Raw genomic sequence first — 288,358 nt, forward strand, 5'->3', positions numbered from 1 at the left:
ACAGTTTTAACAGAAAAGACTGAAAGCACAGTATGATTTCCACAAGTTTCAAATACCAGTGGTATGCACGGTCCACCTGCACAATGGTACTCATAATTTGTTGTGCCATCCCTCCTTCCAAACTGCAGTTGGAAGAACTCCTTTGGCAGCAGCAGCTCATCTCCAGCCGCTTTCGCGCCTGGAGACGATGGGTCTATCCCTCCACCCAGTGATGCAACTCACATCTTGTGACTGTTGTGCCTTGCTGCAGCACTGCTGGGCTTGCCCAAAACATCAACCAAATTAGTTACCATAACACTGTGACTGATAGATCTCTTACAGAAGAACAGGCCAACAAAGTTAAGAAGACGGTACAAGCTCTGCAGTCCTGACAAAAAGAGAGCAAGGGAGATACAATTATTTAATACTTGCTATTAATACTTGCTTGTAAGAGAGCGGTAGTATGTGGACATCTGTACCAGACTGCAGGTACAATGCATAACTGACAATATTACAATCATTAATAGCACACAACAATAACTATTGTGGGAAAGGATTCATGAAACCTGAAACAAGATGGAAGATGGGAATGAGCTACTAGAAGCAGACATTTTCTCTGATTTGCAGCCTGCTACATCTCGTATCTATGAAAGGAGGAGACCAAGAATGGACAGCCCTAGTTTTTCTATCTATACAAGCCCATTACTGAGGATCTTTGCTATGTGCGTGGATGTACAAAAAGGAAGTAAATGCTTGTATCAGGTTGACCGAGAAGTGTTGAATATATCATATGTGCAGTGTATTGCTGATTCCTCATGTGCAGTATACTTGATCTGTATCTTCAGGGCATAAGGTTTACTGTCTGTTTGGCCCACAAATTCATCCATGAGAGATTTTGTGGCTTGCAATGGAAGAAAGCTTGAGGACTGCTGCCACTGACATCCTTGATTAAGGAATTCTCCACAAAGATGCAAATTCAAGTCTCCTCAGTCATTAATATCAGAAATTTCCAGGTATGTCCAACAGTGGAGTGTCTAATTAACTTTAACATTAGGAAGTCAGACAAATGTGCAACAATAGCTGTTCTCTGAAGACCTTTTGATAATCTAACAGCAGACCTGAAACTTGATCTGTGCATGACATCCAACAGCTCATATGATATATTTTAATATCTTAAAATATTAAGTTTTACCTCTGTGGACTTTAAGACAACTTTGCTCCATCAAGGCAGATTCCAAAGACATTCCTGATCTCTTCTCATCTGAGTACCCTTTGATATGAGTAGTGAGCACAGCACAGGTCAGAAAACTATTCTGGTAATGGTTGCTTGTCCTCAGCTTCTATCTTTCTCCCTTGTGACAGAATAGACCTATCCAATGATGCTGCTAAACATATGTCTAACTCCTGAGAAAAATGTGAAGAAACAAAAATTTGAGCATTGTGACATCAACTCCAAGGTATATGACCTGTGGAAGGGAGACCAGAAGTCACTGTGAGTTGCAGCAGGGCTCTTCGGTGTTTCACAGGGAGAAAGCACATAACCATGCTCCCAGAAGAAAGCTCGCGGCCAACCAAAAGGCAATACTAAGGACAGGGCTGGATTCTATGAGAATAATCAACAGGAGGTCCCATTTGCTGGAGACCCACTCGAGAAGGTATGCCATTGTGTCTGTCTTTCCAAGAGCAATGCAGGATTATTAGGATTGAAAACATTGCTAGACATGGTGAGCTATTACACATTTTGGCTACGAGTGATCAGAGAATTCACTCAAGATGTTGAAGACCATAAAATCTTCCTGACTAAATTCAGATATATACCTTTTGCCTCATATGGAAATGTCCTAAGGAATCAGAGACGGAAGGTGTGACATTGAGCAGAAAAAAATTTCAGATTCATAAGGTCATAAGGAGAGGATAGTAGTATGATTTTACAGCCTGAAGAGTAGGGCAATGACCTGCTTCTCATTGTCAAAGGACTGCTCTGTATATTATTCAATATTTGATATAATATATTCATAGATTGCCAATAATTTTGATTTAAAGTGTATGCTTTTATTCAATAAAACTGTCAAAGATTATAGTTTAGTCATTTTGGTTGTATGAATTCAATTTTTAGTATAGATTAAAATTTATACCTGTGATCAATCTTAATTTTTTTTCTTGATGTGTTACCTCATCTCAACCAAAGATAATGTCAACCAGTTTCAAAAAGTGATTACATTATGGACACATATAACCTCAAGGTTTACCCTCTCTTTAGGGATTGGAAATTCCATCTGAATGAGAATCAAGTCAAAAGCAACAAAAACAGATAAATAAATTAATTTTAGGAGACAGTAGTACTGTCGTAAAAGCTAAAAAAAAAGTGACTCTGTGTCTCGTGCAAGAAAACTTTATACACTTACTGAGTAAACCTTTTCCGGTCTTGACTGTGGCAGGAGTATGTTACATGCCAGCTGGAATAAAACACAAGTACTTTGGACATCTTCCAAAGAATTACATGCCAGGATATTGAAAGTTCCAAGTATCCCATCTTGCCACACAACAGAGCCAACGCTTTTTCCCCTCAAGTCACCGTTTTGTATATACGAGAAACATAAGTGTAAGAATGGAACTGGGACTGGTCTTAGCCAAAAATAAATGAGTGATGTCTATTTGTTTAGGTCCTCATATGGTTCCTATCACTTAGTATTAAGAGTGTAAACCAAATATTTAAGAATATTGATTGGATTGACAGACTTTCTTCTCACTTTAGAGACTATTCCTCTCAACTTTCGAACCTATCAGAGCGTGGCAATAGTATCTGAAATGTTTGACAAATGGCAAAAATACAAACTGTCTGTTTCATTTCATACAGCTCCATTTCTCATTATAGAGTTTTAAGAATAAAATAATTTTTAAAAGATGCTTCCTCCTTGCATGAATTTAAAAATAGCCCAGTCTTTAAAAGACAAATTCACCAAGCGTGGGATTGTTCACCCACTAATAGGGAATGTGAGTTGGGTTAGACCACCATGAGACAGGTTAGTTTTACCCTACTGATGACGTGTTGTTGCAAAACAAATTTTGAGCTTGTGCATAGCTTGCAAATTTTAAATCCAACATTTCAGAAATTTCAACCACTGAAGCTAAGGAGAAGATATTAACAAGAATGTAAATATTCACTTCCACTCATTTCCACACTGAGACCTTTTGTCAGGTGCCACCCAAACGTGAGTCTGTTGACTCTCAAAGATCTGTACTTGCAAAAACTAGGAATCTAAGTATCTGTTCTTAAGGATGCTCAGAAGCCTCAGTCCGAAAGGTGGAATTGGTGTTACTAGCTGCCTACTTCCTGCTCAAGCCCTGCCTTCAAGTACGGCACACCTCCTGTGGCCAGCATACATGTAGCAATAGAGGACTATGTCCCTTCTTTTCTCTGGTGGCCTAAGACAGCCTTAGGCCTCACTGAGTGCTAGAGTTGTTCCTCTTTGTCTGTCTCGGAGGATTCAGTACACGGCTTCTGTGTGACAGGGCCTGTTCGCAAGTCCAGAGGGCAGTTTTCAATAGATTGGGGGACCAAGAAGTTTTTGAGCTGTCTTAAAACTTTAGAAATATCAGTTTCCAGTTTGTAAACATCAGTTAAATAGGCATTCAGAGCGTGTGTGAGTTTGATCCTATAAATCTGAATTTCTTGCTAGGAGTGCAAAATCTGGGCTCTAATCCCTCCTCTGGTGTCTTATTGCCACAGAAACAGGGAGTAGTCCAATCGTTAAGACACAGTTATGATAGTAAATATTTTAACAAGTACTAAGTAAAATCAACAGTAAATATAAGATCTTAAAACTCTGAATCTCATGGCTTATCATGTGTATCTTTTGTAAGATAAAATGTAAACAGAAACTGAGTTCTAATGCCTGATTTGGCAATGCTGCAGAAAAACAAAGCTGAGTCATCTTACTCCAAAGGATACATAAGAGCGCCATGGCAGTTCATCCTGCACAGACCCTTTTTGTACCATGATTTGAGATTCTTGCCTTTGTACCTGTACGTGTATCAAGTCTTGTCAAAAGGCAACGCCAAATCAAAGAGATGATTTTTTATATTTACCTCTGATTATTGTACATCTTATACTCATCTTTTACTCCTTAGCTTGGTGAGTGCAAAGTCTTAGAATCTGTGACATGCAAAAAACATTTCAGCTATAATAAACTGCTGCACTGCAACAACAGACCTTAAGTAATCAGAAAGTCTACCAACTTCAAAAGGCATCACATAAAAGCTGAGGTTTGATAAAAATTTCAACACTTTAGAATAAATGATCATTGGAGAGGATCCTGGAAATGGGGATGCATTTTTCCCCGCTTCTTCAATAAACATCCACAATAATTACATCCTCCCTGCTGCAGAAAAGAAATGTGAATGTCAAAAATCTTAAAGAAGGAAAAAGTTACAAGTTTCTGTTTCTCACTCTGCTGATTGAAATTACATAGATGAACTAACTCCCTTATGTAACAGTAAAAGGACTTCTGTCTTGACTTGGGGGTGCTCTGAGAACAGAGTAGTACCTAAGTATGCCCCTTCCATAAATCTGGAGAAAGGATGCTTCATCTGATGGTCCTTGAGACCTCAGCTCACCCTTGGGCTCCTGTACAAACAGGACTGAGCATATAAACCCAATCTTTTTAAAGGAATCTCTCCTCTGTACTTATATTACTTGCTTTTTGCAGTAGCAAATGATTAAGAAACCACTAAATGTTTGGATCCCAAAATCACAAGTAATCAGTCCAGCAATTTCTGTAAACTCGGATTTACATGTGAATCTAAACGAAGGCATAATCACATGGAAATTTAGGAATGGAATTATAGATTCCAGTGTCTGTCAAAGCAAGAAAACAACTCCCTTCAACTTCACAGAGAAAGAAGAGATGCTCTCAGTAGTAGGCTAAGGCAGGCCAAACTAGCTGTAAACTGGCTAAACTGTTGGCTTGATCATCCATTTTATCAGATTACACAAGTTCAGGGTTGTATTTGCTTTCAGTGCCTCTAGTTTAACCAACTTTCAAAGTAGAAGGTCAGTGCTGTAAAAATTTATGGAAACTTTAATCAACACTTCACTCCAAACAATTTGCAAAATTGAGCAGAGTTTTAAGAAGTCTCTAGAATCCTTTGTACCTCTTCCTTCGTTGTTTGTTTGTTTGTTTGATTGCTTTTTAATTCAAATACTGACAAGGTTGTTGAAGTCACAAATTTACAAAGGTAAAATACACTAAATGGGGCTTTTTGGGTTTGTCAGGCACACTACTGATGCATTATTTTTCATGTGCAGCGAAAAGAATGGAAATTATCAGAGAGACACAAATGAACATGTTTGTATTAAGCCTTCTGATCTTTACCATTTTATCTCTAGATGAAATCTGAGTCGGTGTAAGAAACTTCAAAATGGTGCTAATGACATAAATAAGGTATCTTCAAATGTTAAGTGCCTAAGCAATAGCAAGAGCCAAAGAAAATTCAAATTGTTCTTCCTTTACTAATCTCTGGATATCAGAGCAGCCTAGGCTTGCTGTGCCTATACAAAATCATGCATATTTTAAAGCAACGGACAAAAAAATAGGATTTTCCCCACCTTTCAGACTGTAAATGATATGTGGGAATTTCTTTTCATTCACTGTGCTAATGCTTTTTAAAGTTCTTTTCAGAGTAGAGTTATTCTATGTAAAATCTTCTAAAGCAAGAACATTCAATACTAATTAAGTTTAGCATTTTTCAATGCTAAAAAAAAAATCAATATAGGAGATTTATATGGCAATTTACTAAATATGGTACTTGACACCTGTACCAAAAAGTAACTTAGGTATAGTTATTGGCTAGATAGAAGCATTCAGCAATATAATTTTAGAGTGACTGTATGGGTTGAGACCTCAGGAACAGAAGCATGTGTGTATTGGGTAAGACATAAAGTCCTTTTAGCCCAGTAACCTGTGTCTGGTATTGAATTACTGCAGAACCAAATGACAGTAACATAAAAACAGAGCACATCCCAGGGAAACTAAGATACAGAGTCTTCTTGTGATCTGACTTTCTTAGACAGAAGTTATATCTTTCTGCTAAAAGATAAGATTGGATATACTGAGGAGGTGTCACAAAACAATTTTACAGATGTTTAGACAAAACTCTCACTCTTTAAAGGAGGCTTGTAGACTTCAGGCCTTCAAGTAATGTAAGTCAAACATGTTAGTTATAAGTTTAATTGTGGGGACTTTTATGAAAGTAGAACTGGCCTATTTTTCTCTCTACGTGTTACCTATTAATCAAGTGTTTAATGGCTTGGCTTGTCAAACAACCACCCTGTATTTGAATGGAAAAATTCAGTTTGATCTGGATTCTCTTCCTAAACTTTTGTAACATTACATCCTGTTTAAAAAAAAAAAAACAACATAAAAAAGAGTAAGGTAGAACTGCCTTTTGCTGTCACCCAAGTGCTACTAATTTTTCCTGATGCTTTCTAAAAAGATCAGAAATTATTCCACTGTTTTGAAAGAAAACAGATATTCAAGGTCATGAAAAAGTTAAAGCTCTGTCACTGTATTGGTTTTGTACCCTCCAGCTGGGATTACAATCCAGAGTGCATAGGCTCTAGAGCTCCTTTTTCAGAACCAGTAGCTAAAAATGGACCGGTGGTAATTACCAAGGAAGCAAACAACACGCACTTGATCCTGAAGATTTCTGTTAGTAATAGTTCTTACCTAGGGAGAAGGGGAGTTGTGAATTTTCCCAGCACAGCTGCAGAGAGTTGCAAATTCTCCGTAACAAATTCAAAGCTGAGGTAAGCAAGAACAGCCACTTTGTTTGAATGACTGGTGGATGAGACATTCGGATATCCACTAAAAATATTACTTCCTTGAAAATACCTGGCATCACTTCTCGAAGAAGCATTAGATAAAATGTACATACTGGTATGCGTCACTGTGCAACTGACATTTTAAAGACAGGTCATAGGTCCTGAGAGACTGCTAGAAATGATGTGACTGACTCCAGGTAAATTGATTGTGGGAATTTGCAAGGAGATTGTTTCATAGAAAATAATATTGTTTAAAATAAAAAAAAGCATAGTGGAAAAGCATTAATGTCCAAATTAATAACAGATGACATAACATTATATAAGAATTAGTGAACACTGAAAAATGGAAAGTTCACGTATTTTCAGCTATAATTATCTGAATTTAGGAGTGGAATATGGGAATATTTTTCTATAGTTTGGAAGATTCTGACTGGTGCCCCGGGGTGCTTGGGTCTGTAATGTTATGGGCCCGGTTCAGCAAGGTATGGACAGAACCAGGGTGTTCTCATGCCATCACTTGAAGAACAGTCAGTACCTCAAGGGACTACTTGGCACTCACACAATCCAGTCGTATGTTCATCAGTGAGTAATGGATCCTTCCCATTTATGTTTCTGGCTTCTTTCTCTTAGTTTGTACCATGGCTTTTAACATAATTTGAATCTGGGGAGTAGGGGAGGAAGTGGCAGAGATTCATTGTCTGTCAGTAGATAATTCATCAATCTAAAACAAAAGCCTTGAATATGTGAATGTTCACCTTTGCTTTATGACACAGAAAAAGGTAGTTTTTTAATTGCAGTATCTGGAGTGGGCTTTGAGATAGAGGCTGTATAAATACACTGTAGGCCTGCAAGTTAAAGAATTGCATTTTTTACCTTCGTATTCTTGCTACTGTACTCTAGTCCTTTTCCATGTTTGGGTTACTCATTTAATCTGGCATTTCTCTTGCTCAGACTATTCTGATTGAGGTGCTTTAGGAAAGAATCCAGACAGTGTTTTTCTTGTGTGCTCCAGATGTTTGCAATAACATACTACTGAAGTGAACGCCAGTGGTAAAGGGATATTCCTCCACAGGAAATACTTTGCGTCTGACACCAACCAATAGGTCCTTAGGGAAAAAAAGGCACCAATTTGTTAGCTGACATTTAACCAGTAAACAAAAAAGTAATCTTGGCAAAATGAGATTAAGTGTATAACTTCCAGTAACTGAGTTTGAAAAACAAGCATAAGAAATGACTAATATAAACTATTGCTTTAGGATTACTGCAAAAACATATTCAGCCACCATTCTCCTTTCAGTCTTACCACCTGTTTGCTTTTCAATTTTGAAGAGAAAAAAAGAAACTTCTACTCTTTTCAAGCAATTATGCAGAATGTATTCAAGAGAGAAAAAAAAATATTTTATCTCCCATTATTCCTATACTTTAAAAGCATTTTGATGGATATTTGCAAGACAGATGCAATAAGCATGGTATAATAGTGTTTTTCCTTCCCTGACCCATTTCCTATTTATTTTTCGTCATATATAATATTCTATTGATTTGCATTAAGACAGCCATTTTTGTTAATTCTTTCCACCAAAAGAGTGGGCATTGAACTGAGTGTTTACTGTGAGAGCAAATACATTTCTGCATCTTTCAAGGATGCATATGCATATATTTCAGTTTTCTTATTCTCCCATATTAAATTAATAGATTTTTTTTTTTTGCTTGCCTATCCAGTGGGTCACTGTCGAGTCAAAGCATTGCACAGAGAATTATTTACGCAATGTTAGAAGCCATTGTATTATATGAATGGACAAAGTTCACATAACCTGGACAAAGTTAATAATATCACATCACCTCTATGCACTTGTATTCTGACTGAATTTGGTTTTATTATCCTGTCTTACTAAATCCATAGGCTGTACTCTGTTGAATTTTACACTGAAAACTGAATCTTTGTTGAATTAAAACAGGTCACAGATATAACTGATACTCATGCTTTCTAGTAAGATGCTCCATTTCTTCATCTAGTACTGAGGGACTAGTTTGCAGAAAATAAATAATTCAAATTCTTTCTCTTGTGTACTTTTCAGAGCTTTTGACATTTTTGGAGAAATATCACTAGTTAAAATTTGACAGAAAAAAAGCCCACTGCAATTTAGTGTCTGGGGAATATCCCAGACAGAGGATGGTTCATTTGCTATGGCTGTTTTACAGCTCACCAAGGAAGCCTGATAGAACAAAAGTGGTTCAAAGAGGACTTCATTTCAGCAAGTTTGTCTTCCAGCTAGGCAGTATTTCTTATTTCCCTGTGAGTAAGTTGGCATTCCAATACACAGACATTATAAAAATTTTTCTTTGAACTGCATTAAATAGTGTGACACTCCATCCCAAGCAGATTGATGGAATTGAACATGAGTTATGCATGGGAGACATTTTATTCATATTTAATAGAGAAATTCTTGCATATATTTTTTAAGGTAGGCCAAAATAACTAATTTATTTCCACATCACTCAATAAAGCATTTGCCAGATAAGAAAAGTAACTTTTATTGCCACCCTGATTATACACATTATAAACAACATTCAATGAAAATAGATTCGGATTCCATAAAACTCTGCGCTACTTTTACCTCTAAAGGAGAATAACATACTCTAAGCTGTCTGTTAGTTTCTTAAAAGCTTAGCTCCATGCTTAGAGTTCTGCTCTACAGATAATCAGCCCTGTACCATCCCTACCAATATGTAAATCCTTATGAGAAATATACGTGGATAGTGCACTTTACTGAAAGCATGATATGACTAGTTTCATACTATACATATGGTATGCCTGATTTTAAATCAATATCAAGAAGAAAAAGGTTGGAGAAGTAAGACAGGAACTTGGTGCAAAGGCTGACTTTGCCTTAATCCTGACTTCCATTATGTTTACTAGTTACTGTTTGCAAACAAGCCAACTTAATTCAGAAGTATGTATTTTATTTTGTGAGATCCTGAGTTTCTTTTTAAGGGAATAACTTGGTGTTTTTAAAGAAATGAAATAACATAATGGCATTTAATTACACCACACTACAGAGAGTGCTTTTAATTTTTTCATTTAGCTGAAGAGTCTTTCAGCCTCTATCCAAACGAACTACAACTCTATAGTTTGGAGCGTAAGCAGCCAGTGTGACTTCCTCACCATAACTGTTAAAGAATTGTTTAAGAATTAAGAAAAGAACACCATATTCAGTTAAATATGGGACCATTTTGGAAAGAGATTAGCCCACTATTCTTCTAGGATAGAAAAGGTAAAAGATGAAAACCTGTGTTTAACCAGTACCTGGAATGTAAGTTAATGGGATTGTACTATAGCTTAACCATTGTTTTAATTTAACTTATGATTAATTTTGAAGATTTCAATGAATATCTTAATTAGCACGTGTCCAATATGCAAGCCTGTAGCAACTGAATTAAGCTTTCTTCCACAATTTCATTTGGGATGAAAACAACAGGTTTCCTGTTTCAGTGCTTCCCTATATTGTATGTGGAATATTTCCTTTAGGACAAATTCAAAAGAGGGATAGAAAATAAATTAAAGTTTTATTTTATTATTCCCAAAATTAGTGTGTTCAGCTAGGTATCTTTTGCTTTGTAAATTCTTTAATTTTGTTGGGAAGTTTGAAAATGTTTAAAATAAATCAGAACATTCAGGTTAAAAATGTTTTGTTTGACCTAGAAGACTTTGTTCAACTTTCACCTTTGATAAATAGCACAAATCCCAAACAAAATACTTTCAAGAGGCAACAGCAAATTAATTTTTAATTAATCTACCTGAAATACTAATGACTTGGGGCAAGTCGGATGTAGTTCTACATATATAATTTGAAAAGTGCTCATTTGGTTTCTATTCTCATCAAGAATAAGTATGAAAGTTTCATGGTACTGTATCAGCCCTTCCCAAGTAGGTAAGCATTTAGGGCTTTTTTTTTTGTATTTTTTTTTTTTAATAAGAGATAAGTGACTAAATGTAAAAGTAATTAAATGGCTGTATTTCTGATATGACTGGTCTGGCTGGTTCTCATGAAAAATTATTTCTGTGATTCATGTACATTTTATGATTACTCATGATTTCCTGCATAGTTTCCAACTCTCTCTGTGACTCCACACAAAAAATAAATAGCATAAATAAAACAGAATCATAAAATCACTGCTTTGTGTGTTGTTCAGTCCATTCTGTTTGTAACACTGGGCTGAGAGATAGGATATTTTTTTCCAAAAGGAGAAGTGCCATCTACTGAATCACCAAAACAAAGTTCTGCAGCATCTTGAAGAGCTTTTCCTGAGAGATGTCCGTTCCAGTCACTGATCAGGCCAAGCCTTACTCAACTTGTGAGATTTAATGAGATCACAGCTGGCCATGGTATGGTTGAGTGCCACATTACTTCCCTAAGTATTCATTTAATGTGTGTTGGTTTTGTTTGGGTGCTTTTTTCTGGATTAAAAAGTGTTAGTGGAAGATCAGTGAACTGCACTTTGAAGGTCTTAAGCTTTTACTTCCAAGTTAACTTTCTCCCCTAAGGTTTCTGGGGAGACTTCTTGTGCATCCTCTGCATCTCCTTAATGGCCTACAGAGGCCAGACTTCCAGTAAGGAGTTACTCCTCTTTTCCCTGATTAGCCCCTTCAGGTTTGGTGAAGATAGAGACAGAAAGACTTCAGAAAGAACAAACTGATAACACACTGATAAATAACATTTACTTGCAGACACAGAAGCAAAAGAAATGGAACAACTAGTAGATAACTTTGCTATGGGGCACTACCTATTAGTTAACTGAGACATGGTTTAGCAAGGTATAGTACATTTTTTAAAGGCATAAAATTGCTTTCAAGACCAATAGGACAATGAACTTTACTCAGGACTTACAAAAGCTGTCAGTTTTTTTCAGGGATAAGCAGTAGATACTTGGGTGAATACAAAATTTCAGCCACTATGTAATCCTGCACAGCTCTTCAAAGAATGTCACTACAAAAGTGGAGGGATTGGTGAAGTGGACACGATTTATATCTTCAAGTTTGGTAAGTCTCCAAACGTGGTCACAGATTAAGGAAATTTGATAACTACAGGATTATGGGTAAAGTAATGACTTAAAACTAACTGCTGAGATAGAACAGGAATCCATTATCCCTTCTTAAAGTAAAAATATTTAGCAGTGAGAGGTGCCAAGGCTTTATACTGAGACAATAAAAAGGTAAGTCATTGTGTAGGAAAAATATGTCTAATCATGAATGCTTAATTAGGCTAGACAAAATTTAGAGGGTCAGCAGCAAATCTGGTAGTAATTTTGTGACACTGTTGATGAGTTCTACAGAAATGTAGTAGAAACTGCCCCTTACCTACTTAAGCCATGTTATGTATAGGTATGTACTGTATACTGTAATACAGCGTCCTTAACTTCTGCCAGAAAATAGACATTTTTCTCTAATTATAAACTGGATATATGCTGGCTTCTGCATGGATAACTTCACTGATAGCTTTTCATAAATGTTTTCTTTTTTTCTGCTCGTACAATGCCTTTGAGGAATGGTATTCAAACTTAGAACCATAGAATTATACAATGGTTTGAGTTGGAAGGGACCTTGAAGATCATCTAGTTCCAACCCCCTTGCCATGGGCAGGAACACTTTCCACTAGGCTGGGTTGCTCAAAGCCCTATCCAACTTGGCCTTGAAACACTTCCAGGGATGGGGCACCCACAACTTCTCTGGGCAACCTGTTCCAGTGCCTCACCACCCTCATAGTGAAGAATTTCTTCCTTATAGCTAATCTAAACCTACCCTCTTCCAGTTTAAAGCCGTTACCCCTTGTACTATCACTACATGCCCTTGTAAAAAGTCCCTCTCCAGCTTTCTTGTAGGCCCTCTTCAGGTACTGGAAGGCTGCTATAATGTCTCCCCAGAGCCTCCTCTTCTCCAGGCTGAATAACCCCAACTCTCTCAGCCTGTCTTCATAGGAAAGGTGCTCCAGCTCTCTGATCATCTTTGTGGGCTTTCTCTGGACCTGCTCCAACAAGTCCATGTCTTTCTTATGTTGGGGACCCCTGAGCAGGATGCAGTACTCCAGGTGGGGTCTCACCAGAGCGGAGCAGAGAGGGAAAATCACCTCCCTCAAGCTGCTGACCACGCTTCTTTTGATGCAGCCCAGGCTATGGTTGGCTTTCTGGGCTCCAAGCACACATTCCCAGGTCATGTTGAGCTTCTCATCAACCAACACCCCCAATATTAATTAAAACTTACTCAACAACTTGTGGGCTGCTTTCTTCCTAATTCAGTGGTGACTGCAGTTTGGAAATCCAGACTGTATTACTTAGCTAGCTTCAAAAATCATATGATGTTATTGCTCATACAGAAACAGTTAAGCAAAAATAACCAGTAGGAATGCTTTTAAAAGTCAGTGTTGGAAGAGCTTTTGCTTTGGTGAGATGAAAAAAATCTACCATGAGACTTGAGGAAAGTCGAGAGGAAAGACATAGGCTCTTCTTGAACATGAGCTCCCTGAAATTGTTTAAAAGGTCTATGAGACACTTGGGGAACAAAAAAATTCCAATATATGCCCACTAACAAATGATTTCAGCCAAACACCACAGGTTTTATAGTGGTAAAAAGTGGAAAGATAATTGCACCTAACCCAAGACAGTAAGAGGTGTTGTCAGCTCCTGTCAATTCATATCCCAGTCCCACACCCTTCCCAGAGACAAACTGTTCATCACCAAGTGAGATTTTTACCATGTGCAGACACACCGCTCTGGGCAAGGTTTCTGCTTTTCCCCTCCTGCTTTAGCTAGGTTAAAACATCTCAGGCTGCCAAAAGTTTCAGAAGCATTTACAGCATCAAAGTCAGTTGCAACCATGCAGGGCGATCCTCGAAGTGGGGCTTGGCTGCATGCCCTCTTCTTGCTGTTCATAGCTAGTGGGAGGTAGAAATACCTAAAACAGTTCCTTTTACCTGAACATGCCACCTTTTTGCAGTAAGATGAAAAATGACCAGAGGTGAGTGATATCTAACAGTCTCTTCCTTTTGTCCCACAGATCGATCTCTGAATAACGCTAGGGAAAGTGTGTGTTCAAAAGCAGCACTGGCCTCTACTTCAGAGAAAGAGCCAGGTAGCGTATTTGTAAAAGCTATTCTGGCTCATGCGTATTTTTATTTCTATCTGATGAGATGCACAACCTTTACTTCCCGACTGGAATAGGGTATACTGATGTGTGCTTGCAAGGCAGTATATAGAGAAGGGCAGAGACATGTAAGTGCCTTTTACCAATTCGGTGGCGTTTACAAAACACCGTCCTTCCTATAGCCTCCTTACAGCAGCACAGTCCAAAACGAGCACGCTGCACCCCAGAGGAGCCAGAACGGTTTCTTTCCAGTGCAGAGGTGTGCGAACGTCACCTCCCAATTGTGACTTTTTTCACCAGAAACCGGCACCGTTGTTGTCTCCTTCGACGGGGATTTTGCAGTGAGCCAGCCACTAAAAGTGTTTCCTTTTTCGGGGGGCTGTTTTGGTGGGTAAACATTTCCCTCCGGCAGAGCCGGCGCAACGAGCCCCCGCGCCCGGGGACCACCGGGGGGCTCCGGGGTGGTACAGCGCCGAGCACCCGCCCCCGCGGGCTGTCGGGCAGGGACGAGGGGGGGTGAGCGCCTCTTCCGGAGGAGTCGCCCTGCCTCCCCCGCCCCCGGGGAGCGCGGGCGGGGGCGATGCTGCGGGCGGCGGGCGCTCCTCCCCCGGCCCCTCTCCCCGGCCGGAGCCGAAGCCGGGGCTGGAGCTGGAGCCGGAGCGGGCGGCGGCGCGGGCGGGGCGAGGCGCAGGCGCGGCGCACGGCGGGCTGCAGCCGGGCCCCCGCGCCGCTCCCGGGAGCCGATGGCAGCTGCACAGCGCGGCCGCCCGGCGGAGCGCGGCGCGGCTCGGCGCCCCCGGCGCGGGATGCGCGGGCGGGCGGGCGGCGGCGGCGGCAGCGGCTGCGGCAGCTCCGGGAGCCGGAGGGACGGGGCCGGGCGGCCGGCGGCCGCCGCGCTCGCCTGACCTGCGTGCCCCCCTGGCCGCGCCGGGCTGCCCCGAAGGATGTCCGCCCAGTCCAAGGGGACCGCATCCTCCTCCTCGTCGCCGTCCGAGGGGCCGCCGGCAGCCTCCAAAGCCAAGGTGAAGGAGCAGATCAAGATCATCGTGGAGGATTTGGAATTAGTCCTGGGGGACCTGAAAGACGTGGCCAAGGAACTTAAGGAGGTGAGAAGCGGAGGGCTGCGCGGGCGCACCCCCGGTCTGCCTCGTGGGGGGCGAGCACCCCTCGCCCGTGGGCCGGGGGCCTTGCCCCCTCGGGGCTCCGCTGCCGCCCCTTTCACCACTTCTTCGCCGCAGGTCGAGCAACTGGTGTCCGGGCTGGGCACGGGTCGGCCCCCGGCCGTGCTCTGGGGCGGGCGGCTGTGCCTCGCTGCGGTGCCCGGCCATCCGGAACGGGACGGGGCGGCGCGGCCGGAGCCCCGTGTCCCGGGTGCCGGTCGAGGCGGCTCTTCCCGGGGACTTCCCACTCAGCACACCCCTCGGAGTTTTTTTTTTCCTGGGAGGTCGGGGATGCCTCTCCTGCGGGGTCCCGCTGGGCGAGGAGGGTGTTTGGGGGAGCTGCGGGACCCGCAGCCCTGCCCGATCCCGGGCTGCGCTGGGCCGGCATCCCGACGCTGCGAGAGGCGTCAGGAGCGGCTCCACTCCCGCTCCAGCGGGTTTAACTTTTCGGCTGCACGGTGCAGCCCCATGTTCACCCCCAGCCAGCAGCCCGGTTCGGATCTTCCGGCCGGTGAGGGCTGGGGGGTCCCGGACCCCCCGCACCCGCCCTCCTGGGCGAGGGGTCCCTGCCCGGCTCGGCAGAACCGGCGCGGAGAAGTCTGTCTCTGCCTCTGCAGGCTGCTTCAGCGGGAGCTGAGCGCCCTGTTTATCTTGCCTATCTGGCAAGATTGCCTTTGCAATCTTCTTTTTGCCGGTGGCGAGTGTCATCTCCCCTAGGTTAATCTGCAGGCGGAGTGCGATTACCGCGGGCATGTTCGGAAGCAGGGAAATGCTGTAGCTGAAGGAGACAATTTGGCTGTCCTTTTGGAGATTTCCATGATATCTTGATTTTGCTACAGAACTGGTCGACAGATGGTTGGATTATGCACCGAAATTCAAGTCCAGAATCTCTGTGCATTGCTTTATAATCCTGTATTTGTCATTTATACCAGGCTGTGTTTTTTTGCTATCAAATATTAGTTTTCTATTTTAACAACATTGTCAACAAGTTTCATTCAGCAGACTTTTGCCATCTGAAGCCGTCTGAAATTCACCCAGTGCTTCGTATAATGTTGAAAGATGTATAAACACACGGCTCACTAATCACAGCTGTTAGACTTCTTTCTCACCCACAATTCCAGATTTCTCGTCTTTTTTGAAAATCTGTAATTTCTCTTTTCCTTACCGTGTTGCTGTCTGTGCTTTGTAATTTTTTGAGGTATTCTGAAGGGAAAATAAGCATTGTTTGTAGGACAGTTCTTTCAACGTTTTAAAGACTGATAGAGCAAACTCGCTTCTGTTGCTGCAGAAGCGCATTTTGAGGACCTGGAGAGGATGTACTGTGATCTGTCCCATGAATGTAAATCATTCTCTGCCCATAATCAGGCCTAGCTTTCCTCTAGTGAGCAAACAAGATCACTGTAGGTGGAGGTTGTATGTCGTCATTTACTGTGGCATGTTTTATCTAAGCAAACTTGTCTGTTCTGGTTGACTGCATCTGTGAAAAAGAACGGGATTTACGTCTGCGTGATGGGGAGATGGCTTATGTGGAACTCCTTTTCTCGAGTAGAGGGAAATGTAAAAGGGAAGTTATAGAGAAATGGTGCTGTAACTCTATTAGGTACTATGAACCTGTTGAAGGGTGGAGGGATTGCCAAGAGCATCTATTGAGAAAATAAAAGTATTTTTATAAAAAGAATAGTTAAATTTTGTTTGTTACTACACATGGGTTTTTGAGTAATGCTTTTCTCTAAATATATCTTACAGAGATGATAGCTGCAGTACTCTGACAAACAAGGGTTGCATATGTACTTATCTGCTTGCTTGCAATGTTATCGTTATGTGTTAAATACACTTTGTATGACATTTATTTTGAAAAGTCCGCAGAAGTTTGCCATCCGAGTACCTCCAATTGTCTGCCTTTTGTAGTATGGACTAAATCTGTACAAGATCTCTTGATGCATCTGCAATATGTACCTTTTTATGTGAAAGTGAGTTAATTGATGATATTATAAGCTAATAATCAGTCTCTTTCATAGGTTGGTGGTAGGTGTTAGAAAGCATTGACAGATCTTTCATTAAAGCTTATAGGAAGTTGGTCTATAGTCAGTTTTGGTGTATTACACACAGAAGTATACCTGTGCTTCATTTGTAGTTCCTTACTGCAGGATCAGACAAAGTGATAAACTAGAGAATGTAAGTTCGCATTTTCCATTTTCACTACAAATTGTGTTCTTTTGGAAATGTTTTGTCTACCCCCTTTTTTCACTGGGTTTTTGCTGCAGTCTGACTGTTGTGCTACAACCTTTTCTGTTCATTCCTTTTTTTTTTTTTAATTTAGGAATATAGTGTTCTGAAAATAGCCTTTCCTTCTTTTTATTACTGCTCTATTAAAAAAAACTTCAATTCTGTTACAGTGGTAGGGCATGAGGGCCTTTTTGTGCAGTTACAGTAATATTTAGTTGTGATATTGAAAATATGCATTTGTAGAATACTTTTTTTTCCTATTTATATCTACCTATTTGTTACCCTTAAATGCAAATTATTTAATTATTTATTAGATTATACTTAATGTAGCACTTTAGGTATTGGGGTAGACTGGATGTCCTCTCCTAGCGTCTTTCAGTCTTCTTTTGTAAGATATTATATTCAAAGTACTGTCAAATTGAAAGTGTTTCATTGCTTCAAAGTGAACTGTTCTATAACAGTAAGGAGTATGGCTGTATAAGCCTTGTATGTCTTCTTACATTTAGCTTGTTAAGGTTTACTTACATTAATGTATTTGCAGCAGCCCTTTGTCCCACAGCTTTTTCTAATTGATTCTTTAACATTTTTTGTATTTAAAAGGGGGGAAGGGAGGAGTGGGGAGAGGATGGGGTGTTAAATCCAGATGCACAAACCATGAAGCGTATAAATTTTCTGTACAAACACATGACTAAATCATGTGGATTAAAACAAGTACATGTTAGGAGTTGCTCTGTGTCTCAGAAGTGGAACATCTGTCTCTTTTTTTTCCCTTATTTATTGGTCTGGTTTGCTTAGGCTAAGGTAACCACAAAAGACTAAGGATGGAGAGGGGGGGTGACTGGGAGGATGGAATGGTGCTAAGTCCGGAGTCTGAGCTCATGTATGGCTAGTCCTCTCTAGGGTGCAGTTAACTAAGGAGACACTTGGCCCCTTTTGTCTCCCTGCTAAAAAGAAACACAGGGTGGGTGTGTACCACGAGTGGGATGTGTTTTTGTGCTGGAAGAAATTAATGGATTTAAAATGGATTGAGTGGCTGTTATTTGATGAATATTCCAAAGAAAAATCAAAGGGGTGCCAGAGGATTGAGTAACACTGACTATTCCTTTAGTCTAGGCTATTTAAAAATTAAGTTGGTGAAGTCTTAAACTTTGATTCTCCTCCAGAGAATTGGATAAAAGACCTTTTTCTCTGGAGTCTGTCTAGAAAGATGGTTATTATTAAGTCTTGCTTTGCAGATGATATTTATCTGTCTGGTACCTAAAAAATGAGGGGATGAATGCTGGAAACCAGAAGACGTATGTTAATTAAACTATTTTGAACGTAAAAAAAAAAATGCATGGTGTAGCCCTAATTCTCTGATGACTTCAGAAGGGACTGTAGGGGGTGTGCATGCGCACCTGCGGACAGCAGGGCACAGAGATCTGGATCGTCTTAATACTATATTTTTTAAGACTTCCCTGCTTTCACGTTTTATGATAACGGTGCACATTTTTGTAGCCTTGCACTTGTTTACATTAAGGAAACACTTAACTAAATAATTTGATAAATACTTTTTGCAGTAATAAAAATTCATCTTGCAGAACAAAATCCTGGAAGTTATGTGTGAAACAGTTGCATAGCATTTAATTGGCTAAATAAGCTTCAACCTTTTATCGAAAGGAAGCAGCTGTGTAACTATTGCCAACATTTAGAATAATCCAAAATGAAGGTGCAGGAGAAACAGAAGCCCTCATAGGCATTGCACATGTAATTTTCCAGTCTTTCCGAATCTACCTCCTCTGCTTTAAATCCTACAAAAATGTCTTGCTAACAGAACAAATGAATAATCCTCCCTCATCTGACACTTTTATTTTCCATAAAGATGTGATCTATAAAATTTGGGCATGACTTTACAAATAGTGTTTTCTAAGTGATGATGGAACTAGCAGATGCCAACCTTGCCTCTCCCCAAAACCATGACAAAGTTTGTTATGGGGTAGATGACCTGATTCCATATCCAGGCCAGTCATCATTCTTGTAAGTGGACGGTAGTCATGTATTTCATGGTCTTCATTTCTAGATCAGGCCTGTAGGACCATTATCACAATTTCATAGAATCATAGAGTCATACAATCGTTTAGTCTGGAAAAGACCTTTAAGATCATCGAGTGCAGTCGTTAACCCAACACTGCCAAGTCCACCACTAAACCATGTCCCTGAGCACCACATCTACACGTCTTTTATATACCTTCCAGGATGGTGACTCAACCACTTCCCTGGGCAGCCTCCTCCGATGTTTGACCACTCTTTCAGTAAAGAAATTTTTCCTAATGTCTAATCTAAACCTTCCCTGGCACAACTTGAGGCCATTTCCTCTCGTCCTATTGCTTATTACTTGGGAGAAGAGACCGACCCCCACCTCACTACAACCTCCTTTCAGGTAGTTGTAGAGGGCGATAAGGTCTCCCCTGAGCCTCCTCTTCTCCAGGCTAAACAACCCCAGTTCTCTCAGCCGCTCCTCGTAGGACTTGTGCTCTAGACCCTACGTCACTGCGAAGCAGAATATTTATAACAGTTTCATCACATCAGGCATAAAAGTGAGGGTGATTATGCACTGAAACAAACTCCCACTGTGCTTAAATCACAATGGGATGACTTTCTGGATGATAAGTGTTAGCTAGTTAGTGGCGACTGGACAATGCAATGAGACTCTAGTGAAAAAGCAAGAATTGTGGGCCAGGAAAAGAAAAGTAATCCCCGTAAATAAAAAAAATTAACAAAAAAGGTCATAAGAGTAAGGTACAAGAAATACAAAGATATGAAGTGAACAGTTCAGTTCTTCCCACTTCTGTTCCCACTATGGAAAGACATGGAAGTAAACATTCCTTACTTTACAATGCTGACTCAGTTTCTCCATCTTTTATGGGGAAGGGGCAGTTTTCAAAGGTCTCCCTCTAATGGTGCTGCGAGGCTCTGCCATTATTCTCTCTATAATGCACAACAAATACTTAGAAAGGCAGACTCCTGTTATCATGCAGTGGAATGCCCTGATGCATTGAAAACCTCCTTAGTATTGCTCCTAGCTGGTTATAACCAATGAGTACTTACATTCTAAGACCTCCATAACTTCCCATGTCTGTTTTCTTTTAGCTCTCCAAACACCTTTTCAGTAATGAGTCAGCTGAGATAAGTTCTGTGCCCTGGGAGGGAGCCATACAAAGGATGTCCTATTAAACTTAGACATTTCACCTGTATTTTAACAGAATCTGCTTCAATTTTACAATCATCATCTGGCTTGTGTTTTCCATTCCATTTTTGTTTTTGTGTTCAGCTAACAATCCAGATGGCAGGAAGGCACTTCAGGTTCTTGCCTGTTAATCCAGAAACTAGGAAGCTGCAGTTTGTATCCACCAAGAGGATTAGAGCAGCAACAATCAATCATGTATCAGTATATCTGATATGCAGGCAGCAATACAAACACCAATACAAAAATGTTTTGGATTCGTACTGCTGCATGAAGGTGTGTGGGGGGAATTACAGCATAGGTATAGAATATACTATGTAGAAACCTAAGAGCAGGTAGAACAATAGCAAAGCATTTTAATCCCTTCCTTCTTCTTATGCTGATCCCCGCCTCTTCTCCTTTTTGGGCTCTCTCCAGATGACAAGGACCCGCCGCACCTTTTGCTAGGTAGTGGCAGTTGGAGGAGGAGGTTTTTGAGCATACTTATTCCTACTGTTAGAAATCCAATAAATGCAGATGCCCTTCTTACGTATGGATTCTGGATGCTGGCCCTCTTAACAGTGTTCCTCTCGGAGTCTTGCTTCAGTGGACATGCTCTCTGTATATGCAGATCTGGTCAGCGAGATGTGAGAGGGACTGAAGCTTTCTAGTGATTTTTATTGCTGTAGCTGGGGTTGTGGTCCAGTTCAGGCACCAGAACCAAGGTGTTGTATGACTAATGGCATTGCCCATTCAAAAACTTGCTAATCTCTCCAGCAGCAGACTTTTTTTCTGATTTCTTATTGCAGTCCTTAGTGAGAAATGCAATCATGAACTGTACGTGGATGTTTATTCTAAGTGCAGAGTATGATTCATTATGTAAGAGAAGCACTGCACAGCAACTTTATTGTGATCTGCCCAGGGGTCCAGGTAGGGTCATAAATAGTCATTGCAGGTAACTGAATCGTAATTTTCCTTTCCTTTTATTTCTTGTGGTCTATGAAGCATTTATAGCATTATACACAACAAAAAAGTGCAAATGTATTAAGATAAAATTCTTACACTGGTAGTGTCAATAAAGCTAGTAGAGCTAAAAGGTATCTGTGAACCTTAAAAAACCCACATTTTAAGGTTGTCAGGAACATTGTAAATGCCGATATATGACAAAGTAAGATTGCTCCACATCTGATTTGTAATCAAAGCTACCAAGAGTTAGTAACTGTATTGTGTAACACAATGAAAAGAATAGTGTACGTATAGAGCATTGCTTGTTAATATCAAGAGGCTAGACGCTGTCAATTTATGCTAGCTATTTTGCTTTTATAAACACTCATGTCAGCTACTTCATTCCTTTTATGCAATACTAAGTTCCTGATAGTAATGTGTATTGTGCAACCATAAGCTAAATAGAGCGTATATAAATTCAGTTTTCAAATAAAAACAGTACCATAGTGAAAATATGTATCTTTGTGCTAAAATTTGAACTTCACACAGTCCATGCACTACTGACCGTGATACAGAAAATAAAAGTAGTGAGGCACGAACTTCAGTCTGTTGCGGTCAGATTTTGCTATTGATTTCAGTAGGAACAAAAGTAAGTTTAAGGGTGACAGAAGTTAGTTTTGGGCTGCTTCATTTTTATTAAAACTTCAGAATTCAGAGGAATCATTTGCTGCCATGTGTGTGTGTGAATGCGTCATACAAAAACAATGACTTGGTTGAACACCATCATTGAAGTTTTGCAGATTTTTGCCAGTTTCCTCTGGAAATAAAACAATGCTTCTGTTCCCATTACGCACATTGGACAAAGTTCTGGAATATCCTTCCGACTTCCAGTCAAAAACTTCCAGCCAAATTACTACTCCCAGTCAATTTGTGCACAACTTATTAATACTCCTCTTGGGGGAGATGTTGGAGATGTGCAAATGTTGTCCCTGAGTTTTAAGAGTACTTTCCCGTAGTGTCTATTTCACAATACCTTTGTGAAGAGCATCACTATCCTCTTCTTGTTTTCATTTCTTTTAGAGCTGCAAAATATTGGTGGCTCATAGTCTTCGCTGTATATTATACCTGTTCTTTGAAAGGCAGGTGAACGGTCAGTGACCTCACAGGTAGCTCATGTATATCCCGCTCAGGTGTTTCCATTTTTTTTCTTCAGCAGAGGTTATTGCTGTGAGGCAGACAGAGTGGAGGGGTCTGTTTTGCATATGGACTGCTGTCCTTGCCACATAACCTGTGGCTGACATTCAGCCATGCAGGTTTACACTAGCTTACTTAGTTATACATAGCTAGGGCTTTGTTTTATTCTGCCAGTAGTTGGGCTTTTTGTTTTGGTTTGGTGTTTTTGTTGGTTTTTTGTTTGTGGTTTGATTTTTTTTTTAATAGATGTGGTAAATAACAGCTAACGTACATTGTTTTCTTAAGGTTTTCTAACATTTGACTCAAATTTCAATGTAGGGTGCGTATTATCTCTTCTACTGAATCTTTAACATGTTAGCCATGAATGTATGATAAAGGCTGCTACCTATACATATCTCCTTCTCTCACAGCTTGTGTCCGGCTCTGGACATCGACTCTGGTCATTCTTGCTGCAGCTACCTGCAATGCTTCAAAATCCCTTTTCTTACTGTACTCAGGGGAGGAAGAAAAGCAGAGCCTGCTTTCACTGTGGAAGGGCTCAGAAGATCCTCTAGCAGCTCTCTCACTACAGCTTCCCTGTGTCGGGTTGTGTGTGTGTGTTGAATGACTGGGGTGGGAGGGCTTGGTGGCTGAGCCGCTGGCATTCTGGTTTGCTTTAAAATTACTGTACTACAGCTGACGGGAGTAGTGCAGAGCAATTGCCTCCAAACAGGAGTTGTACCGTCAGTTGTTGCTTTTGCAAAAATTACAGTATGTTCATATGCCTTTAAAGGTTAACAAACTCATCCGTTGTTTCATGCAGCATGTGCCACATTGCATTATGTAGACTGAGAGCACTGATGTTGAATCATTTCCAGATTTCATTGTAGGTTATTTCTCAGTAATCTGAAAAATCCTGCAATTATAGAACAACTTGCATTTTTTTCTCCTTAAATCTTTTTTGGTAAATCTGCAGTAATTATTTTAGTCTTTCACCCATGATGTTGTTATGTTCTTTTCTTTATTGTGGACTGTTTACAGTTCTTTCAGTGAACAGCTTCAAGGTAAAAGCAGAGTAAAACATCCTTACTTGCACTGTAATCATTTGTATTGTAAGTAAGAGAAGAAGATAATTTAATACTTCTGAAAATAGTTTTATTATTTGTTTAAAGTGAGACCATCTGCACGGGGCTTCAGCACTTTGATGGGGAACGAAAAATTAGATTTGAGCTTTCCATTCAACTGCAGAAAGTGAGATAAGTATTCAAAATTTTGGTATCTAATAACATTTTATACTTTACTGGAAATGCCACTGTGTTGAAACAGGCAGTTTATGTGGCCTGAAAGATGCAGATTTTAAACAAACAAACAAACAAACAAACTGAAAACATTTGAACAGTTTGGGCTTCCTTCTCCATTGTAATTCATTGGTTTATACCCATGTAACTGTCCTTTCTGTATAAAATCAATGTGAAAATGTGAAAAATCAAGATCGATGTATTTTTTCTTTACTGCGGCGTAACAAAAACCAAGTATAATTCTTTCTTTGCATACTTTTTCATTGAGATTCTTTTTTTTTTTTGTGATATGCCTTCTGCTTTTTCTTGCCTTTTTATTAAAACCAGGCAAAAAGAACACTTTTTCAGTGTTAGTTGTCTGAATTCTTCTAAGGGAACATGCTGATGAGAGAGTAATTGTCCAGCTAAATTAACTACTGAAAGTTCAGTGGTTATTGGACAAACAATTGGAACAAATACGTTTATTTTTAAAGATAGAATCACAGACGGATTGAGGTTGAAAGCCATCACTTTGTCCAATTTGTCCAATGAAATTGTCCAACTCATTCAAGAGTCAACTAGACCAGGTTGCTTAGGATCTTGTTCTTGAGTATTTTCAAGGATGGTGACTCCACAACCTTTTTGGACTACCTATTCTTTGCAGTAAAAATGTTTTGTCTTGTGTTTAAGCAGAATTTCCTGTATTTCAGTTTGCCTGTTGTCTGTTGTCCTCTCATTTAGCAGCACTGAGAAGAGTCTGCCTTCGTCTTCCTACTCCTTCCAATCAAGTATTTATACATATTGGGATAAGATTCCCCTGAGCCTTCTCTTCTCCAGGCTAAACAATCCCAATCTCTCAGCTGCTCCTCATGTAACATGTTCTAGCCCCTTAGTCATCTTCCCAACCTTTTGCTGGACTAGCTCCAGTATGTGCATAACTGTCTGTACTGGGGAGCCCAGAACTGCGCACGATACTCCAGACGTGGCGTCAAGTAATCAGGTATATATTCAGTAAAAATGCTGTGTTACAAACATTAGCTTTCCTCAACAAATATTTATCTGAAAATTTTAAATTAGCTGAAAAACATATTCTCTACTTTTTCATTAAAGTTGCAGTAATAAATCTTATGGATTTCTCACTGCCTGTGATCTGAATCTGGATTTTTCTTACTTTCACACAGAAGAATAAATAACAGGTTTGCAGTACAACTCCCTATACAAGTATAACAGATGCATACACCAAGGGTTTGGAGCTGTTGTTCGTAAATGAGTGCAGCCGCTGGAGCATGTATGTGACATGAGGCAGGGATGACTGAAGGGAGGGCTGCAGTTCCTTCTGCTTTTACAGGAATGCCACTTCTCCATAACATCTCTCCATGAAACTATGATATATCCCTTTCCCCACTTCCAAATGAAATTTTCCAGGCAAACCCGATGTAATTACTCAAATTAACTTTGTGAACCATTCAGATTAATTTTGCCCATCTGCTCCAGCCTCTGCAGATGTCAGTCTTCACTTTGATTTCTCATCTTCTGTTGCATCGTACTAATCCCTCAATTTCTACAAAGCTTTTTTTTTTCTTTTTCTAGCCCTTTTCCTCTTTTCCCTCTTAACAGTTTCTGGTGGGTCTGCCACTTTATCTACCTCACTGTTAGTGGCTATCAAAACAACATCTGGCTTGTTAAACATGAGGCTGCTTGTCTCTCCATTCTTGAATGTTGACTCAGGAAACTCAACATCAATGTTTTAAGATTGGTTTTAAGAATTTCAGGTGACTCTGGCATTCATCTTAGTAACAGAATTGTTCTCCTCATGCATGTTTCGCATGCTAGTAGGAGATTCTCCTGTGTAGGATCTGGAAGTATTGTTAGTATTTTTTTCCTAGCTCAATTTCCAACCTGGTATAGCAACTGAAAGCTGTGTTGTTTGGATTCCAAAGTTATTTGGGTTGTTATTACAAGCAAAAGCTTTTCATTTAAAGTCCATGATAGGTTAAGTTAACATTGTTTTACAGCTTTCCAGTTCAGCATCCAGAATATTTAGAATTCACTCCATCTTTTCTTAAAATACTACAGTGCTACTCTCTTAAATAAATGATTTTCATTTACCAACTAGAGTGTACTTTATTCTCTAGGTGTTTTTACTGATGATTGCAGAGACCATTTGAATGGGATAAGTTTACGACAGCAGGTGGTCTCTGCTAGTGATACTGAGTTTTATCTGTGGTAACTGGAGTGGTATAGTCTAAGCTTATTTGACTTTCATGGCTTATAGGTAATTTTATGGGATGGTTTTACGGTTCGGTAAAGCTGTGGCATTCGGATAAAAAAATGTCACGTGTATGGACACAGGGTCTGGTAGTTTGCATAAGACTAGGAGACTGTACAAGCATACGTACCTCTGCTGAAGTAATAATGTACAGATGGTATGGTGAACCTGTAAGACTTACAGAAAACTTGTGTTTGACCAAACTTGAGGTTTATATTGAGGCAAGAGAATGAGGAGGTTGTGATTGTTAGTTTTTGTTGCTATCTGTTGACAATTGATTTGCATGTGCTTATTTTTCAGATGGTGGTTATTTGATTCTGTCTATTAAAATTTCATAGAATTTGAATGGTTGGATTGTAAGCACTTTAAATCCTGTGCAAACACTTTTGTTAATTGTTTTCATTAGCTGTCTTAAATCTTAGCAAGCAGAGCCTTTGCTGATGTGATACAGTGTAACCATCAAGGTATTTGACTAAGCTGAGACTTTAAATTAATTTGATGAGTATAATGGAAAATATAGTGTAGTACAAAGATACATGAGACAATATAGCTGCACAAAAAAACCCCAATCCCCAAGCCCATATATTGCTACACATAGTAATCTCTAAAGTAAGGTGGATGGATGGATGGATGGATGGATGAGTTGCACAACAAAAAGTCTTAGTACTTCAGGTGCTGAGGATGCTGAACTAGGAAAAAAATTACTGCACAGGGATGAGAACTTTTTATTTAGTACAGACTTTACATAGTCTGTTTCTTTCTTCAAATTAAAACAGCAAGGCAGAAAAAATGGTACACTGAAAATATTCAGGTTTATCTTTGAGGAAGGGTTGAAGGATATAGTGAAACTGAGGACACTATAATGCAATTAGAACAGTGGCTTGGATGACTTTCCCCCCCCTCTATTTCTAAGGTGGTGTACATTGAATAAACTTAATTTGACTTTGATAGAGCTGTGCCATCTTGTAGTAACTGTCCTTAAGTGGTGCCAATCATTCTGGAGATTTGGTATATGTGTGTATGTGTGAAGTTGGTGTCTGATTCACGTGATTCATGTTCTTCATTTCAGAAGAAATTAGAATCCCAGTACTTGTATACACAGTAATGTGTATGAATTGCAATGATGAGGTTCCAATTCTTTTATCTAAGGCTTAAGTTCATTGCATACCAAAGAATTGCAGCCTAAGATTGATTAAAGCTAGACACACGTAGGAATTTTAAATTTAATGTTAGGTAACTGATGGAAATGTCTTTTAAAAATCTCTAAAAATGACTTCTAAAATCTTAAAAGTCCTTAAAAGGCCTTTTAAAATCTTCTGTTCACTAGTGAATCTTTTCTGTGTGTTTGTTGTAGTGTTTATTGTAAGTGTAAGTAGTAGTAGTAAGATTGTAAGTGTTACAGGTAGCATTCTAGTAGAAAACCTGACTGCTGTATACTATTTCTAGGAGATGAACACTTGGCTAGCATCATGAATCTCTACTTCAAGTTTCTTATGAATTTAAAAAAAAAATCAGCTCTATCAAAGTCAAAGTTTATTCAGTTTACACCATCTTAGAAATAGGAGCCACTTTTATAATACTTCCCACAGAATATTAAATGTACCTAGTCAGTTATTTTCTCCATAATTTGGTAGTCTACTACTTACATCTGGCTTAGAATATAAACTATTTCTGACATTGAATGTTTTACAGATATTAGTCAACCAAGGGCATAAACTACGAAAAGAAAAAGTTAATAAATAACCCTCTGGATGAATGCTTTCTTTGGGAAAAATGTAAACAACCTTGACTTGATGCTTTGTATTATGGAGTCAGTGTAGTTAGTAATAATCTATTATGAAAAGAAGGAAGAATCTATATTTCTATTGATCATGTGGATCATTTGCTGAATGTGAAGCATGTTTCTGTTTAGATTTCACCACTTCTGACAGTGACATCTCATGATATAGCATTAATGTCCTGGTATTATGTGACAGCTTTTCAAATGATTTTTGTTTCTTTTATAGCCATCTTTTGAAAGAGTGGCAAGGCTCAGAGGGAGTTTGGAACATTATTGAGCCTTGATTTTCTAAAAATCAAGTTCTTGTTTTAATAACTGCTTGTTTTGTACAGGCAGAGTACTTCTCCCATGTTCATCTATTATTTCTCAGCTTAATTTATTAATCAAGAATGAGGTATCATTGTTATCACTGTGAATTACAGATATAATGTGTCTTCCTTCTATGCATGGTTTCTTGTACATAATGAAACAAAGTTGTCTGTTGCATAAATGCAAATACACTGCAATTAAATCATGATCAAGAGGATTTTATGATAATTAAATGTCTGTTTTGAACAGATTAAATTGTTTCCTTGCTTTTTGTACAGTAACTATAGTCTTGCAACACTTCAGTACAATTTTTCATTGAAGAACTTTGTGTTAGACTTTGGGAGCCTGTATGGCTAGAGGACAAGACGTCAGCATGTTGCTTTCTTCTAACATAGAGCAGTAGCAAAAGTATGTGGCTTTAAGGTTTTCTTCAGGTGAAGATGTTCTTGGAGTCTTCAGGTGCTTCCTACCGCAGACTGCCATGTAATACAGATATAGGAAGCATAGTACAATGTTTTTGTGGATGTAAACTGTTTAATCTAGACAAAAAAACCCAACAGACAAACAAAGAAACAGTGAGAATAAAATTTTGTTAAAATTTTAGTAGTAGTACAGATAAGAAGGAGGTTTATCACAAAGTCTTTTCCCCTCAGCAGTACCCTTACCTTTGATTTCCTTCTGCTTCTGATTTTTGTATGGCATTTATTTGGGATGCAAAGTATATGTATGATAAATTAACATACACAGAGCACTGTGGTGTTGTGGCTAGACTACTTGCAGAACTTGTCTCCTGTGACATAGACATGTGCTTTACATAATTTTCTCTGTTCATGCATGTATATCCTCTAGTGGAAGTGGCTGCAGAGAATACACGAGGCAGCCTCCTCTTTTTTAGGAAGCACATCCTGTTTCTAGCTCTGTAGAAAGAGATTTCTCTGAAGGAATGATTTTCTTTAAGGACATCAAAGGGGGACAAATTACCTTAGTGTTTTCTGAACCACATCTGAGGAATAATGAAACTGTAAAAGCTCTGTAGAGACTTGCAGGGTAAGTAGAGGTATTTGCAGCATGAGATAGTGTGGTCCTCTGTATCATTGCAGTGTGTACATTATCAGGAATGAAATCGTGAAAGTGAATAGTCTACTTTCCTAAATGAGAAGGCAAATGTGTTGCATTAAATTAGCAATAATTTAATAGTTTCCTTTTTAGAAAAGTTCTGTGTTGTTATTCTCCAAAGATTACATTTGGGATGAATGTTGACATAGTGTTATCATCTTGATTTGCAGAGTGCTCTTGGGCCTCTGCTGCTCATTCTTGCCTTGTGTAACAAGATTGGTAATTTTCACTATAAAAAGTAGGAATACCATAACTATAAAAAGTAAGAATAAGAATTATTTGTGAAATTTTTTAATTCTTGGTAAAACCTCGGGATGTCACAGGTGCTGGAACTGTTGACATAGAATGAAGAACTTGGAGAAAATGCAGGAAGAAAGGAAGGAATAAAAAGGAGGGATGCTGATGGCGAAGGAGGGCAGATGGTGGGGAAAAAAGCTTTGTCTGACAGTTTTTCCAGTTAGAAAAGGGAGACAAAATTGGAGTAAAAGACATTCCAGCCATAAACTCAGCTTATGATGTTATCTGAAATGTCATGACTTTTCTGTGTGGTAGTCTATGTTTTATTTAAGAATAGACGACTGGAAAGAGCAAAGTCTCCACATCCAGGACCCTTTTATTGGAGGCAGATCACATGTTCCTTTGTAAGTTTTTCTAGCTTCATTTTAAATGTATCAATTTCTTTTGTTGTTCTTTTCTTCCTACTGTTCCCATTAGGATATTGTTTTATAACAATTGATGTAGCAACTTGGAATCTTTTAAAATTTTTTCTTTTTAAATTTTTTTCTTTTTAAGACCCAGGGTTTTTTTGCTGGCGTTGCCACTGAGCTCAGGTAGCTCTTGAATATTTCTTTCTCTACCTGTACTTGTATGTTGGTACATTAGTAAAAAAGTCTTACTTCTTTTATTAATTTGATAGACTCTCTCTCCGTTTGAGAGCTTTTCTATCTCTATTTTGATTGAGTTAATCGTTATAGAAACGTGTGCAATACTGAAGGTGAGGTCTAACCAGAGCTTTGCACAGTGTGGCTTATCTTTACTGGAACTCTCTCTTTTAGTACATCCTGAAGTTGCATTTCCATTTTGGTGTTGGATTGGCAGCTGACAACCGTGCCGTGATCACCCTGTGTATAAAGAGTCTTTTCCACACAGGTGTATGAATTGGTGAACTTCCAGTCAGTAGCTCAAAGCTATTTAGTTTGTCCTCATGGTTATGGTCTTGCACAATGGGAATTTGATTCCACTTTTAAGCGTCTGTGAGATTTATTTCATCCCCTGTTTATTGTCTCCTAGCTCTGCTGGATCGGCAGATTTCCTCATTTACAACATTTGTGACAGGGTAATTAATAAAAATATTGTATGACATCAGCCAAAGTCTGGTTAAGAGTTTCATTACTGTTTCCTCCTGACACAAATCTACTGCTTTTTGCATATCTAGAAAACCAGTTAATTATAAAGTAATCAGGAATCCACCTGGAAGTGGCTGTTCAAACAGTATATACTTAAGTTGTGGAACATTGTGCTGCTATACATTATGGAGAATACAAGTTTTCATGCGTTGAAGGTGACAGTGGACAAAATTAATGAGAGGGAGCTCTCTAAATATGTAGAAAAGCCTAGAAGCTGACTAAATGTACAGAATGAAGCATACGTCTCAGGAAAACCCTGGACCTCAGGTGGTTGTAGCCTGGAAGAGTGCTTAAAGAGACTACTCATTGAGCTCTTCAGCATCTGTTTTTGGTCACTGTTGGAGACAAGATGATAGGCTAAATAGAGGTTTTATCTTATCCAGTATGGCCATTTTTATGTAGTTTGATTATCATAGTTTAACCAATTTTATTTACTGTCTTTATTTCTTTCTCATAGGCATTTCCAAAGTTAAAGGGTTTCATTTGAGGTTTATCAGCCTGTAACTGCCATTCTCCTATTTAAATATAAATGTACTATAACACTTTTTATCCATCAGCTGGTATCTCATTTGACTGTCAAGATTAAAAAGTCTTGCTGTTGGCCCTGGAGATAACTGTGTAGGCATTTCTAGAGCAGCACAGCTGGGCTCACCTCAGCTGTCCCATGCCGCTCATCTTGGTGCACTGAGTTTCTGGGCTTTCATTTCTATCTCTGATGCTTGGAGTTTAATTTCGATTGTCCATCTTGCTGCTGGATAGGCATAACTGATATTCAATGTAGAAATAAGAGCCAAGTAGTTCAACCAGCACTCTTGAAAGCTAATACAAATTAAAATTTGAGGGCCACCTGTCTTTGAAGTATACTGACAACCATATTCCTTGCTTTTCTTCAGCAAATCTGAAGAATCTTTCACTACTTAATATCAGTTGCAAAGTCTAATTCAGGTTGTTAGTTATCTCTTTAACAATATATTCTTCTTTACTGTACAGTCTTTATTTTCATGAAGTCTTGGTGGACTGTTTATTTCTGTGTGCTCTTTGAGGTAGTTTCTCACTAAATTGGTTTTGGAAGTGAAGGACTATGATACTTCTGATTAGTTTTGTACTTTTAATTGAACAAATTGCAGTCCTTCTCTGTGTCCAGATTCAGATAATCTTGTTATTCAGTTAACCTTGTTAATCAGTCCTTTGTATTCTGTCAACATCTATCTTTTTTAAATTCAAGACCTATTTCACCTATTTTTTTTATATTTTAAACTAAGTGTGTTAATCTACTGTCATTATATGCAGGGTTATTTCTATAATTGCTCTTTCTACAGGGCCTGAAAGGTCTGAAATGGTATAATCTCTTACTTTTGGGATTTTTGTTGCTAATATTTTGTTCTTTGGATGTTAGAACATCATAGTATTTTTGTGTTGTGCTTGATTAAGAAAGCATATGTTGTGGTTCTGCTTTTTCTCTGCCTGTTTTCTCAGACCATGATTATTTTCCAAAAGCATATTTCAAAATGTCTTTTCCTCTTCTCCTCTGTTATTAAGTCTTACAGGAAATGAAGGCTAATTAAATCACTTAAATTCTGTCCTTGTTCTAAGACAAAGTGATGCTTCTAATTAACTACCTTTAGATGTCTTGGCCTGGTTTGTCCTGTGGCAACCCCTTAATTCTCTTAGCAGGGGAGTGAACTTTCTCAAAGTTTCCTGTCTTCCCTGAGGGTTAAGTTTCATCTGTGTGAAACCATGGCCAAAGAGTAACACCCTGTTAGAACTGGAGCGTCCTCTCCAGCAGATTTTTCCCCTCCCCTCTCTGCAGTCAGTAGACTTCTGGTAAGGTTTTTCAGGCTCTGGGAAGTGTTCTATCAAGACACCCAATTAAAAGCACGAGTCATAGCAGCTGAAGATAGCAATTTAAGTGGTGTTCTGTTATGAGGGAGTGACATTAAGCATTTGTCATTGCATGTTGTTGCAAACCTACTCTATAAGTGAAGTAAAGTAATGTCTGAAGGAATAATTTGCTATAGCGTGCTGTGTATTAATGTCAAAGGAGCACTGTCCAAAATGGCTGGGTACATTTTCAAGGGCATAAAATGCCATTCTGAAGAGTTTATTTGGTTTTGTTAATTTAATTTTGCTTTGTTTTGCTTTTCAGACAAACATAACGTTACAGATAGTGTAAAACATCACTAGATTGCCAGGTGCTTCCCATTATAAAATACCACCTTCAGTTGTTTGTAACTTTTTTGTTAAGGTCAAATAGTTCAGACAGAAATTTTCAATGCTGAGTTCTGCATCATGCTGGTATTATTTTTTAAAAAAAACCTGTATTTTCGACTAAGTGGTTGATCTACTTCGGAGCAATAAGCATGGAAAACGTCATTGTTTGATCATGCTTGCCATCTTCATGCTTCAAAGCTTTTTTCCCCACTTCCTTTCTCTACTGTAGCAAAGAAGTCCAGCCTAGAATATAGTTTTTTTATCATGGAAGCCTGTATTACATGACCAGGGGATGTAAATGCCCCCCCTGAGCTGCTGTAGCAGTCCAGGACTCTAACTTGTAAGTGAGGAGGATTTATTTTATTTTCCTCCTCCCCTGAATAAGCCATGCCACTCCCACCTTCATCTCTAAATGTCTGAAACCCTTTAGTAAAAGGTCCATCGCTCTCTCAGATCCTTCATATCACGGCTGTCAATTATCTTGTTTCTTTGTGTACCAGGGGTCTTATAATGAGCTACATGACTCAACTATCACTATAGTCCAAATGATGGAGTTGATCTTTTCCTCTATTTTGGTTTGCTTTTAAACTAGGAGATGCCATATAAACTTAGGGTGTATATTCTTAAAATGGTTTCTTTATTGGTTTTGATGCAGTTTTCAGTTGCATTCTCATAACTCTGCCTTACTTAGAGTATTTTATCATGGTTCATGCTTGCTGTGTGATACTATGTTGTTACAATTATTTGGTGTATAAGCCCATGCCTTATACATAGCATGATGTTCAGAGCTTTTTCTGAACGGAGAATTAATTTCCTATTGGGCTTTTCTGTGATAAACATTATGGTCCTGGAAAGTCTCATAAATGTTTAATGAATTTATGTTCGTAATACATTTATGAGGTAAGGGGGTGTTATCTCCAGCTCACATATACAAGATTGGAGAATGCCAAATGTGAAACAGTAGAAACCTCGTTTTTCAGGGTATTAAGCACTTTATAGCTCCACTGACTTCAGCTGTAATAGGTTTATCTTACCAAATCAGATAGGAGTATTTCAGATCAGAAAATAAGGAACGCAATCTGCAAGGTAGGTACAATTTTGATGGCAGTGATATCCTACGGTATCACCAAGCTGTGTGGCAGAGGCACGGGTAGAATCAGGGTATTTTTGAAACTCATTTGTTGAATTAGCTACTGGATCATCTCTCCCCCGCTCCGCCCCCCCCGCCCCCTTTTTTTTTTAAAAAGTCTTTTTTGCTTTTGTACCTTCCAACACAGTAGTCCAGGGCTCTTTTACCAAATGAAATTGGTCTTGTCTCAGGCCAGCTTGACCTTTTCCATTCAGTCAGGTGGGACTTATGTTGAAAGTACTGTGCAATCCAGGTCTGGACCATAAAGTATATGTGCTACGGGCTCCAATTAAAATTGTAGGGGCAATTTTGACCCAGTGACCCTGATTTTTACTCTGAAGCTTTAGACTTTGATAGAAAGGACACTAAAGGGATGTAAAGTTTGCATTAATTTAAGTGGTCTAGGAAAACGGAATCATATATATTGAAACCAATATCTTAAAAACAAATCCCTGACTGAAATGAGGCCACTAAAAATGGTAAGTTCTGAGATGCTTTATGCAAAATGAATCAACAGCTAGCTGAAATTAACTAACTGAATTATGAAGAAGTGTAATAGTGTGTCTGTTTTCAGCTGACGTGCTATAGAAATCTGTGTGCATTAAAAGAGAAAATACTACCAAAAGCTGACGTGTGCTTTTGGGAAGAGATTTCAGCCTTATGTTTTCATTATTCTGTGTTCTCAGAATCTCTTTTGCAGAACCTTTTGCAGAAGGTTCTTCTAGTGCTCATGTAATGCTCTCTGATTACAAAGGCGCCAGGTATAAGCATCTAGCTATTTAAAAGGTATTTCAGGATCTGCGGCGTCTAATCAGTCTATGGAAATATTTTTACTTACGATTGATTAAAGTAACTGTAAACATTAATTTTAAATGATCTGAACTGCATAGTCTTACTAAATCAACATTTTGTACTAATGATATGAGCTATTATTTTCTTTCCTACAGTCTAAATTTATATAAATCTCCTGGTTTAAATTTCAGTCCTGTTTTATCTCATTGCTTAAAGATAATCTAAATTATTTTCATTAAAAAATTAGTCATGCTCTTGAAGAAATATGCACTATTTTTACCATGTTAGCTTGATCAATAATCAGCTTTAAAGACACTCAAAGATAATCTTTTATCCCTAATTATGGATGATCTTGGTCACTTTCAGAAGAAAAAAAAAAGAAAAAAAGAAAGTGGAATTTGCTTGCTCTTCATTATAACATGTATGGTGAAAACAGACTGGTTACATTTTTTCACTGGAATTTTAATTAAGCAAAGCCATCAAGGATTTAGGATAGATCCTTTTTAAAATTGTAAATTGAAATCCATTAAAAACTAAGCATATTGCAAAAAGGAAATTCTTCCCATACGTGAACTGTGTAATACACTCTACTTTGTTTCCTTGGCACACTTAACTTTATTGGAGCGTACTTTTTATGTAGTAAAAGGACACTGAAAATGAAGATAGGAATCTTTTACAATACTCACTCTTTCTATCATCTCTGGTGTTCCCTTATTTCTTTCACTGGATATTGTTCAGCATTTTGTTTCTTATTATAAAGGCAATACAGCTTCTGGCATAATACACCATTAGAGAAGACACTACCTACCGCTCCAAAATGTTTTTCATTCTTGAATTGTGTTGCAGCATAAACCCGAAGCTGGTGATGTATTTCGTTTCACATATGTTGAAAGGCTCAACTTGGAGAGATGGGAAACGGGAATTTTTCTGATGTTTTTGTTGTATTTAGAGGTGACAAATCGCTTGGTTACATGTAGCTAAAATTATGCCTAAGTCAGCAGTTGAAACTGAAAAAAGTTGATATTGGTCTTTTGTTGATTTTTATATCGCTTGTGTGTATTTAGGTTAGGGTTTTTAAGCAAAATAGAGTTTAGCACAATTTTGATTTGAGTGTACTGCTGTCTGTTTTTTACATACACCCATGCACAAGTACAGTCTCTGTCTTATCTGTTTTTTTTAACGTGGTTTCCTTCAGATCTTCTAGTAACGTCTCTAGATGATCATTGCGGCAGTGTCGAAGGTCTGGCATGTTCACAGCCCATTTGTCAACTTTCTTGCTCAACTGTTGCTGTCCTTCCACTGAGTGTGCATCTGTTCAGATGCTAGAAAGACCATCTTTGCAGTTTCAATAGCTGAATGAGAATTAGTTTCAAATTCAGTGGGAATTGGGGATTGTTGTTGCCGCAAACATCCAAAACAAGCCCTGGTTCAGGCTTTAAACTAGGGCTGCAGTAAATTCCTTTTGAAAACCGTTTTAACATCTGCAATCAATTTTATATTTGAAATGAAACTCTGAAGTTAATTATTTTTCCTTGGTTGACCTAGTTGTAGGTTTTATTACAAGTACAGTGCACCCGGAAATACCTCCTGACAAAGGATTTTGAAAATGAAATGCTGTGTAACATTATAGCCTAAACTCAGCTCCGCATCTGTGCACTTGGTTTGACTATATTTCCCTGACCTCACCAGGGTGTTGTAAAAATAACTGCACTGAAGATTGTAAAATGCCTATATATTATGGTAATAGGGGCCATGTAAGTACCTAAGATAGATGGATAGACAGATAGCATTAGTGCATTAGAGGGTTCCTTGAGAACACTAACCAGATTAAGTGCCAGTGTTCTCCTATGTAGCAATGTTAATTGCCAATTTTTGGCAGTTGCACAGGCACTAATTACTTTTTAATAGAACCAATGGAAGAAAATTTTCCACTAAGCTTTTATAGATAATTATTGCAATTTTTTTCCTTCCAGGAGCTTGAAAGTTTGCTCTTACAGCATCCATCACGTCTGTCTTCCAGATAAATGGTAGCATTACAGCACGTGCAAGATTGTGTTCTGTAGTTTTATTCCATCCCTGTCTGCTTTTTAAATGATACTAGTTAGAACCTACTCCCTCACTGAACAGAGTTTATACAAATAACACATTAACACATTGCTTTGTCTTGTTCAAATGCATCGTGTTTCTGTACAGTGTGTTACATAACAGACACATCTGTAGGGACTGTCCACTGTACTCAGAGCTGTTGAAATGAAGCCTCACGACCGTGCTGAATAAATATACAGGAGTGCTAGGTTTTAATGCACTAAATTTGCCAGTGTCTGTTTCTAAAGGTTTCCAGGATTTACTCTTCCTGTGGCTCGTTCTCTCATTATGTATTAATGTGCTCAAAACAAAAAGAAGAAATTGCTGTATGAACAGTCTCAGAAAGACAAGATCCATGTAAGGTGATAAACTTTAAATCATGTTAAAAGATGAGTGTGTCATTGCAGTTGGACTGAAACAGTATTGGCATCATCTTACATCACCCTTCTGTCAAGGGTTTGTTACAGTTCATTGGGATTTTAATGTAACACTCATCTTTCATAATACTTCATAAACCAATATGCCATGTCTTCTCTGTGGTAATGAGTTAGGCTGGACACTGATGGTTTTGGCTTCAAACTCCACTGTGGCTTCAGTATTCCCCATTGGCTACAGGGTAAAATAATCAGGTCTTCAACTGTAGAAGACTCCTTGAAGGATAAGACCTACAGATTTAAAAGGGAATGACGGTTTGTGTTGGTCAAATTCTGGTAGTTTATCAGAAGGTCCTTAAGATAATAGGTGTATGTAAAAACAAGAGTGTTTTGGTGGGCTATGGGCAGTGTGCCCCAAACCATCCCCTCTATGGGGATATATGCAGAGTTCACTCCGGTGGGTCCTACATGCACTGTTATCCTGCATTTGGCTCTAAAATACCCCTCTGATAAGCCTGGTCCTGTTTGAAAGATTACCAGAATCTGGACAAATCCTTTTCTTGAAGTGTTTACTGGAATAATTATCTAACAACTGCAAAAAAAAAAAGAGGGAGCGAATGTTTATATTTGAAGTATTATTCATAAGGCTTTTTTCCTTAATGTTGCGTTATATGTAATAATTTCAAGCTATACACCTAAAGTTATAAATTACATCATGGCATGAAATGATGATTACAGAGTAAGAAACCTGCGTTTTAATAAAAAAAAAAAATTAAATATTAGCAATTGCTAAACCTGGTTGAAGCAATGTTTGCTTAGAGACCCATTAAAAAGATCTTTTTAGTGTTTGTGTGTGTATAAGAATAATGTGTTTATAATGTAGTATATGCTCATTCTCTTTTCTAGAGCCATTCAGTTGATTTGCATTAATTGCTCCCCACTGCTTCTTTCTCCCTTTCTTTATGCTTGTCATTTACAAAAAAAAAAAAGGCACTCTCCCCCCCTCCCAAAATCACCTTTCCCTTCCACTGTCCTTGTGACTTGGTGATGGAATAGTCAGTATCACAAACCTTGCTTACAATACTTCAGATGGCATTCATTCACACATTTCAAGGGGTTTGAAACTGCAGCTCCTTATGGTTTTAATCATGATGAAAAATCTTGTTGTTCTCCTGAAACTTAAATAAATAAAACAGCAAGTTACAAGGTTTCTTGCACTTTCTGAACTCTTTTCCAGAATGACAATATTTTAATCAGCTTGTATTGAAGTATTTTATTGGTTTTGTAAGTTAGTAATTTATACAGGCACAGACAAATGAACAGATGAGAAGGTGCAGAAGCAGCACTGGGAGAAGAGGCTTCCAGGGGAAGGAGAACTCTCTTAACAGTTGGAATAGATGGAGGATGGTAGAAACATCATCTATGTGAAGTTACCCTCAGCGCTGGGTGTAACTAAGTTGACTGGTTCCCTCATCTCCTCGTGGTAGAAACTGCTACAGATGGTTCAAACACATGATGTGAATAACCTCTGCAAGGCTGTTGGGAAGATGATTAAATCTAAAAAGTGTCGTTTTCCAAGAGTGGGTAAACATGGAACATGGAATAGGAAAAAACCAACGCCTATCAAAACAGGTAGATGCAAGAAATCCGAGTAACATTGAAGACAAGGAATGACACTCCTTATAAGGCACTCTACATCTTATAACAACTTAATCCAGAACTCCCACTAACATCTGGCTGTTGGGCTAAATCGCTAGCACAGGGAGCAATAATTGTCCTCAGCAGCTGTCTTTTCTCATAACTTGTAATTCCTTAAGGGAATATTGCAGAATGCTGATACATGTAGAAGATCATTCATCAGAACAAAATCGTGACTTTGTGATCATTGTCCGCAGTTGGATGTTGTTGAACTCCCTTCAGTTCCAGGCTCTCAATTCATGGACCTCGTTAAATGTAAGAGCCATCGTCCTGTATGTTATGAGATCTGCTGGTGCCACTGTTCTCCTGCAGTGTGTGGGGAGCAGGAGTACACCAGGAAATTTGCTATATATACTTTCTTATTTAAGACTTTAGATGTTGAGTTGCTGTTAGTACACAAAGGATTTTGTGATGGGTGTTTGGAAAGTAGGATTCTCTTCTACAGTAAGAAACACTGGATGTGCAGAAGGGTCTTAATTTTGTATCATGGCCCTCACTGTTTCAGAAATGAGTTTGTCATTTATTTGAAGCTGGGTTCAAAGACAGTTCATTTTTGATTCAAATGAAGATATGAAACAGTTTATGGTTCTTAGGAGGAATGGTTTCTTACAGTGGTGAAATGCTGCAGTTTGTCACTCGTGGAATTTTAAGCTTATAGGTGAAATCAAAGTAAGGACAGTGGGTATGTTTCAGTAATTGACATAGTTTCCTAGATCTAAGTCTGTAAAAACTGACTAGACCCCATCAGCATAGGGAAGGCTAAACAGGTGGTGCTAAGTCTAAGGAAAGTCCAATGGTGGTGCTAGAATTGGCTGGGCTTCTGCTAATAGAGAGCCTACATTCTCCTTTTATTTTATTTATTCTATAAACCTTAAAATGCTAAGAATGCTATTAAAATGTTTTTCTGTGGGGTTTCTTTCAGAGATAATTATTATGATGACAGCAAACCTACTTGGCAGCAAAAGAAAACAAGCCTTGGTGGGTTGACCTTGGGTGGCTGCCAGACCCTCACCCAGCTGTTCTATCACTCCCCTTCCTCACCAGGACAGGGGAGAAAATAAAATGAAAAAGCTCGTGAGTCGAGATGAGGACAGGGAGATCACTCAGCAATCACTGTCACAGGCAAAACAGACTTGAATTGAGGAAATTAATTTAATTTATTTCCAGTTAAAAATAGAGTAAGATGGTGAGAAACAAAGACCTAAAACACCTTCTCCTCACCTCACCCTTCTTCCCAAGCTCAGCTTCACTCCTTACTGTTCTACCTCCTCCCCCTGGGCGGTGCAGAGGGACGGGAATGGGGGTTGCAGTCAATTCATAATGCTTCGTCTCTGCTGGTCCTTCCTTCTCACGTTCTTTTCCTCCTCCAGTGTAGGGTCCCTCCCATGGGCTGCAGTTCTTCATGAACTGCTCCAGCTTGGGTCCTCACCATGGGATGCAGTCCTTCAGAAACAGATTGCTTCAGCATGGGTCCTGCCAGAAAACCTGGGGAAGGGAAGACAAAACAGGTAATGCTCGAAAAGGTGTTCCAGTAGAAGGGAACCTCTTTCAAAAAGACTTGTTAGGTTAGTCATCTTTGCAACAACATTCTGGATACTTCTGGACGCGGCAAGTTTATCTTTCTCAAGGCCTGGGAAAAGGATGTTCCAATAATCTGTACAGTTACTGGTGACTACCCTCTCCCTCAGCAGTCGCTGATGTTTTTAATAAGACTTCTACCATCACAGCATAACAATATTTTTTGGCCTGTAATGATTATGAAAACTGTTCAGCTGGGTGTATGAGTAAGAGTGCCCGGCACAATACACAGATGTTATAGATCACGGAACAACTACCTTCTTGTACAGCTGCCCTTTCTCCATCAGTAATCACACTGTCTTGAGGAATGGAAGCCTATATGTGTCAGTGGCAGCAGAACCTGTCTCTGAGAACAAGTGATCGCACTGCAGCAAGAACTGAATGCTAGAAGTGGTACTGATGGCCCACCTGCTCCCAATTAATTACAGCCGCTTGTGGTGAAGCCAGAAATCCTCATGGACAGATTATATCCCTGTGTCTTTCTTTTTTTCCCGCTATTTACCTACCACAAGACTATGAACTACAGAAACTTGTTATAAGTAGTTTCTCTTCTCTCAAAGGCAGCCCTGCTCTGTTTTTGCAAAGCAACGCCGTCCCCAAACAGGCCAGCTCCCTTTCAGCATTGCTGCACTGTCAGATTCCCCCACTTTACAAGCTGCCACTGCAATACCATGTCTTGTGATTCCTGTTTGTCTGGTTTTCTTAAAATCTCCAAATGAGTGTCAAATGCTGGCATGCCTGGCACCCCTTTCATGGTGGGTGAATGCTGAGGATTTCAAGATTTCTAGCTGTAGTCATTGCCGTAGTGCATTTGCTGCAAAGACCTAAAGGCTGTAAAGAGCTGGGAGTAAATATATTCAAATGCACTGTTGGCAAAATCTATTTTTTAAGCTATTGTTGTGAATTTTGGGGGCCTGATTTCTTGTTTGTTTGGTGGGTTTTTTCCAGCTCCTTATTCAGAGGTAAAGACACCCCATATGTTAGGGCAACATTTTTGCACTGATCTTACCAGTTCCTCTTCTAGTGTAGTGTCATGCTCTAGGTTTTATGGCCACTGATCTCAGAAGCCCCCCTGCCTTGCCAATATACAATTCCAACAGGCTGTGAAGAGTTTTCCTGGAGGAGGAGCAACTGAACAGCTTCTGTCAGGATCATTTTAAGAGTTTCAAAGCAGTGCCGTTTGGATGAAGTTGTCAGAGTGGACCCAATCAGATGGGGCAAGAGGAGAACATGCAGCTGTGATCATATCATGTGTCATGGTGTATTGGGTTTGCGTGGCAAGGTTTTGGTAGCGGGGGGGCTACAGGGGTGGTTTCTGTGAGAAGTAGCTAGAAGCTTCCCCCATGTCTGACAGAGCCAGTTCCAGCCAGCTCCAAGACGGACCTACCACTGGCCAAGGCTGAGCCCATCAGCGACAGTGGTAGTGCCTCTGTGATAACATAGTTAAGAAGTGGAAAAAACCTGCACAAAACCGGCAACTGCAGCTGGAGAGAGGAGTGGGAATATGTGAGAGAAACAACTCTACAACTCTGCAGGCACCAAGGTCAGCGAAGAAGGAGGGGGAGGAGATGCTCCAGGCGCCGGAGCAGAGATTCCCCTGCAGCCTGTGGTGAAGACCGTGGTGAGGCAGGCTGTTCTCCTGCAGCCCATGGAGGTTAATGGTGGAGCAGATATCCACCTGCAGCCTGGGGAGGACCCCACGCTGGAGCAGGTAGATGTGCCCTGAAGGAAGCTGTGACCCTGTGGGAAGCCTGTGCTGGAGCAGGCTCCTGGCAGGACCTGTGGAGAGAGGAGCCCACGCTGGAGCAGGTTTGCTGGCAGGACTTATGACCCTGTGGGGGATCCATGCTGGAGCAGTCTGTTGCTGAAGGACTGCAGCCCGTGGAAGGGACCTACACTGGAGCAGTTCATGAAGAACTGCAGCCCATGGGAAGGACCGACGTTGGAGAAGTTCGTGGAGGACTGTCTCTCGTGGGGAGGACCCCACACTGGAGCAAGGGGAAGAGTGTGAGGAGTCCTCCCCCTGGGGAGGAAGGAGTGGCAGAGACAACGTGTGATGAACTGACCACAACCCCCATTCCCTGTCCCCCTGTGCGGCTGGGAGGGAGGAGGTAGAGAATTTAGGAGTGAAGTTAAGGCCGTGAAGAAGGGAGGGATGGGGGGAAGGTGTTTTTAAGATGTGGTTTTATTTCTCATTATCTTACTCTGATTTGTTTGGTAATAAATTAAACTTATTTCCCCAAGTCGAGTCTGTTTTGCCTGTGATGGGGAGTGATAGAGCTGCTTTGGTGGGCACCTGGCATCCAGCCAGGGTCAACCCACCACACATGGGAATGAGTATCGCATCATCTAAGGTTTCTGGGGGTGCAAGCCGCCTTAACTCTCCTGTTTTCTTCCTTTCCCAGTGTGTATCAGGTTGTATGCAGTATCTGTTTCAGGAAGACTGTATTTTACTGATCCTAGTTTTATAAAACTCTTCTAACATATTGTTGCTGTCTTGCCTATATGAAGGCTGTTACTGCTTGATCCTAGTTCTCCAAGTTTAAAAGTATCTTGTATGTTAATTGCACTCCTGATTTTTTTTGAGAAGACTTTTACTAGCTAAGCTCTGAAAGCTGTACTTTGTGGCTGCAGTGGGGTATTACTTTTAGTCAGCTAGCGGGAGAGGTATTTTAAAGTATGTGATGTACAGAACTGTACATCTTTTGGATTCCCTTCTGTGTATGCACAGATCTGTTGCTCAAATCTATTGCTTTTGCCTTTTGCAGATCGGTTTTGAAGCATATCCTCCTCTTTATCCAAAGACTTTAAAAAAACAAAACAAAACAAAAAAAACAGACTGAAATTTCCTTCTTGGGCAAGGATCAGAAATGAGTTATGCTCAGCTCCAGTGAATAACCAGTATTAATGTAGGGATTAAATTGGCCTTTAATGCTGTACCTTTTTTTTTTCTAGACTATGTAGGCATGATTTTTTCCTATGAAACTTCTTTTAAATTCTTTACTGCTGTAAGAATGGCTTTGAGGGGAAAAGTGTTTTTCAGCATTTCACTGTATTTGCTGCATGACTGATGCAGCCTGATATAACTTATCACAACATGACTTGTCAACAGAAAAAAGCTGAGAAAACAAAAGTGATTTCCTGGAAGCTAATGCTGAGAAAACCAGTGTTAAGGGCAGAGCAAGAAAAATGCATGCTTTTAAGAATGGCTTCTCTTCTTCTCTTTCTTCCTTTCCACTTAAAGAAGAAAAGCTGGCTAATAGAAACTTGGCAAGTAGTAAACTTTTAAATAAGATCCTGGATTGGGAGGTTGTTTTCTAGCGATCAAGCAAAGGAAAAAAAATAGAGGATATTGCTTTGGCTCTTTTTTGAGGGGGCATTAATCTTTTAATAGGGGAGGAGGCTAATAATTAGCAAAATAACTGTGAAGGTTGTAGATTTTAAACGCTGTTGTAGTCTTAGTGGTCACTTACAGTAATTTGAAGGTTGGAAGCATTCATTTGCGGTTGCCTAGCCTTTCAAGATTATGTTATGGCATTCAATTTTTATTTTCTTTTATAATTAATTTTCTAAATTTCTGTTCTTACGGCTGTTCTTCTCCAACTAATAAACTTTGTGGAAGTAAAAAAAAAAAAGCACAAATGAGAATAAGTTTTCTCTACTCAAATAGAAGTATTTGATCTTTTTATACGTATTTAAGCATGTGAATACTGAGGAGCATAATTAGTTTACTGAGGTTGTACTGCTAAGCTCTTGTATGGCAAGATGAGAAGACAGTGATAAAAGGATTGCTAACTGATGTCTGTAATGAGTTGAATTCTGTATTTAACTTGGTAAGAGTGACATTATCTGAATGCTAATTATACTGGAAACAAATTTGGAGCATTTTTTAAGTTATTTCAAGGCCTCGAAGTGTTTAAGGAGAGAAACTTCAATGCAGTCACAACCTGTAACATCTGTTTTCATGTTTCGAAACATAGTCTGTGCTCAGTCCTTAGTATTCAATGCAATTTTTGCTGGCTTTCTGCTTTTAATGTCACGATCAAGTAAGGAAGGATTCTAGGTCAAGGGACCACTAACGGTAGACTGGTATGTAACAGCATGACTTCAAAGTGAGTGCTATTTTTTTTCAGCAAGCTACTTTCAGTTCAGGATGGAAGAGGGAGTATGAGGAGAGACAGAATGAGTCTCCAAGTATACCAGCATGAAAAAAGCAAACTGCTGGAAAGGAGACTTAGAGATGTAGTGTGAATTCGCTAACCAACACTATTATATGTCTAGCATATGATCTTATTTTGAGGATCATACAGTGAAAATATATAAAATTTCTCTTCCTTTTAAGAGGCAATGGGTACAGGGGACAAATGAGCAGCAGGGATTTTAGTCCAGATGACCTCTAGATGTCCCTTCCAGCCTCAACCATTCTGTCATTCTGTGATTGCATTAACATTTTTTGTCATTGGATCCTGAGAGAAGTGAATATTTGAAATTAAATTTTGTTTGGGTTCTTTTGTATTTTTAAAAATCATGTGCTTGAATTTTATTAGCATTAATTTAAAAAGAAAAATTATTTTTATTACATATCACTCACCAGCATTTTCTAATTATATATTTAACTGTAAAGTGTGTAATCATATAATATTTCTCAGTTGCCATTCAGGTACAGAGGAAAAACAGCAGGAAACTTAAGATACAGTTTAACAAAAGAGCCTATATTAGAAATATTTTTCAGTTCAGTTTCCTTTCTGTGCTGTAATTTAAATGTGTTATTTACTAGTTAGGGAAATTAAAAGAAATTGGCTTAATATTATTTTATAATTCTTTCTCAAATAATTCAAAGTGAGTTAATATCCTAAAAGGCATGTGATTCATCAGGAAAAATTAAGAGTCACCTCTTTCAATGGATGCGATTCTTGTTCTGTAAGCATATCTTTTGTTAGTGAAAGCTGTCAGGTGTCTACCATTTTTTAAGGAGTTCTAGTGTATTATTGGCTAATAATTGCCTTCAAGCTTTAAATAGATTGAGAGTTATTAGGAATAAATCTCAGACTGATGCTACAGATGGATCCTTTGACTTACATACTGCAAATGCTGAATGTCAGCTCTAGAAATCTTACTGAACGGTATAAATAAAACACGGTCCATTTAGGCTAATGTTTAGCCGATCTCCTGTAAATGACATGGAAAATGCACCTAGCTCAAATTTAGGTATAAGGTGTTATTGTCAGTAACTTTTGAGTTGGGAAGATGAAGCAAATTGCATACTGATGTCATGTGGGTGAATTTTTTCATTGCTTATTAGAAGCCTGGAGAGGAGTCTCCCAGTGTGGATGTATCAGAGCATGGTAAAGAAATCCCACTGATTTGTTTTTATTTCCAGAATTATAGTAGAGTTTTGGTTTTTTTAGCTGGAAGATATGTTTTATTTTGTTTGTGTTACTGCTTGTTTGGTAGTTGGCAGCTCAGAAAAGTTCAGGCAGTTACTCTTCACCCTTGTAAGCATGTTCCTTTCTGAGCTCTCTATGACTTCTCAGTGTGGTTGTAGCCAGCTTGATTTGGTTCTGTGAAATAAGCATCAGTAACTTGTCAAGCCAGTGACTCCTGAAGAAAAATACTTGTAAGAATCCTATTAAAAAACATAAACCTATAAAAATGTGTCACCTAGAAGTATTTATTTTTCAAGTATTTTGAAGTGTGATTGTTCTTCTTCAGATTGTATTTTGGCCCTGTGCAGAATATATGTGTGGAAAATGGCTTTTTTTTCCCCCAAAGGTTTCATCTAGCTTGAGGCGGGGATAGAAAAAGAAAGGGGAAATGGAAGAACATGACTAAAATGCAAGCACAGCTTTGAAAACAACTTAGTGGTTTTACTGGTCCAAGTGTTTTTGTAGAGGTAAGCCTCTTTCCTTGTCCAGAGTTAATACATGTTATCACATGACTGGCATCTCTTGTTTCCTCAATTACCCTTCCTCCCATCTTCCTTGCAAGTGGAGAAGAAACGTTTGTTCAGAAAATACTTTTCAGCTTGCTGGAGTGGTTTGACAATTTAATATTAATATTTTAATAAGTAGTGTTTGAAAGCTCAGTTTAGGCATCATCTGCAAGTATATAATTTATTTTCAGACAATGTAGATAAATACTCATAGAAGCTACCTATCTTATTCATTTAAACTACCATCTTAGGCTTATCACTTCCTTATTTCCATCCTTGTTTTCTTTCACATCTGCATATCAATTGGGCAATTTGGTCTTGGGAGCGCTTAACCAATTTCTTGAATGCAACTTTTTTTTTTTTAACAAGACTGACAGTGCTAAGTAACATTAATTTTTTCTTTATGGGATTGGTGAATCCACCTCTAGTATGTTGAGATGGTTGAGTCCTATCAGTTGCAGTTCCTGTAACAAGGTATGGGAACCTATTGGTAATCACCAAGCCCCCGTTTTCTGTTAAAATGTCATTATTCTTTTCCGTGCTAAATTTCATTTAAATACATTAAAAATGGAAGTCTGGAAAACACTCTACTTCTCCATTACTCAAAAAAAGCTAAATTATTGGGATAGTTAAAAGCATTTATCTTGAGACAGAGATCCTTATGCAAATGTCCTTAGCACTCCAGGAGCAACATTTCCAAACTCACAATATACAAGGTAATTAGGCCTAAAGAAACAGAGTGTTATTTGAGATGAGGAAAAAAAGGAATCAGTTTGGAATACTTTGTGTAATCCTCCAAGGCAAAGCTGCTGTCTTCCAGAGGGCACTGAACATAAATCCTGGCTATGTTTTCCTACTCTCCTTGTGGGACTTGCTGAGGCAGGCAGCTCTACAACGTACTTCTTTTGCATCCCATGTGTGTTGTCTAAGCTTAACTGATGAACAGCATGACCTGGTGTTCATAAAAACAGTATTGAGTTTTTCCAGGAATTAAGTTGTCCCACCCACAGGGAACTGCCTGTCCAATATTGGAGAAGATGATGTTGAGTCAGGCTGGTGTTCCTGAGGCTGTCCTCTGCCTCTTGCCTGCTTGGCTTGGCAGTGTCCTTCAAAAGCCCTAGTGGAGTTTGTTCATTTGGAAAGGGTGTGATGACATACCCAAACTATAGGGAGTTGCATAGAGGGCTTCCTATGTGGAATTTCTGCCTTGCAAATCAAAGAAAAGAGCAGACAGACCTTGCACAACATAGGTCCCGGTGGGTTCCCAGGTCTCCTGGGTTGCCTGCAAAACACGACTGTAAGCATTACAGTTTTGCATCTTCACGGTGTAAGTGGTTTTGGCAGAAATACTCCAAACATTATGAAACATGCACATAAGTAGGTGCTGCTTAGCCTTCAGTTTGCTCCCTGGGCCAGCCAGAGCACTTTGCTTGAGAGAGTTTATCCAAAGCTGCGGCTCTTCATAGAGCTCCTGGTTTGCTTGGAAGTCCCGGCAACCACTTGCTGCTCAGCTCTAATGAAGAGTTATAAACCAAGGAGTAGTGTGTTGCATTATCATTCATGGAGTGCTGTTTAGGGGTTTTTTTTTGGTTCTTTTAGCAAATGAAGTAGAATGAAAATGACAAGGATTCCAGATGATATCACCAATTCTGTAATTCATATGTTACGGAGTATGTGTGAGCAGGATGGTGGTGAAGGAAAATGTGCTTGCACGTATATTTCTTTTTCAGAAATGTGACTAGAGGCAGGTTAGCAGATACAAACTGAAGGACATCTGTCTGTGCTATCCATGTATGCCTTACTATTTAATCTCCTTGCAGAGTGTTGCAGATGTTCAGTGCTTGATTTAGAAGGTTAGAGAGGAAAAGGGTAACAGCAATAATTAAAAAGGATTTATTTTCTCAACGTTGCTTTTATTTCTTCATTTCCTTCCCTTGACCTTACATCAGGGATGCTGAATACCTTCAGTTTCCTATTAAGTAAAAGGGAGGCATCTTCCAGATGCTCAGTATTTCTCAAAACTAGCTGTGTGTGATTTGCCTTCCGTTTTTTATCATATATGATGGTGGTAGCTTCTGAGATAAAAATGTTAATAGTCATTTTGGGAAGAAATTATTTGTTCTTAGGTGAATAAGCATTTTAGGGGTAGTGTCCTTTCCTTTTCTACTGTGGAAAATACTCTTACACATGCCAATTAGATACTAAAATTTTCCTTTGTCATTCTTTGTGTCTTATTTTAAAAGTTTATTCTAAAAGACTATTGCATTTAAAAACCCCACAATTTCAATTTTCTGTCTTGCAGATACAATAAATGAGGTGAAACTTGGTGGATTTTAATCATTTGGCAAGGAGGACACTAGGGCTGTCAAATTTGGGAGCTTATTAAATCATTTGTAACAGTTCAACACTGAGTAGTTTAACATTTTGGTGGACTAGTCTGCAGACTAGTGAACTGTCAGCAGTAAACTGTCATATGTCAGTGCAAGTTTAAAGGCATGACAATCCATGTGAATTCTAATACTGAAGAGGCTTTGTGAGAGGTTAATAGATCTTTCTTCCACAACTTGTTCGTGGAGTGGATCTGCTGTATGCTAGTACATCATTGTCTGAGTATGTGCAAGAGTGGTCTGTGCACTCTTGTAAGTACAGCAGTCGTCATTTAGCAGAACTAAGGAGATTTTTGGTGAGCAACCCTTTTTTCTTTTGTCATACAAAAATGCTAATATGGATATTTTCCAGCCATTTTTAGATTTCAGTGGGATCTAGCAACAAGAAGCTAGCTTGATATATAGCAAACCTACAGCTGCGTTAAACAACGAAAAATTAGTGCAAGTATAGGTGAGAAAGGTTATAGTGAATTTTTGAGGGGGGGAGAGTAAAATGTCCTGGGAGAAAAGAGGAAACTATTTTGCTGTGTTATAGCACTGCACATTCTAAAGGATCCCACAAAGTCTTTCATGGAAAGTTTTTTGTGGGAAACCCTGGGTGACTGTCGTTCATTCTACACCACCCATTGTAAGCAATGCAATATTTCCCCTGTCATTTTTCTCTACTTCAAGATGGGAGGTCAGGATGGAGGAGGTTGGCATTCAAACTCCAGGTTATTAGAAGGTATTTTTAGTAAGTGACAGGACTTTCTTTGGTTTTTTTCATAACCTGCATATCCTTATTAGAAGGTAACTATAAGTAGCATTCACTGCTGAAGCTTGCTTACCTCATGCTCTGCTTTGCTTCTTCAGACAGTGTTTTTCTCTCCTACCTCTAAAATGGATATAGACTTCATAATTGCACTTTTTTTTTTTTAATAGGAGATGAGATCTGTAAATAAGTAAAGTACTATTTCTTTCTTCTGGAAAGATAGTGTGGTTTCAGTTTAGTGGTTTGGTAATATAAATGGGCAAACCAAAATGCCATTTGCAAAATATTTTAAATTCTTTCTGTTCAGGTTTGTTTGACATCCATAATACAGATCCAACTTTGCAGATAGATTCCAGTACTTACCAGCCCTCTTACTCAGCAGATATATTTGTGAATTAATTTCATTACTATTGCTTACTTTTTATGTCTTGTTTGGCATGTTATATTCTATAGAAAAATCTGTAAACAAAAACATTTTATTGGAGTATTTGTGTGAAAAGATGAAGTATCAAGCCTTTTTAGTGAAGTATTTCAGTCCCATTTGTTTTTTATAAGGCAAGACAGTGGGAAGCTTGGCAAACAGGCATAACTTAATTTGCTTTCCAAGATGTAAATGCCTCTTGAAGTGAAAAGACCCACTCTGTTGCAAATCTAAAATTAGATTACATGTAATATATTCAAAGCTGACAAAATAAAATAGCTCCATGATGAGTGTCATTTTGTTGATATGAAACTTATTTTTAAATCCTTTTTATGTGGGCTTTTTCATTTAAGTTTAAGCTGGGGTTGAATACCTCATTCAGAGGCACGTTCTCTGATGGATTTATATATCTTTTTATCTTAAAATAAAATAAAAGAGAAGGAAGTGAGGAAGTGACTGGAAAACTTGATGCACGTTCCAGTATGCGAATTGCTGGTTTCTTGACACAGCTTCCACAGCCTTAACCCATGAGGATATTCAAACACAGCAATGGATGAAGGAAATGATGGAGGAAGCATAGAGCTTCCTGCCTAAACCAGGCTTTTCTGCAATTAGTCTGCTCTGTGTGAAACCACATGGAAAATTTTTACTGATACTTGTATTTTATTTTTACCTCTCTTTTATTTCAGGTTGGCTCATGTGGCACTAGAGACTCAGAAAAGCTGAGTCTCTCAGGACTTGTTAACTGATGCAGGTGCCACAGGAACAAGGTCAAACCAAGTCCAGGCTGAAGCAGATATAGTTACGTGGTGCTGCACCACTTAGCATGTCTTGTTGGCTTGCTCCTGAGCCTTCTGTGAATTTTTCAAACAAGACGTAACAGCTCTGTGGGATGGATCTCTTTGACGCCGGTGATTTAAGCAAAATGTTGCAGTCTTTGGTACAAGATAACCATATCTTGCATTCTCTGTACTGCACTGAAGCATGGTTTACTGAGACTGAAAGCACTCAACCCACTGAGTTAGGTAGGAGTTGAGAAAATGATGCATCTGGTGGGAGTGCACTCTAATTCAGGCATGGCTGTATGATGCTTGCTCCAGGCTCACTCTTTGTGGCCAAAGAACATGAAATACAATCGTTCTGTGTGGGCAATTTCACACCTACTTGTACCATCTTTTTAGACATCTTTTCCTTCCTGTTGATTCATCTTCCTGAGAGCTAGTTTGCTGTTTCATGAAGATCCACATTGTGAGCATTATTCCGCTTAGCAATGGTAGGAGACAAAGAAATTAAAAATGAACAGGTATAGTATTTTGCAACTTCTTAACTTATTCTTTGTTTTCAGCAGATACTGGTTTTGTTAATGACCTTGTTGTTTATAATCTGATTTCCTTTAACTGTTACATCAGTTATCTTAGTTTAAATCTGCATTTGACAACTTGCCTTTCCCCAGATGGTTCCCTTTATACCTTTGTGGTATGCTGAGGCAGATATCTGAATGGATTACCCATGCCACAGCTTGGTCATGAGATTGATTTAGGGACAGAAAGTGGGTCATGTCAGGCTAGCCTGAAAAGTACAGTAAGGATTTAGACGACCTGCTTTACCCAGTGTTTTGTTTCAATTGTGATTTACTAAAATAATTCTTAAAATAGGTACTACTCAATTTCACCTTTTCTCTAAATGATACCTTTGGCCAGACAAGTATCAGTTTATAATTATAATTTGAATATAAATATAGAATACATATAATATATAATATATACAATAAATACAAAATTTGAATTATATATTATAATTTGAATATTAATATATATCCCCCCCAATTTATTAAGGAAGTGAATCAGATATCTTTTCACATCTTTAGAGTGATTCCCTTACTTCAGTGGCTTGTGTTCAATATGTATATTAAATAGTGGACTTTCAGCGGAAAAAAGTTCTTGTCCACTTGCAAATATATCTATTTGTATCTGGGACAGCAGTAGTGGCACACACGGTAGCACAACAGTTACACGACCTAGCACAGAAGATAGACTTACAGATGTAGCTTGCCGTGCAGACATTCCTCATTTACCAGCAATAGAGTTCCTAAATTCTATCATTAATTACTTTTCCATATTTACTCTAAATACAACAAAGTATAGATTGCAAGTAGTACCCCAAAATAATCATAAACCAAGCCTCAGTGAACAGAATTGCCCATGTAATGTGTATGGAATATATAGTTTGTGTAATTACTCTATATATGTATACATGGTATTGACTTATAAATCAATCAGTACAGATTTACAAGACTTTGTCTCAGAGATGTTATACAAACAAAACAATTAGATAAATGCTTGGACTGTGTTAGTCATTGATAAACTTTGTACTTGTATAAAATCATCTACATAGAATTCATTCAGGTAAAATCTTTGTGTCATGTCACAAAATTATATGTACACACGTATGCATAAAGGACTAAGTTCTGTCTGAAGTAACTGTATTTCCGTACCTTGTTAGTTTTCTTGTTTTTGTCAGAAAGAAACTTGTGCAAATAATTTATTAGTAATTATATTGAGGCATAAAACTAAGTTGACTGTGCACTACCTAAGCACCTAAAACCCGCCAGGAATAGGAGAGTATATTTATGCACCTTATGGGCTGTATACACCCAGCCCACTCTGTGAGGTTCAAAATACTAACAAGAAATAATTATAATAGAAAAAAGATACTAATGCATAACCGTATTAGAATGCATTGCATGACTATAAACCTTTGGCTTCTCAGAGTTGGATCAGTCAGGGAATTTCTGTCATGCAGGTTCATGCAAATGTCTGAGAAAAGTGAATAAAGTGCTTGCTCTGTCACTTGCTTTGCATTCTTTAAAAAAAAACACCAGTTAACAAGAATGGCAGAATTTTTAAAACATTCGTTTCAGTTTAGGTGAAAGGCAAGAGGTTGCTGTCAACCTGCCTGTGCTTAAACTGCCTGTGCTTAAACTGGATATAAAAGAAGGTATTTGAAACGCAAATGTTTTGAGAATTAACAGCACACCAGTGCTAGTTGCCTTATTTTTCTGCTCCGCAAAGTGTAATATAAATTCTATTTCTACTTGATAATAGGGAGTTGTGACCTTTAGAAAACCTGAGTTCAAGAAGGATGAAAGCTGGTATTAAAAGTGGAAGGTTTTCTGCAAATACAGGAAGAAAGGCATACACTTTGAAAGCTGATGTTCGCATGTCTGTTATGGAGCAGCTCATCTTGAGTGCCATCACGCAGCACGTACAGGACAACCAGGTGATCAGGCCCAGTCAGCATGGGCTTATGAAAGGCAGGTCCTGCTTGACCAACCTGATCTCCTTCAATGACCAGGTGACCCGCCTAGTGGATGAGGGAAAGGCAGTGGATGTTGTTTACTTGGACTTCAGTAAAGCCTTTGACACTTTCCCACAGCATTCTCCTGGAGAAACTGGCTGCGCATGGCTTGGACGGGCGTACTCCTCACTGGGTAAAAAACTGGCTGGATGGCTGGGCCCAAAGAGTTGCGGTGAATGGAGTTAAGTCACAAGCGGTGTTCCAGGCTCAGTATTGGGGCCAGTTCTGTTTAATATTTTTATCAATGACCAGGACGAGGGGGTTGAGTGCTCCCTCAGTAAGACGACACCAAGTTGGGCGGGAGTGTTGATCTGCTGGAGGGTAGGAAGGCTCTGCAGAGGGACCTGGACAGGCTGGATCGATGGGCTGAGGCCAACTGTGTGAGGTTCAACAAGGCCAAGTGCCAGGTCCTGCACTTTGGCCACAACAACCCCAGGCAACGCCACAGGCTTGGGAAGAGTGGCTGGAAAGCTGCCCAGAGGAAAAGGACCTGGGGGTGCTGGTTGACAGCCGGCTGAACATGAGCCAGCAGTGTGCCCAGGTGGCCAAGAAGGCCAACGGCATCCTGGCCTGTATCAGAAATAGTGTGGCCAGCAGGAGCAGGGAAGTGATTGTCCCTTTGTACTCGGCACTGGTGAGGCCGCACCTGGAACACTGTGTTCAGTTTTGGGCCCCTCACTGCAAGAAAGACACCAAGGTGCTTGAGTGTGTGCAGAGAAGGGCAACGAAGCTGGTGAAGGGCCTGGAGCACAAGTCCTATGAGGAGCGGCTGAGGGAACTGGGTTGTTTAGTCTGGAGAAGAGGAGGCTGAGGGGAGACCTTATTCCTCTCTACAACTACCTGAAAGGAGGTTTTAGTGAGGTGGGTGTTGGTCTCTTCTCCCAAGTAACTAGCGATAGGACGAGAGGAAATAGCTTCAAGTTGCGCTGGGGAAAGTTTGGATTGGATATTATGAAAAATTTCTTCACTGAAGGGTTGTCATTGGTATGGGCTGCCCAGGGAAGTGGTTGAGTCACCATCCCTGGTGGTATTTAAAAGATGTGTAGACGTGGTGCTTAAGGACATGGTTTAGTGGTGGCCTTAGCAATGTTAGGTTAACAGTTGACTCGATGATCTTAAAGGTCTTTTCCAACCTAAACGATTCTATGATTCTGTTAAAAAAGCAAAATGTTACACTGATGTTTATATGATAATTAATTAACATCATGCCAGGGGTAGTCATAATTCAAATTACTTGTATGTTTCCTTTCTAACTGCTGTATTCTGTTCTTTTTAATAGTTGATGACTTTCATCTAGCCAACACCCTTTCTGAAGATATTTTGGTGCAATACTTGATGAAAATAGATCAGTCTTTTTTGTAGAATCCCCTTTAGGTTTATATATTTTTTTCCTTTTCCACACCTCTACAGAGGCTTTCTATAAATTATCTCAAGACCAAGTCAATAGCATTGTAAGACTTTTGTTTCTTTTATTTTTGAAACATACATACTAGATGTAATCTGAAGTGTATGTAAGTAGAGCTGATTTGAGGAGAGCAATGGCATACAGTCAGATATTTCTTGACATTAGCACATCGTTGTATTGCAAAATGGAGTGCAGTGCAGAGATTTCTGAGGCAGTGGAAACTCTAATTAGTTATAAGCCTCAGTCGAGTACCGCAGGAGAAATCTTCAACCTAGACAAATCTCTTCATGTAATCATAAAATGCATCTGAATTTTTTTTTTTTTAATTTAAAATGATGGCGTCATGCTTTCAGAGGTGGCATGCTATTTTGTAAACTGGAATGGTACTTCAGTGCCACAGTGATAAGTTTTTATTAAATGGGTAAAATAAAAACAACCTCGGAATCATGGTATACAGTGGAAATCCATTATTTGTAAGGGAAGTCGTTGGCGTGGTTGTTCCTCCTACAGCTGAAGGCATGAAAAGATGTCAAGTTTCTCCCTCTTGCCAGCACTGAAATAGGAATCACCAATACAGGACAACTCCATTGGGGAAGAAGCTTGGGAGATGCCTGGTGCAAGGAGCTGCTCACAGCAGCGTCAGCCATAGGGTCAGACCAGGCTGCTCAGGGTTTCATCCTGTTGGGGCCTGAGACCCCCCGAGGATGCACAGCCCTGGGCAGCACTTACCTGTCCTCCTGGGGAAAGGTTTTCTTACAGCCAGTCCTAGGCTGTCGTGTCCCAGTTCCTGCTGGTTGTCTATGTGGCCTATACTGTAAATGAAAAACATAGTCTGGCAAAAATAATGAAAATCCAGGATTTATATTACCAAACCTAGGCTATTATTAACTGGACCTAATGCATTAAATACATTCAACAAAGGCATTTCTTTCTGCATTGACATCCACTTCTATGCATGCATCATTCTCTGTGATGATACTGATGATATAATTGCAGTGCTTACAGGGTCACTGTTTCCTGCAGTGAAAACATCACAGCTCGATCTGAGCATTAACTACATCTAGCAACAGGAGTTGACAATGCAAGTAGGATTCTTAGATGTGTTAAGAGGAGATTTGAAACTGAAAAATGTGAAAGTGATATGTTAGAAATTATACATTTGGAACACTGTGTCCAATTTTAGGCTGCTTTTCAAAGGGAAGAAATAACAGACTTAATAGGATCAGGTACGATAGATTAGAACGGCTAGGGCATGATGAGATTTACTGCATATGAAAGCGGAGATTATAAATAAATGAAAAAAATAATCAGGATTTGGGTAAAGCATTCAAATTGTAAATACTTATAAAAATGAATGGCTCCTTTTGCTTCTGTTGAACGAAGAAGTGAAATTATTATGGACTAGAACTATTTATCTGCACTCCTGATCTGTAACAGCCTCTGAGCAGTGGGTCACTGAGAAATGGGTATTTTATTTTCAGTATTAACCCGTGTGACTAGTTGCTGAAGTTTAAAACAACTAGGTTTATCAGTTTCTATGATTCATGTCATAAACTGAAGACTCTGAAAAGTTGAGGTGCTCTAAAGACAGCATTTTCCTCTTCTGTTTGTCTGAAGTTCTTAAAAACCTGTGTCTGAGAGCAGAGTGTCGGGTAAAATAGTACGATCAAGTGTGGCAAGCGCAATGCACTGTAGAAGGGTAGCGTTATAAACATTAAATCTTTTTTGTGTATTTTAACAACAGTGAAAGCACAAATGTAGGTTTTAACCGTTATGCCAATGTTGAGCTAAGCGTCTCATGTTGGCTACTTGCTAGGCTTGTCAGGGAATCCACTTCTGGGCTCTTGCATGTTGTTAAAACCTGTGAAGTCTGTGAAGCAGCTCTGGGTGCTGCCTCTCCTTGCTGCAGCCTCGGGCTGTGCTCTGCCTGTCACCTGCAGACCCGTCTGGCTGCCTCTTGCAGGTCATGGGATAACCTATGGGGAGGGAGCTCGGGAGGTGGTGGGTGCAAGGTGCTGCCCTTGCAGCAAGCGTCAGCCACAAGCTCAGACCAGGCTGCTGAGGGAGAGAGGGACCTTGCACAGCCTCCAGGCAGCCCGTGCCACTGCTCACCTGTCCTCCAGGGGAAAGGTTTCTTTACAGCCAGTCCCAGCCTCTTGTGTCCCTCACCCTCCTGCCATGCCCCGCTGAAAAGAGTCAGGCTCCCTGCTCCCTGATAGCCCCTTGTAGGCACTGGGGGCTGCTGTTAGGTGCCCCTGGAGACACCCCTTCTCCAGGCTGAACCAGCCCTGATCCTCCAGCCTCTCCTCACAGGGTGAGTGCTCCAGCCGCAATGATATTGGTGGCTCTCTACTGAGCTTTCTTGGTTTATTGATGTTTTCCTCATGGTGGGAGACCCCAAACTGGACACAGTATCTAGATGTGGTCTAATGAGTGCTGAGTAGAGGCAGGGAAATCCCATCCTTTGATTTACTGGCCATTCTTCTGTTCATACATCGCAAGGTGCAGCTGGCCTTCACTGATCACTGGTTCAAGCTTCATATCCAAGCCATTGCTGAAGATTTTCCGTGCACTGAAGATTTACATTTCAACTGCTCAAAGCACTGGATTTAAGCAATAGATGTTGTTCACCATTTAGCAGCACAGCATTATCTCTAGCTGGTAAGAAAAATTACAATAGTGAAAATCACGTATCCTAAATACAACCCTTGATTTGAGATCATTGTTTCCATAAGAGTCTCAGAAGTCTATTGGAGTTTTGGGAGGGTGTCACTAGAAGGCCTCTCCACAGCTTGAGTTATTGAAACTATCAACAGAAAATAAAGAACTCCGATTTGGCAGTCTTGCAACTTTCCAGCCGATTTCCTGGACAGCATCCATAGCATCTGAGGTAACCTTCTTGTGTACCTGTTCCGACTCCTCACAAACCAGTGCTTCTCTACCAGGACCTAACCTCTCATCAAGAGTAACCCATCATTCACTGGTAGTGAAAGGATAGTAGTTGTTCACTAGTAGTCAAGGGATGCTTTTGTTGAGATCTCAGATGTTGAGAACTGCATATCACCTTTTTTATCCTGAGACTATTTATAGCTTATGTGTCTTTATGTAAAAGAAAATTCTTTTTCCCTGATGCTATGAGAATGTGAATGAATTGGAGTAGTTATTGAATTTGGCTTCTTACAGAATTTGTTATCTAGTCAAAGAGCTAGCCTTAAAAAACAAACAAACAAACAAAAGAACCAAAAAAATCCCTAAACCTGAGAAGTCTGTGGTTGTTACGGATTGGGGCCATTTTTGGGCTGATGGGAAAAATGTCAGCTTTAGTTCTTACTCTAGAAAATGTCAGATAAATAATGTGGAAGTCAGTCATTTGTGCAACTTCTCTTCAATTTTTCTCTTTTGTGATTATTGAAGCTCCTGCTTTCTGTAGCTGGGTTTTTTGTTTTTTTCTTTGTTTTTAAACAACAAAATTTTGTTGATTTCTGCTTTGGGTGCTCTGATTTACAGCTGGTTAATCAGAAAAGTGCAGTACCGGTGTCAGAGAGCTTAGTGACAAAAAAAGAGTAGAAGAAACATGTGGAGTTGCTGTAGTGGAGATCTGATAGGGAGCCAGACTTGCTGATGGGCCAAAACCACTTTTTTTTTTTAACTCTCTGGCTAGTGCCAAGAGTCACTGAATAAAATATCTCAGTAAACTATGAAACTCATAGGAACCAGTTAAGAAGGTACTATTTCTGTGCTTCAAAAACTAGCAATAAAAATGCAACGATAGCCTTTGCTGTCTTTGTTGTTCATCTGAATCTTTAGACATTTTGTTTGTTGTGATGTTTCTTCTGAATATTAAGATCTTTCCCCTGAATATGAAGTACTAATGTATTTAAATGGTTAGGGTGTTTATTCTGATGGAAGCTGACTACCTTTTCTCTAGTTCTAGGCGCATAATAACGCTCATTACTTACATTAGGTTTTTCTATGTTCAAAGTTTCGTAGAGTCATTAATTAAGAAGATAACAGAACCTTTGGTGGAGTTGGATTCAAAGGATAAATTAAATGCAAGACTTAAAAATAAAAAATTGGAATGTAGTATTAGAGTATTGGCAAATGCTAATGGTTTCATTTTTCTTCTGTTGAATTGAGGCTTTACAGCCATGACTGATTCACTACTTTTGATTTAGTTTCCAGAGGTAAAATAGAAATTTTGAACAATTTAGCATGCAGAGGATATTTCTAAATTTAGACTGCCAGAACCACCATCCTGAACTAGCTTTTGTTATTTCTTTTATTGATATCAAGATCAAGTGGTGCACTATTTTGAATTTTACTGTAATTCACATTAAAGGTACACAAATGTGTATTTTAATATAATTTCATATGTAATGCAGTCACCTATCTTATTTTGTGTTAGCATTCCCAGATATTGTAGAAAATGCAACATTATTTAAATAAGGATTGGTGTGCCTAGTCTGCTTGTCATTTGATCAAAGGCACTGCACAACTGAGTTACACATTTATAAATTAGTTTCAGTATTTTATGTTCCATTTTCATATTCAATTCCATTTCAGTATTTCCATATTTTTTAACTTAATTATGAAGAATTATGAACCAGGACATGAAGTGTTGGGTTTTTTTTTTAATGTAGTAAACGATACCTAAATTCTTTTCCGTAGACTGGAGAAGGCTGGTCTTGAGTAATTTTCAAGTAATTTTCATGTTTGTGACTGCTTTAAGTAAAAACAAACAAGCATATTGTATCTTAAATTTATTTAATATACATATTTATAGCAATAGTTGTTTATATGGATCATTTATACTCCGTTTGGAGGGGGACAGTGATGCATAAAGTGTGTTCATATCACATTGCAGTATTACCATTTATGAAAATTTTTCATTTACAAAATAGAACATAATGGGTATTTTAAAGCTCTGGTACTTTTCCTGTGTTGGTAATCCTGATTAAAGCAACATAAGTAGGAATTTACACAAGCTGGTGTAGTCTGTTACGCCAGTAATCCATGGTTTAAGGGTCCCTGAGATATTGGGCACATTGGTATGAAGGAACTTAGTAGTTGAACCAGTGGTTTGCAGATATAGATTTTATTTTGTCAGTTTCTGCTAAGCATATGTTTTGTGTCCATGGGGGAAAAAGTTTTACAGGATGATTGAAAAATTATTGTCTATAAGCAAAGCCTCTGTAAGTAACTGAAACCCCCCGCAGATAAATAATGTTAGGCATTTTGCAATCATTAAATAAGTGTATGTGTTCTATTAAGAAATGTATTTTATTTTGCAAGAGAGAAAGATTTTATACTGATTAATAAGCTAACAAAAATAATTGGCAAACACCTATTAAGATTATCTCAAACTTTTACAGTACCTAAGCATAACAAAATGAGGGGAAGGCTGTGTGAAATTTTAACTTAATTTATGTTAGTATTTGTAATCCCTGTAACTTTAGAGAAGCTAGGTGTTGAAGGCACATGGTTTAAATGTAAACCATAGCATTTACTCCTGTAATTAGCAGATTGCACTTTTAAGTTAGATAATATATTTGTGTACGTGATTATAGGTGCTGTTTGGAAAAAAAAATCTAAGTGCTGCCATTTGTGCTCATCATCTCTTGCAGATACAAAATTCAAAAGATGTTTAAAATACTGATTGCACTAAGTGATACAGTAGGAGATAGTTCCTGAGTTATTTGAAAATGTCAGGCTTGCATTAGCATACAGGGCTTTTTTAAGGCAATGTTGTGACAATTTCAATCTTAAGACTTGAGTTCCTTGGGCAGTTTAAAAAAAAAAAACCACTTGGGAAAAAAAAAAACAAACGGATTGGTTAAATCTCTGTTTATGGGCTTATCTTTATCATGTACTTTGAGCAAAGTTTTGTGATCCTTATAAAACAAGAAACCTCATGACTGAAATCTGAAGAGCATCTGTCACAGACAGCAAAGCCTGAGAAATACTTTGGTATAGTAGACACAAAGATTTAGAGAAGATGTAGTGGGAGGTTTTGACTAAACCTCTGTAATATATATTCACTAGTTATGGGAAAGTAGGAAGCTGTTTGATATAAATGATGAGTTGGAGGTAGGCATTTGAGTGTTTCATATGCCACCATCTGAAGCCATAAAAGGCAAAACTGTGGTTTGCATGTTTTATAGGCATCTGCTGATTCTGGGGTTTTACGTGACTTCATAGTACCTCGGCATCTCAATAGCTTCACTGTCTGAAACAAACATCTGCAAGTTTTCAGATGAGGCATAGACATTGTTGTCTGTAGCTGGTTGAGCATGAGTTTTGGTGTGGATCAGCACCTAGATCAGTAACTGGATCGCTATGTACATATATGTTTAAACAGCGTGATTCAGGAGTACTCCTAGTTTTCAAGGTCATGGGGAGCATGTTGGCCATGTTTCAGTTCCCCAGCAGAGTGGGAACAGAGTGTACGCTGCTCCCAGAGCCGTTACCCCTGGGAAGGACACCTACGTGCAGGGGACAGCCTGCTCTGCCCGTTGAGCATATGTGGTGAGGAAGGAAGAAGAATCATCATCTTCCAATTCCTTTATGAATATCTGAACTGACAGAATATTGTTACACTTCCAAATACTTCTCATGAAAATCCCTGAGTGGTGTAAAGATGATTTGTGTTGCTGAACATAGTAATAAATTAATAACTTAAATTGCTACTTACCTCACCCCTCTATCGGTTTACTTATTTCCACAACAACTTCTGCTGTATGAAATACGTATTTGGATGTTGGAGAAATAAAGGTAAGGTGACTGATCTGAAGCTCAGTGAAGTCAATAGGCTGTTGTTCTTGGGTTTTTGGTGACCTAGGCAAGATGACTCTATTGCGAAGACAAGATTTAGCTAGATTTCACATGTCTCAGTTCTGCTCTTAACTATCTCCTTCCCATGAAATAGACAAACTTCTCTGAGCGGTGCAAATTCTGCTCTGAATGGCAGATGGGCTCATTGATTTTTCCCCCTCTATGGAGCTCCCAGAATGAATAACAGCACCAGGTATTTGAGTGCAAGAGCTGAGAAATACATCCCTAGAAGCCAGGAATATAAATATCCTGTTCAACTCAGAGTCTAGTGAAGTCACAACAAAGTTACTGTGTCCACATAATATACAAGGGACTGGGAAAGCAGATCTAAAAGTTTACAGTAATTTAACCCAACCCCTTCTTCCCTGATCAGGAACTTAATTTCACCACAGAGAATTTGTTTTTGGATAGGAGAACTGACCCATTGCCCAGGAGAAGATGTAAAGCAACATAAATTGCTTTGAGAACCTTTTCAGCTTCCACATGCTTAGCTGATAGAGCCCTAGTATGAACAGATGCTCTAACAGATGTCATACTTCTCAGAAACAAGAAAGTTGATGATTTAAGGGTTTCTTGACTGGCAAATATCACTGGCAGAAGATGCAGAGCATGTAATGCAATACTGTGTTAGCTGATTGCTGTTTATATCCATATAGGTTGCACTTTCAGATTGGTCATTGCCAGCAAATAGGTGATGGGCTTAATTAAAAGGAGGTTAGCAGAAATGAAATGCGTGAATACCAAACACAGACTCATTCGTTTCCTGATTTCAAGAGTCTTGATGTATGTAGGATATAAAACATCTCCAAAACAAAACCAAAATTAGGCCCAGGATATGGGCTCTGAAATTCATAGCTGCAGCCAGGCGTAGAGGTACTGCACTTCTTCCAAAAGCTTAGCATTCTCAGTGTGCAACCGAGGTAGTCGTAGATCCTAATCTTAGCCTGCAGATGTGAATGTCAGAAGTGGTGAATGCCCTTCTCCTCTTAGGCTCCTCTATTATTTGTGATGCATAGGCAACGGGAAAGATGACCTGTTTTTTCTCGTTAACAACAGGGCATGGCCTTACAGACCCAAAGCACTGCTGGCAAGGAGGAAGGAGGTAGGTTTTAAATAACTGATTTTCCTGCAGCACTGGATTGAAGGCCAATAAGCAACTCTCCATTCTAATGAAACTTCAGAAGAGAGTGAAACTCATGAAGTAGGGTTGCCACTGGAGTTAAGGTCTGGAAAGTAGATGTTTCTGCCTCATAAATGAAATAGATTGCAGGACTTAAAGAACCCACGTTATGTGATAATTGTATCTGTCCTGGTGACTCACTTGGAGATCCTGCACAGCACAGACCATGGGGGTACCAGGCAGTCCTGGTCTATTTTAACCAATGGGGAAGGCTGTTATTTTCCGTTCTCTCAGCTGGCGGACAAGAAGCTGGAAAATGGACTGTCAGCACGTAAGAGCTAATATTGCAATGGGCTTTTGTTTAATAGAGAGTTTGTGGGGTGTTTGCTGTGATGGGATAGGGTTTCGGGCTGTTGTTTCACTCTGCGAACTTGCTGATAATGACAATCAGTTCATCTGCTCTCGCAGATGTGCACAAAGGACAGATCTTTCCAACTTCAGGGAGGGCTGACTGAGGGTCAGTATAAGTGATATGTAAGACCATAGTGCTTGAAGGGAAAAATTCCTATTGAGAGGCACCTGAAGGGAACAGAGGTGGTGAATTTTATTTTGTATTTATTGAGGACAAATACACCAGTGGAGGAAACATATCACTCTGATTTACTGAAGAAAGGGCAGTTTTCTTTGAGAGATGGCTAACTTGTTGATAGCATTTAGGACTAATGATGTAGATGTTGTAAAGCAAGCAAACAAACAAACAAAACCCCTTGATTTGTTTTTGCAAACTTGAATTCCTCATAAAACGTGTAAAATTGTTATTTTAAAATGGTTAAAGCATGAACTGCGGTTTTAAGAAAAGAACTAAGTGAGAGTGGAGAACCTTTTTTGTTAGAATAAATGAACGAGTATTTTACGCTTGTCAGTGAACAAATGCAATGAACATTTAAAGAAATGTCACCATGTTGTATCTTTGCACCTTTAACTGATTTCCGTGAGTTTAATATAGATTTTTTTAATTGCTGCTTTCTCAAGGCAATTCTGGTTTTTAGAATGAGTACAGAGGGCATTAAAGTAGAACCAATCAATTTACTTAATTCTACCAGTCTATTACTCCTGATCCTAAGAGCCTGCAAATCAAAGGATTTTTTTAAAGTATTGTGGAATAAAAGAGTAACTTTACACATTTTCTGGTTGAAAATAATTTGGAACTTTAAAAATGATAGACCGATATCACAACCAGGCGATATGCTTGCTATATCTTAAGAACTGTAATTCATTTGGGAGATAGCTGATAGGAATACAGCTGCAGTAACAAGGCATTCATTGCTAATAACTGAGGTAATTTCTTCATGTTATTCTTCTACAGGTATACATATATCTATGTAGAAGTTTAAGTGTTTTTAAAAAAAAATTAGTGCATTGTATTTTACTAATGAATTATGAATGTTGAACTGAGGTTAGCAATCAGAATGTCTAGTCTGATTCTTCAGCTAGTTAAAAACTCATAGATATATCTTCTAATCTTGATTGAAAAGATACGGTAATATGGTCTGTTTCAGATCATTTCAGATCTGTTTCAGATCATTCCTATGAAAAATTTATGTTGAAATTATAGTAAATTACAGGACATTTGTAGGATGGTGATCAGATTTTTCTAAGCAACCTAACTAGAAATTGAGTGAGGATTTGGTATCATGTGAAAACTTTAATACGAAATTGGAAAAGCGTATGTGGGAGAAATCTGACAATGTGGGAAAGTTCTTACTCTTCCTGCAGGTATAAAATACAGTTTTCTGTTAAAATCGGGAGCTGCCCCTTCTGCAGCAAAACAAGGTGTTCTGTATAACAGCGTTGAAAAGATCTTACAAAATTATGGGAGCCTTCACTCATTCGGGGTCTCTTTGCCATACAGGAGTGAAATATGGATAAAAGCAGTGTGTGAGTTGCTGGCCAAACCCAAGCCGATCCTGCATCCCCAGCAGAGAATCAGCTGAACTGCAGCTCCATCAGGTGGTCACAAGCAGCAGGCATGGGTTCGAGGGGGGCAAAATACAGTTCTTCTATGAACAGAAGCCAAAACAGGACACCAAAGGGCAGTCAGAAATAATCATGCCATGGAGGAGATGATACTAGTGTAAATCAGAAATTGGATCAGCAAGTTAGAAATACATTGCCTTGGGCCGTTTTTTTACATTTTTGCTAGGGTATCCTGTTTAGTTTTGAATTTATTCTTAGAGATGTCACTTTTGCCAGCGAATGGGCAATATATAAAGTCAGTCAAGCCTGGGCTGGAAATTGAGGCCATTTGCTTCATATATGGAATTTTAACTTTATGACAAGTGAAACAAAAGTGCTTCCATCATTTATTTAACACTATTCACAAAGGTCTCTCATGTTTTCCTACCTGTTTTCTCTGAGACCCTCCCTTTCTCTTGGAAACCTTAATTTTTTTTATAAAGCAAGGTCATTGAAATGGATATTTCTTTTTACATTTGCTGAAAAGTCTAAATTTAATACAAAAAACATATTTAATCCTTCCCCTCGCCCCCAATCCCACAAACCAAGCTAGCAACTTTCACAAAGTTAATGAAGGGAGGAAATTTCTAATCTTTATCAACTGCCGGAGTGTGATAATGGGCACAACTTGTGGAATAAATGATCTTATCCACGTTTCACCGCCGTTTTCAAAAACTGTTTTTTTTGTATCCCTTCTTGCCAGCTTCCAGTCTGTGTGTTTGGGTGCGGAGTACTTAAGAATATAAATTATGAAGAATAAATATTAAAGGGAAAGGAGAATGTCAGTGTCAAGGCATTTGCTGGTGCTTCACTGAAGCCCTTCCTAGTTCTAAAAGTGGAATATGTAAGAAAAAATGCATATAGTGCATGCATGCGTCTGAGGTGTGGCTTTAGCTGGAACAATATAGATGCCCAGGTTAGTTATCTATACCAGCAGACATATTTACTGTTCTTGCTAGACTGGCTAAGGGAGATTGGAACAGCTGAAGGAAGCTGAGAAGGGAGGAAGGCTGAGGAGAAAAGCCGCTTGCTCAATCTGGGAGGGGGGGGTTGACTCTTTATTTTTAGCACAGGAGAGAAAACTGCTGTCTGTCACTGCCTCACTTCAACCTGATTGAGCAAATTGTCCCTGATCAGTTAACCCTTAAACAGTTATGCGCATCCTAGTGGTCTGTGTTGAATAAGATTTAAAGATCAGGAATTAAAAATGTTTCATGTCTTGCTCAAATTAACACCGGTAGTCAAGATGAGTCAAATTCTATTACACTAAAGCTTACAGGGGAAACATTATTTAGAATTTAGGCTTCTGTTTTCGTGTGTAGAAGATACTTAATATTTGGAAGATGGAAGATGCTTAATATTTGATTTCTACCTTCAAAAAGAAATAATCTGAGATTCTCAATTTGACATAACAGAAGGGGGGGGGAGAGATTTATGTGCACTAATGTATATTTCTCTCTGTATGCATGATGTCATGATTCACTTTTATTGTTCTTCGGTGCTTTTGATTAGCCTTTTGATTAACCTGGTTCCATTAAAAGAGGATTGATATTACCTGTCATTTGACTGATGGAAGGGAAAAAATGGTTTGAAGAGACAGCTCAGTTAATTTTGACAATGACTTTGACACTGGCCATAAACTCGTCAATTTTTCTTTAGAAAATTGACTGATCTCTTTTCTGTTTGGTGGTATGTCCATTTAAACACATTCCACTGATTGTGATTTTAAATAAAAATTCAAAGTTGTTTTTTACATTTTATTGTTTCTCAAGATGTTCCGCCTGTGCATGCGAGCATTCATCTTCACAGATGTGGTATAGATGCAACTTCAGTGAGTAAGGATATAGCCACTAAAGATGTCACAGATGTAGAGACCCGCACACACCATGGATGCTGTATGAGGTCTGGAAACAATTTATTTGTGTTCCTCTGTCTATTGCTGAAGTGTAAGCCTTGAACTCAGCTTTCTTCATGTCGTGTGAAGAAGTAGGGCTTGTATGTGTGCAAGGAGTCTCAGGATCTCTGTGCTCTGCACTGCTACACAGTGTAGATAGGAAGCTGCTGCAACACAGGAGAAACCACAGACCTGAGTACTTAAGCTCCTTGTGCAACAATTCAGGAGATTTAGGTACATTTAACTAGGGATTGCAACAATCAACAGACAGGACAGGGCAGCTGAACTGGTCAGGAGAAAATGCTTTTGATGCTTGCCTCTCATCACAGGTTGGATGTCCAACTCTCTCCAAGTGCGAGTGCTTCCTTTCATAAACAGCAGAGGCATCACTTTGTTATAGAAAATGTCAGGAAGTGTATGGGAGGTGGTATCTAAAAATAACAGTGATAATTGCTTTCTGCTGGTGGGAGGTTTTATTTTGGAACACAGTGAAACGAGGAAAGAAGGGAAAGGCTGCAGCCAAGGGAAACCGCAGCAGGCTTTAGCCTCCATTTGGTGTTACCTCTCAGTTATCGCAGATATTCTCATACTTGATGTAAAATTTCTTAGCACAGATAGCTGACCAGCCTCTGATGAGAGGTTTGTGCCATTCTTTGTTTAAATCACCACTCTCCCTTGGCCATTGAGCTAGAGGCCAGATAGTGCTGGCTGGCGGAGAAGCAGCTTGGTGTCCGGTGCTGAGCAGCGTTCAGTACAAAAACCCCAAATGGTACAGGGGAATCAGGGGAGGCTTATTGGAAATGTGAGGGGGAGAGTAAGTGGAAAACTGGTAGATCAGGAGATACGTGTCCCATTTTACTCTGCAGGATTACAGGACAAATGGTTGAGATTAATCTGCACTAGTCCAGTGCTAGGACTAGACAAGATTACAACTATCTACCTATCCGTCTACCTAGCCTATTGCATCTTTTATGCGTTAATGCCTGAAAGAATAAAACTGGAGAAAGCTTGAGGATTTTGGCTCAAATGGTGATATGTGATAGTAATATGTGACTCCAGTGAGTTGTATGTCTGTTGATGTTTAAAGATCATTGAAACAGCAAAGCATTTCTTTTTGTATTGTTAAAGGTAAGTATTGTTAGTGTGCTTCTTTTTCTTAGTCCATATTCTTAGTGCCTTTATGATGTTGCAAGTCTGCATATTTATCAATATCAAGCTGTATTTACCAAAACTAAATGTGCTCAAGTTTGTGAGATGCACTTGGTACAACACTTGCAGTAAACACACATACCCACCAAATGTTAAAATGCATAGCACAAGTAGTGAGATGCAAAATTGTAGGCTTTTTCGCTTTTTTTTTTGAAAAAACTTTTTGCTACTCTAAGCTGATTTTCTCAGATCCATTCTGCCCATGTAATTAAATAATTTCACTTTCCAATCCTGAAATCAAAAGGGAAATTAAGAGACGATCCTTTCCCCTTTCTATGTTCTAAGGCTGGATCAAAATCTTGTCTTCTGTGAATATTTCAAATGATGTAGATTACACAAAATTTCCAGTTGATCTGGTGCAGTGTTCCATTGTCCTTACCGTTACAAAGGTTTTCTTAGTGGAGTCCTCTTTGCTGCATTTTAAGCTGATGATTACTTTTTGTCTACTTCTTCGATGTATAGAGCACTTGTTCACTCCAGTTTTCTTTGCAGGGACATCTTGCAGCAACTCTGGAAAACTGTTCTCGAATGTTCTGATCTCTTTTTCTGTTTTTCAGTGTACTGCACTGGGAGTATGGAAGACTGGTAGAAAAGAGAATTGTAGAAAAGAAAAAAGAAAAGTATGCAGCAGAAAAGCATAAAGAAGATGGTGAGATAGGGTTTACAATTTTACTGGGTTTAGTGACTGATCATTCAGCATAAAGGATTGGTAGTTTGGATGACATCTAGATTAATACTGATTGGAAATTGTTATCTGGTGCTTTAATGAAACAGCCTAATGATTTTTGTTTGATTTATTGTGGACAGGTGGCCATATCTGAGAATTCACTCCTTTTTTGGTACAAATTTGTTCCCCTTTTGGCAATTTTAATGAAGATAACAAAGAATTGCAGATTAAAGACTGAATTGGCCTCTCTATAGGTAAAGATTGAAGTACATTGGCAGTGAAATTTCTAGGGCACATCTTCTGTCTGTGTCAAACTTGTATTGGGCAGAAATACAGTATTGTTTCTGGATCTGTCAGTCATGCACCTTTCAGAGGTAATGAAATGCAAGAGATGTTCTTCTGAATTAGGTTTTATTCTGACACTCATCCCACTTTTGAAATTTTACTGCTGTGGCGGAAGTGTAGTATTTCTTTGCTAAGATGGAATACCAAATTTTCCTTCCTTGTTGCTATGTTAGACTACTGTTAGCTGTAGATATTCTTAAGCCTTTTAACAGAATATATAGTACGCAGACAGCCACATCAGAAGGATGTATCTCCAGTAGATGCTTCATTTTGACCCCGCCCAACCCGTGCTTGTTTTATTTTTCACTGATTTTAAAAAACGTTTTCTTCAGCAGATTTATATAGCAAAATGATGGGAGCTGACTGCAGTCTGTGAAAGAATCAAGTCTCTTTTTATCGTTAAATTTCCATGTGTTTTTCCCATCTTGTTAATTAAAAAAGGTTACAAATCAAGAAAAGACACAGATGAAGAATAGTGCTCCACATCAAATACAGTTATTTGAGACAGCATGTAGTTATTGATTGCATGGGCCTTAGAAAAAATAATCATATAGAAATTTTTAAAATGGTTTAAATAGGCATGATTTTAGTTTTTAAGTTTGATAGCTGTGCCTCTGTTCTGGGAATAATTCTTGTTCTCTCTAACAATCTCAGAAGTTATATGGATTTGGTTTTTTTAAAGATGTCAGTCTTTCCTGGCTTTGGAAATGTAATATTCTGCTAATGGCATTGTGGAGGTTATGTATACAGACATGCAAGGAAACAGTGTTCTGTTTGTGAGATGCTGACATGAGAACGTGCTTTTCCATCCATTCACTTCTTTTATTCAAACAAAATTATAGCTGATGCAAATGCCTAAATAAAATTAGTTCCTTATCTACAAAATCTTGAGTTATCTCCTTTCCAGTCCTGGGTTTCGGACCGGGGCGGAGAGACGTAGCAGCACCTAAAGCGTTATGCTCTGCTTCCTGCAGAATTAGTAAGCACAATGTCAGCATCAAGAACAGAAATTTGGGTTTCAGGTGTGGCCTCTGAAGCTCACTTTGATTTCTGGAAAGAGGAACCCACAGCACAGACCTGCTGCTGGTATATATTAATCAATTCTGGCATCAGACCCCTTGCTTCTCTGTGTGCACAGGAGCATTGGACAAAGCATGGTGATGGCACTCTGTGTGAGGCTACTCGGTGGCAAAAATCCTTCGCTATGTCTACTAAACGTTGTCTGAACTGAGCATAATATGACTCAGGCAGTGTTTTTGACACTGTGGGAGTATGCCAGCGACACAGCAGCTCATGACACTCCCATGGTTGAAGGGAGGCTCCTGTCCCCTTCTGTTGCAAATCAAAACAAAGTCATCCAAATGAAAAACAGGTTTTATTTTACCGTTTCAGTCTGTGCAGCACACTTCCTTCTTTTCATTGTGAACTCTTTCAGCTGTCCTGCTGTGATCCTGTACATCCTGCGACCCTCTAAGTAAGCTCTTTCTACCCATCTGCCCTGCTTCACATCTGGTGCTCCATCTCTTACAGCCTCTGAATTTAGCCAAGAGTCTGCTGGATTGTTTTGAAATTATTTTTTTCCAGTGACTCTTATAAAGCCCTCTGCATATAGACAATGTAAATCTGCACTTAACCAGGTCAGATAAGATAAACTGTTAATATTTCTCTTGGCTTGAAATTTGCAACAGGATTCAAGTGTCTGTAGGTGACTGCAGGAAACAAGAATTTCCAAGGATTAATACAGAAATTGCCTTAACTCTTTAATCTGTCTGCCAGGGTAGGGTAATCTCAGCAAAACACAGAATATCACAGTATCCTAGGGAACTATTTCAGTTAGTATGACTTATTATGTATCAGAAACAGTGAATATACAGTGGAGAAAAATCTTTCTCTGACACAGCATGCCAATATGTCAAAATTTCTTGTATTATTTAATGCTGTGATATCTTTAAGCATTGATGAAAGCTTGCTGCACCTAGAAGCTGGTTAGGCTGTGAGGTCACTGAGGTTACTGTTTCTGTAAATATCTGGAGATTGCCAGATGTGTCTTCTGTATCTTATTGTAGAAATAGAAATAAAAAAAAATTATACATACTTTTCATACATAAAAGCGGCACCATATTCCTGCATAAATTTTCTAGTAGCTCTGCACTACATTCAGTCCTAGTTTTGGTCCAACACCACCTTCCATGAAATACAAATATTTATCCTCTTGCTAAATCTCCTGTCCACTTCAATGTATTACAATTGCTGAAGGCAATTTTTTTTTGAGGGGGGTGGGTGCTTGTGGGGGGTGTCCTATGAAGGTGGAATTTCATTACTTCAGGAACTGGTGACAAGTAGTTTTTTATAGGCATTTGTAACCTAGCTAGCATTAGAAACTGGGGAAGAATTTAAAAAAAAATTGAATCCATTGACTTGCTGTAGCTTTGATGAAATCTTTTGCATTGTTAGTGGAGACACTTCTTGTTGTAATCTCTTTCTGATATGTTGGGGATTTTGGAGAGGTTTGGGTTATTTTTGTTGTGGGTGGGTTGGTTGTTTTTGTAAAAAACTGCTTTGATGACTAATATATGATTTATTGTGGATCCAAGATCCTTTCTTCAGATTTAGCTGGTTCTTCCCCATCTTGTATTTGTCCAGCTGATTATATTCTTATCTAGAGGCAGCACATAGTTGGCTTGCATCCTATCTATTTCAGATCACGTCTCAAGCTTGTGATTTGAATTCTAATCCTCTCCTACAACATAACCAAGTTGCCAGTGTCTGCAGATTTAAAAAGGATACCCTCCGTTTTCTAAGTTGTTAGTAAAAATACTGAATGGCAGCAGACCTAAACCACATACCTGAAGTCTCATTTGGTCAATTTTTCCAGTTTGGCAGGTGCTATTTTGGTACTTACTGGTATTCCAGTGAGTTTTGCTGGTGGTGTAATGGGTCACCTGTACGAGATGGTTTGGAGGCTGCAAATACCTGCAGGCAAGCTGCCCTTTGGCAGCGTGCTATGGGAGCGGTGGCAGGCTGCAAGGATCATTTTCCCAGGTCTGTCTGGTATTCAGGCTTATCCTACACTTCTGCTTGTGGGGCAGCAGGGGTGAGTGGGAAGGATTTTGTAAGGCACTAGGATTGTGGCTGTGTTTCTGGCATGGAGAAGCCTTCTGTCTTATACCTCTTACTTTGGGCTCCAGCCTCTGAAATGGGAGGCTTGCATTGAAGAATGAGAAAAATGGGGAGAAGAGCATAGGCATAACTCAGGGGCTTACAGGATCAGTATCAAGTGGGTATTTATGACCTTGATGCATTGGGCAGGAAAAGATCATGCACAAATTCTGTACCACTGGGTGTATTTGCAACACATGTGGCAGTGTCATGCAATAGACATTATCTGGATTTTTCTTTTTCTGAGATACCCTAGTATCCCTCTTCCTTGGTTAATGAAAAGTTTATTTTTGAGTTCCTTTATTAGTCTAGTCCCAAATAGGCACATGGGGGGGGAGGGGGAAGTAATAAAACTTAAATGTATCTGTTGCAGACTGTTTTCCTAACTAGCTTAGGAGGATGACACATGAGGAAAAAGGCAAGAGTTATTGCATCCTTCTGTCTTTCCCATCCGTTATACCTGGTACCCTGTCACAGAAGCAAATTAGATTTGTTTTGACAAGATTTGTTCTTGACAAGCCAGTGTTAGCTATTACTCATCTCTCTGTTGTTTTGTCTGTGTTTACACGCAGTTGGTTTGACTGTTTATTTCAGTAGTTTTTTAGGAATTGAACGGTTTTCAGTAATTCCTTGGATTGCTGTTCCCTAGATTTTTAAAGGTAGGTATTCTTTTTGTCCCCTTCTAGTCATCTTGGATCACAAGTTTTCAAAACAGTTATTAATGGGCTGTCTCATTAGTGCAGGCATTTCCTTAAATGTTCTAGAGTGATTTTTCATCAGGCCCAGTAACTTGAAAACCTGTAGTTTAGCTAAATAGACTCCAGACTCTCTAGCTAGTCTAAATTGGATTCTTACTCCTTGGTTTTTTTTGTTTGTTTAATTACATTTATTAAGAATGAAGTATGTTAGCCTTCTCAGGGTCACATGTTTCTAATTTTTTTTGCTATTGACTAATAGGAAACTATTTCCTTGGTCTTCTATATATTAATGTTCTCCAGGAATTATTTTTTCATTCTATTTACTGTATCCTACATGGCAGTTGTGGATTTTTAATTTTTTTTTTTTTAATCTTCGGCCTGTGTGATTTTATCCATACACCTCTATTGCTATAGGTTTCATACTTATCTGTAATCATTTGATCTATTGTTCACATTTTCACAGGGTTTTTTTGAGTGTCAGTTGAATAAAGGAATCATGTTCTAGTCCATTTGATTTCCCTTTATAATTTGTTTCCTTGCATTGGGATAGATCGTGCTTGTACCTTTTATATTGCTTAAGAAATTAAAAATATTTTTTTTCCTTAATCCGTTCTTCCCATGGGATCCTGCATATCAACTCTTCGAGTTTATAGAAGTTTGTTTGCTGAAGATGATTGTCTTTATGCTTAACTCCCCCCCAAAAAAAACCCCACCCCAATCCCCCAAACAAACAAACAAAAAACCCCTGAAAAAAAAACCCAACCAAACAAAAGGTCTGAAAGACTTGTGGAGGCCATTCAGCCTAACCTCCTGCTCTAAACAGATCTAGTTTCAAAGTTCAGTCAGGTTTCTCAGATGAGGTTATTTCTTGTGCTGAGAATAACATATTCCCTGTTGTGTCAGCTGCCATTTGCGTTTTGACCAGCTCCTCCCTTTTATTCAGAGTTAAATCTAGCAAAGCAATTCTAGCTTTTATTTTCAGTCTTTTGTATCAAAAATTTCCAGGAAGATGCTGGATGCACTGCCATACTCTTTTTGAAAAGATGTCATTAAATTATTAAAAGATAGTCCAGATGTTTCTACCTGTGGCTCAAGAAAAGCCTTTTCTGTGACGGCTCCCCACTTGCGGGGCTGACTGCAAGTCACTGCTGGATGGTGTCCTTTTTCTTTTCTTCTGTCCAGAGATTTGGGTAGTGTAAGATGATGCCTTGATGCTTTTCCTTCTCGTTTCCGCTTTTCCTTCTTGAACATGCTCTATCCTTCTGTGTCAATTCCCAGACATGCTAATAATCTCACCTGCTACTGTCACACTACCTAAATTACCCGGGTAGCAAGTTTCTAGCGTGCTGTAAACCACTGCCCTGACCGCTCTGTAAGCTTCAACGAAATCATCAGATCGAACATACTCACCTACAGTGATCTGGGATTGACATACGCGTGCTAGGAAATACAGTTCTTCATTCTTCCATGTTCCTTAGCTTCCTATTTCCTGCTACTTGTTTGCTACTAATGGCATGTTTGCAGTGGCAGCCTTACAGAAGGGGAATAAAAGAAAATACAGCAAAGTGCAGTAGACAGCTGTATTGTTACTATATTATTTATTTCTAGTCAAGAAAGATTAAGTTATAATTCATGGGAAGCAAGACACTGGGGTCAGACTTTTCTCAGCAGAAATAAATTGTGCATTATATATGGTTGTCCACCATTTTTGGCAGTGACTACTACTTACCAAGCCAGCTGTTATATTCTTTATTTTGTCACTTCAGTTCATGCTGAGCATTTTTTGAAGGTGAAATTGCTGATGTTTTGTGTCAAGGATGAAAAAAAAACCCCAAACCAGAATAAGAAGTTATAGGCCAGGCATCAAACACCTGAGAGTCCTTATGCCCTTAGAGAAGTCATGAATGCAACTGCATGATTACATGTACATTCAGATGCACGAGTCTGATGTTTCGTGGCTAATTGTTCTTTTAAAGTAAGGATCCAGTTGGTTGTTAAAATACTTAGTTTATATGCAACTGTGTCACCCTCGAGTTGAAAATAGAACCCTAGAAGTAGACCATAGGTTTTCCAGATGGAAAATAGTTTTCTTTACAACCAGTATCCTTGTACCCAAATTGACACGCAACGCTTCAGAAGTTATTTTAAGACAAAGTGGAAGCTGACACCGGCACATTTAGCAACTTGATGTTGATGGTGGTACCTCAGTAACCTGTCTGATAACCTCTGCTGTAGCAGTTTGCATTCTTAGCCTGTGGACTGTTAGGATCAGACCAAAAAGCCTACAATCAAGCTGAAGAGTTTCTAGGCTCTCAGCCAGGTAGTTAAGATGTCTGGCTCCAGTTTTTCAGCTTCATGCTTTTACTCTGTCTCGTGTTTGAACCATTGAATTAAAATGGCTTGATAGTCTTACAAAAATACATAAATTATTTTCCAAGAAACTAGAAGAAACTGTAGTTTTTCTGCGATGGACTGAAAACTTCTTCACAGTTTTAATTTCAGAAAAAGGGAAAAATCCAAATTTCATTCAGCTCTGAAACCAAGCACTATTATTGACAATAAATCTTGCAGATTAATTAATGAATACTGTTTATTGTATAAAACAATAAGCATGCCTGCCTTCCCACAAAAAAAAATTGAGTAGACTTAGCTAGGCAGACAGTTCAGTTTTGAACATTGTTTTCATCCTCTTTTTTATATTCTCCAAACTTCGTTAAAGAGATTAATCTGATTCTTAAGTTGTACTTATCTACAGTGCAGTCAACTTTTCATGTATTAAATAACTAATATTTTGGATTTTTTTCCTCCAAAATCATAGTTTTCTATGTAACGATGAAATGTGGAAGTTAAAATAATTTCAGATCAGTGATTTTCTAAAAACAAGCTAACTGACAAAATACAGCTGTAATGATTGCTTCCAAATCTCAGTTCTTTTACCGTAGGTTCCGTCATATTACGTGAAAAAAAAGTAGCCCTAATTGAAAGAAGGCATGAGGGGTAATAATGCTTAATGTAAATTTCCTTAAGAAATTGTGGAAGACTGAATTAATCTCATGAGCATTTGAAGCAAATCGTACTGCTTTTGCTAGACAAGAAGGCAAGAAATGTAGCTCTTCAGTGTAAAAAAAAAAAATCCCTCAAGTAGCTTCTCCTTAGGAAGTTATATATGCTTTCTGTGACCCTCTAGTCATTCATGTCTGTACCATATTTAAAGTGGGGGATGTTTCTGTGCATCTGCAGCACGCACAGTCTTCTGAGGGGAGCCAAATCAGTCTTTTTCAAGTGATGTTTCCAGTATAACTGTTACAATTCTTATTTGGAAAATCCTGTGTTCTAAAGCGATTTTGAATATTATGATTAAGCTGCTTGTTGCATACAAGTTAAATAGCTCTTTTTTACACGAAGGTCTGTGTCTGTATAAAATATCATATAACATTATTGTTGATTAGTAATACATTTAGATGCTTATCCAAGGTACAGCACTCGCACTTTTTCCAGCTGATAGAGGAGGCTGATGTGTTGGCTCATGTGAGAAGCATGTGTGTTAAGTAAATGACACAATGAGAGAGGAACTGCAGTTACAGCGTGTCTGTGTCCGGAAAAATACATCTTCTGTCTTTTGAGTGCGGCAAAGCTTCCAGGACAGTGAAGCATTATAGTTTCTTGCTTTCTCTGTGACCTTATTACCCAGATGAAGCTGAAGCTCACTGCTGGAGCCAGGTAATGTTTCTGTTGTGTGAGGTCTCAGAGCATAAGAGGAAAGTTAGGAGAGCTTTCAAATGCCCAAGATGCGGGAGGTGCCACAGGGAACTGGATGGTCTGGTAGCATGTGAGGCTACCACACCTGCTGCATCTGGTTACTGCATTTATGATACAGAGGAAATAAGTTTTAGCTGGAAATGGCAGTTTGAATAATTTGAAGGCATACACCAATCTTGGATTGATTTCTGATAGGATCTGCAAGCAGTGGGAAAACACACAATGGGGCAAGACTTCATTGTCTCCTGCAGCTTGTATCTGCAGCCTCACCAGTTTCACAGGACAGCAAAGCTGCATGGCACTACCAAAAAAACAACCCAAAAGTCAGGCAAAAATAGGTTCACAAGTTGTTTCCTTATGGTTTAAAATGTGACATCATCTAAATTCTCCTGATTTTATTCTAGTAAGTGTCTAAAAAGCTTCTTGGCTTGCACTAGCTTTAATTTGAACTCTGCAAGCCGCGTCACCATACCAGTGCAGAGAGCAGTGCCGGTGCAAAACCCACCCAAGTTTTATGTAACCGATTTATTAACCACGGAGATGGTTTGCAAAGACTGAGCTGCGTGTTACCATGGAGACCTTGTTAGGAACTTTACTTTAAGCTGGATTGGGTACATCCATGTGAGCTGCTGTTGCAGCAGTAACTGCAGGGAAGAATACCTTCAAGGAGAGGTGATGAGATTTTTCATTTTCCTTAATCTTAAATGCAGTTTTGTCCAGCTCCTTAATGAACAGTGATAAAAATGTTTAGCTTCAGTTGTCCCTGATGCTGGGGGGGGTAAACATATTTTGTAATAGTGTTTGTGTCCCCATAAATTCTGGAATTTCACATGAACAGGTTGTTCTGCTCTCGGTGACAAGCTGCTGCTGCCGCCTCACCTTGGCGTCTCTGTATTGTAACGTGTTTTCCTACGCATACCTGGTCTCCTGCAGCTGTGCTGATGAAGAATAATACTTATTGCACCATATTTTAGCCCCTGCTCAGTTTCATATGCCTGATTTCAAGACTGGCAGTGGTCATACTGGCTTATGTTTACAGACATTATTCCTAGCTGTAGGAGCCTGCCCAAGAACCTCTCTCAATTATAGCCTAAGATGTACATAGAGAAGAAAGTGACCTATTTTGACTCTCCAGAGGATACTCCCAGCCTTTTCACTAGGACTGTTCTTTGCTTCTTAAAGAGAAAGTTGGCTTAGACTGCCTGTAGTAGTATACTGAAGGTAAGTTTGCTTGCGTTGTACGTAGGTAGGCATTACCTGCAAACTCTTGACCACTTTTTAGAGACATTTGAAATGCACAGATGGAAATCAGTGTTCAAAAGGTGCAGTCGCTGCCAGATTTGTATGGTGACAGAGGGAGACCCTGCTTCAACTGTTACTGTTTTTCTGTGTTTCCAAACTGCTTTGGACACATCAGTAGATGGGGTATGTGTCCTCAGATAGTCTCTTGGTGATATTATTTCCATTATCTAGTCTATCAATGGGACTGAATTGCTGGTTGTTCATGGGAGTACTCATTTTCTGTGGCTGTATAGACTTCGGCTGGGTAGTGGTGATTCTGGGTGAGTCCCTTGTTTGTTAGTGATTCTTACTGTGTCTTATACAGTAATAAAAGGGTACGTCTTGCTACTTTTTCCAGCAAGGATTTGCTCCACTTGTGTTTTGCACAGGAAAATATCCCAGTCCCAGTATGCCAGACCAAGCTTTTTTGCATAATCTCTTCCTTTCTGAAGGATCACACTTATGTTTAGATTGTAACTGCAGGGTAGTTCTTAGCTGGCAAAGGGCCTCTTCCTTAGTTGCGCAGCTGTCAGATGATTAGTGAAAACCTTTTACAAAATATAGCCTTAAATTTGGCATTGACAAGCTAGCATTTAGTATTGTGATTGACAGCCTCAAAATTAATTTTCAGCCAGGCCCTCTTTTGTTCCCCGTACAATGCAACAATTTGGGAAGAGTTTTAGCAAGATTGGTTAAGAGCAAGAGTGTGTCTGCTCTAGCGTTTGCAACTGAGAACCTGAATTGTGGTTAAATTTTATGTGGTAACTTACCAGTCCAGCTGCCAGTTTTATTTAAAGCCTGACAGATTTACATCTTTCAGAAACAGTACGAAGTTCTTCCCCAGTTTAAAGATTTTGGAACCAGATATCGAGAGAATGACTTCACACAAAATCTTCAAAAACAGTTGTCTTTGCAGTTAACCCATTCAAAGTCAACAAAACTGAGTCTGCAGTGCAGTAGGAGAAATAAACTTTGAGGTCTGTAGCAGGCCAGCTCAGTTGACATATATTCGTCTTAACAACACTGTTAAAATTATTATAGACACCTTTCCTCCCTTTTCCTTCTCAACTTCTATCACCACAGGGTGAGTGATCCCTAAGGCAGTTGGCTTCAGTTTTGGGTGAGTGGTGATGGTATAAGCAAGCTGTCAGCATGCTTGTCATGTGCCAGGAGGGGTATGGTGTTGATAGTGCAGGTTTCTTCCTCCTCTTTGCCAAGGGAAGCATGGTTTGTTGGTATCCTCTTCCTCCCTCTAGAGTCTGAGCGGGGCTTCCACCATACTTTACACCAGGCTCATTTTCATTGCTCTGTAACTTCACTTTGCATCAGGATTTGGTGTATGTGGTGGGTTTTCGATATGTTACGTAGTTGTTCTTTGTTCCTTTTGCTGTCCCTAAGAAAAATGCTTTTCCTAGTTCCCAGGTTTTCAATGCCTTTCAACTCATGGCTAGGGAGTTGCTTATAGCCATAGGATCTCCATTGTCATCCTCTACCCCCTCTTATCATATAGTGCCCAAACTCCTCTGCACTTCATCCTCATCCTGTGTCCCCACTTCTGAGGCTGCTTTTGTCACATTGTGCTTTTTTTTTTTTGCACATGACATCATTATGGCAGGATCATAAGTATTTATGCGATCTAACTGCTTGTTACTACTAGCTATATAAAAAATGTGGTTATACCGCATGATTATGACAAGATAATTAAAAGTAAAACAAAATAGACAGTAGGCATCTAGGCTTTTACAGCTGAACCAGCTAAAACAAATCTCTACGCAAGCCAAGACATACTCAGACAAAGCCTGACAAGTCCCGAGGCCTTTCAGACTCAGTATGAAATCTATTACTAGCAATGGTGATACTGTAGTCACAAGGCTACAGAGCGACAATACAAAGCATATGCAATGCATATTTCATACGATGAGTAATTTGTTGTATAACAGCCTTAAAGAATTCTTAGCAGTCAGGAGATCTTCTAAATTAGTATGAAAGCCAACTTGAAACAATTGAAAAACATGATGGAGGTAGGGTAATAAGTGAAGGGCTCAAAAACTCTCTCTGCTGTTTTCCAGCTTGCAACCCAACTTCAAAGACAATAGACAGAGGAAATATGCACCATCAAAGTTATGTTTTTATTAAACGGGAAGCAATCCTCTTCCCCCATTTAATATAAAAAGAAGTAGATCTAAAAAAACTTATTTTTATTGGCTCGAAAGCAGGGCACCAAGACAAAAGCAGAATAAAGAATAGAAAACTGAATACAGAGAGACTAGAAATGCTTGAAGGCAGGACAGCAGAGTGTAGGAAGCAGGTCACTAGCTTTCAAGCTAGCTTTAGGACAAGATTCAGAAAAAGCTGGTAGTTATGCAGACAAAACCACAGATCTGGTGACCAGTCCATGTCTGCCGGATCTTAGATATGAGAAAGTTGGGAGTCTTAAAGCTAGAAAAACATAGGTTTCACATAGGTGAAGATTACATTTACATATTATTTTGTCATGCTGTTTCCATTCTTATAAATTGAAGTTTAACCTTAGAACTTTGTGGAATTTTTTTTTTTACCCTTTAGTTTGTCTGAAACTGCAAATGAGTCCAAGTGGGATCATTATAGGCGCTCTTCTTTAGAGAAAATGGATCCACAGCAGAAGTGTTTCCTGATGTGTTGAAAAGTTTAATATGTGATCAGTGTTTCTAGGATTTTGAGAAGAGTTATGTCCTACAATAAGAGTCTTTTGCACTGTATGCAGATGGCACAGAGAAAGCCTTGCAGTCATAAGCAAACCCTCAAGTGTCATACTCATATTAGCCCTACATTTTCTAATCCTAAGTGGCCCTATCTTTTTAATACCCTAGAGGGATTAAAAGTACTGATGATGGGTTTACGTGTATGTCTCCATTCATGGTGACTTTCAGCATCTTAATCTTCCTTATGGGGTTTTTTGTAACTTATTTTCAGCTGCAGTCTTTTCACAAGTGTGTTAAACCAAAATTAAATTACTAGGTCTCTAGTGGAAGTAATCTTAAGTGTGTCTTGTGTAATTGTAGGCTTAATTTCTCTGTGTACTGAAATGTATAGATGCTGTTATGACTCTGTGGGGAAGGAGAATCAGAGGCCTTGGAAAGAAGAGATTAGAGGTGGCATAGGAATGAGCAGGAAATTCCTGTTGAGCAGCTGGGAAATCTTGTATGCTTCTTGTGCTAAGTTAATTTGGTAAAAAATGGCAAAAACACCTTTACTGTAAGGATCCCTGAACTTCAGAGTAGATAATGGTATCACAGGAACAAAATCAGTGCTTCATAGAATACTGTTCCCCATTTTTTATATGCATGTTTCCTCTTGAAATTGTAACTTTCGCAAGCAATAGATTTCATTTGTTTTCTTGATGCTGATTACAAACTCTCAGGATGTTGTGGTTTTTTTTACCTATCCAGGTAGAAACCAACCAAGGTTTCTACATGTGTGATGAAACTTGAATCTTACTTCACCATCTGCAACATACAGAAGTTCTGAATTGTTTTCCTCCTACTGTATCTCTAGCCCTACGTTTGGTTCCCTCCTTTTTTTCATTGAGAAGACAAGAATTTTCTTTCTCAAATACAGCCATTTAAAGATCGTGTCCTGGAGCAGATAAGGCATATTGTTAAAATTCTCGTTCTCTGAAAACCTTCCAGTGAAACCATGCTTTCATACAACTTTGCATTCAGTACACATTGAACCTGTGTTTACTGTGCCTAACAGTGGATCAACTAACAGATATTATGGGAGAGAGCTTATCATCATGGGCTAGGGGATGAAGGGAGACCGAGCCACGTGTTTCTTCTTTACCTACAGATGAGAATCAGCTAACCAGACTGCTCTAAAGGAGTCACATTTTAGCCCAAGTGTAAATGGGGCAGATGTACTTATATAAGACAGTTGGTACCACTTAAAAATAAAACTCACACCTCTCATATCTGAAAAAGTCTAACCCAGAACCCTGAGTTTTGATGTGTCTGTGTTCTTTAGGGTAGCTGATGTCCTGTGAATTGACTCTTAGTTTGTCTCCGCAGACAAGTTAGACAATTATACAAGACGACAATTATGAAATTGTCTTGTTTTGTCCAAATATATGGATTCTTTTATGGGGGCTGTCATGGTTTAACCCCAGCAAGCAAATAAACCCCACGCAGCTGCTCGCTCCCCCACCTCCCCCCCCACCCCCGGTGGGATGGGGGAGAGAATCGGGAGGGCACAAGTAGGAAAACTCCCGGGTTGAGATAAAAACAGTTTAATAATTGAAATAAAACTAAGTAGAACAGTAAGAATAACAATGAGAACAACAACAATAACAGAATATACAAAGCAGACGATGCACAATGCAGCTGCTCACCGACCGCCGACCGCGTGTCACAAACGGGGGGCGAGCCCCCCCCCACCTGGTTCTTATACGGCGCATGATGTCACATGGTATAGAATACCCCATTGGCCAGCTGGGTCCACCACCCCGCTGTGCTCCCCCTCCCCGGTGCAAGCATCACCCAGCAACAGCCAAAGCATCAATGGACCATCAACGCTCCTTTCACACCGAACCCAAAACACAGCACACCCCCCAAGCTACTGGGAAGAAAGTTAACCCTGTCCCAGCTGGAACCAGGACAGGGGCACAGGATCTTGAGTATGGGTTAGAAGAATCTAATACATAAAACAAATTACATTAGTGAAATGCAGTAATATTGTTCTCCGTAAGTGTTCTGCTGGTGGAGTCAAGTCTCTTGACTCCTTTCTGTACCAGTGGGATGTATTGTGAAAGTCTTGCAGGTGATTCATCCTGAGTTTCTACAGGCTGAACTCCTTTGTTCTGACTTCTCAGTGCTTTTGAGACACCAGTGTTAAGGGTTTTGCTGTTTTGACTCATGGTTTTCTTCAATAAAAACCGGAAACAGAATCAGAACACAACATATTTATTTTAAAAGGGTTTATTTTATTTATAAACACTTTCTTAAAATATTAATATGGGGACAATGTTGGAGAATGTTTTTAAAAAAGCTGGATAATACCGAAGCTAACATTTTCTGCATGATTAGATAAATAATTTTTAGGTTTCTGAGATCCTGGTTATAAATACGCAATTTATGCTAGTAATAGCATTTAACGGTTCCTTGTCTAAGTTCAGGAAATAAAAAGCCTTGCTAATCTTGCTATAAGACCAAATACTGCCTCTGAAGTTAAAGACTGGTAGCTCTTAGCTTTCCTCAGGAATTCCTGTGTATTTTCTTATCATTTTTTATCAATGTTAATTATCCAAAGTTTAAGATAAATGTGACAGAACTTGGTTATAAAGCTTTGGAAACCAGATATTAAATAAAAATTAGCTATTTAAATGCTGTGAGATCTGAGAATCTGTGTAACAGTTTTCCTAAAGATCTTTAAATGTAATTTAAACTTAAGTACTATTGTCTACAGCCTGTTCTGAGTGGTAGGGTTAACTGTGGGAGTTCTCCAAATTAGGGGTTGCTGGGTTAAAGGTTTAAGAGAATTCAATGGAAATACCAGATCCCTCAATATCACTGAAATAAATTTTAAGAGTCTATGCTGCAGGTTTTATATGTTCATGACATAAGTCTTTTTTCTTGAGTGTCGCAATATCAGTAAGTTGGGAATGATAGAAAATGATAAATCAGAGGTGCCAAAATATGAACATCCCAAGGCAGTCATAAACTTTCTGCCCCAAAATCAGCATCTACCAAGGGAGGCTATCAAAGGCTAATATGGGATAATATTCTAGTTGCCATGAAAAGCCAAAGAGTTTTGGAAGGCTAATTACCTTGAAAACTCTGCATTTCACATTCTGGCTTATATCGGCTGAAAATGAAGCATGTGCTTTTCAGGACAGAAGATACCAAATCAGAGAATCACATTGGCATGGCAGAACCTGACCTTTTGTGAGAAGCTCTGACTAAAGAAAGAAAGGATAGAGCATATTTCTAGTGGAAAGCGTAAGGGAAGAAGTATCTCTTAGTTGAAAACTCAGAATTTTGTATCCTACCCCATTCAGAGTCATTTTATATTGCAGTATTTGCGTGAGTTTTATGTGTAAAAATCCTTATTTTGAACACAGAAATTTTTGTTGCTGACCTGCTGCATTCCGCTTCTTACTGAAATTACTCAATTTTGTGCTGTATACCAGCATCCTGTGAAGCTGTATTAATAGAATCTGTCTTAAAACCATATGCTGTAATTCAAACTACCTTTTTTTTTCTGGGAATAGAAACCTTATAAAATGTGTCTAACAATCAGGAAAAAGAAATTCAGACTAACTCTCATGGGGCATATTGAAGCTCTATTCAAACTATTCAAAACTATTTATTATTTGAACCATGAACACTGATCCTTTTTTTTTTAAGCATAAATATTAAATCTGTTAAAGTGAAAGACATGCAGGCAATGAAATGAGAAGCAGAAGTATCCCTTTTTTTTTTTGGAAAAGTCATAAAGCTCACAAATGGAGGAGCTGTCAGTGACTTCCATGCATTCATATTTGAAATGTAAGGAAAATACTTTTCCACTGACTGTTTTTTTTTCTGGTATGTCAACAGTGCTAATAGTTTAAGATTGTAGCTGATCAACTCTAAATGTGTAAAAATTTTCAACACTTGCTGCACGTAGCAAGCTTTGGTTTCTTGAAATAAAAGATTTATTTCTGTCCTCAAGAACTTTAAGTGCAAACAGAAGAACAGATGGGTATTGCCATGCTGTTGGAAGTGCTTTGTCTATGACAGTACAAAACTGTACTTTGAAATTCCAAAAATAAGTATCAACTTCTCAGACAAAGAAATTTTACTGTAAATTATAGAACATGAACCAGTGTATCAGGAAGGTATTTTTAAAATACTTAATACATTATTGATGTGAATTGTTAATAGTTTAGTTTCTGAAAATCTCCAGAATGTACTGAACCCAGAAAATCATACTATTGTAAAAACAAACAAACAAAACCCAAGAAACACTTTTGAAAAATGAAACATAATCAAATAATATTACTAAAGAATTCTGAACTGAGTACCAGTGTACGGCTGTGTCATTGCTGTCCAGGAATTTCTCCTTGTGAAATACTTTTGTGGCTCTGCTGCCCTTAGATTACTGCTTTGGGTTGTTGTATCTATGCAGAGAAAGTTCATTCTTTGCTCTTGAGACTATTTGTTTTATAGGTGGACCTCACTGTATGTCTTTGCAAGCTGCAGTATTTCTTAAAACATCACCTAAACTCCACCTGTTGTTACGATATTGTGATGTGCTCAAAGGTACTGAGTATATGACAGTTAAAGGATTGTTGCTTAGTTGTGCAGCATTTGAATGATATATCCCAAATGCTGGCAAAACATGTTGCAAAGTATCTAGTAAAACCATGAAAGCTGCTGAGCATTTGAAACGCTTTTTGGCTTCATAATAATGTCTGAAGGTCTTCTGTTCGGTCAGCAGCGCTCTCTGAGGTCTCTGCTCCCAAAAGCAATTCGAATTCTGCTCTTGCAGTCACATCTCTTGTACCTGAGGGAGGCTAAAGCTGACTGCCTCTGTAAATCACGTTGGTTCTCCTGCACTTGGAGTTTACAGTTGCTGTTCTTTTTTTCCTTGACAAATGCTACTTTGATAAATTCAGTTTGGCAGGCGTGCTTGAGGAAGAGTCTTTGTATTTATCACTCCTTTATATACACAATTTATTTTTCTCAAAATCAACCGCTGACGTCATGCCCGGTCTCCTTTCTCACTCTATCAAATTACTCCTGGTAATATACATCAGTTGTAACTGTTTTTTTAAACCTAATGCTGGGTTCCTCCAATCATAGCCAGCTGTCTGAAGTAAAGCTGATTTTTCAACAGTATCAAACAGTACTGTTGAAGCTAGAAGTGGTGTAGTGCTGCAGCGTGTGTCAGAGCACAGCTGGGCTTCCTATGTCCCGTTTCGGGTGTCCAATATGAGAAATTCATTGACAAGCTGGACAGAGCCCAGAAGGCTTTCCGGGTGATTGCGTGGGTGTGAGGAGGGAGTGGGGGAACCGTGCTGCTTTGTCTGCAGAGGAGAAGGCTAAGGGCGGGCAAGGGGTGCCGAATGAGTGTCTTCTGCTACCTAATGGGAGGTTTTGAAGAAAACGGAGCCAGACTCCTCTCAGACATGCATAACGAAAGGATCAGGAACAACAGGCAAATGACAAGAAGAGAAATTCTGATCAAGTGTTAGGCAGAGAAATTTTACAGCAAAGATGGTGACACACTGGAGCAGGGACCCAGAAGGCAGGGGATACTTACAGATTTTTAAAAACTCGTTTGTTAGAATGAAAAACATCTAAAGAATGTTGTAATCAACGTCAAACAAGTAGTAACTTTAAATTGAAATTTAGTTGACTTAGAATTTATTTTTAATTGATCCTTGATGAGGATCTTTAACAAAGGTAATTGGACAACTTCTAATAAAATTTTGCAGTACCTATAATAGTACACTTAGGGACTAAAACTGCATATAGGTTCTGTGATTGATAGGCCCTTTTCATTTTTTCATGAGGAAATAGCCTTGGTGAGGCTTTTTAATTCAGCCTGTAGAATCCATGTTCCTTCTAATCTCTCTTTTAAAAAAAAAGTTAACAATTTTTTTATTAGACTGGACTAGTAACTCTGAAGCAGAATGGATTTTTTTCTATGGCTGGTGATTTTCAGTTAGGGTTATTAAGATAGTCTTTCAAAAAAACTGTATCATAGGAATCCAGTTGAATGCTTTCTGATAAGGACAAAATTACGCCATACTCAAAGGAAGAGAGTATGTCTGAAAGATGTTTTTATATTATCTGCTAATAAGGCTATTGGTCATATGTTAAAAACTTGTGGATATATTCCAGACATGTGGGAGTTCCTATGCTGTTGAAATAAAACGGTAAAGAATTAAATTTCAATATTGAGAGAATGTGATCATTTTGAAGAATAGCAGTACAAGCACACAGTTGAAGCAGACGTTTTAATCATCTTAAAATGTGAGTCTACAATTATGCTCCCAGACTCCCAGAGATTTTTTCTCTTTAATTCTGAACACATACATGGACTTTCAATCCACAGGGCTGAGAGATAATTTATGGCCTTCATATTAATGCTTAATTATACTTAGAGGCTACATTACGTTTCTGTGCCAGACCACAGAAGACAAATAAGTAAAATTAAAAAAGAGACATCAAAACTCATCTCCAGTTGCTGTGTACAGTGTCTTGTCATTAAGCTAAATGAAATAGCATTGATGTTAGAGAAAATCTGCGATTTTTTGGTTTGTTGTTGGGTTTTTTTTTACTTCATTCATCAGGTGGAAAGGAATGTTGGAGTCAGATTTGTGTCCATGACAGAATTTAGACCCCTTCTGGAATTTCTGGACCTCACTATGGGTTGATTGTCTCTTGGATTCTGCATAATGGTCTTAAATGAAGTTAGGGTTTTTTTCTAATGAAGGTGGATCTAGCAATTGTTTAAAACATAAGAAAACAAAGTCAGAAATTGGGTTAGGTCCAAGAAATGTTTAGTCCCATACCAAAAACTTCCTAGGCAATGTAAGCCGCCAAAAAAAAAAACAAACAACTTCTTCCAGTCCATCAGAATTAGTTTTGTCAGTTTTGGTTGGTTAAAGAATGGTTAGGTTTATGATTGACTTTAGATGCTGCGTACTTCAGCACTCCAAAGATGCCTTCAGATTAACTTGAAACACCTTTTGAATCTAGAGGGTGTGGTATGTAGTGGAAGGAGGTAGGTTCTTGTTACAGTGATCTGGCAATAAGTGCATTTTTATTCAAAATTGTAATCCAAATTTTACCCGAAATTGATGCATTCTAAATTGTTATATCACATCTGTGCTGGATAGGGCTGTATGCCGTTCTTGAGTCTCCAATGGCAGCCAACAGTGAATGTCTAGAAAAGTGACATTTGAATAAAATTAGGTGAGATTCATCCGTTGTTGTTATGAGATTAAAGATCTTTCACGTATTGTCTATTTGTACAAAATGCTGTCTCAGTTGTTCAGAGAGGAAGCCACTGCCATAATACCATATTTGCCTGATTTGTTTCTGTAGCAAGACTCAGCCAGCCATGCCTTAACCTCGCCAGCCTTTCTGCTGGTGACTCCGTCTCTTCTCACTATAGTATAAATGAACCCAAGGCTTGTCCCCTGCTATCTTTTCTGAACTCTCCTCCTGTGAGTATCAGAGCTGGTTAGGATCGTGTGTGAAATGGCACACTGGATCTAAGTCACTTCCACCCTACTGCAATGTATGTAAAGGAAGGATGTACATATAATGCCGTGGGACACATTGCTTCTAGCAGTATTGCAGCACAGTACCATCAATCGAAACTTACATGGGAGCCCTTACATTTACAGCATTGCTTCTCGAACACTTACTACTGTTAATATTAAAACTTGATTTAGAAGAACAAACTGCCGTGTTGATGTGAATCCTTTGCAATAAGAGTTAAACAAAACAAAACAAAAACCCACAGCAAGACCCACTGTCTTGTACTGGGAGCCCAGCACTGGGCCCTAAACTCCAGATGTATCTCACCAGTGCTGAGCAGCGGGGAAGGACTACCTCCCAGGAGGCTGCTGCCTTTCTTTGCTGTAAGGGCACACTGCTTGGTCATGGTTGTGGTCAGCTTGGTGTCCACCAAGACCCCCAAGTCCTTTTCTGCAAAGCTGCTTTCCAGCCGCTTAGCCACCTCGGACCAGAATTCATAGAATCATGGAATCATAGAATCAGTAAGGTTGGAAAAGACCTCTAAGATCATCGAGTCCAACCATCAACCCCACACCACCATACCCACTACACCATGTCCCTAAGCGCCTCATCTACACGTCTTTTAAATACTTCCAGGGATGGTGACTCAACCACTTCCCTGGGCAGCCTGTTCCAAGCCTGACTACTCTTTCAGTAAAGAAATTTCTCCTAATGTCCAATCTAAACCTCCCTTGGCGCAGCTTGAGGCCATTTCCTCTCGTCCTATTGCTTGTTACTTGGGAGAAGAGACCAACACCCACCTCGCTACAACCTCCCTTCAGGTAGTTGTAGAGCGCGATGAGGTCTCCGCTGAGCCTTCTCTTCTCCAGACTAAATGAACCCAGCTCCCTCAGCTGCTCCTCATAAGACTTGTGCTCCAGGCCCTTCATCAGCTTCGTTGCCCTCCTCTGGACACGCTCCAGCACCTCCATGTCCTTCTTGTAGTGAGGGGCCCAAAACTGAACACAGTATTTGAGGTGCGGCCTCACCAATGCCAAGTACAGGGGCACGATCACCTCCCTGCTCCTGCTGGCCACGCTATTTCTGCTACAGGCCAGAATGCCGTTGGCCTTCTTGGCCACCTGGGCACGCTGCTGGCTCATGTTCAGCTGGCTGTCAATTTAGACCCCTTCTGGGATTTCTGGACCTCACTATGGGTTGATTCATGACATTCCTCATGGGACTCCCACCTGGATAATCTTGGACTGTCGTGGTTTAACCTGGCAGCAGCCAAATACCACGCAGCCGCTCGCTCACCCCCCCTGCCGGGTGGGATGGGGGAGAGAATCAGAAGGGTAAAAGTGAGAAAAACTCGTGGGTTGAGATAAAGACAGTTTAATAGGGAAAGCAAAAGCCGCGCACACAAGCAAAGCAAAGCAAGGAATTCATTCACCACTTCCCATCGGCAGGCAGGTGTTCAGCCATCGCCAGGAAAGCAGGGCTCCATCACGTGTAACGGTTACTTGGGAAGACACACGCCATCACTCCGAACATCCCCCCTCCTTCTTCTTCACCCAGCCTTATATGCTGAGCATGACGTCATATGGTATGGAATAGCCTGTTGGCCAGCTGGGCCAGCCACCCTGGCCACACTCCCTCCCAGCCCCCTGCACATCTGGCAGGACATGGGAAGATGAAAAGTCCTTGACTAGCGTAAACAATACCTAGCAACAACCAAAACATCAGCGTGTCATCAACATTATTCTCACACTACATCCAAAACACAGCACTATACCAGTTAATAGGAAGAAAATCAACTCCATCCCAGCCAAAACCAGGACATGGACTTTGCCTGCTCCTGCTTCAGTACCTCCTGCGAAGCCACAGGGGCTTGGACGACATATGTTCCATCTCTTTCTTGTCACCTCTGATGCTGTCCAGGCTGCTGACTTCCTCCGTGGCACAGATGGTCCACCAGTGCACACCTCCTGCAGGCTCCCTGAAGATAAACTTCCCTGTTGTCGTCGCCTCCTAGGAGGCTGGGACCGATACTGGTACTTCATACTAGTTTGAAGAAAGGTGAAGGATGTGTTTAAGACCCTGCACCTGAAATTTCAAGTGTTCTCCCATCCTCTTAACACTTGCTTTTTGGCTCCGTGTTTAACGTTGTGTTTTGTCATGAGCAATAATTGTGAATGCATCTTTCCAAAATTTGACTTCTTTGTGATTTCGGGACTTTCTCCATTGGTCAGTCTGCGAACTTGGTTGGGTGCATTGGTTCTTGGTTTTCTGTCTTTGACTGAAATTTGACAGATTTCACAAAAAGCTGCTAAATGTTATTCATTTTCTGTGCAACTAGAAGCACTGTTGGTCACACTGTTGGGTACTGTGCAGGCCAAGGAGGTTTTTGAATTTAAAGACTCCTTTCTCAGAAGGGTAACTAAGTAACAGGTTGCTGCATGAGAGGAAATGTCAGTTATTCCACCATAGTGCAGAAGCCCAACGGCTATTAGCTGAGGGGCCATCTCCTATAGCTTGAAAATAAGCTTCCCCATTCACGTAAAATTAAACATCAGCAAATAGTAAATAATCTGAATTTATATTACAGCCTGTTTTCCTGGGACATCTGGCTGAAATTAGGTTCTACTCTTCTAAATCCATTTGTTAGGGTAGCCTGCAGCTATGAGGAGAAATTAAAGTTCTTTAATGCTATTTGATGAGAAGTTCATGCCTTTAATTCCAGAAACTGGAATAGCTGACCTCTCTGTAGAGGTCAAAAAATACATAATGCCAAATAATAAGTCATATCAAGGATGATAATTGCTATCAGCTCCCATGTATAAATATGTGTGCTTGCTAACATCAATAGAAATTTTTAAATTAGAAATGCCTTTTCAGTAAAGAGATTCATGGGGCATTTTATTTCCATGCATGAGAAATAAATTGGGTAATTTTACAATGGCATATAAAGATCATTGATTCTAATGTAAACTAAGAATTCCTGGCTTTTGTAGTTCAGTTGTAGTGTTTACACTACACTACACTCAAAATTCCAACTCTCCATTTTTGTACTCCTGTTTAGTCTGATAGTCTTTTACATGGATATCCACATTTCTGAATGCACAGCCAGCTTCTGAGAAGAGGCTGCACTCCTGAGAGGCTCTTTAGCCTACTTTTCAGTTAGTATTATTTTGGAAACCTGAGTTCAAGTACATTCTTTTTAAAAGACTTAAAAAAAAAAAATCTTGCCTTCTTACACAACAATATAAGGAAAGCAGTGCTTCAGGCAAACTAGGACAGTAGGGAAAGACCAGCTCTTTCTTGGGAGGTTTCAGCCATGCAGACATCACATTCGTTATCTTACAATCAACATGATGTGAATAAGGAGTAATATGCTCATGAATTCAGTCAGTCCATCTAAGCAAAGATTGTACTGTTTGAAGTTATCTGTTCTATTTGTTTGAATATTTCAGTGCTCTTCTTGCCTAATTATGAGATATCCACAGAGATGAGAGTTTCAGTGGTAAAGGGTTCTGTGTTTGCTTTGGCTTGGAATAGAAGACAACATTGCATAAAATAATCTCAGGATTGTTGTTGTCTGAAGTCTGTTCGAATTTCAGGCAAAGGGTATATACTATGCAAAGTTAAAGGGTCTCAAATTGGATTGATTTGTCTTCATTCAACCAGGACTTTTTATTTTTAAATATTTCCCTCATTAAGTAAGAGCTGTCTAAGTGCAATGAGCACAGTGCCTTGGATTTAGATTTCCAGTCTTCATTTGTTCTCAGGTCCATTTTTGTATTTAAAGTCTTCTCTCAGAGACATGAAATATTAGAAACCTGAAAGGAAAGTGCATAGGAGTTTAAGTAAATTAGCAAATACTTTCTTAAAGCAGCATGTACAGGAATATGTGTATCTTAAATTTTGGTATTCAGTATTTAACAGCTTCCTTGATTTTTAAATGAAACACTTCTTTCACAATTTTATTCTTTCCATTTCCTCCTTTGCATTAAAGAAAAAAAAAGCAAGAAAATTAGTATGTTTTGTGCTAGGAAGTCACTTATTCGGAAGGCAGCCAATCAAAAGTGTGTGAAAAATAAAGCGTATGTTCACCTCTCTGTGTTAACCCAGAAAAATTGTATTCCCTTAAGATGTGACTTAATTTACATGAGTGAACGTTACAATAAATAAAGCAAATGTACTAGAAGTAGTGCTCTTCTTGCATCTGAACAGCATTTTTTTTGAGTATTTAAGGTGTTTTTCTGAATGTGCTGGTATTGCAGATGTACTGAAATGGCACATAACTTCATCGGGATGAGCTGCATGTATCTCATCATGTCTGAACAAAAGTAGAGTATCAGTTGGTAGTTTTTAATTTCATGCAAATATATTTGATTCTTCAATTTTAACATCTGAAACATATAGCCAAACATGTTCTTCCATTTATCCTGATGGACATCTGTCTCGAGGCTGCATGTGCTCAAGGAGAGTTGCTGATAGGGGCTGCAGGACACATCAGTTAAATCAGTGTCCTAACATCGTCTTATCTCTTGACAATGCAGCTTATTTTTTCCTCCTGTGGAAGTTGCCAAAAGGATGTAATCTGGAAAAGATACTTGTCTGCAATTCATCCTAGTTATCTGCAGCTATGTTGCCTCTCTTGTTTCATTAACCCCTCCTGTTGCATGTTTTTACATTTATTCACATCGAAGGACAGTGTGACTCTCCCATTCTTAGATCAAGCTTTGGCTTGTATGTCCTTAATTATATGTCCCTAATTACCCCAAATACCCAGCTTTATTCAGTAACTCATGGTTCTTCCTTTTTGGGGGATGGTGCATGGTTGGAAGTGAACTGGGAAACCTAACAGTTTCCTTAAATCATAATACTGTATGCATCTTCTTTTTTTTTCCCTAAAAACCATTTACTGGAGGAGAATATATAATCTATTGAAAACATCCAAGTTCTAGTTCAGCTTTCTTAAAGGATTTTCTGAACTGAAGAAGAGTGTAGGAAATACAGAAGAATGACTGATTTAGCTAAGACAAGAATTCCAGTTATGCTGTGTCTTGAAATGGCATCTTTATAGTTTCATTTAATGCTCGTTATGTTCTGCATTATGAGAGTGAGTGACTAATCTTTACCTTTTAGTGGTGAATAGGAAGAAGATTAGTCATTTATACTAAGGTGTTGGTGAATACTAGTTTATGATTTGATTATATCTTCCTTCAGCTGTCGTTTTTCCCAGCTGAAGAATCTTAGTCTATTTAGGGTTTTTCTTTTTTTCTGTGCAAAAGCCATTTCATTGCCTTTGTTGCCCTTCTAGCTACCTTTTCTAGTTCCACTGTGTCATCGTTGGGATGAGGGGTCAGAACTGAGCACGTCAGTCCAAATAAAGTACATTTTGGATTTATTCACTGGCCTCCTCCTGTCAGTAACAAAATTCTTGTTGCAGCTAAACTTCTTTACCTTGTTAACTCGCTCGGTTTGGGGATTTGCTCATCTTGTGCTGGGAGCCTCCCTGCTGGATTTCTAACATCTCCTCTTCAGTGATAGAAGAAGGAGAAGAAAGGAAAGGAGAAAAGGGATAAACGTGTGCATTTCAGCTTGGTGCAGTCAAACTGAAGCATTCAGGGAGTTTAATGTTCTCTGTAACATGTATGGTTAGAGTTTATTTGGAAAATAGCTACTGTGATGGTGAGCTTATTCATCTCAAAACAAAAAGTGGTGGGGGGTGTTCCTCTGATTCTGATTTTTAAATCTTACTGAAGGAAAAAATAGAAGCAGCGTGATGCCTTTTATCACGTAACAACTGTTGATCTTTTAGCTATCTTTTTCTTCACCTGTTCTGGGAAGATTCCAGGCATTGTTGAATGTTCCTAGGGGTAAAAAAAAAAAATTAAAAAAAGAATTTAAAAAAAAAAAAAAGAGCAATTGTAAGGGAAGATTCCACCCTCAGCAAGTTTCCCTCAGGAAGACCTGCCACACCATGCTAAGCAGTTTTGTGTGGAGGTCTGTCTTAGTGTAAACCTTAGCTATTTTCTAACAAATTGGTGTTGCAGCCTGTCATGCTAGCTGGGAAGTGGCAATAAGGAATGCCAAGAGTAAGTAAAAGATTAGCCTGAATTGTCTTTCTCATGGTGGGCAATAATCTGTCATTGAGTCTGGGCAACAAAGAAATTTTATTCTGCTTCTGCAAAATGAATGTTTATAGGAAAATTTATGTACTGATAGTATTTATAGAGATGAACTCATTGGATTTTCTTTTCATAAACTTTCACGAGTAAATAGGTCATTTATAATCACAAGTATTTATGAATGAATAAATGCTTGTTTGTGAATTCAGTGTACTGATCTAAATATGGAATTGCTGTAATTTATGCTGTTACCATAAAAGTAGTCATATATTAATCAACACTGAACTCTGACCTCAGCCTATGGAAATCAGGCTTATTAAGTCATTTGTGATATTCCTGCATAAAATTTTACTGCATAAGATCTTGTTAATGCTTTGTCAAGCCTATTTTTTAAATGCCCCAATCTGCTGTGCTTTTCACAAGCATTCCCCTGAGCTGACCTCGCTGCGTACACTTTTAATGTTTTCTGTATGATGAGATGCATATAGAGAAACACAGAAAACTTTCTAATTGTCTTAGCTCTTCTCCAGAGCAGGGGACTTTGATTCCCATTTTCCTGTTTCCTGGGCTAGGACTATCCACATTCCTCTCATCTCTTCACAGTACCTGATTCCTTCCACCCCACTCCCTCCCTTTCTGTTAAAATTTGAAAGGCACAATAGGATTTTTTATTTTCTGGTGATTATTTACGTTTATGGTTGTGTCGGCCTCGGCGTACGCTTGGAGAACCTCTGCAGGTGGAACAGGTAGTGCGTGTGAAAGCCTGGGTGTCCTCCCCGGAGCAGCTGCTGCTCCAACCACTTCAATATCCCCTCACCACCTTGTTCTCTCCTGAAAGAATCTGCTGGCTCTTTCCTTGGGCTCGTCCAGCTGCCTGGGTCTTACAGATGAGATCTGGGAATTAGACCTGGGGTGCCTTATATAAGGGGATTCTTAGATCTATTTGGTGCTTTAATAATTTAAAGACTTTTCAGAAGCTATTAATTCCTAAAAACAATTTAGGCTATCTCAAATGATTTAATATGCTGCCTCATTGAGCACATTTTACATGTACTGTACTCTGAAAAGTGTGCATCTTCAGAAGAGGGGTTTTTATTTTATTTTTCATTAATGAAGTAAAACAATTTCTGGGAGACAATATGTTCCCCACCACTACCCCCAGCTAAATTTTTCCTTACGTTTCATTCTTTGTTGGCATAGTTATATGTATTTTATGCTTCTATAGACTACTATTTTGTGAGTACTTGCATGAAATTAACAGAGTACTTGATGTGTTTATATACACATATGTCTGTGTGAATGGTCATAATAATATATATATATATATGTAAAAATGCATATAAATTGAAAAATAAGCCTGTTTTAAGACAAAGTGCATTTATTACACACAGAAGAAATATGGTACAGGTTAATGTTTTTGAGATGAAGCAGTGCATTCGGTAAGGATGAAATACTCTAAATGGCTTACTCTCACTTTTATTGAATTTAAAAGCAGTTAAAATTCCTGGGATTTGACCATATCCCTGGACGTTCACAGCCACTCAACACTTCCTCAGCCATGGGGCCTTTTCAGTGAAAGGGGCTTTGAGCCTTTTGCCAGCACCTTGATGCTCCTGTGAATTGCCTAGATAATCACTTTCATTTTCAGTCACCTCACAAATGCCATTTGACCAATGAAATGTATTAAAAAGTTAACTCCTGTTTGGCTGTATCTTCTTCTCAAAGGAAATAGTAATCACTCTTCTGAGTACTCTTTAGTATTGTTCATGTAAACCTCTGACCCATAAGAGTCTTTGCAGAGAAATAAACCCAGATCATAATATTTTCCAATATAGTACTAGGCCATCATTTCTAGGAGTAGAAGTACGATATTGATCATTTTTCTCTCATTCTCTAAGAAAAGTACCTAGTCAAACACTTACATTGAGAAAAGAAATATTTTCACTGGTGTGTGAACTTGCATAATTCTATGATTTCTTCATGTGCCGTTACTCACTCTTTGAAAGTGAATAAAAATAATCCAAGTAATGTGTTATATAAAACCTTTTACATAGCCCAGCCAACTTTCTAGAGCCATCTTTTCTATCTACAGAAAATCTCCCTAAAATGTATTTAGTAGCTTGCTTTGTGTAGCGTAGTATCACTCCCAACACACTATATTCTCATTAAACTTGGTATAAACTTAAAAAACAAAGTTATGCAGCAGTAGGAAGAATTACAAGCAATTACAAGCAAAAGAGGCATTTTGTGGTTTTTTTTTTGTGAAGTTCATGTAGTCAGTCAAAAAATTAATATCTTATCAGAAGTAGTATTCAGTGCAAATATATCTGATGAAGAGAAATCAGAAACAATATTGAATTTGAACCCAGTAAACCAAGATAATGGAAATACATCTACTCTTCTTTTCAGGAAATTAAGGAAAGTTATTTTGTACATTAAACACAATAAATTGTAATTGTTCAAATTCTTTGATGAGTATTCATCAAACCTATATACCTGTATTTTGATACAATGTAATTTTTAGGGCATTCAAAGGAATCAGGTTAGAAGACTTACGATTTTTCAGTACTGACCATATTTTTAGAGTTTTTCTTATCCTTAGATAGACAGTTCTGTCATTCAGGGCAGCCAAATTCTTTTCTACAGGTTAAGATTCAGAAGAATGTTCAGAAACCATGTTCAGAATCCTCCCTCAGAACAAATCCTGGGCTTGAGCTGTGGGGTTGTAAGGGACAAGGTAACTTCTTATTCTCTGTTCTGTCCCCAAACCAGACCAATGATGCAAGAGAAGCTGCAGTGTTGTTCCTCAATAGACTACCAGTTGGTAAGGGATATCAGTTCCACCTCCTGGGTATCTCAGGAGAACTAATGGAAAAGGCAGGATGGTGGCCAGAGGTGGGGCTGCCAGGGTCAGGGGCAAAAGCCTGCAAGCATTGTGTAACTCTTGCTGATCCAGCGTGAACCCTGCAGCCTGGAGATTTTTTCTACTTACATTTCAGTTCATGCAAATGACTTTTTGATATCTGAAGTTGCTCCAAAGCTACGTTAAAGTCTCCTGCCTTCATTATGCCTGGTGTCTTGATGGCAGCAGAGACTTTCCTAGTGCACAGGCCGACGGAGGAGGCTTTTCCACAGGCATGGCTGCGCACCCTGCTCAGCAGAGATCACAAGGCCACAAGAGCTTCCTTCACTGACACGGTGCAGCTTGATCCATGGCTTTGCTGGCGGAAGACGTCAGGGAGAGGGAGACTTGTCCTCAACGTCTAGCTAATGTGGGTAGGCCATCAAGACTTTATAGCATGCAGCTGGTCTGAAACGTGGTGCCTAACATGAGACTGTTGGCGGCGGGGTGGGCAGCGTTGGAAGACTGCTCGGCATGGCTGTTGCACGGGTCGTGGGGCTACCTGACAGGTGTAAGTAGTGCTAGTACAGGAGCAGTGAATAAGGTAAGATGGAGACTTTGGTCTGTGAGGGCTGCGCGGTGTGTTTCACAGCCACTTTACATTCAGGTGGTGAACAGTTTTTTCCATTTCTAACAGTAATGGATTCCTAAAATCCTCAGGAGAGTTTTTGTTAAGTTATATTTAAACATTAACATGTCTTGTAGAAGTTTTGCTCTTCAAAGGCTTCCTTCTATCATCTTGTTGGTATTGTACTGAGAAAGAGAGAAAGGTTATATGGATCTATTGTTAACTGGCTGATTTGTGTAGTATCATTACTTTCATATGGCTGTAATCAGGTACGACAGTTTTCTCCCTTCAATCGTTCTGCATATTTCAGTGTTTCTAGGTGTCAGACATCTAAGAGAAGCAGCTGTGTTACACCCTTTCATGCAAAGATGCATTCTTGCATAATCTTCTTACTGTCTATTAGAAAGCAAGAATATTATCTATCATTCACTGATACACAGTACTTGGAAGGTCATGACTTGTGTAGGTTTGAAGCATGGAGCAGTATTAGGACAGTCAGCGTATTTCTTCTTAGAGTTGGGTACTACTACTGATTACTAAGCCTTGAGGAATCTGAATTGTTCTTACACTTTTACTTGCTACATAGATGTTGCATATGCATGGTACTATTGAATATGAAAATTTTAATGGCTAGTTTAATATTATCAGTGCAGTTACTTTGGTACCTCACAGTGGTGCAATCTGGAATACTGATGTCTTGGCAACCGTAGCAATTAGCAAACCTCTGTGTTCAGATTTTATGAACATGAACATAGTAGCTTGTGCCAGCAACCAGAACATGAGCTCAATGGAAAAAGAATTAATTTTCTTTTATTACTGCATATTAATGAAGTGATTTTTATTCAGTTTAACTATAGCTGCTTTAAAAGTTGACCAATGTAAATGTCAGTTATGCTTTGAACTAACATGGTTTTACTTTTGCTTTGGCTCAAATGTTAAATATTTTGTACTGGACCCATGAGTGCAGGACAGTTGTTTGGCAAAAGATAACAGTGAAAGATCTGAAGAGCAAATAGGTGTCCGAAATGTCAGATACTGAGATCATGAAAACTGTGTTTAATTTTGTTCACATGTTTAATCAAAACAAGATGGAAGATTAAAAATAGTGTGATAGAAGTGGACAGTGTAATGGACAGTTGCAATATCTGCAAATAAAAGATTTCAAAAGATTTGACAAGGCAATGTGAGTCAACAGAAAACAGAATTTAATTTGATTTTCATTGAATGTTGCTTCTTTGATCAAAATACTTCATAGCTCATGGACTGAAGACAACAATGTCTTCATTTTTCATAATGAAAAGAAATTATTTCTTCCCCGAATTCTGAGATCACAAGAATTAATTTTCACCTCCTTTTTTGGTAGAATGCACAAAATGAAAAGTTGGAGCGTAGTGTCTGGTTTTAGTAAAGAATTTGGATAAGCCAATCTGCTTTTTTTCCTCTTTCAAAGGTTTCATTTTATTGAGGGAAGGAAGTAGATGTATAAAGGAGTTGAACTGGGCAGAAGGCTGGAAAGAAATAAAACCTAAAATACTTTTTCTTTTTTTTTTTCTTACTTAGTAAAAATCCTGTGTGTTTGAAAGCCAGAGTGCTTTGTTCCAGCCATCAGCTGGTCTTACAAAGATATTACTGCTTGCTTCTTTTTGTAAGTAAACACATTAATCTGAGAGTGATATGCACTTGGGTGTCTAGCTAAGCTGAGTTTTTTTTTTAAATTACAGTCTAATGTATAGCTTTCGGTAAACTTTCCTGGTTTATTATGAATACCACAAATAATTGTAGCCTGCCTTAATGTATTCTTCAGAAGATTAATTCCGACAGCCTGGGTTTATTTATTTATATGTTTATGAATTCTTGTATCTAAAGTCTGCCCTTAGAGAGAAAGATTAAAGGTAACTCTGCTGCTGTTAGTAGCAATGGAAAGAATTGTATTATTGGGTTTTTTCCCCAATTAGGATTCACCCTTTACTACAGCCCAGTGAGAAAAAAATACAGAGTCTTATGCTCTGCAGTTCTCTCTTCCACTCCATCAGTAAAAACTGTCAGCATGAATGAACATGTTGTGTATCTCCACAATGTCTTGGCTCACGGATGCCCCTTGTTGTTGCCTCGTTTATATCACCATGATGTTTTCTTTATTCTCTTTTTCTTTTTCTAGACAACAGTGCTACCATTTCAGATTATACGCATTGGTTGTGAGGAACCTAGTTTTATCTGTGGAATCAGAATCTGATGTCAGTGAATAGAAACTCATTGATTTAATTAAGAAGAGAACTAAGTCCTTATTTCATTAGCTGTAATGCGGGTGTACTTTTTTACAGAAATCATACTACAATCACAATGCTTAAAAGATTCAATCTTTTAGCTATCAGGACTCTATTCTGCCTATTAACTCCATTTATCCTAATAATTCTAGGAAGCCTATAAACTGCAATTAGATAGTCTGAACATAGCTGTGCTTTGTCCTTGCTAAGCTTCTGAAAGACCTGAATATTGGCTGCCTCACTAGAGAAGGAACATCCTTACTGCTTACCTCAATCACTTTTATTATTTAAAAAAAAAAAAAAAAGGAAAAAACCTACAAACTCTGTCTTATACTCATTGCTTATTTGATGCTACCACGCTTACCTAAATCTGCAGGCTGTCCTTTTTCAGTCTCAGACTGCTGCATAAATGAGTGTCATGTTATTAGATGTCCCTGAAGTAGTAAGTCCATCAGTAGGGCACTCTCCATCTTTTTTTTTTAATCTCTTCCATCTCAAAGGTGTAAAATTAATTTTTTCCAGTTTTCATAGGAAAAGGTCTACTTAAAGGTCTAAGTGAAAAATCCTACAGCTAATGCTTCTTAGCGCCCAGTTTTCAATTTCTTTTTTATATTTATTTTTAATACAAGCAGGAAATGTTTTTGTCATTTTGGAAGTAGCTCTCCAGATTTTTCTTTTATGGTACATTAAACTATCCTGGTTCTGGGATTTGTATTTTTGTATGTCAGAGGTGCTAAAATTTTGAATTCTTTCTATACCTGTGCATAAGGTAGTCCACACAACGCAAACTTATGAATAAGCTGAGCAATTTTGTGCTTCATTTGCTTCATTACCTTTCTGCTGTGATTGATTGTATACATGGATGCAACATATGTGTATTTTTTTATAATATTCCATGTAATATCCATTTTGAAATGAATGCATGTTTGTGCAGCGTATCATTGTTTCTGCTAGTCACTGAGACACCATACTGGTATTTATTTTTGTACATTGGAAAAAATGCTCACTACAAATTCTGATGGTCGTTTGTGGGAAAAAGTAGTATTTTCTATAATGACTTAAAACCAGCTAATTAGGTTAGAGCTGCATCATCTGTGTGCTGTGTAACCAATGAGTGCACGGGTCTCAGTGCATCTTGGAACTCAGCCAGAAACTGAATGATGTCTGAGAAGAGCTGTGTATGCTCAGGTGGGTGAGATTGTGTTGGTTAACATGTGAGGAAAAGCATACTTGATGGAGAATTTGTGAACAATTTTATTTCAAGAGATATTTATGTTTTTTCTACTTTTAGTTTATTATCAGTTATGGATACCAGAGAGCATTCACAGTTTTCTGAGATCTAGGAGCAAGCAGGGCCAGAGAATTCATAGTGTATAATTTAGGTAACCTTGCAAATGGACAATGAAGTGGGTATAGAGACACGATAGCCTCAGAAAGTCTGAGTGATTTTGACAGAAATTGTGTATCCCTTTATTAACTTGCTGTATAACTTGCTTGTACTGCATGGAAACTTGGAGCACCAAGCCAGATGGTAACAAAGCAGAAGTAGCCTGGGAGATCAGCAGAAGATATGAAAAGTGTGGTGATGGGGACATCTGCAGTCTGATATTTTGCTGTCCTCTTCCCGCAAAGCATGGTGATTTTGAGATGGGTAATTCTATGAAAGCTGAAGCTGAAATTCTTCTGAAACTTGATCAGAAAGTTTTATCTTTCAATACCAAAGATAACATGGTTCAACTGCTGAGACAGGTCACTCTGCTGCTTTGCTGTTACTTCATGTAGCTTCTTCTCACCCTAGTTCCATCTTTTGTAACAGGTTTTATAGGCTCTTTTCCTGTGTGAACTTCAACTCTTAACTCATGCATGGGAGTATTTAATCTTTCATTTAATGAGTATATTTACTTTGGATTTCTTTTTTTTTTTAAAAAAAAAAAAGTGGTATTGATTTCTCCTTGAAATTTGGGTTCTGGGACAAGTCACTTCTTGAGAAAATAGGCAGGTATGAGTAATATTTGACTGGGAGCAAGATCTAAGACCCCAAGCAGTGCTATGAGTATACTGATCAGTGTCTGTGAGAACATGGCTTAGTGGTCAGGGATGGTTTGACGTGTTCAGAATTGCCATGGGGACGTTTAGTGTAGCCTAATGTATCATATACTTATACCTTGCTCTTGAAAATAGGTAATTTCCACAACTACTTACAATAGCTGATATCTAAAACATAATTGCCACAATGTATAGTTAGATGAAGTGAATTTTGAATGTTTTTTTAAAATAAATGTTCTAGTGCCTACGTTGCAAGGAAATGTTAATCAAAGGCATATTTGAATTTTGAAACAACTACACTTGAAACTTGACTATAAGTGTTTTATTTATCTTGCTGTAGAGAGAACCTATTAGCCAACAAAATTAGCCAATAAGATTAGCCACCAATGTTCTGCTCTGAAACAGTGTTGAAGAATAATCGTAACAAGTAGCACATATTTTGCGGGGAGGGTTGCACACAAGAGAAACGTAACTCTTGTTCCGGAGTGTACAGTGTAAATGGATGAGAGATAAAGAGTAAGGAGAAAAATGGTGTTACATAAGGATGAAGCTCCTTTCTTGAGTTAACACAACAGTTATGTCAATAGTAGAGCTAGAAATTAGAAACCACTGGCAAACATCTATTTCCTGTGATCTCTTTTAAGATAATCTGCAGATTATCTTATTTGAATAGGTAACAACTACATTCAAAGCAGTTGTGATTTTATTTCTCGGTCACAAACAAAAAAAGAGGTGAAGAATATGTTACGAGTCATTTCTTCTGCTGCAATACCTGTGATTGCATAGGAGCGTGTTCAGTGACTTAATGGCGTTGGTTTTTTGCAATATCATTATGTTGTTTTTACACTTCTTGATCTGGAGGAGGGGAAAATTTTTGACCTTAAAAGTACTTAAGGAGGTAAAATTAAGAGCAACAAATCTACCTGCTGTAATCATGGGGAGAGGAATCATCACTAGACACCTTTTTTTGTAGTGGTTTTATCAATGCGAAAAGGCTACTATCGTAACTGTTAGGCTAAAAATGTAATTCAGCCTTGTATGTTACTAGTGAAAGTGAAAAGAACAAACAAAATACAGTGATCACCAGGTTAACCAGATATATTATAAATATTTGATAACAGGTGTAAATTATACATATAATATTACATAGATACATTTAATAATACTTGTATAATAATGCATATAAAAGAAGAGGAAAGAGTTGGGGAAAACTTAAACACTTAACAATATTTGTGATGTTTTGCAGAGCTGCTTTTGTCTTAACTGTTGTGACATTAAGAATAGTAGAAATAACTAGGTTCGTTGTTTGTACATTCAAATTGTGGGTTTTTATGTCCTGACATTTTTTCCTAGTACTTTCTGTCAAGAAGGTAGTTGGAGTGCGTCGCAATCACGGGGCACAGAAATAAACGATGAAATCAGACACAGATATTAAATGGCAGTATTTAGTACATAGTACTAATGTTGTACCAATGAAGTACTAAGTAGTAGTAATTTAAATGTACAAAATTATAGTCTCTAAAAGATAACTTAAATTAAATTTAAATTTATTTTATGTTAAATTTTCCTTATTCCTGAATTCTCATCTTTAATATGTTATATCTAGCCCCAAAGAAACATCTTAACTCCTACTAGGAAGATACAACCTACCTCACTGTGAATAGAGAGTTCTCTCTTTTTGTGCTGCCTAATGTGTCAGATCTTACACTTTTAACTTAAATAAATATATTTATATTTATATTTAAGACTAAAACTAATAACCTTTCTCACACCTTTTAAAAAACTAAATGCAAGTCTATAGGGTTTTCAATAATTTTCATTTAAAACTTTAAAATAATTTGCAGTACTTACTTTTTCTTTAGGCATTTCAGGATTGCTTTGTTTTTCAAGTATAGATGATATTTTTCACAGAGTTTGCAGCACTTTCTTGTATTAGACGTATATACTCTTTACCTTAGTATACAGGCCTGTTTCATGGGTCTGAACCCCAAGTATCTACATTTGCAGCTTATATTTACTTTGTTAAAAGGGCAAATCTTGGCTCTAAAATTCTAGGTCTCAGTATTAAAATATATATTATAGCTATAAAACTTATTTATATAATTTTCTTTTCCCTAATAGCCCAGAAGACAAAATTATTATTTGTTCAGTGCTATCTGATTATGCTGTATACAGCAATAACAGATGAGACTATGGTAAAATGTCAATGCATATACTAAAGGTCTGTTGTACGTAATGTCTTTTCTTCTCAGCAGCTATGTTCTATTGAATAGTAGGACTGCATTTTTATTTGAAATAAAGCAAAACAAGATGACTTCCATAGGATAGCAGCAGAAGCAGGCACTTGATCTGTCTTCCTACTGCTTCTCTGTGCATCCTGCCAGCAGCATTGGAAAAATTCCACTCTTTACATCTGAGGACCACTTCAACATAATAGGTACAAAACATTTCATTCCTGCTGCCAGAAGTACTGCAATTATCAGAAAGGGATTGGGAATTATAAGGACTCTTCAAAGTGGGTTAGTAATGTGGGTGGCAATCAAAGAAATGATTTAGTACTTGAGGGATTGCGTAATTAACCTGAGCAGAAATTGTGTTAAAAAAAAAAAAAGAGTGCGAGAGGAAAACGTATTCGTGTAGAATTCATGTAGTAAATTCCAGAAGACAATGTGAAAGGAAGGTCCAGCAAACATAGAAAACTGCTTTATTTCTCTTCCCTCCATGAGGTTTGGATCAGATTTTCCTCGTATTGTCATAGTCACTATACAAATAATTATTAATATACATAACTTTAAAATAAATATTCCATAGCTTTTTTATCAACATGCTAACTGAACTGAAAATGCTTTGTAGGGAAGCCAAAAACCAGAACAAAGCTTCAAAGGCTAAGTATCAACAATTTGTTTCAAGGAGTGAATCATTTTGACTTTATCTTTGGTTGGAAATTTGCAGTAGCTGTGCTGAATCTTGACTGCAGTTCGCTACGCTGTGTGACCAAGGCAGGGGGTTGGTCCCCCACCCTGCAAACCACTGTGTTTTGCAAATCTGTTTGGAAACAGTTTTCTACTCTCTGCATCAATGTAGTCTACTACTGCAGTTTCTTGCTGTAATGCAACTATTCATTTACTGAGGGAAACAGACCTCTTGAATTTCACCTTCAGCCTTTAATGAATATTTCTGATAAGTCATGCCTCTCTTGCATTAAAAATAGCAAAAGTAATTACACCCAAGGGAAACCTATGCCACAAAGGCAGAGGCATCTGAACTGAATATACAGGAGAGGGACTGGACCACAAGCAGTAACAATACAGTGTCGTGGTACTGAGTACACCACCACATACCACATGAGATGGGCAAATTCTCTTTTAGTAGTTCAGTAGTGCTGGGAGTGTAAGTACATTACAGGCATAGGCCAGCTTCTTTGCAGATTGTGCAAAAGCGAAGAAAAACTTTCTGTTTTCTTACATTATAACCTACCTGATGTGTAACCAGAAATAGAATTGGAACAGCAAGTAATAGTGCCAAAAGCATGAGCTAATGGTCTTATAAGGACAAAAATTTATTAGTCATTGCTTGAAAAAACATCCACAGTATTGTCTTTTGGCACACTCTAAAACAATTACCTCCTTCAAAAGTGCTGGAAATATCTGAGCTACAGATATCCTGATTTTTTTCTGTTGGGGCGATTAATATTACAAATATTAGATTTGAAAACAGAAGAGTTCCTAAATCTTAAAGACATCTTAAAGATGCTAGATAAGCATTTTTAAGGCTCAGCAAATAGACTGTGTATCTCATTGCAAACATTAGCTGTAAACTCTGCTCCTTCACCTTTGCTCCCCATGCATCCTTAATTTATGGTATTTGTTAATTTTTTTTGACTGGAAGGAAGATAGAAAGCTTTCTTTAAGCTCTGAAAAAAGTTATTTTGATTAAATTCAGCTTTAAGGATAAAGTAAACAACCATCTATGTAAACATGTAACATTAGATTACATTATTTACTTTAAATTTTTTTAAACAGCTGTCTTGGCAATGTTCATATTATGCTAATGTGAATTCCATAATTATTGCTAAATCATTTAATTACATTATTTATAAAAAAAAATCCGTAGCTACAGTTTGCTCTTATTCACTGTTTGAAATACATGTAAATCTGTACTAATGACTTGAAAGGATCAGATTTAGATATCTGCCTAAGGAAACAAAAGTTTTAACTAGATTATGTTGTTATTAGTGTTCGTCAGGTAATTAGCATGTTGAATCAAAAATGTGGTTCAGGCCAAAGCCATGGAGAGCTGAGACACAATAAACTTTTATAGCATTTTGACATGTATAATGTATACAGAACCAAGGATGAGATAAAACTCACTATTTTTGTTTCCCTTGTGCACATGCAGCATTTTATTTAAAGGAATCTGAAAAAAATGTTATCCATAAGTATTAAGATAGACTATTCTGTGACTTTTAATTGAATTCCTTAAATATGTTGTGATGCAGTGTGAGCAGAAGTCATTTAACTTGGAGCAACTAATAATTAAAAGGCAACCAGGTATTCATTTCAAACCTGCATGGTTCATAGCAATTACTTTCTCTAGTAGCAGGGTTTGGCTGATTCATTGCTATTGTTTATTAGCGGTGTAAGCTCACCATGGGCTATCTATCTTCTGTATTCTGCCCAGTATATCCAGATGGAAAAAGTCAAATTGAGCCCCAAGAAGCCTTCAATAGGGTCAATATTACAATATCTTTTTTGTTCTCTCTTTCTTGGAAGAATGTCTACAGCACACTTTCAGATGTTGCCAGCAGCTCAGCGGGAGAGCAAGGGGGAGACGGCAGCTTCCCCATTTTAAGACCTCTCAGCTGAAAGAGTTATAGAACTTTTTAATAATAGTCATCATTATCAATAACATTATTTTTATCCAGGCAGATAGATCAAACTATTGCATAAACAGAAGCTCTTTCTTTCAATGAAACTGTATCAACAGAAAGAGTATTACAGGTATATCTGAAGGAAAAAAACCCTACTGCTTTAGTATTTTTTCATTCAAAAAAGCAGATGATGCTGTCACTTCATCTAAAATTTGCTTTGAACTTTGGATTTGTTCAAACTTTTAATTAGAATGAAACTTAGAATGATTGTGCAATTTTGGGTCATGTTTTGAAGCCAAAAGGACTGGTTAGAAATGTGTCTATTAAGCTAAATCCTCCAGTTCTGTTCTGCTCTGTCGAAACTGTATTTTAGTAAGTGTCCAACAGACTTGGAATTAGTACTTCCAGATTGATGTAAATTCATTGCACATTTCATTTGGGCTTAAATGTGGCTTTGGAGCTATAACAGAAATGGTGCTGAAATAATAAAATATGGAGGCCATCTAGACTCAGAGTAGTATTTCACTAATAAAATCGTTTCAATCAAAAAATCCACCAGCCCAAACATATGGTCTCCAAAAAGATATATTGACTGTTCTCAGGTGTCCTAAATATTTTAAATTCTTTTTCAGAGCTATAATGTTATGAGGACTTTTTTTCACAATAGCTGTTATTAGAGTATCTGAAGAGTGTACCTAGGAAACTATTCAGGTGATCAGTGAGACATTTTTTTCTAATCGTACAGAGGAACTTTCAGACTCCATGGTAAGCATTAATAGTTTGGGAATGCACATGCTTTAAGGAACTTCTACATGCTGTTCACATTAATAGTTAAGAGCTTAGACAAATATTTAGCATTCATTTAAAGTAATATGTTATCTGATTAGGCAAATCACTGTATTTGTAGTCATTATGAACCGATGAGACCAGCAAAGGTTGTTATGTAGGGACTAAAATCTCTAACGTTTTATGGCACTGCATTTTCAGCTGTTTTACAACATTTTTATTCAGAAAATACTAGAAATAACGAGAATGTACAGACTAACCATTCCTTAGTTTTTGCCAACATGCAGCCATTTTCAATTCTTTTACCTGTTTTGAAGAGAAAAGCAGTAGTAAGCCACAGCTTCTAAAATGTTGATTTAGAAAGATTTGATTCAGAAGACACACCAAAGTCTCACAGTTCTGGTATTCTCTGGCCTACTTTATGTTAAACAAAAGAGGTCCACTGTCAGGGAGTGTTACTGAAACATGTACACGAGGATTCCACATTAATTCTCTTGAGTTTTTTAAAGGGAAGACTTTTTACTTGTATTTACATGTGCATTTAAACATTAAATGCTAATTACCCATGTGTCTTTTAAATTTTCTGATTTGTGCCAATGAATTAAAAAAAAATGCATGCAGAAATAGTTGATCAAATGCATATTTACCATGTCCAGCTTCATCCTTTTTAATGTTTTTTCTTTTCTTATCTAATAGCATAAAAATAGAGGTCTGCAGTCTTTGTGTTTCCAAAAATGTGATTTGTAATTCCACCAATTTAGGAGAAAATGTACTAAAACCAAATAACAAAGTAGTTGTACACTCTCCTTGTTATAGGCTTACATTAGGCATTTTCAGAGATAGGATGAAGAGTAGATTTCAGTGTCCCCCAAAAGAAAATGAGCATTGTTCCATTATTTTTATGAGCTTAGTCACACAGGCTCTATCTACACTGTCAAACCTAAACTCGAAGAGTAGGGAAAAAAAAGTATAATTGACATCAGTGTAACAATAAAGGGAAAATTGCTGATTTCCCGTTCAGTTGCAGTTTTCTTTGCAAGTCATATGAAATCAAACTTACTTTATATTTTATTATGTAGTCGTCATTCGTTTCTCCAGTACTTAAAAGCCATTTTTTCTAGTTGTGGATCTTTTGTTGACGTTCAGAACAGGCTGTGCCAGATTCACTTTCTGCTCTTGGAATCTGTTCTTGAACAACTCTCAGTTAACACTGCTGCCCATAGAGATATGCATTGTACTTGTTATTTCAAATATGTGGATTGATTTGCTGTGCTTACACAGTATTGGTGACTGCATCATTATGGGCAAGAGAGGGGAGCAAAGGGAAGGCATGACTGATAACTCGGGCTGAGGCTTCTTTTTTAGTGTTGAGTCTGAGTTGCTGTTTGTCTTCCAGCCTGGGTAATGAGCTAAGTGTGAAATCATTGCACTCCCTTACCAGAGGTAAGACAAGTGTCATGTCCTTGTGTCTCTAGATGTGCCATAAAACCAGATTTAATCCCCTTTACTTTTGTGAAATTAATTACTTTCCTCTATTGCCAAATACAAGATGATGTGAGTATTTCACTGGAAGTTTGAAATTCTGTTACCATTCATAAGGAATGATGACTTGTTTCAGTTAATATTTTAGAACAGCTGTTTTTTTGTTACAAATATTCTTTGAACTTGCTTTTCTAGAAAGGGTTTTTTTTGTTTGTTTGTTAGTTTTTTATTTTATTTTTTCAGGGTTTCTGTTTGTTTACATAATTTTATCAGGGTTCTTTTGTGTGTGACAGGAACTATAATTGTACTATTCTTCATGCTATGAATACGTGCCACATACCAGCCTCCGTCTCTCTCTCTGATCTTCCAAGCAGTGTCCCTACAGACTTCATCCAAAAGGGTACACGGAGGAATTACCATGGCTATGTTAAGTTCTTAAAGGGAAACACAGAAAGCAGGTTACTGCCTTTTCTATTTCTTTTTTTATTCCTTCATGGAAAAGAAACCTTCTTCTTTTCAGGTTTTGAGTACAGGCTTCCCAGTTTGCTTTCCCTGAAATGCTAAGTCAGGGTGATGATACTGAACTTTCGGGGCCTTGTCAGACTCCCAAGAGTCCAGCATATTCACAGATTTCCATTTATATGTTTACATCCAGCCTAACTTGGTGTTCAGTCTACTTCCAAATGTCAGAGTACAGTTTAGTAAAGCCTGTCATTGAAAACGTTGTATTTCTGAATTCATTTATGTACTGAGGGTAAGGTTGAATCAATGACTGTATAATGTACTCCAAAGTGTAATACTAGTTTGCTTAAGTTACTAACGTATTCTTTAGCGAAAGCTTTCTGCTGGCAACAACTGCATGTGGGATTTTTTTCTATTCTTTATCGAGTTGGGATATGCGTAAGTTTGCTTAGGATGGTGTTGATCTTTTAGATACCTTAACACAGACAGGTCTCACACTTAGCTTTCCCTTTGCTGGTGCTGCAGGGTGGGTGACTGAGCTGTCTGAGATGCTACTGTAAGAGTCGTCTTCTGAATGCTGAACTTTGAATCTGCCTGGAAGTGTGTATTAACTCAAATATCGGGTTCATCCCTAGTGCTATGCTAGAATATCTTAGCATAAACAGACATGATTATTTATTAATACAGCTTCAGATATGAGGATTCTGCTGGATACACTGTAAAACTTTTATTATAACTTATTAGTGGGGGCAGAAGGACTGCTGGGTGTAGCCAGCTATTTGAGTCTTTGTTTCCTTGTGTAAGGTTATTACTCTTTGTTCTACAGACATTCATCATGTATTTGATTAAAAAAAAACCAAACAAACAAAACCCCAAAAAAACAAATTCCAAGACTGAGAGGTCTTACATAGCTGTGGTTTTACAAAACAGCTACAGTGTAAGTATTATGCAAGTCCATGAAGCACTTTGTCTATAAAAACTTCTGTGTTTTTTCTCAAGCAGAAAGAGGAGAAGGTGTTATATCCGTATAATGAAGGTGGGAAACTGCAGGATATTGCGGATGCTAAAAGCTTATATGGGTTCAAACAGAAATAAGCATGTTCATGGTAGATAAATATGTCAAGTTATACTTAATGCAAAATCTTTTAAGAAGTCCTTGAGTTAGAAATTGTTTGAGACTGGGATACGATTCTACAGAAATATTTCTGTGTGACTTTTCTATTCTTGTGTTCTTGCCTGGGCACCTGCTTTTTGTAATTTTTCACAATATTGTACTAAGTAGACCACTTGTCTCTCCTAGTACAGCTCTTCCTTTAAGTTCTTTTTGCAATTTTTTGGCTTACGCAACTTTATAAACATGTTTCTAGCCTAAATTTGGTTTCATCTCTCCTTGACCTGGAAGCTGTATTCACTGGGGATGTGTCATGGTTTAACCCCAGCCAAGTAAATAAACCCCACGCAGCCGTTCGCTCATCTCCCCCTCCGGTGGGATGGGGGAGAGAATCGGGAGGGCACAAGTAGGAAAACTCCCGGGTTGAGATAAAAACAGTTTAATAATTGAAATAAAATGAAGTAGAACAGTAAGAATAACAATGAGAACAACAACAATAACAGAATACACAAAGCAGGCGATGCACAATGCAACTGCTCGCCGACCGCCTGTCACGAACGGGGGCGAGGCCCCCCCCCCCCCCCCGGTTTTTATACTGCGCATGACGTCACATGGTATAGAATACCCCATTGGCCAGCTGGGTCCACCACCCCGGCTGTGCTCCCCCCTCCCGGTGCAAGGACCACCCAGCAACAGCCAAAGCATCAATGGGCCATCAACGCTCCTTTCACACTAAACCCAAAACATAGCACACCCCCAAGCTACTGGGAAGAAAGTTAACCCTGTCCCAGCTGGAACCAGGACAATATACACCCCTTATTCTATACCATCTACATCATGCCCAAGTCTCACATTTTCCAATACATTCCAACTAGTCATCACCACTTTTCCTGCCTTTTTTGTATATACACACACAGAGATATCATTCCTTTAGTCCATGGGCCATCCCTCTAAAATATCTGTTGAGTTCATTTAGTCCATGACTTCGGGTTCCATCTGCCATAACAGTCTTGCAGGGCAGGAGAGATGGTGGGTGGTGTTGGGCTGTTGCATGCTGAGGCCAGTTCTGGGCGCTCGTCCGGTTCTATCATCGTTGCACTTTGCTCAGTTTCATCGGAGTTCATTCTACATTAATCTGGGTGATTCTTACTATAATACTGTTAATATGGTATATGGTAACCATAGAAGTGATGACATACAGTATTATATAGTAATTAACATCATACAATTCAGTTCATTGGCTATTTTCACCCAAAATTAAATCCCCTTGAGGTACACACCAGAATTCCCCATCCTTTCACATCACCTACCAATTGCACCCAGGTCCTTGAGCAAAAGCAATCCCACGGATGGGTTTTCCCTTGCCAGCGGCAGGAGTAACCCAGACTGTCTTCCCCAGCATATTTCTCATATGCACGACAGGGACTTTATCCCCCTCTACAGTACGTAAGGGTTTTGATTGGGCAGGGCCAGCTCCAGTGACAGATCCCCTAGTGTTGACTAAGCAGGTGGCCTTTGCTAAATGTGTGTCCCAATGCTTGAATGTCCCACCACCCATTGCCCTCAGCGTAGTCTTTAGCAGCCCATTGTATCGTTCGATTTTCCCGGAGGCTGGTGCATGGTAGGGGATGTGATAGACCCACTCAATGCCGTGCTCTTTGGCCCAGGTGTCTATGAGGGTGTTTCGGAAATGAGTCCCGTTGTCTGACTCAATTCTTTCTGGAGTGCCATGTCGCCACAGGACTTGCTTTTCGAGGCCCAGAATAGTGTTCCGGGCAGTAGCATGGGGCACAGGATATGTTTCCAGCCGTCCTGTGGTTACTTCCACCATGGTGAGCACATAGCGCCTGCCTTGTCGGGTCTGTGGGAGTGTGATATAATCAATCTGCCAGGCCTCCCCATATTTGTATTTCAACCATCGTCCTCCATTCCAAAGAGGCTTTACTCGCTTGGCTTGTTTGATTGCAGCGCATGTTTCACATTCGTGGATAACGTGCAATAGTGTCCATGGTCAAGTCCACCCCTCGATCACGAGCCCATGTATATGTTGCATCTCTTCCTTGGTGGCCTGAAGTGTCATGGGCCCACCGAGCTATAAATAACTCACCCTTATGTTGCCAGTCCAGATCTACCTGAGCTACTTCAATCTTAGCAGCCTGGTCCACCTGCTGGTTGTTTTGATGTTCTTCAGTGGCCCGACTCTTGGGTACGTGAGCATCTACGTGACCTACTTTTACTGTCAGGTTCTCTACCCGGGCAGCCATATCTTGCCACAATGCGGCAGCCCAGATGGGTTTACCGCTGCGCTGCCGGTTGTTCTGCTTCCACTGCTGCAACCACCCCCACAGGGCATTTGCCACCATCCATGAGTCAGTATAGAGATAAAGTACTGGCCATTTTTCTCGTTCAGCAATGTCCAAGGCCAGCTGGATGGCTTTCACCTCTGCAAACTGGCTCGATTCACCTTCTCCTTCAGCAGTTTCTGCCACCTGGCGTATAGGACTCCATACAGCAGCTTTCCACCTCCGATGCTTTCCTACAAGGCGACAGGACCCATCAGTGAACAGGGCATATTGCTTCTCGTTTTCTGGTAGTTTATTATACAGTGGGGCTTCTTCAGCACGTGTCACCTCCTCCTCTGGGGATATTCCAAAATCTTTGCCCTCTGGCCAGTTCGTGATCACCTCCAAGATTCCTGGGCGACTGGGGTTTCCTATTTGGGCCCGTTGTGTGATCAGTGCGACCCACTTACTCCACGTAGCATCGGTTGCATGATGCGTAGAGGGGACCCTCCCTTTGAACATCCAGCCCAGCACCGGCAGTCGGGGTGCCAGGAGGAGCTGTGCTTCAGTACCAAGCACTTCCGAAGCAGCTCGAATCCCTTCATATGCTGCCAATATCTCCTTCTCAGTTGGGGTGTAACGGGCCTGGGATCCTCTGTATCCCCGACTCCAGAACCCTAAGGGTCGACCTCGAGTGTTCCCTGGTGCTTTCTGCCAGAGGCTCCAGGTAGGACCATTCTCCCCGGCTGCGGTGTAGAGCACATTCTTCACATCTTGTCCTGCCCGGACTGGCCCAAGGGCTACTGCCTGAACTATCTCCTGTTTAATTTGTTCAAATGCTTGTCGTTGCTCAGGGCCCCATTTGAAGTCGTTCTTCCTGGTCACGTGATAGAGAGGGCTTACGATTTGACTGTAATTTGGAATATGCATTCTCCAAAAGCCCACAATGCCTAAGAAAGCTTGTGTTTCCTTTTTGCTAGTTGGTGGGGACATGGCTGTTATTTTGTTGATCACATCCATTGGGATCTGACGACGTCCATCTTGCCATTTTATTCCTAAAAACTGGATCTCCTGTGCAGGTCCCTTGACCTTACTTTGTTTTATGGCAAAGCTGGCCTTCAGAAGGATTTGGACTATTCTCTCCCCTTTCTCAAAAACTTCTTCTGCTGTGTTGCCCCATACGATGATGTCATCAATGTATTGCAGGTGTTCTGGAGCCTCACCCTGTTCCAGTGCGGTGTGGATCAGTCCATGGCAAATGGTAGGGCTGTGTTTCCACCCCTGGGGCAGTCGGTTCCAGGTGTACTGGACGCCCCTCCAAGTGAAAGCAAACTGTGGCCTGCACTCTGCCGCCAGAGGGATGGAGAAGAACGCATTAGCGATATCAATGGTGGCGTACCACTTGGCTGCCTTTGACTTCATCTGGATCTTTGGATAACTGCTTGTTGTCCAGGTCATCATAAATCAGTTCCAGCATGGCTAATTCCCTCAGGTACCGGATACCTCTCTCCATGGTGGTCCACTTGCCTGGGTGGCATATAACATCTTCCTTGAAGGGGTACCTTTCCTTCACACCTGACAGGAGTTGCCTCCAGAGGCTGAGGACTTGTGCCCCTTGTCCAATTGCTTTGTCAATGCCCCCTTCCCTAGAAAGGGATCCCAGCTGCTTGGCTTCCCTACCCTCTAATTCCAGGTTACTGGCCCCGTTATCCCAGCATCGGAGCAGCCGGGTGACAATGTGCTCGCCTGGACGATGGCTGAAGTCTTTTCGCATATCTCGCAGCTCAGCCAGGGATAGGGATCGGGTGGTCACCATCTCATTTACGGGTTCTGCCTCCTCCTCCTCCTGTTCTCGTGATCGCCCTGGTTCATTTTCATCCCTTACTAAACGAGCTGATTTCCTTGTGCATTTTCTTTTTTGTATAGGGGTGACTGATACCGGCACGGGTTGGTTCTCTATCGCAGGGACAGGAGTAGCTGCCATGCCTGCCGTGGGGGTGGGGTAGCCGCTGTGCTTGCCGTGGGGGGTGGGGTAGCCACAGGGCCTGTTGCTTTGTCATCAGCTGCAGAGACGTTTCCTTCCCCTTGGGGGTTCTGAGTGGTGTTAAACAGGGCTTGGGGCCAGGCCCCAGCACATTGTAGTGATTTGTGTCTCCCTGGAATGGCCAGGGTGACAGCATACTTCTTCCAAATATTCTACTAACTTTTCAGGATTCTGCACTTGTTCAGGGGTGAATTTCCAGAACACTGGGGGTGCCCATCGTCCTAGGCATTTGCCCATGCTATCCCACTCGCCCTGCCACTCATAACTATCCAGCCTTGGGGCAGATCTCTGGATGACATTCTTAAATTGCTTACTAACCTTGGATAAAACCACAACAATATTCCCAAGGAGTACCAATAGCTGTATCTTAACTACCCAGGGATGTTCAAGGTACTGACAAGTTATTTTAACACAGGAGATGCCATCATAGAGGAAGGTAGCGAGGGTGACATTCTCCATTTCCTCCATAAAAAATCTCTCAGAGGAAAAGGTATAATTGCTAATGGTCTCCATGAGGTGGTACCTGAAATACAGTAACGGCTTCATTACAAATCCCAAATACCAAATAACCCCCAATGCCAGCGTTTTAGTAACAAACCTCCCAGGCAAAACATCATTAATCACTGCAGAGCACAGCAGACTACAAAACCCAACTCCAATCTTTAACAGGTACAGCAAAAACATGGTGCAGAACAAATTAGTATGTTAACAGATATAAATTCCTTAATATGCTCTAATTAATCTGTCGTTATCTCAACCCTTCACTGCCCCATGTTGGGCGCCAAAAAGGACTGTCGTGTTTTAACCCCAGCCAAGTAAATAAACTCCACGCAGCCACTCGCTCATTCCCCCTCCCCCCGCCCCCCTCCGGTGGAATGGGGGAGAGAATCGGGAGGGCACAAGTAGGAAAGCTCCCGAGTTGAGACAAAAACAGTTTAATAATTGAAATAAAACGAAGTAGAACAGTAAGAATAACAATGAGAACAACAACAATAACAGAATATACAAAGCAGAAGACCCGCAATGCAACTGCTCGCCGACCGCCGACCGCGTGTCATGAACGGGGGCGAGGCCCCCCCCCCTCACCTGGTTCTTATACTGAGCATGATGTCCCATGGTATAGAATACCCCATTGGCCAGCTGAGTCCACCACCCCGGCTGTGCTCCCCCTCCCGGTGCAAGCATCACCCAGCAACAGCCAAAGCATCAATGGGCCATCAACGCTCCTTTCACACCGAACCCAAAACACAGCACACCCCCCAAGCTACTGGGAAGAAAGTTAACTCTGTCCCAGCTGGAACCAGGACAGGATAGGAGCGGGACAGAGGGACACACTTTAGAGAAGTTAGCTGAGGCAAATGCAAAAGATACGACCATGGATGACTGAAGCTGGTGCTTATGCACCTGAGAACAGGGTCTTAGCCTGATTTTATGCATCTTAAACTGTAGAGGGAAATACTGGCTCTCTCACTGTTGATAGGGACCTCCCTTGTATTTTTTGTTAGCTCTGTCGTGGTTCAGGATTTACAGGCAAAGACTTGGTGGGGAAAAAGCTTCATTTGTGTCCTTAGTTATACTGAACATTCATTTTTGTCAACAAAAGACTAGTAACTCTACAAGAAATAATGAGCTGAGACGACGGGAAGGTAAATAGTTTGACAGCTTGTCTTAAAGATTCCCGTATTAATTATAGCAAGTGAACAATTTCTTGTAGGATTAGAGATGCAGTCGTAAGATATTAGAGCTACTAACATAGCATGTTTGCCAGTTCCTTACTTAAAGGCAAGAGTAGCCTCTTTGAGATAGATCTGATTACTATTTTATTGTTAATTACATGTTTCTTATTCTGGCTTGCATGTACAGTGCAAAATTTATCCATGTCAAACTTTGCAGGTTTTTGGAATTGCTTCAAAAATAATGAAATTAAGACATTTTGATTGCACTTATTTGTAATTAAAGAATACCACTTAATTTTGTTCCTTTCTTCAGTAATTTTTTTTAGTTCAAAGTAAGAAAGCAAAAATTTGTGCTAGTCTCATGACCTGACTTGATTTTGGCTGATTTAAAATCAAGATCAGTATCTGTCTGTAACTATTCGTTTTCTAGAAAACTGCCACCAAACGGTTAAATCAAATCTCATAGCTGCACACTGCTGCAGTGTAGTACTAAACAGTAATATATGGATTATAACTATTCCATCTCAGAAGTAATATCACAGCTAAGTACCATTTCCATTTTGCTTATGCAGCTTTTTTGAGAGGTACTAGCCTGTACAGCAGCAAGTCATTTTAAAAAAGAAATTTTACTCATAAATCCATGTGAAACTTTGAAGAACATACAAAATTGAAAATGACTGGACATTTTAGGAAAAATTATAATTTTGAAGTTCTGTGAACTTAAAAGTTTATGAATCTTTAAGAATATATTACTTTTTTTCTGAAAAGCAATTTGCTTCTTTATTCAAGAGTTGGAAAAAAGCACAACAACTGTCTGTGGTGGATTGAGTGCACCTAGTGGTTTATATATTCATTGAACATCAGTACCTTACTGCATTGTTTCCTGCTGCCTTTAAACAGGAGGAAAAACAAACCCGGTGAAACATTTATTGGAAGGAGATAATAAAACTCTCAACAGATTACATACGCATTTGTGGATGTGTATCACATAATCACACAAAGAGAAGCACTGCGAAAAGTGTTTGTGACTAATTGTAAATACTCTTTTCAGAGAAGTTTAGGGATACAATTAAGAAGTAAAAGAAACTCTTACTTTCCTTGTCATGTTTTAGTCTTATTATTGCCAAGTTAGATTCTTATAATGAGATCCTGGCATCCAGTAAGAAATACGGAGTTTTGAGTACTGGTCTGATCGAGTTAGGATATTCACCTACAAAAGTGCCTTAGTAGAGGAGGTAAAAACCAGACATGACTTGTAAGTACAACTCAAAATAACGGAAATATTATGCCAGCATAGGCTGCTTGTGATAATCACAAGAAGTTGTCTTGGACAAGATTCTCAGTTATTTTAAACAGGGGCTGCAGTTTGACCTCAGTGGAAAAGCAATACTTTATGCTAGCTCTATATTTTTAAGCAATTTAATATAAGAGTTTGATAACATTGAGAAATGGGGTTAATTGTAGGATATCTTTGCAATGCAAATTGTTTGCAACTTCAGTGTCTTCCTTTGTTTTTCCAATTTTTTTTCTTTTTTATTGGGGGTGGGTAGTATTTATGTCCTTTTGACCTCCTTACTTTGATAGTACTGATTCATTCTCCATACACTGGTGGTTGCAGAATTTCTGAGTCTAAATGCACTTTGGTAAGAGTTTTTTTCAGCAGTGCATAACTTAATCTAACCTCTGTCTACAACAAGGAGCTTTACATTTTCTCTAACAGTTTAATATGCTGTGCACTCCTAGAGAGAGACAACGGGGAGGAAAGTTGTCTCCAAATAGTAATCTTCAGTCTCATTTACTTATGGTTCTATCTTACAAGTGTCACACAAATCATACTCATGTTTAATCTTAGTGAAGTGGGACTAAAAACTCGTGTAATGTTACTATAGATCTTACATACTGTATAAATTTAAAAGTTATGTGTAAAAACTTGTGCATGCAGTCTTTCTCACAAATGCTCCTAGAGCTTTAGGCATTAACTCAAATGTTTTGTCAGCTTCTTGTGAGATGTGCTCTTACATGGCTGGCTTTTCTTTCCTAGCTTTCTTTACGCTGTTCTTTTGCTCTCAGGAATTATGTTTACAACATTCATCCACTGATTCACTTTGGCTTCTTCAACTTCTATGCTGTATTGCTCAAGTGTATCCAGAGTGCAATCACTGTTTTATTTTGCACTCCCATCTTAAAATCTAATGATCTTGCCTCATTGCCTACACTTAGTAAATACTGCCTGGCAAGTTGTCAGCATGAAGCAAGCCTTGGTTACTTCATGTTTGCTTTTCTTCTTCCCAATGGCTGTTTGTCAGCTCCTGCACAGGTACTTTATTTCATTTGTGACCTCTTTGGAGTGTGGAGTTTCCACTTCCACATGTCCTCTTCGATGAGCTTCTAACCATTTTTTTTTGTTGTTTTCATTTGTACTCTTTGGTGGATACTATTTATAGCATTTAATTAGCAGGAAATTAACATTAAAATTATCTAACAAAATTAAATACAAATTTCAGATTTAACTACAGATCTAGCATTTTCCTTTTGGCTTCATTTTATTCTCATTCTTTAGTTTTCTGTGACTAATCCAAACTTGAAAGCTCTTGAAGCAGAGAGAACTGTATTATTTTGATTGTCTGTAAAACATCTCAAGCATCAATGGCATTCTCTAAAGATTTGGATTTTTCTGGTAAGAGGGAAGTATATCCCTGATTACTTTCTACCATCTTTTCAGTTATATATTTCTACACTCAAATATTCAAGTTGTTATTTTAGATATCTTGAGAAGACCTTTTGAAATAGAGATTTTAAAAAAAAAAAGTTTAGTCTTAAAAGTTAGTGCATTGATAAGCAAGAACTCAACAGCAGTAGTATTTATTTGCTTTAGCAAAGATCTGTGATCTTCCTACAGTCATACTATACTGATTTTTTCATTGAATCTGTTCTTGTAGTTAGGTACTCAGCAAGGAGGCAGCTTAGGTGAGTTAGTCAGCCCCTTTGAGTTAAGTGATTTAGGAGCACTGGTGCATTTGAGTGCTTGACTGTTTACTAATTGGAATGTTCATAGTTAACATTCTTTTCTCAAATCTACTGAAAGACTTGGGTGTCTACGTAAAAATTTAAAAGAACAAGAAAAAGCAAAATAATTGTGAATCATAATTCTAATTCTTTTGTTGATTTCTTTTTTTTTTTATTTGGTAAATTGCTGTTAGCTAGTTTTAGTTTATAAACATATCCCTGCTGTTTTGAGCTTGAAGCCTCAGGATATTGCTGGTAGGGGAGAAGTGGGCATCTCTGCAGAGCTCAAATCCAGTTAATGGCTAAAGAGCTCCTCAGGCTATAAAAGGATGTCTCCCCTCTCTTGTACACGTGAATCAAGTCCTGTTTTATTCCAGAACTGAAAAATGGACATATTCTGCATCACTAGAGCAGCTTTTTCGTTTCTAAATATTCTCTCTCTTACTTCCATAGGAAGTGCATTGTGAAATGGAGGCTATTTTTTTCAACCCGCTTTTTTTCTTTTTTTTTTTAACTACAATTTCACTGTGTTCGTTGCCAGTTCTCTGTAACTTCTTAATCTTATTTGAATTTTTCCTTCTGGGACAAAAAAGCAGAAGAAAATAACGGTGAACAGAATGGCGGTGGGAATGAATCAGGACAGATAAACTGTGTTGTTATGTCAGAGCCATTTCGTGCTGGTTTTATGTTTTACAAATGGGTGGGTCACAAAAAAATTCTGATGTCTACTACACATTTGCCCAGAGGGCAAGAGATAAACTCTGTAGTCCTTTAAATTCAAGGGCAGTTCATAACAGGCTTTCCTGTTACTCTTGAGAAAATTTTTGCAGTCAGAAGGACAGTTTGAATGGATGCAAATTTTCTCATCACCAGGGTCTGCCATTTTATGACACAGGTGTGCTGCATAATTACAGCTATATCCTCACAGCATCCGTGGAATATCACCTTTAATGTATCTGTCTCAAAATAATAAACACGAGGTTTTGTTTCTCTAGAATTACATTTCATGGAGTACATTTATTTTGTAGTGTGGAACAGGGACAATCTTTGTTGCACAAGAGGCCTAAAGCAAAGAAGCCATCATTTGTGACTGGTTCTGCAGGAAAAAATACATAAAATGATAAGAATTTTATGTATGTCTTAAAATAACATTAAAATACATTTTTTGTTATTGTATTCTCTTCTTTACTGGGAATTTGATATTGGAAAATGTGAGTGAATTTTATTAAGGTAAGGAAGATTTAGTATATTATTTGGATAATCTCCATGAGATTTATCCATAGCTAATTGTGCAATAACCACATCAGCGGTCACGTGCGATGTTGGTTTCTAAGGTCCTGAATGATTATAGGTACCCTTTTGGGGGGCTATCATGATAGCAAATAGAAGAAAAGAAAAATTAGGTTTTGCTGGAATAAGCCAATTGCAAGAGAAACCAATTTTTCTTCTTGGCATTTTAATATAGCTCTTATTAAGAAATGTGAAGCAACCAAATATTATCACTTACTATTATCTAATACTGTAATATAGGCCAATGTACTGTCACCTGCACAAGCTATCCACTGCTCCTGTGTTGAGCATCCTTATGGATATGTCCTTCCTTTCTCACTTGCCTGCAGCTGTTTAATGGCTCTTTTTTTGTTTCTTTGCTTGCCAAGGAGTTTCTTTGGTTTATGGTGCATCAATCCATTCTGTAGCTGTTATAGTTTATTAAAAGATTACATACTGAATTCCATGAGAAGGTTCAGTAGTATGTTTAGCCATATGTAGGCAGACCCTAATATTTACACAAATCCATGCTAAACTTGCAGAGGGGTGCTTAAATTTCAGGCTTAGTGCCCAGAACTTGACTGTCTTTTCCTTGTTCCTTTAGATTCATTGTTTCATTTTGAGAAGTTTCCTCAGCCTTGGTTTGCATATGTAAAGTAAGGTGATAATGTGAGTTCTTTCTCTGTAAACTGTCTTTCTTGTTACGAATTTTGCATTGTCTTAGTAAAGATGTGGTTTATCTGCCTTTATTCTGAAATTTCCAAGAGTAGTCATATGCTGTACCCTGGAGGAGATGTTTGGGATCTGACAGTTACCAGAGTTCAACTGTACCTTTCAACTTCTAGACTAATATTTTAAATCTTGATTCTTTGGGGGAATTAATGTCTGTCTTTTAAGGGTATAATTTTTTTTTATTCTTTATTGGAGAAAAATCAAGATGCTAAAATAGAAACTGAAATGTAACATGGTATTGGGCTTTGAATAGTGAACAAATGAGTAGTTGTTTTGCTCTTGGAGAGAAAAAGTATTGTAAATTTTTTTCAAAACTGTTTGAAAGCTCTCTTTCTATCATGGTTATCTGCATGTTTGCTGTTTTTAAGAGAAGGAAGGCACTGAACTGAATTGTTGCATATGAATTTTTATGAATTTTATATTACACAACTCTTAGCTACAGTATGAGCAGCAGAAGCTAAAGTGCTCTTTCATTCTACAGTGTTTTTGCTTTCATTATTTTACTGTTTACCACTGGCCACATAAGTGAGTTACTGGTTTGACCGAATAAAGAGTCGCTGCCTTCAGTAATGACTTTCACTTTTTTTGCAGGTAACATATGCCTTATACTCCTCAAAAATAGGCTTACTTTGAAATCAATAGTATTAGGACCAAATTATTGAAAGCAGGAAGTAGAAAATAAAGTCTCAAAAGGGTAAGAAGGATTGATTCAGTGGCACAATTGGAGGCATCTAGTTTCATTTCAGATATGCTTGGGTGCCCCCTCCAGCTCTCCCTCCAGAATGTCACAGATCTCCCATAAGGACCCCAAGCAATGGCACAAGCTTCTTATTGATGCACCAAAGTTAGCCAGTAACATTTCAGCTGCTGATCACTTTATGTATATCCTGTGAGGATATAAAGAATAAAGATCAGTTCTTAAATGTGTGCTTACTTCCTGTGGTGTGTGTTGTAGTTACCTGTAGATTGTGAAGGCAGTTGTCCAACTAGGTACTGAGTGAAATGCAGTTTTCAGGAAGGGCTTTTAATTGTTGTATGACAAATTTTCGCTACCTAGTAAAGGCACCATTGGTTGCATGTCCTATAAAAAATTGAGAAGAAAAAGGAATCTGGAAGACTAAAAGAAGATCTAACATTGTAGAAACTACAAAAAGAAATATAGGAAGTAGAGGAAATCTTGGAATAAAGTGCATAAGTTAATAAATGCGTGTAACTTTGGAAACCAACCCACTTTCCCTCTTTTCTTGCACCAAATGCTATTTCAGGATTGCTTCAGAGGATCTCAGATCTTAAGGCAAATATTCATAAAGGGAGATAATGCAGTCTAATACAAGAGGGAAGTTGCTTCTCAGTACCTTATTTATATTAAAAAATTGTCAGGAAAGACTGTACCAAACTTATGAGTGTAGGTGTATAATATCAGCTATACAGAGATGCATATTTAAATCTAGACTGTGTGAAAGGTCAGGGCTAAAAGATACTCTGCATAAGATTTGGATTCAGAAGCTGTCGTGTAGAACCTAAAGTTAAATAATTCAGTATCCTCCTGCACTGGAAGGTAAAGCATAATATTGAAAGATTACAGTTCACTTACAATGATATTGCCAAGTAAACCCTAGAGGGAAAGAAACGGAATTTCATTCCAGAGTGTTTCAAGTTATATTTCTTTTGTATTCAGGTGATGAGCTAGCAAAATAGCCATCCCCATTATTACTATATTATTATTACTATTACTATTACTATTTTTTTAATTATGTTGGCAAAAAGAAGAAATAATGGTCAAAAAATTTGGATGCTTCTGTTCTGGGAAGGACAAAACTGAGAGTGGAGAGTGCTTTTGTTTTTCTATGCCTTCACTGGGGCAAGCTTTTCTCACGGTTTTCACTCTGGCTGTTGTGCAGGTGGTTGACCAGATTGACACGCTGACGTCCGACCTGCAGCTGGAGGATGAGATGACAGACAGTTCCAAAACGGACACACTCAATAGCAGCTCCAGCAGCACAACAGCTTCCAGCCTGGAGAAAGTCAAGGTGCGGGGCAGCGCACCGCTCATCAAGCCGCCTGCGCACCCCTCCGCTATCCTCACCGTGCTGCGGAAGCCGAATCCGCCTCCGCCTCCGCCGCGACTGACGCCCGTCAAGTGTGACGAGCCTCCGAGGCTGCCTGCTTCGGCCAACCCTGTCAAGACTAATGGTACCCTGCTGCGAAACGGGGGCTTGCCAGTCGGGCCCAACCGTACCCCAAACGGAGATATATGCTGTATACCGAACAGTAATTTGGAGAAAGTTGTGATGCAGCCTCTGATGCACAGACCTGAGAAAGAGCGGTGTCCTCAGCCGGGAGCAAGGGAACGGGTACGATTTAGTGAAAAAGTGCAGTACCACGGCTATTGCCCCGACTGTGATGTTCGGTATAACATTAAAAACAGGGAGGTGCACTTGCACAGTGAGCCTGCCCGTGTTGTGGGAAAGCTGCCGCACCAGTGCCCTCCTCTGCCACCTCCACCACCTCCGCTGCCTCCATTTCCTCTGGAAAATGGAGGGTTGGGGATAAGTCCCAGTAATAGCTTTCCTCCTCCGAGACCTGCGACTGTGCCTCCACAAACCGCACCAAAACCCCAGAAGACCATCCTGAGGAAATCAACCACTACAACAGTGTGATGTATGCCACTCAAAACAACTCTTTGTTTTTTCCTATATATAAACATAAATAGGTAATGAGCACTTTCTACTTGAGCAATAAAAAGACCCAATGTATTACTCCCTGCGTCCAGTGAAGTGGCATAAAAATCACATGGTAAGTACAAAGAGAAAAGCTTGTTGATCTTGTGCTCACCAAAAAATGTCATTACGGCAAAAGATGCTGAAAAAATATTCATGCTTTAGCTCTTAGGTTATAAACGTCTATTGCAGTTTCATTTCTGTAGCATCGTTTAAAAGACAGTGAAAAGAAAGTTCAGTTTGAAAATACTGAGTGGTGATTCATGATAGATTTTGGTCTATCTGACATAAGGGAATAACCATTGCTCCTGGGTTTTGGGAAACTTCCTGTTTCTAGCAAGTACCTTTTAAAAAATCGTTTGACGAAGGGAAGTGGAGTACCAGATAACAGCTTTTGACTGAATTCTAGCAAATGCATTTTTCTCTGCCTGACTGCTTGAGCGAAGGCATTGTGTGTGGCGTGGTGCAATAGGAGGTAATCATCAGACTTTCAGGCAGCTTGATCTTTGGTGGGAAAGTAAAGAAATAATTAAAAGGTATGTTGACATGGCTTTGGAAAACTGAATTATCTCACATTTTGTTGCTTACTTGCTCAATATGCCACAGCCACGATGAAGTTTTCAGATGGGCTGGGATAATCCCATTCACTTCCCCCCCATTTCCACTGCAAAATGGTAGTAATATTTTATCTCATGTGCGATGGTGATAGATTAAAACAACAAAGCTCAGTCCTGCGTTTTTCACAAAGTTTCTGTCTGGTGCAAATCTCTCCTTGAAGGCAAAGAAAATTTTGCCTAAGGCCTTCAGGGACATCCACTTAATTCATGTAAAGAGCTTTGAAGTTGAAAAGCTCTGTGCAATTACGAAGCATTAACATGCAAAACAAGATATTTTACACGTTATCGCATTTTGATGGTGAACCCAATTAATATTCTTACTAGTTGAAAATAAGTCCTCAGTGGTTTTAATTATTTTATGAAAGAACATTCTTTTATTCTCACAAAGAGAATTATCGGGTTCTAGAGTTAAAAAACATTCGATCAGTGAAGAAAAACTGATAATAAATCTGTTATTTACAAAAGTAAATTGCCAAATTAATCTCAAATGGCCCAACAGCAGATGCTATATATATATATATGCTAAAGCAGTATGCTTTTTTCAACTGAGATGTAGAACGTACTCTATGGCAGAACAGACAAAACTAGGCAAAACAGACAAAACTAAACAAAACAGATTTTTAATTTAAATTTCCATTTACATGCAGTAATAGGTATTAAACTGAAAACCAATCTTCAAGCGGTTTCCCTGCATATACATTATAGTACATTTATAGTATTTAAACTGAAATAATAAGAATAATCATAACAAAAATTCTAACAGATAACTACTTTTTGAAAATCTTTGCAGTAAACAAAGATTGTATTTTGTGCAAATACACATTTAGGGTCTAAAGCTTCATGTTGTATTCCCTGCATAAAAGTGGCAAAGCAAGGAAATCGTCTTAGATGCTTAATCATGCTTCCCCCAAATGCTTCCCATGTGCTTTTCATGATGCACTTTACATTTTGTATTGTTTGACTATACTTAATCTCATGAGAGGTGTTACCAAGTGAAGTCCTAGTGCTTACAGCAGGAGGCAGTAACTCGTTATGCATGTGTGCGAGATCGTTGCTGCCCAAATGGAGTTTCTGTTAGGTGGATTCTACTCATGCCCTGGGACTCCACAGCACCTCCCTTGCTCACACATTGAAAATAACATTTAAAATCACTGGAACAATGTGTGGACATATCCACATTGCGTATCTACAGGTTTTTCTTTTAAAAATAAACTTTTGCTGTTGGTTTGACTTGATCACTATTGTGGAGATCATATAACAACCGTTATAAGCTAGTTTAATATTTTTTTCCTTCTTAAAAGAACTAATGTGTACAAGAAATTATAGGATAATGCAAATCAAACATTGCATATCTTATATAAAATATTTCTGTTTCATCTTAAATGAGAGAAAATAATACTGAATAATTTTAGGGGGGAGGGTCTGCTGCACATCTTACCTCACTTGCTCAATTTTTCCAGCATAAACTCATCTCTGAAAGCAGAGCACAGTATTTCTCCTCTGGATTCTGTCCCTGGGTTTGTCAGAGTCTCATGAGCATGTTAGTACCTCCATATTAGATGCTGTACTCTATGGACGTGCATTGATATACATGTAAATTTCAGCTTTGTTGTAGTGTTAAGTTTACAGTTCTCAGCTCTGGAAAGTTTTAAGAGGCATCTGACTTCCAGCATTTCATGTTCAGTTTTGGTGTCCAACATCTTCCATCTCGCACTTTGTCCTTTCTTTCAGAAGCGCTTTCGTGTCTCTTTCCTCATGCCTCCTGAGTACCCTTTCACAAACTACTGCCCTTCTTTGTGCGTTTTCATGGGGAGAAAATTGCTGTGCTATAAAACCAAAAGATGCAGCTTTTCAAATGCAATGCTGCTTTTGGCCAGAAATGCAGTTCCCAAATGTGAAGGAAATACATTGTTTTTCTGCAAAGTTTGCTAACCCAGGCTTTCTTTAATGCACCAAAATGTTCCAAGGTCTCTGTTAAATCATACTATGAATGTTGAATCAGTTCTTCTGTTTTAATGAGAACGTCTCTGGCCTGTGTCCTATTGTATGGTATTTTTATCGGTATAACAATTTCACATTATTAACATGACAGAATAAAATTCAGGTTAAAACAGGTAAGCTTGCAAAGCATGGAAAACAATTAACTTTAAGCTTTGCAGCACTGTTTGGAAACTTCTAATGAAAATGGCATAAGAAAGAATGCAATGCTGTATTCAGCCAGCAGTGTGTTTTACGTTTATATTAGGAATGTAATCTCTGTGAAGCATTTTTGAACACCTATAACATAGCATGTTTCACACTTCGCTGATGGAAAACACAATAAACTAATTAGAACTGGACAGGAATTGTCTGCTTTTGAAATGTAAATGTAATATCTTTGAGATTGTACTTAGTGTTTTGCGAAGATGTTAACACCTGAAAAACTGAAAGGCCAGTAACAGTACTAAGAGCTTTAATTCAACATTAGCCATCATTTCAGACTGCTGCTCAGTTTTGATTCCCCAAAGGTATTTTAAAGTCTGAATTGTCCAGATCTAGACATCCCAAATGCAAATAGAAGGAGAAGGTGGTTTCTATTAATTTAATAAAGAAGACGAGCTTAGGAAAATGGAAGTAAGCAATGAAAATTGCAATAATGGCATTGCAATAATAAAAGCTAGCATATGGATTCTTTGTAAGAAAGGAACACTAGGAGAGTAAAATCCAATAACAATCCTTTTTAAGGACATAAGGTAAGAATCTTCAAAAAGATTGTGGATCTTTTTGTCACCTAGTAAAAGTTGCCGTTCTTCCTTCTCTCTTGGCTTCTGGAGTTGTTACACTTTCATCACATCGTCCATTGTTCATAGAAACAAGAAAGATTCCAAATCTTCATCCTCTTTTTTTATTATTAAATCAGTATTTTATTTAAAATGTTACGTGAAGTAAGTGAAGTAGACTACAGCTCTTGTTAACTTCCTTCAGATAACTTGATTATTGGTTTTGAAGCAAACAGGATGCAGTGTGAATTCTTTAATTACCAGAGGGAATTGTGTATGCCCTCTGGACCTACTCAGATCTCTTTGTTTCCATGTTCTAATTATGGCTTTGCTTTCAGTGATACCACAAACAGTAATTTTACATGTGGAGATAAAATCATGCTATGGTTGCTACGTCACTCGTCTGATTTAAAGTAGGCATGAGTATTGGGCACATATTTTTACAGAGGCAGCATTTCTCATTCCTGGTTTGTATATATGCTGTGATCCATGCTTTTTCAGAGGGTGTGTATAGAAGCAAAATACTTACCCAATGTTCAAACCAGTAATGATAATGAAAGCATCAGGCCTAGAGCTGCAGTAAGGTCTTGTAAGTGAGATATGCGCAAAGGCATGTAATAGAAGAAATATCTATGGTAAAGCATGGTAAGCACGTTTAGAATACTTAATCTGAAAAGTACTTGGCACCTATTGAATAACCACATTGTATTTTGTAGGGCAATGTGTGATATATAGCATGCAATAGTTACACGCTGCAGCCTAGTGTTTCTGAATCTATTAGCACAGACCATGCAGTTCATAACTGAAGCAGCAGCAGCAGCGCTAGTGTTACTGACTCAATATGCGGCAGCGCAGTGCATACAAACTCAGCCTCATCTTTGGTAGCAGTTACATTGTGATGGTTTTTAAATGGGAAAAACTAGCAGGGATTTTATCTCACTGGCCTGTTTTGTCATGGAGAAGAGCCCAAGAGAGCAAGTTTCTCCCTCAGTCATAATTTTGACAAAGTATCTGTAGTAGTCCATCTTGGGATAGCTCTGGGGAGCACGTGCAAGTTAACTTTCATTCCTGATCTTGAATTATTTGACATCTGGCTACCTCATGTTGGTCAAAGAGCTCTCTTGTTAGCTGAGACTGGAGCTGCTGAGATAAATGGACTTGACCAGGTATACTGCTGCAGGAGAGTGGCCTGTGCGCTTGTCAACCTGTGCAAGTCTGCTACTGTTCTCTGTTTTTTTCACATTTGTTCATGTATGGCGAAATCCCTATGTTGCTACGTGGTTGGAGGGTTTTGTTAAGAAATTGCACAGTGCTCTGTACCCATCAGCTGGGCTGCATTGTTTCAGTGGTGTAAGCAGGTGGGACCAGGGCTGTATTGAGGCTGCCCAGCCTTTTGTGATGCTGAATCTTTGGAAATTTTGAGGCAGAGTTTTCTTATTGTTGAGATAATCAATCTCCTGTCAGGTTATGAAAATAAGTTGAAAATCTCTCATGCAGGTATGACCAAAAGGAACTAGAACCTTTCCTATCTTGCAAGATTGTTTTTGTTATTGCAGAACTATGTATCTTTTGTGGTGTGAAAATATTTTTTAAAGACAGATGAGAAAAAAGTCAGGTCTGATCCAGTAAAAGAAGTAGAACATAAATTGCACCCAATAGCCAGCCAACAGCAGTGCTTTGAACAATGAGTAAGACCAGGACCATTCTGCTGCCTTGCTTCGGGAAGATAAAGAGTAAGCTCCAGAGATTGCACTGTCTTCTCCTCAAGAGAAGAGTTTTTTTCTTTTATCCTGAAATATTTGATGTATATACTAAGACTCTTTAAGGAACTCAGCACAGTTTGCTTCACTGTTGGTTGTAATAATAAGAAATTATATTTTTGTAAGAGTTTTCTGATTTCAGATCTGTCCCTTTATGTTGTTTGCCTGATCTTGTGACTGACTTCTTTTGCAATCTTGCAAGCAATGATGGAAAAAAATAATTTACATAGGAAGGGAAAAGTAATAGGTAAATTATGAAAAAAAAAGGAACTTTGAACAAATATGTTTAAGTATATTCTTCAGCAGTGCTTGCATGATGATGACTACATCAATCTCAGAGTTTGTTTGTCTTTAAGTAGGGTTATTATCATTACTTTAAACTTAATCTTGAATCACTTTAAACATAAGATAGCAAGAGAAAAACCAGTCAGTGGCAGAATTTTTTGTAGAAGTGTTTATTTCCTTTCCAGTTCCATGTTGACTTTGCTAAGTAAAAGTTATTAATGCATGTCAGTCTCCTTTCTGGATAAATTAGCTTGTGAAAAACAGAACATGATGATAATATCTTTTTGTATAAGTCTCTAATGCCTACAGAATATTTTGTTTTTCATTTTTTGCAAATACAGTGATGATTGTGTACTGGAGCTACAAATTACATTATCTTCTGCGACCCAGGAGTAACTAACATACTGTAATTTTAATGGATGATTGTTTTCCTTCAGTTTCACAATTTCAACATGATTACATGGTTCAACTTCATAATGTTAATTTTGGGCTTCAGACCCATGTGAGACAAAACATTGCGTTTAGCAGTCATTAAGATGAACTACAGCCAACACCAGTGGAAGCTGACTTTTGAAACAAAGCCAGTGTACTTTCCTCACACCAACTGCAAAAGGATTGGTTACAGAATCTTTTTTGTACTGCATAAAAAGCTGTTTGTATGTCTGTATGTTACAGTTTCTTCCTTGTTTATAAAAAACATGCCACAGTGACATCTACTTTGATAAATGTTAGATTTGCAAATATTTGATACTAGGAAATACTGATTCATTGAAGATAATACAAAGCAAAAGAAAAACCTCGCTGATTCTCACAATATCATGTATTTACTCTTATGAGAAAACTATATAGCAGTTATATCTCAATAGTGCATAACAAGACACAGATGAAGAATAGCACTTATATTACTACGTAGTAATTGTTAGAGATGAAAATGCATTTCTTTCGCAATACGTCTCTCTGTACTGATGAAATGTATGAAGGAAATGAACTGGAGACAACTTCTAAGTTTATCCGTATCTATGTGGACCAGCTTCCTCATACTGTGTTGTTAAACCAGTCCAGTTGAATCAGTACCAAAAAATGAACAGATAAAGTGATTTTTGTTTTGCTTACTTTCCTCCTTTTATTTTGGATTATAAGACAGGGTAGGCTTTTCTGTATCTGTGAGAAACAGAAGCTTTTTTTTTTTATTATTTATTTAAAGCATGGGACATGCATATGCTTGTGAAATGAGTCTAGCATAGTGGGAGCAGTGGGTATAGCGCAGGCAGAATCAGAAATTACAGAGCCAGGCCATTCTGTCCATGCTGGAAACTGCAAAATTCACCTGTATTTGAAAGCTGCCTCCATTTACTCCAGAAGTTTTCAAGTACAGAGGTTTTGAAGAATGTTCATAAATAAATCTGCTGATACCTTAACTTGTACTACATTACCTAGACAAGAAAGTATTTGAAATGTTTCTCTTTTGCTCACTGACTAAATAAAGGAATAAAAGTCACTTTTGCTGTTTAGCATGTAACTGAAAAATAAGGGTGATGATACCTTCATTAGAAGTAAGTTCCTGTGCTAGAATTGAAGATAGAGAAATAACACAGAAAGCTAAGTGACTTTCAATAGGACTTTTATAATTAGCGGCTGAGGGGCTTTTATTATTAGCTGTCAAGTGAATGTAGAACCTGTTAATGAATGCATAGAAAACATGAGATTTAATAATATGTAGTAAATAAAGAAAAATGTGGTTAAGTGCTTTAAATCCTATCCTGTGGGACAGGAATATGATAAATTTAAAATGAGATTCTAATGAGTTAGTAAGACTTTAATATCTCTGGGACTTGTCCTTTAGATACAGCTTGAAAGAAGGTATGATGCATAGCTGCACTGCCCAGAAAGAGCACTGGGAGGCAATGACAAACTTCTTCCTGGAGGGACCGTGTTCCTAGCACTGCAGCATTTCTAGACCTGATGCTAAATCAGATGTGAGGGACATTATATCTCAGTATCCCTTGCATTGCCAAATACATGTGCAGGTCAGTGTAGTAAGAAGACAGTGCCTCAGTGCACTACAGAAAACACAAACCACACAATTTGCTTAGCCTAGGGTTTAATTCTACCAGAATTATATAGTTTGAAAGTTTGGCTTTTTGTACCCTTTGTTATCTTCTCCTTCCCTACTCCTCCCTTTTTTTCTCCACAAATGCACAGTAGTGTAAGAATGGGATAAAGTTTGCCTCTAAGTGTTTAGCTTTATTTAATGATGTGGATCAATATTACTAAAATTTATTAGATGAGATAATAAAAATGCTTATAAAGGATATTCAGACACTCTCGGTTCACTTTTAACTGGAAACATGCCCATCATCAACAGTCAGTGCTAGGTACTGAACAAGAGAGAGAACAATTTACCTTCGCTGCCTTAGCATGCATTGACTGATACCGGACAACCAGTTTGACTCCCCATGCTATGACTGAGTTTAGTTTTAAGCAGATGATTGAAACTGAGGTCTCTGTGGTTGTCACAAACTAAAGGTGTTGTATTTCACAGATTGAAGAGCTCCTTGATGTGTCTGTCACAGATGAAGATACTCACAGCATTGCTGTCACTGCTTTTCATCCTAAATAGTCAGAATAAAGATTCTGACACCATCCTTCATGATTGAATATTGGAGGAGAGAAGAGAGTGGGCATTTTTTATCACCTTTTTGAGCAAAATCAAAAACTTCCCATCAGAAACCTATGTAATTTCTTGTGAGAACTGGCCTGGCCTTCTAGACTCTGATTTTAGCCTGAAGACTAAAAGGCTGAGGTTCCCTGGGACTCTCAACTTCCCACCAAAGTATTGGTAGTTCAGGAGGTCTGTTTTTGTAGTAAATCTATAAATAGACTGAAACAAAACACTTCTTTCCTGAAAGAATTTTAATGGTATATTTGTTTCCATTATTTTTTTAATAACTCTATTGTTCTGGAGTGAAATAAAACTTCTATCACAATGCTGTAATTCCCTACCAATACAAATACTCTGAGCTTGTGCCCAGTCAAGTCTTTCAGGCAGCGTATGTCATGGACAAGAAAATCTTGCAGAATGACTGCTGCAAACATAAGAACTGTCTCGTGTGTTTGTTTAGTGGAGCATAGGATTGCTTGCTGCTCTCATACCAGCCCTTATGTCCCCAATGGATGTTAACAGGACATTGTGTACAAATTTGGAACTGCAATTTTCTTTTTGTATTAGAAATAAAATTCTTATTTTTTTCATCTGTTTCCAAAGAGCTGTAATATGTGTGGCTCATGCCAATGTGTGGCTCGTGCCAAGCAGTAAAATGTAGGAAAGCAAGCTTTGCATACTCCAAATGTCCAAATACATGATCAACAAATATCTCCTAAAATACATTCACTGATAGGGCTTAGAGCTTCCCTTGAATGGCAACTAGGAATCAAGTATTTAAAATATCCTAACTCTGCTATTTTAAAATGCAAGGAAAAAAAATACTGAGTTTCTTTCATTCAGCAAGGTTTCCACTTGTCCAAGTTTTAATGTCTAAGTGTGTAATACTCCTGATAGGAACGGGTAATGACGGTGTCTCTAGAGAGAATTTACTAGTCTAGATTCAGGAAATACCTGATGCCATCAAGCTAATTTTATACTAGCAGCCTTAGGAACAAGAAAGTATTAAAATTGGACGGACTGTATAAGGTGCAGTCCTACAATAAAATGCATTTTTAGTTTAGAGGGACCTAAAGGAATAAAAGGATACCAAAGAGATAAATTACAGACTTCTCACATCTAGCTATGTATACAATGATTTTAAAACTCAGTTTTCACTGGCATTGAGGCAAAATCAAGTGATTTGGAGGACAAACAGATTAATGAATGTTGCTGAATAGGTGTCAAAAGTGGGAAGAAAAAGTAAAAGCAACATAAAAACATTTTACCAACTGGCCAAAATACACATTTTATTTTAGGTTCACAACAGTAATGTGTTAAAAATACAAACGTTTGTGTTTTACTGCAAGATAGATGGTAAAGGTAGACATACATACTGGGCTCGACCCTGTGCAACAGAACTAGACGGAGGAGCTGAAAGTGGATGGTATGTCTTGACTTCCGTGGGATTTTCCATTGGGATAGGTGTTGCTCATTTGGCTGTTGTTCCATGATAGTTTACAGCTGATGTACATCTACCAGGCAGCTTTGCAGCTGTACAGCCTTGGTCTGGTGCAGGTGTGCAGGCCTGGTGACATTTCAGTTGAATTAGTCTGTGTTTCTGGTGTCTGTGTCAGGTTGCCATTGCTGGGTGCACCGGGTGCTACCCACTGCCTGTTCTTCCCCAGGTGAAGTGGCAGGGCTTGGAAGAGCATCCCAGGCACTGCTGGATCCTATCTATCTACTGTTTTTGTGTCTCAGCTTGGACACAACCAAGCTTCTCATAGAAGGAACAAGACTTCTTAGGAGTCTATTATTAACCCTGGCCTTGCTGTAGGCCTACTTCAGAGTTTTTCTTCTATCCTTCCAGTTGTGGGCAGTGATACTGGAAGAAACAGATGGACCCAGTCTGTTAATACATGGCTCTGTGGCTGGTGTCACTGCCAGAATTTTGGTTTTTTTTGATAATGGGATTGTCTACACAGCACTGAGCCTGCTGATGTCGGATGGGTTTCCTCTTTCTCAAAGGGGAAAGAAGGTCTTTGCTCCCGAGCTAGTGGGGCTGATTGACAGAGCTTTAAACTAGACTTGAAGGGGGAAGGGGATAATATTGGGCTCGCCCATGACAAGCCGTGGGATGGCACGCCAAGGATAGAGGGACAGGCTGCTAGCGAGGGCCCTCAGCCTGTTGCTCTGAGACTTGCTGGGTACACTGGAGCACACTTGAAGTCTTACAAAGATGAGCCAGGGGCTTCTGAGGTAATAGGAGCCAACAAGCAACACCAGTGAAATACCTCCAAGGAATTAAGGTGTGTTCCTCTAAAAAGGTGACACGGCCAACAGCCCAGCTGAAGCGCTTGGTGGGACAAATCCCATGACTGGAGTGCAGCTATCGATAGCTACAAGCTGTTCAGAAGGGATAGGTGAGGAAGGAGGGACAGAGGGGTTGCCCTCTATGTCAAGAATTGGACAGATTGTGAAGAGCTGTCTCTGAAGAATAGCCATGAGCACATTGAAAGCTTATGGGTAAGACTTAGAGACTGAGGCAACAAAGGGAACCTTGTGGTTGCTGTTTGCTACAGGCCGCCCAATCAAGGGGAGCCGATTGATGAAGCCTTCTTACTCCAGCTACAGGAGGCATTGCACTTGCAGGCTCTTGTTCTGCTGGGGGACTTCAGCCACCCTGACATCTAATGGCAAAGTAGCACAGCCAGCTGTAGGCAATCCAGGAGACTCCTGGAGTGGATCAAGGATAACTTCTTAAGCCAGGTAATAGACAGCCCTACCAGAGGGGATGCATTACTGGACCTGTTGGTCACCAGCGCCAGTGAGCTAATCGGTGACATCAAGATTGGAGGCAGCCTGGGCTGCAGTGATCATGCACTGGTGGAGTTCGCAGCCCTGAGGGATATGGGTGAGGAGAAGAGTAAAGTCAGGACCTTAAATTTTAGGAAAGTGTCGTGGTTTAACCTGACAATCAGCCAAACACCACGCAGCCGCTGGCTCACTGCCCCCCTCCCGCAACACGACGGGGAGAGAATCGGAAGGGTAAGAGTGAGAAAAACTCGTGGGTTGAGAGAAAGACAGTTTAATGGAACAGAAAAGGGAAAATAATAGTAATAATTATTATTGTAATAATGATAGAATATACAAAATGAGTGATGCACAATGCAGTTGCTTACCATCTGCGCTGACCAATAACCAAGTAGTGATTGCTACTTCCTGGAATACGCCTACCATTCCTATACTGAGCATGACGTCACATGGTATGGAATACCCCGTTGGTCAGCTGGGCCAGCTGTCCCGGCTGTGCTCCCTCCCACCTGCACTTGGTAGAGCATGGAAGCATAGACTTGACTAGCAGGATACTTAGCAACTGAAAACATCAGTGTGTTATCAACATTCTTCTCATACTAAATCCAAGCGCTAGGAAGAAATTTAACTCTATCCCAGCTGAAACCAGGACAGAAAGCAAACTTCCAGCTGATCAAGCAGTTAGTCAATAGGACCCCCTGGGAAACAGCCCTCAGGGATGAGGGAGCAGAACAGAGCTGGCAAATCTTTAAGGATGCTTTCCATAGAGTGCAAGAGCTCTCCATCCCCAGGAAAGGAAGGCAAGAGACCGGCCTGGCTGAGTCAAGACCTGCTGGTCAAACTAAAGGGCAAGAAGGAAATGCACAGACAGTGGAAGCAGGAGCAGGTATCCTGGGAAGAGTATAGGGAGGTTGCCCGCTTGTGTAGGGATGGGGTCAGGAAGGCCAGGACACGGCTGGAGCTGAACTTGGCAAGGGACACAAAGAATAATAAGAAGGGCTTCTATAGGTATGTCGACCAGAAAAGGAAAGTCAAAGAAAGTGTACCCCCCCCGATGACCACGGTTGGCAAACCGGTAACAACAGACAAGGAGAAGGCTGAGGTACTCAGCAGCTTTTTTGCCTCCGTCTTCATTGGCAACCTCTCTTCCCACAGCTCTCGAGTGGATAGACCTCAAGGCAGGGATTGGGGGAGCAAAGTCCCTCCCACTGTAAGAGAAGATCAGGTTCAAGACCACCTGAGAAATTGAACATACATAAGTCTATGCAACCCAATGAGATGCATCCCAGAGTCCCGAGGGAATTGCCTGATGTAGTTGCCAAGCCACTCTCCATGATATTTGAAAAATCATGGCAGTCAGATGAAGTCCCCGATGACTGGAAAAAGAAACATTGCACCCATTTTTAAAAAGAGTAGAAAGGAGCACCCTGGGAACTATTGACCTGTCAGCCTCACATCTGTGCCTGGGAAGATCATGAAACAGATCCTTCTAGACGCTACATAAAGGCACATGGAGGACAGGGAGGTGATTTGAGACAGCCAGTATGGCTTTGCCAGGGGCAAGTCTTGCCTGACCAACCTAGTGGTCTTCTATGATGGAGTGACTACATCAGTGTACAAGGGAAGGGCTATGCATGTCATCTATCTGGACTTCTGTAAGGCCTTTGACATAGTCCCCCACTACATCTTTTTCTCTAAATTGGGGAGATATGGATTTGATGGATGGGCTATTCAGTGGATAAGGAACTGGCTGGATGGCCGCATCCAGAGGGTAGTGGTCAATGTCTTGATGTCTGCATGGAGATCAGTGACAAGTGGTCCGTACTGGGACAAGTACTGCTTAATATCTTCATCAATGACATAGACATGGGATCAAGTGTATCCTCAGCAAGTTTGCAGATGACACCAAGCTGAGTGGTGCGGTTGATGCATCTGAGGGACAGGATGCCATCCAGAGGAACCTGGGCAAGCTCGAGAAATGGGCCCGTGTGAACATCATGAGGTTCAACAAGGTCAAGATCCCAGCACCTGGGTCGGGGCAAGCCCTGGTATCAATACAGGCTGGGGGATGAAGGGACTGAGAGCAGCCCTGCCAAGAAGGACTTGGGGGTACTGGTGGATGAAAAGCTGGACATGAGCCGACAATGTGCACTCACAGCCCAGAAAGCCAACCATATCCTGGGCTGCATCAAAAGAAGCATGGCCAGCAGGTCAAGGGAGGTGATTCTGCCCCTCTACTCCGCTCTGGTGAGACCCCACACGGAGTACAGCGTCCAGCTTTGAAGTACAAGAAAGACATGGACCTGTTGGAGCATGTCCAGAGGAGGCCACAAAAATGATCAGAGGGATGGAACACCTCTCCTATGAAGACAGGCTGGGAGAGTTGGGGTTGTTCAGCCTGGAGAAGAGAAGACGCCGGGGAGACCTTATTGCGGTCTTTCAATACTTAAAGAGGGCTTATAAGAAAGATGGGGACAGACTTTTTAGTAGGGCCAGTAGGGACAGGACAAGGGGGAATGGTTTTAAACCGAAAGAGGGTAGACTCAGACTAGATATAAGGAAGAAATTTTTTACAATGAGGGTGGTGAAACACTGGCACAAGTTGCCCAGAGGGGTGGTAGATGCCCCCTTCCCTGGCAACCTTCAAGGTCAGGTTGGACAGGGCTCTGAGCAACCTGATCTCATTGAAGATGTCCCTGCTCATTGCAGGGGGGATTGGAATAGATAACCTTTAAAGGTCCCTTCCAACCCAAACTATTATGTGATTCTATGATCCTGTCCCTTTGGCCTATGCATGTCCCTAAGGATGGACTGTATAACTCTCATGCTTCAGAAAGCAGCGACTTGATTAGATGCTGCTAAAAGTATTTAGTCACATCAGCAGTTTTACTTGATGTATGATGATAGGAGAGATAGTAAAATTGTGATTAAGAACTGTGAAAGACATAGTAAAGCGCAGGGAGGATCAGTTTGGTGCAGAGGCCTGAAGAAATGAGCTTCTGTGGGCATAGTATAAATGTTGCTCGGGCTCATGTCCCTGAACAGGTGAGACTGGTTCCTCTTCAGGGTCTTTTAGATGATCACCAAAAGATCACCAAAAGTTGGTGCCATCTTACATGAGTCATGGTATACCCACAGTGATGTCTTTGTATGGTGGTAGTATGGCAGCTGGTAGTGTAACTCTTGGGTTAGATCAACAAATACTTCTTCCAGTGAGTGAACATCTCCAATCTTTTATCTTCTTTACTAGTTCAGAGCACATCTTTCTAAGAGAAAGTTATTAATAAATAGGAGCCATCACAATACCAAAGTTAATAGATTAAAATAAGGATAGAAATGTTTTAGCTATCATGCAAAAAACTCTGTAGGCTTTGGAGCAAAGATATGTAGTACTAGGAAAATTAGGAAAAGATTCTTCAGTGAGAGGGTGGTTGGTCACTGGAACAGGCTCCCTAGGGAAGTGGTCACGGCCTCAAGTCTATCAGAGTTCATGGAGTGTCTGGGTGATGCTCTTAGTCATATGATTTTGTTTTAGTCCTGCGAGGAGCAGGGAGTTAGACTTGATACTTTTGGGTCCCTTCCAACTTGAGATATTCTATGATTCTATGAAAAATGTATGCTAAGTGGCTACTACAGGAGGCAATTATTAAACATTTGCAGATGGCAAACATTCTCTGTAACTGCCTTTCAAAGAAAGTATTTAGCACAGAGCTCTTCTGCTTGAATATGAAAGAGGATTCACTCTATAGAGAATTAGATTTTAGTGTGGTAAAGTACAGGCCAGGCCACATGCCTGGCCACCTGAGTTAGTCTTGCTAGCTTTAAAGGCTGTGTGTTGAAGAAGTGGTTCCTAGAGACTTACTAGTCCTGATGAGCAAGTTGAAGAGCAAAAGCAGTGTCTAAGAGTGCCGAGATCTAGTGAGGCTGTTGCTGGAAAACGACCTTTCCTTATAATCAATCTTCAGAAAAGATAATGCAAATCAAAAAATCAGGAAAAATTAAAAAAAAAAAAAATTTCATACTTTTAAAGCTTTCCTGGAAGTTAAAATTTTCTGGATATGATTTGCTTTAACTTAACAAATAAAACATTTAGAAGGAAACTTATTCATTAATTCAGTGGAAATAATGTTTCCGACAGCAGAGGAAGCCATTAATATAGTAAAAACACAAGGTAGTCTTGCCTACATTAATAACATCAGACTAGAAATAAGCTAAAAACACTTCACAGTGAGGTGTGGAGCTACTGGAGCAACTTACTTGGAAAAGTAGTCAGTAATCTACACTATGAAGTTTTTAAATTAAAATTGGACATCTCTTAAAAAAAAGACACACTAAATATGAGGAAACTACTTTGAAGATCTACAGTGGTATGCAGGAGGGCAAAGTAATTTACCCTAATGCTCCCTGTTAGCCATTAAAAGAACTGATACACCTTTCATTAAAAGACAGATGAAAAATGTACTTTTCTGATGTTTCCAGCAGGTGCAATTTTGTACTTGACAAAGAAAAGAGATGAAAAAAAGCAGTTAAGCATGCCAGAAGCAATGGAAAATTAAAATGTCAAACTTTGTTTTTTATAAACAGGCACTGCTCAGTACAAATTGTGCAGAGTGTTAATGAATTGCTTCTACTTGTAGGGTGACTTGAAATGAAGGGGTTGGATGTCTTTTCTGGAGATACATGGAAGTGCCTCTCTTTTCGAATTATGATTTCGGAACAAACCGTCTTTCTGTGTCTCTGTGTAAAATCTACAGAAGAATGGCATACTCCAGATCAACCATAGTGACAAATTCTTTGGCAGTCAAAGTCCTAGCTGGCTGTGCAGGAATCAGCCTCACAATCAGTCTGTGGATGCGGCCATAGACAAATGCTCTTCAAATCCCAGTGCTGATGTGGCTTAGTATACATTTAACCCTGCACTGTTTTTTGGAAAACCCCAAACCTACCTTTGCTGTTCATTCTTGTGTCAGCCCTACAATAAGTCAACTTCAGACATTTTTGCAGTGAAGCAGTGAACCAGATGGGTGACCCAAGCTGTCTGAGAAGATGTTTACCCCCAAAATTGGTGAGTCAGTCAATGAGACAGTCTATGAAAGAGAGAGTGGATTTTTTTTTTTTTACTGGTGACATCTTTTGCTTACATGTCTTTGCTTTTCAGCACTTTGATTATGTCTATGTGAAGTTAAGCAAAGACCTAATGAACCCTTTAAATAAAAACAGACACCTAAGCCTATGCGCTTCTATGTGATTTTACCATTAAATGAAGGAAAAGAATCAACCTTGTCACACAGATGTGGGTTTTTGTCTTGGCTTGACTAGTATCTAAAAAGCATGTAAGGATGCAGGAGAAATGTTTTTGTATATACATACCATGATACATTTCAAATAAGTGATTGGGCTTCACCAGTGTAACTGAGAAGAAAATATAACCAAAATAGGAATTTGACTTGTGTTTTGATGTGATGAATATATGATGTGCATATATTTATATTTTGTTTTATTGTCATTTAGGTTTGAACTTGTCACAGTGGTATACAGGCCAATTGTACCAGTGTTCAATGCAAAAGTAAGAAAATGAAAGACTGTTCCAAGTAGTTTATAATTTGATATAATCCGAGGTCAATTATGATCACATTCACACTTGAAAGTAAGTCTACTGAAATTGTTTGCCATTCTTCCACATGGGAAACAGCTTTTAGAGCCTGAATTGCATTGCTGAGGGAGAAGCAGCATTAAACAATGGAAGGATTGAAGCAGAACAGTAAATATGGTAAGCAAAACTTCATATAAACTTAAAGCTCAACATGTAAATTTTGTATTATTAATGCATTTTACATGCATTGTTCATTTTCTGCCTCTTCTTTTTCCTGATACTCAGCTCCAGCTGTAAAAAGACATGCTATTCCGTCACTTCTTTTAAGGCTAGGAGAACAAGAAATAAGGTTGTAAATAAATTACAACTGACTCATTGATTTCTAGAAAGAAGACTGCCAATGTAACAAGCTTCAGTGATGATCTTATAGTCTGAATTCACAGGCTGAGGCAGGAAAACTATTAGAAAAGTGTTTGTATAGACTAGTATCTCTTTTAACAAGTTTGTTTCACTATCACTCATTAACCATACATGCAGGAGATTAATTATTTCCCTCTTAGACAAGCAATGAATCTTTTAAATGGTGTTCAAGTGAATACTTCATGAGCTTTCAGCAACTGTGTTTTGTGTGGTGTGTTTTCAGGAAAATTTGATCTACACGTGGAAGCTTTAAATGTCTGAAATACAAAGCAGAGAGCTTTATCATAGTGCGGTAAGATTCTAGGACACAAGATAAGTATTATAAAGTACTGTAAGTAGGAAGGTATTGTACTGCTTTTCTGTTTAACAGGAAATTGCCTGTTTGATAAACCAACCTTGCACCACTCTGCTTCATCTATATTGACTGTAAAAACTATGAATTGTAGATCTGATTCCATTGCCTATACTTGTAAGTAGTCTTATCCCTGGTCTAATTTGACCTGTGGGTTTGTGCCTTGATGTGCAAGAAGATCATCTCCCAGTTGTGTTGATAAAACCACACATGGTCAACTGTGACCTGCACATCCTACTTTTTCATTGTGTAGAAACTGGTGCATGGGAATAGGAGGCAAAGGAGGGGCACTGCTGCACTCTTGGCTTTTGCTAGGTACTGATTTGACATAGTTGGTGCACAGACTTGGAATAGGAAACTTGGAGAAACTTTGGAGGGTCCCAAATGTAGATAGGCTGAGTAACCACATGTATTGTGTTTACGTGGCAAGGTTTTGAGGGGGGGCGTGGGGAGGGCTGCAGGGGTGGCTTGTGTGAGAAGATGCCAGAAGCTGTCCCCATGTTGGACAGAGCCATTTCCAGCTGCCTCCAAGACAGACCCGTTGCTGGGCAAAGCTGAGCCTGGCAGGACCTGTGAACCCGTGGAGAGAGGAGCCTACACTGGAGCAGGTTTTCTGGCAGGACCTGTGGCCCTGTGGGGCATCCACGCTGGAGCAGTCCATTCCTGAAGGACTGCACTCTGTGGAAAGGACCCATGCTGGAACAGTTCTTGAAGAACTGCAGTCTCTGGAAAGGACCCACGCTGGAGAGGTTCATGAAGGACTGTCTCCTGTGGGTGGGACCCCACACTGGAGAAAGGGAAGAGTGTGAGGAGGAAGGAGCAGTAGAGACAATGTGTGATGAACTGACTGTAACCGTCATTCTCCATCCCCCTGTGCTGCTCAGGGGGAGGAAGTAGAGAAATTGGGAGTGAAGTTGCACCCAGGAAGAAGGAAGGGGTGGTGGGAAGGTGTTTTTACTTTTGTTTTCTTTCTCATTATCCTACTCTGACCTTTGATTGGCAATAAATTAAATTAATTTCTCCAAGTAAAGTCTGTTTTGCCCATGACGGTAATTGGTGAATGATCTCTCCCTGTCCTTATCTCGACCCACAAGCCTTTGGTCCTATTTTCTCCCCCCTTTCCAGTTGAGGAGGAGGAGTGATAGAGCAGCTTGTTGGGCGCTGGCAGCCAGCCAAGGTCAACCCACTACACCACAGTAGAACCTATGCCTAGCTTTTGCTATTCTTGCACTACGTAACATGGTATTTTTTCAATACCACTGAATCTAAGGTAAAGAGGCATTTCTGAGCCTGTTCCAGGAAATAGAAGTTGAATGTTAGTTAAAAAAAAAAAGATACAAAGCAGAAACATGAGTGAAATCTCATATGCACTCATGATGCGCAAAATGTAAATAATGTAGTATTCTGGCAGTCTAGATTCCACACTTAATGTTTTGGTTAGACCACTTCTGGTTTTTTTTAAATAATTTTTGTATGCTTCCATCAGGAATGAGGGAGTAATTATTAAAATGAAACCATAGTACTTACAGTCATTTTCTGATTATCAGAGAAACAGTTTATACTGGATCTGTTTTCAAAATGTATTACATGAAAAAAATCAAAGAAGCATTTTCTTCATGTTTTAATTTCACATAGTTATGCTTTTCAATTTATTTTCTTTTATATTAAAAGAACTAAGTAAAAGGAACACAGAGCACAGGAAATAGTTTTTCAGGAAACTTTCAGCGTATGTATGGCTTGGTTATGAAATTATATACTGTATAATCTCTTATTTGTGGTGCAATAACAAAGGTTTTTCAAAACTAGAGCTGCCTCTTCCCTTTCTAAATAAGGGATCTGCGGTCAAATCTGCTTTAAAATTTTTTAGCATAGGGCCGACTGACCAGGTGATATCACCAGGTGATACATGAGGTAAGCAAGTAGTTTGGGGTTTTTTATATCTACAGAGGAACCTCACAAATTGCACTGAATATACGCAAACAAAGCACGTGATTTTTGTTTGCAATCAAGTGTAGTTGCTATTTGATGGAGCAGATACTACAGTACAAACTAAGTTTATAAACAGTACTATATTGTTGCTATAGCTAACCATTGTAGACTTAATATGCGGGTGGAGAGATTAATAGTGAATATAGTCTTCCTCATGGCTCATGGCAGCATGAGCCCTGGAGAATTCACTCCTGGGTCAATTTGGATCCACCTAAAATCAAATAGCACTGAGAGGCAAAGGGATGAGGAAGAGTGCAGGAAAGGGGTGATGAAAAGCGTGTTTTCCCTGCCCTATTTCCCAAGAATGAACTGAAAAGGAGAGAAACGCGGCTATTGGGTGAACAGAGCAGCTCATGTGCCACAGGCACATGGGATTTAGTGGTTCACTTTACTCCTTAGTTTCTTGGTTGGGTCCAATTTATTGCGATAAGTTGTTTATCATTTACTATCTGTTTCGTGTGATGTACAACTGTGAAAAGTTTGTTTGGCCTCTTTTCTTTGGAGAACTTTTTGGTCATTTCTCATTATTTATTCATGCCTTTCTGAACCCAAGAGCTTAAAGTGACTTGAGTGATCAAAAAATAAGAATTTTTGCCTACTCACTTTTCATCATTTTTGCTTACTGTCAGAGAGCTTTTTCGCCACCCAAGCTGTACAGGTGCCACATTCATTTTACATTAGAAGCTTTTTGAACATGTTCAGTAGCAAATATATTGGCATAGTGTTGAAATTTTAAATGTGTTTTCTTTCCCCCAGCTATTACGGTTTGCCCGTGTTTATATGCATGCAAATATTTAAATGTAGCTAACAAAATATTAGAAAAACTAGGAAAAAATGCTTCTTTGGTCAAGGTTTCAAAATATGAGACTTCTTTGCTGGCACATCATTTGAGAGTGTTGCTTTAATAATTTATTTATAAAAGCCAAAGCTCCAACTTGAATGGAAGAGCTTGCTACTGTTGCAAACATGAAAAATTTACAAACATTTATAGGCATTTCTCTATGTGCGTATCTGTACATAACAGTGTTGTAGGAAATAACTGGAAACTTATGCTGTTATTTCTTGCCCTTATTAAGACATAACATTTTATTGGGTGGCTATGATTTGAGTCAATCAAATACCTGTCAAAGGTTATAAAGCATCAGTTGTCTGGACCTGGGGCATTGCTGAGGGTTACATTTGTTGAGGGGCTGCTGATTGCAACAAGTGCTGCACAGAACAACAGGAATTTCTCTCCTAGTCCACCCTTCAAAGGTCCAAACCTTAATTTACAGCACAGAAACAGTGTGGAAGAAACAGACATTATGCCGGCCAAATGACCATTGTCAAAGCATTGCCATGACATTGCAGGGCTGAAAAGGGGAGAGTTTTGCAGAGAATGAATAGGCAAGATTAAGAGGCAATGAAAGGAAGGACCCCACTGAGGTGGAAAGCGGAGGGTGAAGTAGAGGTGAAGAAGACAGGGTGAAAGAAGGATGCAAGAACCGCAAGCCCAGCTGGAGAATATTCTGATTGCATCACCGCTGTCTGACATCCCAGCTTAGATTAGTTTTACAGGTAATGTCTAAGTGGCTTCATCACAAATTTTCTTTCCTGAAGGCCACATGGGATGAGATGACAAAGTATTTAACATTTGTTGTTTTTCTGTTGAACATTTAAGGAGTGGGCAGGGAACATTTGCTTTAGTTCCACATCTTCATGTGTTTCCTACTTTTTTTTTTTAATTGATATAATGCCTGGAAGTCCTTGTGGCTAAACAGGAAGTTTTTCTTTTGAACTTTTCTGACTAACATAACCACAGGAAGCCTAAGAGCATTGCTGGGATTTCAAATAAAAGAAGCGCAGCACGAAATAGGTAACATTTCATAAAAGTCGTAGAGGTGGTCCTGGGAGTAAATGAAAATTGTAGAAGTACAGATGCATCTTCTAGAACATGACAGGTAAGAGGGTATTGCATTGAAATGTCATTTTAAGTAGCTTAGCCAGAAATTAACCCACTGAACAGACAAGACCAAAACCATCCCTAGAGCCAGTGGCTAGATTAGTTACACCAGGGGTGAATTGGGCCCACTGCACTGATGATAGGATATGGAGCTTGAAAAGGGCATGAAAAAAGATGAATTAGAAACAGATGTCAGAAAGGATTCTTAGAATCCTGCATTTATGAAGTAGCTACTGGGCAAAGCAGTTGATGAAAAACACAAGGGGACAAGAAGAGGGGGGGAGAGAGAGACAGAGAAGGGGAAAGAGAGATTGGCATCTCTTAGTAGCTGCTTCAGATAAAAAAGATCTGTGCAGGTGAAGTCAGATGTCCCTAACAGTTCTTTTTATTCACTGCTACATTGAGGTGTAAATTGGCAATATTGAAACCCATTTAATAGTTCCTCTTAAAATCTTACTTTGTGTATCAGTCAAATTATAGAATCATAGAATCATAGAATAGTTTGGGTTGGAAGGGACCTTTAACGGTCATCTATTCCAACCCCCCTGCAATGAGCAGGGACATCTTCAATGAGATCAGGTTGCTCAGAGCCCCGTCCAACCTGACCTTGAAGGTTTTCCAGGGATGAAACATCTACCGCCTCTCTGGGCAACCTGTGCCAATGTTTCACCACCGTTATTATAAAAAATTTCTTCCTTATATCTAGTCTGAGTCTGCCCTCTTTTACTTTAAAACCATTCCCCCTTGTCCTGTCGCAACAGGCCCTGCTAAAAAGTCTGTCCCCATCTTTCTTATAAGCCCCCTTTAAGTACTGAAAGGCCACAATAAGGTCTCCCTAAAGCCTTCTCTTCTCCAGGCTGAACAACCCCAACTCTCTCAGCCTTTCTTTATAGGAGAGGTGTTCCATCCCTCTTTGTGAATCATTTTTGTGGCCTCCTCTGGACACGCTCCAACAGGTCCATGTCTTTCCTGTGCTGAGGACCCCAGAGCTGGACACAGTACTCCAGGTGGGGTCTCACCAGAGCAGAGCAGGGGGGCAGAATCACCTCCCTCAACCTGCTGGCCACGCTTCTTTTGATGCAGCCTTTTTGAAGCTAACTGTTTAAAGAAAACTCTTCAAGCCTACAGCATAGTACCGAAGTTTGAAACACGGAAGTTTGCAAGCATCTCGTAGAATCACAGAAAGATGCTGCACATCTGTATTCCACCGCAGAGTCATTGGGAAGTGGAGGAGAGCTCCTCCTAGGTCTGGCTTCTGACAGCAATTGCATAAGGTGCCCTGCTGCTCTTTCCTGACAAAATATGTTCTGGCAAGTCTGTAAGAGATTCTTCTCCAGAATGAAGACAGACTTTTCAGGTGCGAGTACACACAGATTTGTAGTGAACAAGTGGATGGACTTGTGCCACAGAAATTAGATTAATCCCAAGGATAAATTAATAAAACGTAGTATCTGTTCCAGCCCACCTGGGAAGACTAAGACATTTTTGATAAATTCATAAACTTTATTGTACTGCTTTATCAAAATACTCTTTTTTCCAAAGTAGGTTTGCAGTGATTCATGTACGCTGTTCTGGACCATACTGATTTTTGTAAGGTATGCAGTTCTCTAGGGTTGTAAGCAATGTATTGCTGATCTAAACCTCATGCAGATTTGTAAATTACCAAGGCTTGTACTATTTTGGATAGAAACAATTCATTTCCACCAGTGGGATTTGTTCTTCATATTCATAGTTTCTCTGTATGTTTTATTGGGTTTTTTTTTGTATTTACCTACCATATAAAAAGAAACAGTAAGGAGACACCATAGTATTTGTAATGCACACTGGTAGATATTTCTTGGGTATTTTCATTTTAGACGTGAAATTCCTATATCCTCTGAAAAATTTCAGGGATACAGACATATTTTGAAAAATACACTAAAGCATCTATTCTCAGAACACAGATCTGTTTACAAATGCACATGGCAAAAATGAAAGATATGTTGGGAATTACGAAACCGTATACATTTCAGAGATGTAACTCCACTTGATACCTTTATTTTGCAAAGACTGCCTGAAATTGGACTTGCTACAGTATCTAGAACCCTTTCTGTGCCAAATACCTGGTTTTAAAAGACCCAGGAATAATTTTGCATTTCACAGAGTTATTATATTTTTCTTTTTATAATTTACTAACATCTCCAAAGGAGCAGGGCTATAAACAATTTTTCTTCTTGTATTCTCATGTGAATTCTGCAGAGATCTGTGTTTCTACTGAAAATTATATTTAATTTGCTAGAAAATAATATTGTAAAGACAACATATCTGTACCATGTTAGATGTTTACACTTGTAAAGATTACTTCTGCTGGAGTTGTTTGGTTTTTTTCCCTTTAAACCCAAATTATGTTGAAATTCATGATCTGAGGAAAGAGAAAATTTAAGTAAAGGGGAAGGAACAGCAAAATAGCATAGTAAGCTGTGGGTAGAAAAACCATGGAGGGTGGGTGGAAAACAGGCATGATTAAAAGGAAAGGCTAAAATTTTGTCTCTTTCAGCTGTGTGTTCTCACAGGTACAGCACAAGTTCAATCAAGAGTCATGCAAACATTTTAGCATAGACAGTGAAGGAACCAAATAGGCAGGCTACTTACTATCATAGACAATTTTTTTTGAAGAGTAGAAGAGTAGATTTTTTTTTAAGAGTAGGAGAAAATAAGCATGTCGTAACAGCCTTTAGCATTTTTTCATAGCAATAAATTAAGAATTCTGTTGTGAATTTTAATGATATTCAATTCTGAAAAGGCTTCCTCTTATTGCATGTTCTTCAACAACAACTAACACTGAAATCTTATTACTCTAAAAAATATTTTTTACAAGAAAACAGCAGGTTCACATATGGAGAAACTCTTGACTGCTCGGTTGACTGTAGGCGTATGTACTGTGGAGGCCTTCATAGAAACAGTAAATATAGAATCTCCATCATGCTAGGTTCAAAATCCCTTTTCAGAAGACAGTGGACATACAAAGTCTTAGTTTCAGATTCCTTTTTAGATTAATTCTTTTATTTTATAACTACTGATTTAATGATATCCAAATATCATAGAATCGTAGAATCATAGAATGGTTTGGGTCAGAAGGGACCTTAAAGATCATCTAGTTCCAAACTTCCTGCCATGGGCAGAGATATCTTCCACTAGATCAGGTTGCTCAAAGCCACATCCAACCTGGCCTTGAACACTTCCAGAATTTGAGAATTTTGGACAGTTACGCGTTCAAGCATCAGAAAACAGAGGTATTTATGGATATTTCTTATGCTGAAAGCAGGTAAGCACTGGAGGCAGATGCTCAGAGTGCTGTCTTGTATCCATCCCTGGAAACATTCAGATTTCTTCGGGGCAAGGCCCAGAGCAACTTGATCTAATTGTGAAGTCTGCTGTGCTTTGGACTGTACTCCACCTGTTCCTTCCAGCTTCAGTTTTTCTCTGATTTTGTTACCTCAACGAGCTGGTTCGAGGTAACTAAAATGATCTGAAGAAATTGGCTTAGGAAGTTGCTGCCTATTACAGCATCCATCAACATGTGGAGTTTCACTAATGGACAGATTCTAATAATAATGTCCGGTTTAATTGTGAAAATCTCTCCAGAAGATGTTTGAGATTGGTAATATATATTTTCTAAACCATGTATTAAGCCTGGATTTGCTCAGAGATTAATGTACCGTGAAAGGTAGGTATTGATGCATGTGTATGCCATGGGCTATTTCAGATTTAGCAATCTGAAGAAAGCTATATTAGAATTCTCTCATTTATGCAGTGGTCTGGATGTTTTGGTCTTAATTTTCTTGAATTAGTTGAAAAGTTGCAAGAAAATGAAGTGTATGTTTCTGTGAGTCTGAATTTCCCTCATAAATTTGCAGACTGTGTTTCAGTCTTTTTGTGTTAACACTGAGTATTGTCTGAAGTCATGTTTAGCACCATTCTTTTTCCTGCTCCAAGGATATCTGCTCTAAAGTCTATGAGTCTGTCCCTTCAGGCTGTTCACTGAATGCTTTTCACAGTTGATTCAGTCTTCCCACCACCACATACATTCTTAATTTTATTGCTTTGTGAATTGACATGAAAACACTGTGTTGCTATATCATTTGTACCATATGTCACTGTTGTTTATAGTTGGAGCAGAGAGTATAACCATCAGAATTTTCATTAGTGTTAGTTAATGACACTATCAGCGGTATTATAATTTAACATTCACTTGCTTCATTGAGTTATCACATAATAATGTCTTTGAGCATAATCATGCCTTTCTTTCCACTCCTTAATACACAAGCATATGAACGTGCCTTCTGTCGCTCCAGTATTAGTTGATATTGTCAGTGTACTGTCTGTAGATGCTCTGGCCCATTGAATTCATTGAGTAGTGTGCCGAGTTAGTGACTGGCTGTGGTTTTTGAGAGACGGGTACTACACAGGAAGTAACTAGGTCAAAAAAAGATGCTTTTTTTCTGGGTTATTTTTTCCTATAAGAAATATTTCCTTTTTGACTTTACATAGAGTTGCATGAGTATAATTTTGTCAGTATAGAAGATTAGAGCAAAATAATCATGTGTCCATTTAAAAAAAATAAAAAAAAAAACAGAAACCCAAAAACCCAGCATTGCCTCTGCCTATGTTGGAAACTTGCGGAACTCATAAAGTTGCATTTCAGTTAGTCACCTCTGAGTCCATTTGTTTCAACAGTAATTCAAAGTTTTTCAAAAGTGTTGGACACTTAGAATTACTTTGCAAATATTACCACTGCCTTTCAGTACCACCGGCAGGCATTGTTGTCTTGAATATCACAGGCAATAAAGCAACCCAATGATGCAGTGTGTTCTTTTTACAGATCAAAATTATTGTAATTTCTGAAGTAACAGCAGACCTTGTAGGATAATTTTTCATGAAAGTATTCATTTACTTTGCATTTTCATTTGCCTTGCAGAGAGAGAAAATCACAAATGCATAAGATAATCCCAAAGGCAGCTCATAAAATGTTCAGGCTAAATGAAAGGTTGTGAATTGTGGTGATTAAATGACTATAGACAGCAGCTCAGGCTCTTTACACGTACAGGTGAAGGCAAATAGGTAGAAATTATGTGAAATCTCAACACTCAATTGCTTCCCAAGTCTCTTACTTCAGTAACTTGATTGACATGAAACCTAGTTTCTGATTCCTTCCCTAATCTAGACTCTTTTTTCTGGGGTTCAGTTACCTGGAAAACTTACCCAGAGAATCACCTCAGGAAAAGATTATCTGGCATTTTCTGTTGCTCCCGTCTATAGGAGTATGTTTCTTCTCTCTGTCTGTCTGTCTGTCTGTCTATCTATCTATCTATCTATCAGTTATTTATTAGTGGTCAGTAGATCCTGGAAGAGTACCTAACTGAGAAATATTACTTGCTGTCTTATGTTGCTATATATCAAAAAGTTAGGCATTTACAAGTGATACTAATCTTCCTTGTTTCTTGCAAATGCTCAAGAAATACCAGTTGAAGCAGTCAAGAAGAATACAAAATGAGGAGGCAATGATATGGATGAATGGGACTTGACTCCATAATGAAACTGCTGTTTTGTCCTGTTTCATGGGGGACTGTGTTAGGACATCTTACGTGTCTGTGTGACAGCTGCTATAACTGTTCTGTCTGTCCTTTTTTTCATTTTATTTTTGGGCACTGTTGTAGGTACTACAGGTACAGCAGGTAATGAGGGTAGACTATGCCTCCTGGGAGAAGAGCAAAGGGTGCTGCAGAGCAAGATGTTTGGGAATGTGAAATGGAAATTTTGGAATGGGCAGGAAACGTTTAGCACTGTTGCACTGACAGACTCCAAGGAACACACATTTATAAAAAAAAAAAAGTGATTTTTTGAAGATTATTATTATTATTAAGCCACCAAAAAATGCTGAATGTAGATCAAGCCTGGAGGGACGTCCTGGCCAAGGGGAGATCTGTTCAAAACCATTTTCATTTTGATCCAGTCTCACACAACAGTTCGAATTGCCTTTTCCAAATGTTACCTTATTCCAGGGGCCCTACTGAAACCTAACATTAAAAATTGAAAGACCTTTTGGTGTTTGAAGCATATTCAGTTTAAGGAAGATGCTGGCAGATCCACTTGAAAACTGCATCCCATTTCAGGTCCTGAGAGAGCATTTTTGCTTATAATTTCTCTGCTTAGTGCCCTAGTGTGGCTGTCAAAATTCTTTTTCGTAGCACAGTATTAGGATAGAAATGAGGAGGGAGCAAGTCTGGTTTTAGTATAAAATGTGTTTATTTATAATCCTCTTTCCTCAGAATCCTCCCATCACCTGTAGTGAGTCATTAACTGCAGTCGTACTCTCTCTTGCTCAATTACTCATGCCTTATTTTCTGCAAAAGTTGCATAGTTTGAGCAAAAGCAATGGGGGAAAACCCCATAACTCAGAGTAATTTGTAACTGGGAATCATGGTTGTCTTCTAAATAGAAGACTGGGGTTAAAATCCAGTCACAGGAGGAAAACGAACATTGCTTTTCTCACTACTAGAAGGATATTTTAACATTTAAAATCTGGTTTCATCTCTTCCTTCCTCTCTTCTCTCCCTTTCCTCTCTCTACTCTGTGCCTTCTCTGGATGCATTTTGGAAGGAAAAAAGAGCAATCACTTCATTTTGAGCAGACTTGGTCTGGTCAGTTTTCACTAGGAAAATCTATATTCACAAGGAAATTAGGTACAAGAATGCTTGTTTCTGAATCCTAGTCAACCGTGAATGTCACCTGGGCAAATCATAGAATCATAGAATCATACAGGTTGGAAAAGACCTCTAAGATCATCGTGTCCAACCGTCAACCCAACACATCATGCCCACTAAACCATGTCCCTAAGGCCTCATCTACACATCTTTTAAATACCTCCAGGGATGGTGACTCCACCACTTCCCTGGGCAGACTGTTCCAAGGCCTGACCACTCTTTCAGTAAAGAAATTTCTCCTAATGTCCAATCTAAACCTCCCTTGGCGCAGCTTGAGGCCATTTCCTCTCGTCCTATCACTAGTTGCTTGGGAGAAGAGATCAACACCCACCTCGCTACAACCTCCTTTCAGGTAGTTGTAGAGCGCGATGAGGTCTCCCCTCAGCCTCCTCTTCTCCAGGCTAAACAACCCCAGTTCCCTCAGCCGCTCCTCATAAGGCTTGTGCTCCAGGCCCTTCACCAGCTTCATTGCCCTCCTCTGGACACGCTCCAGCACCTCCATGTCCTTCTTGTAGTGAGGGGCCCAAAACTGAACACAGGATTCGAGGTGCGGCCTCACCAGTGCCGAGTTCAGGGGCACGATCACCTCCCTACTCCTGCTGGCCACACTATTCCTAATACAGGTCAGGATGCCGTTGGCCTTCTTGGCCACCTGAGCACACTGCCGGCTCATTTTCAGCCGGTTCTCAATCAGCACCCCCAGGTCCTTTTCCTCTGGGCAGCTTTCCAGCCACTCTTCCCCACGCCTGTAGCGTTGCCTGGGGTTGTTGTGGCCAAAGTACAGGACCCGGCACTTGGCCTTGTTGAACCTCATACAATTGGCCTCGGCCCATCGATCCAGCCTGTCCAGGTCCCTCTGCAGAGCCTTCCTACCCTCGAGCAGATCAACACTCCCGCCCAACTTGGTGTCATCTGCAAACTTACTGAGGGAGCACTCGATCCCCTCATCCAGATCGTTGATAAAGATATTGAACAAGACCGGCCCCAGTACTGAGCCCTGGGGAACACCACTCGTGACCGGCCGCCAACTGGATTTAACTCCGTTGACCACAACTCTCTGGGCTCGGCCGTCCAGCCAGCTTTTTACCCAGCAAAGAGTGCACCTGTCTAGGCCGTGAGCCGCCAGCTTCTCTAGGAGAATGCTGTGGGAGACAGTGTCAAAGGCTTTACTGAAGTCCAAGTAGACCACATCCACTGCCTTTCCCTCATCTACTAAGTGGGTCACCTGGTCATAGAAGGAGATCAGGTTGGTCAAGCAGGACCTGCCTTCCATGAACCCGTGCTGGCTGGGCCTGATCCCCTGGTTGTCCCGGACATGGCTCGTGAGCGCCCTCAAAACCAACCGCTCCATGATCTTCCCCAGCACCGAGGTCAGGCTGACCGGCCTGTAGTTCCCCGGATCCTCCTTCCGGCCCTTCTTATAGATGGGCGTCACATTGGCGAGCCTCCAGTCGTCCGGGACCTCCCCACTTAACCAGGACTGCTGGTAAATGATGGAGAGCGGCTCGGCAAGCTCCTCCGCCAGCTCCCTCAGTACCCTCGGGTGGATCCCATCCGGCCCCATAGACTTGTGAGCATCTAGGTGGCGTAGCAGGTCATTAACTTCATCCTCTTGAATTATGGGGGGTTTATCCTGCTCGTCGTCCCTGTCTTCCAGCTCAGGGGGCTGAGTACCCTCAGGATAACCACTCTGACTACTAAAGACTGAGGCAAAGAAGGCGTTGAGTACCTCAGCCTTTTCCTCATCCTTGGTGGCAACGTTCCCCCCCGCATCCAATAGAGGATGGAGATTCTCCTTGGCTCTCCTTTTGTCATTAACATACTTATAAAAGCATTTTTTGTTGTCTCTCACGACAGTGGCCAGGTTGAGTTCTAGCCGGGCTTTTGCCTTTCTAATTTCCTCTCTGCACGACCTAACACGATCCCTGTACTCTTCCTGAGTTGCCTGCCCCTTCTTCCACAAGTGATAAACTCTCCTTTTTTTCCTGAGTCCCAGCCAGAGCTCCCCCTTCAGCCAGGCCGGTCGCCTTCCCCGCCCATTCTTCTTGCGGCACATGGGGACAGCCCGCTCCTGTGGCTTTAAGACTTCCTTCTTGAAGAACGTCCAGCCTTCCTGGACCCCTTTACCCTTCAGGACTGTCTCCCAAGGGACCCTCTCGACCAGTGTCCTGAGCAGGCCAAAGTCCACCCTCCGGAAGTCCATGGTAGCGGTTTTGCTGGCCCCCCTCCTTACTTCACCAAGTATCGAGAATTCTACCATTTCATGGTCGCTAAGCCCAAGAATGTGCTCAGCCCTGCAAAGCACTTTTTCATATCTACAAAACCCAGAATATGTAAGGTTGCAAGCTGCAGCTTTTATTGAGTAAAGGCATCTCCAGGATTCAGTAGTCACTAAACTTAGGCATTTCAAGATAGTAATTTTGAATTTGAGCTCAGGTAGAAAACGTTATAAGCAGTGGTTTGGGGTATTAATGAGGGTGAATTTATAGAATCATAGAATCATAGAATCAGTAAGTTTGGAAAAGACCTCTAAGATCATCCAGTCCAACCGTCAACCCAACACCACCATGCCCATTAAACTATGTCCCTAAGCACCACATCTACACGTCTTTTAAATACCTCGAGGGATGGTGACTCAACCACTTCCCTGGGCAGCTGTTCTGAGGCCTGACCACTCTTTCAATAAAGAAATTTTTCCTAATGTCCAATCTAAACCTCCCTTGGCACAACTTGAGGCCATTTCCTCTCGTCCTATCGCTAGTTGCTTGGCAGAAGAGACCAACACCCACCTCGCTACAGCCTCCTGTAAGGTAGTGGTAGAGAGGAATAAGGTCTCCCCTCAACCTCCTTTTCTTCAGGGTAAATAACCCCAGTTCCCTCAGCTGCTCCATATAGGACTTGCTCTCTAGACCCTTCACCATCTTTGTTTCCCTTCCCTGGACACACTCCAGCACCTCAATGTCCTTCTTGTAGTGAGGATCCCAAAACTGAACACAATATTCGAGGTGCAGCCTCACCAGGGCCGAGTACAGGGGCACGATCACCTCCCTACTCCTGCTGGCCACACTAGTTCTGATACAGGCCAGGATGCCGTTGGCCTTCTTGGCCACCTGGGCACACTGCTGGCTCATGTTCAGCCGGCTGTCAACCAGCACCCCCAGGTCCTTTTCCTCTGGGCAGCTTTCCAGCCACTCTTCCCCAAGCCTGTAGTGTTGCCTGGGGTTGTTGTGGCCGAAGTGCAGGACCCAGCACTTGGCCTTGAATTTAAGATTAAGTCTTGCCACAGGAGTGGGTTAATTCTGTAGAGATGAACTTCAGATAGTCCACATTTCTAAGTTCTTATGGATAAGGCTAAGAGAGAAAAAACTTCCAGAATTTTAATTACTGAGAAAATAGTTTAAAATAAAGTATTTCTTTTCAGCTGAAAGCTAGTTATATGTGAGACATTACCTGTCCTCCATGTGTCTCTAATGCAGACAGAGAAACGTGTGGTTCGTAGCCCAGAACGTCTTTAAAACAGAGGTGTGGTGTAATGTGGAATGTGTAATGTGACACCAACTGTATAAAATGTAGGCATTTGAGGTAAGTACAAACCAATTTCAGGCCTGTGACCATGATCAGAATTGTATAATTTAAAAAAAAAAAAAAAAAATCTGTTAAGAAAATGCCTATTATGAAAATGTGAATGATTGAAGGTCAAATACAAGAAAACAAAATTTTTGCTGTTGCTATACTGGTGGCCAGAAATGATAATATTTAGAGAGGACTACAGACATGTTAGTATGCCCATGTATTCTTTCTGATAGTACAAATCTTGTGTGATCTACAAATTCTTACCTTCAGACATGTTGCTGGTACTTCAACTAATTGAAATTAGTTCTACAGAACTTCTACAGAAATCTCGTCAGTAAAGTAAAAAGCATAGTGTTTAAACAGAAATACAATACTGGAAAGTTTCAAGGTGACTGGTGGCTCTCTTGACACACAATTCAGGTAGAGGGTTTAAGCAAATATAATCATTTTAATATATGTTTTGAAAAGTCTTACATTATCTCAGGGACATGGTTTAGTGGGAATGGTAGTGTTGGGTTGATGGTTGGACTCAATCTTAGAGGTTTTTTCCAACCTTAATGATTCTATGATTCTATCTTCATATTATCTTTAAAATGCATCAATATAATTGTTAGTTGTGCATTCAACAGGTTTTATTGAAATGAAGTAGTAGGTAAAGAAAATAATACCTCTTGAAAGTACTGTGAAATTTGTTATAATTAATCTCAATAGGTTAGTTGAAGCTGTAGAAAGTAAGTTTAAAACACTGAAATTTTAAGTAACCTAAGCATTCTTTAACTAAACCCTCGGTTAAATATCAGAGCATCTATTTCAATTCTTTGCAGTTATTTGCATTTAGATATTCTATAAATAAATTATCAAATACATTATTTAGCAAGTTCTGGCCCTCTATTTGATTTGTGCAGTGGGTACAAAATGTGACGGCTTTATGAGTTTGAAATACATCTTAAAGTGGTTAATGATGTATAGTCATTAAAATCTCATCTTATTTTTTATGTTCATCCTAGGATTCCTTGCTATAGTCTTCTTAAAATTAATGGATAACTCTCCTGTGCATTAGGATTTGAGTATCACTGTTTTATGTATTTTCTGTAATAATTAATGCTGTGCCATCTGACACCAAAGCAGAATTGCGTTGTTACAGCTAATGAACTCTGCACTTTAGAAAATAAACAGATTTCTCTGCATGATCCAGTTTTTTAAAAAAGGAAAAAAAAACAAAACTTGCAAATAATATTTTCAAATATTATTAAACTGTGAAATATATATGAATTCCACAATCTACAAGAATGCTACTTGGACATAATAGTATCTCTTTTTCTTTTCATTATTGAAATTGCAGCAGGGCATGTATTTTATAAAAGAAGAAAACAGAAAACTCCACTAATTTTCTTCCACAAATCTATTATTGCTTTGAGATAGAACTGAGCCATGAGAAACACTGTAGGTTCATTATATTGTAATGATTATGCTATGGAAAACGGTGGTGTTTTCAGCAACTGTAATAGATCTTACATGCTTAAATGAAACAAGTTTCTGAATGCAGATCAGCTGCTGACTCCACACAGGGTCAGCATTGATTGCAGAATTCTTCAGGAGCTGCGGGAGGAAGCTAGAGGAGAGTCTAAATGGCATTTCCAGAGATCCTTGAGAGTCCAGAAGCAAGAGGAGGGATATGACAGAAAACAGAGAAGGTCAATTATTGGCTGTGTAGCTGGTGAACGTTTTAATTTTCTAAGTCATTAGTGAGTAGAACTGTAGGAAGAAGGTATGTGTATGTAATAGACAGGGAGCATGCTCTTCTCTCTGAAGCTTCATTGGAACAGTCAACGGGCATTGAACAGTGTAAGTGCAGAGGCCTGGGCAGGCGTGTAGAAAACACAATTAGTATGATTAAGAAATTGAAGAGAGGACAGCTGAGTGACTATTATAAGTACTAGGAATCTGAATAACGAGCAAAATAAAAAGGAAAATTTCCATTTGTTGAAAGAAATTTAGTATATTTTTAGTATTGACTAAATTTTCAGTTTGCATAACTGGAACAGCATATTCTGAGGTTATTACCTCCCTAATGTGTGACAAGTTCACACATATTATGTGTCAATAAAGACATAAAGACTCAGGCTTAGAGTAAGTCATTCTAATATTAAGATCGTAAATATCTATGGAAGTATTAAAGTCCAGAGATATGGAAAGAATAGAGGTGAAAAAAATCTTACAGGCCCATCTGTATATGAATGTTTTTTAACAATGTCTGAATCACTCTTCCTTTAGGAAAAGATGAGAAATGTTGAAGTGTCTCCTGGTCACTCAAAGTCATCATGGAACAGTAGTGGAAAAGATCAACGGGTTGGCAGGGTTTTAAGATTATCAATGTACGTTTCCATGGAAAGAAAATTTGCATGTTTTAACAAAGCAAAATAGGAAGCATCATGTGGCAACAATATATTTCACGTCTGTTAAACAATGCCTTGATGGAAGTATTTCAGTAAATACCAGAAGAAATAACATGACAAAATACTACTCGTTGTATGCTGGGGATTTTTCAGATTATCATTTTCCCACTATAGTTAAAATGCTCCACCTTGGTTGTGAGTCGGCTTGCCCTCGCAAGAGCTGAGACTTGCTGAGACTGTGGATGGGATACAGGATGCTGTTGGGGTGGGAACACCACACCCCAACCAGCCGTTGTGTGCGTACCCAGCGGTGGTGGGTGTCTCTTCGTATGTCTACTAAGAGACGGTGCAAGTCATCACTGTCTCTACCGTGGCGTTATGTCCGCAACTTACATGTAGTTTGGTTTCTTAGTTGTGTAGATATACCGCTTGTGGTCCAGGCTATACTGCCAGGCAAGCTGCAGGACTCATGTAGGTGGGTAGGTGTCCACCTAGTGTGAGACATTATCGTAAGTAATAGAGTGAAACAAATAAAAGATAGGTGCAGTGGCCTTTCACGTAGTTGCTGTATTACAGTCTTGTTTGAAAGGTGCAAGTGAACCTGAAACACCATATGGAGCATAACAAGTCCTATGAAGAGCAGCTGAGGGAACTGGGACTGTTTAGTCTGGAGAAGAGGAGGCTGAGGGGAGATCTCATCGCCCTCTACAACTACCTGAAAAGAGGTTGTAGCGAGGTGGGTGCTGGTCTCTTCTGCCAAGCAACTAGCGATAGGATGAGAGGAAATGGCCTCAAGTTGTGCCAAGGGAGGTTTAGATTGGACATTAGGAAAAATTTCTTTATTGAAAGAGTGGTCAGGCCTTGGAACAGTCTGCCCAGGGAAGTGGTTGAGTCACCATCCCTTGAGGTGTTTAAAAGACGTGTAAATGTGGTGCTTAGGGACATGGTTTAATGGGCATGGTGGTGTTGGGTTGACGGTTGGACTGGATGATCTTAGAGGTCTTTCCCAACCTTAATGATTCTATGATTCTATGATTCTATGATTCAGCAGTAAGAAAGACAAAATTATATGATTACTACATATGTTACTTCTGTATCTTCTATCACAACCCATCAATTTATCACTAGTAAGGTATCACAGAAGAAATGAAATAAAAAATCTATGGTAAGAGATTGGCATTAAATATGGCATTAAATCAAGCGGCGATTATTTCAGTTGATTTTTGTTTGGAAATAGTTTTTGTAAGTACTCAGGTATTTTTGTAAGTACCGAAAGGTAGCCAATATTTGTACGAATAAATGTGATTTCTGAATATAAGCTATATTTTAAGTTTAAAATTTGTCACCTTAGGGGACTTTTAAACATAGTTTCTTAATTGCTGAAAAATTAAATGAGAAATTTAATTATTATTAATCATTATTAGTGTACTGGCTATTTCTTATAGGATCCGACATTAGGAAATACATTTTACTTAATACAGATAACATAAATAACCTCCTTGGATTTTCCTTCTAATTCCATCTTAGTTAACAGGCCATTATTTCAAAATCCTATTAAACACAGGGGTTTTATCTGTTTAATCTTGTAATGTTCTGAGGAAGAACTTTGTGGTATTGTCTTGGTCAAGATCAAGAGCATATTGATCCTCCTCCAAAAGCTTTTATGTTACTTTTTTCTGATTGCGTATTTTTTAAAGGGGAAAAAAAAATCTGAGACACCATCATCCCACTTAGTTTTTGTACTGCTACTATTTGACAGCTGCAATAAAATAAAATTATTACTAATTGCTTCTACACATAGATTTATTAAGGAATTACTATCTGAAGAGCACAAGACTTGTATTTCAGTTAAAACCGCTACAGAAGAAACCACATTTTAGTTACTGCTGATGCATTCTTATCAGTTACTAGAGCATTCAGCTAACTCTTAATCAATTCGCACTTTTTGAACTTTCCTATTTATGGGAGCTATTCATGGGGTAAAGGAGGGAGAATGATACATGGAAAGAATTATTCACCTCTAATCTCTACTGTAGAAAATCCTTGCATACAAGATAATTCCCTTTTTTAACTGGTGTATATAGTTCGACTTCAGCCCACAGGCAAGACAGAAGGTTCACTTTTTTGGTTGTTATCTGTAGCTCTACTACTATATTTCTATTAACATAAGAAACATGAGAAATATAGCTAACATAGGACAGGTCTTAGAGTCTGAGTCACCGAAAAGAAAAGGAAAGGTATCAATTTTAGTTTTCCACTATCATCACCATTTGAGGTGGCCCCTAGGCTGCATTATTTCAAGAAATGCAAGCAGGGCCCAAAGTGTTCATTTGTATCTATCCTGTTTGTAACTCTGCAAGGAAAGCCAATGTGTTTTGACTCACACTGAAAGTGTACGCACTGGACTCACACTGCACTGTGTATTTGTATAGCCAAAATGAAAAACTGAAATCTGTCATTCCTTTCAGCATTTAGATATTCTAGCTGACACAAATCCAATTGTTTTTCATTGTTTTCATTCACTCATTTCATAAATAAAGCATGGGACAGATGTGCTAGATTTACAAATTGCTGGAGAAGGAGATGGTGTTTGTAGGCTGCCTTTCTTTTGCTCTCTGTTACTAGAGGTAGGAGAAATCCAAGTGGAGTTGCTTCCCCTGCCTGAAGCATTTTGAACTCACAGCTTCCCTCTGTCTGAAGCATGCTCTGTGTTTATGTATGGAGCGGGATGGCTTCAGCTGCTCATGGCTGCACCCCTACCTTCTTTGAGATTTTGATAGTGGAACGTGCCATGAGAGAGGAGAAAGTGAGTGCTGGGATGGTTGTTGTGTTTTAGAAAAGCAATAACCACCGCACTGAGAGGACAGAGTATGCCTTTTTCATCTACTGTATCCTATGCTTGAAGGATGGATTGAACTCCTCTTCTGCAATCTCCACAAACACATACCCTCTTCAGTTTGTCCGACAGTTATAGATGCACTGCCAAGGGCACTCCCTGTTTTGGGGCATCACTTCTACAGCTTTCCCATTGTCCACTGTTCCCCATCAGGGCTCCTCCAGGCTCTGAGCTGCTGCTTCTGCAAGCGTGACCACCAGCCAAGTCACACTTTGTGCTAGCTTTCCCGCTTTCTCAACAGCCACAAATACCAAAAACGGCAAGCCAAAACCTCACCAAATTCTGTCCTCCTGTCCTTCCTTCTCAGGTCCTACACCAGAAGCTGACTTTTCCCAAGCCACAAAGAGGACATGAAGTCTTCTGACTCTTTTTAACTTCCCCTCTCTTATCTCCCCATCCCTTTAAGGAAAGCCATATTCTCTTGATGACTCGGTTACCTGATGCTCATTGCAGCAACAAAGACAGCTGTGTGTCTTTTCACCTGCTCTCTGCTGGAATATGTTTAGACATTCCCTAAAATAGTCTAGAATTTGGTTCTCAAAGAAAAATAAGTTCACAGTTATACTAAGACTTTTAATAGAAGATTGCAGGAGAATGCAGCTAGCAATTTACCGTTCAGCACATACTCTGTGTTGGTGGGAGGAGTGGTAAGACTTCACTCAAAATGGAGGCTGGTGTTGTCGAAAAAGGCTTTTCAGAAGTGAGCTGTCAGCTTGTTATTTGTCCATTATATACTTTGCAGGTTTGACATGTAGATTTTGTTACATCACCAGTGAGCTTTTGGCTGATCGCTAACTTACAGTTGTGGTTAGTGCAGTGATTTATATACCCACATGCTAAGAGCTTGTTATATTTCTTCCTGTTATTCTGTTTCCTTGTTTTCTTATTGGAAAATCACTATGACACAGGTGAAACAATTTACAAAAGTAAATTTAACATCTTTACTTTTAGTGATGCTTACACATTGATGCGTTTTTTTTTTTATCTAGGGAACGTATTTTGAAAGTTAAGTATTTCTTTGTAAGCAGTAAGCATGTACTTCTAATTATTGATATGGATTATTCACTTTATTATCCCAGTTTATTGTCCCAGGACACATTTGTGGCTATGAAATAAAAGTATTGGAAATAAAAGCAAGCTGTTCCAGTTTTCTTCACTTAAAAGTTTTTGTACTGCTCTTGATTAGAGGCTCTTTTAGGCATTAGGAGTTAAGAGGCTCTTAGATAACTTTAAAAAGGAGAACTGATATTAAGGATTAATACATTTTTCAATATTAACTGTAGAAGAAAGTTTCATCAGGCCAAAGTTCCAGCTTCTCTTATTGGGTTTGCAAGGGAAATACAAAGCCATTTTATTTTTCACTGTTATTTTAATCAGCTAAGAATTTCCAATAAGTACTTCACCTCTCCATTGTGCTGTCCAAAGCACAATTCTTTGCACAAAAAAAAAAAAAAACACAAACTCAAAACTCACCAAAACAAAACAGGGTGCATTATGACTGGAGTGGAGTTGATTTTCAACTATTTTCAAGGGAATTATCCAAATTATGGATTCAACAAGCTTTCCTTCTTCTTTTTCTGGGTGCATTCTTTGTCACACAATGCTTAACACAAGGTGCATGCTGTCTTTACCAGGCTCTGCTCACTGATGTCTAAAATCATGGTTGGTCTCTACAAAAAATTTCAAGAAAGTTCATCAAAAAATGAATTTATGTTTTGATGACTTAATTTACTTAATTTTATGGCATTGCATTTTTTGTTTTCTTATATCTGGCTTACTGCACCATCAGGGCAACTGAGAACCCACTGTGTAAATTCCTTTATCTAGTTTTATTGTAGTGACTAAATTGCTGCCTTTCACCAAATATATTTAATTTGTCCCATTGTCATATTTGATACAGCAGTGTCATATGTGTCGGGCAATTCTCCTTCTCCTGAAACTTGCCCCACCTTAAGTAAGTTGGTCTCTTGAACTACTGATATGTGGTCAGAGCCTTAGAAGGGCACTATTGTCTGTCTAAACTAACACTAGTCATTCTTTTTGGACTAAAAATACTAATTCTTAGTATTAAAAGGAAAGAAGGAACACAGGAAAAGAGTATAATTATGAGAAATCTAAGATGATCTACTTGCCAGGGCTATTTTTTTTTAATCTTTCTGATAGATAGGTGGCAGTTTTTTGTCCTCCAGACTCTTCCAGGCTCTGGCAGAGATGGCCCACAGAGCTTCTGGGGCCTCATGGCTTTTTCAGTTTTATTTCTTATATTTCTACTCACTGCAGCAGCATCAAAACTGTGATGATTTCCCATGACTTCAAGAGAAGAGATCACCTTCCTATGTAAGGTCACAGCAGCAAACATAGGTTTGTGTTAGGCATTGGAATCATGTGTAAGTGAGAATTTACTTGGTTTCAAACACCAGAAACTGAAAGTTAAGAGACTATAGGGTAGGATTTAAAGAACAATGGTGTACAAAATAGTGTAAATTCAGAAAAACTGAAATTTGTGCATATAACTTTAACTGTAACCATAGACTTGATAAGATTTGGGAATCTTTCTTCTAATAATTTTGGCTAGTTCAGCAAGAGTAAACCATTTCTGGATGCATCGATTACAGAAAACAAAGCCAAGTGTCTTTGCTGTATATCATTACAGATAAAAAGTCCATCCTACTTGAAAAAGAATTAAGACTGATTTTGGCCTTCTGTCCCATGCAGAACAGGAAATGCTTGAAAAGATGTTTCAAATACGCAGAGGACCATCTGTGACTTATCTGAAGAGCTGCAAACTCTGTTAGTTTGAACTGTGGCTTGGAAAACAACATTGGAGAGGACCTTAGCCAACTCAGCAGGCACACAGTAGATTCAGTACTTCAAACATAATTCCAATGGACATAGCCCAGAGCATGTACCACTGCTCTGATTGGAATCAGGATTTTGCGGCAGGCTTTCTTATATATCTGATTAACTGATTTAGGTAAATAGATCTAGAGGTTTTATTCTTGTTTTCAAATTCAAGGCAGTCCATCAAAATGACTAACCTCTTTGGTGAACAGCTCACAGAATTGCTGGCCCAATAGTTTGTTTATTGGCCGGACAAACACTGTATTTGAGGCCTGTGCTTAATGTGCAAAGCACTGGCTTGCACATTTTGCTAGTAACCTTCTCCTGAATAGCATTAGCAGGAGAGTTTAATGGGTTGTATTTGAATTCTGAGCTGCTTTTGTTGGCCCGAATATCTTTTTTGTTAAGCAAATCACTCCAAAGCCAGATGAGCGTGGATACTTGTGTTGAAGCAGGGATGGCCAGCAATTTTCAGTCAGCAAGCCAGTCTGCATTGGCAAAAGTCTTGAGGTTTGCAAATGTTGATATTGAAAAAAACCAGAAATGTTCATTGTGAGCCAAGCCTTTAAGCATATTTGATGGGCATTATGAAAGGCCTAAGGCAGAGATGCTTTATGGCTTTGAATTTTTCCTGTAATAAGGAAAGAGATCCGAAACTGGGATAGATCCAGTTGCCTGTGTAATCGTCCCCCTTTCCTGCTGAAGCTCATCACATGCTGCAACCTATGCACTTGAAGTAGTTCTTTATTACATTTTTCACATGTGTAGATTTTGAAAGGGATGTGTGTGCTAATAATTGAGAGAAATTAAGTTCCTTAAAGGCTAAGTGGAGGTAAGATTTGTTGCTGAGCTTGTCCTTGACTGTCCCATCCAGTTGTATATAACATTATACATCATTAGAGCTGGATGGAGAAAAACAGTGATCACTAAATTTGTCAAAAAATATTGTTTCATTCAGGTCTAGACTTCTGCGGATTCAGCTTAAAATGGTTAAACAGGCTACAGCACTGAAGTGACCCATGGTAGATCTGCAAAATGAGAAGCTGAAATGTCGATCTTAGTTTTCTTTGCCTTTTTCCAGAGATACCCCAAAATTACGTGTTTGTTTCAAATATAGTGTTATGTCACACCAATATAACAGAATTCTGGAAGCTCATTTTTAGGATTACTCAAAATAAACTAAAAGGTATCATTCTGAACGCCTGAGAAAAAGATTAACACTCATATTTCTGATAAACTGATATTTCTGCCTTTTAAACATCAGTTGCATATGGTTTGTTATGTTTGGAGTGGTGAATAAGTGGGAATAAGACAGCTAATAAGTAGGTTTTAGGAGAGGATGCATAGGAGCATCTCTTGTTTTATATACAGGTATTTGAAGAAGCTGTTGAAACAGAAGTTGACATCACTTGAAGTAAAAGTTTGCATTGAACCGTTGTATATTTGCAAAAGTTTTAGCTTCCTGTGTCTATTTTTATAATCTAAAAAGCAAGTAGATTCTAGTAGAGTGTGTACCACTTCACAAATCAGAGTTCTTTACCGAGATTTACATTAATTGCATTTGAACACTCCCAGAAAATACATAGTGCTTTCCATAAGGAGATTCTTTCACACGTCTTCAGTGTAAATGTTGTGTCAGGTTGATCTCTTTCATGCATATTGTTGCTGAAAGTACAAGGCATATGAAGATGCTAGGTAATTTACTGATGCTTAGCTATGTTTTTTTTTTTTTCACCTTCCAATCTAAGAATATATTCAGTCACATTTTTAGAATATCTTTTGCTGTTTCCATTCAATTTCTTCCTGAAACCATGATTTCCTTGGGAGCATAAGAAAGTATCTGGTTAAATCTTGGTAAATGAATGTGTAGAAGTTTCAGTATTTTTCTTTCGCAATGCATGAAGTCTCAAGCAGTAGATGGAACCCTTTTATTGTGCCTTGTGATGGAAAAAGGCTGCAGCTGGTGGTCAGGAAGTCTTCCAGTAGGCTGCTGTAGTGTGGAGTCTTGTAGTAAACACTATCCCATTGGTGCATGGCCTCAGGGCCTCTCTTGCTTGTCGTGAATGAGTGGTTTTGAGGCCGCTTAAAGAATCACTGGCAAAGGTATCAGCAAAAAGTAATTTTGATAGAAATTTATAAAAGTACGAATTTGACGGCAAGGTTCATTTTATTACTTATTACATGGATTAAGTATACAGAGGGAAAATCGTGTCAGAATTGTGTCGGAACGATTTGTGCAGAGATTGAGGATAAAGGGTAAGGGAGACCCTCAACGTTGAGTCACGAGGTTCAGAGAAGACCTGGTTGGATCCAATTTTAGTCTCAGACTTGGACAATGGTTTGCGTCACAAGGTTCAGAGTAGACCCCCCTTGCTTTCTAAACTCCTTCTCAGAGAGGAGGCTAGGTGCGGCTGGATCTACCCCTAGTCTCAGACCTGGTCAGTGGTTTATGCTTAAGGGATTATATTTGTTTAGCAGCAGTTTAAAGCGCATTCACGGTTTTAAGATAGATCATAGGATTTTGACAGCACTTAATCATTGACTAATTTAACAGTTACAGAGTGAGGTAATCAGGTTTACTACAATTACTGAGGCTATTTGGTTACAGATTATGCTTATTACTGGTTATCTAAATCAATACACACAAACACACACAGACACAAAAGATCTAGATCAATTCACATATATAGGCTTAAAGCTAGATAAAGGTACCTGTTAAAAATCCCCCTCGAGTCTGGGAAATACTCACGTTAAATATCTTGGCATTTTTCAACGGGCAAAGGGTTGAGCCCCAAGGAGTGTATCGGCCGAGGAGTGTTACAGCCCAGGTCCTGACGGTCCTCCGAGTATCACAAACTCAAGAGTTTGTGAGCTCTGAGAGGCGTCCCACTCAGAGGAAGACTCTGGGCGAGCCCACTGCGATCCAGGAGAGCTGAAAGGGTCTCACTTGGGACCACTGTTTATAGGTTTGCAAGATGATTGGCTTTAGTCATCAGTAAATTTCCATCCTGGCCGCTATCCGGGGTGGTCCAGGATAGTAATTATGGTATTGTTCCACAGTAACAGTGGTACTGTTTCACTTGAGCTATGACCCAGGTAGGGAATGCTTCAGGGCTGTCAGAGATGACGAATTATCTCCTGCTCTTGTTCCCTACCTTGATCAGATAGCTGGTGTTCCTGGTACCATCAGTGTCACTCCCCCCCTTAACCATGCAAGAGTGCCTGCTAACGTCACGGGACACTTAACCTCTTAACTCGTTACAGAATGGCTAAGGTCTAACAGGAGTTCCTGAGATCGTAGAGTGGCCCAGTGGAAGGGGGGAAATGCACCACCACAAGTCTTCTGCCCAAGATTCAGCTGTGAGCTACTCAGTAATTTCTAGCAGCTAAAAATTCCTAGCTACAAAGACAGAACCTCCCAGTGTCCAGAAGTATCACAGAAAACCCTTTTCTTTTGTAAAGAAAAAATTTGAATCTGAGTATGCTGACTAACCAGAATAGTAATGAATCATTGTGAGCCTTTAGTCACATTGGCATGTTTAGGGAAAACAGGATAATGTAGTTTCAGTAATCTCTATATCTCTACTGGCAGTGAAATTATTTTTTTTTCTTGTGCCAAATGATAAATGAAAAAGTAAATCCTGTAAAGCACTTGTTAACAAACAGCATGTTGTCAGCTAGAATCATAAATTATGTCATCCCTCAATAGGCAAACCTGCAGAAAAGCTGCACCAAAGTATTTACAGATATTTTCTGATGTCTTTTAAGTCCTTTTGGCTTGCAAAGTAAGTCTAATCATACAAGGCTGGGAGATTGCTTGAGTAATTTTAAATAGATGACAGATCAGTAAATGTCAAAAAAAGCAGAAATATTGATAGTTACATTGTCTCCTACATGGCTCCTTTCACCCATATAAGTTTTTTATTTTTTTAATAAGCAAGTGGAAGGCTGCCAGCTCACTTATCATCCATCCTTCCTAGCTCCAGGCTGAATGAGAAAAGGTTACACTTGTCAACTGGAGGATGTACTCTGGGGAGAATGATTTTCAAACCATTCGTGTGTCACTTTAAGACATGTAATTATACAAAAACCTCTAAACTCTAAAAATTGAAACATAAAACTCAATATTTTTAGATAATAGCAGATGCAAGTCCTTTAAAGCATTTAACTATTCTGTGTGAACTTTCACTTGTCCTGAGACTAATGTCCCTTTCACTGACTGATAAAAGGTTTTTTCCATTGGCATGTAGTTTATGCCGTATACTCAAAGAAATTATTTTTGTTCAGTGAGTGTAGGTTCACAGGGATTTATATTATCATCCTGTTTTCTGTTATATAGTCAGCTTCAGGAATTGACTTATTTAAAAGTAAATCACAGGAAATCTGAATTTTTACAGAAAAAAACACTGACACATACGGGGTATGGGGTGGTGGTGTCTTTTCTAACCTGTTAGACCTTCCACCTCTTTTAGTTTTTGCCAACAACTAGAATGTAAGAAGGCAATGATGGCAGGGTCCTTAGATTAAGCAAAGACGTAATAGGTACAGCATTGATAGGAAACTTCCCAGCCCTAGATACTGGATGTGACATTTTTTGGCAACTCATTGCAAATGCAAAGCTACTTCATACTTAATATTTTAGTTTCATTATTTGCTTGCTATGGCATTACCTGTGTTAAACTAGATGATAGTTAAACTTTGTAACCAACTCCCCAGGTATGTTACTAGCTAATTTTTCACTAATTATTAGAAATAGAAAGTTACTTCTGTTAGGGACTTAGCTGTCTTTTGCATCTCTTTCTTTTCCTAATCTTTGTTCTACCGCCATTTGACACAGATGTGCATTCAAGCTAATTAATGAAATTTGCTTTGACTCAGTATGAAAAGGAGTGCAAAAATAAGGGCACAAAGATTAAAATAGTATCACATATTATCTATCCCTTATGTTTAAAAGCCTATTTTTAAACCACAACAATGCAGGAAGAATGAATAGGTGGGTTCCCTGGGCCATATTGTTTTCCGTATCACTATAGAAGATTCTCTTTGCGCATCTCAGATACAGAGCCTCAATTTGGAAAAGCGGTAGTAGGCCTCAGGTTTACTAGCCATGCATCCCCACCCCTCTGATATTCAGCAGAAGGATGCTGCAAGAAGCAAGTTTTTTTTTACCACTAGCAATCTAGGGTTTATTTGTTTCTGTTGTTTCAAGAGTATAGAGAGCTCTCAACAAGCATCAAAACTTTCTTGTTTCAGTGGTTGTGCTTGTAGGCTCAATGTTTCGGAGTATTTACATTCTGAAAAGATGAAGCAGAAATCTCTAGAAAGTTAAAAGGACAGAGTCAGGTAAAATGCTGTTAACTTTTAACATGTAGATTAAAAGTATTGCTTGGATCTCAAAGGAAATCTGCAGCCAAACCAGAAAGTGGACACAAATTTCCTTTTAGGTAGTTAAATGCCTCATATGCAAGGCTAGCTTTATGGTTTAATTATTGTCCACTGAACACTTGGTATAAATTATTTCAGTAATCCCTCATAAAGTAAAATCAAATACTTTCTGTATTAAAAGACCTCATAGCTAAACAATTGATATCTACTAGAACCATCACCAGACATTAGAGTGGCTGTCAGTACATCAAATTAATTTCCATAGTATCATTAGCATATCTCTTCTAGTGATGTAACTAAGCTGAAGTGTGACTACTTCTGTATAGACAATCCGGTCTTGTTTTCATGGTGGTTGCTCAGCTACTGCTGTTGGTACAACTGCAGTGGCCACTTGAACTGTGGCTTTGAATGTGACCTTGCAAGCTGCAGTCTAACTGGTTGCAGCCTTGTGAATATTGTCCAAGATCTGTCCTGTAGCTAACTCAACTCAGTAGAAGAAAGGGGGAGTTAACATATATATGTACATTATATGTATACACATACATAGGATATATAAATAATGCATAAACATATATATGTTTATATTTACATATATGTATATCTAGTCTATTACAGCCATTGATAAGCAAGCATTTAAGTGTACTTGGCATTGCTTTTTAAGCAAGTCTACATCAGAAGCCTAACTGTAAATGAAAACTAGGAAGATCCATGCCTTGTTCCTTTGAAATGAAAGACAACTCAAATTTTATATCATACTCTGGAACAAAAAAAGCTGATTTCCTCTTCATGATCATTTCTTGCTTTTTCTGTGCATGTTAGTCAAATACAAGATAAAATGTAGTCCAAAGCTAATTTTTTGAGAAAATAGCTTTTCTGGGAGCTAGTAAACATGTATCCCAGAGAAAAAAAGAAGAAAAAACACCCTCCCAGAGACACAATAAAGAAAAAACACCCTCCCAGAAATATTTTATGAGTACTTGTCTCATGAAAGATGTACCATAACTTATCCAAAAACTAATGAAAAAAGAAACAGACTTCTAGGAATGTGTTCACACTTGGCATAACCAATTCTATCTTAAGACATGCTTTAAGATACTGCCAAAACAGCCTTCCAACTTCTAAGTGGATGAGTGACCGAAAAGATAAATGAAAAGAAAGTAATGTCAAGAAAAATGAACTGATAAAAATGTTTCTAAAAGTGAAAATGGTGAAGAGAAATGTATTGTCTCAACCAAAAAGATGCTTGAAGAATTTTAAAAATGCTTATTTATATATCCTTTCTATACATGCTGAGGAAGTAAGATCTTACTTCTCTAGTTAAATTTATGTATACTTCTTTTACCAGACAAGGTAAGACCAGTGAACAAGGCTGCCAGCGTTTCCCAGAATACATCATCAGGACTTTTTCTAGTGCCATTCTTTTCCCTTTTAGCATTTTTTAGTCAGAGTTTTGACATTTTTGACATTCATCATGGTAACCCCTAATGTAGGCTATTGACTTCCATGGTGTCAAGATATCACCTGGTAACTTTGGTTGGCTAGTTTTCACCTTGTTGGAAACTAGTGGTATCAACAAAAAAGGCTTAATTTCATGTTGTCAGTCCCACAGATTGCTCGTCTCAAATCTAAACTGTTTGGGACATTATTGAGAGAAGCACCACAGCAATTTGGCCAGCAGTTCATAGGTAACAAACAGGAAATTTTTTGAGTTTCATGTATTGACAAGCATGATGCTCTTGACATTCATTGCATGCTTCTGTTACTATTAATTTTTCATTATAAAAAAATTATTTTAGAGTAGCTCTCAGAGCCAATAGTCTAATCGTCTTCATTTTGTTGTGCAAACACACAAAGACAGTAAACTTTTACAAATACATTATTTAAGCAGTATGAGTTCAGTTGGAAAAGTGTACTTAGTAAATGGTTTTATCATATACTCTCTGGCATAATTTACATATTTCTATTTAGGATTATCTTTATAGAACTATATATAGAACTGGTTTTAGAGAAAACTAGAGATATCAAAGCTGGAACAACAAAGGACTTCATAATCACATTAGGGAAGCGTTAGGAGAGGTTAACAAGATGATAAGAATAATACTACTGTAGAAGATAATACGTGCTGTCAACATGTAAATGAATTATAGTGTGTAAAGGAAAAAATTGAGAATGTATAAATTTAGATATTTTTATTTTTCATGCCGTTTACAATCTCTTTCAAAGCTTTGAAAGAAAAATAAAAACTTCCAATAAGCAATTGGGAATTCTTGTTTGCTCATTGGCAAACAAATTATTTATACAGACTGAAACAGTAGGATGAGGCAATCACATAAATAAATAAGTATTTATAGAATAAATAAGTATTCTGAAGCTTCTGAGGAAAAAAAATAGGAAGAATTACAAAGAAGTGTGGTGGTGGATTTGTTAACATTCTGTGTTGTTTACATTTGGTTGTTTTAGTTTTTACAGAAAAAGATGTCTCAACAGTGCTGTACCACAGAACACAAAAATGCTAACATTGGCTTATATCGTTAAAATGTTGATGGAGAAATAAAATGTTTGGTAAAAACATTGGTTTTGCATTCAGCAGAATTCCTTTAATCATAAAACACACACAATTTTAACTGAAATATTCTGGCTTCTGACTGAAACTCTGTGTCTTCCGAAATCTGTTATTTAGATTTATACCTAAAAAGGAAATATACCAGGAGTCATGATGGGGATTTCTTGGACAATAGCAACAGGCAAAAAAACCCTCTACAAAAGCATTCCTTTCCCTTTCAATAATTCCTGCTTCTATTGAAGGAATTAGAGTAGTAATGCATCTTATCTGAAAGGAGTAAAAAACGTAAGGTAATATAGATAAAATAGTCTATATCTGAATCTAAATGTTTCTGTGTCTTTCAGGTATAACTGAGTAACTGAAACAGATGTCATTACTATTTAAACAATATCTAGAAAATATGTGCACTGTGTTTAGGGGGATTTATTACTATGTGATTTTTCTTTTTTCCGTCGGAACATTTGTTATACTCTTAAATATGTGAGTACAACTAATAGCTTGGCATGTCCTCTGACTGCGAGTGTGCTTATGACAGGTAACAACATATGTCCAGATTATGCTGTCTGTGCTAAAATTGCCCAAATAATGGAGATTTTAATTTGTCTTTCAGGTCCTTTTATCAGACTCTTAAAATAATGTGGAAATTAGATATCATAGTATTAATCAAGTAAATCTCTCTTTCTCAGTTGAATGTGAAGGGCATTTCCTAGTTGTTTTCTCCTTTTTCTTGCTAGAAGGCACTAGAGCCAGCAGAGAAATTTGCATTTAAAGTATCCTTTTCTGTGATCATTGGCAGTCACCACTGCACTCATCAGTTCAAAGTTGATAAATGTCTTCTATATAATTTGCTTGTTGTCTTCCTATCATGCCACTATAGAATCAAACTGCATTTATTATTCTTTAAATACTGTAAGTTGAACCTGAGTATCTCTGTATCTGAGTACCTTTAAAACAAAATTTATTGCTTATTCAGCTAAGTTTGAATAAATGTCCCATCCTATCATTTTCCTGTTTTGTACCAAACCTGTAAATCACTGTTCAATGTATGCTAACCAGTGTATGCATAGCCATCACATCTGAGGTGAAAGGGTCGTTCCCTTTAGTAGCCTTTTCCCTTAATATTTTCCATCCGCAGTGTTCTGCATAGCACTTTGTGCGCGACGCTATGATCATGGCCATGATGAGGAGGAGGAGGATGTCATGGTAGATTGGACTGGACTCATTTTCAGTTTTTAAGAAAACTGTGACAAACAGAAGGAAACAGAAGGGAGTAGCTGGTTTTTTTCGGGTAATACTGGCAGAGAAATAAAATATAATTTTTTATTATGGAAGAGTAGTTATCTGGGTTTGAATGGGGAAAACAATGACATCGGTTTCTCTGAGTCTCTGTTTTTTGGAACTAAATACTGATGCTGTAGAAGGAAGAGAATGACCTGATGATGCTGCCAAAGTAATGGAAGGGTGGAGAAGGGATGTGAGTGAACAAAACGGTCTCCCGTAAATTGTGTGAACTCTAGGTCCCTAGTGAGGTCAGTTTTTTTCACTATGAGGATATTGACAAGGTATGATGTAATGAAGGGATTTTGTAATGATGAATTAAATGTAGTGATTTGAATGTAAATCCTCACTGTCAAAATAGTAAAAACTATAGAATTAAGAACTAGATAGTTCAGGATAGAAATCTATAATTAGTAGTTTTTAATGCAGGCATCGCCATCTTCTGAGTTTTTCACTGAGCAAGCTTAACCATAATCTTCTAATTTGAACAAATTCTTTATTAATGTGGAGAGGTGTATCACATTTTTCACAGTGGTGCAGTTTGTGCTTTTTAGCAGAGAGATCATAAAGAAGCAAAAGGCGGGCTTTTCTTCTTTGGTTGAATGTTGATGAAATGAAGGTGGATATCATGTGGCTGTATGACTGGGAGTGAATCAAATTGTGTGGGTTGACGACTGAATTAGAGAGATGCTAGAGGAATCCAGGTATACCTGATATACCACTTACTGGTTTTGTAGGCATGATATTGAACGTGTTTATGAATTGCAACCCAGAGGAAAAGAAAAAAATTATATTGCTTTTCATGCCTACAGCTGCTCAGCACTGTATTCAGAACAAGTTTGAGGAATAACTGTTTTCTGACAGAGAACAAATACCATTTGTATTATTTCTTTTTTGATTATTATTATTATTATTACTTTTGCATATATGTTTGTTGTACCATATTAATCCTGTTTCATGAACATTAAGCTGAGTTCAAGGGCAATACCATCTTTTTTTTGTGATTTTTATGATGTATTAACGTATACGAATCATTAGCCCAAATGTAATTGAAACCAGAAACTGTGACAGCTGAAAAAGGGTTGTGTGTTTCTAGTGATATGAAGATATTGTGTGTTTCTAGTGATATGAAACAGCTGGTAACAGATGTTTAGGATACTCTTCTTTTTCATTAATGATGTGAGCCAAACCTTAAATAGTTGACTAGGAAAAAAATTTCCAATTTTATCATAAATTTATTATACCATGTTTGCTAGACTGTTGGGTTACATTGGGCCACTGTTACAATCCTGAATGTTAATTAAGTTTCTCTGAATAATTGATATTTTGTTTTAGTTGTGAGGAAAAAAATAAAAAGGGTTCACAGCACACCAACTTCAGATTCATTTTTTTTTTCCCTGCCAAAGTGAAATTCTGTCCTACCCCTTGACAATCTTTATCAAATTGAAGCATTCCGGTTAATATGAAATAGGAGGAAATGTCAATGAAGGGCTAGATTCATAAAACTAATGGCAAAGAAGTAATTTTCCTCCCCCTTGCAGTATGTGGCTCTGGGTGTAAATCACCAAAACTGGAAAAGGAAGTTCTCATTCTTTTCGTCAGGAGGTGTGAATTTAACCCAGGTTAGTGCCCTAGCTACCAACAGGTAAGTATCCCAAGGTTTCTCTTTTTGAAGCTGCTTTATCTTGTCTAATAAATAAAGTAGGGAAATTCAGTGAGCCAGTAAACCTCAGCACTAGATTGGAGCATTATTCTCTTTCACTGGCTCTAGGACTATTTTCTTGTTTTATACAAATTAAAGCAGTTTCACAAAAGGGAATGTGAAAGACTCAAATCAAAATTTTATATAGTATTTTAATGATTAGGAAAATTACCTGTCAGGTGAGAAACTTCTGCTGAATTCACTTTCTATTTAATTTGAGAACAGGGATTAGAATCCAGATTCTCAGGTTAAGTTAGACTTGAATTCTTACAGGTTTTTTCAAATGCTTAATGTATAGCTCTTTATTTTTAAGATCTCAGGAGTTCTTCTTTCATTTTGTGCCCTAAGGCATATTGTTAAGCTAAACTGTTATGCTAGGTAAGTTAAGAAGGGTAATCTTCTTAAGAAGAATAATTAAAAAAAAAATGATTAAAAAATCATAATTTCAAGATCCCCATATACTACGAGACCTAGGGTAATAACAAACAGTTTCTCAGGTGGTATAATATAATGTGATTCCAAAGACACCATTGAAGTTAAACCCATTTACCCCAGCAGAGAACCAAGGCTTGTGTCAATAATAAAGTACAACTATAAAAGGTCAAGTTTCAAAATACCATGATTTGAACTCTTGCTTACATGAAAAACGGAACATTCATTCAAAATTCTGTTTTGTTTACTATTAACTTTGTCTATTTAAAGTAATATTTTTATAACTTTGTCCTTGTCTTCTTTTCTTTTTAACAGCACCTTCAGGCTTGAAGGAATATCTATATCTGGAGGCATGTCAGTTAATTTCTTGCATATCAGATTCATCATTGTGACTTCTTGCAGGCCAGATCTGAGGAGTAACCAGGAACCTGACCCTCTGTGGAGAATGAAAAAGCCCTTCAAGTCAGAGCACAACTGATCACGAGTGTAATCTGCATTGAATTATCTTTCTCAGATCTGACAGCTACAAGCTGAGTCCTGGCAAAAGCCACAGCCTTAAATTCCATTTAGTGGGAAAGAAGAATAAAGAGAACTAAATGTCTTGCCCCGTTGCAGAAACTGCTCTCTCCAAGCCTGACATGAGTTCTGTGCTGAGCAACCAGAGTAACAAACAATGAGTTTTTCATGGGTCCAGCCAGCCTCCAAAAATATTTCAATATGTAGCCAAGAGGAAAAATTAAGCACTTAAGTGATAGCAGAAAACGAATGCATTTACTGTAACAGAGGAATGTTACTGTCTGGGCGGAAAGAAGACCTCTGTCATCCCGTGTACATATTCAAAGCCATACAGGAACAGGGCACTGATGATGTTAAATTGCTTAAATGGATGCTGTCTCCTGTCCTCCACCCAACTTTGAAGAAGTTCAGCTGTTAGAGATTGCATCTCAATGCACTTCTAGTATTTGCACTGTCACTTCCATTCAGGGTAATGATGTGCGCCACCATTTGCACAGATGGCCCCAGGAGATTTTTGACCACAACAAGCTATATTTTGCCGGGGCTTCAAAAGGAATTAAAAAGTTAGAACTGAAAAAAAACATTTGCGCTCTCTTTCACTATGGGGATCTCTTCACAGAAAGGACTGTGGTCCTTTCTTAGGTTTAAAAAAATATATACATATACATACATATATATATATGTATATATATGAAAAAGCATCAACATGATAAGGTGTATTTAAAAAGGGGATATAATCTTTTTTAATAGCATCCATTTTTTATCATATTAGCAGCCAAGAAATTTAGTGTATTGAATTATACATCCAAAATGTTCCTATTGAACATTGACATTATAGTCCCAGTTACTGTTAAAGAAGTCATTTGTAATATGTATTTGACATAGAATTTTTCTAGCCATTTGTCTATACTTCATGGAGAAATCTAACAGACAAGCAGCATTTTCAGTTTATTTTTCTAAATAAATGTGTTGTTTATATTATTTGCAGTCACTCATTTTGGCTGGTTTTCGTTATCTCCAAAAACGATTTAAAGACAGAACCAAAACACAGGAATTGTTTGTCCGTATTAAGCTGTAATGATTTGCTGACCAAAAGCTTTAATATAAATACTGTAATTTGTAAAATGAAGAAGTATATTTATACAGGCAAATATGTATGGAAAACAAGAGGAGGTATTTTAACTCTTAATTTCAGAACATAGTTTATTTTAATATCCACACGAAGAAATCTAAATATATAATGGGATAGATTTTTTATTATCAGTGAGTTTTAGCAAGTGAAGATTTGGATGTTTAAGAATGAAAGGAATGTAGTCTAATAATGGTGGTTTCCAAAATTATACAGAGACCTTTTGTCAGCTGTCTCATTTTCAAAAACTGGTTTTGGTTTTTTGGGTTGTTTTTTTTTTTTTGGGGGGGTGTGTGTGTGTATTAGGGTTTTTTTTTTTGTTTTAGCATACTGACAAGGCCGTGAAGTTGATACTATTTGATCACAGTTTGAGAAGCTACAGAATAAGAGGTTGTTCCTTAGAACAATCTACAGTTCATAGTTAAGAACAGCCGTTGTTATCCATCTACTGCAGTGTTTTGTTATCAAGTTATTGAACATTTCAATGCTAGAGCTGTTTTGAATAAAAATATATTTTTTCCTTTTTTCTTAGTCCATTAGCCTGTGTGTAATTTTAAGAGAGAAGTAAAGCATGTGATTCCCAGTTCACTTAAAACATTCGTCTTAAATCCAGTCATATCTATCTGATTTATAAAGCTGAATAGGTCTGTCTTTATTTTCATTGCTTTATGGAACCTATTAAGTGCTCACTAACAGAAAAATGATCTTTCAACAACAAAAAATGGAAAATACAAGGCTTTTTTAATCTATGGGTTAACTTTGTAAAGGGCAGATATCTTAAAAACGTGTTGCTCTGCTCTGATGTGCTAACTAGTGTATGAATGTGTGTTTGTGTGTGTGTGCACGCATGCGCACCCTTACCTGCTGATGAATGAAACGCCAGCTCTGCTGAAGTAAGTAAGTGCCACAAGTCCTGTTACTACAAAAGATACTCATGTTATTGTATTTTTTGGAGAAAGACCTGAGCTCTGTCTTTGCTTGTGACTCTGAAGCCATAAATAGCTTTTACAGTTTGTCAGGAAATCACAAAATAATTAAGTGAATGTTAACCTCCCTCATTTGGGAAAACTTGGGATCATCTCATGGTTTGACTCTTTTTTAAAGAAAGTTAGTGGTCAATTTCCATTGGTGCAGTGGATAAATGAAACCTTTGTATTTGTTGAAGAATGATGGCTGTGTTTTGTTCCCACACATTTTAGCTTATGGTTGGCTTACAGTCTTTTAACTGTGATTTCGTTTCTGTGTCATTAGAATAACATATTTGGACACACAACTTGCATGGGCTTGGTTTTGCTCCCTCTTTGGATAACCTGTATTTTAAAATTGGAGAGCTTACTTTTTGAGACTAATATTCAGAGTTGTTTAAAGAAGGGACAACATTATCGAAACAGTAAGAAAATTTCAGAATGATAATTTGAGCGCTTCCATTATTATCTAATAATAATATTTGGAAAAGCTCTTATTTTTGTGAACAGAATGCATTCATCTATATTTGAAAATAGCCCAATAAAAATCTAGTGAAATAATTCGTTACTACTTGCAAATACTTTTCTGCTATGCTGAGTTCTAGATCAGATTGTGTGTGAAATTTTTATTGTACAAAACCCACCTGAAACAATGCACAATTGTCTTCAGAAAAATACAGCAGATATAAAAAAAAATGACCTGGTCCCAGAGTTGTTTACACAATGTGTGTAATGCAAAAATAATAAAAATATACCAACATGTAGGCCTAATTTAAGTGACAAATGTAGTTGGAAGAGGACACTGCAAATCATGGTTCTCATCAATTACATGCAGTTGTTTACAGCTCTGCATTAACTGGGATTTCATGCTAGAAAGCAAATTTCAGTGCACGTGCACACACATGCACTCATATGTGTCATGTCTTGTTCTACTACCAGTGACACTGGGGTAAATCTATATTTCTTGATTTTTGTAGATCTAAATAATTAAATATTTTGGTAAGTATTCCGTATTGTGATATAAATTGAGCTGAGGTCTGCATACTGTGCAGATACTCCCCTGAGATAGCACTTCAACACAGGATAATAAAACTCTACTGGAATTTCAGAAATTGTTGGCTAATAATTAGCACTGAAATATTATCTGAATAGTTTAAAACCAGAGGACACAATTAGATTATCTCATTAAACAACAAAAATGTTGTGTTTTTTCCATTATCCTAAGCTAAACATTTTGACAAGACCAAGAGAACTTTTTCAACTAAGGTGACATTATGGTGACTGATGGGTTCTTTTGTAGGTCTATGGGTGTTGTGTACATAGGAAGTGCCTGCAGAACTGTTCTAGAATAGTGCAGTGTTTCATTATCTGGCATCTGAAAAGCTATCTGAAGCAACCAATTGTGTCACAAATGAGTTGTTTAGAGGCCGCTTAAAGAATCAGTGTCTAAGATATTAGCAGAAAGTGATTTTAACAGAAATTGATAACTGTGACTCTTAACAGAGTTTGATGGCAAGGTTCACTGTATCACTTACTACATGGATGATGGCACGGTTCACTGTATCACTTACTACATGGATGAAGTATACAAAGGAAAATCAAGTTAGAATTGAACTAGAATGATTTATACAGAGGCTGAGGACAAAAATGGTAAGGGAGACCCTTCTGTTGAGTCACGAGGTTCAGAGAAAACCCCCTTGCTTTCTAAACTCCTGATGGAGTCTAGGTGTGGCTGGATCCACTCCTAGTCCCAGACTTGGTCAGTGGTTTATGTCTAAGGGATTATATGCGTTTAGCAGCAGTCTAAGGTTCATTCTGAGTTTTAAGATAGGTCATAAAATTTTAGTAAACTTAATCATTGACTAATTTAACATTTACAAAGTAAGTTAGTAGCATCTACTACAATCACAACAGTGACTTAATTACAGATTTGACATGGTAGTATTTATACTATACTTGCTAGCAGGTATCTCCATCAATTCACACACGCATGCAGACACAAAGATAGATAAATATACAAAGGTATACATGTTAAAAATTCCCCTCCAGTCCAGTGAAATATTCACATCAAATGTCTGGGCATTTCTCAACGGGCAAGTGATTGAGCCTCGAGGAGTGTTTCAGCCCAGGTCCTGTCATCAGCAAGTTCACGAGCTCTGAGAGGCATGCCACTCAGAGGGAGATTGTGGGTGCAGCGCACTGCGGTCCAGGAGAGCTCAAAGGGTCTCACTTAGGACCACTGTTTATAGGTTCGCAAGATGATTGGCTTCAGTCATCCGTGAAAATTCTCAGGGTTTCTTGTTCTACTTGAGCTACAACTCAGATAAGGGTATCAGGGGATGACGAATTATCCCCGCTCTCATCCCCTACTTGGGCCAGGCAGAAGGAGTTCCTGGTACGGTCAATACATTCCCGAACCTCAGCTATGCAAAAGTTCCTGATACAGTCAAGGGATACTTCACCACCTGACTCGTTACACCAAGGCCAAGATTTAACAGGAGTTTCTGAGATCGTGGAGCGGCCCAGTAGAGGTGGGGACGGGATGCACCACCATAGCTTGAAATGTTGAGATGTGCAAAACAAAAAGTTGACAGTTCTGGATCTGTCTACAAGACATACTTTCAGCACTTGAATTTTTTTAAAGACGAGGACCACCATCATTCATGAGAAAAATAGAGAAATGTTAAAATAGCTATTTTGTAAAGTGGAAACAAAAGATTGCAAAAATCTGGTGATCACCATGATGTTACAAAAGTGTCCCTCTCCTGATACAAACAAGCACCCCAAGTGTCACATGGCATGAATATACCCAAGGGACAGATTTTTTTCTCTGATGGAATACGTGCTTGGTCCGTAGCAAAGCTTGCCAATGGTGTAAACAAAACCTGTCCACAAGATAACGATGCCAGTTTTGGTGTGGGAGGGTATTGCCTGGGGAGGGATGGGAGGAGGGCAGCCGTTGCCCTGCCTTGGGGCTCCTGCTGAAGGCAGGAGGCTATTACTCAGGCCGCTTGCAGAACTAGAGCCCATCGGGGGACAGCTGCATGGGAAGGTGCCTACCAACTGTGAGCACATATCATCCGGTATCAGGGCCATCTGCTAGCCAACAGTGAGGAGGAGTCAGGGGACATGGACCTTCTGGGTGTCTGTGGCAGAAGAAAAGGAGACAGGAGCTTCTAGGGCAAAATTTAAAAGATGTTAGGAAAGAAGCTGTAGGCTTAACATGATCTAAATCCCAGGAAGACCCTGGGAACTACCAACCTGTCAGCCTCACCCCTGTGCCTGGGAAGATCATGGAACAGAAGCTATGCTAAGGCACATGGAGGACAGAGAGGTGATTCAAGACAGTCAGCATGGCTTCACCAACAGCAGGTCTTGCCTGACCAACCTAGTGGCCTTCTATGATGGGGTGACTGCATCAGTGGGCAAGGGAAGGTCTATGGAAGTCATCTATCTGGACTTCTGTAAGGCCTTTGACATGGTCCCTCACAACATCCTTCTCTCTAAATTGGAGACACACAGATTTGATGGATGGACTGTTCAGTGGATGAGGAATTGGTTGGATGGTTGCATCATGAGCCATCATTGATGGCTTCTTGTCCAGATGGAGAAAAGTGATGAGTGGTGTCCCTCAGGGGTCCGTATTGATATCGGTACTGTTCAATATCTTTGATAATAACATAGGCAGTGGGATCAAATGCACCCTCAGCAATTTTGCAGACAACACGAAGCTGAATGGTGCGGTTTACATGCCTGAGGGACGGGATGCCATCCAGAGGGACCTGGACAAGCTCGAGAAGTGGGCCCCTCTGAACCTCATGAGGTTCAACAAGGCCAAGTGTAGGGTCCTGCACCTGGGTTGAGGCAACCCCCGGTATCAATACAGGCTGGGGGATGAAGGGATTGAGAGCAGCCCTGCGGAGAAGGACTTGGGGTTACTGGTGGATGAAAAGCTGGACGTGAGCCGACAATGTGCACTCGCAACCTGGAAAGCCAACCGTATCCTCGGCTGCATCAAAAGAAGTGTGGCCAGTAGGTCGAGGGAGGTGGTTCTGCCCCTCTACTCCGCTCTGGTTAGACCCCACCTGGAGTACTCCGTCCAGCTCTGAAGTACAAGACAGACATGGACCTGTTGGGTCGGGTCCAGAGGAGGGCCACAAAAATGATCAGAGGGATGGAACGCCTCTCCTATGAAGAAAGGCTGAGAGAGTTGAGGTTGTTCAGCCTGGAGAAGAGAAGGCTTCGGTAAGACCTTATTGCAGCCTATCAGTACTTCAAGAAGGCTTATAAGAAAGATAGGGACAAACTTTTTAGCAGGGCCTGTTTGCGACAGGACAAGGGGTAATGGTTTTAAACTGAAAGAGGGTAGATTTAGACTAGATATAAGGAAGAATTTTTTTACAATAACGGTGGTGAAACACTGGCACTGGTTACCCAGAGAGACGGTAGATGTTTCATCCCTGGAAACCTTCAAGGTCAGGTTGGACAGGGCTCTGAACAACCTGATCAAATTGAAGATGTCCCTGCTCATTGCAGGGCGGGGGTGGACTAGATGACCTTTAAAGGTCCCTTCCAACCCAAACTGTTCTATGATTCTGTGATAAATTATGGAGTGGCTGGAGGGAAAGGTCAGTTTATGTTGACTGCTTTTAAGTATCATTATCCTTTTGTGGGTTTACAAGTGATTTATTTAAGAAGTGTCCACAGCAGGGGTTCAACAGCATTGGCACAGCAGACCAGGATCTCTGCAGTGACCTTCCCTGAGTTACGGAGCAGCTGAAAGGGAATACTTTCATGTACAACTGCAAAAGGCTGTAAGGCGAAGGTTCGTCCTTAAGAGGAACCAAGGAGACCTTGCAAATACAGGAGGCTGTAGAGACACTTAAATTGACATCACAAGTAAGTCTACCTAAAGAGTGGGGAAAAGGCAGTAGGTAGCATCGAGCATGTGGTTTAAGATGACACACTTACCAGGGGAAAACTGTAGGAATGAGTTGGAAGGTCAAGACTGAGTCTTACAGAGAAAATTAGATTGAACAGAGTGACACTTATGTACATTACAGTAAGTTTCCTTAGAGGGCTGCTGAGACTAAATTACTGATTTTCATGGACTGGATAGTTGAAGATCCCATGAGAGAAGAAGCAAAAGCCAGGTGGATGTGGTTCAAAATACTTAGCTGAATCTCTCTCTAGATTCAATATCCTTGCAGGACTGCAGAAGCCAAGAGATCTCCCCACAGTTGTGCTCAGCTTCAGAAAGGACAATTATAAACAAGGACTCCTGTAAGTAAGAATCTGGAAGGAATCACTAAGAGAGTTAAGTCATGCCAGATGGCACAGACACTATTTAAGATATTGTACTGAAGGCAGAGAGCAAATACATCCTGCTTAGCAAGAAAGGCTTGAGAAAGGGCAAAAGGGAGCCCACATGGCTAAGCAGCAGGGTACTACAGACTGCTGAGAACAAGAAGACATCTTTCAGATAGCTGAAGATTTTTAAAGAAAATGTAAGGACTGTAAACTTCTTAAGACTATATATAAATTTAAAAAAAAATCCACAGCAAGGCAAGTGAAAACAATTGCAAGATACATAAGACATTTTAACCAAAATAGTTGCAAGAAACATAAGAGTTAAGAAATTCCATTTCTACACTAGCAGCAGCAGGAAGTCTGGCAGAGAGTCTATAGTGCCAAAAGATAATCAAGGAAAACAAAGCAGTTAGAAGAAGTTATAAGAACAAAATTGTCTTAACATTTTAATTCTGCTTTTGCTGTAGAAGAGCTTTGGTAAATTGTCACACATTAATTTTTCACTATGGGGGAACTAATCTGAAGTCATGTTTTGTAAGTATGAAGTGGTACAAAGCAAAATGAAGAAAATATCAAGACCAGATGGCATACACCTAAGATTTTTAAAGGCGCTCAGGGGCAAAATAGCCAAAATGGTAACTGTGGTGTGAAATTGATTGTTTAAAAATATTTTGATAGCTTTTGAGATGTGAGGTTGCAAATATTTTGCCGATTTTAAAGTGAATTTGAGGGAGAGTATAGACCATTAATTGAGTACTGGGCAAACCAGTTGAAACTATAGTAATACTTTTTTTTTTAAAGAACTAGAAGGTATTTAACAGTGTCAATGCCACCAAACACTGCAGGAAACAGCACAGCTGTCTAAGAGGAAACAGAGAAGGAAGAATGCAGCTGGCTAAAAGGAAAGTTCCTACATTCATTAGAAAAATGTTAAAATATGGGAGGAAAGGGTGATTTTTTTATGGTCAGTTTTCACAGTGGAAAGAGGCCACAAGTGAAGTTCCATGGGACATGTACTGGGATCCATGCTTTTCAAAATATTTGTGAATATGTGAATATGCTGGAAAAGCAGTGAATGGTTATTTGGTAAATTTGCTGATCATCCTAAGTTATTAAAGGTGTTAAATATGAGTGGCCTGAATGACTGGTTTTTAAAAAGGCAGATGAAATTCAGTGAAGATAAATCTGATCTATATGAAAGCCAATTTTTATTTCACATATTTCACTTAGCTTGATATTTAACAGTTTAAATAAATATTTATTTCTATGAAAATGTCAGTCCTGTGCTTAGGAGGTCACAAAAATACAAGTATGCAGTTAAGAATTATTAGGAAAGCAACAGAGAAAATAAGTGAATATCATTGTATCAGTCAATAGATGTGTGGTAGGCCATGATATTTAACTTTTTTAATACTATGTGGAGTTCTGATCCTCATCTGGAAAAGCTTCAGAGAATGAATGACAAAGGTATTCAAGTGGTAGGATTAGATTCTGTCTGAGGAGTGACAGCAGGCAATGATTCTTCTGCTAAAAAGAGAGGTGTAAAAGGGAAGTACAATAGAAAGCAATAAAATCATGAGTGGCATCAAGTGTGCAGTGGTAGGGGACATCAAACAAAGCTAGCTGTTTGCAAGCTCAAAAACAACAAAAAAGTGGTTATTTAAGCAATGTGGGGGGGAAAGTGTGGAATTCTTTCACTCAATACATGGCATATGCTCAAAGTTTATGGGACTCAGCATAGGCTGTGGCAGAAGCAAAGCGAAAATAGTCATTGGGAGCTCCTAAATGAAATGATCCCATTTTTGGCTCAACCATGACCCGTTGGTGTCAGGGAGAGTATCATGAAGATGAATTTCTACATGCATGTTTTTGATCACTGTCAGCTGCTTTTGTGGCCCAGCTATGCTATTTACATGAGCTGAAACCCTTAGTCAGAAAATTCTGTTTTTGTAATGTTTACTGTGTGCTTTATACAGGCACTGTTATTACTCCAAACAAATTGACAAAACTATCCAAGATCATTCATATGGAAAGCACAACAAAAAAGTCTTAAGACACATAAGGGATGTTGTTCTGAAAGTTATGTCATGATTAAAAATTCAGCTATGTATTAGTTCATTAACCTGTTGCTGTTGATGTTTAGGTACTGAGGTTTAAACAGGCATGTGTAGTAATTAAGAAGAATAATGCCAAGCAGAGAGATGTGTGCTTCAGAAAGTAAAACATTCCCTTATTGATATAACTTACAAGCTATTGATTAGTGCTGATTATATATTTCTTTAAAGTAAATTGTGTGTGTTATTTATTCTATCACTGGATTAAATATACTCTACTGATAAATGTTGCACTGAAAGTTGTGAATGGAAACCATCTGAATAATCCGAATGAGAAGCTTATAATTTACTTCTGACAGCCACGTTGATTGGACAAACTCCCTTTGAATTACCTGCATTTAAAAAAATAGAGAGTTTTTATACCCTTACACCAAACCGACAGCAGTTGGGCATATGACAAACCTATTATTTATAGTTAAAACTTTACTTAGGCACTTTATTTTGTTAGAGTTATTCACAATTAAAATGAATCTTACTAGAAGACCTAATCAACAGAATTTAAAACTTTCAAAACTAGTTTTGAATGGCTAGACCATTCAAAAGAACCAAGTGAACCAAAATCTGCATATAATGTGGAATGTAACAGAATTTACTTGATTTGGCCTATTACTTGTTTCCATTTAAAGAGATTTTGCAATAGCAATGAATAGGTTGTGTAAAAATAACTGTACAATAAGATTTTTTTCATAGAGAAAAATGTTTTTAAAATGTTGTAGCTGGGAAAGTCAGTAAATAATTTTTATTTATTATAATTTAGTAAGTACAATGTTAACTATTCTTTTGTGTATCACTGTTATAGTTGTGGTGCTATTGCTGAAATAAGACAATACAGTTGGTTTTAAAACTGTTATTCATCTATCTATTCTTAGAACAAATGCTTGCTTTTTTCCTAGTTCCTCTATAAGGCTCTCTGCTTTCATATTGCTAACAGAGGCCTCTGGCTTGTTCATTCCTCTGTTTTCAAGCTACAATCGTAATCTGTGACATTATAAAACTAACTTAATTCATCTGTTGGGAATTTGTTGCCTGTTGATCATATGCCCAGTCCTTTTCTCTGAGAAGCAGATATTGTAGATTGGTCTCATGTTAACAGACTTAGTTTAATGTAGCTTGGACTGATTTTATCTTATGGAAAAGTAATACTCGGTATTTGTGTGGAAAACCTAACTAAAGGCACTGTCTTTGCTGTAGGCTGTTTAAACAGACTTTTCTAAGAAAAAGCTAATTTAGAATATCTTGGGAATGGATGAGAAGTGTTTCCATATACCTCGTTATGGCTTTGTTCCATTTGAACTAATGATGTGGTGTTTTGAGTGGAATTAATTGGACTGAATGAAATCACCGCTATATAACCAATCTGTTTCTAGTTTGCAAAATTTTTACTTTTCTGACAGTGTAGAGGATCTAAGCTTACATTAACACAAGGTTCTAATTAAGATTTAAAATTTCTTCATCTTTTTTTATTGTATGCAGAGAAGAGAGTAAACAAAGAATGATAAAATGTAGAGTAGCAAAAGGGAGATCTTTATAAAAGTAAAAAGAAAAGAAAAAAGTAGGAAAATTCCATTTCTTTTGGAAAGATGCAGTCACAAATTAACTGAAAATGCATTGTAAGACCCATAGCTAGAAGAATTAAATTGTGACATGGAGCAAAGTAACAGGAAATGTCACACTGAATTTTAAGTTCCTGGAACTGAGGCCTGCAAAATGTGAATTAATAAATGGTAAAATATAAAACATGTATCACTCTGCCTTCAAACTTTCAAACTTTTGCAGTTAGGGTAGAGACTCCAAAAAATGATAAAAATGCTGGATAGAAGAAGATTTCTGGACATAATCTGTTCCAGTTTACTTTTGGAGGTGATCAGCCAAAGCTTTGTCTTCATAAACTTCTCTGATGGTGTGTCCATTCTTTCTATGGATATCCTGGTGTAGTGCGGCACTATGAAGAAATTTTTCCATATGTACTACCTGATCTGCCCATCTCACACTTCAAGGCCACTGCCCATTGTATAGTCCCTTTTATATTGTCTGCTACTGCTGCAAAGAGTTTTGCTCTGCTATTTTTGCAATTGTATTTCAAGTATAGCCCTCAGCTTTAACTTTGCCAGACTAAAACCAGCTCAGCTCACTCAACCTCTCCATGCCAGTCATGTGCTTTAGGCCCCTTGTAGTCCTCTGCTGAGCATTCTGCAAAGTTCATCTAGCTCAGGGCAAGAGCATGTTGTTGGCCTTGTGGTCAACCATCACCCTCAAGTCCTTTCAGTCTGGCTGCTGCTCAGCTAGTCAGTCCCCATTAGCCACAGCTATTCCACCCCAGGTGCAGAGCTTGGCCCTTCTGCCTGTTAAACTTCATGAGGCTTCTCTGAATGCAATCCATAAATTTCCCAAGATCCTGCTGGCTTGAATTTTTGCCATTCATTATGTCAGTCACTCCTCTTAACAAAACATCATCCAGAAATCTGTCGAGTTTGCATTCTGTGTCATCATCCAGGTCCTTGATGAAGGGACACCAGTACTGATGCCATGTGTCATCATGGAAGTCATTAAGGCTGGTGGAGCATTTGCCATTGGTAAATCTCTGTATATTGTTCCTGTGACTGCCTTGTCTTCCATGTGTTTGGAAATGAATTCCAAATGAATGCCATCTGTGATCTTTCCAGTGTCTAAACTAGGGCTGCCTGGTTTAGAGTTCCCCTGATCTCCCTTCCTTCTTAAGATGAACATAATGTTTGCCTTTTTCCAAGTGTTGAGGACCTTTCTTAATTACTGTGATTTTAATAGATGGTAGTAGCCTTGTGCTCACTTGAGCCAGCTCCTTCAACACCTGAATTTGATCTGGTATCCTGTACTTGACTTGAGTAAGTCCAACTTCTTTAAGTTGTCCCTAACCTGTTAATCTCCTATCTGCCTCCTTCCAAAATCAGGCTGATACATGCAGAAGTTAATAAGTAGTCTTTGCCTGCAAAGCCTGAGGTGAAAAAAGCATTAAATAATTCATCTTTTTCCATAACATCTGTCAGTCAATTGTCTCTCCTATTCAGCAGCATTTATTTTCTGTGAACTTCCTTCTGATACTAGCATACTTGTAAGAACCCTTCTTGTTACCTTTTATGTCCCTAACTAGTTTTAGCTTTAATCAGGTTTTGGTCTTTGTGATTTTTATCCTTAACAGCATGAGCAATGCTTTTATAGTTTTCCTTTGTTTCCTGTCTTTGTTTTCACTTCCTGTATGATTTCTTTTAGCATTTCATTAAGAAGTTCCCTGCCTAGCTGTTCTGGCCTTTGGTTTAAATACCTGGTCTTCCTGCATGAAGAGGTGGTTTGCTCCTGAGCTCCAACTAAGTTTTGTTTGAAAGTAAGCGAGGTATTCTGGGTGCCCCTTGTAGGAGATTCCAAGGGGATTACCCTCGCAATACTCTAAATAAGCCAAAATCTGCTGTCCTGAAGTCTAGAGTCCAAGTCCACGGCTTACATTCTCAGCCTTTCTCCAAATTTTCATCTCAGGCATCTCCCAGTCACTGCAACCCAAACTGTGATCACATTCACAACCATTTCTTGCCCGTGTTTGCATTAGAAAATCATAAGCACTACACTCTAGACACTTCTAGGGTGACTTTAAGAATTGTATTGCCTGTTCAGCAGATGTCCAGATGGTCAAAATCCTCCATATGGACCAATGGCTGTGATCAGGGGATTCCTGCTAATAGTCTGTAGACAGCCTCAGAGGCGTCATGTTAGTCAGTGGGCTGTAACAAACCGCCATCACATCATCATCAGTGTGGCATCCTCTTTGACCTAGACCTGGAGAGTCTCCACAGACAGCTCCTTGATTTCACACCAGGTTTCTGCTCAGTCAAGGATCTCCTTTACATAACACATCTCTTCTTTACTGCCTACCTTCCCTCAGCAGTCTTTAACCATGTACTTTGTGAAGACAATCAGTTCAGTCCACTGGAAGTAGCAGCCCTGTGGAACTGAAGAGGACAAGAAGTAATTGCCAAATGCCATGAAGACCTGTTCAAGCTGGGTATAAGGAGAAAGCTTAGGACAGAAGAGCATTGAAATACATCTCACAATCTTCATCTTCAGAGGTCTTGAAGCATACAGTAATCTGACAGGAAAGATTTATGCATGGTTGTTTAAGCACAGAGGCAGAAGAGTGACCTAGATGGCCTTTCTATAAATGGGAGAGAAGCTGTCAAATGGGATACGAGGCTGGGAATTTGAATATTACTAACTTAGTGATCAGCTGGGCGCAAGTAACATGGTAAAAGATGGTGGGTGAGAGCCCAAGAGTAAATGTGAATGTTACATTTTGATGTACTTGTCAAGGTTTCAGAGAGCTGTGTCATGCTCATTATGACGCACGTGAATATTACCAAAGAGGCTACCTGACATGGCAGGATGACTCAAGCAGAAAATATTTGGTTGTCAGTTTTTATAAAATATATAGAAGTTATAATCAAAACACTGTAGAAGAGCTTAAAAGAATGTGAAATTTGCAAACGTTGAGTATTGCCTGTTCTACTGAATGAAGATTTGAGACCAAAATAGCCTGTCATGCAGGCAAGCACAGAACCCCTTTGAACACATTATCTGAATTTGCTTTTAATTCGTTTGTGCTCAGCCCATATGCATATGAAAGTAGATAATTATCTATGTGGACAAAATCATCATGAAGGGCAGAAAAAAATTAAATTGCTTTGGACTTGCTTATCACTTCCACTTAATCTGGATACCTAGCAGGGTGAGAATATATATGTCCTGCCACAGACATGAAGATAATTTGTTCTCACTTTAATTCTACTTTTTGTTGACAGCATAATGCAAAAGGATTTATTTAAATGAAAATAAGACCTTCTGTCCTCACCACTACTGTTTCATCCTAATCAACAGCAAATTGAGTAATTAATGTCTGTTTGGCTACTCATAGGATAGCTCCTGAATTAAAGAAGAACCAGGATCATTGATTCCTGCGAGGATCTCAGTGAGATGTGAGTGGGAAAGGCTGAGAACAAATAATGTTTCTTTCCCAGTATTTGAGATGTATTATGTAATATCTTCTGGATATACATCCTTCCACTGGCATGAAGCATGAGCAGATGGGAAGCTGATTTAGATTAGACATGTAACATTAAGTTAACTGAAGCTACATAAGATGAATCCTTCTTCATTCAAAAAGATCACTGAAATAAGTTTTAAGTAATGATTCATGGTCATGTTTAAAAATAATTTAGTAATTTACAGCCAGATTCACTGAGCATAAACAGCAAAAGTAACAGATAAGTTGGCTTTTACCAGGAATTTTGTAAGACATAGTGGAAAAAATAATTTATTGTTACGGCCTTGTCATATTTGCTATAATTAGTAACCAGCCTGATGCTAAAAAGAAAAAGTTTACTTTACCCAGATTAATAGAAGTTAACAACTTCATAGCTTCTCATATTCATTAGATTCCAACAAAATCTACTTGCCTGCATTTATATTTAATAGGTTTTCTTTCTAGAAGCTTCCCTAGCAACTAGTATATTTTTCTTTTGGGGAGAGTCATATTGACAAAGCAGAGATACGGACAGATATATTTACTCAGAACATGTAATTTAAGTGTGAACATTTCTAAGCAAAAAGGTGCCTTCAGAATCTTTTCAGAGCCCCAGTAGTATCAAATAGGCATTGGTATAATCCTTGGGGGATGATATTTTAATTTTGATTCAAACAGGAAATGCAACTTAATGATGTCTTTAAGGACAGAAAGATTGGGGCTCCAGGCAGAAACATAAAGAACATAGGGAGTTTCAAATGCATGAACTGCAGAGGTAATACATTCTATTCTTGTATCCTCTGGACTCATGTCTTTGATAAAAGTGTACTTATTACATAAATGTAGAACGCTAAAGACTATAGACACCACCTGGTGTTCTCCTGCTGTGTGTTCATGTACTACCTTGTCTTCATAGAAATAATCAGTTTACCAGGGGATGTCTTTTTTTTAATTATTATTATTATCAGTTTTGAAATTTTACCTATTAGGGATTTAAATATTATGATTTTTAAAGTAGTATTTATTCTGATATCTGAAATCTCCTTTAACTCTCTGGTATAAATATATTGAAAGTGTTTTATTTTGCTGAAATCTTAAGTTCTCAAGTACAAAGAACACTTGGACCAGCTAATGTGAGTGGCCAGCTTTATCCACATAAATTCTTGTCTATTGTTTTTGTTTTGTTTTAGTATTAATCAGATCTCAGGTTCTTTTTTTGCATTTATCCTTTTTTTTTGTTGTTTAATTTTCTTTTTTGAACCAAAATAAGCTTTATTTGCTCAACTATTTTGAATCGTCTACTTCCCCTTTAAGAGCTGGCCACCAAGATAGCATCATGCCAGTTTTTGTTATACTGGTATTTAATCTTTTTATATAGATGTATATTTATACGAACATATTTTATGCTAGAGTAGAAGTTGCACAAAAATACAATTCTAATGTTTGAAACTTTTAAGTAATGTATTATTTAGAGCCACAACGATTGCAGGGACAGAGCTTGCATGTTTAGATACTTTTTTTGGTTTTGGATGAAGCATTTTTGACATTTATCTTTATTGTCAACCTGCCAAGGGCAATTCATTTTGTTTAATAGCTTGCTGAAGAATGGAATGACAAGAAGTATTGGAATCAAGTATTAGACGTGATACATACTGCAGTAAGGAGTATTCCTTAGGCAACATTAATGAATCAATGATGTTGTAGAATACAAAATATAGGATGACTTTCCTTTAGAATATATAACGAATTTTTTTTGTCCATCTCCAATATCCAATCTAGAAATGATGCTAAGGGTGTTCATTGAGCCTTCATGAGATTGCAGTTCCAGAAATAAATACTTCTCAGAGAGTGCTTGTATATAAATCATGATCATCTGAAGACAGAATATGCTCAATATCAGTTAGAATTGAGAGTCTCAGTATAACTGTGAAGCACTGAATCCCTGGACATTTAGTCCTTGGAATCCATATTAGTTACTTCTTTGATAAGGATGCTTTTTTGGAGGAATGTGGTTAGTGAGCTAATAACATAGGCAATCCACTCAGAAAGAGGCATTTTTTAGCACTGCTAAAGCACTGCTAAAATGTTTTAAGTGGCAAATGAAATAAATATGAACTTTTTTTTTTGAACACATAAAGAAAATTTTACTTTCACTGTAAATGACAAAATGCTAGACTCATGTAAGTACTGCAACATCCTTTAAAGTTGGGGGGATGGGAGCAGAGGGACTGAAAACTTAGTTGCTTGACTGGCCTTTACTCAATTTTTTGTTGCCCTAGATCAGTGTTCTGCTGCTTGGAAGTCTGTGCTGTTATGTACTAGTGAATAGCTATGGTAACAGGTCCCTATTTTACTGACTGCCTTAGGATCGGACAGAAAGAATAGTGTCTGCTGAATTAGACTAGAGTTCCTCAGAAGATGCCCCCTTTTTTTTTTTCCCTACAGACTTTCACAACCCTAGTTTCTAAACTGTGTCCAAAGGTCTCCCCTGAGCCTTCAAAAAGCCCAGGAGAATAATGGCAGCTGAGTCTCAACGTACCAGCACGCTGCTTCTTAGATCCTTCACTAAAACTATCATTTATTTGTGTCTTCCCAAAAGAAAAGTTCTTTCAGAGCTTCTGAGAAGTAACTGCAAAACATCTGGTTTAAGTCCACTGCAAGTGCACTAGTTTTCATCTTACACTTTGTAAGGAATTATCCTTTGGAGTACCTGCCTCATACAATATTGCTGTTGCTACAGACACGTCACTACTACTCATTTCATCTCCTGCAGAGACAATGTGGGTGATATTCACAGAATGTTCTGATGCTATTAAAAGTATAAAAGAAGAAAGAAAGGGGGGAAAAAAACAGAAAGTGAAAAGCAGAGAGCCTCTATATGGACAAATATTTTGCCCTTAACAATTAAACATGACCCTAACATAATTCCTGCAGCATTTGGAATAAAACTGGAGACTGAATGTGTTTCGAAGCATCATAGTTTCATGCACTTTCAAGATAAATAATCAGTCCAGAAAGTGTAACCTTCTCTTAGCTAGTAATTATGCATACAGAAAGGACATGTCTTAAATAGCACTTTCAGTAACTTTTCAGAGGCTAATAGAAGTTCAAATACACAAATAGACTCCTATTCCATATACAAAAGATTCCTGTGCCTCTAAATCCACATCCAGTTTGTCCAGAGCATGTTTTCCTATGTCTCACATACCAGAATCCAAGAACCTAAGGGAAACCCATAAATCATTTGGGAGAAACAAAGCTCTAGGCAAAGGCGAATTATTTAACAGTATTTGAGAATGATAAATATGAGGACATTATTGAAAATGACATATATAGTAACTAGGGTCTTCCATAGACATAGAAAGAAACCTCTCTAGTTGAGTCTGAGAAATCATATCTTAATGGATGAATGCAGGATATGGAAGGTGGCTGTTTCAGAATGGAACAACAGAAGCCAGAATACACAATGAGGTGCAATCTAACAGAAATACTCCACTCAGGAGCATGCCATATATAGGGGTGACAGTATATGAACTCCAAGTACATATGCAGTTTTGATTGCTGCTGTTTCCACTCCAAGGTATCTCCCTATGGTTAGGTATCTTCTTGCTTCTCTTGTAATTCTTTTCAGGCTGATTCCTTCTCCATGTCTAAAGTCTCTAATTCCTTCCGTACTGTTTAATTCAGCTGATGTTTATTCTGCTATTTAACATGTTCAGTTTTGTGTATTCAATCCACATACACACTATTTATGCTCACATTCTTCTCTTAACAGATGAGATAGTGTTATCCAGATTATTTGACAAGGGTGGGCCCTGCAGGTACCCTTACAATATACTGGTGGAAGGAGTGTCTTGCCAATGCCCAAATATTTTACTGAAAATACAGACACTTTCTTGAAGATTCCTTTCTTTTTAGAACCAAACAGAGTTTCTTCTTGCAAAGAAAATACACAACTTCTATGGCTATGTCCAGGATGTAGAAAACTTGGTTTCAACTTTTTTCCTTGCTTTCTGGGAAAAGTGACCAGGCAGCAGGGAGTTGTTTATTTTTTAGGTTGTGGGAGATCTTTGAGACAGCTTCACTTTTGTGGTGGGTTGACCCTGGCTAGACGCCAGGTGCCCACCAAAGCCACTCTATCAATCCCCTCCTCAGCTGGACAGGGGAGAGAAAATATAACGAAAGGCTCATGGGTTGAGATAAGGACAGAGAGAAATCATTCACTGATTTTTATTATGGGCAAAACGGATTCGTCTTGAGGAAAATTAATTTAATTTATTGCCAATCAAATCAGGGTAGGGTAATGAGAACATAAAAACAAATCTAAAAACACCTTCCCCCCACCCCTCCCTTCTTCCCGGCCTTAACTTTACCCCCAAATTCTCTACCTCCTCCCTCCCAGCCGCACAGGGGGACAGGGAATGGGGGTTGTGGTCAGTTCATCACACGTTGTCTCTGCTGCTCCTTCCTCCCCATGGGGAGGACTCCTCTTCCCCTGCTCCAGTGTGGGGTCCCTCCCACGGGAGACAGCCCTCCACAAACTTCTCCAACATGGATCCTTCCCGTGGGTTGCAGTTCTTCATGAACTGCTCCAGCATGGGTCCCTTCCACGGACTGCAGTCCTTCAGGAACAGACTGCTGCAGCGTGGGTCCCCCATGGGGTCACAAGTCCTGCCAGCAAACCTGCTCCTGCGTGGGCTCCTCACTCCACAGGTCCTGCCAGGAGCCTGCTCCAAAGTGGGCTTCCCACGGGGTCACAGCTTCCTTCAGGGCACATCTGCTCCAGCGTGGGACCCACCCCAGGCTGCAGGTGGATATCTACTTCACCATTAGCCTCCATGGGCTGCAAGGGCACAGCCTGCCTCGCCATGGTCTTCATCAAGGGCTGCAGGGGAATCTCTGCTCTGGCTCCAGAAGCACCACCTCCCCCTTCTTCTTCACTGACCTTGGTGTCTGCAGAGTTGTTTCTCTCACGTGTTCTCACTCCTCGCTCCAGCTGCAGTTGCGGTTTTGTGCAGGTTTTTTTCCCTTCTTAACTATGTTATCCCAGAAGCGCTACTACCGTCGCTGACGGGCTCGGCCTTGACCAGTGGCAGGTCCGTCTTGGAGCCGGCTGGCATTGCCTTTATTGGACCTGGAGGAAGCTTCTAGCAGCTTCTCACAGAAGCCACCCCTGTAGCTCCCTGGCTACATTTGTGAAACATGGTCATTATTTATGTTACAGTATTCTGCTTTCCTGATGAAAATAGGTCTACTCATAAAGCATATGTACCTATGTATCATACATACCTGCAATGAGCTGGGTATTATAAGCACCTGGCAGTAGAATGGGCTGACTGTCCAGAATATGGGAGTCTCAAAAAATACGTGCAAATAACTGTCTGCTTCCCTTGGTCCAACTTCACTTATTGAAATAAGTACTCTAAGTGATAATTATGAAGGCTTGGTACCGTCACTAAACATTCTCTGAGTAAAGTGTGAGTTTTATTTTAGTTTGGGTAACCTTGTTGAGTGGGTCAGTTTGCTGACAGCCTTCATTTAGGACAGATCTAAAAGAAAAAATAAGTCTAAAAGGAAGCCAAATATGAAAATGTTCATGGTTTCAAATACTCTGGATATAAAGGCTTTGACTCCATGCACACAGGTGTATACATGGAAGAAACTAATCGGAAGAACAGTAACAGCATCTAGGAACAGAATAGGAAGACCGCCTTAGGCAGCACTGATGTATGGCCAAGTGGGAAAAGTAATTAAATTAATAAATTTCATTTAGAATGCTAATGAAGAGGCAGGAGGGGAAGGCAAGCCTGTTTGCACAAATAGAACTTATTTCCACCAGAAAAAACCCCGATGGCACCATCACATTTACTTCTTATTGAAAAGCTCTTTGAGACCCCAGTGTTTATTTACAGGCTTGGGTTCTTTTTCTAACTTAATAGTTATTGCTGAGTTTAGTTTGGTATTGGGCCTAAAGACACACATCTCATTTCACAATGTATGTACCATATAGGAACTAGACTGCTGATTTCAACTCAATAGGGCTGCATATGTACTGAAGGCAAAATATATTGAATTTTATTTATGAAGATGGCTGTGCCATTATTGTTTGGAAATAAATCAGTACTAATATTGCTTTCTCATATTCAGCTTTCCTACAATCATAACTAGATGCCAGATTTTATTATTCCTGTGATTTATTATTCTAAAGCTGTATTTTTACATGCCAAATGAGAGAGAGGAGTATCAGAGGAATAGCAATCAGCATCACTGGTTTTGTAAGACACTTGCACTGGTCACTACTACTTTCTTAACCTGCAAAAAACCCACAACAACATTTTAAACCATCCTGCAACACAGGAGATGGCTATTCAGGAAATACTGACTCCATCTGTATTAATTATAGACGTTCAAATAAGATAAACTCTGAATCTCAGGTACCTAGATATAAAAAGAGGATGAGGAAATACTGCGTTGAAGAAAAACCCTTCTGGATTTAGCTCTGTTGTATTTATACCATTGCATGTTCCTTTACTTCATTCTTTAAAAAGTGCTCAATATTTTATCACAATTATAAAGGTAATTTGACTTCAGCTGTTCCAAATACACACAAAAGCCTTCCAGCAATATAGCACCACTAAGTAGCATGTCACTCTGTATGTATCATCTTCAAGAAACCATATACTTTTGGGTTTACAGGTAACAGTTTAAACTTGACGGAACCCTGTACGCTGGTTTGCTGATCAGGCCTTTGATGTAAATAAGAACAAATTCTCACTGTTCCAGAGCTTATTGTCAGTCTACCATCAAAATAACTTCATTATTATCAGGATATTATTATCAAATTATCAAGATTAATTTTATTAAGTCATATTGGAATGTGGATTAAAATACCAAGATCCTTCTCTGGTGTAGGTCTTGATAAGTGTAAAGAACATAATTGTTGCTATCAGTTATTTTGCAAATTCACTTTATTGTAAGAATTTGGAATTTTTGCATATTTACAAATAACCTGCCAAGAAGATAATTCTTTTCCTCCATTCCCTTTGATTCTATCTAATCAGTTCCTTGTAAGGAAAAGCCTTTTATTTTTCCGGGTGCTCTTGGGTAAAAGATGTCTCCAAAGTAATAAAATTTGAGCCCTGTGTTATTGCTGAACCTTATTGAGTGAAAAGCATTTACTCAAGAATGTATTTTGCTCAGCTTCATCGAGATAGCAGCTACATACCAGCTGCAGAGTTACAGCATGTACTATACCTACTACGCATTTGGGCATATGAGTCAGGTTGGGAATTTAATTTACAGCCTATGTAGAAATGAGTTCTTGTCTGTCTGTCCACTTGAATGAATGCTGGCTATCTTGTGAATCTGTTTTTGTCTCTGGAAGACTTTCAGAGTTACCCCGATTTTGCCTTTTTTAAAACTAACATATCCTGGCAGCAACACATAGCAAGAAAACCATGTCTAGATTGAACATGAGAGAAAAGGACATTTGCTTTTTTTGATCAGTAACATTTCCACTGTCATTAGGAGATTTGGAAGCAGGAGTCACTCCACTAGAGCCACAAATAATGCACCAATGTCTTGATGAGGACATTCATGTTCTATTTTGCCAAATTGTTGCAAGTGCCTTCAACAACTCTCAACAACATAAATCCCAGATAGGTATTTTTCTTGCTGTCCACAGGAAGCAAAAAGACTGTAATCAAAATGCCTTTTTGACCTGAATGTCAGTGATATTTTGATGACTGTGATACCAAAACATCTTACACCTATACTGAAGAAAGTAGGTAAGAAAAGACTGCTACAGACAAGAATCTGTATTGACTACCTGTAAGCCACAGACAGCTATTAACAAAGAGCTCTAAAAGGCTCATGCACCTCTTGTCTCAATCAAATGCATGCTTACAGATTGCTTAAAGGGTGTTATTCTCTTTTTTTTTTCTATTTTTTTCCTCTTTTTTTTTTTTTTTAAATGAAGTGTTTTTAAGCAGTCTGGCAGTGCCATTAATACTGAAATTATATTGTGTGCAGTTGCAAGGTATTTCTTAAATGCGCTACTCCACTAACCTAGGACATCATCATCTTTCTGTTAAAAAGTGTATATTTCATGTTAAAAACCCATTATGCTCTTACGTAAATCTTTTGGTGTAATAACAATGGTTATCTTTTCTTTGGCTTTGAGCCCTTAATTTCTCTAACAGATTATTAATAGAACTGCAAAATCATCTTCTTCTACAGAGAAAAAAATTGAAAGCATAATGTATTGGTGACTTTGCAGTAAGTGTACAATGGAGCTATAATAAAATCTGTCTTCTCAGTCTGCAGCCAAGATACTTTGTACTACCACTGTAATAAGAAAAGAGGCAGAGACAGTTGCTATGGTGTGAGAGCATGAAAATCAGCCTGTGTTTTCAGATAGTGTACTGTTTTTGAAATATCATCTCAAAGAAGTGATCCATAGAGTATTTTCTGGTGATTTGTGCAATGTTATCTCATTATAAGATGCTGGCATGATTCCTGGATTTCAGCTGCTGAACTACATTTTAAGATAGCTTAAGCAACCTAGAATACTGGCTTAATATTCCTTTTCATGTTAAAAATTGCTTAGCCATTTTGAAGATGCAAATAGGAAAAGGAGTATCCATCAAGTATTTTCCCTTTTTGGATCTGAACTGTCAAAAAAAGCCTTTGCAGTTCACCATTACCATATTTATAGTACATGAACCTTTTCCTTCTTATTTAAAAAAAAATGTTCAGCACATCCATTTTGGTGTGTTCTTTAGGAAATGGTCTATTCCACCAAAATGAAAGTGTTTAAAATGCTTCTTTTCTCCCTGAGTACAGAAGTTTCAGAAGATGTTATTGGCAAAATGTTAAAGAAATAAATCACCCGATTCACTATGTAATAGTCGTCAGACTTGTTAAAAGGATGAATGATTCATCCCAATACACACCACTTCTGTCGGGTTATGAGTATGCTTTGGAAAGAGTTCTTATTAACTTCTAATTCTGTAGTTGTTAAAATAGAAGTTAAAATAGCAGTTGATACAGCATCAACTATTATTCTTGGAGGCAAGGAACTTCTCCACCCCAATTTTAGCTCTGCTAGTGGTTGCACCATTTATTTTGAAATGTCAACATGAAGCATCTTAGCTGGCAGTATATAATATGACTGCAGCTTTTTAGCCTTTTGGCCACTGACCACTGATCACAGTTTATTTTCGGCCCAAAGAGTTTTGTTTCTTTGGATTCTATAGACACTATATCTCCTGGAGTAATGTTCATCCCAAAGTTCGAGTATCTGTAGAATGCAATTATTCCTTACGGCAAGGAGTTGGAACACTACACCTAAATTCAGTTTCCCCAATGTTCTGGTGCTTTCAGGCCAGGGCAAAGTACAACTTCATTCACTTACAAGAAGACTGAAACAAAATATTGGAAGTTAGCCGTTTCGGTTCTTTCTGTTAAAATAGTGAATGAACCTCATAAAGATACCATGGGTTTTAAAATAATGTTAAAGGCTAAAAAGAGAATTTGTTTTCATTTCTTATTTATTAGCAAGTGTATTTCAGTGAAGAATATTGCTTTTGAGACTATTCTACATCTTAATACAACCTAAACCATATCATTCTGGAATTTAATGTTTAGCAGGAATGAAGCAAAAACAATGCTGTTGTATCTGTCTTGCTTTAGGACCAAGCATATTGCCTATAAATCAATAAAATGAGGCTAGTCATCCTATTGAGAGCTCTGAATAGCTCTCTTATTGTGCTAGATGATATGCTATGTGCCAGGAGGGGAAGGGATGTGGCATAGGGAGGAAGAGGGCATAGGAAAGAGAAGCTTGGCTTCCAGATGTTGTCACAGTGAATCAGGTAGCTGGTCCTGACTTTGTAATCAAAGGCCCCTTGTTCCCATTATTTTTATGCTTTTCAGCAAACCAAGCAGAACAGGCATTAGTTCAGATTATTTTACTTAATGTTTGATCTTTTTAATCCAGATGTGTTTATTTCAGGTTTTGGGTTGTTTTCAATGTAACACCCAGCCATGACAGCTTAGATAAAATCCAAACCATCTGTTAAATCTCTGCCTAAACCACCATAGATTAAAAAGCCACTAGCAGTAATTCAGAAAGATACAGGTTGGGCCCTCTGAATGACATGTTAATCTGTGTAGGTTTAAGAGAGTATAGGGGTTTTTTTTAAATTGAAACCTTGAGAGAAAAACACACATATTGTTCATATTCTTCATCTGTTGTTTAAAGTCTGTCTCCACTGAATCTGTTTTCACATACAGATTCTATGATTCCACAGGTTATTTTATTTTAGTTGAATTTTATGCTCTCCATTTGATTTCCTGCCTCGTTCTCTGAGGAAACAAGGCCTATGAAATTGTGTTATCTGCCTCCATGAGTCACTTTTTGAACTCTTGACCACCATCAGCCAAATCTGACATAAGGCAAGGGGCTCAAAGATGTGAAGTTTCCAAGGCTCACAAAGAGGGAAATGCGACATTTGTGTCACTGGCAAAAGGTATAGCTTAGCTCCGTCCTGGGACGCAGCTGAGACACAGTGCATGCTGCAGCCACCTTGCCAGGCAGGTAGGGAAGGAGGTGGGAGTAAGGAGAAAAAGGACAAGCATCCTTTGGAAACTACTCATTGCTGGTTTCTCTTCCTAGGAATCAACCTCTTTCCTAGCATCCCAAATTTCAAAGACTGCAGTGTGACTATGGCTCAGACAGTGCATCCCAAAGGAAATTAAGCTGGCAGGGTACCAGCATGTTTTTGTCAATACAAATGAACCTATGCCACATTTTTAAATTAATTTAATTAAATGTAATTTAATTAATTAAATTAATTGATTACTGCATCCAGCCTCTTTTTATTCACTGAAGTCACTACAGTTTCAACATTAATATAAGTAGAGAAAATCCTGGCATGAAAGTCAAATTCTTCTGTCCCATACGCAAAAAAAACTATTGCCAAAATTGTGTGATGCTAACGTACACTTTTTAAACTTCCATATCAAAATGCTGCAGTGCTCAGATGGAAATGAAAGCAGACTTGAGTCTTCAGTTAGAACATCCCTTACCAACCCTATTTCATTACTTATTTCTATTCTTTTAGCCAAGTTGCACAAAATCAGTTCACATAAAAATAATAATAAAATGTATTTAAATTTCATATGATTTCTTCTATGGAAATATCATAAGAAAAAGCCTAAGTGGGTACGAAACAGGAAGGGGAATGTGGACTGGAAGTTATTTATATGGTAATTTTCCTTTATCTGAAGTATATTTTAGTGTAATGAGCATTTGTAAACAGTGACTTGAGATCAGTAGAGAGATATTGAATTATACAAAGGATCATGCCCCAAATTATCCTAAATTATACTTGGAGTAGCACTGAGGACCGCAGAGATAACCTGATAGGTTTTTGTGTAACTTAAGGCACAATTTAATTTATTTTTCTCTAGCAGGACTATTCATTATAAACACAATTTTTCATAAATCATGTTGGACTTGCAGGCTACATTTATTTGATAGATAGATACCTAATCCTGAAGAAAATGGGCTATATTCTCTGAATTACAACTGAGCTACAGTAGGGCAGCAAAATAAAATATACTACATTCTGCAAGAGGTTTTCACACAAGAAGTGACAGCAATTTATGAGGCATAAAAAAAGCATTCTGACCAAACAAACAGGGTCACAGCCCCTAGACTTTAAGTAGCAACCAATGCAAGATTCAGGGTTACAGCTAACACAGTTAGCTCAAAAGGGAGAGAGAAAAAGGAAGATGATGAATGTTGTCTTGTCACATCTTTATGCTGTATTAGATATTTGAAGGCATTTAATCACAATTTTGCAATACCAATGCATTGAGGAACCCTTTGCCACCTCAAAGTCTTTGCAGCTCTAGGAAACTCTGTCAGATATCACAAATGTTTCCCAGATGTTGAAGTCAGAGTGTCACTGGTTTGTATCAAATTAGATGCCAACAGTGTCCTAGAGGAAACTTGTGCCTGAGTTAATCTGCTGCCAAAACTAAGTTTAACTGAAAATCCTTTGATCAGTGTTATTGAACTAATCTAGCATCTGAAATGAACCCTTTATATCTTTCAGTGGTCTGTGAGAAAATAAAATTGTGCAGCATGAAATAGAAGTGCCAGAAGAAAACCGTATATTGTAAAGTGTCACTTCAGCAGTACAAGTAGTACAATATAAATAGAGAAGTGCATTTCTCCACAGTGTTAGACAGGGAGTTTGGCCTCTCAAAATGCAGCTAAGCTTCAGCTTACTAAGAATTGCCTGTCCTGCACAGCCACACCTGGCAAGTCTGTATGTATCAATATCCGCAAGGAATGCTGTTGTCTTAGGAGGCCAACATGGTGCTGTTTTTCAAATGAGTGACACATCCTGTTACATGGGTAATTTATGTCTTTCTGTCATGACTGATATCTGCATCAGTTTCCCTCAGTGAGAAAGGTGGAAAAATGGAAAAAATGCCTCTGGCTCCTTAAAAGATGAGGGCTCTTTACCATAAATGTGGATTAATTTGATCAATGGGAAGGCATCGTGATGACAATGGTAAATTTGTGTAATGATGGACAGGGGAATATCAGTTTTATTTTAATGAACATGATACCTGCTTCTGTGTGCATATTCATTTTGGTGGGTTATTTGCTACTCAGATAGTCATTAAAAGAGATATACAGGCAAGGGATGGTAAAAAGGAGATTAAGCTTAACTGAGCAGAAATGGGTAAATTGCAATTTGGCTACAGGACAGGTAAAGATGGATATTTCTTTTTCCTGTTTTCAAATCTAGGATCTAAGTTAGACCATTACAAGTCCTCTAACATAGAATACAGGAGGAAGATTTATGAAGCCTAGAGAAACTGACAACACAATGTCAGTGAAGGCTTGTGAGGAGTATGGACTTCATCTGTCCTAACTCTAGCCTGAAAAGTACACAGCAACATAAAGCAGAAGCACTGAGCTGTCAGGTGTAATCTAGGTTAAATCCAGACATGGTGCAGAGATGTTACAGTTCTGGAGCCCTGTTGAGACTTGGGGATTATTAGTTCAGATGTAATTCTTGAGTTAATGTGCATTTCCTGAGTCTAGGTCTGATCTGATATGTCATTGCTTTGATCTGTGTGGATTTGCTAGTTTGGGATTCTGCAAGATCAAACACTGAATCTGCAGCAAGTGGTCCATCACTTGGCTTGCAAAATAGTCAAGGGCATAAATACCAATGCATGTTTGCATAAAGAATGGAATAAAACAGTAAGCATAGGTAAGATAGTTTACACACAAAACTCGCTTGTTTAATATCTTTTCTCAGAGGAGTGTGCACCTTTTGGCCAATACTCACACCTTCTATTTTAAAAAGTAGTTACTGTGCCTCCACATTCCAACTGTCATTCACAGCATTTTCAGGGAAAACTTTTGGAAATGCCATGTCCCTGCGGACTGCAATGTATTATAGCTAAAAATCGGCAAAAATAAACCAGACACACCAATGAAGACAGTCCTGGAGGAGGATCATGGATTGCTTTCTCAAGGAGAAACCATACAGCAGATCTGTCATTTCAAAGGTGTGTACTCTGGAGTCAGGAAGAAACAGTCCCAGAAGGGTTATCCTACCTTTTAGGTAGAGAGATACCAGGGATCCAAGTGTTTTAGTGGATTATTAGGAGATGATATTTAGTAACACATGACAGTTTTGTTTACTGATACCATTACAAGCAGAACAAGATACTTGGGGAAAAAAATTGAACCAGGGAAGAGGAACAACATGCCAAAATATACAGCTACATTTTTCAATAGCTACATTTGAAATTTTCAAGTTCATTTTTTATTTTAAAGACATGCATTTCTTAGTTCTGAGTGGAATTCTCATTTTGTGGAGTATTTACAAGTCTTGATGCAACCATGCAGCTCTTAAGAAATTACCAAGCTTACAAATTTTGACAGAAACTAGCAAAGAAAGACAAAGCTTTGTCTGTTTAGAAAGCTTAGAAAAAAAATTTAACTTCAGGATTTACAAGCTTTTACTTTCTATAAACTGTTTAAAAATGGCTACCTTCTACAAAAGCCTGTAAGTAATATTTACTGTTTTAGTAGAAGTTTTTTCATAATTTTAACTAATCAAATTGGGAATAGAGTTCCTTTAAATTCTATTTCGATACTTACAAATTGACAAGAAGGAAACTAAGATATACATGCAGAACTGTCTCCTTCAAATGGAAGAGCTACTTTCACATGACAACCATTATTGCAAAATAACACTGAACAAAAACGGTTTACGGTTAGAAAAAATATTTGTTTATCCTTGTTCTATGATACATTTACAATCCCAACTTGACTGGGAACACCAAAACAATGCTTCAAATCATTCATCAAATTAAGCAAATTATAAAATATTTTAAAAAAGTCCTGAAAAAGTGGCTAAAATATTCTTATTTTCGGCGCTCCCTTTCCCTTGCTCTGAATGTTTTATACCCATCCTTTCCACTTTTCCAGCAATGGGGGTTTTGCCTTTGTCCCTGTAGCAGCTTGACCTCTGTTCATAGCAGTCAGCAGAACCCCTCTGACCTCTCTGCCCCAGATCTGTGCTCCAGTCAGTCAAGGACACTGTTGGATTTGATTGTGTTTTTAGTCAAAGTAAACACAAGCTGCGTGACTTACTAGCTAAGACTAGTCTGAGAATGCTTCAAGTAAAACTAGTCCAGGAAGGGCTCTGGAGTTTGTAAAGGCTGATAGTAGAAGATGCCTCCTCAGAGACCAGTGCACCCATCCGGCTATCACATAGGTTCTGGTTTCAAGTGTGAACCTGTTATTAAAATATTCTGAACTAGGTTGCCAGCTCCTAGTAAGTACTATATTAACGTGTAAAAGAAGTGGTGATATTTACAAGGTCTTTAAAATTAACAGTGGTGTATTTTTATTTGCAGCAATCTTTGGTAAGATATACAAATGCCTGTGTTCCACTTGAAGGACAAAAATGCTCATAGAAAACTGTGTAGTAACTAGTTCTAATAGTAGCTGGTATTTTTCTGTCACACATTGTCTTCAGAAGACTGTTTTACCACTATCAAAAGAAAAAAGCTGCAGAATATAAAATTCTGCAATTTTTAAAATTCAAGCACACAAATGTTACTGCAAATCCTGTCTTTCCTTGGTCTAGGCATATCAGAAGTAGACTGGCTCTTCTGTGAAGAGATTTTGTGACCAAATCCCTGAGGGTATATTTTCATAAGATGACTTGTGCTAAATTAACAGCTCTTCTCCACTGAAGGACGCATGACCTCTTTCCTCTCTCCTAGCTGCCCACCTTACTTTACCCTCCCTAATGTGGCACTTATCTGATCATAAAATAATTTGATTCAGCTCCCCAAAAGAGCAGAAAACTAACTTGGCAAGCAAGCAAGAAAATGAAACATTCTCTGTTGGGCTGGTTATTTTAGCTCACTGTGTCATCAGAAGAGTAGCAGAGGCAGTCTCCTCCCATGACCTCCTCAACTCACTTGAGACCCCACCAGCTTTCTTCTGGTGAAGACTAGCTGTATTCTTATATTTATCATTGCATATATCATCAGTTCTTGTCCTTTACTTATATCAGCACTGAATTAGTTTTCTCTTCTTTCCCAGCTGGTATTGTGACACATAATTCTTCTCTCACACACTTTGCTCTTTATTTATTTAACATACTCCTGTCTCAGCAAATCCTTGTCAGTGCTTTCCTTATGTTTAGTTTCCAACAGTTTTATATCTTGGTGTTATTTAAAACATTAATATTTAGTCTGAAGAGATGGTAAAATGTGTCTGAGCATATATTATGAATAAATCCATTGAAGGTTTACACAATTTCTAGCTACAACACAGGTTTAGATTAATATTAAATAAATCAAAGGCTGATTCATTTTCAAAAAAGATAACTGCCGAACTGACAGAAGAGCTTGTGTTAGAAGTCTTGCAAAGTTTTTTGAAAAAAAAAAAGAGCAAAGTATAATGCAACTTGCTGCTACGATACAAAGCAGACTTTAAAAAAAAAAAAAAAAGCAATAACTGCTTAGTAATGCATTACTAAGCTTTCGAAAGACTCCAGCTTAGGTTTCATCATTGAACTAGCCGACATTCACCCAATACCATCCATCAGATAATGTCTAATTTCTTTTAAAACTCTGAACACATTTTTTTGCTTTTGATACAGGAGTAGAGCCTCTTTGAAAGCCAGGCTTCAGTTGTTTGTGCCAGACAGAGGTGAATAGGGATTGCCAACCACACAGTGAGTGAACGGTGCAGGCCAGCAAGCAGCAATGAGATAATGCCATCTGGGCCCCAGTGCATCCTCAATTTTCTCTTTGCCAGGACACTGGTCAGCCTGGGTACCACAACCTGCAGTCCACCATCCCATTCCCATCCCCACGGGGCCCTGTCGACCCGGGGCGGGGGGGCACACAGCCAGGCCCTATCACGATGGGAAAAAGGCTTTCCTCAGCGAGGAAAAGGGGTTTCCTGAGAGAGGGGGCACATTTTTGGGGCCTCATAATCTACAACTTGGCTGCTAGCCAGCTGTTTGGAGTCGTCTGGTGTTGCCTGGGCTGCAGGCACAGCCAGATTTGTCTTTCTTCATGTCTCGCTTTCCATGGGCTGGGACGAACAAAATGCAGCCACAGTGTTTTGGAGAGGTGACTTCAAGGGGATGATACTGGCAGATCTCCTAGCTGCTGGGATTTTTGGTATATAATCTTTCTCAGAAGCCTGTCTTTTTTTTCATTTTTGTGGTGAGAGGGGAAGTACTATCCAGCACTGTAACTGATTAAAAAATAACATGCAGGTAAAAACCAGGAAACCACATGCCTGCATAAATTTTTATCCCCTTATTCATCAGTGTAACCAAAGCTGTGAAATCTACCAGGCTTCATTTGTTTAAAATCATACATGTGAAAGAAAATCTCACATATTATTTTTAGGAACAACGTTTCTATTTATTTTAAGAAACACTTTATATCTTGAGATTCATATCTTCAAGAAATGCAGGAATGGCCAAACTGGTGGGTTTTGCAACTTGAAAAAACAATACTCGGACCACAAGCTGAAGTTATTCTTGCAGAATACCAATTTTAGCACTTTGGGGAACACATCTGTTTTTGCCTTAGCCACTTAAATATGAAGCACTTTTTAACAGAGTTGCACAGATGTGTTGTGCTTGTGGGTGAAAAAGCAGAGGTAGGAAAAAATCTCTACTTGGGGTTATGTCTCGATCTAATGTCGGGAGAGGATACGATCCCAAGAGCGAGATTAAGACACAAACGAGGTCAAATGCTGCATATCCTAAACAACTTTTTATTATCAAAAGTAAAAATTAGTAGCAATAAGATAGATCAGAACAAAGATAAAAAACAAGCAAACATTCGGGATAGAGTTGCAAGAATAGTCACCACCATGGATCCGCGGCGTCCTGGGTGTCCAAGTCTTTCCGTGTTTCGGCGGTGGGCGGTCGTGGTAGGGTCGGTGGTGGGCGACACACCAGGGAAGCCTTGGCAGTCCCTTTTATTCCTGTTCAAGGGCTGTAGTTTCCATGGCAACGGCACATTGCTATATTCCTGTGCTCAACCGAGTCTTGCACACAGCGCAGCCCCTGCAAACCGAAGGTCTCCGTGGCCTTGCAAGCCGCCCCTCTTACCGTATTCAGAGCAATCTTTGAGACAAATGTTCTACAGTTCAGTCTGTCACAGGTTAAAAATACTGAAAGCAGCTGTGTATTCAGTTTTCCTAGAAGAAATTTAAGTTCTCATCACACATAGGAAATGAAGATCTACTCCACTGTAGATAACTGCATCATGTCAAACTAAAAGCAATTCTTTGGGTAGGTGGATTGACTGAACATGTTTCTTGGAGCTTTGTGAATAACAAAGTTTCCAGCTTATTAGCCAAACCAAGACCAACAATAATTCAAAAATGTATTTCTGATTGACTTAAGTTTGTTCAATATATTCATTTGAGATCAACCAAAACATTTACAGATAATCAGAATTAAAAAAAACCTCAATTACAAAGATTATTGCAGTGTATGCTATCAATTATATACATATACTCAAGAAGCTAAGTCAAAATTGAACTTGCAATTTAAGTTTTTGCATATTTTAACTGACTGTTCTGACTTAACTGACTGTTTAACTGCCTGGTCATCCTTGAACTATATTTCAGTTCATTTCCAAACTATCTGTTTTTACCCATGTTGGCACTCTCTTGCTTTCATGCTGAGACATTACCTTAAATATTTTTTAAATGAGCTTTTCTTATACCTATAGGTCTTCTCTTCACTCCTTTCAATTTGGCAGTACATTTCTATGCACCAAACCATTCAGATTCTCACATTAATATGGCAGGTTAAACAGTGGCAATGATTTACTAAGAGAACTGTATGGAATATTAATTCGGGGTTTAAGTTACATTGAGCTCCTTTGGTTTCCTGTTTCTACAGAAATTTATCTAATTTTCTGTCTACACACTACCTTCAGAGAATCCTTTTCCATGTCCCTCTTATTGATTACCAGCTATAAGCATTCAGAATAAGAGAATGTGATGTATAAAACCCTGGAACAGCCTGGGACAGCGTGCTGGTATAGCAATATAATGGATGACATTTATTAAGTAGATTATATATATCAACTCAATATCAGGGGACTGATTCTGATGGCCCAGAAAGCTGTATTCCCTTTTATATCCTACCACTTTTCTGACCTTCTGCCTGTGGTTCTCCTTTCTGCTAATTTCTTTGTAGGAGGTTGTTTGGGGTTTTTTGTTTGTTTGTTTGTTGGTTTGTTTTCTCCTTGATATTTACAAGATTGCTCAGTTCAGAATCATCTACAGATTTGATTGAAACAGCTTTCTGCATCCAGGTTTATTTAACATCTTCATTAATGCTCTGCAAGGGGATTAAGCTGTTTCAATCAAATCTGTGACACAGCATTCTGGCTTTAGTCTTTATCCTTGTTTATCATTTTCTCTGGCAACTACAAATGTTATAAGGAAGCAAACATTTTGTGCAGTCAGAACAATTGAATAGAAAGCACAGCCTATTTCTCTCATGGCTGAATAAACTATGTAAGAATTAAAAAAAAAATTTTTTTTTGAAGGATCAACTCCCAGAAAGGAATAGGCTAAAAACACAACATGGGGGGTGGTGGTGGTGGTGTGTGGAAAGCAAGCCTGAATAGCACAGTTAGTTCTAGAAAAATATCTTTTCCCCCTCATATGCCACCACAGTAACCTCTGAAACTTCTTTTTTTGGTCATCTTAGGTTGAATATCCCTGTAAATCATCATGGTATCTAAGCAAACAAAACGTTAATCTCAGCACTGTCATATATGTCTGTAGAGCTACAAACACTGTGAACCATACTATTCATGACAGTCTGCTGGGAGAGAGTCTAACATGTTTTTAATGGAGTCATTTACAAAATCTATTGCAACATAATTGTGATGTCATCCAATCTATCCAAAAAGGTCCTCCCAAAATCAACCAACTCGTTAACCAGCTTATCTAGTCTACCATGCTGTGACATAGCGATTAAGAATATGGTATTGCCTCCTAACTTCTAAAAACTTATTACTAAGACGAGCAAAATTTTCATAAGTTGAGCCTGAGAAAAACATATTCATTTTCACATACTCATGTTCATGTAACTACATGGGACAGTTTTATCCAAGTAAATAAAAAGGATAATGCCCGTAGTAATTTCATCTTTGCTCACACTGAACTCTCTTCTGGCATGGGAAAGGAGACTGCTTTGTGTAAAGTAAATGAACAAGTCACAGGATATTCACTCAGAGGTTTTCAATGATGACACTTACTTAAATAAAATAATATTTCTGATCATGGGCCTTACACAGAAGAGCTGTTCTGGTGAATCTCAAGTATATTAGTGGCTTCTGTCATATCTTGTATTCTTTAGATATACTAAAATACTCTGAAAGCAATGGATTAAATTGTGTATGTCTACAAATGAACTCAGTTGTAAGAAGATTTTTTTGGCTTTAAACAACAGAAATCTGAAAGAAATCAGACCACTAGGAGTGTTTTCTGAGTTTATTAAGAAGAGATGCAGTCTTTTCAAATTCTGTCTGAACAGCAGGTAGAGGTAAATGAATCTTGATTTAATGTCTTTTGAAGCTGTACACACCTAACAGTGCAACAAACTCCTTTTCTTTCCCTCCATATCTACTACAGCAGCATCAGCAAGTTAAAGACAAATTCAAATCCTGGAGTCCTGAAAAACTAACCTTGATATTTGGCCATACTATTGCTCCACAGCTAAATCACCTCCCAAGCATTTACCCTAAGGAAATTGGCATTGGTAATTTTGAGGGGGGGGGGGGAGGGAAAAGGTGATTTTATAATTCTACAGAATATAAAGCAGGAACTGAGTCACTGAATTACCTGGTGCTAATGATTTATGTTATGAAGGGAAAGATTAAGCTAGCCCTCTTCTTTGGCATATTTCCCTTCTTCTCTCTCTCACACACACACATACATGAGTCTTGGGTATAGCATATGACGACTTCTCTGCACATTTGGTTTGCACTCCTTGCAAGGGCATATGCTCACTCTGTCTATTCCATTATCTTATTATCTGTGAACAGCTGAACTGTATTAAATTCACAGTTTGATGGCCTCTTCATGACCTTGTATGGCAGAAGGGTTTTAATTTTAGCTCTATGTCCCCAAAAGAAAGAAGAAAAAAAAGGGGAGAAAAAAATATTTTAGGTATTAAGGCCCAGATTCTCGAATTTTTGGTTGTGCCTAATTTTCACTGAAATATTTAAATTAAAGTGTATTGTAAGACTTAAAAAAATCTGGATCCAAACAACACATTACAAAAGCATTACACTGTAATCTTCCAGTTTTTTTATGCTGTAATGCATACTTACTCTGAAGATTGCACACTGATTCAATAGTGGCTAGGAGATGGTAGGCTAAAAATTCCCAACTATTTTGTCCTTTTTTTCTTTTTTTTTTTTTTTAACTACTTCACAGCCTGGTATACAGAAATATATTTTCAAGAAGATTATCTTGACAATTTGTGTGTGTATAAGATCTTCTAACACAATTAGAGCCATCGCATACTGTACAGATTGTACATAGTTTTTGCTTTATGCCAGTCACTTGTAATTCCAGAATTATAGTCATGCTTGTCTCTTCTTTTCTTCCTTTCTTTTTTTTTTTCTCTTAAAGAGAAATAACCCCCATTTGGGTAAAATAAAGTGCTGCCCTCTTCAAAAAAAGGTACCTGAAGTCCACATGGCATACCTTCTGTGGATGCTAAACTGAGGCTAGTTTAATCGTAAAGGTAGTATCTAAAGGTAGTATCTAAAGACTGCATATATGTCTTTTGATTTTTTTTCACTGCACTTGATGTACACCTGCACTACACCATCAACCTGCAGAGGCTGAAATTTTCTTGTCAAGGAAGTTGCATAACACAAGCAAGAGTGTTGAGAACATCCATTCCTGGCACTAACAAAGCTACAATTGTATCAGCAGTAGAAGTGAAAATGCCACAAACTCAAACTTTGCCTCTGTTATTCTGTAAAGCTTTCCAGTTCATTTGTTCTTGTGAAGTGGTTAAAATTACGTGAAAGCTTTAAATGGATCCTCTTTCCTGTTTATAGTGAGTTGGGAAACTCAGTTGTTAGCTCCCAGTTGTTCTGGAAGTTTACTTGGAAGATTGTGCTTCGGAGAGAACGAAAGGAAGCTCTGATGAAACGTCCATGATTGTGCAGAAATTTCTAATGCACATATGCCATCCCTCATTGTGAACTTGCAAAGCTGCTTTGGGTGTGAGATTCTCCTTTCCAAAAATAACTCAAGCAATTGGAGAATTTTATATGTTGGTCATCAGTATGAGACATAAACTGAGTCGACAGAAGAGCCAAGCAGCCTGCATTCTGCGCTTTAGTCTTCTTGTCCATTCATACAAGCCAGAAACTCATATAAATGAATTGGCAAAGACTTGACTCAAAATATAACACAGCTGTATGTATTTTCACACACACTGTTTTAGGGAGATAGGAAGGAAAGGAACTGCTTGTGTTTTCAGGGTCAGTTAAAAACTAGAACTTTCTTAGAGAAAATCTAGTGTATCCCAGTCCATTTATTGTTATTTTGTTTTTTTTTATAAGGGAAGAGAACATAATATTTTCAAGAGATTTAACAGATTAATTCAGAATCTTTGCTTAATCTCCTAAAATGTGGCCCAGCAATTTCTGGACATTCATCTTTTTGGTAAGGAAAAAAAGGTTCTTCCTCAGACACCAGAACAGACAGAAGAACCCCCCTTGTTTCAGTGTGAGACTATAAGGTGTATTACAATAATAATGAGAAAAAGGTTGTGAACTGATCAGTTCTCCACTGCTATTTATCTCACAAAATAAAAATTAACACAGCACAGTTCACTCACCAGACCAGAGATAGTAAAATACAGAACATTGAGTTTCATTAGGTTCATAGCAGACATGAAAACTCCAATGTTAATGTAAGTAAAAGTAAAAATACAAAAAGTGAAAATAGCATCATAAGGTGCAGTTTGTGTGGCTTGATGGCAGTTTTCGTAGTAATGAGGGTACATAGGAAAACTTTAGTAAATAAGTACAATGGAAAAAACATATGAATTCTCCTCTTACACGTGACTTCACTCGGGCTGAGGTACCTTGCTGGATAGGGGTACAATTGTGGTGCAGTCCAGTACATATAGATGTGGAAAGGCTTGAGCAGAGAAGGGAAGAAAGCATGGAACAGTGCAGGCATCTCAGCTGCTGAGTGAGCAAAGAACCCTGGTGATATCTGTGTTCTGATTAATCAGGCCATGTTTATCCTCTTGGAGGAAACAGGTCGAATGCTCCCATCATAAGAAGCTTAACAGAAAAACATATTAAGTGAACCACATAGGGGAAATCAAGACTCCCAATGCCAATCGGTTCAAATAAATTAGTGTTTGCAAACTGAAGTAAAGCCAACTGGGCCACTGCTGTTTGCATTTCAGTAAAACACCTATTCCATTCTGCAGTCCCTGAGGCTGAATAAAAGCTGTTTATTCAGAGATGCCCAGAGGCAGAGTCTAGTCTTTTACAGTTACAGAGCTACATGGAAAAGGCCAATGGTTCCTTAGAGGCACATTTCAAAGAAATTCAGGATTTATGCACACGAACCTTATTATTTAAAGTGCAAGTCCTGCTTTGAAAGTCATTGCATAAGAACAGCACAGAGTTAGAGGACTTCATATTTATTGTTTCAAAGCATACTGTATGTTGAATATCAGCTGTGTTTAAGCATTCAAAATATCTTCCTATGACCTGTTATCCAAGATGCTATCTTTCCTGCCTTCCTTGGTAAGAAATGTGCAGCTGGAACTAATTAAAAATTTTACTCATGAAATGTATGCCAAGAAAGTACTGTAGCAAACTGTTCCTATATTTCATTGACACGGCTGAACAAAAAGGTAACAACATCTTTCTATTCCTCCTCCCCCCAAAAAAAGCAAGTGTGAACCTGAATATTTATCAAGAACAAATTAATGTAACATTTCAAGATTTTTTTTGATAGATATCTTATTTGATTTGTTTTTATTTGCATTTTCTTCCTTTTGTATACAGCACTATGCTCAATAGGCTGATCAACAGTCCCTTGACTCTTAACATCCCTAGGGAGTTCACACAGAGCAAAATGAGTGCAAAGATTGGTTTAGGGTATTGAACTCACCAAAAGCCAAGCAACTAGCAATAGGATGAGAGGAAATGGCCTCAAGTTGTGCCAAGGGAGGTTTAGATTTGACATTAGGAGAAATTACTTTACTGAAAGAGTGGTCAGGCCTTGGAACAGGCTGCCCAGGGAAGTGGTTGAGTCACCATCCCTCGAGATATTTAAAAAACGTGTAGATGTGGTGCTTAGGGACATGGTTTAATGGGCATGGTGGTGTTGGGTTGATGGTTGGACTGGATGATCTTAGAGGTCTTTCCCAACCTTAATGATTCTATGATTCTATGATTCTATGAAAATGCTTCAGAATCTGTGGACAACAATCTCAGGGTAGCTGGACTTCAGTTGTCAAACTGTGCTGGGTGTTCAAGATGCCTAGTAAGGACCTGACTGTGTACTTGTGGTAGTGATAGGTAAACAACTTTCACAACTGGGTGTTACGAACTGATTATGCTCTAGAAACCTCATGCCTGCAGCTTTTTGAGAGGATGTATCTAAAAAACAGAAGTGAAATAATTTGATTTTATTATGCTCTGGGCACAGATGAGACCACACTGAAAAGTTAAATCTGTTGACTGGAAAATTATGCTAACTGACATAGATCTTCCTGTTCAAAACATTTGTTTGTAGAGAAGCTAAGAATTTTTTTGGTCAAAGATGTACCAAACAAAAGCGTGAGACACAAATACTCATGTATCAATGTATATTTGGGATTCAAGGAAAAAGAAAAGGAAGCAAGGAGGGCAGTTAAAACATGGCTGTAGCTGTTAATTTATTTTATCTCCTCTGCAAAAACTGATGATGAGAGTAGCGTAATTGGAACCACCATTAGAATGTAATATGATCTCTCATGAGATTTGCACTGATAAACACTATAAAGTCTTGCCTGCCTGGAGACATTGTTTCCATCAGCTTATTCTGCTTTGAGTTTGTATTTAAAAAGAAATTGTGTGTATGTAAAAAGGAATTATTAAGAGCAATTTTGCAGATTCAAAGCTCACAAAGCTGTTGTGTGAAAATGCAGCTGCCCCATGCAATCTGACATCTTTGGTCAGCTTGCATCAATTGCAAACATCTTTTTCCATTAAAAAGTGAACACATAACTGTGTATTGGCAAATACAGAAATTTGCCTGATGGAAGGGACAACAGTTTGCAGGCAAATTACCACAACGCACAGCAAAAGATGCTGGCATTTTAGAAAAGGTGGCAAATCCATGTTAGACAAAGTCTCATTGCATTTTGACATGGCTGATGCAAACCAGCAAGGGGCAACACGGGCTACCAATTTTTATTTCATTAGTTTTCTCAAAAAATTCTTAGAAGCATAATTCTGTATCTCATCAAAACAATAAAAAAAAAAAATCCTGTCTTTGATTTTCTGCCTGTATTTATTTATTTATTTACTTATGTATTTCCTGGTATCATCATGCTTTACAAGGTTATCAATCTGGTTGTAGACCTAGGGTGTTTATTTGTTTCACTAGTTTTGTGTGAAACAAATACCTCTTTCACTCTTAGCTGCTAGAGTACTGTGCCACACTCATCAAAGACTAGTTAGTAGTGGACAAAATTAATCATTAGTGTTCTTCTGACATATTTTTCTGGGTTAGGAAACAATATATATCTTCATAAATACCTGAAACTAATTCTGAAACTAAGCAATGTGAAATTCAAGTAATTAAAAGAATTCTACTTATGGTACAAATATGGTTATATATCATAAATACTTAATGTCATATCACATATAAAATAATATTTTATATCAGTGATGTAAATAAAACTATAAAATTAAAATCAGAGGCAGTCTGAGATGGCAATTTGAGATGGCAAATTTTGAGAAGCAAAAAAAATTGCTTCTTCTTATACAAAAAATATTCTCTGGAAAGTAAAAACTATTATTATTTAGTGAAGCTACTTGTTATTAAGCCCCCCAAATTTTTACTCCTAACTAGAGAAGGACAGTTTAGCAATTTTTGCTTTGCAATCTTTTTGAAACTAAATTTGTTTATAATTGCTGTGAAGTGTTTTCCTGCAGAAGATATTTGAGAATTTTACCCTATTCTATTTTAAAAGTTATATGCTTCCCAGTAATCATTATCCTTATAAACACCCACATCACGACCACTCTGAGAAACACAGTATTTTTTACATCAGGAAGTTCTCCATATTGTACATTTACATATATGTGGTTGGCAAATGACAAGGAAGGAAAATTATCCATTTCTGCTATTCTGACTATAGAGGAAAATCCCTTTACCCATTAATGAAATGGATAAGGTTTCTTTGGGAGGTGGGAAATTCTTTCCTGGTTCCTGCAATCATCTAGCAGAAACCCAGAAGGCATGTTATTATGACATGAATAAAAACAATCATAGAAAATTGAGACAGAGAAAAAGGGAGCTTGTGAATAGTGTAGATAAAATGAGAGGAAATATATGAAAGTGATAGCAGAACAAAAGTAAAACAATGTAAAGTTAAAAGAAAATTATTTCTGTTAGGCTTCAAATTCCACATGGGCTCACACAATGGGATAGTAAGGAGAAAGTCAGCAACACAGCAAGAGAAATTTTATAAAAGTTAAACACTGGCCATGTTATTAGTAAGAATACTGAAACTTACCTTAAATTTTATTACATTTTATTAAAGCAATTGATATGTCTCAAATCAATTCCTGAGATCTTTCCCTTTCCAGCAACAGTTCTAGTTGTTAAGGGACAAGGCATGGATCACAAAATAGGTCATACATCAAGATATGCTACATAAGCACATAATCTATGACTTACGGAGCAATTCACTACCTTTTTACATGCATTGACTTATTTTTCCTTAGTGGCTGTCAGAGATAAGGAAGATAAATAACATTTTTCTTTTAGACATGAGCACTCAACAATTTTTTACTTAGTTTTAGTAGGTGACAGATACAGGCGGAGTTCAGTCAAGATTTCAAATACCATGCTTGAGTTCAATGAGATTGAGCTGATTATCTTATTATGGATCCCATTCTTATTAAATATTTCTTAATCTAATCAAAATTTGAAGACCAGAATTACACACCCAAAAAACTCCAAAATAATATGGAAGGTGATGTATTGCTTGGAACTTAGCTCTCACCTTAGAATTAATGTTTGTACTGACCTTATGCTTAACGTTATAATTTGTTCACAGAAAACAGGGAAACTTGCTGTATCCATGTCAAGCTCCAGCTGCTCACTGTCATGTTTGAAATTAGACACAATGCTGAAGCAGGCCTACTGATTAGGAAATTGGAGTTCAGTCAAGTCTGGAAGCTCATTTTTTAATTCCTTGAAACAATGGAGACATTTTGACTTAGACTGGTTGCAATTCACTTCTAATTAACTTGTTTAAAAATTACAACCATGGAATGTTTTGATAGAATTGTTTGCCCTCATTTGCATACATCATTGGACAGTAAAGGATTTATGTTAGGTAATAAGCAAAACATGTGAATTACAGAATACATAATCATTCATTTTGAAAAGAATATTTACAAGGGTTGAAATTTGTTTTCTTTCAACAGTCTTGTTTCTTGGGTTGCTTAACACATTGCAGGATTAATTCTGATTAAACTAATTGTTTGATAAATACATTAGGTTCCTTTGAGTTTGCTTTTACTTTTGAATTCTTATTAATTTTTATACTCTGTTATTATTTCTCAAATTCAGTCTAATGTTAGAAATAATCTTTAAGAGTTTACATAGAAATTTGTATCACGAGGCACAAAACCCATTGTTTTTGGCTGTGGAACACGTGTTTTTAACTCCTTTTCAATTTAAAAAGAAAAAAAAGATAATGGCAATTAATTCAGGTCTGGAAGTCTAATAAAATATTTTCTGATATTGGTTCATCGAATCACAGAACATCCCAGGTGGGAAGGGACCTCAAAAGATCATCCAGTCCAGCCTTTTGTGAGAAAATGAAATTATCTACCACCCGCTCTAATCGCATCTTGAAAATCTCCAGCAATGGGAACTTCACCATGTGTCTGGGGAGGTTGTTCCAGTGAATAATTGTTCTCACTGTAAAAAAATTCTTTCTTCTGTCAAGATGAAACTCCTCCCAGTGCAACTTGTATCCATTGCCCCTTGTCCTCTCCATGTGGCTCCTTGTGAAGAGAAAGCCTCCATCCTCTTTGTGGCTGCCTTTTAAGTACTGGAATACCGTGATGAGATCCCCTGGAGCCTTCCCTTCTCCAGGAAGAAGAGACATAACTGCTTCAGTCTTTCCTCATACGGCAGGTTCTCCAGTCCTTTGACCATCTTCCTGGCCCTCCTTTGGACCCTCTCCAGTCTGTCTGCATCTTTTTTGAACCGTGGGGACCAGAACTGGACACAGTACTCCAGGTGTGGCCTGGCAAATGCTGAATAGAGTGGGATGATCACATCTCTATCTCTGCTAGTAATGCTCCTGTGGATGCAGCCCAGTATCTGATTTGCCTTTGTTGCTGCAGCAGCGCACAGCTGACTCGTGTTCAGCTTGTTGTCTACCAGGACCCTTTAAAGCAAGGCTGCTCCCCAGCCACGCTGATCGTAATGAATGATGAAAAACATCAGTTGGTGTTGGAATCTGTTAATTATTAAGGGTTTCTTTCATAGAATCATAAAATCATGTAGGTTGGAAAAGACCTTTAAGATCATCAAGCCCAACCGTTAACCTAAAACTACCAAGTCCACCACTAGACCATGTCCCTATGCCCCACATCGACACATCTTTTAAACACCTCCAGGGATAGTAATTCAACCACTTCCCTGGGCAGCCTGTTCCAATGCTTGACAATCCTTTCAGAGGATTTCAGAAGAAATTTTTCCAAATGTCCAATCTAAACCTCCCCTGGTGCAACTTGAGGCTATTTCCTCTTGTCCTGTCACTTGCTACTTGGGAAAAGAGACCAACACCCACCTCGCTACAACCTCCTCTCAGGTAGTTGTAGAGAGGAATAAGGTCTCCCCTCAGCCTCCTTTTCTCCAGGGTAAACAACCCCAGTTCCCTCAGCCGCTCCTCATAAGATTTGCTCTCTAGACCCTTCACCAGCTTCGCTGCTCTTTGGACACACTCCAGCACCTCAATGTCTTTCCTGCAGTGAGGGACCCAAAACTGAACACAGTATTTGTGGAGCAGCCTCACCAGGACTGAGTACAGGGCAAAATGAAAGTGATACATATGCTGGTTTGATTTTTTTTTCTTCAAAACTGAAATAGGAAGGTGGAAGAATCAGGTGATTACAGAAGCTTGCAGATCTGGTATTGTCCTCATTTTGATATTTTACAAAATAAAAGTTAGTGAACTTGGAACAGCAGGTGAGATTTTCTAGATAGGAGACTAGTCCTGTGACCGCTGGAATTTAGCTGAGCAGTATAAACCAAAATACAATACTGATGTCATTAACAAAGTAGCACGAAACTGGAGGATAGTTTGAAGCTTAATTTTGACTCAGAAGTTTCTTAGGATTTGTCAAAAGTGATAGGAAATGCAAGTTAAGATTTCTTACAGCATGTGACATTTGTGACTGAAATGGCAGCTAGAATCAAATAGTATAAGTCCATTGAAGTTAGTTAAGTTATGCATACAGGTTTTGTGAGTTTGAAACAGGGCAAAAAGTTTTTGAATAATGTCAGATTCTAGAATTTTGAGCAAAAAAGAGAAGTAATGCAGCCAAACTTCCTAAGTCACAAAGAGGGATGGAATGGAGGCCAGTGCCAATTACTACACTACCAGTGTCCAGTGATTTTTGACTTAACAACTTTTCAAAGTCCTTGAACTTTTTTGCTTTATTTTACTAGAACCTAAAGGGATTTTTGAACCCATGTAAAATTTTAACTCACAATTTCCTGTAGGAAAGAATTCTACAGCTGAACTATGTATTGTGTGACTTTTAATTTGTTTTGAACCTTGTATCTGTTAGCTTAATTTAATGTTCTTCTATCTTGTGTCAGAAGAATCAGAGAACAATCATTACCTATTATCTTTGTGCCAGACATATTCCCCTCGGTTGTCTTTTTTTTCGGGCTGAAGTGTCTTAGGTTGTTTAAAGCCTTTCATAGTTGCTTGACTAATTTAATCACCCTTGTTGTCCTCTGAACCTTTTCTTGCTCTTCTGTATGTTTTTTGAAGTGAGGAGAAAGATACTCAAGATGTGCCTATGTAGTAGCATAACTTTTTTCCATTGTATTTCTCTGCAGAAACAATCCTAATATTCTGTTTTCCTTTATGGTTGTTCATGAGAAAATCTTAAGATGAAAAGATGTATCTTTTAGTTGATTGGCTCTTCTAAGCTGCATGTTCACTACTACATGCAGAGAAAAACAGCTGTTGTCTCTGGTCACACTTAGACCATATTCCATTAAGCTTTCTTCCATTGCCTCCCATGGCATTTCTGGCATAACTTCATGCGTAAAAGTTCTTTTTCTTTTATTTCCTGAAATGTTTTTGGGTTTGATTTTTTTTTTTCCAGTTTAGTTTTATAAATCTTCATCTGATATTTCAGACATTTCTTTGAAATATTTGTGTAGCTTGTGTAATTAATCTCATAATCATGATAAACTTAGTTTCTGTAACACCTGCTTTAGTTGTGAGTGTTCTCTTTAGTGGTGGAGACCACATCCTGGTGCTCTCTTTACTTCCCTTAATTAACAGTAGCATGTTCTCCTAGCTCCAAACAATATGTTTTCACAAGTTGATCTCCAAAATAGCACACTTTAATCTTGTGTTTGTACCATTTTTAGTTGAAGGTTTTAAGGCCTCTAGAAACCACTTTGAGCACACTGTGACTCTACTTCTGATTTAGAAATGCCTCAAAGTTCAGTTAATTTTCAGGATCTTCAGCAGTTGTGGTGTTCTGGAGGAAATTAGAAATAGTTTTTCAGAAAAACTTTTGTTTGTTTGTAAAGCCTTGTAGGCAAACGTCTATTAATATGTTGAAAAAATAAAAAGCTGGGTTTCTATTTTGCTGATCCCTCCAAATTACTTCTTTCTTAATCAGCAAATAAAAATTTAGGAGAGACTTAGATGATAGAGGGATTGGAAATTTTTAAAATTCTGTTGTTTTTCACTTTTTGCTTATTACAATGAGAAAGAATTACATTATTAGGTACAAACATCTTTTCTACCCCAAGCGGTCTATTATTAGATCTGACTATGGACTGTGAACAAATAACCTAACAATGACATAATTCATCTTCACATATGAACTAATAGAAAATCTTCAAGGTTCAATGATATTATATGAAAAATTTTGTGTTGTCTTTGCCATCTTCCTTTTGTCTTTGTTTGCTGATTAGAGATTTTTAAAATTTTTTTGAAATTAAACCTATCTTTAATAGTTGTACTTAGCATTCTCTTCTGTTTGTGTGTATCAAGATTTAATTACCTGACAGCTTTCTACATGGTAATTTGAATTTTTTAGTGGTGTTAAGAAGAATATTGATTTTTTTCTAGTCTGTGGACTGACACATTAAAAAGCAATGACTCAGCTACTTTGTACAGCAGAGCTTCAGAATAAATTGCTGTAAGGTGGTCAAAGATTTCTTTTAAAAATCTTATTACCCTTTGAGTGGTTTCTAAATATTAAAATGAATGTAGGAGTCAGTATTTGCACTCACAAGCATTTTTTCTCAGTTGGCATGATTTCAGTGTTATTAATTTAAATAGCAAAAATACTTAAATATTTTTTATAGTACGTGTGATCAGGAGAAATTAATCTCTATGGCCTAGAAATTCTTTTTATTATGAATAAATTCTAGACAGGCATGAATTTTATGTGAGAAATGCTTGAAGATGCTTTCCTTTGATCATTTTTAAGCAGCCAAGTGTTTGTTAAATATTTTTTAACTATGAAGGGACATTCTTCTATTTTAACAACCTCATAAAAGTTTGCAGTTTTGCTAGTGAGAAAGCACTCTGGTTGTTTTCTTTTTTTTTTTTTCCAGTTCTACTGGTTTTCTAACCTGAGATACCTTCCTTTTCATAACTACCTTCTATAAAATTGCTGTTATGCTTTATAACCCTCTCAGGATGATTTTCAGTAAGCTCACTGCTTAAAGAACGCAAAATGTCTGAAACTAGCATTTAAAAGAGAAAGTTTTCATAACATTTCTCTTCATTTTCTTCAAGATTTTGTTCCAATATTTTTGTGGGTGCAGTGCAGTTATCATGGGTCAGAAGTCTACAATGTAAAAGTGATTCCATCATTCTGGTGAAGTTAGAGGACCATAGAAGAAAAAATCCCTGCAAAGTAATAAGGAGATTATAGTTGTTTTTTATTATACACAACTGAAGTCAATAATGAAGTTTAATGTATGACAAATTCCCTGAAATTAAATGCATTTTTATTTTTCTTTATCTTTCTTTATCTTACTCTGAAAAACAACCACAACATAAATGTCTTAGGGTCTTCTTGTAACTTCAGAAGTTTTCTCTGTCTAGTTGTCAGCCTGAACTTGTAAGTCTCTTAAAATTAAGAGACAGATTTTATTAATTCTGTTTGACAACCTTGCAAGGCTATAGTGAGAAGTGGTAACTACTAGAGTAGTCAATAAATACAGACTGCAGTCAATGGCAAGCTCATTAGTCTTTGGTAAGATGCCATTATGTTAAGAGACTGGGATCTTTGTGCCTGTTGCTTGTTCTCTTGCAGATGAATCTCAAATGCTTCCTAAAAATCATCTTCCTTTCCCTTATACACTGTCTGATTCAACATCTTTTGTTAATCTCACCATAATCTGCTTTAAAAATGCCATTGTCCTCAGACTTCTATTTAGAAAAATAACTTTGAACACACTTAATTAAGACAATAACAGGCAACCAAAGCAGGAATCAAGCACTTGGAGGCTGTGAACTTGTCAGTCAGACCACAGGAGGATCACAGCGTACACTCCCTTGTAAGTCTTTTTCAGACGTACAAAGGACAACAGCATAATCAGGAACAATCAGCAAGGCTTTACAAAGACCATATTTGAGCAGCCTGATTGTCTTCTGTGACTGGTTTCATAGGCACGAGGACAGTAAAGGTAACATAAACAGACAGGCTTTTGACACCATCTTCAACAGCATTCTCATTTGAAAACTGAGAAAGTAGAGGCTGGAGGAATGGATTGTTGGTAGGTTGAAATGTAGCTGGCCCACTAGGCTCAAAGGGTCATTACTGGCTCAGTAATTACTTAACTGGTTGGCACCCAGTTGCAAGTGGGAGCACCCTAGAGCTGTATCACCCCATGATAGAGCCTGTATTGTTCAATATCTTCATTAATGACCTGGGTCATGAGGCAGAAGGCATTCCCAGAAAATTTGTGGACAGCATCATATTAGGGATAGTGCAGTGCTGGACAAGGTAACTCAGAGAGGCTGTGGGCTCTCCATCATTGAAAGTTATAAAGACTCATCTTGACAAAACCGTGGTTTATTTGATCTGTTGTTGGCTGTTAGTCTCCTTCAGGTGGGAGGTTGGACTAGATGACATCCAAAAGTCTCAAGGAGCATTTTTATGATCCTGCAATTCTACCACCTATGGATACTACAAGGTGGAATTTTCAATATTATGAGTCAGATGAACTTCCTCTATTAATCTATTACTATAATCAATATAAAGTACAATCTCAAAATCACCACCTTCAAACAGCAGTGTGCTGCTTGTGAAATATTGCAAAATACCTTTCATTTTTTCTTTGTTTTTCTTCAAAACATCTTCCATTTGGTGAAGGGAAGGACCAGAAAAATGAGGCTATAATTTTGTCACCTGTTATTATGAAGTAATTGCAAAAAAATTTCCTGTCATAAATCAATTTCATTCATCCTAAAACCCCAGACCTACCATATAATATTTACTTTATTATAAGGTTTATTTTTGGCCACTTCATCTATTAACTAGTTTTAAAAAAGAACAGATATAAAGACCTATTAATCAAGCTGAAGAACCCCTTTCTTATTCACCATAAATAGCAACAGCCTGTCTGAATAGGAGCAGAATGTGGTGAAGGAGAAATGTGGGCTAAATCACTAGAAGGTTTCTTAGTCACATTAAGTAGTAACTTACATCTGACATTAGGTTCAAATGAGAATCCTTACAAAATGGAATACCGCTTAGCATGGGTAATAATGACAAAATTTGATCTAGAGTTTGCAGGAGTTTCCATTGGTTTTGTGTTTGGTTTTATTGCAGAAAGAAAAGTGTTTATAAGATGCGTCAGACTACGTTGCCTAGAACCCATGGTACAAATAAAAAGGTAATTTTTCACTAACCCTCTCTTCTTAACTTTCTGATGATTTTGTTTCTTTTACCTAACTGAAAATAATGATCCAGACCGTTTTTTTCAGAGAGTGATTTTCAAGATTCAAAGTCTCAAGCAAAGAAAACTTTAGGTATATTGCTTGGTAACCCACTATATTATTTCAAGTAAAACAATACTTACTAGTGGGCTCAAAACCACTGTCTCTTATTTTTCAGTTCAGCTCTGCTACTGAATAAATAACAGAAGGATCTATCCTTTGCTCCAGCTATAAAATGATGCTTTGCATTGTCCTTTAGGCATTTGCATATATGGAGAAGAGCAAAGGAAAGTCTAAAAAGAAAGCCTTCAACAGCTTGAAGATTAAACTGACATTTGCTATTCAAGTCAGCAATGAAGTATATTGCAGGAAAGAAATGAATATGCATTAAACATAGGACATTCTCTGTCCTCATGGAAATATTGCCTGCTTCAGCAGTGGGTAATCTATTATTCATGTCTCATGTACTTATAAAAGAAGAAATAAAGGGAAAAAGATGACAATGCTTTCACAAAAGTATGTAATTCTGCTTATTAAGGAGGAGAATTGTATAGCTAATTAGTGTTTATCAGAATAAACAGGTGCAGGTGTCGACATAAGCATCATGAATTTTGCAATTACTCCATAATTATGTTTGGAAGCAAATGTAATATTTTACTAAATTCATTTATTGTTTCATTATTTTTTTGACAGAACAAGGTCACCAATGTTTTTTATGGTTTTCTATTATTTTCTGCTTGTATTACTGTCCCTGTATTAAGAGAAATCAGTTTACATTAACAGGGCAAGTGTGCTGTCTAGAACACATTAACTGAGCATTAGGCTGTATTTCAACCTAATGGTTGAAACGGAGGGAAGTTGTCTATAACTGTGTCAAATTTATTTTGTCAAGAAACCTTCTCATTTTTTACCTCTTAGTTCTATGATATTATTATTGTTATTGTTATTATTTAACCTGGGCAGTGATTGGATTGTACAAAACAAATCATAGCGGAAATCAGAATTTTATGGTGTGTGGTCTTTGCTACAAGAATGATATAGTAGTAATTGAAATTTTGAAGCAATATATCAAGATGAAAGATCTGTTAAGCCTAGGTCAGGAGTAACTGGAAATAACATTTGTCTTAACCGTTTGATTAACAGTTGATTTTGTCAAGCTTTAGATTTAAAACCAGTGAATAAGTAATCAAGCAAGAAGTGACAGAGCTGAAGTGTTAGTTTCAGCCCTGCAACACTGTTGACTTTCAGCAGACTCTTTCTCAAAAACCTTGTAACACTGCTAGCACCTATCCCAAATCCTCCTCAGCTGATCTCCTACTTTCTCTCTCCTGTGAAAATTCACAACTAAAGACTACTTCAGCACTTAATTGTTGCATTTATCTAGAAAAATCCATACTCTTGAATTATTTCATACTTTAAAGTAATACAGGTTGGGGTTTTTTTGTTTGGTTGGGTTTTTTGGGTTTGTTTTTTTTTGGGGGGGGTGTTTTGGGGTTTTTGTTTGGGTATTTTGTTGGTTTTTTTGTGGGTTTTTATTTGGTGTTTTTTTTTTCTTCTTTCTTTTTTCTTTGTGGAATGATCTTAATTGCAAAAGGCAGGAAAAAGCAGAACTGTGTGATTTTGCTCAGTGCTATTCTTGCCATAATGGACTATAGTGAGAATAAAAGTGACACCTCTTCCAACCTGTCTTACAGATTCTACTCTTATGACTACAATTATTACTACTGCTACTATTGATTTACTAGTACTGAAAGTCATTAAGAAGTTAATAAAAGTTCCTATCTCTCTCCCTCAAATAATATTTTGAATTGACAAGACTTTGAAGTGACAGAAAAAGATCTACCTGAAGCCTTTCCTTTTCCTCCTTTATTAAAATATGGACAAAGCATATGCTTTGGGGAAATGATAATTGTGGTTTCAGTGCTGTTATTCCTTTTGATTAAGTGTAGGTATTAATGCCAACAAGTAAATACGAGTAATATTAATTGTAAACTGTTTTGTTGACTATTTCTTTTCTTCAGCCATGCTAATAAAATAACTAAATGTAATCAGTCACTATGTAATCAGAAAAAAGCCTCTAGAGAATTTGGAGTGTACACTTACAAAAATAATGGTGTGTTTGTCTCTCACAGTAAGAACATCAAACGCTCTTGAGCTATCTGAGAAATCTGCATTGGTCACAGTACACACCATTAAATACACACATTACGGGACATTTCAAAAATTTTACTTAGAAAGGGAAAGAAGAAGTAAAAAGTTTAGATGTTATTATCACAGCTTTTGCCAGCAAAAAGAAGAAAGCAGTAAATATGGGAAAGAATTGATGGCACAGCTTGAGAATTTGGTTTTATAGAACATTGGAATTCATTATGGTATGAGAATTGGCATTCTCACAGGTGGAGTGAGGAAGGGACTTAACACTAACATTAAAGAAGGAGTTAAATCAACAACACGTTTTATGCAGATGTGTGTATATATGTGTACATAGAAGTGTTTATATACTTACACATAAGTCTAACCTTTAAATGTTGTACATGTTTAGGGGGTTGCAAACCCATTAAGCTAATGTGGTAAGAAAGTTTAAGAGAAGAACTTATTTTCTTGTTTCTGTCCAATGCTTGGAGTCTCAGTAAGTTAGCAAGAGCCATTGGGTGTTCTCATCATTGAGAATAAATGTGGTATAATTGACAATTTAAAAAGTTGATTGAATCTCACTTGTATATCAGAATATCTGCTCATATCTCTATTTGGATAGAATAAGGTGACTGCAGACAGTAGTAATGCAGTCATGTTAGAAACTCGTATTTTTTAAATGTGTTGAGAATTTTAGCATCAAAGGATCTTGAATAGGTTTGTGTTCAAGTGAGTGGCAGCAATGTCAAGTGCTTCATTTGAAGCATTCTGCCAATTAGAATATTGATTGAATATTTCACTCCAGACCTGCTCTTTAACATTTTAAAAGAACTTTATTGTTACAAGAAAGTTCAGCTTAAAGAGAAATATGTTGTAGGTTATACTGTGGTAAAAAATTAATCATACCACTGGTATACACGTTTTTGGTAAAGATGACAAAATTGAAATAGAAAAATTTTTAAATTATTCAATAAGTATTTATGTCCTGTATTTGTAATTAGGCATACTGCTGTGAGGATTAAAAAGTAATTTGGAGATTTTTATTAAATAAGAAGGATGTTAAGCATTGTCTACAAACAGAAAATCTGAATAAATGGTCTCTGAAGGAGATGGCTGACAAAGTCTGTGATTAACTTTCTCTAACCCTGGAACACTGAGGAAATCCATGAAGTCTAAGTGAAAATTAATGCTATAATATCATTCAAAAGGTGCAAGCTGACCAGAATAACTGCCAGCCAACTTTTATCCTAAAGACTGGGAATCATTTATGTATTTGGCAAGATTAAACAGCTGGCACACTTGGATAGAAAAAAAGGTAAAGTTGAAAACATTCTGATCCATGACTGAGTACCTAAGAATAGAAGTGAAAGGCACTGTTTTTCTAATTATTTGTCATAATGACTTGTGAAAATAGATATAATAGCTCTTGAAAAGGACACTGGATTTAGAAAAGCTAGTGAAACCATCAAATGGGAAGAAGTTAACCACTTCTAGATACTGTGCCCAGTTTTGTGCCTCTAATACAGGAAAGACATTAATAATTGAAGCGCTTCCCAGGAAGAGGCTGGACATCACCTGCTGATGGGAAGTAGAGAATAAATCTTGTTGCTTTGCTTTGCTTCCATGCGCAACCTTTGCTTTTCTTCATTAAACTGGCCTTATCTCCACCCACGTGTTTTTCACCTTATTTTCTCCCCCCCATCCTGCTGAGGAGGGGGAGTGAGAGAGCAGCTTGGTGAGCACCTGGTGGCCTGCCAAGGTCAACCTGCCACAGTCCTTTTTTGGTACCCAATGTGAGGCTTGAGACAATGGCAGTTTTAAATTGAGTGTGCTATAGATATAGTAGTTATTAACTGGCAGACTTCTGTGCAGGTCAGAGTTTATTTGCTGCACTGCTCAGCTCTTTATTTTGCTGAGCTTGGAAACATGTTAATATAAACAATGGCTATGCGCTTTGCCCTGGCATTGAGGCCCTTACTGTGCTGGGGTAGCTTTGTTGTGGAGAGGATGAGAGAATACACCCCCCTCTTCTCATCCAGGATTGATGTGGGTGATTTTGTTGTGCAGGCTCCCGAGGTCCTTGTTCACTCTAATGTGAACTTTTTAATACTACTAACACTGTCAGCTTCTTGTCAGGTTTATGGAATCTGGTGTCATCCTGGTGTAAGAGGAGACAACTTTGGGGAGAGGTGATGGTGCTTAGGGCAGTTAACACCTCCCATAGCCTGGGATTTTATACCTGCACAGGCATGTAACCCTTGTGAATTTACGCGCCACCTGATAGAAGGGTGCCTTGCCTATCCCAATGAAACCTAGCAGCTTCTAGCACTGTTTTGAGGCTTGGCCTGGTCCTATTGAGCCACAGTTCAGTACTATCAGAGCACTATGGTTAAGACAGGGACCCAGACCACCTCTGAGGATGCCATGATTGAGACAGGGATCCAAACTACAACTAAGAACACGACAGATGGGACGGGGACCCAAATCCCAACTACAGTAATCACCCCACTAGTGAAAAAGGAGCAGTGGACATGGTTGATGGGTCCATATCATCGATTAATAAGGGAGGAGGAGGAGGAAGAATCCGATCAGGAAGCCAGTCCTTCAGCAAAGAAGTGGGAGGAAGAAGTGAGAGAAATGACCCAAGAGGAGGAAACTACCCAGTCCCTGATCTTGAAAGAACTTCAAGACATGCAGAAAGATTACAGCTGCCAGCCAGATCAGCAGATTTCTGCCTGGTTGCTCCAATACTGGGATGGTGTGGCCAACAGTCAGAAATTAAAATGTAAGGAAGCCCAACAGTTCAGATCCCTCCCTAGGGACCAGGGAATTGACAGAGAAGTTAGAAAAGAGACAACAATATGCAGTCTCTGGAGACAGCTCCTGTTAAGCATGAAGGCAAGATACCCATTCGAGGAAGACCTTGTGAATTACCAAGGGAAGTGGACTACTGCTGAGAAAGGCATCCAGTATCTGGGAGAATTAGCAGTGCTGAAAGTCATCTACAGTGACCTAGATGAGAATGTCTCCAAAGATCTGGATGACAGCCTGTGTATATGGGAGATGTGGAGGAAAGTAGTCCAAAATGCACCAGCACCAGCTTCCAAACAGCTTGACAACAATATATTACCCAGATTTGGATACACCAGCTTTGGAGAGGGCATCTTCCTGGCTCTGAAATTTTGAAGAAAATCACTCTCCCTCCTTGTCCCCTGGGACAGCACTTTGCCTGTCAGGGGCACCCTATGAAGCCCCAGTGAGAAGGAAAAGGAGCCCCAGGCACACACTGCATGCCATTCACTGGTTCTTCCTGCATGATTAAGGAGAGGACATGAGGAAGTGGCATGGTAAACCTCCCTTTCAGCTGGAAGCCCATATATGCAAACTGAGGGGGAAGACACCTGCTAAAAAGGGGCCATCCAAGAAGCCTGTCGGTTTACTTGCTGTTGAGATGTAAAAAGGCAATCAGCGGTCCCCCGCTGAAGAAGAATCACTGAGATCACCTCCCTTGATTCTGCTTAAGGGACCTCTGGTCTGGCAGTGCAAGGGTCAGACAGTGAATACTGTGAACAGGAATAGAGGGTCTCTGCCTTTGACCAAGAGGAGGAAAGGGGTGAATGGATATACTAAATTGTGTGGGTTCGATGGCCTGGCATATTAGATCCACAGAAGTAAAAGGCTTTGTTAGACACTGGTGCACAGTGTACCCTCATGTCATCAGGGTATAAGAGCATAGAACCCATCTAGATTTCTGGAGTGACAGGGGGATCCCAGCAGTTGTCTCTATTGGAGGCCTATGTAAGCTTAACAGAAGACAAGAGGCAAAAGCATCTATTGTGACCAGCCCAGAGACCCCGTGTATCCTCGGCATAGACTACCTCAGGAGAAGGTACTTCGAGGACCCAAAAGTATATCAATGGGCTTTTGGTGTAGCCACTATGAATACAGAGAAGACTAAACAGCTGTCTACCTTGCCTGACCTCTTGGAAGATCCCTCTGTTGTGGGCTTGTTGTGGGTTGAAGAACAGTGGATGCCAATTGCGACCATGATGGTGCACCAGTGGCAATATCACACCAACCAAGACTCTGGTTCCCATCCATGACCATGACCTGATTCATCAATTGGAGAGCCAAGAAATGATCAGCAAGACTTGTGCACCCTTTAGTAGTTCCATATGGCCAGTGCAAAAGTCTGATGGAGGGTGGAGCTTAACAGTGGACTATCGCGGCATAAACAAAGTCATGCCACAGCTGAGTGCTGCCGTAACAGACATGCCAGAGCTCCAATATGAAGGCAGCCAAGTGGTATGCTGCAATTGATACCGTCAATGTGTTTTTCTCAATTCCTTTGGCAGCTGAGTGCAGGCCACTGTTTGCTTTCATGTGGAGGCGTGTCCAATACACCTGGAATTGGCTGCCCCAGGGATGGAAGCACAATCCTATCATTTATCATAATCCGATCTGCACTGGAATAGGATGATGCCCCGAACATCTGCAATACATTGGCAACATCATCATGTGTGCCAACAAAGCAGAAGTGTTTAGAAGGGAAAAAGAATAATTCAGGTTCTTTTGAAAGCTGGTTTCACCATAAAAAGAAACAAAGTTAAAGGACTTGCACCCCAGCCTACTTGCTGGTGGGGTTGGGTGAGAAGCCTAATTCTTTTAGACCTTTGGAAATCCCAGTCCAAAGGAACAAGAAGAGATTAAAAAGTAATTCTATGATCTACCACACACCACCTGGTTAATTTATGAAATGAAATCTGCTTCCTAAAAATATCTCATGGTGAATACAGAGACAGCTGAATTGTCAATATCTATTCAAGCCTGGCTTCTACTCTCAGGTTGTAATTAAAAATAATTACATCTGTTGGAATCTTTATGAACCAAGGGGACATAGTTTTTATCTTATTGATCACAGGCATAAGGATGTGAGAACACCCATCCTGCCATTTTACTCCCAAGAACTGGATTTCCTGTGTTGCTAATGCAGAGGTGTTTTAGTTACTGCTGAGCAGTGCTTACACAGAGTCAAGGCCTTTTCTGCTTCTCACACCACCCCACCAGCGAGTAGGCTGGGGGTGCACCAGAAGTTGGGAGAGGACATGGCTGGGACAGCTGACCCCAACTGGTCAAAGGGATATTCCATACCATATGACGTCATGCTCAGCACATAAAGTGGGGGGAAGAAAAAGGAAGGGGGGACGTTCAGAGTGATGGCATTTGTCTTCCCAAGTCGCCATTACGTGTGATGGAGACCTGCTTTCCTGGAGATGGCTGAACACCTGCTTGCCGATGGGAAGTAGTGAATGAATTCCTTGTTTTGCTTTGCTTGCATGTGTGGCTTTTGCTTTCCCTATTAAACTGTCTTTATCTCAACCCATGAGTTTTCTCAATTTTACTCTTCTGATTCTCTTCCCCCATCCCACCGGGGGGGGAGTGAGTTAGCGGCTGAGTGGTGCTTAGTTGCCAACTGGCATTAAACCACAACAGAGGTACCTGCAGAAAAACACAGTGGCACATGCAGAAGCAGACACATTAATCTGGGCAAGGTGGTTATGCTGCTTTCATAGCCTGAGATAGCACAATTGTTTTTCCACAGCACTTCTCCACAAAGCAGATATAGCCGAAATGAACAATCCAATAGTGTGGGTTTCAGTTATGTCTGTTTCTTCCTTTATTCTCAGTAATGTGTTGGCACATGTTGACACCGATTATACAAACTAAGCCATGGCAGATGCAAGGAATGAGACCTGGGGAGCAATTCTGTGTTTATAAACAATGCATCAGATGAAGTCATACAGTTTAAAATAAAAATTGGACATACAAGAACAGACTAAAAAATGTATGCATAAAAGTAAATATCTTTTTATGTTACTTTTCCTAGACCTAAGTTTTGATCTCTTCTAGAAGCAGATGCTTCTAGCTACTCGGTGAAACAATTCTATTTCAAGTTTGGTAGGCAATGAATGAGATTTATTTCAAAATGTGCTACTTTCGGATTCCAGTATTCATTTATGTCTGGAGCTCTAAGAGCTCAGGAGAGCATCCATTAGCCATTCTTTATTGGGTAAACAGAAACGTGTGATTCCTTTTGTTGTACTGACTTGGAATGTTGAACAGAGGAGTATCTGGCCACCCTCGCAGGGGTTTCTTCTTTACTGGAACATGAAGTTACTCCAGACATATTTGTGGAATACAGGAGGAAAATTTACAAAAGACCAATGAATACTAAAAATCAATAAAAAATATTGTTTTCTTGGTGTCAGTCACCTAGTCAAGCATCCAATTTTGTATTCAGAAAATCCACAAAATATTGTGACTATTCAATGTATCTGCCCACCAAGTGTTTATCATGATTGTAGGGGTGGCATTAAGCTGAATTAGGAGAAGAGGTATTGCTTTGGATTGTTTATTCAACATTTTGGTATTTTTTGTTTATTTCTTTGACATTCACTCCAAATTTAGAATCGACTTACATGCTTACAAATGTAAATATTTGTCAGAATCTGTTGTTATTGTATGACTAAAATAAAAAAGTTTGGCATGTTACAGCTTTGGAAAGGATAAAATTGTGATGTATGCTTTATCACTTGGAGCAGTGTTTTAAGACTTCTTTGATAAGCATATATTTAGGAATTTGTTTTTCATGTATTTGCAAGTGGATTTCTTTGCAGTCCTAACAACTTTGGCGCATGGGAGGTGGTGGATTTTCAAGGTAACTGCTTCCTGGAAAAGTAATTCACCCATTACTGAGGCTGAGAGCTGAGCAGCCAGCTCAGCATGTTAGCTAGGGTTTGCTGAGACTCGGAATTAAATTTAGCGGGTTTGCTTGGAGAGGATTAATATCTTGGATAACTGATGGAACAAAGAAGGAGTTTGGGACCCAGCTTCGCTGCACTGCAGCTGGACCACCTTGACCTCTACCTGATACACTAGAGGTAACTAGAATTGCATTCACAAATTGTGACCACTGTAATGTCACATTTGCATGATATATTTTTTCTTATTATAATAAAATAGGTAATTTATGTCACATTCGTAAACTTTGAAAGAAGTAAAGAAAGCCTACCTCAATTTAATTTGTCTCTGCGATTCTAGCTCATTAGCTTTGCATCTACATCTTTTGAAATGATCACCTAGAGATATAATAATAATATTAATCTCAGCTTCTTGAAACAAGAGAGTGAAGCAGTTCTTTCTGTGAACTGATTTAATTCAATGACTATGCTTTTCCTTTGGGAGTTCTCCTTTTACTTAAGCATTCTATTGCTACAAACTGCTATGTCCCTGACAGGGAATAAGTGTGCAATTTAGACATATGCAACCAATAACTAATAAAAAGCATTTACCAGCCATGAAATAATGCAATTTGAGAGTATAATGAATTAATGCATTCAGAAATTACTGGATAAAATGGTTTAAAAAGTTTTATAGAACAAAATAAGTGAACAGTATGCCATGAAATACTGGATGATCTCTCCAGACATGCATAAACATTTTAATCCTTGTCATAGCCAAGCGCGATTCATAGTAAAAACCTTCATCAGAATTTCTAGGGAGTGTTTATTTAATTTATTCTCTAATAAATAAAAAAATGCAATGTGAAAAAGTAGTAAGAAATAATTCAAAATGCTCAAGAAGAACTTCAGTTCATATTACAATCTTATTTAGGCTTATGTTTTGCTATATTCAGACGGTTTTTAAAAATGCACATTTTGGGGGAGCAAGGCATACACAGTCTGAAATTTTATTAAGACACCTTCTTAAAGAGTTGGACCGCAAAATAGCATGCAAATTTGAAATTATTTTGATCTTATACATTCATTGTTTCCATGTTCCAGGAGATCAGTAAGTCACGTGTCGAAGAGTTGGTAGGATGCCTGCCTCTTTACACACTCTTTTTTTGTGTCAATGTAAATTATTACTCATTGGTTGTAACTTTTTAGGGTGGACATAAAGATATCCAAATTATTCTTTTTCACCAACTTTTCATACAGTTTTAATCAATGGGAGAGGAGAACTTCAAACTGAAGAAAGAATCAGCAATGAGAAAGAAAAAAGAAAATAAAATGTCCTGTTTTAAGGTAACTAAGTCTTCCACAATTTCAATTAAAAAATTCAGATATCTTAGGTGGTGAATTAATGAATATCTAAAATAAAATTTATCTGACCAGAAAATAATTATTTGGAAATCAGAATCTCAAGAAACAGATTCCTAAACAGAAGCTTACCTATTGAGAAGGTTTAATCTTACATTGTTATTTACTGAGCTTATACATCTTAGTTCAATTGATAACAACAATATTAAATATTGTTCTAGAGGATTTCCCAGCTAATTAAGAAGTACCAAAATGAGCAAGTTTTGGATACTTGTGTTTGCTCTTACATTTTGAATTTCTGCTCATTTCTAACTGGAAAAAATACAGTCTTTTTTTTCACAAATGCAAATATGTTGACTGGAGTATTATGGACAACAAAGAAGTGTCCCGGTTTCGGCTGGGATAGAGTTAAATTTCTTCCTAGTGCTCTGTTTTGGATTTAGTATGAGGAGAATGTTGATAACACACGAACGTTTTCAGTTGTTGCTAAGTACCCTCCTAGTCCAGGGACAGCCCCCGTGCCTACTGACTGAGCTAGGTACACAAGATGGGAGGGAACATAATCAGGACAGCCAGCCCAGCTGGCTAATGGGGTATTCCATACCATGTGACGTCATGCTCGGTACATGAACGGTAGGCGTGATCCAGGAAGTACCGATTGCTACTTGGTTATCGGTCAGCGCGGGTGGTGAGCAATTGCATTGTGCACCACTCATTTTGTATATTCTATCATTATTTATTATCATTATTTTCCCTTTTCTGTTCTATTAAACTGTCTTTATCTCAACCCACGAGTTTTTCTCACTCTTATCCTTCCAATTCTCTCCCCGTCCCACTGGGGGGGCGGGGGGAGTGAGTGAGCGGCTGCGTGGTATTTGGCTGCCTGCCAGATTAAACCACCACAACACTTAAAGTGGATTTCATTTACTGTTTCTGAAAAAAGTTAGAAATGTCAGTAGTATTAGTTTTTTGATGTATTGCCTTCTAAGGCTGGTTCCCAAACTTAAGCTCAGGGCATGGTAAAAGACTCTTCACCTCTGACAACCCAACCTAAAAAGGAAATTTTTATACAGTGTGTAGCTTTTCTAGAGAAGACTTGAAACATTAATCTATACTGCTAATTTACTACAGATTTACTAATCTGGTAAATAGTTCTCTGTCTAAAAATATGGGGGAAAAAAGTTAAAAATCCCTAAGTAGCTACATTTAATGATATTAATAAGGAAAGATGACCTAAATGGAAAATTAAACAGCACTTTGAAAGACATGAGTATATGAGATCTAGGAATTGAGAATTACTGAAAGAATACTTAACATTTAAAGATTAAAATTTACATTACACATTACTTTACATTAGATTGCACATACATGTTTATTCTATCATCTTGAGCAGTGAGATACATCTATCTTTGAAATAAAAAGACATTTGAAGGACCAGGCTGACCAGATTGCTGTCGTGAATGAGTGGTTTAGAGGCTGCTTAAAGAATCACTGTCAAAGGTATTAACAGAAAGTGATTTTAATAGTAACTTATAAAAGCATGACTTAACAGAGTTCAATAGCAAGGTTCACTCTATTACTTACTAACATGTATAAAGTATACAAAGTGTTATAATTCAGCTAGAATGATCTGTACAGAGACCAAGGATGAAAAGGATAAGGGATACCCTCTTATTGAGTCATGAGGTTCAGAGTAGACCCGGCTGGATCTACCCTTAGTCCCAGACTTGGGTTTATGTCTAAGTGATTATATGTGTTTAGCAGCAGTCTAAGCTTCATTCACAGTTTTAAGGTGAATTACAAGATTTTAGCAGCACTTAATCATTAACTAATTCAACATTTACAAAGTAAGTTAGTAGAGTCTACTACAATCATGAAAGTGACTTAATTGTGCTTATTATTAGTTCACATACAGACACGCTCACAGAGAAATACATATATGAATGTACAAAAGGTACCTGTTAAAAATTCCCCTCAAGTTCAGTGAAGAAATATTCACGTCAAATACCTTGGCATTTCTCAACAGGCGAGGGTTGAGCCTTGAGGAGTGAAGGGTTTCAGCCCAGGTCCTGTCATCAGCTTTCGGCAACGGTCCTCTGAATATCGCAGACTCGAGAGGTTGCGAGCTCTGAGAGGCATCCTACTCAGAAGGAGATGCTGGGGGCAGCCCGCTATGGTCCAGGAAAAGCTCAAAGAGTCTCACTTAGGACCACCGTTTAAAGGTTCGCAAGATGATTGGCTTCAGTCATCTGTAAATTTTCATCCTGGCCACAGTCCCAGGCGGTAGTTACTAAAAAATTCTCAAGGTTTCAATGTTGTTCCACTTGAGCTACCACCCAGATAAAGGTATCCGGGATGACACCTGGGCCAGAGATTAAAAGTATGTTCCCAGCCTCAGCTATGCAGAGTTTCTGAGTCAAGGAGCGCTCAACCACCAGACTCAGTACACTAAAGACAAGGTTTCATGGGAATTTCTGAGATCAACAAGTGGCCCAGGAGAGAGCGAGGGGGGAATGCACCACCACAACTGCCCAGGCAAAAGATGCCTCTTCTTCAGTCTTTCTAATGTTTCCTGAAAGTAGTCATTGTTCTGAAGACCTTTAGGTTAGCAGCTGAAGATATTATTCAAGTCCTCTAGATGACTGAAGAAGAGCAAGCCATCTAGCAGACAAAATAAAGAAATTTGAAAAGTTTTATAATACAGGAAGAAAGACACTTCTACCCTTGTACAAGAACTTTATGGCTTTTGGCAGATGTTAGTTTTAACATTTAAAAAAACCCAAACACAAAACCCCCAAACAAACCAAAAAGAACAAACAACTGAACGTTTTGTGACAGGTTTGAAACTTGTGAGTCAGAAATGCTTGTGAATCCCTAATGTGGCATCAGAGTTTAATCTCAAAGCTGAAAAAGGAACATTTTAAGAATTCTGGGATGAGAAAGCACAAGGGCAATGTACGTGGCTCTGGAACAGAAATTGGACATACTGAAAATGGTAGAAGAAAAGCAAGACAATAATGATTTACCCAACCACAAATCCACACAAATCTGCCAAGTAAGAAAATGAAATAAGTAAAAATTGAGACTCCATAGAGAAATCTCCTGAATTAATCATTTTAAAGATGTGGTATAAAACACTTCACTGTCATAGAAGAAAACACATACCAAAACCAAGTCCAATGTTTGAACATATCTGTTATTTTGCAAAAATCAAAATTAAAGATGTTTATCAAAAAACTGCCTGACTTCAAGTACCTAAAGTAATTCTAAGCTATTCACCTTAAAAGTCCTTTATAGTAAATACAGAGAAATAGCAATTTTAAGAAATAGTTCATGTGAGTTTACTTCTGCCTTATGGTGAGATGAATATCGCCCTACAAGCTCTCTTCAGTCTACATTAATGATGGGGGAGATTATAGGTTGCCTAGAGGAACTTGCTCAAATGTAGACATCTGTACTATAAACGAGGTTTACAGATAGATAGACAAATGAATCAGATGATAGACAAATGTTCAGATAGACAAATGAATTTCAGCTAGTGACTGAAATATCACATTGAATATAATACCTTTTTTACTACCTATAAATGGGATTTTGGTGCAAAGATGAATGAGATACCTGAAAACACAATGCAGTATTTTCAGAGAAAATTCTAATCCTCTTGAATATACCCAGACAGAAAACATAGCATTCTGCTGGGCAGCAACGAACTCCAATTCTGCCAGTTAGATGTAATTCTAAAGGAACTCTAAAAAAAAAAAAAAACACCAAACACCAAAAACCCCAACAAAATCTGAGAAAAGGGAACATGTATTATAAGGTTGAAAACAAGTCAGATATAAGTAATAGTTCTTACTGAGGAAAGTTGTAGGGCCAGAGCCATACAAACTGAACAAAAATATATAGACTAAAAAAACCCAACAAAAACCTAAACTAAATAGTAGAAATAGCAAAGGAAAATCAGAAGTGATAATGACAGATGGTAACAAAGGTCATTTGATTGCTACAAATATTAAATACTATGACTGTGGCACACTTCTAAATACATTAATGCATTGACAATGCTGCAGATAATATTAATTTAAGGAGGCCAGAGAAAAGCATGCATAAATGACTGAAGAAAACATTCTGCTTTAAGCTAGAAGCTAGCTCATCAGCTAGTGCCAATAACTTGACACACATCTCTTCCCTCATAAATATTTTTACCACTGTTTCCTTAACCTATGTTTTGTCTTTTGAAAACAGACCCCAGATTCTAAGTTCTGTCCCAGAATCCTTCTTCATAAACACCTAAGACATGATCTAGTATCTATGTCACAAAGTACTCTACCATTTCCTATAACAAATGAAAATTTGTAAGAATGTTTATCTGAAAGAGCATCCTAGAGAGATGCATTCTTCCACATCTACAGCTTTTTCCATTTGCACTGAAGAATCTTAAAGGAGCATGGCTAAAATATTTATGATGAAGAAAAAGGCAGTATTGGGTAAACTGGAAGGATTAGGAGTCCTTTGGATCTAAAGCTGCTGTGCCTGGGAAAGCATTTTCCCTTTTATTTCTTTTTCTAACCTTAACTTAGGTTAATCAATCCTTTAAGTGAACTTAATCGTGTCAAATTAAAAAAAAAAAAAAGAAGCTTTGTTCCTTATAATTCTTGCAAAGAAGGCTTGATATCATATATATAGTATATATATAGTAGGATATATATATAGCAGGAGAGCTTTGTGGTTGTAAATGGTTTTGCTCGGATTTTATTATTTTTTTCTAATATATTTTTAACTCCACTGATTATCTGAGATAAAAAGCTTTTTTTAGCTAGCAGAGACTTACTACACAAAGGTTGTGCATGACTTTTTTTTTACTTTAAGCCCTGTTTCCAGAGTATCTGGCTTGTGCGAAGCAAACTACCACCTTTTGTATGCTGGCGCAATCTCCAGTCTTCTAACTCCACACCCACTCCATTTTTTCAATACAGGTAAATTAAGGACAAGACGACTTCTAATTCCAACAAAGTGCAAAATGTCATGGTATTGTGACAGTGATTGGAGTTAGTGATATCTGACTTGCTACTTATTCAGCTAGTAATCCATTTATCATTTTATACGTGATCTTTAGTTTATCTCCAGAAAATGACTAAAAGACTTGGGGTTTTCTTTGGTAAAACATGGGGCAAAAAAAGGAGAATTGGTTGTTCTGCAAACTGTATAATTGAAAATCGTATTTTAAATAATATTTCTGTAAATATATTAAGGAATAAAGCTTATTCTGTCAGTTTTTATCAGTGCATAAAATATGTCAGTGCATATGTACTATGTTCAAGGTATTTTTCTTTAAAATCCAAGGCTTCTATTCCTGATGTGGTTCTTTACCCACTGGAATCACTGTGTGCACATGATTATTCTTTGTATGTATCTTCACTTGTTATTCTCTTGAGAACTTGTGTAATAATCAAATTCTATGTGATAAATCTTGGAAATAGGAACCATTCTGCATATGAGTGTTCGATTACTAACTTTATGCAACTTCTGACAGTTTTTGCTTGATTGTGAGTATGCAAGTTCACACATTCAGTCTACTACTATTGCCATTAGACTTTGTCATTCTCATTTTTTCTAACAAAATGATTCTGAATAGATTTTGCCTGCAGGGCATGACATTTTATTGTACACATCCTTTTTAGCTCTATTTAATTTTTTTTCTCCTCATTGCTCTAGTCAGTTTGATTTTCCTATTTTGAAATGTTAGATTTTCTCAAAAAGAATCAAGTATATTATAGTAATTGTAAATGTCATTACAATACATGAACACATTGGACCCTAATCAAGCCTTTTTCTTTTTATTTTTATGCAGCCCTGCTTCAAGGAAGGAGGAGAAGAAAGGTCAGACTAAATGTTTGGGCTCAGTACTTTTTAGCAGCAACAACATGAAAGGATGTAGGGTTGCGTTACCATTTGTGATGGTAATGTAACAGATAGGTAAGAGAATTAAAAGTAGCTGCTGTTGACAACATATTCTACAAATGGTTTTTCTGACTGGAGAACTCAGTTTTGTGGACTCATTTGCTGCATAGTTCTTTCCCCATAGTCAGGTTAATGTCCTCATCCAGACTCCTTTTTCATCTAGACCATCCTATGTAGACAGTATTTAATGACTCGGATGATTTTGAGACAGTTTCTTTGAATGACCTGTGAGAATAACAGGGCTGAACTGAAAATTTGGGGGGGGGAGGGAAGTTTTTTTCAGTCCAAACTCTCAGGAATCAGTCTCCATTTCTCTTGCAGAAAAAAAATGTTTTAAGAACTCCTTCTTGATGCAAGTGACATTTTCAATTATTCTAAATAAAACACTTTATTTCTAGTTAGAACATTTTAACAAATTCAAAACCAGGAAAACAAAGTAAAAAGGAAAGGGGGAATGGCAGGCCAGATTTAGGTATTAGTCAGAAAAATACTCAAGGAGAAGGAAGAGATACTTTGCCTATGGATTAAGACAGCTGCTCAGTGTACAGGAGATCTGTACTTACCCCATATATATGTCCACTCAAAAAAAAGGATTGTGATTATCAGATTAGGTGGCATTTTGGGATGAATTACTCAGTGTATTTTGTTAACATTGTTCTATTCTGGATACTACTCCACTTTGTATACAATACTTAAATATTATATACTTAGACAATGGGACTCACTTTGAGAAACCTGGGGGCAGATGAGGTCCATCTGTCAGAGAAGGGGAAGAGTATCTTTGGTCATAGACTTGCCAAGCTGGTGAAGAGGACTTTAAACTGAAGTTGCCGGGGGAGGGGAACCTCAATCCATTCCACTCCTACCAGTTTGATGCCAGTGCCAGCAATAGATGCTCAGAGCCTGGAGAAAGATCACAGGTCAGCAGGAGAGCACCTGAAGAGCAGCACAAAGGAGCTCCAGCCAGTAAGACAGCTTTATCGGGGGCCCAACTTAAATGCCTCTGTGCAAACGCACGTAGCATGGGGAATAAACAAGAGGAGTTAGAGACGCGCACACGTCTGCAGGGCTATGATCTTATTGGCATCACAGAGACACGGTGGGATGGCTCCTATAACTGGAGCGTTGAATGGAAGGATACAGGCTCTTTAGGAAGGATAGGCAGGGGAGACGAGGAGAGGGTGTCGCCTTCTATGTCAATGACCAGCTGGAGTGCATGGAGCTGTGCCTGGGGATGGATGAGAGCTTATGGGTCAGGAGTAAAGGGAGGGCAGGGACACGTGACATTACGGTGGGGGTCTGCTACAGGCCACCTGACCAGGAAGACCAAGCAGATGAGGCTCTTTATAGACAGATGGGAGCAGCCTCATGTTCACAAGCCCTGGTCCTCATGGGGGACTTCAACCACCCCGATATCTGTTGGAGGGACAACACAGCAGGGCATAAGCAATCCGAGAGGTTCCTGGAATGCGTCGATGATAACTTCCTTCTCCAAGTGGAGGAGCCAATGAGGAGAGGTGCTATGTTGGACCTTGTTCTCACTAACAAGGAGGGGCTGGTGGGAATGTGAAGCTCGAGGGCAGCCTTGGCTGCAGTGACCATGAAATGGTGGAGTTCAAGATTCTTAGGGCACTGAGGAGGACACACAGCAAGCTCACAACCCTGGACTTCAGGAGAATAGACTTTGGCCTCTTCAGGGATCCATTTGGTAGAGTACCATGGTAAAAAGCCTTGGAGGGAAGAAGGGCCCAAGAATGCTGGTTAATATTCAAGGATCACCTCCTCCAAGCTCAGGAGTGATGCATCCCAACCAAGAGGAAGTCAGGCAAAAATGTCGGGAGGCCTGCATGGATGAACAAAGAGCTCCTGGACACACTCAAACACAAAAAGGAAGCCTACAGAGGGTGGAAGCAAGGACAGGTATCCTGGGAGGAATACAGAGGAATTGTCTGAGCAGCCAGGGATCAGGTTAGGAAAGCTAAAGCCCTGACAGAATTAAATCTCAGCAGGGATATCAAGGGCAACAAGAAAAGCTTCTATAGGTATGTTGGTGATAAAAGGAAGACTAGGGAAAATGTGGGCCCTCTCTGGAAGGAAACGGGAGACCTGGTTACTCACGATATGGAGAAGGCGGAGATACTCAATGACTTTTTTGCCTCAGTCTTCACCGGCAAGATCTCAAGCCTCACCGCCCAAGCTGCAGAAGGCAAAGGTGGGGACTGGGAGAATGAAGAACCGTCCACCGTAGAAAAAGATCAGATTTGAGGCCATCTAAGAACCTGAAGGTGCTCAAGTCCATGGGACCTGATGAGATCCATCTGTGGGTCCTGAAGGAACTGGTGGATGAAGTTGCTAAGCCACTATCCATCATATTTGAGAAGTTGTGGCAGTCCGGTGAAGTTCCCACTGACTGGAAAAGGGGAAATATAACCCCCATTTTTAAAAAGAGAAAAAAGGAAGACCCGGGGAAGTACAGGCCAATCAGTCTCACCTCTGTGCCCAGCAAGATCATGGAGCAGATCCTCTTGGAAACTATGCTAAAGCACATGGAGGACAGGGAGGTGACTCGAGAGAGCCAGCATGGCTTCATCAAGGGCAAATCCTACCTGACCAACCTACTTGCCTTCTATGATGGAATGACTACATCAGTGGACCTGGGAAGGGCTACAGATGTCGTCTATCTGGACCTCTGTAAGGCCTTTGACATGGTCCCCCACAACATCCTTCTCTCTAAACTGGAGAGGTATGAATTTGATGGGTGGACTGTCCAGTGAGAGGATAGGTTGGATGGTTGCATCCAGAGGGTAATGGTCAACAGCTCGATATCCAGATGGAGATCAGTGACAAGTGTTGTCCCTCAGGGGTCCATAGTGGGACCAGTACTATTTAATATCTTCATCAATGACATAGACAGTGGGATCAAGTGCACCCTCAGCAAGTTTACAGATGACACCAAGCTGAGTGATGTGGTCGACACACCTGAGGGATGGGATGCCATCCAGAGGGACCTGGACAAGCTTGAGAAGTGGGCCCATGTGAACCTCAGGGGGTTCAACAAGGCCAAGTGCAAGGTCCTGCACCTGGGTCAGGGCAACCCTCAGCATCAATACAGGCTGGGGGATGAAGGGATTGAGAGCAGCTCTGCTGAGAAGGACTTGGGGGTACTGGTGGATGAAAAGCTGGACATCAGCTGACAATGTGCACTCACAGCCCAGAAAGCCAACCGTATCCTGGACTGCCTCAGAAGGAGTGTGGCCAGCAGGTTGAGGGAGGTGATTCTACTCTGCTCTGGTGAGACCCCACCTGGAGTACTGCGTCCAGCTCTGGAACCCTCAGCACAACACAGACATGGACCTGTTGGAACAGGTCCAGATGCGGGCCACAAAAATAATCTGGGGGATGGATCCCTGAAGAAAGGATCCCTATGAGAGAGTTGGGGTTGTTCAGCCTGGAGAAGAGAATGCTCTGGGGAGACCTTATTGCAGTCTTTCAATACTTAAAGGGGGCTTATAAGAAAGATGGGGACAAACTTTTTCCAGGGCCTGTTACAACAGGACAAGGGGGAATGGTTTTAAACTGAAAGAGGGTAGATTCAAACTAGATATAAGAAAGAAATTTTTTACAATGAGGGTGGTGAAACACTGGCACAGGTTGCCCAGAGAGATGGTAGATGTCCCATCCCTGGAAACCTTCAAGGTCAGGTTGGACAGGGCTCTGAGCAACCTGATCTAGTTGAAGATGTCCCTGCAGGGGATGCTCACTGCAGGGGGGTTGGACTAGATGACCTTTAAAGGTCCCTTCCAACCCAAACTATTCTATGATTCTATGATTAATTGGACCAGAGACTTGCACACAAGTGTCTCACCATTCAGCTGACATTCCCTGAAAAGACAGAGCCTTTCTTGTTTCTTTATTTCTGTTTTGTTTTGTTTTATTTTGTTTTCCATCATATATATACATCAAATTCAATGTCTTAAAAAAGAAGAAGCAGATGTGGCAGCAGGTCATAAGCTGTAGGTTACTTTCTGAATGCTACTGAAGCATGCTAATCTCAGTGAACAATTTGTGTCGGGATGCCGACACCTCCCAAGAGATTTTGGTATACTGGGGTTGATTCCGTAAGGTGCTGAACAAACCTCAAAAGGTCACATGATTTGAGAGATGCTTAACAGGAAACCCAGGATCATACATACTGTCAAAAGTAATACACAGAATAAAGACAGAATGCCACATAAGCAGAATCTTATTCCATTCCAATCTTTTTTCCCAGTGTTTTACAACTTCTAGTGACCAGTTTTCAATTATGATTTATTTTAAATCAGTATCTCACTCTTATCCTGCCGGGGCAGAGAAACTTCTTCTACCTAGGTGAAACTGAGAAGTCTGCAAATATATGCTTACTGGCACTAGGCTCTATGCTCCATATAATCTTCCATCACTTTCCAAAGCACTAGAAAGTGGTTCCTGATCCTGGTTCTTTCTTCTATCTTCCCTACTAGAAGGATAGGTATGGAAAAGCTGCTATGACTGTGTGGTTTAGGTTTCTTCTGCTCTGTGCAAGAATGTTTAGTCTGCATTCAATACCAGCATCATTTGTTTCTTCTCTCCACTTGCAGACTCTCAATTCACAATGAACCCTCCAATGAGGCAGTAAGGGGTGAATAGTAGCAGTGTAGTTAGTTATTCACCAGGGCCCCAATATCAGATTTCTCTCTCATTTTCTTTTATCTTAACTGTATGTGGTTATTGCATATTAGTTAGAAACATTCTCAGGTCTGCCAATAGATGGGGCTACAGATTCTACGTTTTAAATGGTATTTTCAGCTTTGCTTTTACGTTGTTCCCCACGGTTGATAGAAATGCTGATTATTTACCCTCAAGTTCTATCAGATATATTTCCTTCTGACTAGTGAGTATTAGTTCAAGGAGTTAATTTGTTTGGCATTTTTTTATAATAAGACATTCTAATAATATATTAAAGTCTATTTTTATATTTAATCTCCTTTATCAGATTTGCATCTTAGAGTAAAACTGATTGGTGAAATCACACACAATAATATTCTTTTACTTGTTGTTCTCATATCTTTCTACTATGAACTTTTTTATCACTTTGTAAATATATCCCATCACACATCTGATACAGAAGGAAAAATAATTTTCCTATCTGCTACTTCAGTATTTATGATAAATGTATTCTCATGTGCAAAGCATCCCAAGCTTTCATCACTTTCTCCAGTCAGCACAGAAGTCCACATTGTTTTTTCTGTTTCTGAAGTTATGGAACTCATGGTCCCTTTTTGTGTCTCAAACATAAAGATGTAACCTTTCACAGTATGTCAATTGTAACTAAGTAAATAACTCTAAATTGTAAAGCAAATTTTGCCATCTTATGATTATCTTGCAAAGAGGAAAATATCTTTTTTTTTTTTGAAAAAAAGGATTTTTAAAATCTGAGAGTCACTTGGAGTCACTTACCTGTAGTTTCATATCATCTGTGGTAGATGATTGCAAGTGGTGTTCCTCTCTTAAAATGAAAGAATTATGTAATTAAAGGTTGCATAGTGTTTTTATGCAAGGAATTTTTTTTTTTTTTTTTTTCTTGATCAGCTCACTTGCTTAAAATACTCCTCACAGGAATTTCTGAATCTGAAATTTTCAGTCTTGAAAGTCTGTGTGCTAGAAAGTTCTCTGAGTCAATATAAAGAAACAATGCTATGCAATTTCCATAACAGAAGTTGCAGAGGTTGCAAAATTCAAGTAACTAGTAACTTTGCTCTCTTTCTGGATCAGCTATTTTATATAACTTATACTAATTTCTTGTTAAGACTACTCAAACTTATTTTTAACAGTTCTCTAGATTTTCTGATATTTAATAAAAGGCTTGAGTCTCTAATTTAGATTTTGTTCTTCTACCCTGTTCTTCTACCAGTTAGTTTTCATGGAAATTGTTGGAACACAAAGTCTTTGATTTTACAACTCTAAAAAACAAGACTGAAATTGAATAATGGATTTGAAAATAATTTGTAGGAATCAAAAAACCATGGAGTTAGGCACCTGCAGATACACACAGTGCACATATGGCCCTATTTCTTCCAAAACTGTTTAAAATGAAGTTATAAGAAAGACTACTCAATTCAATATAAAAATCCCAAATATGTATTAAACAGATGTTTCCCAATCAAGTAAGAATACAAAGAACACAAGTCAAGTTTTTTAATCAAGCATTAGTTGCTGAAAAAATTGCAAATAAATTCAATATGAGAAATAGTTTTGAGAATCAAATTTTTTGTTTACTGAATTTGTTGTAAAATGAGTTACAACAAATCATTCAGCTCTATCTGTTTCACTATGAGACACAGAATACCATTAAAACCATTGCATTGGAGTTGGTACTTAAAAAATCAAACAAACATTTAAGTAATTTACATACCAGGTTCACACAATGACACACAAAAAAACCTTTTGTCTCTCAAGAAAACATTTACATTGCTAGTAAATACAAGATATGCGATTCATCACATTTTCCTCAAAGTACTAAACCATATTTGGTACCAATGAGTACTCCATTTGTTGCCCATAGTGTAAGACTATGGCTTATTGTCTCACAGATTATCACAGAAGAGAGGGAGGGTGGAAGCTTAAGCATAAAAAAAAAAGAATTAAATCTTTGCTATTGGCACCTACCCCCAGACTTTTTTGTGTTTAACTTCACAAGCATACTATAATGAACTTTGTTCTTCCCCAAAAAATTGAAATTAAGATTGAAAATTGCAAAGATACTACACTTCAAAAATTATAATTTCATTTCTGTCTTATAGTAAGGGCTCCATAGAGCTTTCTATATCCCTTTAGAAGCACTTTAGGCAACAGTTAGGGAAACTTGCATGAATTCTGTCTCCACTACAAAACTGGTAAGATTTCGGTATAAAAATAGTAATAATAAAATATAAACGAGCAGATCAAGCCCCTGGAGGATAAAGAGAACATTTACCCTGAAGATGTCTTATGAATCATGTTGATATTTTTTGTGACACGTTACTTTAAAATTTGAAAATATACATACAAATAAGCAGGAAAACTCTTGGAAGTAGTTTGGAGGAATTTTACAACTCCTCTCCCTTCTTTATGAATCTACATATTCCCTTTTATACAACCTGAAGAAAAAAAGACTTTGGAATGTGGAAGTACTAGAAATGCATGTGTGTAAGAAGGTGGCAGAAATGAGTATGTTTTATGGTTCCCTTCATGACTTGTCATTTCAAAATTACCTCAGATATATGCCAGAATATTCACTAAAGAAACATCATTCTAGGAAAAGAAATTCTGCCCCAAAATTCAGAACTCTCAAATAGTTACTCCACCCATCGTTGCGGGAAGCTCTTAGGGAAAATTTATCGGTACCCAAATTTCCATACTATGACTTTCTGGAAGGAAAGGAAGAAAACTTGGGCAACTTAAAAATGGTATCAGGGTATGTAAAAAAATTAAATAGTAAAGATGAATTCATTGTACTGAATGTGCAGTAGCTACAATCCTCATTTGTATAAACAACACTGATAAACTTTTTAAGAACATGATTTCTGCAGCTACTTCTCCAAATTTAAAAAGTGACAGAAAAAGGAAAAGTTGGAGGCTGTGTTCAAATCACTTATTTCATCTCACCTTCCAAAACATTTAACATTACAGCCTTGCGGTAGCTGTTATTTTCAAATACTTCGTTCAAGCACTGCTGATTCATTATTCCTACGGTAGGTATGTCAAGCAGCCAATGGGCAGTTTTCCTGCAGCTATGGATGAGCATCAGTATACCAGCTCCACCTCATCCCTGCTGTAAAGATTATCCTTTGATCTGGCTATGATGAAAACTGTGTATTTCTAGGCTTTCCCCATTAAGAGAATTAGAACATATCTTGTTCTTATTCCAGACAAACACTACCAATTGTTAAAAAGAAATATCACAGAGGCTGTTTTATTCACTGTGAGATCAGTACATCTGAGTGGTTTCTGACTATCAGAAAAACAAGCAATATCCGCTTTACTGTATTTGCACCATGTAAGGTGACTTGGAGAACAAATTTCTTAAAGCAGCATTTTTAGTCCCAGAAAATTAGAAACCATCTGAGCTGCTTGAAAGACGGAATGCTGGTAATTGTAGTACACTTGCCGATTTTTTTCTACCACTTTAAAGACCTGACAGGCAGATTTTGAGACAAAAATACTATAAATGAAGAAATAAATTTCTTTTACAAAACTGTAAGGTGGACTAATGGGATCAGCTTAATAGGATTTTACCTCCACGATATATACCATATTGGAAACTCTTATAGTTGAGTAAAAAGCAAAGGCTGACTGAACCAATGAGAACAGATTCTGGAAAGGAACAGGAATATCATTGAGATAATTTTTCTGTAACATCACTCCAGTAGAATAATGAGGAAAAGTGGCAAGGTGCTTCTTGATTTTAATATATGAAGTGTTTGCTCTGAATATTTAAGAAATATAGGAGCATATCTTAAATTAAAGGCACTGTTCAAGATCTAGGAGTAACCAAAACTCCTTCTTAAAATCAGTAACTTTAAAATAAGTCACCTTAAACCATTTCCAGGATAAAACTTGTATTTGTGCCTGCTAGATATTTTGCATTTCTGACATAGAAGTCATTCAGGAAGCACAAGTTTTGCTTATTCTATTAAAATGCTTAAAAAGTAAACCTTCAATTGGGCAGCTACATTGAAGTTATATGCTATGAAGTGCACTGCTGCCCGCAGTGTTTTACATGATGGCAATAGTCAGAAACAACGTAGACCGTAATTATTTATGTATATAGAGTTTTAGAGAACTATATTAAACCCTGTGTGTGTATATATATATATATATAAACCACATAACATATAACATATATATATGTAGAATATATATAACTATGTACAGAGCTGAACAATGGAACAGTTTATTTCCAACTGAAGGTATGGTTAATCCATCTTTCTAAAAATAAATGCTGTTAATTCTGCAAAAGTACAATTTATATAGTCATATCAATGTTTTATAGGATAAAGCCTAGCATAACATAATGGATGTAATCTTTTACTTATTTCACAAGAGCAATAAAACCAATGGGGTCTATAGCTTACACTCTAAGAATAAAGGTACTTTCTTGCCAAAATACAAAAGAATAAATATTACCAAAAGCTTTAGTCTCCATTTTTCAGGAAATTCCATTAGAGAAAAAATGCTTCAAAAGAAAAAAAAAAAAGAAATATCTAAGTTTCTTTTAGAAGGTTTATAAGAAATAACCAAAACCATGTTCTTCTTCAAAGAAAAATGAACTATGAGACAGATGAGTTGGGATCCCTGGGTTAGGAGGTGAGACTGGCTGGGAGCTTCACAACTTTGTGACCTGTTGGTCAAGTCAGACTTCTTGGAGATCCTGGAAAAAAGGTAGGAAATTTTGTGTCCCTTACCTTCTGGAAGTGTGCACCATGAGTTTACTTGCAAGGTTTCAAGGTCTTGAAAGACTGGAAGAGTTTGCTTTAGTTGCAGGCTCCCATGTTTCTCTCAGGGAGCCTTGAAAGTTGCTACCTTAACTCTTAGCAGTTCATAAAGTCATGATTGCAAGTACCTGTCTCCTGATCAGATAAGGAGGCAGGAAATGAGTTTTCAGTGCTGCCTTCATTATTGCATTATTATTCTTCATATTAAGGTGGGGAAATTGCAATCTCTTTTGAACTACTGAGTGTGGATTTTTGTTTGTTTGTTTGTTTGTTTTTCTTTCTTTATCATTAAGTACTAAGAGAGCTTTAATATTATTAATGTTTCAGAATAGAAACACTATTTACCAGACACACAATGAGTACCATACCACAGCTGGATATTGTTAACAAGCCCTGTTTTAAACAAATCCTGCATTATTGCAAGGGAATATAAAAAAGGAAAAATAAGGGGAAAAGTTCCTAACAGTCAACCAAAATGCTCTTAAAAATTGGTGCTTAAATTCTGAATGGTGCACATGGAATTGCTGTAACAGAATCAGCTGCTGCACAGTTATTACAGTTATTACAGAACAAAGTTACTTATTTATAACCTTTTCTGTGGCACTCTTCCTTGTAGTACTTGAGTAAACCAAAAACAGTAGTGAATTTATCCTATCCGCCAAGGACTGCTGTGAACCTGAGTAACACTTCATTCCCACAAGGTGTGAATTGATTTACTTGTTATTGCAACAGAGGTTCATCAGAAGTCACATTTTATGAGTTTCTGTTTACTTTATTAACTCCCTATAAAAAATATGTATGCTGGGCCTGAATTAAAGCTTACTGTTAGCAGACACTGCCAAATCCATAGGATCTTATGCTTTTTCTTTTGATTTTCTTTTGATTGGGATCTGAATAGGAAAGGAAGCAAATTCTGCCACCACTGATCAGTATCAGGTTTGTGCTGCTCACCATGCAGTGGAGAAACAGATAATGATCATAGTCCAGGGTATATGTTGACTGTTACTTGATTTGTCTGATACGTATTATTCCATGCTGAAAAGAAAAGATCACGTATTCTTCTAGAAATCTTCTGTCTAATATTAATGCTTAGTTTCCAGAGAGAAAACTGTCCTCAAAAAAAAAAAAAAAAGGCAAGCAAACAAAATAATCTTTAATCAAAGAACAATTTAAAACCTAACTTTCCTTCTGTTTACTCAGATCTTTCACTCAAAATTAAAGATAGAGGTTTTTTTCTTTTTTATTCTTCTTTTTATTTCTTTTTTCCTGACAACTCAGTCTGACTTCTGAAAACTAAAGTGAGAAGGCTACTGTAAAAACGTGCAAATTCATGTGAAGTTTGTTAAACGTTTTCAGTTGAAAAAAGACCCATAATGAAACAGAATGAAAAGTCTAGGAAGAGCTAATAGAGATTTTTTTTCAACATGTGGTGAAAACAGGAAGAGAAAGGGCAATAAATGCACGGGGGAAGGAGAGACTATGTTCTGCAGAGTGGGGAGCTTTCGGGACAGAGGATTGGGGAGGCTCAGGATTGTCTGAGGGATACCGTTATACACAGCTGCCTACTTCAGTCATATGTAAAGCCAATACTAGGGTTTCTGGGGCTTCTAAATATTACAGAAATACAACCTAGAAAGAATGAATTCTAAATTATTTACATGAAGAGTGGTTATTCTTTCTTGTATTTATGAACATTGAAAGTTTGTGTAACATATCTCTATAATAAGCTATGTAACGCACAAGAGAAATTCTTACATGATTGTTTCATGATGCAGTGAAGCATTAAAAAGGATCTAGTACATTAGATTTCCTGAGAGGATTATGTACAGCTTGATATACTTTGTGAAAAATATTCAAAAGGTTGATTGGATTTGCTCACAAAATATTGTTCAATATAAAAGGCATACACTATTATTCAGAAATATCACTGAAATGGTGTATTGATACATTTTAATCCATTAGAAACAGGATCAATGAAGTCAGTCTGCTAAAAAATTCTGTAAAATAAGTGAAAATTACATCTAGTTTCTGTGCTTCATGAAGTTTATGTGTTGACTCCTTCATTTTTATCTGGCTGCAGAACAACAGAACAGCACCCTGTACCATCAAAATAGAGCAAGCTAAATGGAGTAAATGACTTCCCAGTCTCTCTTTCAATAAATAAACAATGTAGTTCAGTGTGACAGAGGGAAATTTACAGGGACATTCATCTTGCCTTACCCCTTTGCCCTCACTTCTGATCTGGATTTGTGACATTTCCTTTATGTTGGAGAGCTCAGAAAGAAAGGACTCAAAGTCCGTGGTGCAAAAGGATAATTTTTTTTTCTTTAATCCCACCATTGTTTTTATCTTGTTCAAAAATAATATTTTAAGTCTTTTTCAAATTTGTTTCTTAAGGGAAATGAGTAAAGCATTGTTACATACCAAAATTAGGATTCAAATAGGTACAAGAAATATTTATCACAGTCTGATATTCTAATTTTACACAATAAGTACTTTAATACTTACATAAAATTTTCACTCTGTAAAACTGAAAAGTGTAATACTGTAATGTATCCTAAATCACCTCAAAAGTGGCCACCTGTTTTCTGCAGATGGGAAGGTTTTCCCTTCTTCATAAGTATCAAGATTGCACTGTTATTCAGGATGCAATCTATGCAATCACAATATGAATATCACAATCCTTTATCCTTTACCCTTCTTCAAAATACTTTTCATCCATTACTATTACTATTATAATCCATAGCTGAGCACTCTTCTGCTGGTTTTGTACTGTTTTTTTTTTTTCCTAAACTTAACAAGTATGTAACATCAGGTGTGGATGCGAAAAATCATCACATCATTTACTTCAATAATTCCTATATATATTTAATTTATGTACCTCAGTCATGTTTTCTGTAGTTTTAATCTTATTTTGTCCTTAACAGAGGTTTGAAATTTTTAATTTATTTTTAAAAATTAAATTAAATTAAATTAAATTTTAAATATTTTTCCATGTATGTTTTTAATGAGGAAGCTCCTTTGGCATTTCTCAGTGAGTGACAAGCCAGAAAACCTCTCCCAGGCCAAAACTCAACAAAGACAACAACATTTGGTAAGTAGAGTAAGAATAGTTGCCTGTTTTGGCAAAGAATAGAAAGAAGCCAATTTTTTTAACTTAATCTCTCAAGACATTTATTATAGATGTTTTTGAGTTTTTGCTTGAAGTTTGGTTGAAGTCAGAAAAAGTAACTCATTTTGTTGGAAAAAGAAAGAAAAATTACTTTATTCAATCAATCAGACAAAGTTTTGAAGTACAGGTGACTATAAAATTATACTGAAGTTACTGGAAGAAAACAATGCCTTCTGAAAACTCATTTATCCAAAGGGGTTTTTTTTAGATACACATTTAAATGGCTGAAGATAGGACTGAAAGCTGATTCAGTGTTCCCAAATATCATCAAAACTCCAGTTAATGTCCTATAACTGTCATGATTTTAAGACAAAAAATTACGTGCACATTTAACTTTCAATATTTAGCAAGGAAGACATTCTTCATAATTAGTTGTGTATAAAATATGGTAACAAATGAACTGCTGAGCATCTACCCCAACATCCTCCAAAGTGTTTTAACACCCAGAGAGGATTATCACATCACAACCCCAGGGAATGTGTAGATTAGAATGGCTGGTTTCTGGTGAGTTTTCTAGAGAGGAGAGAGTGCAGATAAATGAAACTAACCATAAAACACCCAAACTACATTAACACTATAGAAAGACAGCTTTTATTATAGAAGAAAAAGTGTATCAGTTAAACCCTGATAACAAGACAAGCACTTAAAGTTAGTTTGGAGAAGATATTCAGAGAGATTGCAACACTACTCTTTTCATAAACATAATTTATTTCAAGAATCCTACTGCTAGTCTATTTCAAGATTTTATTTCCTGTGAGAATAAAAACTGCCTAATGAATATGTTCATATATATTATATATCTAGAGTCTTGACTACAAGCACAGTGGATGAATAAGAGAGGAACTGATGTGCAATAGGATGACAGACTACCATTTTTAATTGCAGACATGTAGGTATATGTCCTTTCATCACATGTTATTTCTAGGAGCAAAGTATCATACTACTGTAAACTTAGTCCCCTTCTCCTTTTTTTTTTCACGCAGTATTAAGTATGACTAAAAACCAGGGTGAAATCTGGGTCTGTGTAAAGGAGATATCTGCCTGCTTTCTTCAAAGCTAGAGGTCTCCCAGTTCACCTCCCAGTGTTAATACTGCATGTCAGTTTTTGTTCACAGTTCTTGGAGAAGCAGTCTATTACCATTTGTTTTCCATTTAAAAATAAATTTTGGCTAGCTGGCTGATGGTGCATAGCCATTAGGTAGGGCTATCACAAAAGACAAGATGAGAATTAACTGAGGTGCATAGGCTTGACATTACTTATTTTCTGTATTTTCTCTCAGCTCTAGAACAATATTTCAAAACAAATTTTCCCTAAATATATGATTAGGAAGTCAGGCAGCTGGCACTGACTGACAGAAGGAATGCACTAGTGATATCAGTTGACTCCAAATGACGCGATGACATTCCTGTCGCTGTGGTATATACCCGTCCACTTGAGCGACCATATCCAGTTCCTCCAGTCTCTTTTCAGCTCTCTTGTGAGTCCAGTGTTCAATTTGTTGACTGAAGGCTTTACAGAATGCTTCCAGCAGAAGGAAAAAGGAAAACACATTAAAAAATTTAGTAAGGAAAATGACGTGGATAATTCTGGAGAATTAGATATAAATTAGGCTCCAACTGAAGTACTGGTATGTCAGGTTCCACTGCTAATATAGATGAATGAATACAAATCTCACTGAAATTCAAACTAAATTGACTCAAAATGTTTCTTACCGTTACTGCCAGTTTACATTCTGCCATTTCTATAAAAGGTGATTATTCTGATTCTCAGTTTTTAAAAATGTGCTGGTGCATACAGTAGAGAGAAATGCATATCTCAGCCAACCAAACCATGACTTTGGAGAAGATGTCCAGCTAGTCAGTATCCTGTTTCAGACACTGACCAACAGCAAATGTCTAAGGAAGATTATAATAGTAAGATACACCCTTATCCTTTCTGATTTGTCTTGAAATCAAGACTATCCAAGGAGAATTTCCAGTTCTCCTTGTAAGCTTTGTATATTTGATAATCTACTGACTGAACCTGATACTGCCAGTGACAATGGAACCAACCTACTCATCCTGACTGCTCCAAAAAACATTGTCAAGTGTGTGATATGGAATCAATTCCTCATTTGAACTGGAAATACTGGGGAAAACTTCCAGCCTTCAGACCAGCATATCCTTCTTATCAGATAGCTTCTGCTGTTCATAAGAGAACAGATCTTTGAGTAGTTTCCAGAAATCACAATTTAGACAACCTCTCAGTCTTCATGGCCAGTGGATTTACTATAGTGGAAGCAGCCAGGAAGCTAGCAAGTAATGTTACACTTACCTGGCAAGCAGCCAATAACAAGGGGGTCTCCACACTGAAATTTCTGCTGCTTCCCCAGCTCCAGGAATTGCTAAAAGCTGTACATATAAATCTGAAAATCTGTGAGACTGCTATGTGCACCAATACAAACTGTATCTAGATGAATTCCCTTGAATGAGAAGGAATCTCCTTCCATTCTTTGCTATTGCCAAGGGCAAGGTTTGTGAATCACCCTCTGGATAAGACCTACACCTTATTGTATTATCATTCAGTCTTGGCATCATAGTTCCAAAAGCTACATTAGAAAATGGATTACAAAATATTAAAACCTTTATTAATTTAAGGACCTTGGAAATTAAGTTTTCCACCTACTGACTATATGCATATGTATAAAACACCCCAGCCCTTATTTCTTGATCGAGTCCTATCAAGATGGGTGAGTTCCAGTTGGACTACAGGCAAAACAGCCTCTTGCACTTACTTCTGTGTCATCAAATGCACTATTTGAAATTCTCATCCTAACATTGGAAAAAAAGAATTACATTAACTCATTTGATAGCTGATCTTATTTCATTTTTCATACTTGTTTACCCAAAACCCCTCCCTGAAAACCACTATTACCTGTTTTCTCAGGGATAAGGACTTTAAAAAAATATAGGTGATATCCATCTTCTTTATTTCTTTTCCTGAGACAAAACAGAGGATTTTGTATTTATCAGATGGAAGAAAGAGTGAATAGTTAAGAAAATCTGAAGGGCAAACTTGGAGACAGCTTTAAGGTTTGAATTCTGAGACTGAAAATAAAAACAAAAGGGACATTACAGTTCACTGTCAGGAAGGACAGTGAGAAGAAGGTCATGTGTCTGTTCTTTCCACCAAAAATATTCACATGTGTGTTTGGAGCTTCACTAGATTCATTGCATTAAGTTTAGTGTAAACTGTCCCTTTAGCAATAGAAGCACATTCAAACTGACAAAGGAAAAGGACAAAATTAACATGATGTGAATTCCCAAGGAAAGAAAAATCTAGATGTTAAATCTTTGCTCTTTTTGCCTTTTTCTTTCACACGTAGTATGATTCAATCATGAACCATATCTATGATTTGAAACATTAACTATTAATGGCATAAGAGGTACAAGAAGATGAAAGTTGTAAGATTTCTTCACCTACATGACTGATTTCCAAATTAATCTATTTGAAATAACAGCATATCTTTCTCAGATTTGGATCTGTTCAATTTATTTATTCAGTATTCAGAAAACATGAAGCTCTTTCAGAAATTTTACAGAGATGCTATTGTCCTCTCTGAATAACATGGATAAAATGCTCTTCTCTACTACTTTTCTATATGCCGGGCTCAGTCCAAAGCTTCCTTTCATTCTGTGGGTACCCTGAAATTGGTGAAAGTAATTTTGAAACAGAACTAATTAGCTTCCCATAAAAGGTGGTACTGCCAGCACTTGTGCTGTAGAGTGAACAGAGTCAATGGATGTTTGATATCACTAACAACCAGTCTAAAACTTAAAAGAAAAGAAAAAGAAAACACATGAAACCAAGTACTTTTTTAAAAAAAAATTGCGCAGGTATTGTGGCTTGTTCTGTTATTATGTTTAGGAATTCAGATATTTCTTATAGCTTTTATTATCATAAAGGTTACCAAAAGACAGTAGTGAGGCTGAAGAAAAACACCTGTTTTATCATTTAATATAGCACTCTTCAGACTAGGGTTACAGACTAATGGAAGAAGCTGGAAAAAACTGTATATGTCTTATCACACACACATAGGACGTAGAAAAATTGTTGGAATTAAGGATGTAATACTGTAATTATAACTAACACAAATATGATTTAGAATATCTTGTTTACACATGCAGATATTTTTGGTAATTATATTTTTAATACAGTTCATTTGGGTCAATGCTACTGACTACAAAGTACAGGAAAAAGTAAGTACAGCATGCTTTAGACCATTTATTGGCTGCTAAGCAAACATTCCCTTAATTATGGTCTAAATAATATTAGTAATCCATGAATGAGAAGGTACAGGACTCTATAACATTATGTATCCATTGTGTTTTCAGAATAAAGTGACATATAATAAATTAGTTGTAATCAAACTATTCAGATTACAAAATATTTTGAAGTATAAAATAGTTATTTTCAAGACTTTTTATCTTTATGTTTTCTGTGGTTTCCTTCACTCTTTCCAAATTTCTAATACAGTTAAGTCTTGTTATTGTTACCATCATCGTTCTCCTCCTCTTGTTATTGAAATGTTTTCTCTGAGCTTCTTTCTTTGCTGTTGTCTGCTTTATTGTGCTGAGGGTTATGCCCTAACAATATTAGAAAGCCATTAATGGTAGGTTAGTTTTTTCTGATCTCTGTTTTAACAGCTAGAGGCTATTGTGTTACACTGATATGTAGGTGAAGAAGCTTTCAAATCTAGCAACAATTATGTAGCACCAAGTTGTTAAGATGAACATACAGCTGAGGACATTTTATATGCCTGCATCATTGTAAGCATTGAGAAAACAGCAAAAGAAACAAGGCTCCCCACAATAAGACAGAAAGCACCCACATGGCAGTTACCTCTAAGGGGTACCTGGCACCCTAACCCATCCCTTTGCACAGACTCAGCAGAAGCTAGAAGCAATTAGCTGCTCTGTGGCCAGGTGCCTTACAGGCAGCAGCTGGTGGCATTTCAGAAGGGCAGGCTGCTGTGAGGAGTACAGCAGGCAGAAGATTGTGACAAAGTACAAGCAGTGAAGGTAAGAAACAGCAAGAAAATTTAATGGAGGGTTATTGGAGTGGGGTGGATTTTTTTCCTTTGTTTGGGGTTAAATGGATAAATAGACTATCCTATTTTAAGTGAGGGTAACCGCTGAGTGTGCAAGCTGCTGGGCTTCAATGCTCCTTCTTTTTGGATAACTTTCTTAAAATCTCCTAGGGACAAGAAGAGATCTGCTGTGTTAGGCTCTGATGAAGCATTCTGTAGATGTTAACATTATCCTTTGATATTACTTAGTTAGGAACATGCTGGTATACTCTGAAATACAATAGGAGAGGCTATTAACATAACAGGAGCATATGTCTTGTCTGTAATGGAAATGCAATTTTTTTGTCTTTGAAGGATAATGTCTGTAGCTCTAAGGAGCTTTGGAGAACACTTGAACACCCATTCTCAGTGAAAGAGGGGACAGCAGTTAGCAACAGCTGTACAAGAAGCAGGCTTACATTGAAATGTAAAAAAAAAAATACCTCTCATGAAACGAATATTGAACAAGCTGGCTCTGCTACAGTAGGTAATGTACAGCCGCGGGGAAAAGTACTTTTTATATATAAGGATTATTTCTAAACAGAAAATTTTTTTCTCAGAAAAAAAAAATCCTAAGCAACATGGCCTAGACTTTGAACTTGAAAACTTTCAAATTCGGCAGTACAGATCCCAGCGTTTACATATTTTGTTCCAAAGGCATAATACCTTTGCGTACCCAAGCTTGGAACGAGCTGAGATGAGAGCTACATGAAGATTGATTGCTAAGCTGGTGAGCAAAATTGCACCATAAATCTACTCATCTCTGGGCCCTGGGTCCCTTACTAAGGATTCCTGGAAGATGTTTCCTTCTCTGTGCAATTCTGAGCATGGATCTCCTCTCCAAGTCCATTGTTCCAAGGAACCAAGCAGGGCGTGGGTCTCTCATTTTAAATATGGATATAGAAGGATCTAGTGGTAGATCTAAGATACCAACTTGGATAACCCCCATGGTTAAAGCCATGCTGTGGGCTTAACATTCCCCTTAAGCTGAAAAGTGTCCTAACCATTAAACTGTAGGTTGAGGTTGAATGAAGGTAAAATTCTGTGCTCTGTATTGTGCCACTGCACAGAAATTGCCAGTGATTTAAGACCCATGTAGTTTCTCCTTGATTTTCTACCCTAGTAATAAGGACATTTGGGTGGGATGGAGAGTTTATTTGCTCTAGTAACTGCTCTCAGGATTGTTTATGTCCTGATTTAAACTCTCATTATACTAATTTCAGGAGCAAACAAGCTTAGAAATAGTTTTGGGAGAAGATAATTCAGAACTCCCTTGCTACCAATTAAGTACCTGAACTACTCATCTGTTTCTTCTGTACGTTCTTGCTGTATCTCTCTCTGATCCTAAATATCTTGAGTAATTTATTGTATAATGGCTTCCCCCTCCCCCACATCATGATGATGAGGGAATGAGGTGGGGTTAAATTCTTCTGCTGACAGATACAACTTTATTATTTGTATTAGTTTCTACCAACCACTTATTTCTGTGTATGATTTATGTTATGCTGTCCAAAGTACATTTGACATAATTTAAAATAAATGGTCTCTTCATTGTAGATATACAATCTAATTTAAGTACTATGTAAAAAATATAATAAACATTATAAATATATAATTGGGATGGAAAAACATTATGCATTTTCTACGTTGATCTCCTTAAAAGAGTTTAAATGATGCTTCACAAAACCAGTGACCCTGGCTTCATTAGCATATTGTTGAGAGGGATTAATGGGGAACAAGTAGAACAGACTGCAGGGGAACATCAAATCTCCATATAAAATCATTCCTGCCACTTGCTCTGTGCTGTGTTACACTTCAAATTTCATGGCAGAAGGCTGTAGTTGTCCTTCACTCCTGTGTTGCTCTTGTGGTTTTTTTCCTCCTCTTTTATGCAATGCAAAACACACAGGAAGTGAAGTGTGTGTATTTGGATGTTAGTTCACATAAAAACCAAAATGTAAAATGAGCACTTGTGGGAGAAAGCTTCCCTTAACAGACTGCTTTACCTCTTATAATTTCCATAGTACTGCCATTCAATATGATATTTGCTGTCATTTTCATGATCAGCAGTGACTTGAAACTGATGGGAGACATAACTGGCAATGATGTGGATTTCTCCTTTGTTTTTGTGTGTGCTTGCATCTGGGTTTTGTAATTTTTCTCCCTTGACAGCACATTTTTCCTGCAGAAAGCAGAGCTAAACATTATTTTGAATCTGATGAACCTTATTCAAGTTCATTCAAATATGAAGTTCTCAGTCATGTAGGGTAAAAATTGTTACAGATTATTTTAAATTTATTAGAATTTGTGTGATAAAGATGTGTAATTAATTATTGGATGTTTATATCAAAGTACCATGAATATCCTATCTTTAGTACCATGAATATCCTATCTTTAAGCCTATTATTACATGAAACAGATTTTCTTGGGCAGTCTTAAAACCAGAATTTTAATGTTTGACCTGACACTAATTCTCAAAAAAAGAATATCTTTTTTTTTTAATATGTTCATTTTTAGTAAAAGCAGAAAAAATGGGAGAGCTGCTGTTGCCTCATTTTTCATTTTTTTTACCTTATTTGTTTGAGATGCTCCATTGTAAGATGAGGGAGATTTAAAACTGTAATTGGATTTATAAATAAGTTCATGTGGAAGTCATCATCCTTTTGCTTTCTTTAAGACATCATTGCTTTCAGAAGTAGACTCATTATAGTCTCTAAATACAACAGGGCAACTCAACTAATACAACAGAACTGAAGTAAGGTACTGTAATCAGAAACCTGTCTAGTATTGCTATAGCAGTGGGGAGGGCAGGAGAGCAGCAGTGATCATACTGTTTTTCTTCTTCTTTTTAGTGTAATTCACACTCTGAAACAGCACCCTTTTTATGAAGGACGCACGCATTAAATACAAGAAATAAGGTAATACTGTAATGTCTTTGTGAATAACAGGTTTGCTTACAAATGGACCTAAAAAATTTGAATAAGAGAGAAACTCTCTCTGTTGTGTGTTTTCATGTTTTGACTTAAAAACACATTTCAAAAGATTAATTTTACATATTAAAGAAAGGATGAATTGTAGCAGAACTTGCTTCCTCCTAACCTAAGCTATTCGTGTCTGGAGATTTTCAGGACCTTCTTGTACTTCAGTGGGTCATGGGCTTTGGCTTGAGAAGATGACTTGTAAAGTGCAAAACTCCTTGTTCTCACATGTGTTGCAATCTCCTGAGCCACAGTCTTGCTCAGGGTACAGGTTCATATGCCAGCTAAAGGGAGGGTTGTCTGCCCCTGGAGGGAGCTGTACTTTCCCAATGTTTTCCTTATGCAGCTGGTAGTGCTCAACCAAGAAGCTAAACCAACATTGAATGCATCAGTGGTTTTGATTTTCTTCTAGTTTAGTTTCTTAGCTAACTTTCCTGCAGGGTCAGGTGAGCATGGTGATGGCAGAAGGAAGGTGGAGAGAGCTTGTTCACAGGGACAGAGACTGAGGATTGAGGCCACCCTGGGCAGGGGATGGAATGGGGTGGCTGTCATTGGGCTGTCTTCACTGTAAAACTGTCTGCATCCTCAATTTTGCCAAAAAAATGTCCAGGCATTGTACTGGACTGCAGATAGGATGTGTCTGAGCTCTAACCTCTCCCCTCCTTCCTGGGGATGGAAGCAGAAATTGAGAGGCTATCAAGATGGTGCATGTGGTTCAAGCTATATGTCAGTATGCATGTAAGTTAATCTTGGCTTCAAGAATGGACATCTATTGCAATTTTTTCCGAGTCAAATGTGTAAATAGAAGATCATTGAAGTATCTGTTAATTTTTCTAAAACTCAATAGAAAGCAAATAGATTAAAAAAAAAAAAAACAATTAATTATTTGGGAATTCACATGCTGGAATTATGAAGAGAGATATTGTATTATTTTGATACTCTCATTTTGCTCTCATTAACCCGAACTATACACTTGTTTTAGTTAGCATTTGATACTGAAATATGTATTTTTCTTCTCTGTGAACTCTGTAGAGTCTCTATGTGAAAATCTGCAATTATTTTAAAATCTTTGTTAAATTAATTTGAAGGTCTTATAATTTGTTCTGCGTATATTGCCTATTTGTGAATTTACCCACTGCAAATAAGAAATTTCCTTCTCTTCCTTCCTTCTTTTCTGACCCTGGTTATGGGCCAGTGTTCACTTTTATGTTTGCACTCAATATTGCTATGTTGTCCCTAATTCCCAGGGTGGTCACACAGCTGCTACTCAGGTAGCACTGAATGCTGTAACTTTAAACAAAAAACAATAAGAATCAGGTGTATGAACAAGTATAAAATTTTAGGAATGAATCAAGCCTATTATCATTTTTAAATTATATTAAGTAACAAAAAGAAAAGGTCAAGTATGGTATTCTGTAGCATAACAGTGGAATGAATCTGATCTTAAGAACCGGGTAAAGAAACAAACACCTCGGACTAGAGATCTTTAAATTAGGAAAAATCATGAGAACTTTTATTCCCCTACTTGTCTAAGCTTACATCTACAAAAAAATTGTAGGACAGCCGGGTTTGAAATCCTTGAATGCAGTGATAGTACAGAATATGGTATGGACTATATCCTTTTCTCTAAAGAAATTTTTTTTCTTCTAAACTTTGAGTTTGTAACAGTTAAACACCAAGTGACAATAGTTTTCCAAAAACCTCTGAGGCAGTATATGTATTTTAAATCAGGACATCCTGACTTCTTGTGACTAGAAAGAAACATACAAGGCAATTGAAAAAAGTAATTTAGCCTCACAGTAATTGTGACAAACTGAACAGGTAGGGATTGAAGCAAATACTTTCAAATAGGCAACCTCCTTCATCATTTATATACAGTTTCTGTGGTGTTATATGTTCTAGCCTTAACTTTTGCACTTCACTTTCTTCTTCTTAGGTAAGAGAGTTAGTTAAATTTCATATTATGACTCTCTGTGGATATGATGGTTCCAGCTGAGGGGGCAGGAATAATCTGTTTCCTTTGAAAGTTTTTGCATCTTCAGCTGCACTAGTCCAGATATTTCAACTATATTCTAAAGGAGTCTTGAGGAGATTTATACTCTGGTTAGTTTTCTTTGAAGCTATTTTTGAGAGCTTTGTTCCATTTGCAGGTATACATACATTTAAATCACAACAAAGAGTTGATTTGTTGCAATAAGGTGCTAATTGGAAAGGAAGAATTTCTCACCTGGGTCTGAAGCCAAAAGACAGTTAATGCAGAGTTGTGCTTTTAACTGGTCTTGGCTTATGTGTGAAAGTTCTGGAAGAAAGGCTAACGTGCATTATGCATCCAGTTACTAATGTTTAAATAGCTTTACTGACTTGAAAGATGCCTAAGCTAGTAAAAGTGGCATTACCTGAGCTCCTTAAATATAAGTCCCATTTTTTGTCAATTGTGTGAAACGTAATTGAAAGTTAACAGTTTTAGAAAAATAATAACAAAACAAAGTTTGGATAAATCTCAAGTTGGATAAATTGTTGAAACAATTTTTTATACAAATACAGAAAGAATTAAGTTGCAGCAAGACACGGGCGCTAGGTTCTTGCCAGGTCCTTCAACAAACTGTTTGACAGAAGAGGTGGATGAGTTGAAGTACATTAGAGACCTATGAGGAAATAGATTCATGTTTCTTATTTAACTGTGAATTTTTGGTTGTTTGGTCTTATGCTACATTTCACATGATATTGCTGTTTTAGAGCTCAGTTAATATATGTCAGTGATAAAAAAAACTTACAAGGGTTTGAATACATCTAGAAAATGATCCTGTCAGAATAATTGCTAGTAGGTGTGCTGCTGGAGAAAGAGAATGTGTTGAAAGTAGAAGATAGTGATGTTAACTACCCCACTTGTTCTTAAACCACATATTAACTCTCATCTTTTTCAGCAAGCATGTGGGCAAAACAACAGAATAGAGTATAGGTGAGTAATGAAAAAAGAAAAATTGGAGGAGTGAAAGGAAGCAGATTTAAAAAAAAGAGTTTCTGTTGTTAGTTTAACAGTTTGAAGTTTAATTTTTTTATGACCAATGAAGAAATGTTATTGAAATTAATGCCATAATGGTGAGAAGTAGATCTCATATGCAGTTTCCCCCTTAGTTATTTACCAGTAAAACTTTTATTTTAAGTAAGACATTTCTAAAAGATAATGTATTAAAAGGCTTTCTCTATTTCCATTCTTTTTTGTACATTGCCTTTATGTGTTTTATCTGAACTCATTTGTATCTGAGAAATATCAAAGGGTAAGAGAAATAAGTTTGTATCAATAAACAGAGGCAAGATTGTAAGTGACAAAGTGGCAAAGGATGTAAATCCTTATGAATCTCTTCTGTAAACTTTGTTGTATTAGTTCTGCTAACAATATATTTTTTCAAAATTACTGTACCCCAACTTTTTTCCTCTAAGAGGGGAATGGTAGGAATATTACATTTAAACACCTGCAGACATGTGGTAAGAGCCACCTATTCTTCTAAAATCTTGCAGGCACTATGGAACTTCTTTTGGAAGGAGAAACTTCTGAATTTTTGCTCATACTTTAGCTCTAACATCCTCACTAACAAGAATGACTGTAAGCAGCTGTGGAAGATGGGGATTCCCTACTATTGCTCGGATGGATCCACTACTTCACTTTGAACATTACTTATTATGATCCAGAGTGACTTATGTAAACTCTTAAACTTTCTCAAATGTTATTTCTTAATGGTATTAGATAGCTTGTATTAGTTGAATTGTGTAATTGTTACCTGTTCTCTGCCATTCGTGGCAAATAAGTAGCTACACTTTGCATGTGTGTTCTAACATGACTGTCTTGTGTAACAGACGAGGATGAACACAGACAAGAAAATACCTGTTTTAATGAAAACTCTAGTTGTGTAGCCAGCTGTGGAATGAGAAGGAAGAAATATCTGCCTGATGCTTCTTCATCCAAGATTTAGAAACTGCTGTCACTAACTTGTCCATTAGGTTACCCAGTTGATTGGTGTTCTGTTGTGCTTTCTGGGGTACTTTATACCCATTCAGAAGAAAGAATGGTTCATGTTTGTGATGAATTCGGGGGGGTTACAGACAGTCATAATGAGTTGCAATTCATGGTATCACCTCTGTGTTTGAAAGCCCTTGGCGGTGAACAGCTTTGGGGTTAGATGGCTTTGCTCATTGTCTTTGTAGAGACAGAGTTACATGGTGTTACTTGGTGTCACTTAGTGACAATTTTGGTGTCACAGGTGGCCAACAGGGTAGGTGGGGAAACCATTGTTTAGTGCCAGAAGAAACAACCTTCAATTAAAGGGCGGGGAACTTCAAAGCTAACATAAGAGTTGGGCTGATAGAAACTAGTAATTGGCAAGACACTCATACACAGGCTTTATAAAAGCTACTGTTTAAGAGTGATTCTTCCTTAACAAATTGAGTGCTATGTAATTCTAGTGACAAGTGCTTCAGATGTGTAGCAATACAGGAATAAATATACTGTCAAATTTGTACTTTCCAGGAGAATTGTTGCTCTAACTTGCAGATTGTGATTTGTCATTTTCTGCCTGTAAAACTTTGCCGTGCATGCTGTTTCGTGTAGTATCTAATGGATACCAGGTTAGTCCAGAAAGCTAATACAAAAAGAGTATTTTTACAATGTAAGAAATTTTTGCTCCCTAAATAATTAAGTAGCACATATATAAAGATCTTGGATTACATGGTTCATAGTGACAAATAAGATTGTATAGGGAATTTAGGGTTTCCAGGAGACCATCAATCATTATTTTCCTGCTTTTCTATAACACCTAATGTCACCAGTTGTCAATGAACCATCATTACTGACTATCTCAAGGGAATCTAGGAGGTTGCTTTATGTGCAACAAAAGTGATTATCTGGTATGTTTTGTAAATATGCCTTTATTTAATGTCCTTTTCAGCACAGATAATAGGCTTACTATGGGTTCAGACCAATGATGATGATAAATATGTACAGGGATTACAGTTCTATACATTCTGCATGGTTCTGTTCTTGCAGTTTGGTAATTGTTAATCATATGTTCAATATGCTGATATGATTCTGATCCCTCATTGTATATTTTAAAATCAATATATGTTTTGCCACCAACTGTAGTGGGGTTGGTGGCAAAATACTGTTTGGTTTCTTCCTCTTGACAGTGGGCTTTTAATTGCTATTTTTTTCTGCTTAAAACATTATTTTCCAAATCCTCATTTAAATGAGTTGGTGCATCCTTGTGATGCTTTATTAACTATTATAATCAATTTAGACAAATTGTTACTCAGACAAGACTGAGCATGTAGCTACTTATTTCTGCTTGCAAAGTCAGCGCAGAATTTTTGAATGGAAATTGATAATTTCTTTCTTTTTGGGAGGTAAACCTCTGCTTGCAAGAGATGCCTTTCTTCAGTCAAAATCTTCCTACTTTTTTTTTAAAACAGTCTTGTTTCACCCAGAGGTTACTTACAAAAAAGTAAAAAGTTATTTAAGATCTTAAGAACTTGCTAAAGATTGCTGCTTAATAAAATATTTTTTCCTGTCCTCTATTGAATTCCATGTCATTCTCTTGATCTTCATTGGAATACTGTAATTATTGTAAATATTAACTGCTATTAATAGTCTTTCTCATTAAAGGGAAATAAGATTCGTCTGCCAATACACATGGCTTTGGACAAAATTGAAAAATTAGGGAAAAATATATGAAATTAATTGAAAGACTACTAACGTGCTGAAGTTAATGTTGTTATTTTCATTCATGATCATGTTACAGGACTGAAGAACCATAGGCTTCTTTAGAAATCAAAACAGAAGGACAAAGCTAATGAAATGTGAGGAAGTTTATCTACATGAAACCTAAATAGTGTGAATTAAAATTCTTTTCTGGGTCTTCACATGAAGTTCTTTAAAATCATGTGGTTTAGAAAGTTGATACACGTTTTTCTCTTTTGCCAGCTTTGTAACTCCTTTGCTACTACCAAGATGGAAAAATAAAGGACGTTAGCTTTTATGCTACAAAAAAGTGACATTTATTTGTAGATGGAGGGCATTGGATATAGTGTGAAATCAGAGAAGGTAAAAGATTATTGCTGCAGTAGATTGCATTTTCTCTTGGTTCCACAGAGTTAATTGAAATTGGTTAATTATTTACTTTTGTGTTTAGGGGTCCAGCTCTGGGGCTTCACAGCTTCTGATGAAGTGGTTGGAAATTGCAAGGGTAGTGTCAGCATCAAAACCATCTACTAAAATGGTGATTAAGCTAGGGTTGGATAGAGAGGAAAAGTAGGTACCCCAACTGCAGCTTTAGTATGAGTAATGAGGAAGAAATTTTCTCAAATATGATATGTATTAGTTGTATTTAACTCTGATAATTTCAATCCTAGCAGTTCAAAGCATAGTTTGGTATGTCTAGTTAAAGTAATTTTCAAATGAACTTTCAGAATTTTTCAACTGCTCCCCCCTGCCATATATATCCTGAATTAAAGAAGAAAAAAAAAACAAAAAAAAATTAATATATGTTTCCTTTTAGGGGTGTGAATAAACACTAAGATTAATGCTTAAATAATAGACCTTGAATAGTCACAGAATATGAGATTACCTTCATTTCTCACATTTCTAGTTTCTTAGCTAATTGATGTGGGGTTTTTTCATGTGGCTTTTAACTGGAGTACTTCCAGTCAGTTATTACTTTTTTTTTTTTTTTGGCAACTGACCTTCAAAAATAGAGATTTCTTGGTTTTCTTTTTTTTTACTTTAAGAGTAATTGAGCCAACACATACAGCTCTTTCTATGAACAATACTCTTAATAGAATTCAAATTCTCCTCTTAATTCTTATGTTTTTTCTTGCATATGTTTTGTGAATATTACAACTCTGGTTCTATTCTTTAATCTTGTTCTGTAAAAAAACAATGTTTTGTTTACTGAGTTTGCTCTTGTACAAAAGAAAACAAGACCACATCTTAAAGGAATGTGAAGCTAGGAAAATTTAGATGACATTAAATAACAATTAGATATCTTTAGATAACAAGACAGTGTAAATGTATATATCTGTACTGGGATATTTACAGATTTTCTCTAATAAGCCATGCTTTAGTTTTTGACACCAGAAAACTGGTCAAAATAGCATTTTTCCAATATGGGAAGTAAAGAAAATTTCACTTTGATTATTTGGGGTGAAAAGAAAAATGGAGAGAAGAAATATTCTCATCACTTTCTTATTTTAAAATGCAGTACTTGATGTACAGATAGAAACACAGTTATTTGCTAGCCATCTCCATTGCTTACAATAATTCTGTATTGTACTGATACAGTAACGAACGTTCTCTTGTTTATTTTGTTCTCTTTACTTGCTAAAAAGGCTCTTGACTAAACACAAATCCCTAATTGTAGAGATAATGATGTGAAGGTATTGCAGTTCTCAAGATTATGTAATGCCTAAACTAAAATGCCAATGTAATTATACACATTGTGCATTTTTTCATGCACATAGTCTTAGCAATTATCTCAAGCTCTTGAAAAGAAGTTTCATGACTTGTTCAGGGTTTCATTGTATTAGACAGTCCTTTCTTTTTGTACTTCTGTTATCAAAGATGGCTTTGAAAACCTGAGAGATTTTTTGTTACTCGAGAACAGAATGATGCCACATTTTTCCATTGCCACACTGGTTAAGATGTTTCTAATGCTTTTTTCCCCCATTAATAATTTCTATCCCAAACGAATTGTATAGGACAATCTGACAAATCATAGACGATTTGTGCATACAAGTACATTTATTGGTGAATTTGTTTTCACACATTGGATTTCTGGATGAAACAGGTGTGTATAGACAGTGCTTAATGCATCCATTGCATATGCAACTGTGCTCATCCTAAAGCCAGGTGATCCCCCTCACAGCTCAGTTTGCCTTTCAATGGGAGAGTTTGCAAATTCTACTTCACCCTTTAGTGTAACTTAGTGATTTGAAATTAGCCTTTCCTAGTATTTTTCTGGGGATTGGGTGAGAGAATTGTCTTAATACCAAAACTAATAATCAATTAATACAAGAATTAGTGTTTGTTTTTTTTTTAATCAGAGTCTGGACATGACTGTAGTGTTCAGATGAAATATTAAGTCTCTTCCTTCAACCATTCTGCTAGGGTATTTTTATTCCCTGCGAAATTGTAAATGTTAAATTTTTATTTTATTCTGTGAATCTGCATTCTTACTTCATTTTTAAGCAGTTTCGAACACTCCATTAGGATGAGCACTATAATCACTGTGCAGTGTGTGTGGGGTTTCTATGCACAACATCTCACAGGAAGAGCAGTGAAACTCTCAACACAGGTAAGAGTGTAAAATACTGTGGTGGAGGAGAAGAATTGTTTCCTCACTCATTAAGGTTTCAAGTAAATAGACTCTAGAAGGAACTGAAACTGCTTCTGTCCTCGTGCTGTGGTGGAGAGGAAAAAAAAGATAATGAACAAATAGGCAGTGGTATAGAAATTGGTAAAGTCTAGGAAGTGATGACAGAACATGGTATTTGGTTTGCCTTGCCAAGAAAAGTCTATTCCACATTGAAAATATGCCACCCTCTATACTGCGATAAAGGGGGAAGAAAAAAACAGAATGAAACCAAACTGGCATAGTCAGCAAAATTAACAAATGGATTTTCATACGAAGTGTTAACAATAGTTTTGATATGAAATGTCTCTGTTATATCCATCCAACTTTAAGTGCTTAAGTTGTTATGCTATTATCAAGATGATGAGATTTTCTGAGAAGTGTTTTCGCAGCCTCAAATTACAATGTGAGAAGAGGAATGTATGCTTAAAATGGGCTTCTATGCAACTTCTTTTCTATGCAACTTCTTTTCTATGCAACTTCTTTTCTATGCAACTTCTTTTCTATGCAACTTCTTTTCTATGCAACTTCTTTTCTATGCAACTTCTTTTCTATGCAACTTCTTTTCTATGCAACTTCTTTTCTATGCAACTTCTTTTCTATGCAACTTCTTTTCTATGCAACTTCTTTTCTATGCAACTTCTTTTCTATGCAACTCAGAAAATAAGCTTCAGTATGAACTGACAGACTCTAACCTACAGTATTGACCCTAGCCAGTGAAGAAAACAGACGGTAAACCCATGGCTTGCTAACTGATCATGCAGTTGGGACACACCAGCAGGGAGTTGTTTTCCTTGAATTGTCATAGTAGGTGAAAAAATTAAATCTTTAATAAGAAATGCTAATTCATCAGTTCCTGACATTCCAGTAAGCTAACAAAACTGGTTTAATTACAGATCACTTTCTCTCTCCCTGTCCCTAAATCAAAGCTCTACTAGCCACTTTTTGGGGTTTTTTTTCAGTAACCCTTTTTTCCCCTACCACTGAAATGAAAGGGATAAATCTTCTCTGGATTGATAAAAGGATCTACAACTCTTGCAGCGTGATAAATGACCTCCAGTTAAATTTTCTTATGCAAAGTTGTGTAAGACAATAACCTCATGTGTTCCACATTTTTAATAAAATCATGATCTTATCTTGTGAGAAGTCAGATATTTTACTGAGATGTGGTTTGCAAGCTACTGCATTCATCTGTGTTAAAAACATGAAGTTTTTTTGAATTTTTTTTGACTTGAATGGTGGGCTGGAAAAACTATTGTGAATGCTTTTGTTCTCAGGGCTGAAGATTCATTGTGTGTAAGCTTCCAAATTGCTTTGAAAACAATCCTATACAATAATGGAGAAGGATGTTTGGAGGGGAAACAAATAACTTGTCTGGTGACAAGTATTTTTTTTATGGGGAAATATACTGTGATGTCTCCTAGATTCATCTCCCTTTCCAGTTAGTATTAACCTATGTGCCGCTACCTACTTTCAGTAAGAGAGTTAATTTTTTTTCTCTCAGAGTCTAGTAACTGCACTACTCTCCTAATTTTTGTGATGATTAGCAAAGTCATCTTGCGAATAAAATGCTCCTTTCTTTTCCTTACTCCCTAAGTTTTGTATCCCTCTCTGAGTGCTTCAAAGAGTTGAGGAGTGTCCACGTGTGACATGATGGTGTCTTTAGTTCATTGATAAAACATCAATTTTTGGTTATGCTCTTCTCCCGCTGCTAATACTATTCTTGCTCTGAAGGGTTCAAAAACTTTTCTGTTAAGTGTCTATCTGATTAACTTAATGAAGTTGGAGCAGCCAGTTCATCCAACATTTGTTGTTTCAGCTGCAGGCGTAAGAAGTATTTGTGTTTCCAAGGAACACCTCCTCCCCTCTACTTTTCCCCCGGCTTTGATTAGTCAGTAAGTTTGCTACAGGAGAAATCCCAGCAATAGGTTCCATAAAGGGGATAAGAATATAAAGGAAATATTACCATTAAAATTGGCCAAAAAATGGATAAAAAACAAATAATAAAAAATAAACAAATAATAATAGACTAGTGAATAATATGAAAACAACATGCAGACTTGACTTTCATAAAGAAGGACTTGAGAATTTCCTCTTTATTCTATCCCTTTTTGTGAGTCCTGCTAGGTTGTGCCCATGATAAGTCATTGGGATACTTTTTCTATTGCAGATTAAAATACTATTAAGCTTTCACTTTGAACAATGGTGATCATGGACTATTATGGATAAAGGGTAGAAAAGTAAAAAAAGTGGGTTCTTGAGAATACAGAAAGTGAATATGCAGCTTATCTTTCTATTAGTTGAATAAAAGGCAGATCAGGTATCAGGACCTACTTTTATCTTGACAACTTGAACCTTGACAAAAGAGGTTAAAAAATTTACTTGATTAACTGAAACTTTATGTTAGTCAAAAGTGAAAATTATCAGCTCCTCTTGTGTATTGTTTTTTAAAACACCAGCTTTTAAAAAAATGTGTACATCACTTACCTCACCTCTTTACAAGAAAATTTTGTTGAGTAAATAATCCTCGAAAATTTTTACCTATGGGTTTCTAAAAGAATGAGGTTTTTGACTGACTGCTCGCTGCCTTTTGTAAGTCTGTAATCAGAAAATCAGAGCTGTGCTACATAAAACAGTACACAAAACATAAAATATACAAGCCACTGCAGGCAAGACCCTGGGTTTGGAGAAGCTGTGAGTGTTGAAATATCTGTTAACAGTTAACTGTTAACAGTTTTCTAAGCCTGCAATTTCATGAAATGTAAACTGAAAAAAAAAAGAAAAAAAAATTCTTTGAGCTTTATGTTATATTTGCAATTTCTGTCACTTTCTTGTAATGGAACAGGATAGTCTGTAAAATATCTTACAGTTTGATGTACGATTTTATGTGTCTGTTTCTTGCTATCAAAGTAATTTATTTGAGGTATCTGAGTTTGCTTTCTGGAATCCCATGTTAGTTTTCACTGTTACTTCTTATTTTAAGAAATATACTTGTGGTCCATCTGTGGAATAGAACAATTTTCCTACAATTTCTTGTAGTACATTATGCAATTCTAAGCATGCATCCAATATGCCTAAATTGAGAAACTATTCTTTCTGTGCTCTTTGGAGTCACTAAAGAGATACAAATATTCTCCACTCCTACTCTGACAGCCTACAGTAAGGAGGTGCATGAAAGAGGCCTTAGGCAAGGTGCATTTTTAAGTATCAAAGTGATTCTTCCATGGCAATTATTGCAGAAAAGGCGATTTAGTTTGAGATTGGTTTTGCTTTTCAGGTGTAACTTAATGCATGCCTTTACAGCAGCTTGCATCAATTTAATGTATATTTGCTGAGTTTTTTTAGGTATTTTGCTTCTTGGTTTCCGCTAGATTTTATTTGTTTGCAATAAAAAAGGAAGATATCTATTTTAAAATATAGTTGAAAAAACATTGGCACTGGTAATGGCGGAAACACATAGTACCTAAACCAGTTTTGAATTTCTTTCTTGATAAATTTCACATTACCCTATCACAAGCTCTGTTCTCTCAACAGTCGTCACACTGACACACATCAAAATATACAAATGAAAAGCTGTGTTGCCAGCTGTACTGGAATGCAGCGAAAATAAGAATGTTATTCCTCTTTAAAAAACGTGTCGATAATGTGTTGCATAGATATCTAATGTAATGTACGAAAAAAGGATGCTCTTCACTATTTTTCTTAAAAACCCATGGGTTAAAAAAACTTATTCAAAGATGTGTTAGCTCCATTGACAGCTCCCAGTTTGTTTTTATAGTCACCAGAATAATGGCAACTGTTAGGAATATAAACCATTTATTACAAAACTATGAGCTTAGTGTCTATGAATAAATACTTGTTAAACTTCCAAACCCAGTTTTCGTAAGCATGGAAATGAAACACATGACTGTTAAATGACACTGCTTTTAATGGGGTCAGGAAGAGAGAAAGATGTAGAAGAGAAGGGAGCAGATCGAAGTTGGAAACCTAACAGAATAGTAAGAAGTTGTTGCTTATAGTGAATCTGGTTTCAAAGAGCTGTAAATAAAATATTTAGTGCCTCAGATGATATTGTTACAATACATAACATTGAAGACAGTACTTTCATCTTAATTATGCATATATTTTGCTTTTGTAGAGATACTGCAAACTTCTTTGATGCCATATGTACTCTATCTGTGGTTCTGTATTAAATTATCATTGTTTTTAGTGATGGAATTTCTAAAATTGTGTTTGAAAAAAAAATGCATATATCCCTACAGTACTGTTTTACAGTGTCAGAGTGACATTCAAAATATGTCAAAAACCTGATGCGTTTGCTGGGATTCAACAACACCATGCCTACTTTATCTACTTGGCAAGTGGTTTTGTTATAAATTATTTGGAATTCCTACTGCTATTTATACATATGAAGAAAAGAATTTGGATTTTTTTTTAATTGAAGTATCTTGTGTTTCTCAGTGAGAAGTGAACATTATTTATTCATTAGTGTTGCTTCAGTGTTAGAACTGTGATTTGAAAACAAGTCAGTCTAACTCCTTACTACAAAGGATGCTAAAAGTCAATACTTTGTAAGGAAACGTTAAAGACACTGCATGTATTTATCACTTTTTTAAATTTTCTCTGATACTTCTCCAAAATGAAGTAACACTTTTTTTTGACATGCAAATGTAAACTGATGTCTTTTGGGAGAAAACACTAGGAAAGTTTCTATGTGCATCACAGCTTTCATTAAATTAATGATTGTTTGAGAAAACAGAAGTTTGTTAATGATAGTAATTACTTCAGATGATCTAATGTCTGAATACTTATTTCCTGAAAGGTCATGTTTATAGAGGAGCTGCTCAGAGTATTTGCTGGCAGTTTTCCAATCTGCCGTAGCTGTATTGTGGTTTTCACATAAATATGAAAGTTCTTACTTTCACTTTCTTTTAGTTGTGTGATGAATAACTCTTGCTTATTCATGCTGTTGCTCTTGGCTATGTGACTCTCAGTAGGGAAACTTCCTGAATAATGATGGCATGGTCTTATGTTTTCCACAAAATTGTTTCAAAATATAAATGCCATACAAACTCTGGTAATAAGAAAATGCATTTAACAAAGCCTGTAAATATAGATGCTGAATTTCATGTTCTTTTGGTAATAAGTTTAAATCTGCAAGTCTTTGGGGGATTTTCTTAACAGAATGGATTTTTGATAGTATTGTTTTCTATCCTGTAAAGAAACATGGTAGAGACTATCCATATGCCTTTATATAGCGAATCATATCCAAATATAGAAGTTAAACTGCAATGCATTCAAAAGAAATATAGATTTTCTGCTTAACTTTTAATGTTATGCATAGATTTACTAAATAAAATCAGTATAAATTACAAGAATGTAGAATTCACACAACTAATACATGAGAGATTCCAGTGTTCTGGCTCCTGCTTGCCGCACTAAATGGGTAATCTTATTTTCTGCAGTAGGATTTTTTGTGGAATAAGATGTTATTCAACTGAAAACAGCAATGGAATTAGAAATCTGACCTTGAAGCAGATTTTTGTTACAAGAATTATGCCAGTTATTTTCACAGAACAAATGAATGAATAATATGCAACTCTAAGGGATGATACACTGTACAAGGGAACGTGTTTGTCCAAGAGCTTCTTTTCTGAAATAAACACTCAGTTTGTTCTTTCCCTTTATCCAAGTGCTGTCTGCTTTTTCTCCTACTGTTTCAGAAGACAGCTTATGTGTGACTTTCTGCAGTAAATCAGAAACTATTCACCTTCTGCATGTCTTCTCAAAGTTCTGAATAAGGTAACTAGTGATCAGCTAAGACTTGGTGATAACTCTTTCAGCTCGGTAGTGTGTTAAACTGGGTGAATCTTTGTGATCAAAAGACTGTCTGAAGGATGATGTTCAAATGTATCTAAATAAGACATTATATATTAGAGTTAGCAAACAATTTATAATTAACTCAAGAGGTATGAAGTATTTGAGGTAACACAAGAATGTTGTCTTTAGAGCAAATGTACTACGTGCTTGTTTCACTAAAAGTTGAAGTGTGGTTGGGGAGGGATTTTTTAGGAATATTGGATCTACAGTGTTAGTACTACTTATATCTTGTATTTATTCTTGCTGCTTCAGGAAATAGCTGATTATGTTTCTGCTTCTATGACATATATGGCTAACACTCCGGAGTATGATCTGGCATTTTGCCTGTCATGTATTAGGGAGGATATAGAGGGACTGCAGAGTAATGAAGAGATAGAATAACTGGATGACTCCCAGTTTCTTCTCTTGGGCTCCCTGGTCTATTTATCTCCCGGTTAAGCATTCTCATATACTTATGTCTGGCAGTTTAATAGGGTTTTGGTCTATAACAAGTGGTCTCTGTTTGATATCTCGTTCATTTCCCCCTTTTATTTGGGTGGAGATAGCTGGTTTGTGTTTTGCTAGGAAGGACAGTCTTGCCAGATTATCTCTTAATAGTCATAGCTAGATCAATTTCACACCCTATGTGTCCTTGAGGGAAATATGAGTGATCCAAGGCACACTGCTGAAAATGGAAAACACCACGGTTATTTTGTCATATTGAAAATAGTTTTCTCAATTTATTTAGGTTACCTACAAGGTATTTCACAATGAGCTACTCAGATTGGTACTTGTGGTCTCTGACACAACAAATTCTAGAAAAGAATTAAGATCTCAGTTCTTTTTTACAGCTTTCTGGATTTTAATACTCTAGCATGCCACAGTTTCGAGCAACTGCTTTTTTGGGTGGACTTGGAACTTCCTAGGTGTAAAAGCTAAACTTACGACATGGTGTGTGGTGGTGTCAGGGATTATTTAGTTTATGAATGGTTTAAAAACTAATGTATCTTATGTATTTTTTCCGAAAATAGGTTCCGAAACCTATTTTTAGACTTTACTTTGGTCCTGACAAAAAGGAGAAAGTACTATTAGAGTTGCAAAGATGAGTAGTTATGTATTTGTCAACTTTAGCCTCTGTTTTCTGCTCTAGTCTCCAATCTTAGCCAAAAAAAAAAAAGAAAAAAAAAAAAATCCTGCCTAAGGGACATGCTTTGTTTTGCCTCATGAATTTTGACATTTAAAGATGAGTAAGATTTATTTCAGTATTTAACGATAAGTTTAAAATAAAGGCTGACTGATTAAGTTACTCTCTGAAATCAGGGTATAGGCTAACAGTAGTTTTGTCCTAGTGATAGCGCTGCTGTAAGTAAAAAATGCTGTTTGCATATCTAACCATTGTTTATTTCTTTTTTTAGAAGTTTTACATGTCAGGTTGAAACTGATTGTTTTCTGTGTACATGTTTGCATATTACTTAGACCTATTCTCCAGATTAGTCTGAGGTAGAAGAAAGGATCTAGCTAGTAGAAAACTGTTAACGTAGCTCAAAGTAGTCCTATGATAGGAATTCATAACTTCCAAGAGAGAGAAGGAAAATAACATTACAAGGTCAGTAGGGATTTATTCAACACTGAGCTAACACCCTCCCTTGATCAGGTGGAAAATTACATGGATAGCAACATGAGAACTAGCTAGCTGTTATGACACAGGTGCCCTTGACTGGAAGCTGTTGTAATCTGTCTCCTATGTCTTAAATGTTTCTCCTGTGCATGAGGACAACATCTGCAAAAGGAATTAATTGAGCCTAATTTCTATTAACTGTCAAAGAGCAGAATAAATGCCGTGGAGTTGAGCGATCTGGGAGCTGGGTGTGTATACAAGGAAGTGATCTACAAGCAGGGCATAAGGTATAACTATACATTTCAGGCACTTAAGGTGCTTTTTGATCTTCAGAAGGTGCCAAGTAAAAGTAATAACGTCTGGCAACAAGATTCTTTTGTTAGGATTGAGCTACTTCAAGGTCAAATTACTTTTTTAAAAAAATTCCTATTTTAAAGTATCTTTTATAAATGGACTAAAAAATTTATTTGTAAGGATGCTATGGTACTTGTCTTTCCTGGTTTTTGCAAACTAGAGTAATGCTAAACCACTGTTTGTATGAAAGCTGTTTGGCGCAACAGCTAAAAGATTTGGAAAAGCTAAAAGAGTACCAGAATATTCCCTCCAGTGAGTTGTCTCTAGAAGGTGTAGTCCAGAAAATTGTAGGACCGTTAGCAAAGAATGAAGGAAGGAAAGCAGAAACGCTGGGAGAATTATCTTTGTATATAAAGTAAAGAAAGACTGGTAATCTGAAAATTCTTTGAAACAGCACAAGAAATGATTATATGTTTTGCCAGAGGAAATAAAATTATTAAATCAGATTAACTTAGTCTTCTAAAGACAAGATGAATTGGGAAAACCTGTGCCAGCTTTTTTGATAGAATTGGTGAGTAGGAGAGAAGATACAGGCCTTTTTTAAACTCACCCTCATACCACAATTTCAATTTCATTGTTGAAAAAAGAATTTTAAACCCTCTGATTTTTTACAGGGTAATGAACACCCGCAGACTTTGTACTCCTGCTTACTCATCCTTATAATTCAAAAATAAGATGCCATCCAGATAAATTGGAAGGAATTTTTTTCTTTAATAAGTGGAAATGCACTTTTAAATTAAATAGTGGTGTGACCAGCGCTCGCCTTTTTTAACGCCAAGCACCTAGAGCCCCAAAAAGAGAGGGAGAGATGTTTATATGGAGAGTGAGACTCATTCATGTAGGCTATGAGACAGCATCCATTTCAGGAGCCTAGGCTATTTTTTTATATTGTAGTTGATAGAGAGAGGTCAGCTCTTAATTGGTGTTACTTTTCTTTGGTTATAAAGAGGGATCAGGCCTCTGAGGTTCCACAGTTGCTTTATACTGACATAATTTTATGTTGCCACTGAAAGGAGCTTATGTAGCTGCTGGGTAAGCTTGATAGTGAATTGATTTGGTCACAAACTAAGCTGATAAAAGAAAAAAGAAACCTTTCAGTCAGATTAGTCCTCAAATCTAGCTCATTGTTTGAGTCCATGAATACCATAGCTGGCAAACACAACAATATGGGAATGCGCAGGGACAGTTCAAGGAAAAGGGTCTGTGATTCGCACACGTGTTGGCCTAAAGTGAGCTGAGCCCTGAGTCAAAGTGAGCATTCTGCTAGGAAATATATATTCTGAAATTACATATGAGTTTGTCTGCTTTGTCTTATCTTTTGGCATATGCTGTGTGTCTGGGAATAACGCCACCTCTCACTGGCAATGCATAGAAATTAACTTTCTCTGTGGGCTGGTTATTTCTAATTGCAGTAGCTTATGCTCAACTTCCTTTGAAACATCTGACATAGGTCATTGTTGCAGCGGGGAAATGGTATTAGAAAGAGCAGCAATCAAATTTAACACGGGAATTTCAATCATAATAGAAAATCAGTATATCACTTCCGCAAGGAACAGATAGAGTTATTTCTCTTGCAGAACTAAAGAGCTATTTTCTCAATTTCTGAAACACTGTTGGCAAACACTAATTCGGTTATGTCTGAGTTATGCTCACACACTGGTGTGCTCTTCAAATTATCTGAGAAATGTTGTTTCAACTTGCAGTCACATGAGAGCTGTCTTCTCCAGTTCAAATACTGAAATCCCCCTGCTGAGTAACAAACAGTTCTCACACTAGCGATTTCTTTAAAGCTAGCTTTGACAGTGAAGTATTGAAAAATGCTAGTTAAATTAATTAGAGTGTCTTGCCTTATTTGTATTTCATATCCCAGTGGGTGGTATCACATTTGTATGGCAAACTCTTTTTCTGTTTGTAGGTTGAAATTTCCAGCATCTTTGGCCATGAAGCCCTCAGCTGAATCCAGTAACAACTTTCTGTCATCCTTCCTTCATCTGCCTTTTTGCCCAGGCTTCATAGGAAATGTCAGGTTAACTGGCATAGGGTTAATTACAATATTACGCTTCCTGAACAAGGATGGCGTGCTGGCACTCGTTCAGGGTACTATAATTTTCTTAGTTAAAGACTTATGTAAATAGCTAGACTGGAGGGACAGACAGCAAAGTTATGTTGTTGACTTTATTAATATCCTCTTCCCTGGTAAAGGAAGTATGTTGCCATTCTCTCATAATGCAGGATCATCACCCTGTTTATAAATAAATAAATAAAAATTTAAATATCTATTTAAAACTTTGACATGTTTAAAGAACTATTTTTCTCTATTGTACCTGGCTGTTTACAATTTTAAAGAATAAAATCTTCCTTTGTGCTTCTAATTATGTTGAGTTACATTTTTTTTTCCCGAGTTCTTTTAATTGTGCTATGGATTCTTGAATTTTTTGTACTCATAAATTCTACTGAAACATTGCCTTCTGTCTTCATATAAAAAATGGATCAACGTATCTCCACATCTTCATGACACACTTGTCTGTTTGAATGCCTTAGTGTCTTTTCATGACTTGTAATCTGAAGCCATGAATTTATTAATAAAACAAAAAGAAAGTGGCTAAGTTTGAGACAGGTAATGTAATAAGTTTGTCCTCTATAAAAAAACGTTTAAGCCTCAAAAAAAGACCTGATCAGGATTTGTTTCTATAAGTGTTTTTATGCTAATGACAAAACAGCTTAGCATTCATTGTTTCTCATGTTGCCATTACCTCCCCTTGTGGTTTCTTCCTGCACAATCTCTTGCGCAGCATAGTAAAGTGAAAGGAATAAGATTTCATTTCCATTTTGAGCTTGCTGCAAACCCTTTCTTTTTGAACGTCATCACTGAGTAATGTTTTTAGATGAAAGTTGGGAATAATTCTATCTCGTAATGAATGCATAAGCTGCCATTGTCAAACACATTCCTAATTTTTCTTTTTTGTTCCATTGCTGAAGATTTATAACTGTAGCTCACTCTTGCAAAGTAAATCTACTCTTGGTGATGTAAAACTTATGGCATTTCTTAATCCTGTTATAGACATGTTTTGTTTTTTTTTTTTAAGTGACCATTAATTCTGCTTCTTGTCATAGATGTATGGCAGCTGGAATTAGTGATCATGTTTTGATGCCATGAGCTGTTACTAATTAGTATACAATTGACCTAAGATTGACCTCTGAGCATATTTTTACATATTACTGTGTATATGTGTATGTATATGTAAATACACATTCAAATAGGGGACAGTTGATATTCTGTTGCTCTCTTTGCTTTTCTTTTCAGGTTTGTCAGGCTTTCTGACACTAAATGTTTTAAAATACCATCAGTAAAAAGCTACTTCAGGTCTTTTTTTCCATACATTTTCTGTGAATGCACTATGGCATTTGTGTACACACATATAGAGTAAAATCATTTTTTCCCTCCATTCCTTCTCAATCATTTTATTTTTATGCAATGAGCTAATGGTTGGTTACTATATGGGGACAAAAATTAACCAGTTCTTGCTTTTTTCATTTATTTTTGTATTGCCTGTATAAACTACACAGAAGGGTGTAGAAGCTATATAAAAATTATGTGAACAAAGTGTTTGCTTTGTTTTAAGAACATTTTAAAAAAATTCTATTTAGAAAACTTAAAAAAAAATAAAATTGCAGCCCTATACATCTTCCATTAAACCAGTGAAGATCATCAGTGGACATTAATTTGTTCATTGTTCAATTTTGATTGAATGTATTACATCCTAACATTTGCTAAATTCCTCACTGGTATGTAAAAAGGAGAAAAATCACACTAGAGTTCTTTCCAGAATTAATGGATGTCAGCACAATCTTTTCAGTCACCCTTGTTAACGGTTTTGGAAAGCAGAAGACTAAATGGGCAAGAAAATTGTTTTTTCCAGTACAGGTCTAATGAACACTGGCAGGTAAAAGGGAGGAAACTTTTCCATATAGCTGTGTGTGTTCTTTTTTGACCATTTATCTTCTGTTATCCGAAGCTGTCAATACATTCAAACCCACTAAACTCACACTTCACATCCCTGAAAAATTCAAGTGTCATTCATTATATCATTGCCAGCTATATCAATTCCTACAGTAATTAACTTGGATCTCTGTAAATGTTGCAAATCAACACAGCTTCAAATGTACAAATGGATTCAAAAGATTGTAAAAATTCAAGTATATCCATTGGTTTCTGTTTAATACAATGATCTTGAAGCTGCATCTGGCTCAAAAGATAAAGGTTGGGTTTCTTTTTTTTTTCATTTTTTTTTCTCCACCCTTCAAACTCTTTCAGCAGTGCTTACACTTCAGACCCAGAGAAATGTCCTTGGGTTGGCAATATAAATTTATTTCAGCCTTCAGTGACAACTCACAAAACAGGCACGGAATGAGAAGGGAAAGGGGGTGGGGGGGAAGAGGGAGCAAAGAGGTAGAATAAGAATCACAGACATGGGGGAAAGCGGGAGACAGACGTTAGAAAACAATAATGTCTTCAATGTTCTATTATTATAATATGCTGACTTTTTATTCCTGCTTGAAACTACTTTAAACTCTTAGTTTAAAACTCATCATTAAGCACTCAGTAAGTCAAGACATGATATCTCTGAAGTATATTTTCTCATAAACAACTCTCAAATTAAATTCAAGATAATTTCCATGAGTTAATTATCTTCTCATAAAATAAGTTTATTTTTAAGGACTTGCAAAACAGTGCTAGAGATTGACAGGAAAATATATAAACATGCAGAAATTAACGTAAGGAAAGATGTCTTGATATTGAATCTTAGCTCTCTCAAACAATATTTACCTAACTTGTAGGACAATTAATGTTTGCACACGTCTGTGTTCTGCAAGCACCAAGTTTTATCAAAAGCCGTACTCTATTTTTTCATCCATGGGCAGAATTTAATTTTCATGCCACTCCTGGGTCGCAAGTTGGCAATGAGTAGTTGGGGTGCATTTAAGCTTGATTTCATACTTTGTTCATAACAAAACAAACAGTGCAGACACCAACACAGACAGAATTATCTCTTTTAAATAAGAAGCAATACTGAAGACACTAGGTTTTGGGAGGGTACATTTCCAATGTAAAGTCATTAGTTCAGTTTTGTGTTGAGTATATTCTAATACAACTGCTGAATCATGTGTGCTTGTTGGATTGGCCTTAACCTGTTAATTTAAGGACTTCAGCAGTATTACATTAATACATTAAGAATACAGAAAATAAAAGTGAGGTTAGGTGTGTCATACGGTGAGGCATCTCTCACTATTTATATTTGTACAGAGACATCTGGTAGAAAATATTAAAAATATATATAATAATATTAGTAAAAAAAAATTATTAGTAAAATAAAATTTAAACCCAGGATTCTGGCATGTGCCTTGCTGGAAACTCGCAATGGTTTTACTGTTTCATTGAAACAGAACATCTGTGGAAAGACTGCAACCAATGCTGTCCAGAGGAAAAAATGTTGCAAGGAAAGACAGGGCAGAATTAATGTCTAGTTGGAGCAGAAGGGTTTGTCAGTGTCAGCTGACAAAATGCACCTGTGTCCTGGGAAACAACCAGTTGTCATCAGAAAAGCACTCTGATATTGCTCTTACTACTGCTGCCACTTTTGGATAGTGTAACAGAGTGATCTGCATCTGTTTTACCTTAAGTTTGCTGGAGGTCTTGTCTAAGGGTTGCAAAGTGATAAATACTACTTAGATGTGAATTTTGTGTCTCTGTGTGGGTTACATGAAACTTCTGCTGTCCTACATCTTTATTAACTTAGCTGTATGGCACATAAGCTTTGCCTAAAACAGTCATGTATTTTAATCAGAGCATCTTCCAATTCACAGTTCAACAAAGTCAGCTTTCGATATATGGCAAATATAATGGTGGATTCTCTGTTATTTTTGACATAGTCAATAAGGGTTGTTTCTTCACCTATAAAATACTACACCTTTACAAGACTGGGGTCCAACACTGTAATTTGGAGAGGAAGATGAGAAAGGGAAAATAAACTTTATGTTCTTGTGCCATACTCCAACCACTTGAGTAATCTTTATTTGACTGGAAATGGTTTGCTTTCTCATTCAGTTAAACCAGTGGCACTATTCAGGTATGCAGCTACAGACCTGCATCTTGCTGGATACAAGTTTAAGTTAGAAACTTAACAGCTGAAGTCACCCATACAATTAAAATACCTGGGGTTTGACTTTGGTCATTTTTTGTGAGCCTGATCAACATATGGAAGAACTTTTTCATAGTATGTGTAACTTAATTCATTTTCCCCTCATTACAGAAATAATTATACAAACTGTAGCTTTCATCATAAAAGCAAATATTTAAAAATATATTGACATACACTGCTAACCTTTTTTGCCTTGGAGTTAAATTTATTTGGTCTTAATTGATAACACAACCAACTTGCGGGACAATGAATTAAAGATAACTTCTACCAAGTAGCTTTGTACAAATAGAATCATAGAATCATTAAGATTGGAAAAGACCTCTAAGATCATTGAGTCCAACCGTCAACCCAACACCACCATGCCCACTAAACCATGTCCCTAAGCACCACATCTACACATCTTTTAAATACTTCCAGGGATGGTGACTCAACCACTTCCCTGGGCAGCCTCTTCCAAAGCTTGACCATTCTTTCAGTAAACAAGTTTTTCCTAATATCCAATCTAAACCTCCTTTGGCGCAACAAGGTCATTTATTCTCGTCCTAGCACTAATTACTTGGGAGAAGAGACCAACACCCACCTCACTACAACCTCCTGTCAGGGCCATGAGGTCTCCCCTGAGCCTCCTCTTCTCCCAAGGAGAAGAGAGACTAAACAGGAGGAGAGACTAAACAATCCCAGTTCCCTCAGCCACTCCTCATAATACTCGTTCTCCAGACCCTTCACCACCTTCGTTGCCCTTCTCTGGACACGCTCCAGCACCTCCATGTCCTTCTTGTAGTGAGGGGCCCAAAACTAAACACATTATTTGAGGTGCAGCCTCACCACGGCCGAGTACAGGGGCACAATCACCTCCCTACTCCTGCTGGCCACACTATTTCTGATATAGGCCAGGATGCCATTGGCTGCCTTGGCCACCTGGGCACACTGCCGGCTCATGTTCAGCCGGCTGTCAACCAGCACCCCCAGGTCCTTTTCCTCTGGGCAGCTTTCCAGCCACTCTTCCCCAAGCCTGTAGTGTTGCCTGGGGTGGTTGTGGCCGAAGTGCAGGACCCGGCACTTGGCCTTGCTGAACCTCACACAGTTGGCCTCGGCCCATCGATCCAGCCTGTCCAGGTCTCTCTGCAGAGCCTTCCTACCCTCCAGCAGATCAACACTTCCCGCCCAACTTGGTGTTGTCTGCAAACTCACTGAGGAGCACTCGATCCCCTCATCCAGATCGTTGATAAAGATATTGAACAGGACCGGCCCCAAAACTGAGCCCTGGGGAACACCGCTCGTGACCGGCCGCCAACTGGATTTAACTCCGTTCACCACAACTCTCTGGGCTCGGCCGTCCAGCCAGTTTTTTACCCAGTGAAGAGTGCACCTGTCTGAGCCGTGAGCCGCCAGCTTCTCTAGGAGAATTCTGTGGGAGACAGTGTCAAAGGCTTTACTGAAGTCCAGGTATATATTCTATATTAGATATTAGATATTAGATATTAATACTATTATAGCTTGAAGCTTTAGAGTTTTCTATATCCTGTTCAGTGCCTGTCATTGTTGGCATCTTTTGCTTTCATAACAATAAAAGTTACTGATATAAATTAAATTATGTATTTTATAACTACAGGGTGATGCCAATCCAAATCAACATGTCTGTTTAACAGATAATGCTACCCTTTTCTTGTTTGTTGTGGTTTAACAGCAGCAGCAGTGACCCTTGAAAAACAAAAATCTTTTCTTGAGGGCATACAGGAAATTCAGAATTTCAGTCAGCGGGGCAGACTGGTTATGAGCAATGATCTCAAATCCAGAACAAAAAGCCGTATGTTTAGATTAAGTGAATCCCTGGAGGAAATGCAGGTCTACTCTAATCTTGCTGGTTATGCTAAAATGATAATGAATAGCTCTATCTAATCCATTGACCTGAGTATGGGAAAGATGTTGTTAGTAAACTTCGACACAGGGGTAGGAATAGAAGCTATAGTAAAAAATGAAAGTATTTTTTATGCATCGTTCTATAATTAAATATCAAGATAATCTATCATAATAATTAGCTTTCTAAAATGCCTGTTGCTTGAGTACAATCATAGCTTCTCCCCAGCTCTTCATTCATATTAAATACATAATTACTTTTCTAGTCTATTTTTATGTTTGCTAGTAGCATTAAGCATAGCATACTGAGGATGAAGGGTAAAGAATGGGAGAGAGCTACGTATATTTTGCTTTTCACTTTAAACTGTTAACTGACAGTAGTTCAAAAATGTGTAGAAAGTTCTCTCCTTCCCCCAGGTAAAAGTCTTTAAAATGCAGAATGAGAACCCCATTTTGGCTTCAGCTAAAGGGGTCTATAATTAGCTACTGGTACCTTGATACCTGAGCATTTGCCCGCCCTACAATTAACTGCAGACATTCAAGGGTGGATTGGCTTAGACACTGATTTTTTTAAACGGTACCGATAAGTATTGCATGTATGTGAAAGACTAGCTTGATTGCTATAGTCCTGAAGTCAGCCATCATTTAGGTCTAGATTGAGAATATTATGTTTTTCATTCAAGTGGTAGGGAACAGCTGCTGGGACTTATGACCAGATCTGCCTGACCTATTTAGAGCAGGCAATTGGTTCACAAAATGGAGCTTTCTTTGCTTCTTGTGATCCGTTCATGAAACACATTGCTACTGCAAAAATGCTCGTTGTTCGGGATTTGAGTTTGTTTTTTTTTTTCCCATATGGGTAAAATCACCTTATAAACAGGTTAAAAACTATTCATTGAAATAATTGACATACTTGTTTAAGTGTTAACCTTATGAAAATCATCTTAAAGTGGATATAAGAAAAATATGGTGCATTTGTTTCCTATTTCAATGACCAATAGAATCAACTTTTAGTGCCAATATTTCAAATAATTTCTTTCTCGGTGAATATTCTGCAATGTCTGCTTAATATTTTGGTATTTACTGGAGACTGCAATGCAGGTATCTTCACATTGAGACTTGAACAAATAAACGTTATGGTTCTGATTGTAACCATAATGTTCCATTAGTCATTGAAATGTCTGTGAATTTGGATGGTACTAGCATTGCAACTGTTTTTTTTTTTTTTTTTTACAAGTTTTTCTTACTAAGTATAATGCTTATTCATAAACAAACCTCCCTGGTTTTGTTACCAGGGGCAAAAATGCACTGGTATTTGCTCATGCATGGCACTAGTGCTTTCAGTGGGAGGAAAATAGGATGAAATTCTGGAATGTTTCTGACATTTTTTCCATTTTTAAGAGAATAGTAAAGTTTAGATACAGCAGAAGTTACAAATGCTTTTTCTGAACCCACTTTGAAAAACAGACTTTCTTACTGTATGACTGCTTACTCTGTGCTCTCCACAATGTTTTGGGGCACTTTTTGTGGAATTTCTTCAAAATCAGAATTAAAGCATCTCTTGCAAATAATATGCATCTGTAAAGTTATTGCTATAACACAATAAAAATAGGCAACAGGGAGTTTTGCTTGTTGTTCAGAATGTTAAGAAACTTTTTAAGCACAGTGCACCAGCCGTAACAACCCCAAAATAGATTTTTAAGTGCAAGATAATAGGCATATGTTTATACTAACAGCTACTATCCCTACGCATCTCTCTGTAGTAGCTATTAATGTTTATATTTGATTTTGCCTTTGCTTGGGCAGGCATACCTTATTTGCAAGGTGAGAAGATTTACTTCGGACACAGCTATAAAGAGTCGTCTCTTCCTGAGTGGGTTTTTTTACCTTCCAAAGGGAAGGTAAGAGATAGCTGATGAGTGACAATCCTTTTAAGGTGAAGATTCTTCTCCTCCTCCCCCTCCATGTCTTTTCCAAAGAGTCTTATTCTAGAGTACTTTGGCATGGTTTGATACAGTGGAACTACTTGAATTCCTATGAGGGACATTTTCAGATATATTAATTCCATTTCATCAGTTGTGTTGTATATTAGAACCAGAAAAAAAATGGTTTGACAAGGATCTGATATTTTTTAAAGAAGTATTGATTCCATTTCATGCAAGGGAAATCTTAATTTCTTATTTGAGGTCCACCAATTAACTTCTTAGCTGTGACTGGTAAGGCAAATTGACATACAGAGAGTAAAACTGACTACATGGTTACAAAACCAGTAGTAAGGGCCTTAATAAAGGTTTTCCAAGATTCAAAACACAATTATTTGAGCATGTGTTCCATTATTCCTCTAAGCATTCAATACAGTGCGTTAATAGAAAGTGTCATTGTCCTACTCTAACATACAGTTAAGTTGGTATGTTTATGAAAACCATCAGATTTTAAAAATAAAAATTATAAATTATTTCTAAGACAGTAACCTGTGCAGAAACACATTTTTTTAGTGTGGCAATTTAATGTCATTCCTAAAATCTATATTCCATTGCAATTGCTATTGTTT

At 38.2% G+C, this 288,358-nt stretch overlaps 1 protein-coding gene across 1 annotated transcript; it reads left to right on the plus strand.

Annotated features, from left to right (window-relative positions):
- The first annotated feature begins 14,517 nt into the window (after positions 1 to 14,517).
- PRR16 (proline rich 16) lies at positions 14,518 to 176,521 on the plus strand. Its single transcript, XM_075136442.1, is given in 4 exon segments — positions 14,518 to 14,850; positions 14,852 to 15,043; positions 123,649 to 124,543; positions 175,764 to 176,521. Coding segments are annotated over 3 exon segments (1,284 nt in total). The 3' UTR covers positions 124,408 to 124,543; positions 175,764 to 176,521.
- Positions 176,522 to 288,358: the final 111,837 nt, after the last annotated feature.

This window comes from Calonectris borealis, chromosome Z, assembly GCF_964195595.1.
Source record: "Calonectris borealis chromosome Z, bCalBor7.hap1.2, whole genome shotgun sequence".
Lineage (NCBI taxonomy): Eukaryota > Metazoa > Chordata > Aves > Procellariiformes > Procellariidae > Calonectris > Calonectris borealis.